Genomic DNA, 210,241 nt, shown 5'->3' on the forward strand with positions numbered 1-210,241 from the left:
CAAGGCAGGGGTCAGTAAAGCAGACAGCAATTGAGACAAAGACACTCCATCATCTAACAGACAATCCTTACTGGATACACAGGATACAGTTACACAAAACTAAGCATAGTTCTGTTAACAAGACCTTATTAAACCTATCTATTGAAGATCCCAGGAGCCTTGCGGACCCAGAAATAGTACACTGCAAAGATCCATGCAATGCAGCTTCTTTATATTTAGTACTCATAAATCCTTCCTTCTTGTAATTTCTTAACTTTTTTCCCAGTTCTTTTGAGTCTTCTCATGCCCTCCCCTACTTCAGCATTGTTTTTCCTGTCTCTTTCCTAAATCTCTACAAAAACATTTTTCTCAGCTTCTCCTCAGCTCCTTCCATCCTGCTTATAAGCTTTGAAATCACACAACAGCAGCTATTCTTTCTGGTTTATTTCGCTAATCTAGTTCTGTGTTATTTAAGCCAACTATTACAGATGCCAACTACAGGCTGCACTGGCTATATTACAACTCCATCTGTAACGATTCTGTCTTGATTAACCTAGTATTAGACTTTGGATACTGAAGTCTCTCTAGCTGTCACTGCACAACACAACCAATCTTACTTCTGTCACCATGTCTGAAATTAACATGAAAGAAATGTCACAGAGCACGAAGAGTCAACACATAACATGTATTTTTCTGCAAAGCACCTAATTTAATTCCCTGAAAAACAATTAAAACGTAAACTCTGGTTTCACAGAAGCTTGACTGAATGTAAAACAACATGCAAGCAAAAATGTTACATTTTCATCAAACTCAAGAAAAGGAAGTGATACACAGTATTTAATTTTAGGACAGGAAAGCAGAATGAATTTCCAAGATCTTATTTTGGTTTTAATAGAAAATTCCCATTCTCCCCAGATTTAGACATTGTTGTGCTTTTTTTCTGAAAGCAGAGTCAAGCTGTACCATAGAAAAGTACAGGACCAACACTACTACTCCTCCTGTGTAAGCAGCTGTATGGGAGCATGCCATACAGTTTGGAATCCTTGTACTGCCAGCAACTAGCAAGTGTATTCAGCTCTCAGCAAGCATCCTTTGTCAGAGACTTACAGGCTTCATCACTTGCTGAAAATAAATTTCAAACTCAATTTTTCCAGTTCCTTACCTCCTGCTCATTCTCATCCTTCTCATCACCCCTTCATCTCAAGTCAACTGCTCATCCCCTCTCAACTCCTAGCTCCCTTGCAGCTTATTCTGCACTACCTAATCAATCTATTCTGCTTCCAGGTCACCCACACTTCTCTGTCCTCAAACCTCCTGAATGGAGTTTTCCTTGAGAAAACTTACCAGAAGAAATTCAGTAAATCTTCTGATTTTTTTTTCAATACTGACTCCTACATTAACAATCCACTTTTTTGGTGACAAAGTTAGATTTCTGAATAAAAATTTCTTTCACTTGAAATATATAATACATATTGAAATATCTAACACAAAACCATTTTTGCAACACTGTATCTGCTTCTGTGTGTATTTTACAGCTAACATTACACTAAACACCTTGAGGATTTTAAAATATTTAAAGACATTTGACAATAACCATATTGCTTTTAGGAATCTAAAGAAAGATCCCATGCCAACTTCCAGCTATCCTCTACACCTGGATTTTTAGGATTGGTATCAGTCTTTCTTGTCGGTATTCGAACACTTGTTCTACTTCAAATCCTGTGATAATTTCTGCAATTATGGCAGACGCCAGAGAACTGTCAAAGCTAGGTGAAATAAATCATAGGGATAAATAACGAATTCACTTATCTGTATGAAAATAAAATTTTACCTAAATCTACACATGTGAATTCTGAACCAGGAGTCTTTCCTACTTCAATTTTTTTTAATGTACTAATACATTTCACTGTTTATTATACACATAATTATACATTTGTTTTACATGTACTAATTAGATCTTTGGCAAATACAAGGAACCAAAGTGGCAGAGGTACATTTGGCAGCATGAACCTCCTGTAGATTCTGCTGAAACAACTTTGACCTATACCTCTGGCCAACTCTATCAGCTGCCAAAGATTTAGGTCTTACATATGCCTAACAGATCAAGACACTTTTGAAGCCTGCAGGCACAGTCTACTTATATCTCCTTAGAGATTTGCCAAGATTATGTACCCAGACACTGTAACAATTAATCCATTTATCCAGACCAAAAGAGTGTGGTTCTAAGGCAATTGGTCTTTCGCTGACAAACGAAAGGTATGTGGGTGCAAAAAACAGACTAATTAATTCTATTGAAAATCAGTTTTCCATCAAGTTATCAATACTTTGTAAAATCAGTAGCAGTACTATCAAGATTAGCACATGACTTTTGTAATTCCTGTTTAACTATTAAATGAATATCAAAGAATAATCCTGTTCACCTCCCTGCCCAGCTTCAGACACTTTCTCCTGCTGCTGCCCTTGGGCTGCCATTACTGTTTGCACTCCTTGCAGTGAGGAAAACTAAACTAGCTAAAGAAAAACTTGCTTTCAACTGGAGTGGTTCCCTGAAGCAAGTCATCACACAGCCATAAGCATATGAGTGGCACAAGGGAAGTGGTGGGAAGAAGTGCCAGGAGACAGTAGGAGAAGGAAAGCCAGCCTGCTCCTTTCAACAGCAGCTCGTACTTCTGCCAGATTAAAGTAGCAGTCTCATGACAGTCTAAACTACTTCGAACAAAGGAGGGAGGCTGCTTTCAGGGACCTTTTCTTCTTTAAAATTTCCATAGTAGGGCGTTTCTTTGCTAAAGGGAAAGCATTCAGTTATGACAAATTACAGAAAACACAACACATGCTAAAAAGTCCTCCAATTATGCTAGAGCAGGAGATCTGAGAGAGTTTAATGAGCCAAAAAAGTTTGAAGAGTTATCACAAGACAATCCAGGATGATAAAAAATTTGATTAACAGCTTTCCTAACTTTTCTGACTAATTCACCAATAAAATTGAATTTTCTGAGAATATATATTCTGTACTCAGAGTAAATGCTGGTGTGCTCTTCATAAAAAGCAGTGTTGCTGAATATTTGTTTTTCTTTTTAAACTGAAACATTGGAACAGAATTGTTTGAATTTTTATTATGTTTCTTGTACATCTATGTTTTGCAAAATGACTTTTCAAAGCTTTTTTATGTCAGTTCTGTTTTTCCTTTACCTTCTAAATAATACAATAACCCAGACAGCTACTTTCTTAGAACTCAGACTCTGGCATTCCTTTCTCATCTCTACAGTTTTTCAAAAATCAAGTAACTGCTAAAATAAAACAAACAAACAAATCCCTAACAGGGTAGATTTGCAATTGAAGGACAGATTTCTGCTTAAGACTAGAAGACTATTCTGAAACAAGCCTGTATTTAGTTTCCATTTTTAAAAAATCGGAAAAAGGAGGTGGTAGAGTGGTGACAGGAAGACAACATAGCCACTGTACAAGTGAATGCAGCTTAGTGATGCATTGGGAAATGTAACTACTTAAAATCTTTTGGACTACAGGATACTCACATTCTTCTACAGCATATAAATGAAAGGAAATTGGAAGGTCTGCTTGTCTTAGTGTAAATAACACATTTTACCTACCAAAATTACATAAGTAGACACAATTGGCTGTCCTACCTACAGAAAATTGCTGACTAGACGATCAGTGTGCTGAGGATGATTCCTCCAGGATCTAGAGAGAGATCTGTGGAAGTCTGGACTTAAATGGCAGTTTCCATGGGTAGTGGCTTAGATGAATTTCAAAGCCAGAAAGCAGTAAGAATGAAAAAAAAAATGGCTAAAATTTCTGAATAGAAGCTATAAGGAGGCAGAAAAAAGGCTTGGCATTGTGCAGTAAGTCAGAAAGGCAACTGAGGTAAGTTACAAAAACAGGTATTATTGAGTAAATACTGCACTGAAGGAGTAACAGGTACTGTCAGAACTACAGCAAGAAGATTATGTATTATCTGAGTACCTCTCAATCTATTCACAGGCTTTTCATTGTACACAACAATAAATGAGGGTTTTTCAACATACACTTTATTTATATCACTTATAAAGCAAAAGGTAAAAATTGGCAGCCTGCAGTGCATTATGTCAATACTAAGCCTTTAAAAGCCAGAAGAATTCAATTTGCTGTACCAAAATAACTGTCAAATTCCCTCAAACTCAATGGCTCCAGCTCTTCTCCCTGTCACCACCTCTTCAGAAATACAGCCACCTCTCAGATCCAGCATTCCTGGCATCACTCCAATGTGCCAAGCTCGACTGAAAGTGAGCACTCCCTTCAACAGATTTCCCCTGGCTCATTTTCAGACATATGGCAAGATTTACGTTTTCACTTCAAGACTGCAGAGGTGAATTTTAAAATAAATATTTATTTAACCCTTCAATACACTGGAACAAGCATGTACACATAAAATCTATTTTGCACAGCCACACATTCGCTTTGAGTTCTTTATGTATGGACAAAAGCCAAAGACTTCACTACCCAAACCCTCACAAAATCTGGAAAAAGATACCTGCCATTGACCAGGAGAGGGAGACAAATGAGAACAGTCAACATCGGGACTATTGGTGCTCATCCTAACCGAGGCATTAGAAGGAATTTTATCAAGTGCTTTAAAAAGGGAGGGTGAGACATGCCTGTTACAAAAGTATCCATATTCAGTTGCAGTGTAAAACGGTTTTCTGATTCACAAAATTCCTGAAAGTTTCTTTTCTTCTTCTCCTTTGATCCCCGGAGTTAAACGTAAAAAACCAAACTCTTTCCCTACAGTATTTCAGAGACAATGTGACCTACCTTCTCTAAGGAAATCAGGGAGAGAGTGAAAGGGAACAGGACGGGCAGGTAGGGCAGAGACTTTCCCTTTGTCCGAGTGGCCTCCCAGAGCTAGGTCTGCCAGCATTTAAAAGTCATAGAGTGTGAAGAGGAGGGGATACTCTTGACTCTATGAAAAAATGTGAGAATGCAAGTATTTTCTGTTGGCATGAGGGCTGGAGGCAAAGAATGGGGTGGGGGAAGGAGAAGCAGTGCTTTATACAGTGAGGCTTGTCCCTTTTAGTGGAGACAGCTGTTTGTAGACAGCCTCCTGTGTAATGAGTGAGACATTTTTTTCCCTATAGTCTCAAATCTTCTCTGTTTAAGGCTAGGCAGGAACTACCCATTTTTAAAAGCTCCATTCTTCCACTCCTGGAGCAGAGAATACTTAAAATAGACACCTAAAATGCAGCATAACTGCAAACCGCCAAAGTGTAACAAATTCCAGTAAATCCACTTTGTCCAAACTTTCACTGGCAATGTGTGTGTACATGTGCACATGTATTTGTACACATACATTAATTTTCCCAGAGGCCTTCCTTGTGATTGGATGTGTTTCCCTCAGCAGACAGTGACAATAGTGTGTGAACAGTCTCTCTAAAACACTCTGCAGGTAATGAAGGGAGTGAAAACTGGGAGAGGTCAACATGCTTGATGGCTGGGCTGCTGCTCAGCAGTAGTCTCAACAAACTGGAAAAATATGACAACAGAAACCTCATGAAGTTCAACAAGAACAAATGCAAAGTCCTGTACCTGGAACGGAACAAACCCACAAATCTGTACAGCTCAGGAATCAACTAGAAAACAGCTTTCCAAAAAAGGACCTAAGACTCCGGATAGGCAAGAAGTTAAACATCCTCAGTAGTGCACTTCTGCAGAAATCAAGGCCAACTACTGAGCTACATTAACCAGCAGCAGAGCCTGCAAATTCAAAGGAATTGTTATTTCTCTCTATTCAGCACATGTGAAATTGCACTACTCCACATCGTGTGCTGTTTTGGGCTTCCCAGTACCAGAAAAGTATTCGCAAGCTAGAGCAAACTCAGTGGGCCACCAAGATGGTAATCCGGTAATGCAGAAGATAGAAAATACGTTAAATGTTGCGATATTGCAGCGACAACGGAGCATCTGTAATAGGAGAAAGTGATTTCCTGGGCTGCATCAAAAGGAGTGTGACCAGCAGGTCGAAGGAGACGATCCTGCCCCTCTACTCTGGTGAGACTTCACCTGGAGTATTCTGTGCAGTTCTGGTGTCTTCAGTGTAAAAGGACATGGAACTGTTGGAACAAGTCCAGAGGAGGGCCACAAGGATGATCAGGGGACTGGAGCACCTCCCAGATGAAAACAGGCTGAGAAAGTTGGGGCTGTTTAGCCTGGAGAAGGCTGGGTGGAGACTTCATAGCAGCCTCCCAGTATCTGAAGGGGGCCCATAAGGATACTGGGAAGGGACTCTTCATTAGGAACTGTAGTGATAGGACAAGAGGTAACAGGTTAAAACTTCAAGAGGGGAAGCTTAGACTGAATATAAGAAAGAAATTATTTACTATTAGGGTGGTGAGGCACCAGAATGGGTTGCTCAGGGAGGTAGTGAATGCTCCATCCCTGGCAGTGTTCAAGGCGAGGTTGGACGAAGCCTTGGGTGATACGGTTTAGTGTGTGGTGTCCCTGCCCATGGCAGGGGGGTTGGAGCTAGATGATCTTAAGATCCTTTCCAACCCTAACTATTCTATGATTTAATTTTAATGAAAAACTGGTTTAATTTAGTTAATTTCGGTTGGTCCCAATGGTCTTGTCAGGCTTCCTTGCAATAGCGCTGAAGACAAGTGATGCCAGCTACCAAGTGCTCCCCAGCTTTTCTGGGTTCATAGCTTTGTGTCAAAACGTGTCTTTTTGGTTTTGGGTATATTTGGTATATATGTTGTTTGGTTTTTTTTGTGGAGGTTTTTTTTTTTTTGGTAGATTTTAGGATCTGGCACTAATTGGTCTCTCCACCTTCTCATCTTTGTGAGCTATTAGGATACACTGACACTCTTCTGTTGTATACCTATTCCTCTCCCTTGAGGTTGTGACAAATGTCTTCCCGAGGTGTGCACTGTCACTACAATACGTTCAGAGGCATGGATATCTAAAAGCAGTTTTCACGGAAACTACCCGAAGTGCAGCAGAGCTGGCTAAAGCTCAGACGCACGTACAGCTCCTCTGTCACAAAACCATGCCTGACAAAACCACTCAGCCAGGGAAGTCGTGCCAGCCACTGGCTCCAAACAGCAGACAGGCACCCCAGAGCACTCACAGGAGGTGCTGTGAAAGGAAATTGCTCCAGAGAGAAGTCAAACCTCTGGGCGACATCCTCTTAAAACACGGGCTCAGCCGAGTTTCCTTTCATATGTAAGAATGGGGGGATGGGTAAAAAAAAAATGCAGTGTTTTCCGTGGTCCCCGCGTGACAAAACCGGGTTGTGCTTATCTTCCTGGTGACTCTGTGGGACAGAAGGGAGAGGGAACCCGTGTACTCTGCTGACACGGTAGGACAGCCATAACCGTAACTGGGGAAGATGAACGGCTGCTGGGGGGGGGGAGCTTTCTCTGCCATCATGGTGGCAGGAAGCACAGGTTGGGACGAGAGAGAGCCGATAAGGTCCCATGTGTTCATGCGTACTTGTGCTGAGAAGAAAGAAACCGAGTCCAGACGTGTGACAAGCAGAGAAGGAGAGCGGTTCCTCCGCGCTGCACACACCAGCGCGGGGATAGGCCGTGGCTGGTTACCCAACAAGGCAAAGCTCGCCTTGTGTCCATTTCTTCCCTGAGCAGAAGGAAAAAAAAAACCTGCAAAGCAAGCATTATCTCGCTGACTGTGGAGGAGAGAGAAACGTGGGTAGGACGCCAGGGCAGACAGGCAACATGCCCACTATCCTTAAGAGCAGCAGCAATGTCCGCAGGCGTGAGGCGGTGCGGAGGGCTCGGCACGGCCCCTGCGCCCAGCGAATCAAGACCGGAGGACGGGAACGCTGGCCCGCGAGGAAAGCCAGGAACTCAAGGGAGGGGAAGAAAAGAAGGAGGGAGGAGGAAGAGGGGCTGCTCCACTGCCAGCAGAGCCGGTCTAAGCCAGTTCGAGCTGGTTTGAACCGGTTGGGGCGCTGAAATGAGACAGCAGCTGCTGAGGCTGCCCCCTGCATCCGGGCGGGCGGTACTCCCCGGACTGGATCGCGCACTGCTCCGGAGCGGGCTTCTGCGCAATGTCGTCCCGCTCAGCCGCCGCCGGCGGCCGGAGGACGGCCACCCCGCACCCCGAGTAGGAGCCGCCTTCAGTGGGAATTCTACTCCTGTCTTTCCGTCTCGCCTCGCGCGGCCCCAGACCGCCGTAGAGGCAGGGGGCCGCCCGACTGGTGTCGGGTTTCAGCCGGAGAAGCAGGTTTCAAGGCCGCTGGAGGAGGGGGCGCCTCAGGGCAGGGCCTGCCTTCAGGACCAGCTCTCTCCGCCCCATCCACGGACGCCGCTAGGCGGCGCTGCCTCGGGCCCCACGGTAGTCATTGTCCTTCATGACGCCGAGCAGTCCCCGGGAGTGGTGCTCCAAGCCTGCGGTGTGGGCTTCCACTGCGCACAGCCTCCTTCTGCGTGGCAGCAAACCTGCCATGCAGGGGCAAAGCCGTCTGGCCCGCTCCGGGGTGTTTTCAGTGAGCTGTAGTGGGACTCGGGTGTGGGCACTACCTCTGAGGTAGCCTGGGTTAGGAAGCCTGTTCTAATGGTCATGTGGCGAAAGGAGCATGGTTTGTTCTGGTAACCTTAAGCACAGGTTTATCAGCCTTGCCTAGAATCTCACTTGAAATGCCTGTCAAACCACACCTGATTTTTCTGTTCCTTTTGCACTGTACTTGCAAACATGTAAGTACTGCATTTGATCTGGTGTGGTAGCATTCAAAATACAAAAAAAAGCAGTTGAATGCTTCTGTGGGGCAGGTGACAATATCCCCTGAAAGATGTTCACTGTTATTTCCTCCCGTGACTGATACAATCTCATTATTAAAATGTCCATCACTGGAGCACAGAGCCCCAGCCCCCTGGGTTGCTTTGGGAATTGTTTCACACTTTAATACCTCACCTAGTGCAAGGCACTTATTTATCCTTCCTCAGCCTAAATTATGCTTCAATTGCATTGCATTTTCCACATCATTTCTTAATGGCCACTTACAGCATAGTAAGTGGATCAGCTTTTAACAAATGGTGCACATTTCACTTGTACTCATTACTTGAGAGAAGATCTGCAACTGCAACAGATGTAATAATGGTCTTCTTTTGGTCTTTCTGGGCTGGTCACACTGGGCTGGGTAACTCACTTAAACTGTTCCATGGTGTTTCAGCCTAAAGGCTAAATCAGTCATTTCATTGTCATACTCAACAGCAAAACTACAGGCCTTGTTCGTTCTCTTTATGTTAGATTGGGTCATTCCATGTGCCTTTAATCTGCTTCTAGTTTCAGTCTTTCATCTCTGCCCTTCTTATTGGGTTACACTATTCTCCAAATAACCCTGATAAATGGAGATCATCCCTGCCCACCTGTCCATCAGCAGCAGTGGGTTTACTTCTTTTTGGTTTGTTTGGGGGTTTTTGTCACTTTTTCACCATTGGCACAGCTTTGGGAGAGGTGGGAATGGAGGTGCAGACAAGGCACTCCCTTGCCTAGTTACCTAACCCATTTAGATAACCCATTGAGAGTCTATGTTGATCCATTTAAGAGACATTTAGAGATGCTATTGATAAAAATGCTTGTGCCCACACAGATTTTGCCTACAGCAGTATTCTCTTATCAGAAGCGGAGCTATTCTCATAACTCCAAAGAAGTCACAGAGATAATCTAACTCAGAACCTAAAGGTGTAGGAAGAGATATGAGCTGTATTTTGTTCTTCAAAAGCCCAAAGGAGTCAGGAGGTAGTATGGACGAATTGTACTTTTATAAGTACTAAATATGGATAAAGTTGTTTGACCAGAGACGTTCATGTTTCAGCTTAATATCCTTAGTACCCAGGGTAAAAGGGAAGTGTTGGTTGCTTACATCTTGATTTCCTTCCAAGAAGATTATGCAAGTGGATACAGCTAGCAGCAGGTACTCTGTCTCCTTGACACTGAAGTCAATGAAGCAAGAGAGCTACTTACCCTTTATGTTGATCATTACAGTGCTGTCAGCTGTGATGCTTTGGGTAAGCCAGTTGTGCTTTTACTCTGTATTGTCAAAGGATCGGTATGGGTCCCATCCTGTACTGTGGAATTAAAACTGTATTGAGGTGTATGGGACAGATTATTCTCCCAGTAATAGCTCTTCTACGTTTATATTTTTGTGTTATAGTAATAAAAAGTGTACTTGTGTTCCATCGGGGGAAAAAAAAGACAAACTCCAACATTTCTGTTCCTTCAGTTGCGTGGATATTGTGTTTCAAAGTATTTATGCCCCTGAGAAAGTCAGACCCAATTATCTATGACACCAATGCAAGAACTGTAAACTCTTGTCACAGCCAGACTTTTTAGCTTGCTTACTTGAGAAGTGTGACTCAGTGAGCAAGAGGTTTCCCTCATGTATTTCTTAAATACTGGTGTATATGTGTTGCTTCAAAGTTGCTGTGTCAATTTGTCACACTTTGAGTGTTTGCATTTTTATGAGGAAAAAAAACCAACAAAGTTTCTAAATTACAAAACCACATTTTTATTTCCTCTTTTTAGGCCAAGTATCTCCACCAGTATGTTTATTTGTTACAATGTTCTGGTGTAACCATAAGAATGCGTGTGAGATACTACAACTGAGTCAAACATTAAGCAGACTGTTTTAGTCATATTTGTATTTCAGATGTTGTGGTTAACACATTGCATAGCAAGTTTACATTCTTGCACTTTCAGGCAACAACATCATACTGCCTGTGTCACAGATCCTTTCATAGGGAAGGCATGAAAAAAGTTTGCTCACACAAACATGAGAATGAGGTTAAGGGAGTTGCTGGGGGTCACTACAATTTGAGTGGAGTTGCGCACCGGAAATGAATCACCTGACAGCTGACCATTAGACTACTCAAATTACAGTGTTTATAAATAAAATTGAATTGCTGCTCATCTTTCACCTATCTTCAAAGACTAAAATTGAGAATCCCCTGTCTGTAGGAACAATTGGTAATACTATGAATATCTAAAGCCATATAGAATTTGAAGTGAAATATTTTGCTTTCATGGCTTTTATCCGCTGTTTCCTAGGCAACAACAAACTTTTAATATAGGTCCTGACAGATAAGGAGAAATACAGTCTTTTTAGCTTAAATGCTACCTATGCAAGCATACTGTAGAGTTGCTTAGTATACTTGAGCATTATACATGGAATTAATTGGTTTAGTTCTCAATTTGCCTGATGTTTTTAATGAAATATCAAAACTGGAAGACTAACAAAGTATTCTTCCAGCAGATCTTCGAGCATCTTTTTTCTTGTCACTGGAATGGGTGTTTGAACCTAACGACTTGACCAAACTCCAATTTGTGTAATTAGGTTTTGTGAGCCCGAGCTTCCTTTTGCCTATTCTATATACACCATGTGTGTGCAGAGTTAGAGAGATACTTTGCTCTGCCCTAGATCTGGCTGAATTTTAACCATGTGCATAGTCTTCGGTTGAGCTCTGACTTGTTTGTGGGCTGGACTATGGCCAAATAACAGGACTAAAACCAAAATGCCTGTCTCGGTTACTCTAACCCATCAATGCGCAAACACTGTAAAGAGGGGACCTAATTTAAATGCAAGAAGACCAGGAACTAGATATGGGAGGTAGATAGTCACTTGGGGCATTGAGTATCCCAGGGATACAGCTGGGACAGCAGAAGGAAATAGAGAAAACAGAAACAGAGACTGTGATTTAATGTGGAAGTACAGTAGACTGGCTGGTCAAGAAAATTGTGTAGAAGATTGAGGAAGAAGCAGAGTCTTGTGGTTGTGGAAGCAGAAAGGGTCAGTTTCAAGGGAAACAGGCAGAGGAGTTACTTCTTTTTCAAGTCTGGAATAAAATTCATGACTTCTGAATCTCCCCAGTCCTCAGATATACGCAAACAGCAGCAAAATCCACTCATAAGGGCATGGCACTCATAATAGAGGATGAAAACATGCTACCTCTGTGATTTCTGTGTATTGCTCATGGTTTTTAACAGTTTACACCACCGAGAAGTATCTAGATTTATTATTAAATTGGGTCTTGCCTAACAGCTTTTGTTGGTTTTAATTGTAAACAAGCTTGATTCGTGCTATTAGTCTTTGGTCAGCTTTTAACTTACTAGTAACACAAAGAAATGTGGGTTCTTTGACGGTTCTTTTCTTTATGACAACTGAACATGTCCTGGTTTGAGCAGTAGCAATCATTTTTCTCCTTCTTGGTAGCCGGTGCAGTGCTGTGTTTTGACTTTCGGGCTCAGAACGATTGCTGATAGCAAGTATGTTTTAAGTTACTGCTCAAATGTTTGGTTTGTCCAAGGCCTTTTCTGAGCTCATGCTCTGCCAGGGAGGAGGGGAAGCCGGGAGGAAGGAGAGACAGGACACCGGACCCAGGCTAGCCAAAGAGGTATTCCATACCATAGCACGTCCTACCCAGGAGGTAACCAGGAGAAACCTGGAAGGGCTGGAGCTCTGGGGGGATGGAGGAGGTATGGGTCGGTGCTCGGTCGGGCAGGGTGGGGTGAGTTATGGGTCGGTGGCTGGTCCTCACTTGTTATTGGCTTTATCATTATTATTTGTAGTAGTAGTAGTAGCAGGAGTGATTTGTGTTATGCCTTAGCTATTAAACTGTTCTTATCTCAACCCGTGGGGGCTACATTCTTTGGATTCTCCTTCCTAACTCTTCGGGGGAGCAAGGGGGGGGAGTGAGTGAACGAGCTGTGTGGACTTGGTTTTAAACCATGACAGAACAGCGTGTTGTTTCCCTTTCTTTGGGGACATATTGGTCTTGGCTGATCGCCACTTGTCTGGCATTTTCTCCGCTTCCTCCATCTTCTCCAGAATTCAACAAGTTTTCTTCATTTTGTGTTTTGCATACAAAATAAACCATGTTCTTTGTCACTGTAGCATTTAGGAAGTTATTAAAATACAGACAGTAGGATATATTTCTAGGATGAATAATTCCTTATCTGTGTTACTCTATTTTCTTCATTTTTTATTGCAATTACAGATAAAAACCTGTGTTAAAACTTTACAAGTAGTTCTTCTAATCTACTTTTGCTTTCTTTAATACCTCGGGTAGAAACTTTTTCACTTATTCAGTTGCCTTAAGGAATTCTAATTATCTCTCACTAAAAAAGGGTGTCCTTTGGGATAAAGGAGGCCAAAAGTACTCTGGCTTCAGGGCAAGTTTGTTGTTGCTCTAAAATTCTTCGAATCTTTAAGAGCAAAATAGAAGGCTCTCCAGTTCAGTTTCTTGACCACAGCAATGAGAACCTCTGCAAAGAATATATTTTGAGAATAAAATGTTTTCTTCTCCCCTCCTGGTAAGTCAGACAGAACAAAAAAAAAAAAAAATAACCCAGATGAATTAATTTTGCTTAAGGCATTTCAAAATACTTTCCAGCTGAGCTTAAACATGAAAAAGTTTCAAGGCTTAATATGAAAAGCTTAAACACACAAATACTTCAAAGAGTCTCCTATTTTAAAAATTTATATACTTAGAACTATTCTGGATCTCCAGTTATGACACACTAGCAAGTGTCTGCTGTAATACACAATCCTAACTAATAAATAATGGAGACTTGCAAAAAAAAAATAAAATTTAAAGGTAAGGGGTTGTGTTTTTTCTCCAGCGGTCCCATGCTTTACAACTTCCATTAATGATTTTTGTCTTGTGGTTATTGATAAAAGGATAGAGTTACTGAAGGTTCTTAGGGGATGAGTAGTTTCCTCATAAACTGTTAGACCTGCAGTTGGTATTGCCTGGTGGTCTCTCTTAGTTAGCTGAGAGGGGGTTACCAGAGCTGCTACATAGACACCTAATTCATTCACATGATGGCCACATCCAGCTCTGAGCACCCCTGAAAAACCGCTCGGAGAAGGTAAAAAAATCAAGAACTCCTCTGTAGATGTCCCAGTGTTGAATTTACATTAGCAAAGTGTTACGCATTTCCATAATTTTAAATGGCAGCATGGTCCCAGATTTAAGTTTTTTAGAGGCTTAAGTGTTTTGGTGACTCAGAATGTTATAAAAACAGAGGAAGACAAAGAGAAGGGGAACATGAAACTATTATCAATCTTTTTTCTAGCAGAGTCTAAACACCAAATTAGAAGGGTCAAGGACAGATCCCATGAGATAGCACCAGAAGAGAAGTGAGCATAGTGAAGAGGATGGGAAAGTTACACAAGGAGTAGGAGGAAAGTGGAGAAGGGTGGAAAGTGTAGGAAGAAAGGGGAAAGCATTGCAGGTTGAAGAAAGACAAAAAGGGATGAAAGGAAGTTGGCAGAAGAAAATAATAAAACAGGAAGGAGATTAAATGAAGAGTAAAACACACTAAAAAGTGGAAAATCATTAAGAACTTGATCTGCATCCTTCCTTCCAGAATCTTTCAGAGGTCAAAACATCTCAATGGACTTCAGTATAAGGTGTATTGTTTTCTCCCAGATTTATCTTCTAAATTATATAAAGGTTTTTGGGGTTTTTTTGTATAGTGCAGCTTAGAGTTTATATACAGCATGAATGACGATCGACCTTGATACAGCTGTGCAGACTATGGTTTATAGATGTCCATGTTTACAGTCTGTTAAGCTATGAAATGATCAAGTAATTGTGATTCATCTAGTCTTTAGAAGTTATTTGGCTTTGCCTCAGAGCATGGATAAAATTATTAATGTGATATTCATGAAGAGATTTTTTTAAATGGAGGGAAATGGCATTCATTGATTGGACAACAGGATTCCTCTGGGTTACAGATTTTATAAACACAGTTTTCTGATTTCTGTAGTTTAGCCATGGGGTGGTGGTGGCAGGTGTTTTAATGAATTTGCTCTGCAATACGTCTTTTCTGAACTGAACTAAGGAACTTTTAGCATTAATTTTCCATTAAAATGGAAGAGTATCTAATTTCAATTAAGCAACAACTACCTCATTTCAACTAAGATGAGAAAAGTTGGTACTCCTTTATAGTGTCAGAGGATAGTTTCCATCACCAAACATATGCATGTATTGGCAAACAAAAAGGCAAATATCAGACCTGTATGAGAGAAATACATTTTGATGGCTGTTTTCTAAAAATGCGTCCTTTGTTATTAGGTGCCTGATAATTTGAGGCAGTATTACTGTGTACAGTTTTTTCTGAAGAAGTGGAAGCTTCCTGCTTCCACTGTAATTTTTAACCTACTGAAAGTAATTCACAGTTCCTAGCTAAACAAATAACTTAGGTAATTATGTAAAATACTCTACCAGGTCTGGATCACACGTTGCCCCATATTTGTATTGTGTATCTCTTGGCTAAAAATAAGGAATCCATGTGCTTAAATGTAATAGATTTGACATGCATATTTTTAACAGTGCCTCTTATCACAACAATTCCTTTTTTAAAACAAGTTATTTGTTTTTCTCTCATTGTGAGTTCTTTTTCTTTAATGATGGAGTTTCACAAAGTGTTCAGTATTTGACAGCATAGAGACTAAACTCTCCACACATCAGCAGAGGTGTGTAAAAACCTGTTTCCTAGAGTGAGAGAAAAAATGCTGGAAACTGATAAGACACTCCAGCAGAATTTGAAATAGTGCTAATTTATGTCTAGCTGATAGGTGTATATCATAGTTCCAATGTTTTCTTAGTGTAATTTGAGCAGAACATGTATTTTCAAGCGAACTTTATGTCCATATGTAAAATGAAAAGGCAGAAGTACTTTGAAGTCTTATGTGAAATGCTCAATGCAATCACAACTTTGAAACAATGAAATATAAGCAGAAGTGTGTATCTTTCTTTATACATATATTAGGATTTCTAAAAAAGCAGAGAGGAAGGAGAAGAGAGAATTTTTCTCATTGATCACTCAAATAACTCACATGTGAACAATAGTGCTTTAACCAAAAGTCTGTGTCTGGAATGGAATTCTCTCTCACACCCTTCCAGGCTAGCCATCCCTCCCCCCGTCTACCATAGCTCATATTTCAGAGTTGAGCTGATGGCTAGCAGACTATAAGCTGCCAGGAGAAACACATAATTTGCTCAAAAGAAAGCAGAGGTACAACCTTTAACTGCCTGCCATGTCCCACTCCCACCAGAACTAGAGAGATTTCTGCATAATAGATAATTTTGCTGTTTCTCATATATGCAGCAAATCTCATCAAGACCATTTTGATCAAGAGGCTGCATCTCCTCCCAGAAAGCTAAGTAGGTCATGGCAGCTGACCTTTCCCTGTGTTTTCATGGGATCAAGTCCTAGAGCCAAATCCAGATTGTTGTTCTCATGTGATTTAGTCTCATCTGGTAAGCAAAGAACACATGGATCAGTAAAGGCAAAGTTTATAAAAGGATGCCATGGTTACACTGTTGTCCTTGGGCATAGGATATTTAACACCACGTCTTGCCTCTACTAAGAAATGTTTAAGATAGTTAACATGTTCCTACCAGCAGACTTGAGATGTGCATGAGTAGTTGAGTCTCTTGTGCACATCCTCTGAACAAAAACAAATTGGCAGCAGTACTCCCTTACACTACATTCATTTTTAGAATTTTTGGCTCTGTGGCTTAATTAGTCATAGAGGTTGGGAAGGCTGAATTTTCATTAGCTTTGTCAGTCAAACTATAAGAAATTAGGAAGAACAGTGTAAAAAGCTTAAATTAAAAATGTTGCAGTTTTTAAAAAGTTTCATAAAACCAAGAGTATTTTTGCCTTTCTTCTCTACCCCCCCCTTTTTTTTCCAATAAATATTCAGTCACTACTAATCATCAATTATAATTACAACATCTGTGTCAATGTGAACATGCTGTGCTTGGAATATATGTTGTTTCCCTGATATATTTTACTTTTAACTGCAGGAAGACATTTCCATGGAATTAGGTGTGATGAGGCAAGAGAAATTTCATAGAAAAATGGCTGCACATAGTGAGCTGATGGCAATAAAACAAACTAAACATTGAACATTCATAAATAGATGAAGCAAGTAAACCAATGGCATTGGCTCATATACAGGAATTTTAATTCAAATAACCATATAAATATGTTTTTTCCCCCTGAAATAGTGTCTTGGGTTCAGCAGCACCAATGGGCTTTTGGTATTGCTGCTTTGGAGACAGAGGAAATTAAGCAGCTGTCCACTTTGCCTGGTCTCTCAGAGGATCCTTCTGTTGTGGGATTGCTGAAGGTTTAAGAACAAGTGCCAATTGCAATTTTAAACGGGGCCCTTAGCAACAACAAGCCTTTGAGCAAATTAAACAAGAGATAGTTCATGCAGTAGCCCTTGGACCAGTCCAGACTGGGCCAGATGTAAAAAATGTACTCTACACTGCAGCTGGGAAGAACAATCTGAGGCCAGCTATACCCCACCTGAAAAAGAGATATTGGCAGCCTATGAAGGGGTTCAAGCAGCTTCAGAAGTGATTGGCACTGAAGCACAGCTCCTCCTGGCACCCCAGTTGCCCGTGCTGGGCTAGATGTCCACAGGCAGGGTCTCCTCTACACATCATGCAACCGATGCTACATGAAGCAACTGGGCTGTACTAATTACACAACATGCTTGAACTGGAAATCCCAGTCATCTAGAAGTCATCATGGACTGGCGAGAGGGCAAAGATTTTGGAATGTCACCAGAGGAGGAGGTGATGTGTGCTGAAGAGGCCCCACTGTATAATAAGCTGTCAGAAAGTGAAAAGCAGTATACCTTGTTTACTGACGGGTCCTGCCATATTGTGGGAAAGCATCAGAGATGGAAGGCAGCTGTATGGAGTTCCTTACAACAACCTGCAGAAACTGCTGAAGGAGAGAATGTATCGAGTCACTTTGCCCAGGTGAAAGCCATTCAGCTGGCCTTGGACATTGCTGAAGGAGAAAAGTGGCCAGTACTTTATACTGACTCATGGTTGGTGGCAAATGCCCTGTGGGGGTGGTTATAGCAATGGAAGCAGAGCAACTGGCAGTGCAGAGGTAAACCCATCTCACTGCTGCACTGTGGCAAGATATCACTTCCCAGGTGGAGAACCTGGTGGTGAAGGTATGCCATGTAGACACTCATGTACCCAAGAGTTGGGCCACGGAGGAACACCAGAACAACCAACAAGTGGATAAAGCTGCTAAGATTAAAGTGGCTCAGATGGACTTAGATTGGCAGCATAATGGCGAATTATTTCTGGCCCAGTGGGCCCATGACACTTCAGGCCATCAGGGCAGAGATGCAACATACAGATGGGTTTGTGATCGAAGGGGGGACTTAAAAATGGACTCTACTGCCCAGGTTATTCACGACTGTGAAACATGTGCTGCAATTAAGCAAGCCAAGCAGTTAAAGCCTCTCTGGTGTGGAAGATGATGGCTAAACAACAAATACAGGGAGGCCTGGCAGATTGACTATATCATACTCCCACCAACCTGCCAAGGCAAGCGACATGTGCTTACCATGGTGGAAGCAACCACCGGATGGCTGGAAACATACACTGTGCCCCACGCCACTGCCCAGAACACTGTCCTGGGCCTTGAAAAACAGATTTTGTGATGACACGGCACCCCAGAGAGAATTGAGTCAGACAATGGGACTCATTTCTGGAAGAACCTTATAGACACCTTGGACAAAGAGCATGGCATTGAGTGGGTATATCACCCTCTACCAAGCCTCTGGGAAAATTGAATGGTACCGTGGGCTGTTAAAAACTACACTGAGAGCAATGGGTGGTGAGACTTCCAAACACTGGGATACACATTTAGGAAAAGCCACCTGGTTGGTCAACACCAGAGGATCTGCCAACAGGGCTGGCCCAGCCCAGTCAGAACTTTTGCATACTGTAGAAGGGGATAAAGTGCCTGTGGTGCACATAAAGAATTTGCTGGGGAAGACAGTCTGGGTTATTCCTGCTTCAGGCAAAGGCAGACCCACTCATGGGATAGTTTTTGGTCAGGTACCTGAATATACTTGGTGAGTAATGCGGGAAGATGGGGAAGTCCCATGTGTACCTCAAGGGGATTTGATTTTAACGGGAAACAGCCAATGAACTCAACTGTATGCTGTCACCTGCTGTGTAGCACTTTTATAGCCTACCAACTAGATGCTTTCAGGTCACCAGCAACTGGCCCTGACTTCCCTCCAACCATCATCCCAACAAAGAATGAACTTTGATGAAACCAGAGGAGCTCAGCAGTGACCAGACAAGTTCCGCGGTGTTGTCAGCAGGCAACAATCCAACACTGCACACCATCTGTCCTGCTCTGAAAGACTGTTACAAGAGATGGAACCCAACATCATGGGCCGGATGAACTTAGCAGCTTTATAAGGATTGATCCATGCACTAAGGAATTATATCTCTCTCTTTGTGTGTGTAGATGTGTGTACGTATGTGTATATATATGAGACAAGAATGATGATATAGTGAAAAATGTGGGATCTAAGCCTGATGTGAATGGTATGGAATAAGGGGTGGATACTGTCCTGGGTTCAGCAGCAGCAGTCATTTTTTCTCAGTCTTAGTAGCTGATGCAGTGCTGTGTTTTTGACTTTCAGCCTGGGAACAATGCTGATAACACGGATGTTTTTAGTTGTCACTAAGTAATGTTTACTCTGACCAAAGACTTTCTAAGTCTCATAATCTGCCAGAGAGCAGGGGAAGCTGGGAGGAAGCAGAGACAGGACACCTGACCCAAACTAACCAAAGGGGTATTCCATACCACAGCACGTCATGCCCACTATATATAAGCAGGGGGCAGTTAGCTGGAAGGGCTAGTTTGCTGCTCAGGTCAGGCTGGGTATCGGTCGGCGGGTGGTGAGCGGTTGTATTCTCTTTCCTTGTTATTTCCTTTATCATTATTCTTACTATTGGTGGTAGCAGTGGTGAGTTTGTGTTATATGTTAGTTACTGGACTGTTCTTAGCCCATGGGAGTTGCATTCTTTCGATTAGCATGGAAAGAAGAGGTGGAGTGAGCAAGCAGCTGTGTGGTTCTGGGTTTTCAGCTGGTCTTAAACCACAACAAATAGTCATATTTGTCCAATGAACATTCCTTATGTCATCATGGAAAGTGTGGAATGGAGAGGGTACTCCCTACCAAAGCTAAGCATTTTCGGTTGACACAATAAAAAAAAAAGGTCAAAGGTTGTCTGTGTAAATGAAATGTTGTGAAACAAGCTGGGGTGTAAATTAAAAAACACAATAGCTATTCTCATCCCTTCTTAACATGAAGAGCACTAATTCTATCTTCAGTTTTCTATGTTACATTGGCAGGTAAACAAGCTCTCAAAATAGGTTTTAAGAGCACTTCAAAGTTAATGTGAGTTGGGGAGGTAATGAATTTAAAAGTGCAATGGCTGCGCTGAAGTAACTGTGCATGGATATTCCGTATTCAGAACAAAAGTATCCACACATGGACTTAATCAGGAAAAGCTTAATGTGCAAACGAGTCTTGATAAAGTATTTACGTAGCTTCTAAGTGACAACATTTGACAAAGGGTGGTTGTTTATTCATTCATTTCACTTAGAAACTATAAAATTGAATCTAAGCAAAAGGCCTTTGGATAAGAAACAGTTTTAGAAAGGACACGAGTTTGGGCTTGTATGCATAGGTTTCCCACTGCCCTTTTTTGGCTCATTATTGTTAGAAGGAGGGACTGACCCCAGCATGTGAGGAGGGACAATCCCATGCATAGATAGTCTTATGGGAAGGCAGAAAGAGGAGCCCTCTAGTTTTGCTATGCCTCATCTTTTTTTCCAGGTAGGGAAGAAGACATTGTCAGTTCACAGTTGCCAGGAGGTGATGGCTATTGTGTGTGAAATGCTGACAACTCCAGGGGTGTTGTGCCTGGGCCAATTAAACCTGTCAAGTGTAGCAGCTCCCATAGATTACATGCTCTAGAGCTGCTCTGGTGGCCACCTATCCTTGCTCTGCAAAAATGCCTCTCTGTACAGTGCTACTTGTGGCATGTCCCTCCAAAAGTGCATGGCAGAAGCTGTTACATTTTGCTTGTGGTTTCAAGTTTTAATGCCAAGGGATGGGGGGAATGGTTCCTTATCAATAGAAATGCTTCTAACAGCTCTTTGTGGCTTAAGCTCTTGCCATTTCATATTTTAAATGAACACACTACTATTACAGCTACCAGTGAAGGAATGGGCTTCATACTTGATACCAGCAGCCAGTTCAGCTAAACATGGATCCTGTGCCTTACAAGCTCTTGAAAGAGGCTCCACCCTCATCAGTCCAGTCCTGTAAAGATGTCTTTATAGAGACCAGCTGCTGCACTCCCCCACAGGAGGTGACTGAAGGCAGTGTGAACCTTTGTATAACACCTTTTCTAGCCAGGATGACTAATGCTGTCTGTTTGACAGTGCCATGGTAACAGTTGTTAGGAAAACAAGAGCTGCTGGTGACCAGACCCACATGTAGGGCTGGAGTGGTGAGCCAGGCAGAGCTCAGGAATTCAAAAACTCACCTGACACAGCTTCTCCCAGTGCTCCCACAAACAGCCAGCCCCACAGCAGGTAACCCAAAGCAGTCTTTCTAAATACAGTTTTCTCAGCAACAGATCCTGACCCTCAAGATGTATATTTCTCCTGCCGCTTCTCCCTCACAAATGCAATTTATCCCTTCTCAGTGAATCAGTACAAAGGTGTGTGGAGCTGCATTGTTAATCAGGTAATTGAAGATATGAGGGGGAAAAAAAACAACAAGCAACCTATTTCCCTGCCTGCAAAGTTACAACTCAAAACACAGAAACTGATAATTTCTGTGACCTGGTGCAAAGTACATCTCCATAAGGAGGTTATTGGCACAGTGAAAAGAGTGGCAGACAGCTGGGGGTAGGAGCAAGCAGTCAACTTTGAAACCCTGCTAAACCAACTGTGGAGTAATTGCTGAACATGATTTAGAAATTAAATTTATATTTGAAAATGTAGCATTGTTCACACATAACGGAAAGGTATAAAATTTAGTGGACTTTCAGGGTAAGGTGCGACTGCACCTGGTGTGCAAGGAATTCATTCTACAGCAGTTCCCATGGCAACATTGCTTGACAGAGGATGGGGTGGAGTGGAGTTTCTGCAACCAAGCTCTATCATAACACAAGCAGAGATGGGAACCAGGTAGTACTGAAAACTGACAAAGACTGGTAAGCTGCCCACCTGCTACCCTGAGCCAACAATCAGGTTGGCTGTTAATCTTCGAACAAAATGTTATCCTTTGTGTGAACTTTGCTTCATTTTAATACGTTTTAATACAAACACACCACCATCTCCAGTGCTACCCGCCTCCAAGCCGAGACCACCCCTTCTCAAGCATGCTCTTTGAATTCTTTTTGCTGTATATCTTTAAAAGTGAAGTGAAAGAATTATACACCAATAATAATAAAGGTATGTATGACTAGAGTCACTCAAGCTCCACCTTGAAGGTGAAATATAGTATTAAAATGGCCCAAAGCAGGGGGAGTATCAGGAAAGATATCATCGTGGACAAGTCAAGGAAGATTCCATCAGCAGATTACCTCTGACTCCTAGGACCGGTCGATGGGCTGGACCTTTCTTCCTCACCCCACCCCCCTCCCCCAAAGAAATGCCTTTGGGTAAGACTTGCACTGTATCAAGCGCTTCTTTGCAAAAATTAGGAATCTCTATAAAGTCACAGAATCACAGAATCCTAAGAGTTGGAAGGGATCTCGAATGATTCATCTAATCCAACCCCCCTGCAAGAGCAGGGAAACCTAGAGTACATCGCACAGGAACTTGTCCAGGCAGGCCTTGAATATCTCCAATGTAGGAGACTTCACTACCCCCCTGGGCAATCTGTTCCAGTGTTCTGTCACTCTTACAGTAAAGAAGTTCTTCCTGATGTTAACATGGAACCTCCTATGCTTCAGTTTACACCCACTGCCCCTTGTCTTATCACGATATCACTGAAAAAAGCCTAGCTCCATCATCCTGACACCCACCCTTTACATATTTGTAAACATTGATGAGGTCACCACTCAGTCTCCTCCAAGCTAAAGAGACCCAGCTCCCTCAGCCTCTCCTCATAAGGGAGGTGTTCCACTCCCTTAATCATCTTAGTGGCTCTGCGCTGGACTCTTTCAAGCAATTCCCTGTCCTTCTTGAACTGAGGGGCCCAGAACTGGATGCAGTATTCCCCTACTAACCACACCCTTTCTAATGCACCCTAGGATGCCATTTGCCTTCTTGGCCACGAGGGCACATTGCTGGCTCATGGTCATCCTCCTATCCACCAGGACCCCCAGGTCCCTTTCCCCTTCACTACTTTCCAGCAGGTCAGCCCCCAACCTCTACTGGTACATGGGGTTGTTCTTCCTCAGATGCAAGACTCTACACTTGCCCTTGTTGAATTTCATCAAGTCACTTTCTACTTACATCTTTTGAAGCCAGACTATGTTATTCATAACTTTGTTGCGTGTTTATACAATTCACAACCCTATTATTTGCACATGCTTTTTGCAGACAGTGTGTTTATCACTGGTAATCCATAAGAACCTGTATCTGTTGCTTCAATAAACTTCATTGTTTAAGTAGCTAATTGCAATAGTTTTCTCATTGAACATGACCAAATCCTTTCAGTATGGCCATGTTAGTTCATGAGCACAGTTAGTCTGAAGGTGCAGTGCACTATTAGTGCATCTGGAATTGTGATTGTTCAATATATTGAACACAACCGGACTGATAGTGGTAAATTGATTCCAGTATCAGATGATTCTGGCATCACTCAGAATCTAAGCCTGGCTGCACCCAGCCCCTCTAAATCTGAGGCCCAGCTGGAATGCAAGGGGGTTTATTTTCTGCCAAATTGTTTTGTCTCTTAATGCAATACGCAAACCTGAGGTGGGATGGTACAGCTGGTGTTGTTCTCTCCCTCTGGTTGATGCTTGCAGTATCTTGGGAAACCCATCAGTAGTTCTGACTTGTCACCCAGGGAAGCAGGATGGATCTTCTTTGTTTAGAATTATCTATCTCAGTTATCTAGAAGAGAAAGACTGAGCATGCTGCCTGATTAGCATGTGAAGCAAGAGAGACCTTTAACCAGTAAGGAATACTAAATAATAAGCAAATTGTATAACTCTCAGGCAGTGTTCTTTGTTTGTCAAAAATGTATAAATAGCTTGAAGTTACAAACATTGGTGGGCTTGATTTGCAGAGACCTCTACTAAGCACCCTGTCAGAGAATAATTAGACTCTGCATCTTTGTTTAGAAAGCCCCAAATAGGCAACCCTGCTGAGGTTAGTAGCTCAAGAGAGAACACCTTCAACACCTGAGCAGGGGGAAGCATGTGCATTCATAAAATTCTTCACTGTGAAACTCTAGTGGAGACAAACACATGGATAGTAGCTACTTCACTACAGCTAAACAAGGTCAACATTATGTTCTCAGCTGAACAAGGTCAACATTATGTTCTAAGACGGGTAACAAAAACCACAAGTCTTTGACTTCCCTGAGATTTCATAGCATGATGGATGCTAAAAAGGAAAAAAACCCTGTAAATCTGTCTGTAAAAACCACAAGCTGCTACTTGCTTTTCCCTGGAATCTGCTCCTGTTTGATTTTTTGTTTTGTTTGTCTTTCCTTACTTTTTCTCCTATTTAAATATCATTCCTGAGTGATGACTCATGGCAGGAAACAGAGCTGCCTTGTGTCCTTGAGCAAGAGCCAGAAGGCGTATGTAGGTCAACAGAACATGTACAGAATGTCCTGCAAACCTGAATGCAACGCACTCCACATTGTGTTTACACTCACAAGCATTCATTAGTGCTAAAAGTCCTCATGCTACACTGTGTCCTGGGAAAAAAAAGGGGAATCCAGAAGCATGACTCTTCTAGGAAAGACCTGAAGCCATAATTTTTGAGAAATAAGCTACTTAATAAATGTTAAAACTGGGTGCTGACCCAAATAACTTTTTTCACTGTCCAGCGCTTTCTGTGGCCTTGTATGCCTTTGCAGGATAATTATCTCTGATTCACAAGGTGTTATAATCTGTATGTGCTGAAGGGCTCTGTCCAGACACTAGTCAGTAGCGTCTTCCAACAGTTTCAGCCATGATTCACCTGGAAAAGAATGTGGGGCCTTATCATAAGGATAGAAAAACAAACAAAACAAAAAAAAAAAGAAAAAAAACAGTTGAAACTTTGTTCAAATCCATAGAGCCACAATTATATAATCTGATTTGCCATTTCACTTCCAAGAAGCCCCAGAATCTGCTTCAGGCTACAAGCCATGCATGGGGAACTTAAATAGATTTCTGAGGCCTTTACAGGTATAAAGCTGTAAATCTGGTTCCCACTTCAAAACAACACAAAAAAAAAATTGACATTTATGTCATATGCCATCTATGCAGCCAATCTCAATGTTGGTTTTCTCCAAGCGCTATTCCTACATATGATTTTACTATATCAGTTATTACAGCTTTTTACAATTAATTTTTCCTGCTTCTCAAACTGTCTTTCCATCAGTATAATAGAAAAATACAAATTAGGGAAGCTGTGATTCTGACTGTGCATAAAATGGCAAGTTCACAAGTTCAAATTGTATCAATTTCCCTGCTGGTAATCTCTCTCAGTTGAGATGGGAATAAATATAATACCACTTAATTATGGTGATCTTATGCATTATCAGCCCAGCTCTTTAAGCTTTCCGGAGGCCATGGAAAAAGGGAAATATAACCCCCATTTTCAAGAAGGGAAAAATGGATGACCCGGGGAATTACAGACCAGTCAGTCTCACCACAGTGCCTGGCAAAATCTGGGAGCAGATTCTCTTGGAAGGCATGCTAGGGCACATGAAAAAGAGAAATGTGCTTGGTGACAGCCAGCATGGCTTTACTAGGGGAAAATCCTGCCTGACCAATTTGGTGGCCTTCTTTGACAGGGCTACAAAAGTAATGGACAGGGGTGGAGCAGTTGACGTCATCTACCTGGACTTGTGCAAAGCGTTCGACACTGTCCCACATGACATCCTTGTCTCTAAATTGGAGAGACATCAATTTGATAGGTGGAGCACTTGGTGGATAAAGACCTGGCTGGATGGTCGCACTCAAAGAGTTGTGGTCAACGGTTCAATGTCCAGCTGGAGATCAGTAACGAGTGGTGTCCCTCAGGAATTGGTGTTGGGACAGGTCTTGTTTAATATCTTTGTCGCTGACATGGACAATGGAATTGAGTGTGCCCTCAGCAAGTTTGCCAATGACACCAAGCTGTATGGCTCTGTTGATACGCTAGAGGGAAGGAATGTCATTCAGAGGGACCTTGACACGCTTGTGAGGTGGGATGATGCCAACCTCATGAAGTTTAACCATGCCAAGTGCAAGGTTCTACACCTGGGTCGGAGCAATCCCAGGCACAGCTACAGGTTGGGCAAAAAAGAAATTCATGGTAGTCCTGTGGAGAAGGACTTGGGGGTGTTGGTCAATGAGAAAATGAACATGAGCCAGCAGTGTGCACTCACAGCCCAGAAAGCCAACCGTATCCTGGGCTGCATCAAAAGGAGCGTGACCAGCAGGTCGAAGGAGGTGATCCTGCCCCTCTACTCTGCTCTCATGAGACCTCACTTGGAGTATTGTGTGCAGTTCTGGTGTCCTGAACAGAAAAAGGACATGGTACTGTTAGAACAAGTCCAGAGGAGGGCCACGAGGGTGATCAGGGGACTGGAGCACCTCCCATATGAAGACAGGCTGAGAAAGTTGGGGCTGTTCAGCCTGGAGAAGAGAAGGCTGCATGGAGACATCATAGCAGCCTTCCAGTATCTGAAGGAGGCCTACAGAGATGCTGGGGAGGGACTCTTCATTAGGAACTGTAGTGATAGGACAAGGGGTAACGGGTTGAAACTTAAACAGCAGGGGTTTAGACTGGATATAAGGAAGAAATTCTTTACTGTTAGGGTGGTGAGGTACTGGAATGGGTTGCCCAGGGAGGTAGTGAATGCTCCATCCCTGGCAGTGTTCAAGACCAGGTTGGATGAAGCCTTGGGTGATATGGTTTAGTGTGAGGTGTCCCTGCCCATGGCAGGGGGGTTGGAACTAGATGATCTTGAGGTCCTTTCCAATCCTAACTATTCTATGATTCTATGACATCTGAAACGCTTTCCACCCAGACAGCCTGAGCATGCAATTTCAGATGTGGCTGTAGATTTCTCAGATGCTTTCCAAGTCAGTACCAGCTCTGTATAGGCTTAAAGGACCTATAGAAAAGAGCTGCAAGTGAAAAAAACCTCCTTTTCAGGTGCACTTCAAACTGGGAATAGGAATTGTCAAAAGGTTACATGCAAAAGTAGATTTCATCCTTGCTGATGCCTGGTCTGGTATTTGGACAATAAAGATTTGTATGTTTGAGGTTTTTTTATTTCCACTTGCATGCTGCACTCCTAATAGATCGAGGCTGTCATCTGCTGAGTACCTGATAAATGTCCAAGGAAAAGAGAGGGATGAAGGACAGACTTGCTGAGCTCCTATCTGCATCTTTGCAAAATGGCTAGAAAGCTGACAAGTGAAGACAACAGGTATTTCACAGCCTTCTAATTGGAATTTGTTCAGCATCTATCTGTCCTAATGTTTAGAAAAGTTTTTCTAAAACTGGTAGACATTCTTAATATGAAATTATCTTCTTCTTTTTCCACTTCGTTACTTCTCCTGCTAGTGAACATGAAATACTTATTCTGATCCTTTTTGCAGCAACTTCTTCAATATTTGAATTGTAACCATACTTCCCCTTACTCTTCACTAGATGAAACAAGTCCAGTTATTCTCACCATGGTTTAAGTTTTCTAAATTTCTTATAATTTTTATTACTCATCTTTGTATTTTCTCCATCTGATGGGTATTTGCTTGGAGTGTAGTGCCCATATCTGGACATACTATACTTATTTATAGATAAGATTTTAGCAAGCTTTTGACTTGTTACAGAGTGAAAGGAAATTCTGTCATTGTTCCATATTCACTTTAAATTATTATTATGTTGAATAAATGTTTTTTTTAATTATATAAAATCCTTCTTAGGAATTTTATTGGGAGTTCACTGATGTACAGTTTCCCCTGATTACACTGATTTACGTAGTATTTTTAAAACAGTTCTTCAGTTTCCTTGGTATAAATACCACTGCTCAAACTTCATCTCTGATCAAAACCAGTAGATGAACATGCAGAAATTGTGCATATCTATCCTCACAGGTGTGGTCTGCTAGCCTTGACTTGATGCCAGGTATCTACTCAAGCTGCTCTATTACTCCCTTCCTTAGGTGAAGAGCAGGGAGAAAATACAACAGAAGGCTCTTTGGTCAAGAAAAGGACAGGGAGAACATTCACCAAGTACCGTAATGGGCAAAACAGACTTGACTTGGGGAAATTATTTTAATTTACTGCAAATCAAAAGTCACAGTAGAATAATGAGAAATAAAAACGAATCTTAAACACCTTCCCCCAACCCTTCTCTTCTTTCTGTACCCAACTTCATTCCAGGCTTCTTCCTCCCTTGAGTGTCACAGTGGGATGGCAAATGGGTTTTGTGGTCAGTTCATCACATGTTGTCTTTGCTGCTCCTTCCCCCTCACACTCTTGCCCTGCTCCACCATGGGGTTCCTCCCACAGGAGGCAGTCCTCCATAAATTTCTCCAACATGGGTCATTCACACAGGCTGTAGTTTCACAAACTACTTCAGCACATGCCCCTTCCACAAGACACAGTCCCTCAGGCACAGACTGCTCTAGCATGGGTCCCCCATGGGGTCACACATCCTGCTGAAAGGCCTGCTCCAATGTGTTTTCCTCTCCACAGGATTATAGGTCCTGCCAGGAGCCTGCTCCAGTACAGGCTTCCCACAGGGTCACAGCCTCTTTTGAGCATTCATCTGCTCTGGCGTGGGGTTCTCAATGGGCTGCAGGTGGAGATCTGCTCCATGGTGGACCCCCATGGACTGCAGGGGAATCTCTGCTCTGATGTCTGGAGCTGCTCTTCCCTCTCCTTGGTGTCTGCAGGGCTGTTTCTCTCACATATTCTCACTTCTCCCTTCCAACTGCTGTTGTGCAGTATTTGCCACCCCACCCTCACGCCCCACCCGCATCCACACCCCCTTCTTAACTATGTTATCACAGAGGTGTAATATCATTGTCACTGATGGGCTTGGACTTGGGCTTGGGCTTGGCCAGTGGCGGGTCTGTCTTGGAACTGGCTGGCATTGTCTCTATTGGACATGGGGGAAGCTTCTGGCATCTGCTCACAGAAAGTATCTCTGGATCTCCCTGCTGCCAAAATCTGGCCATGCAACCCCAACAAACTATTCAATAGATTGGGAAGGTCTTCCCACCTTTATCTCCTAGCTACAGGCCAGTATCTCTGGCACTGTTACTTAGCAAAACACAGTAACAACCTGTCACCTAAAGCAGACACTGCTCAGAAATTACCACCTGATCATAGGACCCTGCACATGACAACAGGTTTGTAGATGCAGTTTCTCAGCAGATGATCAGACTGTAGCCAAGCAACTCCTTTACTTTCCATAAGATACATAAAAGCTGACACTTTCATCCACAGGAAATGGACAGTAAGCTGAAATCCAAGTTGCCATATATATTTTGTCTCTTATTTGTATACAGCAAAGCAACCGTTAGTCCTGAAAACTCACAGCTTCCTACAAGAAGAAACAGTTTAAGCATTTTGATTATTGGTTTCAATTTAGCCGGCTAAAAACTGGTAACGCTCACTACAACAGCAGTTAGTGAGAGGCTATCATCTAACTATCAGAAACTACACTCCCCACCTTGTTTTACACAGGGTAAGAAACAACTCACTGATAATAATTACTTCTGGTTATAACCAGACACAGTTTCAAAGTCACCCGATGTCCCTGATCACCCTCAAAACTTGAAGATCTGGACATTTATTTAGGTACTTTGCATAGCTTTAGTTATTTTGAAAATCTGCTTTTACAACTAAGTGCTATTTAAACTATGGGTAAGTTTTAAATAAGGTGATTTTGTGATCTTAAACATTAAAAGCTTCCAGTCTTAAACATTAAAAACTTTCCAGAGCATCTGGAAAAGAAGAAATTAGTAGAAACGTGTAAAACTGCAGCCTTCAAACTTAGCTACGGGACCAATGTTTTTGCTGTCCCTTATAAGTGGAAGTCATTGCAAAGAGACCTGTGCCATTCTGTTCTGGGTTCTTACACAGTGTTTGAGTTCATTAACAAAAAGGCTTGTGCATGCTGAATACAATAGCAGATGAAAAAGAGCAGAAAGGGTTGGGAGGCTGTGTTCAGCTTGAACTGCAGCACATTGTATTTCCGACCAAGAATAAGGGTAGTGGCATTGTGTAGGCTACTGTATTTCTGTCTCTGATTAGCAGGTCAAGAAACCCTCATTGTCCACAGCCCTGTGCTCTGCAGACAGAGCGAGAGCATGTACTTCTGCAGACACCAGAACAGGCAAGTGACGCTCACTGGCAGTGGTCTGGACATTGATGTTGCTCAATTAGTTATTCAGCTCCATCCCTGCACACCAAGTTTAGCAGTTTAAAGCACTATCACCACTCTTCCAGCATAGTTTGCTCTCAGAGCACAAGTGCCACTGGGTGTCCTCTCACTGCCTCTGAAGCAGGAGAGCAACATAGGATTTACAGAGCCTGGGGGAATTATTTTCTGGAGCATACAACATTGGCCTAGTGCTGCTGCTGTGGAGGTCAGGGACAAATCTGCCACTGGCTCATGCAGCAGCTGGTACTATGGAAAAATGCTACCCTTGGGCCCTCTGGACTTGGGCTGCATTCTCTATCCCACAGCAGAATTGAAAACTTCTTTCACCCACAGTCCTGTGGAGAGCACAGGCAGTAGTGAAGAGCAATGCTGTTTTCTTCCTAACAGCACTCTGAGACCTGCTCTTTAACCAGACTCCTCCACAAAGGGACAAAATCACAACCTTTCAAATAGAAACTTTTTCTCTACATAGATACGCAGCTCAGACACACTCTGCATGACTATCACGATTTAAGTATCATTGTTGTGCTATCAGGTACAGTCACATTCAGGCAGTGCCGTGCCAGCAGGTAGAAAGAGTATCTAAAAAGAATTTTAAAACTTAAAACACATAAGTGTTTTAGTGTGAGGTGTTCCTGCCCATGGCAGGGGGATTGGAACTAGATGATCTTAAGGTCCTTTCCAACCCTAACTATTCTATGATTCTATGATTCAAATCTATGATTAAAAAGAACCCAACCAGGATCTGGAACACTGGTTGGCAGATTTACAGATTAAACAATTTGCTTTACTTATTTCTCTGATGGAAATGGTATTATGATAAGCCTCTCCTAAGTACGGAGAATTCTGAAGAAAACAGAATTACATCCATTCTTGAACATCCAGGGTTCAAACCTCCTGCCTTTTTTTTTTCCCTCAAATTATTTTTTCTGTGCTGTCAGCAAAGACCTGTTAACAGAATCTGAAGACAATCAGGAGACTAACCAATGGAAGTTACTTATCAGGACGAGGAAGAAATTGTCAAACCCAAAACCTACATAATTTCCGAACATGTTCAGCTGGCAGTGCCAGACATGAACAGCTCATGTTCACACAGCACTAGAGAATGACTAGCAAACATCATGCTACAATTTTAAGATGTCCTTGACAGACATAACTTTACTAATGCAAATTTGGTGTTTAAGTAACAGCATGGGAGAAATGGCGCTTAGCAGTTGAAATCTACTGCAGAGCTATATGGACCTATTTTAAAGCCTGCACTAAAGTACTTACATAGAATTCAGAGTTTATAGTATAAAACCCAGGTGGAAGCGCTTTCCATCACAGAATGCAATGAAATCTGTTCCTTATCGAGCACAAGAACAACCTGCAGAGTATGAAGCTGGGGTAAGAGAAAGACAAAGCTGAAAGAAGACACTGATGAAATACCTCTCCTTGACAGGGCTGATGAACAAGAAGCAGCCTGAGTGAAGCTGACAGAGCTGAGATGGATAATTTTCTCCAAGGACCCCACCTGAAACCTTTTATTTGCAGTAGAGAGCTCAGTTCAACCCTTGCATAGTTCATTTGACCCTCTTAAAATCCCTCTTTGCTTGACTTTGCTCCAGTCCAAAGCAAATAGTCCTGTCCTCTCAGGTGACAGGAGAAATGTGCAGCCTAAATAGGGGTGTCCTGACCTTTGGATGTCCCAGGGACACTGTATGCATTTGATATCTGACATTTTCTAACAAAGACACATTTTCCATGCTGCTGTGAGGGAAATATAGTAAATATGTCAAATAAGAACCCGCATCATTATTTTCATCTAGACTTTTCTCTCTCTGTGACTGACATAGAGTGAAGTTAAGTCTGACTTCATTTCTTCCCACTGTTTCCGACTTTACTTCCTTTACTCCTGTGCAATGAAGCAGAGCGGCTACAAACCTATTGATTTTCTGGGGGAAACCCAAGAAGTTTCATCCCTCCATTCTTTCTCTGTTCAGTCTCATAGTCTTCATGTGGTACATGTGCATATACACACATTCACTCATACACACCCCATCATGGCAATGTAGGCCTTCCACAGTAATAGGAGGGCCTTCCATCTTGTCTCACTGTGGAAAAATTCCAGGTCCAAAATGTATACAGAAATATTTTGTAATTTTGATAGCAAGAGAAAGGGTAAATAAGATTTTGGTTCCTTGCATTGTAAGAATTGTTTAAAATCATATCTTCCTCTGATTAGAAATAATTTCTGACAACCAGTGCTCACAGTTAAATTTGGTGGCACTGCAGGGCTGCACGTAGTAGAAAACACAGAATTTTTCTAAATCATAGAATCATAGAATAGTTAGGATTGGAAAGGACCTCAAGATCATCTAGTTCCAACACCCCTGCCATGGGCAGGGACACCTCACACTAAACCATATCACCCAAGGCTTCATCCAACCTGGTCTTGAACACTGCCAGGGATGGAGCATTCACTACCTCCCTGGGCAACCCATTCCAGTACCTCACCACCCTAACAGTAAAGAATTTCTTCCTTATATCCAGTCTAAACCCCTGCTGTTTAAGTTTCAACCCGTTACCCCTTGTCCTATCACTACAGTTCCTAATGAAGAGTCCCTCCCCAGCATCTCTGTAGGCCTCCTTCAGATACTGGAAGGCTGCTATGAGGTCTCCACGCAGCCTTCTCTTCTCCAGGCTGACCAGCCCCAACTTTCTCAGCCTGTCTTCATATGGGAGGTGCTCCAGTCCCCTGATCACCCTCGTGGCCCTCCTCTGGACTTGTTCTAACAGTACCATGTCCTTTTTCTGTTCAGGACACCAGAACTGCACACAATACTCCAAGTGAGGTCTCATGAGAGCAGAGTAGAGGGGCAGGATCACCTCCTTCGACCTGCTGGTCACGCTCCTTTTGATGCAGCCCAGGATACGGTTGGCTTTCTGGGCTGTGAGTGCACACTGCTGGCTCATGTTCATGGCTTCCTTCAAAAGTCAATGGTCTTTTTGGAAATATGCTGTGTGCAAGGTGTTGTGGTTTAAACCCCACTGGTAACTCAGCACCACGCAGCTGCTCATTCACTCCCGTGTTTCTTCCTCCCCCCAGCTCTGGGCAGGATGGGAAGGAGAATCGAAAGAATGTAAACCCCATGGGCTGAGATCAGAGCAGTCCCATAACTAAAGTATAATACAAAACTACTACTATTACTACCAGTAATAATAAGGGAAATAACAAGGGGAGAGTATATAAAACTATAAAGGGAAGGGAAAAGCAATAAACACAAGTGATGCACAATACAATACCTCATCACCCACCAACCAATACCCTACCCAACCTGAGCAGCGATCTGGGCCTTGAAGGTGACTCCATCCAGTTTATACACTGGATATGATGTGCTGCGGTATGGAAGTTTGGGTCAGGTGTCCTGTCTCTGCTTTTGCCAGATTTCTTGTGCCTCTCCTCACAGTCAAAACATGAGACTGCAAAGTCCTGGATTAGGTTAAGCACTACTTAGCAACAGCTAAAATATCGGTGTGTTATCAGCATTGTTCCCAGACTAAAGCCAAAACACAGCCACTGCACCAGCTACTAGGAAGGAGAAAAGTAATTGTTTACCGCTGAACCCAGGACACAAGGTCAAAGACTCCAATTAGAGCCGTAGAATTAGAATTAGAAAGAACACTGTGGGCAACTTGGAAAAGGTAGCATTTACCTAGGGAAGTATTCGCCAAAGTTTAACACACATGGCAAAGATACACCTAGATATAAGTAAATTATCAAAAATTGCAGTGAGTGCCTTATAATGCATTCAAGGAGATCTGCTTTTGCAGTTTGCATTCTAAAACGTGAAAGGTAAATAAAGGACTGTAAGCAATTTTCTTTTTCCTGTGGGGTTTGGGGTTTTTTTTTCCCCTGTATTTTTCCTGTTTCCCCATAGTCAAAGGTTGCAGGATGTATCCCTGGGAAATGAGCCTGCCGAAAATATAATTCTTTGGTAAATACAGCTTTTCATGCATTAAGATGTGCAGATAGTACCTGAGGATGCAGAGAAGGCTAATTGTTCAGTGTGGCAGTGCTTGAACACTCTGAGGAATGAGGCAGCTTAGCGCTCTCTGTAAAGTCATGATAACACAGCAGGTAATTATGAGCTAGATGAGTTCTGTGTACCAGTTTCAGGCTGGGTCTTCACTGAATTTCCAGGAGTATCTGTAGCATCTAGATCTCTACTTCTGGGCCACACATTACCATAGAATCATAGGATGGGCTGTCAGGTGGGCAGCACTGAAACAGGTGAGCTGGTTCAGTGCCAGCTTGTTGGATATATTTGTCAGTGCTGCTGTGTGAAGCAAGAAACCATCAGGAAGGTTACATAGGTCTTTCTTATGTCAGTCTTCAGATGCAGTGGGGTCATTCCTTCTCATCTTGATATAATCTGGCAATGAGTATATATGGCCATTTCCTGGAACTATGTGAGTCCTCTTGACTTACTAGTTTTCCTTTGGCTTTCTTTATAAAGAATAAGTGGGTTCTAGGGTGAAGAATAAACACCATTGTATTTTCATTCTGTGGCTATTTTATTTCGAAGTCTTTCATTTGTTAGCCATGTTAATTTAAGAGGAGTCTGTTGATGTTAGATTCTAGGCATCATTACTACTTCTGCCTTTCAGAACTGGGTTTGATTCTTTGTTTGGGTTTGTTTTGTTTTGTTTTTAATATGTCATATACATTCAATGAATTCAATGTATCTTCTTTTTTTTTTGTTTGTTTTTCAAGGGAAAACCAAATCAAGTAATTCTTGCAAAGCATCTCTTTGGAAGAAGATAGAAAAAAATACATATTTAGTATCAAGAGGAAGCTGCTGGCTTGTCCCCAGAAATATTTCTAGAAAGAGTGGCTTGGATGCAGGTACATGTACAGATTGCTATACTGCTTGATTTTTAAACAGATCTTGCATTCTAAGTACTTACACTCTTTGTTGTCTACAGTACAGCAGTCTCAAAATCTACAATATCTTGTCATCTGTTTGTCTAAGATCAGAAGGCAAATGTAAAAACCAGCCATCAGATGGTAGGACAGACCAGCATAAACATAGTGCAATTTTGTCTTTGCATTCCAGTTTCCCTCTTCTCTGCCTCTTGATGCTGGGTATTTCTAAAACTGAGTTGTTAATATATAAGGATTTTATGTTGAGTTTCAAGTTAATCAGTTCTCACCCGCCAGCATGTACAGGACACTGCCAAGAAAATCCCATTTACTTCAATAAAAAATTTTTTTTCTTCCCGTGCTTTTCATTTCAATAAGTTTGGTTAAGAAAGGACCTTTAAGTATTTTAAAAGAGGGAGTGATTGCGAGATTGTCCTGCACCATTCCACCTCAAATATTGTTCCATTTCAGAATAACAGTTTTCCTGCGTTAGGAGTTACGTGCTGTAATCATTAATCTGTGAAGGAAATGAGTTGTTGCACATTTGTTGTTAACATTCCTTAGATGCCTACATTGCTCATACCAATAGCATTAGGTATTTATGTATGCCATCATAAAACAGACCCACCCATGCAATAATTATTACTGCATGAATGTGAGACACTGAACACTCCACTTAGAAATATACAGGTCTGTACACAGATTAATATATATATATATATATGGTCGTATAATGGTCATAAATATTACTAAGCCTTGCTTGGTTCAGGTACTTCAAAGACATGTTTTCACAGGTATATTAACCTGACTTTATTGCATGCAGGCAAGGTGAGCATAATAGTACATAAGCTTAGAAGTTAAGTGCCTGACTAATCTTGGTAGCTTACAAAGTGAGTTTTCTTGAGAAGTCACTAATGACAGCATCATTTAATACTACCTTACCATACTGCTATGCAGTGGAAGAGATTTGAATGTATAACCATCCACTTACAGAGATGCGTTCATATAATGCATGAGAGTATGTAGTGTGCAAAGTTGTGTCAGCTTTCTTACTTCTAAAGAAAGGAAGTTAGAGGCATGTGCTGTTAAAACTGAACTATCATGACCAGTAGGATTTCACAACAGAGATGATGTTGCAAAAGCATCCTGAATACTTGCCTTGACATACATAGCCACACATTTCTACTTCAATTACCAGATATGCAGAAGTAGAATGGCAAGGACACTGGCAAATAAATCCAATGCAAATTTCTCCTGATTCTGTTTTCAGCTGTAGTTTATCCTTGCTGTCAGACAAAAATCATTATTTCACACCTTATCATTCAGTGACATAGTTTCCATGCAGTCATCTTCCTCCTCACTATCACTCAGTGTTTATATGAGCTAAGAGGATGGATAAACATTTTCCTGTGAGGAATCCACCAGAGTTTATTGTTGGCAGATACAGTCACAGAAGTAATTTCAGTGGGCTCACCGACGATGTCATTGCACAGTACTCTGTGTTCTTAACTCTCATGACTCTCTGTTGGCCTGCTTCCTGTGTGGCTCTCACTTCCTTCTTTCATCAACACTGCACTTTCCTGCCTCCAAAGGTCCTTCACAGCCTCTCATTCTCTTTGTGTTTTGTGCAAACAATCCTGTCTGGTTTTCTGCAATGTGAAGCAGAGACAAAGCTGCACCTCAAAACTGAAAAACCAAAACAGAAATCATGGAGCCAAAAAAAAAAACCTGCTACTATTTTGCTCTACCTTTGTTTTTTATCTCCTTCACATCTTCCTTACTGTTTAGATTATAAGCATTCCTTATGCCCTATAGTGAATGTGTTAGTACATTTAAAAAACTTAAATGTTTCCAACAACTTCTCGTCAAAGCTAAAACATGCCAGTAATAATGTGGAACATTTAATATATTAGTCTAATGGCTTCAAACTGTAGTGACTTCTCAGTGTTTCTTACACGAAACTAATATTACATGTGTAAAATTCTACATCTTATCTATTTTTGAATTATAAAAGCATCAAAACCAAGTTTGGAATCATTTAATCATATTCAAATAGCCCAATGATTAATTTTTAAAAAAAAATGTGGCATTTCAACACATGCCACATGGCATTTCAACAATTATAAACAATTGCAAGTAATTGAGATTAGCATAAAGTCATTATGTCAGTTTTTAAAATTATGTGCGATAGAGAGTTAAATGTTTTGGGGTTTAAGCATATGTGCTATCAACATAATCATACAGTGGTTAATTACAGTGTAGTTTCAGTCCAGTTGATCCTCGGTTACAGTGAAGTCATGTTTTTTAACGATTAATTGATACCAATACAAATATGAAGTAACTGTACCAGTACTCCAGTTATTCCCATTCTGTGCAACACATGTACATTCTACATCTGAATTCCACATACACGTACAGACACACAAGTTCATATATATATGTTTACTTGTAAGTGTATGTATCTCAGACACTTTATTCACAGGAACCATTACATTCGCACTATGATTATTCCCAGCCATGTTCTTTGTGCTTATGTGAATTAGTGGTAATTGTAGGATAAAAACTACTGGTATAAATATGCTATAATTTCAGTGTAATCACAGTCATTGTATTATGAATTTTAACCAAATATCAAGGCTGTACTTTCAAAATAGAGTATTTAAGTGCAACCATTGCATGAAAAATCTTGAAACATTTCACTTTCTGGAAGTTTCCTTTCTCTCCCACATGAGCACTTTTCTTGTTTGTTTGGGTTTTTTTTAATAATTTGAAAGAAGAATCTGTGGGTAACTGAAAAACTCATACATGAAATATGCTTGGTAGAAAAAAATTACAGAAAATTAGCCTTTTTCTTCAATTGCAGAGTTGAGACTTATTAAATCCTATTTCTGTATTTTTTTCAGAAGAGATTTACAGTAAAGACAACACTTGTAACACATCTTTATAAAATACTATAATAGGCTGTTTTCCCCTTTGGATCTTACTTTTAATCAGTTTAATTCTAGTATTATTTCCATCTGTCACTTTATTGAAGATGCACACAAGTTACATTCCATCTTCAAACTGAAAGAGAAAATAAGAACTATCTCTACACTGGTGCTGGGCCACAAAAATGGGTCCAACACATTTGCGCTTCCAAAAAATACAATGAAATAATTTATTAGTATAAACAGAGCAGACTGTTGTTTTTCACATGAAAGAAGCGTGGTTACTGTAGTTATGCATCTCCAAGAAATAATCAATTAATTTTGCAGCCAAATAGTAAGAACAGCTTTTAATTACTAGAGTATAGCAACCCAGCCTAGGATGCTCAGGAACTAGTGCATAATTGGTAATTGTCTTAGTGCACAGCATGGCAGCTATAGCTGAAGCCCCCTACAGCTGACTGCACTCCTCAAGCACAGGCTTCCCAGCTTCTAAAGACCAGCTGCAATAAACCCCATCTTTCAAAAGAGAAGATCTGATGTGTTTTGTCCCATGCTGAGTTCCCCTTGATAGTCACATCACAGGCTGCAGCTGGGGAATGTGCTTTTGGGAAAAACAGAACACTGGGAGACATGTGACATGGCCACAGCCTATGATTACAAGCCCTCTCACACTCCTCATTCATCACATGTCATGCTGAGCTGGTAAGTATGATCTTGGATGCTGGAGTGAGAGGAGGCAGCAGCACTGCACTGCTGGTGATGTAAAATGACACAAGAAGCTGTTCAGTAAGCCTGAAGTTCCCCGAATCAGGGATTTAATCCATTGCCGGTTTATTCCTAAAACGTTTGTTAGTGCAAATGTCAGATAACAGTGTAAATATCTACAGGCCTGCTTTCTTAGTATCCTGAAGCTTATGACATCATTTCCAAAATCAGAATTGTATATTCACAAATCAGCATATTAATACACATAGTAAAGTCAGGTTCAGATGAAACCCATTATTCTCTTCCACTTATCTTATGAGGAATAGCATACACTCTTTTCTGAAGCAGCAGACCATAATTTGACCAACTGGTGTTGGTGGCAGTGATAAACAGGGAGACAGAAGGACAGGGAAGTTTATCACGTCAACTAGAAACCAGGAATAAAATTCTATGCTTTAGAAATGCTATAGAGTGTGCTCCTGAGTCATAGAAAGAACATACAGCCACAGTGATTTGTACTTTACAGAAAAATTCTGATGTCTGAAGAATTTGGGATAGTTTGTGCTTTTGTGCAGCAAAGGAACTCAGGGGCGAAGGGGCACTAAATCTGGGACTTCACAAATTTGCTTTTAGCACCATGGCAGTGAATATGCTTCTAGCACATAACTGCTAGTCAGCTTCTCATTAGTAACATACCCACTTCACAGTTAGTGACAAAGTTTATACTAAAATGGCAATTATAAAATGTTAAACAGAAGACCCGTAGAATAAGTCTAGTACCAGGGATTCAAATTGTCATGTAAGAATTTTAGCAAAACAATTAGAAAATTCTTTCCCATTGCACAGTTTGATAGTAACGGGAAAAGCTCAGAACTGGTTTCTCTTGTGGATGCAAGACTCAAGTTTAATGCCTGGAGTAGAATGAAACTCAAGAAGATCAAAAGTAGATACAATTTTATTCAAGTTATCTTAGAATAGATAATCAATAATTATAGAATCATAGAATGGTTTGGGTTGGAAAGGACCTTAAAAAGTCATCTAGTCCAACCCCGGCAATAAGCAGGGACATCTTCAACTAGATCAGGTTGCTCAGAAGCACATCCAGCCTGGCCTTGAATCTTCTAGGGATGGGGCATCTACTACCTCTCTGGGAAATCTGTTCCAGTGTTTCATCACTGTGCTGGGTTCAGCTGTAGCAGTCATTTTTCTCCTTCTTAGTAGCTGATGCAGTGCTGACTTTAGACTGCGAACAACACTGATAACACACCCAAAATGGGGGCAGAGAAGGGGGGAAAGAAGGGAGGGGAGTGAGCAAGCAGCTGCATGGTTCTGAGTTACGGGGTAGGCTTAAACCATGACAACCACCCTCATAGTAAAAAATGTCTTCTTTATTTCTAGCGTAAATCTACTATCTTTTACTTTAAAACCATTATCTCTTGTCCTATAGCTATAGTGCGTTCCCATCTTTTTTATAAACCCCCTTTCAGTATTGAAAAGTTGCAGTAAGGAATCCCTGGAGCCTTCTCTTCCCCAGGCTGAATGAGCCCAACTCTCTTAGCCTATCTTCATAGGAGAGCTGCTCCAGCCTTCTGATTATTTCTGTGGCCTTTCCCTGAACCTGCTCCAACAGGCCCATGTCTGTCTTATACTGACAGCCCCAGAGCTGTATGCAGTACTCCAGGTGGCATCTCACCAGACCAGAGCAGAGGGGCCAGATCACCTCCCTCGACATACTGGATGTGCTTTTGATGAAGCACAGGATTTGAGCTGCAAGAACACATTGCTCACATTGTGCACATCTTAGGAACCTGCAGACCTGGCTTCTATTATGTGATGCAGAAACTGCATATGCTCAGGTTTGAGTAAAGATGCAGTAGTAATGGAAGGTGTCACACTGGAACAATTTCTTTCACAATGAACAGCATGGTTGCACCAGGCAGGTCTAATATAGAGACTACAATCCCAACAAGCTTCCTGACTGCTGAAGGTTACTTCATTCACAATGCATGTCTTTCAGTTTTCACAACACGCCCTCAACATGTTTTTTAAAAGGACAAATGGACAGTCAGTATGAAACGTCTGTGCAACTCAGTATTTTCATAGCTTTTATGGCTGTTCTCATTTGCTATTTTCTAAACAAAACATTATAACCTTCTCATTTTTGTTCTAATCAATGTTTTCGCACATCTCTGAACTCAAATTTCTGTAGGGATATACCTGTTTGAGATAAAAATATCATACCTGAAAACTATTTCATATGAGAGAAAACAAAATAAAGATGTAGATAAACAAATTAGTATTCTACTACTATAATTTTTCTTCCAATTTTGTATGTCTCCTCACATTTTTCTATTTTACTTTTTAATTGTTAATTCATATTCAGTGAAACTTTACATGTCCATCATAACCATCAGATGTCTTTCCTGAGGAATAAGTCAATGTAGAAGCCATCATTAAGTCTGTGCATAATACCTTACCATTCTTATCTGTTGTCCACATTATGCAAATTCCCTTCTCTAGCTATTCTATGAGGCAATTTTTATAGTATTAACATGTATTAACTTTGTCAATATATATTAGTCCACATTACACACTGCAATGTAATTAGGTAGTAGAATTTTACTGGAGACTTTGATACTGTTCATTCTCAAGAGAACAAACCAATGGACATCAGCTCATTGCAAGGACTAATAGGACAGCCCAGACATGGAAAAAGGCCACTGGGTCTTGCAAGCTTAGTGCTGTCTATGAAGGATAAAAGAGCCCTGAACAGCCAAGATAACACCAACATCCTAGCTATTCTAACACGTCTTTGAAACTTTCCCAGTATCATCTGGCATCATAGATAAGTAACTGTGGCAAGACCGATGTCTGAATCATTAGACAAGCAGCCAGAATGCTGCAGGAATACAGCTGCTTTGCAAAGTTTTACTATGATCAGTAATGGCTGGTGTTGTGTTAGTGATTAGTTAAACCATATTGTAGCTGACACTTCAGGGGTCAAGAGCAAGCACAAGAACCTTGTGTAAAGTTGCATTTGGGGTACCCCAATTTGGCTGGGACACCTCACATGCATGAATAAATATTCTATACTTTGCATCCTCACCTCTCTCCTTGGTCGGCAGGAGCAAGTGATACCTGAGAATAAAGGGTTAACATTGTGCCTGCTTGCTTAAGCAGTCATTGTGCTTGGTGAAGCAGAACTGTAGGAGTTAAAGTTGCTAGAATTGTGCAGCAGAATTGTAGGAGTTACAGCTGCTAGGCAGAATTGTAGTAGATAAGATTCATAACTTGTATGATGAACACTTAAGACATTTTTGTTTAAATAGTATCCATTGAAAGAAAAGGAACAAAAGATAACCAGAGTAACAGAATTTGCAAGCTTGGCAAGTTTCTGCTTTAAGATACATAAAACCAGCTTGTACCAAACCTGAGGTTTGGAAAGGAGCCGAAACCCTATTGAGTCTGTGTGAAAGCAAGAGGTTACTCGCAGTGATGAAGAGGAACTACAGGCCTTCATCCTCACGACCCCCTAACGACCACCACCAGGAGGCACTGCGCAAGCGCATCAATGGGACAAATGCCAGAAAACTAATTATAATACTAGATGGGAATAGGTTTTGCATATGTGTTAGACCTGAAGCAATCTCATATTTATGTAATCATCATATGTAATATAAACAAACTGAGTGGTGAAGGAAAGGCTCGCATGCCTTTGGAGGAGCGATCCCCCATGCGCCTCAGTGCTGAATAAAGCATACCTACTTTATAACTTCAACGAGTTGTGAAGTCTATCCGCACATCACAAGCTGCAAATTTTCAGAAAACCTAGTAAACAGAAAAAAAAAAAAAAAAGAAAATTAACTGTCATTATATAGGTATCTGGTTGTCTCCATTAGCTTCCTCTGGACCTGTCTCACTTGTGACCTCTTTTGGTGGGATGTAAAGTGTAGATCTCAGCAAGTCTCCATAAACACATTCTATTTTAAGAAACTGTGTTTTGACTCTTAGCCCTACTAATGCTACTAAAAAACAGAAAAGTACTGCCCCAGAAACATCATGTTAGAAAGCAACTCCACTCCATAAGAATGATACGCTCAACAAGCTCTTCAAGATCTCAGCCTCCACCAAAACCAAAATTGGGGCAGGGATGTTCTGTAACATTCTTCGGTTTGCTCTGCCTGCACTCGCCTATAGGAACAACAGGGAAAGCACACACCTGATCTGCAGGAGCAGCGGTGCATGTGGGGAGCCCTACCCAGGGACGGCCTCTGCCAGGTCCCAGGGCGCCAGGCCGCCCTACCGCCAGCCGCTGAGCCTCTCCCGCGTCAGCCCACCCTCAGACTTCCGTTTTGCCTGTTTCGGGACCGTTTTCAAGGAAGGTTCTCGTTTCTTCCCCTCCCCCAAGACAGCTCCGTTCCCCTCCCCCCTCTCCAACGCAGTGCTGCGAACTCTCTAGAGGTTCCTCGTGCCCGGAGGGCCGGTTACTAGGCAACACTGCTTACCTCACGCGCGTTGCCACGGTGACAGCTCCCCGCGCCCGGGGCCCTGGCCATGCAATGCAATGGCAGCCACTCTCCGTCGGGCCCCGGTACTTCCCACACTTCCTGGTCTGGTCGCCAGCTGCAGGGTACCGCAGGCTGCCATCCCCTCAGACTTTTGGCCGGAGGTACTAAGCCCAGGCAGGGCTCCCAGCTCTGCCTTACCTACTTTCAGGGCCACTGGCTGCTCCACGGCTCCAAAAAATAAATATAGGAAAAAATGTTGTTTGTAAAAGCAGAACCAGGAATTCAGGCAAGCAGTGCAGCAACCCTTCACGAGCTCCAGTGCAGTCATGGTTCAGCTAATGAGCAAACGTGTTTTGTTTTACTTCCATACACACCATGTGTCCTTTGAAGGTGCCTAAAGCAGTTGAACTGTGTGTGTTTGCACAGCCAGAGAGGAACCATTATGAAGGGGTCTATTTGAGCGGAAAATAAAACCCTAGAAACATTAGGTTTCTTGTTCTAAGGAATCACTCTTACCACTCCTACTAGTGAACTAGCAAGTAACTAGTAAGTAAAACCGTAGTCTTAATTCCTAGCAATCCTTAGCAGGTTTACAGAATGGGAAAACCTTCTATCAAATAGGACATTACTTTTGAGTAACTGGAAGAAACCCCTTTAAAATTAGAGGGAGCAAGGCCACTAAAATGAGAAAAAACTGCAAAGCAGAAGAAAATGACTCATCCAAGCAGACAAACTTTTTACCCCTTTGCAACAGGTAGATGGCTTTCCTGGATACATAGCATCACTTCCTTTGGGGTTTTATTGTATAGTAATTCAATTTCCCGCAGTTATGATGGATACATATAAAATAATTTTGGGGTTTTGCTGTTGCTGCAATGCTGTAGCTTGTAGGGTTGGCAACTGGTAGCTATGTAGTTCCTCATTGGTTTTACTGTTGGGTGATCAAAACCGTGAGTGAACCTGCTCTTTCCCCAGCTTATTAGAGAAGCCCTGAACAGTTTCACATCTCAGGGAGAAGTGAGCCACAGAAAGGCTGAGAAAGGGTAAAGCAAAAGAAATACCAGAGCCTGGAGCTGCTTGAATAGGTGAGATGGAAATATCGCATGCCCTGTAGACACATCTCAGGAGCCAATAGGCTGGATATTAGCATGAGATTAGTACAAAAGGCAGAACTAAGTAGAAGGTTGGTGAGAAATGCACTTAACACCCTTAGTAATCTGAAAGGAACTGACTCTTCACCTGAGAGTTTCATGCCTTTTATTCAGAGCTTTGTCCCTTGACAGTGAGTCTCCTGATCAGATTTCAATGCAAATCCACATTTTTGTGGGTCAAGTTTTAGGGACAAGAATGGAAGAGTGATTGTGGAGAGGATGTAAAGAAAAAAACAGATACTTTGTTAAATTTCCTAAATTAAGCAGATAATGGATACGTTCTTTCAAAATGTATCAAATATTCAAATGATATTTCTGACAATTATTTCTATTTCTGTCGTTAATGAAATACTGTGTAGAAAGCATGTTATGTAAGTGTTGAGAAATATTACTTTTCTGTCATCTATGACACAAAAAGTTGTATTTTGGTGGCTGACAATGTTACCATCAGGTACACTTAAATTGATTTATTCATCTTATTTCAGGCAACTCAGCACTAGCATCATGAGGGTGGCACTATTTAACTCCAGTTAGAATGTATTTCTGTTTTTTTCTTCAGAGACACAAGACCAGGATAAACTGAGGTCACACAATGACTGTTTATAAATTGAAAAAGTGTCTGAATTTTCAACTGAATATATCTTTAGTAGTGTTAACATTTTATTAGCAGTATTATTAATATAATAAAATTTTTCAGGTTAAATACTAAATTATTGGCATTTGAAAGTTGGCGTAATGTGAAATGCAAAATGAAGAGTGAATTTGTTTGAAGACGTTACAAACATTTAGAACATGCTGTTGAGAGACAGCATAACTTCTTCAATGTATCTATGGATTTTCTGCATAATCTATTTCTCTTTCTCTGGCTTCAGGAGTGGTATTTTTTGCCACAAGAAGAACTTCCTTAGAAACTTGTCTTTACTCCATCCTACTGAAGAAATCAAGTATGATGAGGTAATGTTTTATTTTGAATTTGTTATTTTGAAACAAAAAAGGTACATTTGAAAAATAGTTTTGTTAATAATTAATAATTTTTATTTATATGGTCAGCTACCTCAAGAAAACATTAAAGTGTCAACTTTTAAGACTATAGCAGAAAACCACAAACAAAGCAAGAACCAGTAGGATCTTATGGTAAAAATAATTAATATTTCAGCCTTTTTATTAAAAAAATCAAAGAACGAAGGAAAATACGTGATTTATTACACTATTGGAACTCTGGGCTCTTATTGGTTTGTGATAGGGGAGAGAGGAAGGTGGTGTTTTAATTTCTGTTTCTATTTCTAACAAATCTATTGGCAATAAATTACATTAATGTTCCCCAAGTTGAGCCTGTTTTGCCAGTGGCAGTAACTGGTAAGAGATTTCACTGTCTTTTGATCACTATTCAAAGCTTGTCCATCCTACTTTTATCATCTGTCCTGTTGAAGAGGGAGACAGTGGGGACCTAAGCAGGCAGTGGCTGAAACACAAGGCTAGGCCACCACAGTCCATTTTGGTGTCTACCATGGGGCTCACAGAATTTTAGATAATGATAGTAACTGGGAGAGGTAATAGGCAAAACTTGGTCTGGACATTGCCAGGAAGTGGAATAGTTTGGGGGAGCTTTGATAATGGTGTTGGGAATTTTTGTTGTGGTGAAGGGACAAGTGGTGGAGTTTTTGTGTATGTGTATATTGTTCATCACTGTCAATTTGTGATGATGCTGATGTGGGGAATTTTTTGTTGATGTTGTAAGTAAAGTTTGTGGAGGGTGTGTGATGGATTTATATTTTAATGACAAAAAATGTGTTTCACAAAGGCAAGAGGAGGAATGTATTGCGTGTAGGTGGCAAAGTTTTGGTAGCAGGGGGACTGCAAGGGCAGCCTCTGAGAAGAGGTCAGGGACTGCCCTGTGCCAGAGACAGCTGGTTCCAGTCAGCTCTGCAACCGACTCACTGCAGCATACAGCTAAGCCCATCAGCCAACCTGGTAGCATCTCTGGGAAAAAATACTTCGGGTAAAACTCTGAAGGAGCAAGGAAAAAACATGTGAGAAACAACCCTGTGAATTCCAAGGTCAGAGAAGGGAGAAGTTGAGCCTGGGAAAAAGGGGGAGGTGTTGTTTTAATTTTTGTTTCCCACAATGCAAATCTTTTTAACTGGTAATAAACCAATTTTCTCAAACTCATATCTGTTTTGCTTGTGGCACTAACCACATTTGTTGTAATCAACGGGTCCCCTTCCTTTTAATATTTCCTCTTCTTATGTGGCAGGTACCCATCCACTCTTCACAGACTTCATAGATGCAGGGAATGGCTGATACAGAACAGATGCATGTCACACAAAACTGGAAGCAGAGAAGTGATTTCAGGTCCCTGTATCATAGGGAATGTCTCTGTGAGAGGGCATTGCAACAGTGGTAGAGGAGCAAGATTGTCTATGTGTATATGTTATCCTGCTAGCCAGATTCTGAGGTCTTCTCATCAGTGCCTCCATCATTCAGATTTTGCAGACTGTGCCTCCCAGGTGGAAGGGAAAAAAGAGGCAACCTAAGCTTGCTTGCCTGCCTGCTTGCTTGCTTCCTGCCTTCCTATGAAAATACAAGAGCTCATTTCTCACTTCCTGAAGTCCACCAACATCTGGAAAATTGTCTAAAATTATTCTGCTAAGTCATGGAAATTAAACACATTATTAAGTAAGATAGTGATGACAGGCAATGGATAGGTGCCAAGTTCTCCATTTGTGAATGACTTTAAACAGGATCAGTGAATATAATGTGTTTTAGCTAGTTACCTGGCTCAGTATTGGAAGAACTGTTTGATATTTTCTAAGATCTATTTATGCAAGAGGTATTGATCTTGTTTTAGCACATAATTAAAAGAACGTACAGGAGGTGGTCATGAGAAAGTACTCAGAACATGGCAAAAAGTACCAGATGACTCCAATGAGGAAAAAGCTTTAAAGGCAAGACAATGACTTCTAGCAAAAAGAAAAAGCAATTTAACACTGACAAAACCCAAACTTTCAAAAGGTTCCCTTTTTTTGGTATAAATATAGTGATGCTTAAGTTGCCCTTCATTTTCACTTTAAGTCAATGTGGAGAAAATTCAACCCAAGCAGGAAATACAACAGTAAAAAACCAACAATAAGAAATAAATAAAGTAAAACAAGCATGAGTCACCCACTTTCTAGAAAGATCATAGGTATTGCATTGAGAAAAGACCAGCATTAGAGCTGAGGAAAAGAACCTGAGAAAAACTGATTCACTCTGTGGGTACCCCTTTTTAAACACTATAGAAATTTTTCTTTTAAAGTAGGCATTTCCATTTCTGAACATTCAAAAAGGTCAAATATGTTCATCCATTTAAACTAAGTCAGTAACATGACTACATAAAAATCAGCTCACACATTTCAGATGATCTGCATAGTTCATCCCATATTCATTACATTCCAGAGTGATGCTCAAATAGATTTATTCCAACAGGTCAAAACATTCAATATTCTTTTCATTTCTTCATAATTTTCTAAGAATACTTAAATGTATTGGATAAAACTGAATGAGACACTTGTCCCTAAAGCTTTACCTGTGTAATCTGAAGGTCAAGCACATTGCATCTAAGAAGTACTGTGGGAGTTAAAACTGAGCACTGATTTCTCAATCTCTACTGTAGTAACAGTGCTACCACAGTATTACTTTGCATTTTGGGGGGAAGAGGAGAGGAAGGCATCTTCCAAACCAAGTTACTTCTAGAGCAATTGTCTGTTAAGTAATGGAAAGACACAAGACAACCGTGTTCAGGAAGTAAGTTTCATAGTCAACAGCTTGATGACAACCATATTGTTCCATGGCCACCATCACATGAATACTTCTAGTGATTCAAAAGAAACCACAAGAAAAGTAGCTAAACCCAAAAAAGCTTTTATACTTGTAAGGTACTCAAGTATATCAGCTGCTGTTTCTACAGCCAGGTTTCACAACTTTCTCATATCAAAGACTAAGTGGGACAATGGGAGACAAATTCTTCCAACAAATAAGATTCCTGATCAGTTCTTAGAATTAACTAAATTTAGATCCTTTGAAAAGGATCTTCATTTAACAGATTCCACTTGTCAATTAGGTCACATTTTGTTTGATAGACTCTTTAGCTAGTTGTTAAGCACAAGAGTTTACAGTACAGATGATACTTGTTTTTATCTCAAAATACTGATAGTTTAGTGTACTAGAAAGAAATTTAACAAGCTATAAAAACATGCTTTCGTCACTACTTCATCATGGAACTGTGCCCTTCACGCTGAACTATACTAATCTTTGTGGTACAAATTCAGTTTTCTTATTAAAACCAGAAATGGAAGTCATATGTAGCTTGTCAGGGTAGAGGTGGAAGGTAAGAAAGGGAGAGGACAACTTAAGAGGAAAAAATGACTGGTAGGTGTGTAATCTAAACATGCCTGCTCAGTAAATAGATTAGTTAGTACAGCAAAATCACCACAGAGTAAGTCTCATCACAAAACAGCTGAGCAGCAGAATAATTACCTCATGATTAATACAGTTTATTTTTTTAAACTATTATGAAATCAGAGAGGAGTACAGTAGATTTAGGAATTTCCCTCAAATCCTCTTATTACCATTAAAGGTAACTGACAACATTAGCATATTTTACAGAAATCACATTACAGGAAGGAACTTAATCTACAGTGGAAAGTAACATAAATGCCTTAAACAGATTTAAGTCATTATAGCAAAATTTTCTCAAGTTTCTTGGTTACATTTACTATGCTTATATTCTTCGTACGTTGTTAAATTTATGTTTTGAAAAAGTTTAAGAAATGTCTTAACATGTTTTCACTGATTTCTTCCTTCTGGCTGTGCTCTAAGTTTCTGTATTTAGAAAAAAGTGCCCTTCTATGACAAAGGAATTAAAAAAATCTTCTCTGTTTTTCTTCACCAGGAAAGTATAATGCAATTCCTTTTCCTGTGACATTTTAAACATTCCTAATGAAATTCTTGAAGTCTCAGATTAGTCATTAAATCACAGACTTATGTTATCCGATAGGGATAGTGGGCTTTTTTTTCTTGCCAGAAATATTTCTGTTCATGAAATTAACTTTCTGGTACTATGGTGTTTCTTTTGTCCTGTGTAGGAACTGTTTATAATCAAAACAGTTGTAATAATTTCATCCTACTAGGTTATTTCTATGCAAGAAATATTTATTAATCTAGTCAATTATCAAGAAAAAGCAGCATAAATCTTACTGGCTCAAAATCGTCATCCATTAGCATACACATTTTACAGAAATGATTAAAAAATACGAAGTACAAATAAAATTACTTTTCTTTTTTTCCCTATTGCTAACCATTTCTTATGATCATATTTTGTTTTCATTAAAAGTCAGTATTTTTCTGTATATAAAAAGTACATTTTTGCACAGAGAACTATACCTCTTTTGCGCATCACTTTCCTTTTTTTTTATATCATTCCTATTTCTGACTCTTCAATGCCTCAATTAGCAATTGTTAAATAATATGGAGAGAATTAATATTTGGCAAATATTCAAGGTCTTAAGTTTCATTTTTCTAAGAAACACAATTTGACATACAGAAAGAAGGATCTTATCAGCTTACTACCACTATGTCACTCGTAGTCTGAGAGCTGTTCTGTATAAGTATCTAGAAACTAAAAAATGGAATGTTATAATATACTTTAAGCCTTATGTTCAGTGGAGAATTAAGAACATCAAGAAGAAATTTTCTGTTATACACAAAATACTTTTTCATAAATTTTTTTACTGTGAGGGTGGTGATGCACAAGAACAGGCTGCCCAAAGCAGTGGTGAATAATCCATCCCTGTCAGTGTTCAAGGCCAGGATGGACAAAGGACCTTAAGATCATCTAATTCCAACCCCCCTGCCATGGGCAGGGACACCTCACACTAAACCATGTCACCCAAGGCTCTGTCCAACTTGGCCTTGAACACCGCCAGGGATGGAGCATTCACAACCTTCCTGGGCAACCCATTCCAGTGCCTCACCACCCTTACAGTAAAGAATTTCCTCCTTATGTCCAATCTTAACTTCCCCTGCTGTTTAAGTTTTAACCCATAACCTCTTGTCCTATCACTACAGTCCCTAATGAATAGTCCCTCACCAGCATCCCTGTAGGCCCCCTTCAGATACTGGAAGGCTGTTATGAGGTCTCCATGCAGCCTTCTCTTCTCCAGGCTAAAAAGCCCCAACTTTCTCAGCCTGTCTTCATATGGGAGGTGCTACAGTCCCCTGATCATCCTCGTGGCCCTCCTCTGGACTTGTTCCAACAGTACCATGTCCTTTTTATGTTGAGGACACCAGAACTGCACACAATACTCCAAGTGAGGTCTCACGAGAGCAGAGTAGAGGGGCAGGATCACCTCCTTCGACCTGCTGGTCACGCTTCTTTTGGTGCAGCCCAGGATACGGTTGGCTTTCTGGTATGTGAGCACACACTGCTGGCTCATGTTCAACCAACACCCCCAAGTCCTTCTCCACAGGGCTGCTCTGAATTTCTTCTCTGCTCAACTTGTAGCTCTGCGTGGGATTACTGTGATCCAGGTGTAGGACCTTGCACTTGGCATCGTTAAACTTCATGAGGTTGGCAGCAGTCCACCTCACAAGTGTGTCAAGGTCCCTCTGGATGGCATTCCTTCCCTCCAGTGTATCAACTGCACTACACAGCTTGGTGTCATAGGCAAATGTGCTGAGGGCGCACCCAATCCCACTGTCCACGTCACTGACAAAGATGTTGAGCAGGACTGGTCCCAACACTGATCCCTGGGGACACCACTCGTTACTGGTCTCCAGCTGGACATTGAGCCATTGACCAGAACTCTTTGCGTGCAGCCATCCAGACAGTTCTTTATCCACCAAGTGGTCCACCTATCAAATTGATGTCTCTCTAATTCAGAGACAAGGATGTCGTGTGGGACAGTGTTAAACGCTTTTCACAAGTCCAGGTAGATCACATCAACTGCTCCACCCCGTCCATCATTTCTGTAGCCCCATCATAGAAGGCCACCAAATTGGTCAGGCAGGATTTCCCCTTAGTGAGGCCATGCTGGCTGTCACCAAGCACCTTGTTGTTTTTCATGTGCCCTAGCATGCCTTCCAGGAGAATCTGCTCCAAGATTTTGCCGGGCACAGAGGTGAGACTGATGGGTCTGCAGTTCCCCGGGTCATCCATTTTTCCCTTCTTGAAAATGGGGGTTATATATTACCCTTTTTCCAGTCATTGGTAACTTCACCTGACTGCCATGGTTTTTCAAATATGATGGACAGTGGCTTAGCAACTTCATTGCAAAGCTTTAACTTTTTGTAAAGATTTAATGAAGAATAGTATCAAATTCTGTCTTTGCAAAAAGAATTCAAACTCCGAGTTAAATTTCTACACAATTCAATCTAAAAATCTGAATGCATTTATTTCCTGTCACATTTCAAGTGTTTAATTTATTAAGAATTAAAAAAAAAACGCAACCCAACAAACCAACCAAAAAAAGAACAACAAACCAAACCTTTTCTAAACAACATTTGAAATATCTATGAGTAATTCTTCAGAAATACCCATTTGACTACTGGGCATTGAAGAAACTTTCCCATGCTATTTAAGTGTGAGATTTCAATGTCAACTTTCATGTTTCGATGTTTCATTACAGACCTGGCTCTATGAACTTCCTTCAGAGGTTTCTGTTTCTGTCCCTGCACAGCTGGATTCTTCAGAATTTGAAAGAACACTATGAATAAACTTATAAACACTTATTGAGTCGCGGGATAGTCACAATCAACAGCATCCTATCTCTTTTAGTAGTAGACCGTGTGTCCCCTCAGTTACTGATGAAACTGTGCTCTGTCACCAAATGGAGACAGATATAAAGCCTGAAAATATGATTTTTTAATTATTATTTTTTTTTAGGCACTCAGATTTTTGGTACTATTTCTTCTTCTTTTTGTAATGATTAATTTCTTGATGTATTTCTCTATTTTCTATTTACTTGTAAGAAAAAAAAGAAAGTTAAGCTACAAGCAGCAAATTCATGCCTAAAGGCACACTTGACAAACTGTATATTTTTTTAGGGTGACAAAACCTTCTTGATTCTCCCTTTAGGTACACAAAATGCACTGCAATGGACAAAATACAGTGTTCCATCTTAAATTGTGTGGAATAACATCAATTGTTGTCCAAATAAATGGTTGTAATATTACTCAGTCTTCTGAAAACATGTATCTTTTAGCCACAAAGCGTTAATTTCTGATTGACTCTCAAAAGATGCATGTGCATGGACTTCGCAAAAGCATTCTTCAGCAGTGAAATCTCAAGTTAAACAATGGGCATGGCTAGGAACTGCTCACTTCCAGATAATTCTAGATTTTTCTTTCTGAAATGTCTTGTCCTCGGATAGTACGCAAAAGCTTATAAGACTCAACTAAAATTCAAGCCTCCTTTTTTTCCAAGACAAAACATTCCACTATCGCACCGCAGCTTAATAAACCTAGCTAAGAAATAACTGTTGCAGGTGTCTGTCACATTTTCTCTTAGAAATTGTCATGCCTGTAGCATAGATGGCAGAGCAAGATGTATGTTCACATTTCAGCAGTTCCCAGGCTACACCGCTGCTTAAGGCCCTCTTGCAGATGCGTTTGCAGATATTTATGGGCACATGTATACATTTCCTTCTTCCACCTTGGCTGTGCAATAGAAGCACGTTGCAAAGATGTCAGGCAAACCACTGGGAATGGCAGCATCTGAAAACATTGCCACTCAATTGGCCAAGCACATCTGACAGGACTCTTAAAATGGCTGTCTTGTAGGTACCCTTCCACAAACTACAAGAATAGAACAACCTGTTGGTCAGCCTGGTTTGTATGCAATGGACAAAAAAATCATATTTAGCTTACTCTTTAAGTTGATAAATGAAGATGACATTTCTCATGCTTACAGTAGGAAGAGTATAAACTTCATTTGTCTTAACAATCAGGGAATAGGACTCTCCATAGCCAGGTTGGCAAGTGTCTGATACTTGAATCTCAGCACTAGATTAGCACAGGCAGTATGATAGCGTTTCTGCCGAAAACTCCACACATATTCTTCTGTGCTCTTTTATTTTCTAGTGTACCTGAGATACAGCTGCTGGTCTCTCTGCTAGACCTGACCCATGCCTCATTCATTAGACAGACCAGCTGTCGGCAACGGGCATTCCTGCCCTTGGCTCTGATACAGAGTGCCAAGTTTCGGCTCAGATTAAAGCAGGTCCTGTGGTTTTCTCCCCATCTGCACCCCTGAGACAGAAATTGGTCGTGGGAAATGGCCACTGCTGTTTGGACCAGAGCCTCACCCAAGGTAAGCTGTGCGTCTCAGAGCCACTTAAAGCACAGCCCGTGGTAGCCTTCGGCTTCTTGGCACTTTTGAAATCCAAAGCCAGTTAATAAAACCCTGTGTTTTGGCCACATGCAGCCTGTCATGGAGAAAGCTTGAGAGTACCTGCATACAGACCAAAACCTGGATAAGAGGAGAGCTGCAAGAAACTGATAAAGTAGGTTATTTTCAGAGGTACCCAGCAGACCTAGGGCCAGAGGCGCTCCAGAAGTACATAGCCCTCAGCTCCTATAGTGGGAAGCTGCGGAAGGGCAGGGAGAGCAGAAAGAACAAGGCAATGACGACAGTAAAGGCGGGAAGGAATGACGCATGGCAGCCTGCCCCCGACTCCGCCACAGCGCCCTCTAGCAGAGACGGCTGCACCTCAGGCCCGACGCGTTATCAGCAATAACCATCCTTCCCTGCCCGACAAGGGGCGGAGCCATCCGCTCATTTAAATATCTCGACAGCTCATTTGCATGCTGCCAAGATGACTGGCCCTGCGATTGGCCGGCTCCGAGGCAGTCCCCACTACCGGCCCCTGTGCCACAGAGGGGGCGGGGTCAGCGGGGAGAGGGGAGGGGACACGCGGCTTATTTGCATAACGGGGCATAGCGTGCGACGGGGTTTGGTGGTGTTGGTTCCTGGAGTGGGATCCGATTTGAATCTCCGGCGGCAGCACCGAAGGAGGCGGGAGCGGCGACGGCGTCCGCTTATCGCGGAGGCAGAAGGTGCGGCGGCACACAGGGGCACAGGTACGGCTCGTCCCTTTCGCGGCGTGAGCGGCCAGGCAGCGACAACACTCTGTGTGGAGCGCTGCCCCGCGCGGCGGCGGCAGCAGCTGTGGCACTAGTGCGCATGCTCCGGGGCTGCAGCTTTGCACACGCGCCGCAGCGGGCAGCCACACTGACTCACAAGCGCGGCGCAGCTACGCGGGTGCTGCATGGGAGCACGTGACGCGGCTCCAGTGCAGGCGGCGGCGCGCATGCGCGATGCGGTTTTCGCGCAGAGGTGGCAGCAGGTGGGACGCTGGGTGTGGGGTGGTGCTTTCCTTTGCCTCCCCACGTGTGGAGGGGTCTGGGCGGCGGCGGCGGCGGCAGCAGCGATTATAGGTAGGTCTGGCGTGGGGCAGGATATGGCTGGGGCGCTCCAGTGCGTGTGAAGGTGAAAAGAGCTGGGCAACAGTTGGGCAGTTGTTTGATTGCATTCTGTTCTGTGTATGGGTGGCGTGAGTGAGGTGAGGTGCAGGCGCCTCCTATACGTCACTGGGCGGGTGTTTGGGTGGGACAGTGGTGTGTCTGCCTGCCTGGCGCCTCAAGAGTGTTTCCTACTCTCTGAGTTGGGAATGACATGAGCTGAGTGGGACTGCACACAGCTAGTGAGTATTCTCACAAATACAGCAGCTGTGGATGTTGAGTGTAGCGGTAGGAGCAATGGGGAGAAAATTGTTTTTTGTGTTTTTTTTCTTATGGCGATCAATAACACACTGATGAATTTAGAGTTTTATAAGTGTATGGGCATGTTAGTTTACTAGAAATTACATTGTTTCAGTAGAAAAAAGGGCCTAGTTGTGCCTGATTCACATGATATCGTCACTAAATAAGGCCAGAGTGGCAAGTCCAGATTGTCGTCAAGGTGCGTGTCAAACAAAATGGCAGAAGTTAACAGATTGAGTAATATATTAGTGTCAAAAAGGCACATTTTCTTTTAATTTAATTATTCATAATATGGAGACTATATTCACGGTTAAGCATTTCACACTTTACTGCTGATATCACATGGTAACCTGCTGGAGGTGTAGCAGTTTTTCATGTACATGCACATATATGTGGCTTACTGGATTTCCTAATCTCTGGCAGATACCCAGTGGAAATGTCTACATTAGAATATTTTGTTGCATACTAGTAATCTTGAAATGCATCTACATATTGTCATTTTGGTGTGACCCTTAACACAGAGGGACTTGTTGGGTGGGAAAATTGGACAGAATTGTTGATGGAGAAAAATACTATCTTAAAATAGAGGGGTGAATAGCTCAGCTATTCTAGGCAATGGTCAATGAGCTTAAAACTGCATCCTTCATGCAGTCACAGAAAAATGACACCTGTGCATCTAGACAGCAAGCAGCTGATTTTTCTGATTAGGTACTAGTTTGTGCAGTCCTACAGGAAGGTATGAACTGGATTATGACTTCAAATATTAAGAATTCTCCGGAAGGGAATAAAACAAACACAAGCCCCACTGCTATTTGATATGTGATCTTGAGTAGGTAATTTATCTTTTTTCAGATTTCTGAAGTGGGCCTAATGGTAGTTGTCAGGTCGATCATAAAATGAATTCAGTAATGACTGCATGAGGACTTGTGCAATTCGTGAATTGTGGCAACTACACCCACTATTTATTCCTCAGATTTGGCAGTTGTTTTCTATGCTCCAGAAGTATCAAGTTCCTATCTCTATCTACTTCAGAAAGGAACTGTACTAACAATTTTGGAGAACAGTACATTTTTCAATAAATGCCAAATAATTAAAATACAGAAAAACTTGTTTTGTCACTGTAACTGTGCATTGTGTGTTCTCTTTCAAAGAATCTCAGGAGATCTTTGTGTTCTCATTGTTATGTTCTTAGTTTAGTGGGCTTGTTACACTGCTTGGAGTAAAAGGCTTTTTATCAGCTGCAACCTTGCTACCAAATGTAGCCGTGCTGAACTGATGCTTCCTGTGATAATGTGGAACAGTGTATTATTTTTCTGTATGAATTATTTTAACAAGGCCATCTTGAATGTTGTGAAGGTTCTAAACTGATCTTGACAAAATCGATTAATAAAAGGATGCAATAATTATATACATCAATTAAAACAGTCAGATTGATACTCTTATCGAGGGATCTTTTAGTTTTCATTTCCTATCCATTACCAAGTCAGTTTTCAAGATGCTAATCCCAACAGATACTCATACATGCTACCCTCTGCTGTATTTGCTGAAGCCTCCTGCCTAAGCTTGTATTGTTACGCCCATTTCACGTATTTAGAAGATCAGTACTGTAGTACATTAGTTTCCTGTAACTGTTAGTTTCCTGATCAACTGTAATACATTAGTTTCCTGTAAAGGCTCCTTTAGTAATGCTTCCATTTGGGGCATAAAGACAGGAAATGTGGTATCATGTAGTACCGTATAGTATCATAGACATACACCTTCCCCCCAGCATGGGAGGTGATGTTGCTAGCCAAGAGACTGAACAATCTATGAATAAAGATAGGTCAGTTTTAGATACTGATTTCACAGAATCTACAGTAAACAGAGACTGTTCACAGGTTAAGCAATTTAAAAAAAATCTTATTTTAGTAACTGATTCCTAATTAGTTACTAAATCCTCATCTTCATTGTTTTGTTTGAGATTTTGGGAGAAGACACTTTTTCCTATTACATACAGACAGTATTTCCATAGTTAAGTTGTTGACTAACCAGATACTCCATTTTCCTTACAAAACACCCCCCCCCAAAAAAAAAGGAAATTCCTCCCCATCTAGATGCTTTTAATAGTATAATCATTGATTAGGCTTAGTGATGCAAATAGTAAGGCCAAAAGACACTTTACTAGTTGTTTTTACTTAAATAGTTTGCAAGTTGAATGTGTATATTTATTGTTTTTAAAAAAATTATTTTCCGCAAACACTCTACTGCTTCTACTGTGTTCTACAAAACTCTTCGTCGGACAGCAGTTACGTACCCAAATACAGGATGAAAAGTAAGAAGGATTGTTGTGTGGGGCAGTAAAAAGCTTTATTTTTGACAAGCGAAGAGAATGTAATTCTTTAAAGTCATCCCTGTAATCAGCTGTTCTTAAGTTTAACAGTTGCAGAATGCCTTAATCTTTGAATAAAATTTAGATGTGAATTGAGTAATACTTAATATTTAAAATCCCTCAGTCTAGCTTTAGATATTAAAGCCTGGTGTGTTATCCCAAAGGTGACTGAAGACTTCTAGATTTGAGATTTTTAGTCAAGAGGATCTGGAGCATAGCCTCTGAATTCTGGTTATTTTTTCAAAAGCAAAATTTTGCATGATGATGTGCAATCTTAATTTTTATTTGCCTGAAAATATTGTGTGGTGTGTATCATTCACAGTGTCTTTAGGTGGCTTGCCTTTTTTGTTTGTCATGGGGTTTTTTTTGTTAGTTCCCCCCCCATTTATGTAGCAATGGGGATCAGAAAATCCTTGAGTTCCTATGTAAAAAGCTTCAGTCTCTGGAAGCATCGTATCATTAAAGTTCAATATTAGTCTACAGATCAGCCTATGAAAGTGACTCTGATCAGTTTTAGAAATGCAAAGTTAGTTATCAAAAAACTGAATCTTCAGAATGCATTAGTGGTTTTGTTGGGTTTTTTGTTTGTTTGTTTGTTTTTTTACAATGTTAAGTTTGAATTAAACCATTACATTAACTCTAGCCTTTTAGGGTGCATACAATTGAATTGTGATTCAGAAATGGGAGCCTGTTTTGGTTGGGGATTTTTGTCTTTAGTTGCATATTCTGGTTTTAGTTAATGTTGTAGTTCTTATCTCTGTCCTGTCCTAACTATTTGTGTCCATATATATAAAAAAAAAATCACAAAGTTGAGAATAGAATTTCAACTACACTTGAGTTTTATGTGGCTTAGTGTTTTATATTTTCATTAGAGGTTATGTTAGTAATTAAAAAAATGCTGTTAGTGAAAAATAAATGCCTGCATGAAACGTAAAAAATGCATGATCAAGGTTATTAAATGGCACTTAGGAATTCCACTAAGACAAATGTGTTTAACAACTTTTTGCTTAAGCAGAAAATTACAAAACAGTATATGGCAAAAACATTTAATTGTTCCACAACCCCCAATTTTAACAGAAATCTGCTCAGTTCTAGCACAGCAGTATAATTTTATCTGAACATTGTTTGTCAATTGCTCTATCCATAGTAATTCTTCAAATACTTGCTGGTTTTCAGTAAATGTGACAGTAGTAGGTGTCAAAGAGAATTAATTCCGGCAAGTTTTGTGAAAACAAGCATCTGGGGCAAGAGGCTACTGTTGTGCCCAGTGAGGGAACTTGGCGGTTACATGTTGTTTTGGGAGGATAACTTGCTATAAGTCAGGACAAGGGTATTGTCTGTCAAAGCAGTATGGAAGCTGTTACAGCAACATGCAATGTTCAGATTGGGCATGTGTGTGCACTCACTTGCCCTGCGCGGTAAAGCACCAATGATAACGTGAGGTTACTTTGATGAAGAAGTAGCAAGACAATAATTCTGCAGGAAATGTGGTTTCATTACTTCCATTGCTCACTCATTATGTTGTTCAATACCACTGATGTATAGGTTTTCTCAATCTCCAGTGTATTTAATAGCAAATTTGCTCTCCCTCCCCTCCTTTTTCGGTTTTTGGTAACAATTCCTTGGTAGTGTAACTGAAAGCATAACATTAACTGTGGTATTAAATAAATGTCTGATCCTCAGCTGTACGTCAGCTTCCACCACATCACTGTGGAGGAATTCAGAACATTGTGTGTTTGTATGTATATTGTATAAATGCCCTTTATGTTCCTTTGGGATTTATAAATATCTTTAAGAAAAAAAAACAAAACCAAAACCTAAACAAACCAACAGTGCGCTGCACACCTTAAGATGTTTTATTTTCAGCTGTGAGTGTTATGGGTGACTAAAAACTGTATTCATGAGTTACTAGCTTTTATTTCTTCTAGGAACAAACATCAAATCATAAGAGGTCTTAGTAAATCAGATGTTTGTGTGCAAAGTATTTTTTTTAATAATTTCTAAGATATTTAGGTAAACAGCTTGTTTGCTGTGCATAAGTTACATATTTTTAGAACAGGAAAATTATTTCTCTCTTTTAGATCCAGTTTCTGGAATTGCTCTGAAATAAATTCAAAGCACAGTTTTTTATGAATGGCTGTGGATATGTCAGCTAGCCGTTAAAATAACCTGTATATTTGCTCCATCATTTTGTGCTCTAAGCATTATTCTGCATTTCAGAATAGCATAAAGGAATTATGGGAGGGGAGGAGGAAACAGCCCCCCACCAAAAAAAACCAAAACCAAACAAAAAAAACAACCAACCCCCCAAAAAAAACCAACAAAACAACCCCAAACAGACAAAAAAACCCACATCACAGTAAACCCTTACACAAAAGTAAGTTCTGTTTTTGTCTGGAACTTACTGCAGTTTACATGAAGTAGAATGCAACATCTTTTTAAAATGACTTTATAAGTCTTCTCAAAATGTGCTTAGTAGCTAATGAGCGTATGGAAATACATGCTTGCTGACTTCAGTCCATACACTGAAAACTTTCTTTCATTGGTCCCACCATCAAGTGGATTTAAATCATGAGAAGTCATCAAATGTTGTGCAGATTTTGACTTTTTGGACTCTAATATTCCTTATCTCATGATCATCATGGGCTTGCTCTTTTCCCCAGTGGTTTAAGTTGTTTTTATCTTTGAAGTCCTTGCAGTGAAAGTTGAGATGTTTCTTGAAGTCAGCCTGCTGGCCTATGTAAATATAAGAGTAAAGGAAGGTTTCAGTACTTGGTCTATTGAGACTTCAATTCACATGCATACAAAGAATAGTAGTCTCTCTCAAGAATTTGATCAGTGTAAGAACTGTTTTGTTCACTTATTAACTAACATACAAAAAAAAAATAAAATGCCCAACAAAACAAACAAAAACCCCAACAAAAAAACTTCCAACCTAAAGCAAAGAAACAGATAAAATAGGGTAAATGAGAAAAATGGTCGGGATGTGGTTTGCTGAAAAGGAAATGGGGATGATATGTAGCAAACTGGTTTCTTAAGTTCATGATTTGAGTGAAATTATTTATGCTTTGGCTGCTTTTTTTACGGCCCTTATTGTGTGAAATAACATAAATACCTGAAAGTCCAGAATTTTCTGCCTCCCCATGACTTCCTATATATAGCCCCAGTATAAAGTCTGACTCAATGTAATATTTAAGAGGGGTGTGGGGGGGTGACGTTATTTATACAAGACAACAATTGGAGAAATGACAGGGTACCATTCTCTTGAGTTTCTTGTTTGATATTCATGAGAAGGTTGGAAAATTGACTATTTTAAAATTCAACTTATGACTAGAATAATTGAACTTGCTGAGATGCTACTGCAACATGCTGGCATGTCATTAGAAGAGGGCAGAGTTAAGGTTGTTTGGAGTTTTTGTTATGTATTTAATAGAAATCTAAACATAGGTATGCTTAAATTCCATTCTGAATCTCTTTAAAATTACCAATTTTCTTACTTATTTTTGGTGTTGTGAGGACCTGTGTAGGTGCCACTTTAACTAGCAATAAGAAGCTGTAGTCTCACACTAATGTGTATTTCCTGGACCTAAGCATTCTCAGATGAGTTATTTCAGTCTTAATTTTCTGTTTAAGTATCAGGTTTTATTTTAAAATCGGTTTGGTTAATATATTTTAATCTATTAACACTATGTATGTTAATTGAAGTATATGGAAGTGAATTCTTGAGTGAACATAAATGGTTTCTTACCACTCAGCTACATTTTTTTGCAGTTTGGGTTAGCGTATCAGTACCACTGCATATTCATGAAGCTTTTTGACAAGGTAAGATGACTGACTGGAGCAGCTGGATTGTGACATGGGTTCTGTTTTCTCTGGCTTGGTGAAAGTGTTCTCAAAGTATTCACAATTCAAACCTATTTAAGTCATTGAATTTCCATATATCAAGCTCAAAGACTGAATGTTAGAGAATGCAGTGTTGTACCAGTGCAGGTCTTGCGTTCCAGGTTAGAACCTCCTTAAGCTTCTTTTGATGTAGGAATTTGGTGGGTGTGCTAAACATAGAACTATCTTCTGTTTAAAACATCACTACTGTGAAAATCAAAGTCTATGTATATTTGTCATACAAATTAAGTACTAAGTTTGTATTTTTAAATGTTGCAAAATTACTGTAAATCCCTGTAAACTGAAGGTGTTCTATGTATGAAACTTAGAGTAAGCAGCATGGAGTTATAACACACTAACAGAAAAAAACTGCTTTCAAATTTATTATAAATTTGATTTAGTAACAGATCTTGGTGAAGAAAAGCTTCAGTGTAATGGGTAATTTTAGACTAATTGTAATAAAGTTGTTTTCCAGTCTTCACAAACTTTGGAGACTTGTCTTTTAGATATTTGAACTTCAAGCATATTTTAATTTAGTCTTCTAGTTCTATACAGTATTACCAAAGACAGTAATCATCAATGTAGTTGTTCATACATTTGTGGCATGTGCTGCTTGTGTTGCAAATCATGTCAATAGAAGGACAAAAGGAAGAGTAGTTAGTGTATAGCAGCGTTTTTTAAATCTGAAATAGTAACAGTGGTTCTGATGTATACATCAGACAACTACTGCTGGCATGATTAAACAGTCTTGAAATAACCAGCTACAGCTGGCAGCAGACATGCACAGTTATGTAAGTTTAGACATTTTTCATAAAAGAACTATGGAGGACACATTTTCTCCAGTAGTGGGGGGAGGGGAGCTTACTGTGTTGATCTAATTTTGGATCACGAAGACTATTTTTTGGTAGAAGGGTAGGAATAATTCAACATTTAATTTCCTTCAGGATGGCCCCATATGCTGTTGTAGTTCACTTTAAAATTAGCCAGGTTTGGCTTTTGTTAAAGGGGAGCATATGATAAAGTGAGGCAGGTTCAGAGGAGCTCCCTCCAGAACTATCTACTGTTTCCTGGACAGGAGCGTGTGATTTATGTTAATGAACACACACTAAAGAGAAACCTGTATCATATTTAGTTCTGAATGCATTAAGATTGTATATTTGCTTGATAATCCCTCTGTTCCCTTCACAGATTACCAAACCAGTTCTATAGGAGCAAACTACTCACTATCATTACCAGATTACAGCAAATTCCTGACGGGATTCTAGATATGTCGTCTTAAAAAAAAAATTACTCAACATATTACATCATTCATAAATAATTAGATACTTGATTTCTACAGACACTGACGTTCTGGAATATTCTTGGGTTTTTTTGCTAGCTGTCTTAAAAATTGATCTTCCTATTCCCCCCCAAGTAAACTTTTATTGGGCAACTAATATTACAGTGTTTTAAAACAGATGGTGCTCTAAAAACGTCCAGATCCGTTTCTTACAGTTTTGGGGTTTGGATTTTTTATTTTTTAAGACTGAAATGAGGCTACTCTTGAAAAGTATTCCCTAATGTTTGTCAGTTCTATGCATGATCTAGCTTTGTTTCTGTGGCTGTTAATATACGACATGGATTCTGAACTGCTTGGAGTCGGCAGGGATTTGAAGTATGCAGTACAATTCCTGGATCACAGACCTAGCAGGGCGGCCTCCTGGTGATACGAGATTTTTCTTAGTTTTCTTTTTACCAGTGGTGCTCTGAGTAGGTGCAGTGTTGTAGTTGTGTGTTAACTATTTTCTGCTTGTCAAGAAACCATTCCTCTTTCCTCCCCCCCTCTGCCTGTACAGTTTGTTGCAGTGTGGCAAAGAGGGAGGTGCTTTGCTATACAAATGTTTTATCCACTGCTGAGTTGTCACTGAGTGACTGGTCTTGAGTGCACACTGCAGCCATCTTAATCACATTTTCAGTGCAGCTGAGACAGTGCAGTTTCAAAATGGCTGGCGAAGTGCTCTTCATTGCAGCAGTTTAGCTTGGCTGTATGCAAATGAGCAGAGCTGTTGGTATCACATGCTCCAGACCTTAGAGGTAACAGAGGTAAGCACCAGCTCTGTTTTGCTGAGAAAAAAATTCAAAGTTTCTTTAAGCAAAATGAAGTATTACAAGCTGCACAAAAAAATGTCCTTTTTTTGTAAACAGGATTTTTTTGGGGTGGGGGTGGGCGGTTGGTGGTTTGTTTTTTGGGGGGGGAGGTTTTTTGTTTTCCCTTCCCCCATAGCTGAAGTAATTCATAAACTTTCTCAGAGATTACACCGGGTGGCACTGGAGAGGTCAAAGGTCATTCAATCTGTTTTGCTAGTCAAATCATTTCACTTTGGCTCTTCCCTTACCAGGTCAAAAGAGCTCTCACTTTATGCTGCCCTTTCTCAAAAGCTTGCCACATTCTTTAACTAAAACATAAACAGTTTATAATCATTTTTACATCTTTGTAATCAAGTGGTTAAATTTACATTTGATCATCATATTTTCAACATGTATCTTTTTCCAGTGGTAGGTAAGAATTACAAAACCTGCATAAATATATTGGAATAGCAATGGAAATATAAATGTCAGCTATTCTACAGGTAACAGTTATTTGCTACTCAAATGTAACACTCATGTAAATTCTGCAGAACCGCTATAACTGATAGAATTAAAAGCTTCAAGTTTTTTTTTTTTTTGATAGCTTAATTGACATCTCGAGTTTCAAAACGTGCTAGTGGTTTAAACATGGCCTGGTCTTTTCTTGCGTATATGACTTGTTGGTGGCATAGCTATCTGTCATGCTCAACACTCATTAAAAGGTAGTTAACAGGTGTCCAAGTCTAGGGACATGAAGGTGGGAGAAAAGTAGTGGTCAACATTTTTTTCACTGGGAGGGGAAGAAAGAAGACATTTTTTCTCATGACTCATTTTCTTGGTTTATGTTTGTCTGAAATGCTAGTTAAGGTCTTTATGGGATCTTAAGATGGATAGGAGTTAATTTGAGAGTACTTAAATAGGGAGTTACTTCAAGTTCTCCAGAAACATATGAGGAGCAGCAGAGCTGGTTAACTCATCAGGATGTAGCTCATAATATTTTTCCTGTCTGAAGTTGAACTTAGTGCTAAGGATGTGAAAATAGGTACTAAACACCTAAAAGTTTAGTCCTTCCTCAGTATTTTTTTCAGAATTAATTTGGTGCTTTTAGCATGTGCTGTAGCCAAGCACTTCATGGTTAAGTTAGTTTTTAAATACTTGTTCCCATAAATGATCTTCTGTAGTTAATGGTAATATACTGCACTTAAGGAAACAAAGTATTCTAGGCAGATCAGGCTCTCAGGAGATGAGGTTTGTCCATGTTTATTATGTGCATTTAATATGAAGAACTATAAAAATCAGTAAAATACAAGATGTTAACCCAGGTTGACTTCTGACTTAAGCAGGCTGTTAATTGTAATTAGTCATGGGGTTTTCCTGCATTAGGATAAAAGATCATGACAGGAATAATGAGAATGTACTGTCCCAGGTTATGATGAAATGCAGGTAGGTAAGTAGCATGATACTTGTTTTATTGCTAGTGGAATTTTGGCTAGCATCAGATTTAAATTCATAGCGGGCTTTCTTGACTGGGTAGGATAGTTAAGGTCTTGAGATCATTTGGGCACTTTAAAATGTCTGAAAACTTTGACAGCAGATTCTACTTGAATGCGTTTGTCTTGAAAAAAATGTGAAATTCTGTCATACGCTCACTTCCATCTAATGAATGCAGATTAATAATATCATGAGATTTCCTTCCCATCCCCTGAACAGTAATCTTTCTGGTTTTCTGCAGGATACTCTTAAGTCACCTTGACACCAGTCTTACAATGATAACTGAGATTTGTGTTTGTGTGGTTTTCGGTCAGTTATTGTTATTTATTAATTATAGATGTTACTAAGTCGTATCGTTCAAAGCAAGCAGAAACAATTTTTTATAATGAAATCACTGAATTCCTACTTTGTGATCATTGAAAGGCGATGAAATTTTATGTCGAAAACATATTGTATCCAAAATGTTCCATGGTGATTTGTTCTTGTTGGTTTGGAGGTTTTTGTTTGTGGTTTTGTTTTGCTTGGGTTGGTTTTTGTATGTTTTTGGTTGCTGTGGATTTTCTTTTTGTTTTGCTTTTGCTTTTTTTCATTTTTGTTTTTAATGATCACATGAAAATGTTGTAAAACAGTAGGCTTAAAAATTGTAAGTTCTGCTGGGTTTTTTTATTCTCTCTTTAATGGGAACATGGAAAGGAAAATACTTATTTTGGGTTTTTTTGACATTTACTGTAAAGAGTAGTTCTTCACATGTATCATGTTTGAGTAAAATACTGTATATTCACACCATGGCTTTCATACAGTCATTTTTTGCACCATTTGTTGCCCATGTTTTTTTCTGGGAGCTGGGAGATTGCCAGAGTTCAGAGGAAAGCTCTTGCCACAGGGTGTTCGGTTCCCTTTGGGTTTGGTTTACTTTCCTCTTTAACAGGCCATTTAGAAAAGATACTGAACAAAATGCCTGGCCCAGAAGGGAGCTGCAGCATTTTACTGTATGAGGTGGGTGGTGTGGTTTGCATTTGGGGGTTTTTTGGGTTGGTTTTCTTTTTTCTTTCCTAAAGTGGGTGTTGAAATGCATGAAATCTAGTAGGTTTTGAAAACTCTGCTGTGTATGGAATGCATCCCTGTTTCCAGAAGTCCAAGTACACTGTACAGTAGGTACTTGTAGCTGACAGCATCATCTCTTCTGTCTTCTCTCCCATGGTGTCAATAACTTGTTCTTCAGTCAAAATGAAAATTAAAAACACAGATTTACCCACATAGAGACAAAGCACTTCAGTAGAGGGGGCGAAAGGGGGAGTTTTTATTAAATACATAAATTCTCATGATTTAAATTAGAAATAGTTGTGTCTAATGAATTAATGACTTCAGCTGAATTGGTTGTTATACATTTTTGATGTTGAGATGCATTGTCAGACTGCTCAGTGTTCTTGTTTCTGCATTTTCTCCACTTCTGAGAGCTGCTGCATTCTAGAACAATTAGCTTTATACTGCTGATAAGTGAACTGGAAGGATAAGTTTTCAGGAGTAAATGCATTGCAAATGGTTTAGCAGTCTCACAGACATTGAAAGTGAGCTACCTGACATTAGTTTACTCTGAAGGACTATACAGATTCACAAGATTTACATTTTTCTTTTTCCAAATGGTGTATCCAATCATAAGATTGCTCTCCTTTATTTTGATTTGTGCTCCAAGTATTTGGCCAGTTTTTCATTACGAAATCATATTTGCTTGGAACCATTCTAACATGGCTTATTTTTTATGTTTCACTTAAAACTCTGAATTGTCTCAATTTGCACAGCTGCATCTTCCCTTTTGGTAGGTATTTTGGGAGCGAACAATCTCAGGCAGCATTCTGAACTGGAATGGACTGCTGAATTACTGCAATCCTGCTGAATGCATACAAATCACTTTCAAACAGCCGACTTGTTTGGCTCTTTAGGTGCTAGAAACAAATTATTACCAAGCACTTGGAATTGTTTGGAATCTTAAATACTTAATCACATTATAACTATTATTAAACAGTTAAATTAGATCTTTATTTTTAGCTATAAACTTTATGTCTTCAGAGGAATTGCAAGCAAGGCAAATGCTTGTTTCCTGCATCATCTTGATTTGTAGGTTAAGATCCTTAGGCTTTCAGTATTTGTTCAGTAAATAACAAAATTCTTCACGGAAGTGTAAGTGAGCAAAATGTGTTTCTAAGTTGATAGGGAGTCAAAACCATCCTTTTCCTTTCCTAAAGGACAGACAAGGAGAGCAATGTTAGATTTACTACCTGGAAGTTCATTTTACGCTTTCTCTGTCTCTTTCCTACAGTAGAAAAGGAGGTACAACTAGTGTCAGCCCTTCCCCCTTCCCTTTCTTGCCTTCCCTGCTCCTTCCGTTGATACATGCTTCTGCTGTAAAGTTATCTTGATATAAACCACACTGGCTAAGCTAATGGGTTGGTAAGACAGTTCCTTACTTCAGAAATGAACCTAATTTTCTGTGTCTTTCAAAGACCGATGTGAGAAAAACTAGGGAGCTACAAAGCTCTGGCTCTTATGTAAGTTATTTGTTCTGTTTCATGCTATGGAGAAAGGCTGTTTTGAGTTTTGGACTCTGTGTGCTGCCTACAGAAGGGCCAGAGCCTTTCATTTTGTTTTGCTCTGGTATGTGTGGGGTTTTTTTTTTCCCTTTATTTTCTTCCTCTCCCTTTTTTTTTTTTTTTCTTTTACCTTTCTTTTTAATCTAGCTGCTGGGGACACGTTTAATTACAGTTGGTTTGTTTGTTTGTTTTTTAGACTAACTTTATCTGTGAAATGCTTCCCTAGCTAGAATAGTGTGTGAATCAGACAAGTCACTGTGGCAGCCTTTTCCATACTTTTCTAAAATGACTCAACTGACATACAAGATTTGAGTGTTGCCATTGTTATGTTCCAATTGTAACCATACAGATAATGGTAATTATTTCCAACACCATTGGCCATATTGTGTTTGACTGTAACATGTGCTCGTGAAAGGCACTTCTGATGAAAGACTAAAGAATTGTGCACGTTGGAGCAACAGTCCTGTTCCCCGACTTGGCGAAGGCAAAGCACCGACACAATGCTCAAATGTAGGGTGGGCAGGCAGATGTTTTCTTTATGTAATGACAGTTACTGGGAAAATTAATGGAATATGCTACTGTTTATTCTACTTTGTTAAGACTCTTAACTACACTCCCTAACCCCCCCCAAAAAAAAAAAGCCCCCACAAAAAATACCACCACAAAACCAACACCCCCCCCACCCCCCCCCCCCCCAAAAAAAAACAAACACAAAGCAACAAAACCACCATCCAAATACCCCATACCGCAGCTAAAATGGTCCCTGTGCTAGTTCTCAGGGTGAGTTGGGCAGTTGCAGTCGTGTGCGGCTTAGCAAGCCCTCTGGTTATTTGAGCTCGCTTCTAGCCGCGGGGCAGCCCCCGTGCCCAGCTTCCCTTAGCTGGTGCGTTTCTGAGTGCTAAACCAATAGCTCCTCCTCTGCGTTTAACCAAGCGTTATGCGAGACGCTGGGCGGTGCAGGGAAGAAGGCAGGGCCGAACGAATGCGGTGACTCAGCGCGAACGTTCTGGAAAGCGGGGTGGTGCCTCCCCCAGACGCCAGATGCAGAGCTCGCTCGTGGGGCTGCCTGCAAGCTCTGGTCTGGACTTTCTGAGCGGAATGAAGCCGAGGATGGAAAATTCTCCACGTAAAAGGCTCTTATTTTGCAGTGTCCGTTTTTCTGTTTTGAGAATCGTATTGTTATTCTGGTGTTTGTGCAGAAAGGTGTGGAGGTGGGGAGTAGGTATACCTCTATGTAGGAAACACTGTGGGGTTTGGTTTTATGTTTGTTTTGTTGTTGGTTTTTGTCTGCCTCTTTTAAAGCAGCATTGATGCCCTTTATTTTTAAGCTCAGAGGCTGTTCATCTGATGTTTCATTCTGTAAATGACAACAGCATCACTGGAAAATCTATAATGCACAGCAGTTAAGTGTGCTAACATACACACATGTGCCTGAAACTAAATAAAAGATATATGTGACGTACAAGTAGAGTGATACCAGAGCAGTTGGATACTTAAAAGGTTGTCATTTTAATGTGACAGTCATTCTGGATTTTTTTTTTCCCTTACACATCACTTTAGGCTTTTGGATATAACAGCTGAAGGATCAATTGTAATAACCAGTGCAGAATAATTAGCATTGCTAAATACTTTCAGACAAAAAAAAATCGGTTTTTGACATTACAGATGAGCAAATTGTGTTATACTCGAATAACCTAGAACCAGACTTACAGCAAATTACAGTGGGAAAAGGAGAGGTGTAATTTGACTGTGTATGTCGCAGTGCGGGAGTTACGGACAACACTGAAACGATCAATGTGATCCAACGAATGCCATTTATTACAAAGCATCTATCCTTTTTATACTGTTGTCTGCATCTGCTTACAATAGCTCAGTATATTATACTTGAGTACATACACAGTAACTGGCTGTATTAAGATTGGATACATAATCAGTAGGTTGCTGTATTAGTGGATACATATACAGCCTAGCACACAGCAACTAGTATACCAATTGGTTACATTAAGCGTATGAGAGCCGAGTCTCTGAAACTTGCTAACAGTTCACTATTGTGTCTTAGCACGTTCCAGTTTCTTCTCATCCTGCTTGCACTGTTACTTTTGCTTTACCCCTGGCTTTCTTCATCCTTCGTTCGTGTGGAACTCCACGTAGGCACTTGCTGACTTGGGAACATGGCCTGCACTCTTCATAAATGCTATCTTCTAATGCTAAAACATCGGTATTGGGCACAATATGCCCACCGCTTTGCAGCCAGTCCACATGTATAGGCTTGGCACTTGGCATTCTGAAGAGAACAGGGTAGGGAGCTAGAAGAGGCCTGCGGTGAAAAGCAGTTGCTTATGGTCCTGAGGCTGTCTTTGCATTGCAAGATCAGAAGCTCAGTCTCCATCACTTTCCCTTTCCACTAAATGGTGCCAAGCTGCAAATACAGCAGCGTTCTGCTAGATGTCAGACATTACTGCGGCTTTAATGTGATTTTATTCAAGGTTTCACAAATTAATGTTTGCAATTAGCATAATAACTAGTATGTTTATTTGCATTGATTTGTTGCATGCTGTAGGAGTTTCTTATAAGGCAGCAAAAGAAGTGAAAAAGGTATTGGTGAATGATTCATCCTTTATGTATGCATCCTTAATAGTAAGCAAAGGCTAGGTTTTGTTGTTAATTTTGAGACTAAGCACTTATACGATTTCTGTATATAAATATATTAACATTTATGTTATATAAATACATTTGTCAATGTTAGACTTTGACTAGAAGAGGTTAGAATGAAGTAATTACCTGTTTGACATCAGAGTGAGGCAGAAATCCAAGCTCCTGCCTCTACTTGGCACTATACCTTTCACCTAAAAAAAGGTGAAGTCCAAGGCTCTGAGTCTTTGTTTTGGTTCATCTAATGGAGAAAAAAATGTGAAATGGAAGCAGCAAATGCAATGGTTATACATGTTGTTACCCATCAATATTAGATTAAAAATGGGTCTACTGTACCTGCAGCTGGTATTGGTTATTGATAGGTTGCAAAATAATGGAAGTATCAGTTTAAGAAAAGCTGGTTGCTGAGCATCTCACCCATTTTTTGATGTTATTTCCATTACTACAGAGGGCTCACCAAAATTGCTGTGACCAGTGCAGTAACACATCCTACTAGGAACCAGCTTGAAAGTGTAATTTCTTTTGCAGAGATTCTTAAATTTTGCTTGAATTAACAGTAGGAGCAGCAGTTGACTTCTGGCCCGGATCTGGATTATTAATAAGCAAGTAACTATACAGTGTATTCTAGAACCCGTAGTAGTCTGCCAGGGGGAGGCTTTCGCTAGCAATATTCTGCTGCAGTTGAGTCCCGAAATGAGGCCCCTTTATGTAAATTTTCACTGGCGCCAGCTAGCTGTAACTGCAGTCTGGCTGTGCGTCGGCAGCACCTAACATGTGTCATGGACTTCTGTGTGTGGATTGCAGGAGCGCTCTGGTTTCTGGACCGTAAGAGCCATGCTGATGAAAATGAAAAGATGCACAAAATAACCTAGGTGTAATTAGATTGCTAGTAAGTAAAAATCCTGTGAGGAAATTCAAGCTTTCTTTTTTCTTTCCTTTATAGTGTGCTTTGTTGGTACTATTGTGTGGTATGTGGGAGGTACTTCACTGCACATAGTTGCTGCAATGCTAATAGTTGGCAGCACAGAGGGCAGTACAAAGAGTCCGACTGGAGGCACTTGCAGCGTTTCCTTGGATGCTGGCATGTTCAGTGAGCTGCAGGGGCACTCCTGGCATCTTCAGCCACTTGTGTGGAGAAGTGGGAGTTCCAGCAGGCTTTAACAAGCAGATGCAGGCTACTATCTGAGAAGTACAACATAGATCAGGCTGGCTAAAAAATAGTACTCATGCTGCTATGTAAACAAAACAAGATCTTAGTATCAAGATGGCAGACCTGGAAGTATACTTGTAGCTTGTGATACTTATGCAAATGAGCTACATGTCAGTGGCTTACTCACAGGAGGAAGCTCAGTTGCACGTGCCACCTTCTCCCCAGGTAAGAGAAGCAACTTGTGTTCTCCATTAATATTTTAGAGACCTTTGAACTTATTTTTCCACTTAGGTGTCCATTCCCACTTTGGCATAATGCCATGAAATAAATTTAAATATGTGTTTTCTGGGGGGCCTGGAAGTTGTTTGTTCTTGCTGTAATTGTTTTGGGGTTGCTGTTGTTAAGAGGAACCTGAACAATTATTGTAAAATGTTTACTTCAGTAAAACTGATCACTTGAAAAGTATCAGAAATATGAGTAGAAATATGAGTATGTAATTTTTGCTGCTAATGTTACTCTGGTTGTTTGGTTCAAACCCAAATCTCGTTTATTACTGTGTTATTGTCTCTGTAGTGACACCAGTTGATGCACATGGAGGCTTAGCAATACTGTGAATTTACCCCTGATAAGGGTGCAGAATTAAGAAGGTTGAATCCACCACTGGTGTTTTTTTGCATCATGGTGTTCTGAAGAAACGTCATTGTTTGATTGTAGTTTGAATTCTCTTCTTTTTGAGATGGGAAAGCTGTTAAAAATTATTGGACATTGAACTGTTAGCCATGTGTCTTTTAGTATAAATGTGCATTCTCAAATGCATTTATGTAAGTTTGCAAAGGTGTATTTGTAAATAATGAAAGAGATCAGAATATGGCTTTTGTCTCATCTCCCCCCTCAGAAGACAATAAACTTGCCCTAAAGCAGCAAATTTTAAATTACAGTATTGCTAATTACATAATATACTGCATTGTGGCTATGCGTGTAGTGCATGAAATGACTGCATGGGGCAGATGTGCTAATTCCGCACAAACATAGTTGGGTTGTTTTTGTTGTACAAAACAAAAGTTTGACAGGATGGGGGACTGGAAAGAGGAGATGGTAAAAGAAAGTGACTGGATCTGAGAAGTCTCTGAGCTAGAGACAAAGAGATAATTCGGGATGCATGAACAGTTCAAGGAAAACATAGTTGCTTAAAAGACAGGCAGCAGCTCAAGGTAGGCATGTGTAACTGGCAGTAGATGGGCCTTGCCTGGCTGAAGGAAGAAATATGTTAAAGAGAATAAAACTAAAAAGGTAGATGGGCAAAATAAGCAGATTATTTATGTTTAAAATGGCAGTAGTAGGGTCTGAAAGTACAGAAGCCATTCTGAAATGAACTGTGAATTAAGGCCAACAGAGAAGATGTAAGTAGAGCAGGAAAGAAAACTAATTACTGGTTGTATTGGGGAGGGGAAATTTAAAATTTAATGATAATAAAGGTATACTTAAGTACTGATATGGCAGAGTAAAATGCTGTATGCCAACAACTTGGGCCAAGTGAATCTTTTTTGTAAGTATCTTATTTTGGTACCTTTGTTAAGTTTGGTTTAGTAGTAACTTAAGATTTGATACAAGACACAGTTCTGCTTTTCATTTAGAGGTCTGGTCTGTATACATGTCCAGAGTAAAAAAAACCTACAGAAATGGTATGTGGGGGAGTGTGTGTGTGAGAAACTATTTAAATATATATATAGTAGATTTTCCCCAAATAAATGACATAAAAATCACCATTAAAAATTATATAAATCTGGTCCATAAAGGGCAAATTCTGCCTTTATGGATTAAAATCTGTCTTGCTTTCACTGCAACGTGAAGGAAGCAGTTGAGGACCTCTCCCTTCTTTTCTGTAAAGTGTGAATACAAGGATGGAAGAGTAGAAAAGGCATGAAAATTAGAAAAGTGATGAACAAAATGTTCCTGAGGAAAAAAAAACATGACTAGTCACCTATATTACTCTTAAAAAGTATTTCTCAAATTTTTGACAATGATATCGTTCCAAAATGAAAGAGAATTCAGATTACGTGTTTTGGATTTTTTTTTCTAGAAGTGAGATTGTTATATCTTGCAGGTGATATAGGTACTTAAAATCTACACGTTACAAGGAAGATTCTAAAGAGTGCATGATAGATGTTTCTTAACAAAGGCTATAAACAGGTCTTCATAATCTGCACCCAAGAGTTCTGAAAGAATTGGCTGAGAATATTTATTTTCTGAGGTGTCTTTCCTTATAACTTAAAATACATTGTGAATTCCAGAAGACCTTGAAGACTTACTTAAAAAAGATCAAGTAGGATGACCCAAATAGCTATTTATCTTCACATCAGTCATGGAGAAAAATAATAGAGGGACACCTGAGGAAGTCAGTAAATGCAAAAGAATATTCTTAGAGTTAGTGCTGACATGGCTTAACATAAGTAAGACTTTATTAAATAAAATTGTAATGTTGTTTGGTTTCGAACAAGGGCACTTGGTGTAAATACCTGATATGTGAAATGCAGTTATGCCATGATACAGTCCTTTTCTTAAATAACAAACACCTCTCCCCATACCCAATCACTGTATCAATAAAACATTACATTGGTTAAAAAGCTTTTTAGAGCTTTTGAAGGGGCGAGGGGTAGGAAGCATGCACCAAGTAAAGGTTCTTTGATTGGTATTATAAAGCAGTTACTTTTGTTAACTTACAGAAGATAGAAGGATTGACTTTTACAGCCATCTGGATAGTTTGCTTTGTGGGGCCCACTCAAAATCTGCTATTGCATAGCAAAATCTGAAGTTGTACATTTAGAAACCATCTTTTATAGAATATACCTGCTTAACAGGAACCCCAACCCTGGAATTAAGTAGGGATGATAGAGACAAAAAAAAGTCCCAAATAAAAAGTTAGTGTAGAGGGGCTGAAATTCTTGAATGCAGAGAAAGAGTAATTACATCACGTATGCTTTACTCCTACTAATTGCCTTGGCTATACTGATAATGTGGATTCTGCGTTAGCACAGGTTACAGCCTTGTTGTCCATAACGTTTTTTTACAATGTTGAAAAATTAGGAAGGTGTTTGGGAAAAGGCACAAAAATTGGTCTGGCTCAAGAACAAAATGATTTAAAATAACGTAGAAGTTAAACCAGTAATTTAGGTAGGAAGGGACCTATGGAGGTCATCTACTCTGACTTCTTCAAAGGATGGTAACTTCAAAATTAGACTGGGTTGCTGCAGGGTTTGTCAAGGTGAGGTTCATAAATTGGCTAGTGTGGAGATTCCACAACCACTCTAGATAAACTTTCTGTGTTTGACCACCCTTGTGGTGAAGAACTCTATATCTATCTGGAATTTAAGTGGCTTCAAAGCTTGTCAGTGTGCTGTGCTTCTCTGAAAATAGTATGGCTTTGTCTTCTCTGTGAATGCCAGTTAGGTTGTTAAAGAAAGCAATTAGTTCTCCTCACTTAGCAGATTCAGCTCAGTAATCTCACTTCATCTGTCATGTTCTCCAGCCCTCAACCATCTTGGTGGTTTCCCACTGGACCTGGGTCCTGGAAGTGGATCTACCATATTTCAGCTGTAGCTTCACAGGCGCCAGAGTGGAGTAATCGTTTCCTTTGATGGACAGGCTGGTTTTGCTTATGCAGCCCAGTCTTGAGTTTTAAAAGAAAAAAAAAATAAATAAGTAAAATAATAAAGAAAGAAAGAAAGTGGTAATTCTATTGAAGCTACATGAAGACCTCATAGGGCAGCCTTCCAATATCTTAAGGGTGTCTACAAAGATAGTGGAGAGGGACTCTTGATCAGGTACTGTAGCAGTAGGACAAGGGATAATGGGCTTAAGCTTAAGCAGGGTAAGTTCAGGTTAGATATAAGGATGACATTCTTCACTGTGAAGGTGGTGAGGCACTGGAACAGGTTGTCCAAGGAAGGGGTCAATGCTCTGTCCCTGCCAGTGTTGAAGGCCATGCTGGAGAACCTTGAGTGAAATGATCTAGTGTGAGGCATTCCTGTGCGTGGCAGGGGGGTTGGAACTAGATGATCTTAAGGTCCTTTCTAACCCTAACCATTCTATGATTCTGTGTTCCTTTAGAAAGCAGAAATACCTACTCAGGCTCTCCAGTCAGGATGGGGGAAGCTGGAGGCAGACCAACTAATATTTTTAAAAACAAGGAGTGATTTTTCTTTATGTTTTGGTCAAGAAAGCTACCCGATTTTGTATTAGCCAAGGAAATGCCTTTCTGGTTTCAGCAAATGGACAGTTAAGGCCATTTAATGGTCTGATGAGACTAGAAATGGTCCTTTTGTTGTCATGCTTTACAAAGTTTTCCTTAATTCTAGGCATTTGGTATTATTGACCAGACATGTTGCAGTGATTCTGGTTACTTTTGCTGTTTCCTCCTGTCCCCTTTCTGAGAGGACAGTAGGCAAGGCTTAATCTCCATGCAGCAAAACTTGTAACTGTTAAATGAAAGCCCTTAGAGTCAAGAAAAGTAAAATACCTAATAATATTTAGTCATTTCGGGTAAAATATTAACTTTGTGTAGTCAGTGATTTGATTTTTAATTTTTTTTTAATTTACGATTGTATTTCTCTTCTGTTGTGGATCTATTAATTTGTAGTTAGACCTGCCCTAAAATTTCACCTTATGTGATGCTTTTCTTTTGCACTTAAATCTGCTTTGTTTGTGGTTTGGGCTGGGTTTTTTTGTTTTTTTTTTTTTTGTTTGTTTGTTTGTTTGCTCGTGGTTTTCTGGGGGGGGTGTGTTGTTTTGTTTTGTTTTGTTTGCTTGGATTTTAAGGAGAGAGAACAATATTTAAAGCTGTGAACAGTAAAACTTTTGTATTGCCTTGTTCTAGAACTTCATTGGCACTATGATCAGTGACAAGTATAGCTATGAGTGGTATTGTGGTATATACCTGAAATATGTATGTGTGTGTGTGTGAGGTGAGAGGGGAAGAGGTCCTTTGTGTTCTTAATCAGCAACCAGAAAGAAGGGGGAAGCCTTGCTTAGCTGTTCTGAATAGAACTGAAGTCTAATAAGGAAAGATCCACTAATTGGTGCTGCAAACAATGAATACGGTACTAAAAATAGTTATAAAGTCTTCCAGCTCTGATTGAGGTAGAGCATCAGCAATTTCCAGTGCATGCAGTTGGTCTCATTACGGGACCAAGAAGGGGAAATTATGAAGCTCTGTCACACATGGATTTGCTGTTGTAAGATATGATGGGCGAAGAATTCTGAACGTGTTGCAGCCCAGGATTTTGTGCTGAACTGTCCTAATAGCAAATATTACATACTTCACAGAAGCAGGGAGAATGAAACTAGTGTCTCATGAGGTAGTTCTCAAAGTGAGAAAACTGTGGGATTGCATCTGCTTTCTTTTATTGACTGGGATAAGTCTAGTATCATGCATGCTAACGAAAGAGCTGCATGTGTGTTCCAGAAAGCACTTGACAGCATAAGACAAATTTTGTAAGTAACTTGCGTTCTTCAGACTAGGAAATTATCAGTGAACTCGATAATGGAGAAGAGGCATTGCAAAACCAAACCCAAACCTCTTCATTTGGTATAGAAAATCCAGCTATCATATAAAAGTAAAAATGTTAAAATGTAGCTTTAGTGCCACTTGAAGTAGATGATGCAGACTACTGGTTTGGACATCCTGTGATTATTTGTAGCTTAGTATAGGAGGTGAGCTGCTTTTAGGGGGAAGGCTTTGCTTCCATCCTCTAAAGAGGAGTTACTGTTTCTAAGAAAGAACTAGCTTTCATTTAACAAGGATATTGGAACAACAGACTGCAGGGTAAATAATGCACTTTAATGAATGCAAACCTGATAAAAAAACTGGCTGATACTTGATCTGGGAGAAGTTAGTAGGTACAGTGTTCTTTTGCTTGTATGCAAAATCTGAATAGCTTTTGTTCTCTCAGCACAGTTTACTTTTTGGTTTAGGTGTTATTTCAATGTTTTGGGTTTGGTGCTTTACTTTTCGTATTTTAAATCTCAAGTCTGTTAATGAAAGCAGCATGTATCACTCACTTAACTACTCCCTGACTGCAGCTGACCTTCCGTAGAGGAAGGTGGAAGCACTTTGGTGATCAGTACTTACAATTGTTTGGGTTTTGAGAAGAAACCATTTGTGTGTCCAACACCACTGTCACAATCATCAGGAAGGCTGATCCAGACAGTTGTCTACACAAGTACTGAAATCTGTGGGCACTGTGAACCTCAGTTAATCCAGTGTACCTGAACTCACAATAGTAATATATCAAGCTGTGGAACACGTTGCTTTGAAAATTTAGCGTAAGTGTACTAAGTTTACCCAAAACCCCAGCAACCATGTGCAATTCTTAAATTATAGGGTATCTCTAACCATGAAAGGCCAAATGCATAAAATGGCAGCATCTATTTCCCAGGAAACTTTGCATTATGCTGGCCCATATGACTAGTCAGACACTTACATGCAAACATACTGTGGTCTGTATATGATGTCAAGAGATTTCACTATCTTTTGCATCTGGGTACCATTTGTGGGAGTGCGAATGTTTCTTTGGACACCAAATTAAATAGATACATTCTAAGCTTTATATCTTTCTCAAAGAATTGCTTCTTGATTTGTGGTACAGTGAAGTTCCATGGAATAGAGAGGTTTTGATAATAAAGCATTTTTAGACTGAGGGTAATCTACAGCTGGGTTTCAGTCTTCCTATTTAAGACTACTATGTTCTGGGAGAACATGACAATGTCCTGTATTTTACAAAAGATTAAAAGATGTAGCTTATTTTCTGCTACCTGTCAAGCAGGTGTTTTATTTCATAAATCATCTTCACTACTGTCCATCAAATCACTTGTTTGGGAGAACAATCATCAGGTTAAACATGTTTTGTACAATTGGAAATATTTGAAATAGTTGAGAGTACAGTATTCTAGATAAGTGGCTGCTCAAGATCAGTCCGGAGATGAAATTATTAGATCTCTTAATGTCCATTAGAAACATAATGAAATTTCTCTAACTCTGTTTTGGAAAGGTAGGGGACCTTGATACTTTCAAGATTTTAATACAGAATCTTTCTCTAAGCTCTTTTGAATCTTCCTCTAAGCTCTTCTGAGTATCAGCATTTTAAATTAGGTGGAACAAAACTGCAAAGGTGAGCTTTGCATACAAGAATCCATGTTTGTTATTAGTTGCTTCTCTGCAAAACTTGGCCAGGCTTCTCATTTGAGTGAAGAAAAAAAAAATTAAAAATCTAGAAAAAATACTGATTCACTCGAGCTCTTTACCCCAGCCCTTTTCAGAGGTCAGATTAGCTTTCTGTTATGTACAGTGTGGAATTTTCATTAATTTATAACTGTTACTGAGCTAGTTACAGTCCATGGAATCTGTGCCCTTTTGTGAAGTGCAAGGATCACTTTGAGTTGGTCTTTGCTTTTGATGTATTAAACATATGAGAAAATTACATTTTAGGAGTTTGATTCCCTTAAAAGTGTACCACAAAATGTTAGTTTTATTATATGCCTTAGATTGTAGCCAAGAGACTTCCTCTACAGCAGCCAGACCATTTGTTAGTAGCTTGGAGACATGAAGGATGTGTTTGCTATGAGCTTCCTACACTTCTGGAGTTCAGTATGAGTTAGCTTTCAAAGATAGGATCCACTTCACAAGTAGTTGTGTAGAACCATTTTAGATGCTCTAGGATGTGACTTGCGTCTCAGCTGTGTTTCCAGAAGGGTGCTGGTCTTGTCTACATCTTGTGTGCTAGCTTTATGCAGATTCCAGAGCATCAAAACCAGCACTAGTTGCCTGTGCTTGGGCTAGTGAATCTTAATCCTGTGTGTTCCAAAGTTCTTTGAACTTTCACATTTACCACAGTTTACTGTAACCTCTGTATCCTGTTGTCCTTAAAGTTGGAAGGTCTGAGCACTTCAGAACTCTTCAGGTAAAGCATGGCATTGTACTTTGCTTAAACTGAGATGTACATGTTTGGATATTGGAGCACAAGTCAGTCTGGTTTTCCCCATCAAGATACACCATTTTCTGTTCCGTGCTCTCATAAATTCGAATGTTTTGATACAACAGATGAATTCAAGAAGCAGTGTCTGATTTTGTTTTTTATTTATCTTTTTTTGAAATTTTTCAGAGGAGAAGTATTCTCATCTTGCTGATCTAGCTGATGACACTAAACTGGGAGGAGTGGCTGACACACCAGAAGGCTGTGTTGCCATTCAGTGACACCTGGACAGGCTGGAGAGTTGGGCAGGGAGAAACTTGATGAAATTCAACAAGGGCAAGTGTAGAGTCTTGCATCTGGGGAAGAACAACCCCATGTACCAGTACAGGTTAGGGGTTGACCTGCTGGAAAGGAGTGAAGGGGAAAGGGACCTGGGGGTCCTGGTGGATAGAAGGATGACCATGAGCCAGCAATGTGCCCTTGTGGCCAAGAAGGCAAATGGCATCCTAGGATGCATTAGAAAGGGTGTGGTTAGTAGGGCAAGAGAGGTTCTCCTCCCCCTCTACTCTGCCTTGGTGAGGCCGCATTTGGAATACTGCATCCAGTTCTGGGCCCCTGAGTTCAAGAAGGACAGGGAATTGCTTGAAAGAGTCCAGCGCAGAGCCACTAAGATGATTAAGGGAGTGGAACACCTCCCTTATGAGGAGAGGGTGAGGGAGCTGGGTCTCTTTAGCTTGGAGAAGAGACTGAGGGGTGACCTCATCAGTGTTTACAAATATGTAAAGAGTGGGTGTCAGGATGATGGAGCTAGGCTTTTTTCAGTGATATCCAGTGATAGGACAAGGGGCAATGGGTGTAAACTGGAGCATAGGAGGTTCCATGTTAACATCAGGAAGAACTTCTTTACTGTGAGAGTGACAGAGCACTGGAACAGGTTGCCCAGGGGGGTTGTGGAGTCTCCCACATTGGAGATATTCAAGGCCCGCCTGGACAAGTTCCTGTGTGATTTACTCTAGGTTACCCTGCTCTTGCAGGGGGGGTCGAGTAGATGATCTTTTGAGGTCCCTTCCAACCCTCGGGATTTCAGCAAAGGTGCTGAAGCACTGAAATAGTTACTTTTGCTTTGGTTATTTGGGGCTTTTTGTCATGTTTATTTCAATACCCTTGTGAAAAAAAAGATGACACAAACTGGCATTTAGAATTAACTTGTAACTTGTGGAATATTCTTAGAAGCAATGAATTTATTAATCAGAACTTTCACTCTTCAAAATGAATTCAATATCAGAATAACATTTTGAATACAGAAGTCCCTTACTTGGTAAAATATGTCCTGCACTGTATTATAATGGATCAAGAATTAAACTGAAGATACTCAGATGCGGTGTTAAGCTTCACAGAAAATGATGCCAGCTCATAGGAATTCATAATTTGTCATTAATCTAATCTTACATTTTCTCTCTTACAAGACAAGTGTTGTAGGTGGGTTTGTTCCAAAATTGTATGTGTATTTTCAGATCTACTAAAAATCTTTCTCCCATTCTTTATTTTACTTAAAAAGCAATGATTTTGTGTGGTATAGATTTTAAGGTTATGAAAGGCATTCCATATCCACAGTGAACTTGAAATGTATTGTCTTCTTAAAGCATAAACTAGATAAAAGTTGTCTTTTAAAATAAATTTATTTACCTTTGTATTTACTTATGTGTGTTACTGAGTCTCCTCTCAGTACCTGCTGACTGGCTGAAACTTTTTTCCTAAGAAAATGCAAGAGGCAAGACTCGTGTGGATCACGTTATCACAATTCCTGACTTTTGACAGTAGAGCTTACAGAGAAAGACTCGTCCCTGTAGCTCACTTTACAGTCAAGAAAAAGGCAGGTGATAATGCTGATTTGACAGGGCAAAGTTGTTGATCAGTAGTGGAACTGAAATAGAAACAAGATCATCTTCAGCTCCAGTCTTGTGCTTTATTCTCCAGATCACATGTTGTGCTAAAGGTAATGCCACATCTTCATGGTTTATCATTGTGTATGTGCATATGCACATACATAAGCAGAGAGCAGTGTCCAAAACAGCATACAGTGGAAGAATGTGAGCCTTTTAATTTAATTTTTGGTGAAACTACCTCTGTGACTTGATTGGTTATTGATTATCTTTCTGGGAGTTCAGACTTCTAAAAAGGAAAGAAGCCTGATGAACAAAATAGTTCTTTTTACAGAATACCCTTTAGCATTTTTCTATTTTACAGTGACACTTGAAGACAAATCTTTTGCTACTTTTGGTTTATCACTAAGTATCTCATAATGAACAGCTCAAGACATCTTTATGTCAATGAAATTGCTCTAATGAGCTAAAAGTGTGGTGATTTGGGTTTTGGTTTTGTTTGATTGTTGAGTGTTGGGAATTTTTTGAGAAGGGGTATTTTTTTTGGTTTCTTGTTTTTTTGGTGTGTTTTTTTTTATTTGCTAGTGAGCATGGGGAAAGGGGGTGCACAGCTGTGTGTAGAGGGAGGGAGAACTTGAGTTCACAGTTCCAAGTATGTGATGATAGAAACACATGTAAACAGCATAGCTTGAGGAACTTCACATAAAGGTAGACATACACACTGCACTCAAACTCCCCATCATGTGGTGGTAAAGTACATAAGCCACCAATAGCTGTGGCTTAAGTAGATTAAAAATGAGTTGGAAGTAATCAGAGCTATGATTTTGACATTTTTACATCAACCTGCTTAAGCAGCCCTTGTACCTTCCTGGTTTTAGCTATTTGGTCCTAGCCTTTGCCATTCTGTTCATGATGTTGGTACAGCAAGGAGCTGGATTGGAGGACTGGTCTGAAGGGCTGTTGAGGGGAAGCTGGTTCCATTGCTCAATGTGAGTGTTTTACGAACTGTTTTGCCAACACAATAGAAATAGCATAGGGTGGAAATGAGGAACTGAGGAATATGGATGTAGGATTTGTCACTGCAAAAAGGCATATTGATCCTTTACTTCACAGTTAACAATCATGTAAATATGAGCAATAACTGTAGAACAGAATTATTTTATAGTTTTGAGGAAGGAGTATGTTTTACAAAGACAGAGAAAAATGAATTTTTTGTTTACAAGGGCATTACCTAATTTTTGTTTTAAAAGTTTTTGCTTTTGGTTTTAAGGGGGTTGAAGTCTAATCTCTTGTATTAAATTTGGAAAGTATTCTTACTATGTTGGCTTTACAAAACGCTATGTTCACGTAGACTAACAATGAGAAAGATCTATAAATGTGTGGAAGTTGTGGAGTAATATGAGGTGTTTTTTTCCTCACTCTGTTGTGTAGTCTGACTGAATAAACACCCTTCTGATTTCAAGTCTAACTTCCTTTAAAATGCTTTCTGTCTTAGGTCTGTCTGTCTTCTCATTTCCTCAGCTTATTCAAATACAGTGCAGAACACAAAGCCACAAGTCGAGAAGCAAATCAGATTTTGTCTTTTCTTAAATTTAGTCATGTAGATTTTATTTCTTCTTGGGGAAGTCTCAGGCCCTCTAAAGGCTTTAGGTGGAGCAGGATTTTTTTCAGCCTTTTTAAGGTACATCTTCCAAGAGGTACTGGCAGACCCTGTGTTTTAAATTCTCTTGTTTCATTGCCTGGATAATAATGAGAAGATGCAAGAACTTAAACTGACTGAAATAGTTATTTGGGTCTTTGGAAGCTGCTATGGCAGTAAGGCAGCGACTAACAGGATCTGAAATGGAGGAAGAAGCTCTAAAGAGCATTTCTTACTTTTACTATCAACTTTAATCATCTTTGCACAGTTTCAAAGTGAACCAGAGCTGTGTCATGCCAGCAGTGTCAGCCCAGTTGCATCTCAGTGGGAAAGAACTCTGATGGGTAGTTTTAGATCTCATGGTTTAGAATCTGTTACTCTGATCATAGACTGAGCACACTCTGACTGTAACAGAGGATTTTCAGTGAACAAAGACGAGGTGTCTCGGAGGCTCCTTGTGAATTGGCGATCATGAGATGGTCGAGTTCAAGATCCTCAGGACAGTGAGAAGAGCGTGCAGCAAGCTCACTGCTCTGGACTTCAACAGAGCAGACTTTGGCCTTTTCAGGAACATGCTTAGTAAGGTTCCATGGTGTTCTGGGTTCAGCAGTAGCAGTCATTTTTCTCAGTCTTAGTAGCTGCAGTGCTGTGTTTTTGACTTTCAGCCTGGGAACAGCTCTGATAACACTGATGGTTTTAATTGTCGCTAAGGAATGTTTACTCTGACCAAGGACTTTCTAAGTCTTGTGCTCTGCCAGGGAGTAGGGGAAGCTGGGAGGAAGCAGAGAGAAGACACCTGACCCAAACTAGCCAAAAAGGTATTCCATACCACAGCACGTCATGGTCAGTATCTAAACTGGGGGCAGTTACCCAGAAGGGCAACATCACTGCTCGGGTTGGGCTGGGTATCAGTCATCAGGTGGTGAGTGGTTGTATTCTCTTCCCTTATTATTTCCCTTATCATTATTATTATTGGTGATAGAAGTAGTGGTTTTGTGTTACACCTTAGCTACTGGACTGTTCTTATCTCAAGCTGTGGGAGTTACATTCTTTTGATTCTGCTCCCCATCCCTCTGGGAGCCAGGGGAGGAAGAGGGGGAGTGAGCAAGTAGCTCTGTGGTTCTGGGTTGCTGGCTGAGCTTAATCCACAACAGTTGTTTGTGGTGCCCAACGTGGGGCACAAGGGGTTGAGATAAAGACAGATCTGACTGGAGTGTGTCTAATTGTATTTGTGATAAGCATTCATTGTTTCAGATTAATAGTCACTCGTGATTTATTTGCTCTCAAAGTTGTTGCTCCTGATCTCAGAGTTTCAGCATGTCGTACCTTACTTACAGCTGGTATTTGCTGTTTTAGTGTTTATCGGCTGGGGGGCTTGGGCTAAGGTTCTTGTTTCACTGTACTTTATGGTAATGACTTGTAATACAATAGACCTATTGATAATGAAACTGATATGGCTTGCATTCCCAGTGTGGTCATCACCTCTATACCTTGGGAGGTATGTAATAGAAGTGTTTAGCAATTACACATCTTTTTACTCATCCTAGGGTGGTCAGTCTGTGAAAGAGACATTCCCTTACCTTTCCAGCCCTCCCACCAGATTGTTTACAGCATCCTTTGAGAGTTCTGAAGGTTTTGAATGGCCTTTGGGTACCCTTGAGACCTACCTGCTGATTGTGATGGGGATCACCATATTGGCATGCATACAGGATGTGTTTTACCCACGACCATTTAATCTGATCTTGATAGTTAAGCAGAGTCAGGTTTGGGTCTTGTCTAAGGTTAGACAACGGTATAGGAGGATTTTCTCCGAGGCTGGACAGTCATGAGTAGCAGGGTGTGTGGGATAGTATGGGCAAGTATCTAGGCCAGTGGGCCCCTCCAGTGCTTTGGAACTTCACAACTGAACACATACAAAATCCAGAAAAACTAGTAAAACACTTAAATGGGCTGTGTTGTCATCCTGGTCATACCAGAGAGGGACAAACCATGGCAATGTGCTGGGGCTTGGCCTGTGCCTACAGTTCAACACTATCCAGCACCTTCAGAGGGGAGAAAAACTGGATCTGATGGCAATAAATAGACAACACAGCTACTCCCAACTCCAAATACAGCAGCTACACCAACTGTAGTGACAAGTACAGGAGCTATTCAGACTGACTACAACAGATAGCGCAGCTACTCCAAGTACAGCAACTACACCAACCCCAGCAACAAGTACAGCAGCTACTCAAACTCCAACTGCAACAGTGCAGCTATACCAGCTCCAATCACAGCAGCTACACCAGCCCTAGTGACAAGTACAGCAGCTGCCCAAACTGAGTACAACAGACAGCACAGCTAATCCAATTCCAAAGACAGCAACTATACCAACCCCAGTGACAAGTACAGCAGCTACCCAAACCCCGACAGCAACAGACAGCACAGCTGCTGGTGCTACTCAAACCCCAAGCACAGTGGATCCATCAACCCTGACAACAGATACTGCAGCCACTCCAACCACAGTGGTAATAACTGCAGCTAAACCAAGGGAGCAATTCGTGCCGGTATTGGTTGCCCCTGTACGCAAGGGGGAAAGCCAAAAAAGAGGTACAAAAAGCAACCCGTATAGTGAAGAAAGATGAAGAAACAATGCACTTATTTACACGGGACAGCATCTGATCAGGAGTTATTATGATGTTAATAAGAGGAAGAAGAAGATCCATCTGTTGTGGGATTGCTGAAGGTCCAAGAGCAAGTGCCAACTGTGACCACAAAAGTGCAATGGCAGCAGTATTACGCTGAGACTCTCTGATTCCCATCCGTAAGGTCATCCGTAGATTGGAGAGCCCATCAGTAGGACCTGCTCACCCTTTAATAACACCATATGGCCAGTGTGAAAATTGAGTGAAGAGTGGAGAATAACAGTACACTATCATGGCCTGAATGAAGTCACACCACCACTGAGTGCTGCCGTACCAGACATGCTAGAAATTCAGTATGAACTGGAGTCAAAGGCAGCCAAGTGGTATGACATGACTGATATTGCCAAGGCATTCTTCTCAATTCCTTTGGCAGCAGAGTGCAGGCCACAGTTCGCTTTTACTTGGAGGGGGGTGTCCAGTACACTTGGAACCGACTGCTGTAGGGGTAGAAACACAGCCCTACCATGTGCCATGGACTGATCCAGACTGCACTGCAACAGGGGCAAGCTCCAGAACACTTGCAGCACATTGATGGCATTATTGTGTGGGGTGATACAATGAAAGAAGTTTTTGAGAAAGGGAGGAAAATAATCCAAATTCTTCTAAAAGCCAGTTTTCCCATATAATGGAATTAGGTCAAGGGACCTGCATAGGAGATTCAATTTTTTGGGAATAAAATGGCAAGATGGATGTCACCAGATCCCCACAGATGTGATCAACAAGATAACAGAAATGTCTCCACCAACTAATAAGAAAAAAACACAAGCTTTCTTGGATGTTGTGGGGTTCTGGAGAATGTACATCCCAAATTACATTTGATTGCAGGCCCTCTCTATCATGTGACGGAAGAAGAATGATTAAATGGGGCCCTGAGCAACCACAAGCCTTTGAGCAAATTAAATGAGAGACAGTTCATGCAGTAGCCCTTGGACCAGTCCGCACCGGGCCAGATGTAAAAAATGTGCTCTACACCGCAGCTGGGGAGAATGGTCCTACCTGGAGCCTCCAGTAGAAAGCTCCAGGGGAGACTTGAGGTTGACTCTTCAGCTTCTGGTCTCAGGGATACTGAGGATCTGAGGCCAGGTACACCCCAACTGAAAAAGAGATACTAGCAGCCTATGAAGGAGTTGAGCTGCTTCAGAAGTGATTGGCACTGAAGCACAGCTCCTCCTGGCACCCCGGTTGCCTTTGCTGGGCTGGATGTCCACAGGCAGGGTCTCCTCTACACATCATGCAACCGATGCTACATGAAGCAACTGGGCTGCTCTAATTACACAGTGAGCTCAAACAGGAAATCCCAGTCATCCAGGAATTCTAGAATTTACGATGGACTGGCGAGAGGGCAAAGATTCTGGAATGCCACCAGCGGAGGAGGTGATGTGTGCTGAAGAGGCCCCACCGTATAATAAGCTGTCAGAAAGTGAAAAGCAGTATACCTTGTTTACTGCTGTATTGTAGGAAAGCATCAGAGATGGAAGGCAGCTGTATGGAGTTCCTTACAACAACCTGCAGAAACTGCTGAAGGAGAGAATGGATCGAGTCACTTTGCCCAGGTGAAAGCCATCCAGCTGGCCTTGGACATTGCTGAAGGAGAAAAGTGGCCAGTACTTTCTCTATACTGACTCATGGGTGGTGGCAAATGCCCTGTGGGGGTGGTTGCAGCAATGGAAGCAGAGCAACTGGCAATGCAGAGGTAAACCCATCTCACTGCTGCACTGTGGCAAGATATCACTTCCCAGGTGGAGAACCTGGTGGTGAAGGTATGCCATGTAGACACTCATGTACCCAAGAGTCAGGCCATTGAGGAACACCAGAACAACCAACAAGTGGATAAAGCTGCTGAGATTAAAGTGGCTCAGATGGACTTAGATTACTTAGATTGGCAGCATAACGGCGAAGTATTTCTGGCCCAGTGGGCCCGTGACACTTCAGGCCATCAGGGCAGAGGTGCAACATACAGATGGGCTTGTGATCAAGGGGTGGACTTAATAATGGACTCTGTTGCCCAGGATATTCACGACTGTGAAAGATGTGCTGCAATTAAGCAAGCCAAGCAGTTAAAGCCTCTCTGGTATGGAAGATGATGGCTAAACAACAAATACAGGGAGGCCTGGCAGATTGACTATATCATACTCCCACCAACCTGCCAAGGCAAGCGACATGTGCTTACCATGGTGGAAGCGACCACCGGATGGCTGGAAGCATACACTGTGCCCCACGCCACTGCCCAGAACACTGTCCTGGGCCTTGAAAAACAGATTTTGTGATGACACGGCACCCCAGAGAGAATTGAGTCAGACAATGGGACTCATTTCTGGAAGAACCTTATAGACACCTTGGACAAAGAGCATGGCATTGAGTGGGTATATCACATCCCCTACCAAGCCTCTGGGAAAATCAAACAGTACAATGGGCTGTTAAAAACTACACTGAAAGCAATGGGTGGTGAGACTTTCAAACACTGGGATACACATTTAGGAAAAGTCACCTGGTTGGTCAACACCAGAGGATCTGCCAACAGGGCTGGCCCAGCCCAATCAGAACTTTTGCACATTGTAGAAGGGGATAAAGTGCCTGTGGTGCACATAAAGAATTTGCTGGGGAAGACAGTCTGGGTTATTCCTGCTTCAGGCAAAGGCAGACCCACTCATGGGATTGTTTTTGGTCAGGTACCTGAATATACTTAGTGAGTAATGCGGGAAGATGGGGAAGTCCCATGTGTACTTCAAGGGGATTTGATTTTGGGGGAAAACAGCCAATGAACTGAATTGTATGCTGTCACCTGCTATGTAGCACTTTTATAGCCCACCAACTAGATGCTTTCAGGTCACCAGCAACTGGCCCTGACTTCCCTCCAACCATCATTCCAATTAAGGATGAATTTTGATGAAACCAGATGAGCTCAGCAATGACCAGTCGAGCTGGAAGGAAGCAGAGACAGGACACCTGACCCAAACTAGCCAAAGAGGTATTCATGTAGAATTAGAATCATAGAATAGTTAGGGTTGGAAAGGACCTTAAGATCATCTAGTTCCAACCCCCCTGCCATGGGCAAGGAAATGTCACACTAAACCATGCCACTGAAGGCTTCATCCAGCTTGGCCTTGAACACCACCAGGGACTGAATATTCACAGTTTCTCTGGGTAACCCATTCTGGTGCGTCACCACGCTAACAGGAAAGAATTTCTTCCTTATATCCAGTCTGATCTTCCGCTGTTTAATTTTTAACCTGTTACCCCTTGTCCTATCAGTACAGTCCCTAATGAACAGTCCATCCCCAGCATCTGTATAGCCCCCCTTCCTACTCATACCACAGTATGTCATGCCCAGTATATAAACTGGGGGCAGTTACCCAGAAGGGCTACATCACTGCTTGGGTTGGGCTGGGTATTGGTTGTCGGGTGGTGAGCAGTTGTATTCTCTTCCCTTGTTATTTCCCTTATCATTATTTTTATTGGTGGTAGCAGTAGTGGTTTCATGTTATACCGTAGTAACTGGACTGTTCTTATCTCAAGCTGTGGGAGTTATATTATTTCAGTTCTCCTCCCCATCCTTCTGGGAGCACGGGGAGGAAGAGCGGGAGTGAGTGAGTGAGTGAGTGGCTGCGTGTTTCTGGGTTGCTGGCTGAGCTTGAACCATGACACATGTGATATAGCCCTAGAGGGCAGGGGGACCTAAGGCTGTTGGTTGGTAATTCAAGGATCACCTGCTACATGCTCAGCAGAGTTGCGTCCTAACTAGATGGAAGTGTGGCAGGAGGGCCATGAGATCTCCATGGATGGGTAAGGAGCTGCTGAGGAAGCTTAGAGGGGAAAAAAAAAGACTTATAAAGGGTGGAAGCAAGGACAGGCAGCCTGGGAATACAGAGAGGTTGTCTGAGAAACTAGTGACCTGGTTAGGAAAGCTAAGGCCCAGTTAGAATTAAACTTGGCTAGGAATGTGAAATATAACGTGAAGGGATTCTATAGGTACATTGCGAATAAAAGAGACTAGGGACAATGTGCGCCCTCTCTGGAAGCTATCAGGAGAACTGGCTAGCCTGGATTTAAAGAAGGCTGAGGTTCTTAATTACTTCCTTGCCTCAGTCTTCACTGGCAGATTCTCCAACCACACCACCCCAGTCTTGGTAGGCAGATGCAGGGACTGTGAGAATGAAGACCTTAGGCCCACTGCACGAGAGGATCAGGTTTGACACCATCTTAAGAACCTGAATGTGCACAAGTGAATGGGACCTGATGAAATCCATATGTGGGTCCTGAAGAAGCTGGCGAGTGAAGTTGCTAAGCCACTGGCCATCATATTTAAAAATCATGGCAGTCAAGTGAAGTTCCCAATTGGATAAAGTGAAATATAACACTCATTTTCAAGAAGGGGAAAATGGATGACCCAGGGAACTACAGACCAGCCAGTCCCACCTCTGTGCCTGGCAAAATCTTGCAGCAGATTCTCCTGGAAAGCATGCTAAAGCACATAAAAACAACAAGGTGCTTGGTGACAGCCAGCATGGCTTCACTAAGGGAAATCATGTGTGACCAATTTGGTGACCTTGAATGATGGGGCTATGGAACTGATGGACGGGGCAAAGCAGTCAATGTAATCTACCTGGACTTGTGCCAAGTGCTTGTGACACTGTCCCACACGACATCCTTGTCTCTAAATTGGAGATACATCAATTTGATAGGTGGACCACTTGGTGGATAAAGAACTGGCTGGATGGCCGTGCACAAAAACTTGCAGTCAATGGTTCAATGTTTGTCTGGAGACCAGTAATGAGTGGTGTCCCTCAGGGACTGGTGTTGAGACTGGTCTTGTTCAACATCTTTGTCAGTGACATGGACACTGACATGGATTGAGTGCGTCCTCAGCAAGTTTGCCAGTGACACCAGACTGTCTGGTTCGATTGATATGCTGGAGGGAAGGAATGCCATCCAGAGGGACCTTGACACGCTTGTGAGGTGGGCTGATGCCAGTCTTACTATAAGTTCAACCATGCCAAGTGCAAGGTCCTGCACCTGGGCTGAGGCAATCCCAGGCACAGCTACAGGTTGAGCTCAGAATAGATTCAGAGCAGCCCTGCAGAGGAGGACTTGGGGGTTTTGGTCGATGAGAAACTGAACATGAGCCAGCAGTGTGTGCTTGCAGCCCAGAAAGCCAACCATATCCTGGGCTGCATGAAAAGGAGCATGACCAGCAGGTCGAAGGAGGTGATCCTGCCCCTCTACTCTGCTCAACATAAAAAGGACATGGAACTGTTAGAACAAGTCCAGAGGAGGGCCACAAGGGTGATCAGGGGCTGGAGCACCTCCCATATGAAGACAGGCTGAGAAGGTTGGAGCTGTTCAGCGTGGAGAAGGCTGGGTGGAGACATCATAGCAGCCTTCCAATATCTGAAGAGGGCCTGTAAGGATGCTGAGAAGGGACTCTTCATTAGGGACTGTAGTGATAGAACAAGGGGTAATGGGTTATAACTTAAACAGAGGAAGTTTAGATTGGATATAAAGAGGAAATTCTTTACTGTGAGGGTGGTGAGGCACTGGAATGGGTTGCCCAGGGAAGTTGTGAATGCTCCATGCCTGGTGGTGTTCAAGTCCAGTTTGGACAGAGCCATGGGTGATATGGTTTAGTGTGAGGTGTCCCTGCCCATGGCAGGGGGGTTGGAACTAGATGATCTTGAGGTCCTTTCCAACCCTAACTATTCTGTGATTTCAGTAGTCAGTATTTCAGGCATTGTTTGCATAAGCCTTCAAGTTAAAAAGGCTGCCTGAAATAACAAACACAGTGTCCTACAGAGGACTCCTGTCTCAAATTCTACTCTACATGATAAAAAGAATCAGGAAGAACTAAATTTGGATCTTGTTGTAAAGCAAAAAATACGCAGCCCCAGCAAAAAAGGATGCAGAAAGAGTTGTCCCTGTTTTCAGCTACTCCATTATGGAAAGTGAGAAAGCTAACTGAATTCTGAATGAGAAAAACAGGCAACAAAGCAGTTTTCTATCAATGTCATGTGAGGATTTTGCTGAAACATGTTAAGTAGAATCCATTTCTTTCTATTACTAGCTATTTGTAGAGAATATCCGAATACTGTCCATCAGAAAGTGTGGGTCTACCTCCAGTTCTGATGTACTTCAGAAACATATTTTGCAGGAGGGGGTGTGTTGTCCCTATCAAATTATTCAGTACAAAAACCACCAAGAAAACAACTTTAATAAGGAAATCCGTACAAAAGAGGAAAAGCCTGCTACGGATCCTATATGAGCAGAGTCCTTACTCAGTATTATTCGTAGAAAAAAAGAAAAATCTTTAGGATGAAGGCTTCTTCCAGGCAAAAATTAAAGAGTGCTAGGTATTGTAATTGTATTCTTCATTCAAGATCTTTAATGGCATTTAACTCTGTGTTGCATTTGGGAAGCATTCACAACAAGAAAAATTAAGTTTATTGTAGGTGATCATTCTGTCTGAGTGACTCTGTGCAGATGCACTTTTCTCTGTGTAACTTCATATGGAGTTTAGGAAGGCAAAAAGTCCAAAATAGCCGCATAAATTCTTCATGTACTTTCGTGTTTGCAATGACGATGCTCCTGGACTGTTGCTTCACAACTGCTTTTTGCCCTACCATGATGGTAAAATTGAGGATGTTTCTGTAAAGCTATTTCAAGCTCTTCAGACAGCAGTTTGGATAAGTCTTTTACAGACCACGTGTTAACTGCTGCTGAAAGTCCTGTCAGTCTCACTGGCCATTATTTTTTGGGGTGTAGGCTCAAAAGCACTTGTCGGTTGTTTGGGGAAAATCCCTGTCAAATACTCTATTGGTTCAACTAAACTTGCAGCTCCTTTTTTTCGTATTGTATGCTACAGTGAATGCTAGTATGATGCTTTATGCAGACTATCAATGCTTCATTAATTTGTAATGTTTTGTTTTCTTATGCTTTAAGATTTGCAGTAGCAAGCAAAACAATCACCTCCTTACTGGAAGAAATATGTTTTGATTTTACTTCCAGCCTTTCCAGTTAAGAATGCAACCTGGCATTGAGGGTGGCTCTAGACCCACTCTTTCTGAGCAGGAAGAGGCATAGGTCATACGATGATCATATTTATATTTCTCTGGTTCACTAGGCTGTTATCTACGATCTTACCAGTTGGCACCAAGAAAATGTTCCTGGCTGACTTGTATCCACAAGTTCACTTTCAGCTACCATGCCATCATCACTTATCCCAGATGAAACCAGGACACATGCACAGTTAATGATGTTGAGTGTCTGCAGACTGGGGCTCATCAGAGCAGTCTTTAGAAAGAATTCCACAGGGAAAGAAAAATGTCATCATAGATGTGAAGTTTAAAGCCAGGAATGCCTTGTGCATTCTGCATAATCTTAAGCTTCATCAAGGTCATTAGTGAAGAGCCTCTTAAGACATAAGAAATACTTTCGGAAGTGTAAGTTGATCTCACTAGAGGTCTGTAGCTTTTTCTAAAACACAAAGGTCTTCATTTATCAAGTCAAACATCTCTGTCTTCCTTTTTATTTTGTATTTCTGTCCTCTGACACTTGGTGACCTGCAGTCTGCTGTGTTCAACAAGACTTTCAAGAGGACATTTTATAAATAACTGTTTTCTACTTTCTTCTTCAAGGATCTTTCTCTAAGAAATTGAGAAAGAGCCAATTTTTGTGTTTTCTTGTCATGCAAAAGGAATACCTTCACACTACATATTTTGATTTAATTTTCTTATGTTCAGAAGTCCATAATATTAACAAGAAGCTGTAATTCACAGAAAGTATTTCAAATTCCTAGTACTAGGGTTTTGCTACAGCTGATGTTTGGTCACCCTGCAACACAGAAGATACTCTAGCTGCTCAGTAGCTTGTGTTTATCTTGTTCATAGAGACTGGTGATTGGAAGGTTAATCCAAGTGGTATCACCCTTTCAACTAACCAGTTTTCTTTAAATTATTTCTATGATCTTTATGGTTTACTGATCACAGAAATCGAGTCTTCAAAGGACTTGTGTCAGTATGAATTTGCAAGAAAAAATTACTATTGCAAAGCTTTTAATAAAAGGATTACCAAAAGTATACTTAAGATTTGTTGGACCTGTGCAGCTTGATGAAGCTATATGCCAGACTTCAGAAGTCCTCTGAAAAAGTGCCGTCATGCAAAAATTTTTTAGAGTGGATTGTATCTTGACCAGAGACAGGGTTAGAATACTTGCAAACATCCCATCAAAATCTTTTGTCAGATGGGTGAAGAAAAAAAGTAGTGCATGAAACACATCATCCATCCTTTACCCTTGTCAAGGCATTTGGGTATTATACTTCCAGCTGGAGATGGGCAATCCAGCTGTATCATCTTTTAGAATCATGAAATTTCTTTTTTCCTGGAGGTGCTTAAGAATATTTTGGGAAATAAGGCCATGGAATTGGTCTTCCAGGCAACACTACCTTCCCATGAGAGAGTTTGGGAGCTGAGACCATAACAGCAGTGGGTTTTATATACTCATAGAAGGGGAAGAACTAAGTCCTTGTTCTTTCAGAGAGCCATTATGTCTAGTTTTTGAAGCAATGTGTAGTGTTCTCAGACTGGTATTTTCAGAGGGTTATCTAGAATTCTCTCTTTAACATCTCTTTCCTTGAAGACTACAGTTCACATATGCCTCACAGTACAGAACCCCAGGAAAAAGAAAGGTCATAATAGATGTAAAATCAGTCGTGCAGTTTCTGTACATAAATTTATCAGTTCATTCTCAGTGTCTGTTTTGTTGATGTGGTATGACAGGATATTTTTTGATGGCTTAATGTGCACAGTTACGAGAAATAGTCTTTATGAGAGAGGATCGGCAAACCAGAAGTGTATGGGCACTTTCCTATATGTAAAGAAAAAGCACTTTCTAGTTTCTGAAAAACCTACTTGATCACATTTCATAAAATAGTTGAGAATAGCTCACTTTTTTGTTTGGTATCTGATGTTATGCAATCAGTGCATTTTAGATCTTTGGAAAAGGAGTGAGATAGGGTTATTAAAAGAGCATTAGATTCCAATGAATATTCCCAAATGTCAAAATGAGATGAAACTAAGAGATGTTGCTTAGCAACTGTGGTGGTCTCTGGTGGCCGCAGATGAATAGTCAGTCTGTCTGATGAAAGATGTTTCAAGAAGGTCATGAAATTCAGTTATCATTTCTTCCTCATTCTGGTAAATCTTCAAACTACCATTGTCAGGGATGGGAAACAACAACCTATCAATTTGCAAAGTCAGTTTTATTGCCATTTTCTCAGTGGTAAACAACACTTTCTAGCAATTATTTTGGTATTTTATTTTTTATTATATTAGTGATAAGCTCTTCTGTTTCTGTTCCTTGACTTGTTTTCGGAATTTGAGACGGGATTATACTGGATTAGTTGTACCATAGCCTATAGTAGTAAGATGAGGAGGAAAAAGTATTTCATTATACCTGACGATAAATGTCATTTAATGTTTTGTTGGATATTTTTCTCTTGCATCAGCCCTAATATTCTCTGTGACCTTTGCAATGCTCCCTGCTGTACATTTATGCAACTGTTGTGTGTATTCTTAGAGAAGTTCTACAAACCCCACTGGCAACAGCTTAATTTCTTCTCACCTTCACTTAAAGATTTCCTAGTGCAAACATATTTTGAAGTGTGTAGTGTGTGAACTCTTTTGATATTCTTCTGAAATGAAATTTTGCAGGCAGAAGACAAAGATGGGATGTGAAGGTTAAAACCTGTGAAAGCAGAGTCAGAACTTGTGGAAATTTTAACAGTGCTCCTTTTAACAGTTTTTGTAGGTGTGAGGAAATTAATCCAAAACGCATTGCATTGTGTTGCACTTCAGGTTTATCCTGATGTTTTCACTTGATTTTTTTGAAGTAAAAAGCAACACAAACCCCCCCGCCCCAAAAAAAAAGCAAAACCAAAACCCCACCACCAAAGAAGTGCCACTTCCCAGTAGGTATCTTTGGAATGCTGTGCTCTAAACTTACAAAATGTTTCATTGTTTAAGGCATGTGTCCCCAGATGTTCAGATTGGGCATTGGATACTAGTTTTCCTGAGGCAGGAAAGCTGCATCAAATTTTAATTACTGTATTTATAGGTGACTTTTGGCAACTTAATACAGCTACATTATAGCTTGCTTAGGTTAGCTTCTTTCTTGTGTGCATTTTCAAATTATCTTGGAAGTAATAAACTCTAGAAGTAATTTTAATCCCTAGATACTAAATACAGATAAGCTGCACGGGAAGGCACATTTAATGTTTGTTTTTTTTTTACTGTGAAGTCATACTGTACTATGTAGTTAAAAACTACACATGTAAATAGCTTTAAGTACTTAGTGAAGAGGCTTAGATGAGTAAAAACTCCAATTGCTTGTATATTCCAAGCAGAACTAATGTTGGGGGAGGGTTATTCTGTCAATTTTTCTCCTAATATTGTTTTTCAAGTTGTTTTTTAGTTTGTTTTCCCTCAGGAAATAATAGGTCCAAGGACATCAGTCTTTTTTTTCTGTCTTTGCAGCAGAATAGTTTGGGAGGAAATGCTTTAATGCTGTCAACCTCTCCTAAAGATCAGAAATTTTCTTTTGGGATAATCTGCGACCCCTTAAGGAGGTACTTCTTCCTGTTGGTCCTTGTCACAAATGACTATTCTCTTTGATTATCATATGCAGGCACATGAGTTTTGCAAATCATGTTTATGTAAGATATTATTAGTTTTAGGCTAAGCCATTTCAAGCTTCAATAGATAAATTCCCTTAAGGATACACTGGCACACTAGACATGGATTTTTCTCGGCAGTCTGAACTTTTTAGTTGATTCCATTCTCATCTTTGTGATGATGACACTTTGTGTTTGATTGGGATACCTGAATATTAAATAGACCCATCCAAACTACCTGTGGGTTATAAATAGACTCTTCCTGAATTAATTTTCCTAGTATGTTTAAAATAGATACCAAGTCACATCTAAATAGACGAGTGAGTACAGAATTTCTGCAGAAAAGTTCTACAGCTCAAATGCATGTAATCCTGGCTTCATATGACCAGGAAAACTTGAGAATGTTATGGAACCGAGTTTGTCATCCAATTTAAACTGACAAAGTAATGTTATTACAAAACATACTTGATTACCATCAGGTTAGTTGGCAAAAAGCTTAGCATGAGCAACCTGGTATAGTGGAAGGTATCCCTGCTTATGGTAGGGGGCTTGGAACTGGGTGAACTTCAAGGTCGCTTCCAGTCCAAACCAGTCTTTGATTTTGTATTTATATGAACTCCCACAAATATTTTTTTTTCTTAATAGAGAACAAAATGTTAGCACATACTGCAGGATGTTTGCTGAAATGTTTTTAAAGGATGGGATACTGTGGCTCTTCATATTTTCAATGCTAATACTCATGGTATTGACTTCATAATACTAAATACAATCATATTTTATCTGTAATTGAGTACATAAGTCTGGAAATATGTTAATGAAAGATTGCATTAGGAGCTTGGTACTATCCATAGAGCAGAGGGAAATTTTGTCTTCTCTTCTTGTTAATACTCTGTCCAAAAACCACTGTGCCTCACGGTCCTTCCACCACTGTATAATTTAGTACAGTCCAAACCCAGGAGTTAAGTTAGATGCTTATTTTGCTACTTTACAGTATTTTTGAAGCTTCAATAAATAACTACATATATACTATGTAATTAATACTCTTGCACCTAATTGTTTTGTGTCAGAGAAATAGTTACAAGCATTTAATAATAATTAGACATACACTTGAAGATAACAAATATATTTGTGGGAACAGCTTGCTTGCCCTGTCCCTAAAAAAGCCTGAATAACCAGATGATGATGACCTTATGGGAGCACCTGTAGTGTTTTGTCAACCTCTGAAAGGTCTGCCTGTACATTACAGCAAGTCATTGACTCATACATTTACCCCCTAGAAAACCCAGGGCTCTTGTATTGCATTTTCTGGTGCTGGAGCTCTGATGTTTCTCTAATTGTTTCATCAGCCAGTTCAAGCAGCTGAGTTCAACAAAGCACTAATCCTACTAAATACATATCTGGAGGGTAAGCTTCCCTGATCTAACTCAGTGCTGTAGTAGTACAGGTGATGTAAGCTGGTATTGAAAGGCTGCTATGCAATATACCAGTCTGAAGCTGTTGTCTTGTTCCCTCTTCCATCCTTTGTCTTCTGCTGGCTTAAGTGTTAAAAGCAGCTGCACAATTAATAACATCAGCCAACTCATTTACTTGCTTGGTTGTTTGGTATTTGCTGGGTTAAATGAAAAGATTTATCTGAATTCACATGCAAACTCATCAGTGCTTGTGTTACGTACACACTTTATTTCGTCCATCTACAAACATGACTATGTCCTGTGTAATCCAATATCAGCATGCTTTATGTGGAGTGGATGCAATTCTGTTATTAATGTCCATTCAAAAACATTGATAGGAGGAATAAACTTTTAATATTTTTTTTTGTATGTAACATGAGTTGAAATAAGCATGTTAACATTATGTGGAAATCAGCACCTCAGAAATTACTAGAGCGTATTGGTCTTTGTTGCTAATGCAGATAAATACAACTGTGCCACTTGGAATTAGTGTGACATTATTTCAAAATTTATTCCTACTTGCATTGAATTTTGAAAGTGTAGCAAGAAGATACTACTGAGAAAAGAGTATTTTATATGGTAACAGTTGAATCTAAGATGTTGCATTTGGTCTCAAACAACGCTTGCGCAAATGGACTATAGCAAGATTCCAAATCCAGTGACTATGCAGCGAGTATAACGAGAAAAGGGGGGATACATGGAAGGCTCTATGAAGGAAGAATACAGCAAAAGTCAATACTATTTCAGTACTATTTTACTTTTTGTCATCAAAACCTCTTTCAAAACTAGTTCTATTGTTCTTAACGTTTATTCCCATGGTTGGAACTACATAAAGAAACCATCTTGTGTTTGTCCACTGTCTGCTTCCAATTCGTTGGTCAGTTTAGCAAAGAATTAATTTACATCTGGCAATCTGTGTCTGCAGCCTGTTCTAAGCATGCTTAAGTAGAAGAACCATCTGCGCTATACAGTTGCTTATGTGTTTGATTGTTAAATGTTTAAAGTGCAGTTTCAGTAATACCTCACGTAATTTTTCTTAAAACAAGCATTTATGAGTTTGCAACATGTGACAAATCTTTGTTTAGCAGCAAATCAAGAAAAATAATTGTCTGCCCATTGACCCAAGAGAATTTAATCTGCCACTGTACTCTTTTGTTAGGGTAAATAAATCTTGAGTGTTTGCTTGACCTGGTAAGAAACTTGACTGCTGTAGAAATTTATTAGACAGTGACTGCTTATCATTGTGAAAACATGCATTACCTGCATTATCTAGGGTTCTTAGTATATTAATACAGTAGGTTACCAGCACTGGAAACTCATTTTTTTTTTCGCTTGTATCCTCTAATGGATAGAATGTTAGGTTGTTACATTTGGTTTTCAGTTCACATCCTTCCCCAGCACTAGGTTCTTTTGGAAAACACTTAGTCTCTGATTAATTAATAACTTGTAAGCAGGGGGGCACAGTTCCTAGTAAAATGTATTACAGATAGCTAACTAATGACTGTGGAGTAAACTACCTTTCTTAAAGAAGTGGTTTGTAACTGATAGTTCTAACAGAAGGTTCAGTACATGTAGTAGCTTTTACGAGAAACTTTTTGTGGGTTTTGATTTTACTTGCTTGTTTTTTTCTGATGTTATTTTGAAGATTTCTTACATTCAGATTTTTTTTCCTTCACTTTAATCTTCCTATTGGGATTTCTGGTTAGTTTTTGTGATTGTTTTGCGTCATTCAAAAGCTATTAATTGTTGTCCATGGCCACACTTTTCTTCTCTCCTTACTTAATTGCAACACCAGAGGTGCTTAGTTATTCCTTACATTTCAGAGGGTGCTTTTCAGGTTGCAGAAACTCTGAAGTAGGCAACTGTAGGTGCGAGCACATATGCATTGGGTGCTGTTCCCATCCATCTCATTAAATTGGCTTTACTTTACCTGCCTTTAACCAGTTCCTTGAAACAGAAACCAGGGAGCAGATTTGGATAGAAAGGTGTGTAAATCTCTTGCTTCTGCTGCAGTCAGAATAGTTTATGCCATCAGTTCATTAGGTACTGCAAATCAAAGTTCCATAGGTGATACTCAGTTTTGTAGGTTGAAAATGGTAAATGCTGTACATGCAGATCACTGTTTAAGTTATTTGTAATAGAACATGTATTTACATAATCATTTCTAAATTGTGTGCTTTACCCCATTTTGTGAGTTATTTTTTTACTCTAAAGATGCTTTACTTATGCACAGAGTTTCTTTTCTTGGTTCATCTTGTCTCCTTTCCAAATACCACACTGTTTTTAGTTTGACTTCACAAATTGTATGGGTGTGACTTAGTAACAGATAACTTGGGAGCCAAAGAGAAGCCTGTAACTTCAGGTTAATGACGATTCGATGACATCTGTTGCAGATGTTGTGGATGACTCAGTTTTCATATCATCAAACTAAATGGGATATTAAACAGAGTAACAAGGATGGTTTCTGTTCCTGCTTGCTTAGAAATAAGGGCAGGAAAGATGTGCAGATTATCATACTTTGTTCTGAAGAGAGAATTAAGAAATTATTTTTTTCCATTACAGAAAAAAAAAAACAACAGCAAAACATACAAAAACCTTAACTTAGTGTACCACACCTCCACGTGACACTTATGCTGTTGGCACAGAACTTGACAACTGGCTGCCCCTTCATTTCTTGTGTTTTGGAGTGGCTCTTCCCCGGCCCTTCTCGCCTGCCGCGGGAGGCGGAGGACCCGACTGCCGTGTACCATTGGTGTTTACGACACCATGGGAGGAGCTCCATCGTGGCCCGCCTCGGTGACGCGCAGAGTGCCCGCTCTAGTTTTAGGCGGTTGTCGGACGGGTTTTCTCAGCCCTGCGGTTGCGTATTGATTTGTGGAAAGGGGATCTCCCGCAGCCAATCCCGAGTGTTTAATTTCCCACCGTGCCCTGAGGTTCGGCTCTGCTGGCCCAGGCTCTGGTGAGGGGACAAGATGGCTGCAAGGGTTCTCTCCTGCACCTCCCGGCACTCACAGAAAGAAAATTCATCGCTTCATGTGGAAAATAGGCTTCATGCCCCCAAAATCTAAAGATACTTAAAGTCATTACCAGGCTTCGGTTAGATGAAATTACGAAATAGCTGGTTCCTTCAAGTATTGAAGACCCGCCTCCTTCAACCCGAGGTGATGCACGTGGTGGGAATGCAGCAGTGAGGGAATTCTGTGTGTGGAAGGTACTGATATCCGCAAGGAATAAGCAAGCAAGGCAGCAGGGGCACTGCTGCTCCTGAGAAAGGTTGTGTTCTCAGAGGAAATACAGTACTTTGTAACAGCAGGCTCCCACAGCCAACTAATCAACTGCTATTTTAGTTCCATTTTAAAAAAACAACAACAAAAAACACCAGCAGCCTTTTAAAAGGCACTTGTTTGCATGACAGACACTTCATAACTTTTTGTTCCAGCATCACCCTGTTGCAAGTTTTCACTTTTGTTTCTTCTGGTATTTGAGAAGTGACCTCAGGGGATCACTGTTACCATCAGACACCTCCCAAATCTCTTGCTGCCAAGCTGTAAGTGTCTGAAGGCTAAAGTTACATTGCTACAGGTAGTTGTATTTGTAATATATGTGAATTAGTTTAGAAAATCCTTTACAGAATATTAAGGGTAAATATATCGGTGATATTCTGCATTTTTTATCTATCAGACTTGTAAAGTTATCTTTACATGAGTGATAACTTCTTACAGATGTAGCCTGTTGAATTTTCACTTGAAATTTTATCTGTAAAAGGAAAAAATAATGTATTTTCTAAAGCATGGAAAAGCCTAAGCATGAACAGAATATCTTGCCCTTTTTTAAGGATTTTCTTTTTCCCCCTAGAGTTTCATGTTTTTTGGTCTGCCCATACATCAACAGTTTGTCAGGTTATTAAAGTTTTAAGTTTGGAATATTAGAAGTTGGAGAAGTTCTTAATTGTAGATGTTGTGGCAGTTAGTGTCCACTTCTGTGAAATTATTAGCACCACCTCATATTTAAGGATAATGGTAACTGTTAATTTGTGCCAAAGTTGGAACTGCAGTGTAGCGTTTAAACCGGGTATAATAAAAATATTCCACAGATCTATCTTAAAATGCACAAATTCAGCTTTACATAAAATTTCACAGCTTCAGGCCTCATGCTGAAAACCCTTACAGTTTTCTTACATAATTTACCAGCCCTTTGGAAAATCTTCAGTTTTAACCCAAACCCTGCTCGCCTGTGCTCTGCGGCCCGTGTTCGTGTTCATGCCCTGACTGCCTTCTAGCCAATGGTCTCCAGGGGGGTTGTTGCTGGGTAGAATTTAAGGAGCTGTTGTCTGATTGGCTGCCGTGTCTGCTCCTTCCAGCCAATCGGGTATAGGGCTGGAGCCTGTTCCCCTGCTGTGCAGTGCTCTCATGGTGACATTAATTTTTTCTTAGAAAATGGCACATTCTTTCACTTTGTTCAGCCAACACTAACATCATTTTAGCCTAAAAGTTAGGGAAACTCAAATCATCTGTGGTGGTGTGCTAGAAGAAATGCTGTTTGCACTTATGAGACTTTATCTCCTTAAATACATTCTAAAATAAAGGCATAATTGTATGTGATTCTCAGTAGGCTGGTGGTATCTTGCATTAATGGCAGAAAAACAAATTACTGGCACATAATTTCAACAGAAGAGTGCTTTATATGTAAGGTAGGTTCTGTTCACTACCTTAATTTCCTGGGACTCTCCATCTAGACCAAAATACTATTGCCCATTTGCTGCCTTGCTTTCCTTGATTTGGCTACATTACACTTGCATGTTGGAGCACTGATTTTCATAATCAAAGGCTTTAACTTCCCCCATGTAGTTCTTGTGCTTTGGCAAATGTTGTATGTATGGTTGTGGCGCTTTTGGCTAGCGCTCCGTGCATTCCTGGAACCCTTTGCCAATTGTGCACCATTGTTTAGATTGCAGTTTCCCCAACACCGCCCCCCCCCCCCCCCCCCCCCCCCCCCCCCGGTGTTTCCATGACCTTCTAATTGGCTGCTACCTGTTACCAGGCAGGATTCAGGCAGCTGCCTGCTGATTGGCTAATGTTTTGAGCAGCTCCTGGACTGCTCATATGAGCACATGATTATAGGCTAATCCATAGCAGCTAAGCTAATACCTTCCTTTGTTGCTTTACAGCTGTAATCTCTCTACAGAGTAATAGTAATTAAAAATAATTGAAAGAGAAAATAAATCAGGAAATAAAGGGAAGCCTTTTAACTGGCTGAGAGAGGAGTCATTTGCATATTCCTGGATGTAGTGGCACATTTTGGATTTGCCATGTAGCACATCTGGTTATGAGAATGAAATCTACAAATATTAAATGGAGGGAAGTGCCTAATGGTGTATTTGTATACTTCATGATGAAGTATATACAACTTTCATGCTAAAAATTAAATGGAATTTTCATAAATGATACCTAAACAACCATATGCAATGTTCATGTGTGGTGGTGGTGGTGGTGGTTCAAAATTTATAATTGTGTTTAAAAAAAAAAACAAAAAAAAAGGCAACCCAAAACCTACCACCTTATTTACAGTATTAATTAATTAAACACACTTAGCTCTACATGTAGGAGGCATTTTGTGCTGTTCTGTATAAATCCTTTTATTTGAAATAAAAGATGCCCATTCATTGGTTTGCTGCTTCAGCCACTCATTTCCTTCTGTGTGACTCAGTCATACACTGGGTAAAAACTGAAAATACCCAAGTACCAGATGAGGGAAGTGCAAAGCAAACATAGCTAAACTTTGTGTGGCAAAGTGTAAAGAGAGACTACCGATGGTCCTTCATTTAAAACACTACTAGTTTTAAATTATTTATTTGTGCAATAGGGAATTCGTGTAACCTCTGTAGTTGCTTTTTGAAGGGCAGTTTTCTTACCCCTTTGAAAGACTGGAAGGCAGTATTTGTCAGATGCCTGCTGATTGTCTTGCATCCTTAAGACCAAACCTGCCTGGACTGGTTACCAATTTAGTTGTTCTCCCAGAAGATCTGTTTCTTGGCTGCGGTGTGCTCCCTTGTGGGTATGGCTGGAAACACTTCAAGGCTGTTCTCCCGTGATACATGCATAGCTGTTAATCAGTGTTTAGCATTCATCTTTTAATCTCGTCTACACTTGTATTTTTTTTTATCTTTTATTGGATATTGTTTGGCTGCAGATGATGTAGAATTGAGCTGAAAATCATAGAATCATAAAACAGTTAGGGTTGGAAAGAACCTTAAGATCATCTAGTTCCAACCCCCCTGCCATGGGTAGGGACACATGCCATGCAAGGCTTCCTCCAGCCTGGCCTTGAACACTGCCAGGGATGGAGCATTCACAACTTACCTGAGCAACGCATTCCAGTGCCTCACCACCGTCACAGTAAAGAATTTCTTCCTTATATCCAGTCTGATCTTCCCCTGTTATATACAAGCTACTTGAATAACCATCTAACAATGGAATTTTACAAGAAGTCTTTTTTTCTTGTAAAGGTTAACTGTCGAACCATGTTAGAGCTTGTTTTTTTAACTACATTTTGGATAACATCCTAACATACTAAGTAAATATAAATTTCAAACATTGAAATTCAAGCTTTGTCATTCAGTATATTTTAAAGAAAAAAGTATGCATCATTATAAAAGTATTCTGATGGTTGCTTTTTTAAGACTACCGTTCTTAGCAAGTTTAGAAAGTGCCATGCCTTTTACTCTATATTTACTGTATTTTATGTTAAAAATATGAAGGAAAGACTGCTTGTATGATTAAGGAAACTAGAGCAGAAAATATGGTATTTTTTTAAAGTTATGTTTTATGATTACTCAGGTGATGCACTTATGAATTATTTTAAGTTCTATGAACATTTTATTAATCTGTGAGTGTAACTTTTGGTAATAAGACAATTAGGATTGGGAATGTTGTAATATGAAGATACTGTATTTAGCATGAAGAGAACTCTAGAGAGATGTGAAGAGCTCACCTAGAGTTCATCTTTCATCTGACTGGAAATGGTTATGTGATGAGAATATTTACAAAAATCAAGTAAAGTGATGTTTCAGATCAGTGTTTCTATAGGTGTTATATTTTGCTCCCACTAGTGGCAATACAGTAATAGACAATCCTGTTCAGAAAATCAAGTTCAGACTGTGAAAAATACATGTCTAAATAGTATTATTTAGAGTCTGTAAATAGAGCTGATGCAACCATTTGTAGAGATTTGTTCATCTGTTCCTGTGGTAAGAATTAAAGCGTCATTTAAGCACCATCAGTTACTTAAATATGAGGATTCTAGATTGTTGTGCAGAAGAGAACTGAGATAAAGTAGAAAGGAATCTCATGTTAATAGGAAATGGGAATAGGGAAATTTCTTTTTTTTTATATTGCTTTCTATATTGCCCATATTTTTGTCAGGCTGTGTTAAGAAGCCTTGTAATTGTAAAACACAATCTGTCATTAAGGTATGGTTTAGAGTTGGTCTTGATAATAAAATTCCTATTGTATTTTAGAATATATATTCTTGTCTTACCCTAGAATATTGTGGGTGGGCAGTGCATGAATGTTAAATAATTTCATTTATGAACAAACTATCCAAAGTAAACTAGGAAGTGATAGGAGCCTAAAGCACATGACTTGCAGTGGGGCGCTGAGGGAGCTCAACAGCTGTCAGCTGGTGAAGAGAAAGCTAAAGGTCAATATTATGGCTGCCTAAATGAAACTTGTAGGCAGTTATGGTTACAAAGAGGGTCTAAGTACTTGGAGGCGGCAGAATGGCTGTATTGTGAATTTGATGAGTTGATTGTATAAAAGCATTGCTGATTTAACCTAGTATTGGTAATAGTCTTGTGTCTGCGTGTATATATGTATATACATACATACCGCCTCCTGAAAAGACAAAATACAGTTTATTAATGAGTTTCTCAGCTTTGTGAATAGAAATGGATTGGGGGAAGATGCAAAAAGAACTGAAGTAAATATTTAAAATGTGTCCTTTGTGTAATAATTCTCCTGTGTCAGTGGTGGAACCATTTGCTTATCTAATGCTTATGGAAAAAATAAAACTCCTAATTTATTTTCTTTCTTTTTTTTTTTACACTGTAGTATCTTTTAACTACTGTTACCCAAGTGAATTCCCAAAAGTTTTCAGAAACTTAAGAAAAGCCATATCTTAGAGGGGAGTAACATATGATGGTGGTGTAGCTTTGGCAGACCTAAGTTGATTAGCATCAGCTGATTCAAGATCTTGGTTGATGAGTTTCAATTAGGGTATACCAAGTTCCTTAACTGCTTTCTGCTTTTGAACAATATTATCATATCTAAAACAAGACCACTTGGTAGGGAGTTGAATTTAAAAATCCCAATGGATTTGTATGGTTAATTAATTTAATAGAAACAAATGAGATTTTGTTGTATTTCAACAAAATGATTTAACTCAATTTATTGATTTGATGAAGTAAATTTTTGAACACTATTTTCTTTTAATTTTTAATATATTGTTCTTATTTTTCTTAATATTTGCATGGGTGGATGGAATGAATAAAATTATATGGAGGGCAATATTTTCAGTTTTCTTTGAAAAAGGAAGTTTTTTGGAAAGGAGCTACAAAACCTCTTTTTCATGAGCACAGATGGCCTTGAATGAAAGAGCTATAAAAATCCAAGTTCAGTTAACCATTGTATAAATACGGAGGACAAAGGTCTGTTTTATCTATAGAGAAGAAAAGAAGTGTCTTAGTGCATTCAAAAATTCATTCAATATATTGAAGTTTTCTTAAAAGTTACTTGATAGAAAAACCTTGTCTTTTACCGAAGTTATTAAGTTTATTTGAATCTCATGAAATTACACAGTTTTAGAAAGAGAAAATAAATGTAAACGGATGGACCAAGAATATTTCTTACTTTATTACAAGAAGAGGGGCTGCTGGCTCTTACATTAGCACAATCTATTTTTAGCTAGAAAACCTCATTACTTGGTTTTGCTGTAACACTACTGTAATAGTCAACTGGTCTAAAATGTGTAGTCAGAATATTACTATGTAATATTGTAGTGTGATTTGAGTAATTTTCACATATGCATCTGTGTGCAGCATACTGTCCTGGTTTCAGCTGGAATAGAGTTTATTTTTTTCTTAGTAGCTGGTGCAGTGCTGTGTTTTAGCTTTAGTCTGTGAATAAAGTTGATAACACACTGGTGTTTTAGTTGTTGCTAAGTAGTGCTTACTGCTAAGTCAAGGACTCTGCAGTTTCCCATGCTCTGCCACTGAGGAGGGGCAGAAGAAGACAGGAGGGAGCACAGCCAGGACAGCTGACCCAAACTAGCCAAAGGGGTATTCCATACCACAGGACATGACACACAATATATAAACTGGGGGGAGTTGGCTGGGAGGGGCTGATTGTGGTCAATTGCTGTTCCAGGACAGGCTGGGCATCTGGCAGTGAGGGGTGAGCAACTGTATCGCTTCTCTGTCTTGAGTTTTATTTCTTTATCTCTTTTTCCTATTGCTATTGTTGTTGATAAAATATCTTACTTTTTATTTCAATTATTGAACTGTTTTTATCTCAACCCATAAATTTTACCTTTCCCAGTTCTCTCTTCCTCATCCCATGTGTGTGTGTGGGGGGGGGGGCAGTGGTGTAGAGGTGAGAGTGAGCAAGCAGCTTGCATGGTTGTAGAAACTTGTATTCATGTCTTCTGAGGACAAATAAACAAAATTTAAGTGTGTTGTTAGGTGTTTGTTTTTGTAGATACAATTTACTGTAGATACTGGCTTTCTTTAAAACATGCCAAATGCTGCAGTCTTAGGAACACTAATATGGTGATAATCTGTTACCTTCATAGTTCTTTCTGAATTTTTTTTAAGGGTCAAGATGGATAACACAGAGGAGCGTCAGAAAAAGGTCTTTAAAGCACGAAAAACAATGAGAGTAAGTGATCGACAACAACTCGAAGCTGTCTATAAGGTTAAAGAGGAGCTGTTGAAGACAACTGAAGTTAAACTGTTAAATGGAAAGCATGAGAATGGAGATTCTGATTTAAATTCCCCTTTAAGCAATACAGAATGTACGGAGGACAAGAGGGAAGTTAATGGCCTAGTGGACTTACGTGTTAATTCTGAAGAAGGAAGAACAGCTTCTGATGAAACTAGTGAAGCCAAAAGCCCTGAAAGTAGGACAGGCAACGTAGTCAGTGACATACAACCCAAACCTCTAACACTGTCTCCAGAGAATGTTACTCCTGAGCAAGGTAAAGATGCTGACACTGCTTTAGCTTGTGAGGCTGAAAATGGAGTTCTTGGTAGCAATAAAGATGACTTGCATGAAAAAAGTAATACAAAAGATCATCTGGACCAAAGAGAGAGCAATATCCCATTGGAAGGTGAAAGTAAATCAATCTGTGGTATTAGTGACTCTGTGAAAAAGAAGGTAGAAACACATGACTTAACTATTACTTCCAATTCATCTAGTGAGGAAAAGAGCACTGAAGAAGTAACTGTTGCAGATGCTGTTGGAGAAGAAGCCATCTCTAGCAGTATGGAAGCTGACCAGGAAGCAAAAGACGTACAAGGTGGCACTACAGGTCTTCCAGAAACGACTGTTCACAAAACAGCAGATGAGCCAAGTGACAGTGTCTTGGACAATACTGACTCTATGGAAACAGATGAAATTATTCCAATTTTGGAAAAACTAGCCCCTGCTGAAGATGAACTGGGCTGTTTTTCTAAAAGTCCTCTGCTTCCAGTGGATGACACAGTCACAGATTTAGAAGAGAAAATAGACAGCTGTTTAGGTTCACCATCCAAGCAGGAAAGCAATGAAAGTCTGCCAAAAGAGGCTTTCTTAGTATTGTCTGATGAAGAGGATCCCTGTGATGAGAACGAGGAATGCGCTGAAGCGATACTACCAAACAAGTCAAGTCTTCCAGGTAAGAATTTTCTAAATTGGTAGTTTTAATTCAAGTCTGGAATTTTGTTGATTTCTTAGAATGACATGCTTCTGATACATTTCTAAATCAGAAAAGCAGTCTTGCCCGCCAATTGTATGTGACAGTCTCACAGGTTTCAAGGATAAAATTTGAGGCCCAGAAAAACAACGCACATAACACAAAACACTGTCATCTTTGAGATCTGGTTTGTTTGGTTGATTTCTTGGGGTTTTGGGTCTTTTTTCTCATATTCTGCAAACTGTGTTGAGATGGTGGGTGAAACAAGAGGAAAGATGAGTAATTGCCAGATATGGAACAGAAGGATTTCTGTGAAATTCCTGAGCTGTCGTTGAGGGTAAGAAAGGATCTGAACTTTCTTTGATGTGTAAGTAAATGGTAACAGTGAAAACATGCTGATAATCCAGGAATGTCACAAGTGCCATTTGTTTTTCAAATTTCTTTTTTTCCACCCAAGAGAGCATTGGAAAGATTTCATTAGAAACACAGTCATGTATGAGTTTTATGCCATACAGCTTCTAATCATTTAACTCACAAGGAATTTTATCTAACTTACTTGAAGCCACTGGCCATCATATTTGAAAAATCATGACAATCAGGTGAAGTTACCAATGACTGGGAACCGTATAACCCCATTTTCAAGAAGGGGAAAATTGATGACCTGGGGAATTACAGATCAGTCTCACCTCTGCCTGGCAAAATCTTGGAGCAGATTCTCCTGGAAGGCATGCTAAGAAACATGAAAAACAACAAGGTGCTTGATGACAGCCAGCATGGCTTCCCTAAGGGGAAATCCTACCTGACCAATTTGGTGGCCTTCTATGATGGGGCTATGGAAATGATGGACAAGGGTGCAGCAGTTGATGTCATCTACCTGGACTTGTGCAAAACGTTCAACACTGTCCCACATGACATCCTTGTCTCTAAATTGGAGAGACATCAATTTGATAGGTGGACCACTTGGTGGATAAAGAACTGGCTGGATGGTTGCACTCAAAGAGTTGTGGTCAACGGCTCAATGTCCAGCTGGAAGCCAGTAACGAGTGGTGTCCCTCAGGGATCGGTGTTGGGACCGGTCTTGTTTAACATCTTTGTCAGTGACATGGACAGTGGGACTGAGTGCGCCCTCAGCACGTTTGCCAATGACACCAAGCTGTGTGGTGCAGTTGATATGCTGGAGGGAAGGAATGTCATTCAGAGGTACCTTGACACGCTTGTGAGGTGGACTGCTGCCAACCTCATGAAGTTTAACGATGCCAAGTGCAAGGTCCTACACCTGGGTGGGAGCAATTCCAGGCACAGCTACAGGTTGGGCAAAAAGGAAATTCAGAGGAGCTCTACAGAGGAGGACTTGGGGGTGTTGGTTAATGAGAAAATGAACATGAGCCAGCAATGTGCGCTTACAGCCCAGAAACCCAACCGTATTCTGGGCTGCATCAGAAGAAGCGTGACCAGCAGGTCGAAGGAGGTGATCCTGCCTCTCTACTCTGCTCTCGTGAGACCTCACTTGGAGTATTGTGTGCAGTTCTGGTGTCCTCAACATAAAGAGGACATGGAACTGTTAGAACAAGTCCAGAGGAGGGCCACGAGGATGATCAAGGGGGTTGGAGCACCTCCTATATGAAGACAGGCTGAGAAAGTTTGGGCTTTTTAGCCTGGAGAAGAGAAGGCTGCGTGGAGACCTCATAGCAGCCTTCCAGTATCTGAAGGGGGCCTACAGGGATGCTGGTGAGGGACTATTCATTAGGGACTGTAGTGATAGGACAAGGGGTAACAGGTTAAAACTTAAATAGTGGAGGTTTAGATTGGATATAAGGAAGATGTTCTTTACTGTAAGGGTGGTGAGGTACTGGAATGGGTCACCCAGGAAGGTTGTGAACGCTCCATCCCTGGCAGTGTTCAAGGCCAGGTTGGACGAAGCCTTGGGTAATATGGTTTAGTGTGGGATGTCCCTGCCCATGGCAGGGGGGTTGGAACTAGATGATCTTGAGGTCCTTTCCAACCCTAACTCATCTACGATTCTATGTCTATGCTAACTCATTAACATTTGAAATCATTAAGTGTACGAATATGATGCATCAGTCTTTTCATGTGGTTAGTCAGAGATTTTTATCCTTTTTTTTGGTGTTAATCTGAATAATGTCCTTTACAGTCTGTTGCCTCCTGTCATATTGCTGTGCACCTTTAAAGAGTAGTGGCTCCATCTTTTCTGAATTCCTCTTATGAGACGGAAGGCAGCAGTACAATCTCCAGTTAGTCTTCACCTGTTAAGGCTGAGCAAAGCCAGTTCTGTCATCTGCTCCTTATATAGCGCGTACTTCACTTCCTTGACCTTTCTGGTGACCATTCACTGGATCTGCTGTGGTTTTGTTAGTGCCTTTCTAGTATTTGGGGTCTAATTACTGGACGTAGTACCCCAGATGGGAGTTTTTCAAGTGGTGAACAAGAGAATCGCGTCCCTTGTCCTGCTGGACACATTTCTTACACCCTGAAATGCTATTGAACTTAATTCACAATTCTGAATGATGTTCACATTGTTTTCCACCAGGAATTAAGGCCTTTCTCCAGAGTATTGTTCTAGCCAGTCAACCCCCAGTCTGTCCTGTTGCACAGGATTATTCTGTCCCAGATGCAGGACTTGGCATTTCTAATTGCTGCACTTTGTGTTAGCCCAATTTCCCAGCCTGCCACTGGGCCTCTGAATAGCAGCTATGTCTCACAGAGTATTTACCACTCCCTCAGTTTTTGTCTGCAAACCTGCCAAGTGTGACCTCCTGCCCCTAGTGAATACAGTAAATTGCATCAGTCCAGTATGGATCCCTGAGAACTGCCTCTAGTGCTAAGCCAACAGTTGGGCTATATACCACTGATACCAATCCTTTGAGCCAGTCGTAAGAAGCTACCATGTCTGTCAGACGTGATTTGTCCTTACTAAATCCAACCTGACTGTTCCCAGTCACCTTCCTCTCTGTGTGCCTGGCAGTGGCTTCCTATGGGGAATTTTTCCAAACTTCCCCAAGATGTCAGTTGAGGCCAACCAGCCTTAGTTCCTCCTAAACATCCTTCTTGACTGTCTTGAAAATGGCTGTGGTGTTTCCTTTTTTATAGTCATTGGGAGTGTCCCTTGGTTGCCATGGAGACGGAAGAGAGGGGCTTCACAATACCAGCAGTGCCTACCTCCCTCAGCACTCTTGTGTACATCTAATCTGTACCTGTAGACTTCTCTGTATCCACCTGGTTTAAGTGTGCCCTAGCTATGTCTCATTGATGGTGGATTGCGCTTCATTTCCGCAAACTCTGCCAGTCTTTCTGTCTGCACTCAGAAACCAATGGAAACTTGCCAATGAAAAATGGAGTCAGAAAACTTGAGTATCATGGCATTTTCCATGTCCTCACTCATTAGGTTGCCTGTTCCAAAGAGTAGTGGCCCCACAATTTTCGTTAGCTTTCCTTCTGCTGCCATTGTAGTTATAGAAACCCTACTTGCCCTTCACATTCCTCACTGGTTTCAATTCCAGTTAAGCTTCAGCTTTTCTTACTCCATTACTGCACAAGTGGACTATGTCCTTGTAGTCCTCTTAGTTCCTCCTCCTGTGTATTTCTTTCTTACGTTGTAACTGTCAGGAGGTCCCGCTTCCCCCATGTTGGCTTTCTTCCATGCTGCCTCTACATTCTGCATAACAAAAGGAACAGTACTCTTGGCCTTGAGGAAGCTGTCCTTAAAGAGCAACCAGCTCTTCTGGGTCCTTTTGCTTTTCAGGGGAGCCTTCTTTGAGAAACTACAAGGTAGGTCCTGAACTAGGTCAGTAGGTAAAATCTGCTGCCGTGAGAGGGAGGACTGTTACAATATTTGTGCTCCTGACTTCTTGCAGGATTTTTAATTCCACAGTCTCATGGTTGCTGCAGCTGAGCTTTGGTGACCTCTTGACCTTCACATTCTGCATAAATTCTTCCTTGTTTGTGAATAATAAATCCAGAGCATCCTGACACATCAGTTGTCTTTGTCAAGAAAATATCTTCAGTACACTCCTGAAACCACCTGGATTGTGCCAAATCACACAGCACTTCCAGTTAGAGTACACACGAGTCAATCCTAAAGCCTGCGGCATTGTGAGATGACTATTGACTTCCTCTCCTTGGTCAAGTTGAGTGACTTGCACAACACTGCCTGTGTTGCTTTACCTCCTTCTCCTTTCCCACGAGCACTCAGCTGTCTCATCACCTGTCCCCTGGCAAAGCTCAGGGTGCTTCTCGGTGTAAAGCACAAATGCTCCTCACCCTTTCAACCCTGTCTTTCCTAAAGAGACTGTGTTCATTGTCTGGGAATGCTGTAGTCATTTCAGCTATCCCACCATGTCTCTAATCCAAACAAAATCCTAATTTTGCAGTTGTGTGTGGACTAGTAATTCCTCTTGTTTCTTGTGCTGCATTCATTTACTAATACTTGAGATGATGAGCACTGAGCCATGATGCTCAGTTTTGTACCTGTTCAGTAACTGCAGATTTGTGGGTAGAGAGGGAATCTTCATTTTGTTGCTGGAAGTCACAGGCTTCTTATCTCCATTTTGAAAATTTCTGTTTGTTGCTATTTTGAATATAGCATCTAGGTGGCCCTGTTTCCTTGCACTGTGGGGCTTGGGTTTTTTGTCCGTGCAGGATTGAAGTTTGTCCCCTCTTTGTCCATTCTACAGTCAGCTCATCTTCTCCTACAGCTTCTTTCTGACTCATACCATATTGAGGAGAAAACTTCTAGGCAAAGATGGGACTGTATTTTAGAATAGGACCTTTCAGCCTGAAAGAAGAGATGGAGAGAGAGATGTGGCAAAGATCTGTATATCTGTATATCTGTAAGTGGTAGGGGAAATGGATATTTGCTGTCTTCTACAAGAGACTCACATACCAAATGGAGGAAGGGGAAAAAGTGAGAGTCAGGATCAAAGCATGGAAAAGATGGTTCTCCATTTGGAGAATTATGGAGCTCCTTGCTAGCAACAGTGACTGGTAAAAGTTTACCTATGTTTGTATTCTGTGGAAGAGGAATTTTGGGGGGCTATCCCTCACAGAAACCCTATGGCTCTGGGGGTCTTCCACCAGAAATTTTTCAGAAAGTAGAGGAATTTTTCTGGGACTATGTAAATATGTTTCTTCTTATTCTGTTCTTCCTTACTTGATCATCTACAGTTGACATGATGAAAGTGTTGGTGATAGAATCTTGGATTAAACGAACTGTTGGTTTTACCTGGTGTAGCTGTTGCTATGATCTGTCTCTTAATCTGTATGCTCTCAAATTTGACCAGGTGACTGTGTCTACCAAAAGCAAATCTGAAGTCTCTCTCTCAGAATTGCTAGCACTTTGAGTGCATTCTGGACACCTTGATTCTAGGCTTCTCCACAGCAGTGGCTTTTCATGCCCTCCAGGGATAGTTTGAAAGAGAACTTACTTGTTACTGATCTTTATTAATGGAGCCTGAAGTCAAGCAACACACCCAACTACAACCTTCTAAGAATAAATAATGCAGTTAACATTTAAAAAACTACAGCTTGTCTTCTAGAAGGTAGTGTTTGAAGAGATCTTCGCAGCATGTGAATGGCAGATGAACAGCTGAACATGAACCTTTGTTCCTGTGTTGTGATGGAGTTAGCGGTCAAAGTTCTTGAATTCATAAACAGGAAAATGTTAGGCTTAAATGGCACCAATGAAACCACTTTTCTGCAGTCATATTCTTATTTCTGGTTTTTGCTTCAAAATGGGAAAATTGAGGGCTTCCAGAGAGTTGCTGCAAAAAAATATTTCAGCGTTTGGGAAATAAGGCTTATACTGGAAAGCCTAAAAGAATTTTTCTTCATCCAATAGAAGATTAAGGAGGTCTCTAATATCTGCATACGGAAGGTGAATATGTGGTGGAAAGATGTTTATTTAAAGTGGCAAAGACACAACTGCTGCATTTTTGATCCACTGGATTTTGCAAACTAGAAATGGGGCACAGTTCTGTTCTATCCAAGCTATAAGGAGAACCTTGCAGTTACAGGATTATGGAATAGTGAGAACATGACTATGCAGTTCAGAGTAACGTGCAGATACTGTTCAGAAGCTCTTAGGCTTACTCATTATTTTTATTTCCATTTACGTGTATATTTTGATATTTTGGCAGAACTGACATCTAAATATGCATCCAGTCAGTCACTTAGCAGGTGTCAATGCTTGCAGCTGTAGAAATTATTAAAAGGTATTTTCAACTGTTCAGTCACAAGCAAACACCGAGTAAAAAACTCAGATCCACAATAAATTGTGTGACTTCAGATAACTAAATTATAAATACAGTGGTAACTTAATTATATCAATTTTTATTTTTTTTTTAAGGATAGCATTCATTGCTTCTTCCTGTCTAGTAACAGTATAACGAGATCAGAGAATGGTTTGGAAAGGACCTTGAGTTCTAATCCCCTTGCCATGGGCAAGGATGCCTCACACTAGACCATGTTGCCCAAGGCTCTGTCCAACCTGGCCTTGAACACTGCCAGGGATGGAACATTTACCACTTCTTTGGACAGCCTGTTCCAATGTCTCAGCACTCTCACAGTGAAGAACTTCTTCCTTATACCTAACCTGAACCCCCTGCTTTAGTTTGAACCCATCACCCCTTGTGCTATCATGACAGTCAGTGACAAACAGTCCTCCAGCATCCCTGTGGACCCCCTCAGATACTGGAAGACTGCTATGACTTCTCCATGCAGCTGCTCTTCTCCAGGCTGAACAGCCTCAACTTTCTCAGCCTGTTTTCATGCAGGAGGTGTTCCCAACCCCTTTATCATCCTCGTGGCCCTCCTCTGGACTTGCTCCAACAGCCCCATGTCCTTCTTACATTGAGCACTGCTTATTAGTGAAAACTCTGCTGATAGCCAATTGTGAAATTATCTCCAAATTGTGGTTCAAACCTTCTTGACTAGAGAGGTGTAGCTGGGTATTGTGTATAAACTACTTCTAGTTAAATGAGCTGAATTTGGTCAGAATGATGAAAGTGTGCAAGGAAGGGACTTCCTCCCTGAAATTACTATGTAGAGCTCAAAAAGCTCAGTTTCAAAGCTTGTAACATGGTATTTTAGTATCTTTCAATGGAACATTTGTATCCTTCAATTGAATATTAAAATCTGTGAATTGTGAAAAAAGTGCTCTTGAACTTTATGGCTCTCCTTTAGATTCTTAGGTAACTCCTATTTTATTGATAGCAATTAAATAGAGGAAGCTTGTCTATAAGTTTTAAAAAGCTGGTTATATAGGCAGTATGCCACTTTTATTAGCTTAAAACTAAATCAGATCACTTTTAAAGTATGTATGTGGTATGAAGGTTGAAGGAGGTGATCCTGCCTCTCTACTCTGCTCTTGTGAGACCCCACTTGGAGTGGTGTGTACAGTTCTGATGTCCTCAACGTAAGAAGGACATGGATCTGTTGGAGCAAGTCCAGAGGAGGGCCATGAGGATGATAAGGGAGCTGGAACACCTCCCTTACAAAGACAGGCTGAGAAAGTTGGGGCTGTTCAGCCTGGGGAAGAGATGGCTGCGTGGAGACCTTCCAGTATCTAAAGGGGGGGCCTACAAGGTTGCCTGAGAGGGACTCTTCATGAGGAACTACAGTGATAGTGATAGGACAGGGGGTGATGGGTTCAAACTTAAACAGGAGAAGTTCAGGTTAGATATAAGGAAGGCATTCCTTACTGTGGGGGTGGTGAGGCACTGGAACAGCTTGCCCAAGGAAGTTGTGAATGCTCCATCCCTGGCAGTGTTTAAGGCCAGGTTGGACAGAGTCTTGAGTGACATGGTTTAGTATGAGGTGCCCCTGCTCATAGTAGGGGGTCTTGGAGCTAGATAATCTTAAGGTCCTTTCCAGCTATTCTATGATTATTTCTTGCATAAATTAACAAAAAGAAAAATATCATTTCAGTTTAGGGGTTTCTGACTCCTTTTTTTCTGATTTCTTAGGTGATTTGTGTAAATGTAAAAAAAAAAAAATTCTTCATTATAGAAACAAAATACAGTGTTAAGAGAATATCAAGCATATCTTTGTGAATAAGAAAATTAAAACAGGAAACTGTACAGATCAAGATAGGAATAACAGTGCTGACTTGTTATATTCTGGATAGATTTTCATGTCATCTTCAAGGTTCTAGATTTATTTGTATCTGGCAAGCACAGAAGGTAACAAATACCACATATATGAAACACATAATGGAAATTCGTGGAACATATAGTAAAGTTTTCATGAAGTATTAACAATTTTCATTTTAGCCTGTGTGGCTTTGGGGGTGATACTTCTGATATTTCTTCCTTTCAGAATTTCCTAAATTGTATGTTTTTAAATGATTAGTCTTAACTTGTGACACTTTGTATTAGGAAAACCACTTTAAATAAAAATTCAGATTTATTAAGAAACAAAGAATCTCAGCCTGTTCTACCATAAGGTTAATTGGTAAAATTGCCAGTTGTAAATAGAGTATATTGGTATTTTGTTACTGAATTTTTAATACTTTTTTCCTAGGCAAAAAATAAACTGAAACTGTTTATTGAGTACTTTAACTGCATTAAAAATTAATTGTTTCATTGTGTGGTAGTTCAAATTTTTGCTCTGAAGAACAATATTCTGTTTTTTAATTTCTGCATTCCCTGTGTCATACTTATTTCACCTTTCCCAGCATGATTTTTCAGAAGTATTCTAAGTTCACTAGTCAAAATACAGGACTCTATGAGACTTTTGTAAGTCAGCATAACTAATACATGTGGTTTTGTCTTCCATTTGTAGAAGAGGTGGAAAAAGAGACAGGAAAGGAAAGTAAGGAGGATAAAGAAGAGGAGGCCCACAAGGAAGAGGAGAAACACACTGAAAGAAGTACGCAGTGTTAAAGCTATTATTCTTTGCTGCTGGCTCATGTTAAAAGCACAGAATCATTGAGGTTTGGAAGTGACCTTTAGAGATTATCTACTCCAGACCCTCTACTCAAAACCAGGTCAAGTATAGCAGTTTGGTCAGAACCATGTCTAGGCAGATTTTGAGTATTTTCACAGATGGTAACTCCAAAGCTTTTTAGAGATCCCCTTCCAGTGTTTGACCACTCTCACAGTAAAGATGTTTTCATACATTTGAGTGGAATTTCCTGTATTTCAATTTGCATCCATTTCTCTCATCCTTTCACAGGTACTCACTAAGAGTCTTGCTCTGTCTTTTTTCACTCTCCACCCATCAGGTAATTTACACACATTATAAAATCTTCCCTAACTGCCTTCTCCAGTTGAACAATGCCAGCTATCATTTCCTCACATGCATGTCCATAAAATATCTTGGTGGCCCTACGCTAAGCTCCAGTATGCTCACATCTTTCTTGTATCTAGAAGCCTGGAATTGCACACAGGACTCAATTTAGTCTCATAGCACTGCTTAGAGTGGAATAATTACCTCCATTGACCTGCTGACGATACTTTTCCTTACTCAGCCAAGGATCTTGCTGTCTTTTTTTGCCAACAGCATGCATTGCTGGCTCACGTTCAACTTGGTGTACATGGAGACCACAAGGGCCTTTTCTGCAAAGCAGTTTTCCAGGCAGTCAATTCCCAGCCTGTACTAGTACATGGGTTATTCCTACCCATCTCTAGGACTTTGCATTTCCTTTTGTTGAACTTAATGAGGTTCCTGTTTGCCTATTCTTCCAGCTTGTCAAGGTGACACTGAATGGCAGCATAACCATTTAACATAGCAACCACTCCTTCCAGTTTTGTATCGTCTGCAAATTGTTGAGGATGCCTTCTATCCCATTATCTTAAGTCATTTATGAAGATGTTAGTATTATTACCAGTATAATCTGCTGGTGTACATTACTAGCAATGAGCTCCAACTGGACTTTGTGCCACTAATCATAGCTGCAGTTGAACCAGTCCATTTATCTAGGCCATACATTGTGAGTTTGTCTCTGAGGATGTTTTGGGTGTCAGAAGCACTGCTAAAGACAAGAGAAATAGCATCCACTGCTGTTACCTCATCCACCAAGCCAGTTGTCTCATTATAAAAGACTGTCAGGCTGACGAAGAATGATTTCCTCTAGACAAGCCCATTCTGACTATTCGCCATCACCGTTACCTTAATGTGTTTAGAGATGGTTTCTGGAATTATTTGCTCCATCATGTTCCCAGGGATTGTGGTGAGGCTGGCCTTCCTCTAGTTCTCTGCGTCCTTGCCTTTCTTGAAGATTAGAAGAAAGTAAATGTCACTTCTGTCCTCAAGAACCTTCTGCTATTGCCATGACCTTCCAGAGGTTGTGAATGGCTTTGCAGTCATCTCACGTCTCTCAGCACTTATGAGTACATCCCTCTGGTTTGGGTGGACTTGTGTACGTCCAGTTTGTTGTCTGCCTTTGCTCCAGCCAGTCCCAGTGGTCTCAGGGAGATGGCATTGCTGAAGGCAAACATCACTGGAGTCTGAGGCAAAGAAGTCATTCAGCACCTGGGCTTTTTCTGTGTCCTTTGTCACTTGCGCCTGTGCCTCATCCAGCAGGGGGGACATATTGTCCCCATTTTTTCTTTTGCTGCTGGTGTACTATTAGAAACCCTCTTTTTGCCCTTCATGTTCCTTACCGGATTCAGCTTAAAATGAGCTTTGGCTTTCCTAATGCCATTCCTACCCACATAGTGCCTTTATCTTTCTCACAGGTCACCTGTCCCTTGCACATTGGAGGCCTCCATCTCCTGCAGGCAGGGAGTCACTTGCTGCTAATATGCAGTGCCACAGCATAGCTCAGGCTTAGCCAGTTCAGTCTTTTCACTGGGCACAGCTCCCAGTCACGTATCTGTTATGAGGTCACTTGAACCAAATGTGTCATTGTCCTTTGCATCCATAAGGCAGAGCAGGAGCTGCTGTCTTGGTGTTTCCAGCCTTTGTAATTACAGGAGTCTCCATTTCCCATGTTAATAAGCTCAGACTCTGACTACTTTCTTTGGTACAGCTAGGGGTTGCAGTTCTTGAGGCTCAAGGTCTTGGAGCATATCCAGTCAATCTCATGATTTTTGATTCTGTGCCATGCCCTGACTGCCTCCCATAGCCCCATAGGCTTGGCAATGCAGGTTTCTCACTACTTGCAATGTCTGTAGCCAGGAAGCTCATCTTCCTCTGCCATAACTTCAGCCAAACTGGGAGGCCCTAGATAAGCTCTGCAGCCCAAGACTTGCAAAGCCTAATCTTCCCCAAAATAGATCAGTCTAGGTGGAGGCTCTGATTTTACTGTGAGAGTTGTTCCAGTGGCTGCTGGAAACCACACTGTGTGGCACATAACCACCATTACTGAATGCAGGGACCCTGTGCACCCTGCTGTATGACGTCCTATGTTAGCTGCTCATTGGGAGCTGCACTCAAGGCTCAGCAGTAATAAAGGTGTGTGTCTCAAACCTGCTGAAAGGGTGTTTGAGTCTCCATAAGGAATCAGCTGGGACACAAGCACAAAGCACCCTCTGACCAAGAAGACTTGACACAGCTCATTAGAATTTGCTGGGATTTCCTAGAAGTCACAGCCTCCTTCAGATATCCTTTCCTCTAGCAGCAAACATCCTGAATCTCTCTAAAGAGAATCTTAACTGCAGTAAGATCAGATAGAGCATCTGCTTCAGGACAAGTTACCTGAATATTAAACATGTTCCCTTATATATGTAAGTAGCTCTTTGATGTTACAAATTACTTGTACCATTCAGAATTAAGACTTTTCTAGAGAGACTGGGAGTAGAAAAGAGTTGCATGGAAGAGCCTAATAAACTTGCCTTCAGTAGTCTGGGCATAGTGTTGTAACTATTTAGTTTTTCTTTTCTATTTCTACAAGTTTTTTCTGATGGATGAAAGAAAGATGTAGATGTAGCTCTTTTCTGTAATGACATGGAATAGTGGAAAGTGAAGGGAAAAAATAAAAAAAATATTAAAAACTCATACCTTAGACATTTATAGTGCTTGCAAATACTCAGCATCCTGCAAATATTTATGAAGCACCGCCCTGTGGCACTACAAAACTTACCTAAACTTTGGGGCCCTATGCTTTCACAAAAATGTTGACATGCAGATTTTTTAATCATTTTTAGCACATTAATGCTTTTCTAGTGCAGTTAAATAAAAATCAGATCAGACTGGAACTAACAAAATTTAACCATCAAAAAATCTAGACTAAAAGAAAAAGTTAGAAATATGACTCAGAGTATATGTAATACAAGTAAAGAAAAAAAATTATGGCAGTGGAAAGTAACTATTTGTTATGCTCTTTCAGTCTCCAGTGAGTCTTCATTGTTGTACTACTAATTCTGTCTTTATCATCCTCAGGTTTGGGGTGGAAGGGTTGGGAGCTATGGTCTTTGGTATTTTGATAGCAGTCAGGTACCCCCAGTATGCTCTGTAACTTCCTTTCCTCATAATTTCCATAGGCTTAATAACAGTGTCAGGAGGTGGAGGAGTTAATGAGGTCTCTTTTGTGCTTCATTGCTGTGATGGAAATTACTTTTATAATACAGCTTTGATATGAGCCTTTTCTTTTGTTGCATTTTTTCTTTCCTTCTTACCCAAGAAGTAAGAAAAAAGGGTTGAATGTTATTTTCAGTCAGGGACTGGAGATGCAGGGTAAACTTTTATGGCAGGTGTGGAAAAAAGTTTATTGCTGACACAGGTAGGATCAAATGTAGGTTTTTTTAGCTGGAATCCTGAGGAGAGGATTCTTTTTGCAGAAGAGTGTTTTGTTTCTGGGAAGCCATGTTTCATTACAGAATGGTCGTGATAGGAGCAGGAGGAACTGGAGGCAAGTTCTGAAGAAGGGAATCGTGGTATTAGAGCCATTTTGCATTTGAGGCAATAGTTTGGTGGTGAGTCGCAAAGTGGAACTCACAGGAAGGCCAGTGTACAAAGACCCAAGGGACAGCTGTAATGCTTTGATTTCATCAAACATCTTGGTTTTCTAGAAGCATTCTTACAGGTTTTGGATGGAAAAGCTTGAACTGGGGACAAATAAGCTTCCTAATAATCATAGCATTCTGCATATACCTGTTTTTTGAAAGGTTCCTCACAATTAGTTGTATCTTATTGTTCCAGGTGAAGTTTCAAGGAGAAAGCGTTCCAGATCTGAGGACATGGATAGCATTCATTCTAAACGTCGTCGATACATGACAGAAGATTATGAAGCAGAGCTCCAAGTAAAAATTACAGCCAGACAGGATGTTGACCAAAAATTACAAAAGGTAGAATGGAGGTGTAGAGATGGCAAACGCATCTGCTTCCCACCCCCTCTCCCCTCCAACACTTTTTCTGCAGTTGAAAATTTGACATAATTCAAGTAACAAAGGTGTCTTCATACATATGGAGTCCTATATAGCCCTACTTGTAAGAGACTAAATATTATTTGAAAACTGTGCAGCAAGAATTACATTTGAAATGTGTGTAATATTTAAACTCTTAAACTTCATCTTAGAAAAAGATAGATTTCAGTGTGGTAAAGGTTTCTGTGTGCTGCACTTTATTGTGTGCCTAGCTTTAAAACCACTCTGTTTCCAAACAAGAGTGCAGTCAACATTGTGTCTTGCAGATTTTTATAGAGCTGTTAACTGCTTGTTTGCATCATTAGTATGTAAAGAAGCCTATGGTCTTGAAGGAAGAAACTTTGTGTCCTTCTTCCATTAGTTATTAATGCATGTTGTAACTTCATTAATGTAGGATGCAGAAAACCAAACCATGTTTATTTTGTTTCCTAAGGAATTTTTTGGCACTGCAGTAGGTATGGGAGGGAGAAAAAAAATAAATAAGTGCATCAGGTAAACTTTATGGAAATCAGTCTCTCTTCCCATTTTTAGCTTCTGATAAAAACCTAACATAGCATTTTTGCTAGGGAAAATGCATCTCAGAAATGGAGTTTTGTTGCATGGCATTAGTTTCTGTTAGAGTGCCAGTGTCCCTCTCAAAACAGAAGAGTAATGGGAAAAATCAGTCTTGTGTAAACACAGCAGTTTATGAAAATATCTTCTCTTGTTAAGGTTCTTTTTATGTGCATAGGTTTTATATGCATTGTGCTGCAGTTAACTTATTGAATTGATGGCAAAGAAGGATCAGTTGTTTTTGCCAAAATATATGTAGAAACATTTCTTAGCTGTGCAAGCATATGCTTACTAGTAACTACAGATTTATTGGATTTGTATGGCACAACTGTTGTCATTGTTCTGTTTGTAGCAGGGTACTTGTTAAGAATTAAAAGTATTTTTATAGATGGTCTCCCAAATTCTGGGATTGCATTGTTACTTTCTTCTTTCTTTATTATAATAACTTTGCAGGTTGTCCAGAGACTATTAGATGAAAAATTTACTGCTTTACAGTGTGCTGTGTTTGACAAGACTTTGGCAGACTTGAGAACCCGAATAGAGAAAGTAGAATGTAGCAAAAGGCATAAAACGGTGCTTACCGAACTACAGGTGAGTGTGTGTGTGTTGGACTGTATACTGTAGTCAAACTTAAAACTAAGTTCCTCAGCATTTTGTAGTAAGTCTCCTGTAGTTGTCAATAGGGAAGTCATTTTGACTCCACAGAGAGATAGGGGTGGGGGGAAGAAGCAAATACTAATGTTGCTTTTGAATTGTAAAATTCTATTTCCCTACTCAGAAAGGAGAAAGCAACCAATTAATCATAAAAAAAAATCCAAAGCAAATATTCTTTCTGGCAAACTGTTACTAAACTGCTTTTCCACTCTTCTGTTCCATTTAGAAATTCTTCAAATAAGTGTTAATACCTTATACCTCTATAAAACCAGAAATTTGCTTAAAACCAGAAATTTGCTTAAAATCGGGAAAGTAGCAGATAGGAGAGGACGGTAGCATGCAAACAATTGGGGTCAGCAGTTCAATGTCCAGCTGGAAACCAGTAACAAGTAATGTCCTTCAGGGATCGATGTTGGGACTGCTCTTGTTTAACACCTTTGTCGGTGACGTGGACAGTGGGATTGAGCACGCCCTCAGCATGTTTGCCAGTGACACCAAGCTGTGTGGTGCAGTTGATATGCTGGAGGGAAGGAATGCCATCCAGAGGTACCTTGACATGCTTGTGAGGTGGGCTGATGCCAACCTCATGAAGTTTTAACGATGCCAAGTGCAAGGTCCTACACCTGGGTGGGAGCAATTCCAGGCACAGCTACAGGTTGGGCAAAAAGGAAATTCAGAGGAGCTCTACAGAGGAGGACTTGGGGGTGTTGGTTAATGAGAAAATGAACATGAGCCAGCAATGTGCGCTTACAGCCCAGAAACCCAACCGTATTCTGGGCTGCATCAGAAGAAGCGTGACCAGCAGGTCGAAGGAGGTGATCCTGCCTCTCTACTCTGCTCTCGTGAGACCTCACTTGGAGTATTGTGTGCAGTTCTGGTGTCCTCAACATAAAAAGGACATGGAACTGTTAGAACAAGTCCAGAGGAGGGCCACGAGGATGATCAAGGGGGCTGGAGCACCTCCTATATGAAGACAGGCTGAGAAAGTTTGGGCTTTTTAGCCTGGAGAAGAGAAGGCTGCGTGGAGACCTCATAGCAGCCTTCCAGTATCTGAAGGGGGCCTACAGGGATGCTGGGGAGGGACTATTCATTAGGGACTGTAGTGATAGGACAAGGGGTAACAGGTTAAAACTTAAATAGTGGAGGTTTAGATTGGGTATGAGGAAGAAGTTCTTTACTGTAAGGGTGGTGAGGTACTGGAATGGGTTGCCCAAGGAGGTTGTGAATGCTCCATCCCTGGCCAGGGATGGACAAAGCCTTGGGTGATATGTTAAAGTTCAAGGCCAGTTCAAGGCCAGGTTGGACGAAGCCTTGGGTGATATGGTTTAGTGTGGGATGTCCCTGCCTATGGCGGGGGGGGTTGGAACTAGATGATCTTGAGGTCCTTTCCAACCTTAACTATTCTATGATTCTAAGTGGGGGAAGAATAGATATGAAAATATGAAAGATTAAATGGGGTACGTTTTTCAATACAGTTGGAACTTAAGATGTTGAAACAGTCAGATGCTTTCAGTTGCTTTCATTCGTGCAGAATATCACATGAGCCTTTGCAGGATGGGTTCTGTTTGTACAGTTCTGAATACAAAGGACAGTAACTTGTCTTGATCTTGACTTATACACGTGTGTCTTTTTGCTGCTCTTAAGTAAAATAGTTGTACTGTGTTTCAGCAGAGGAATAATTTCCTCTGGTATGAATATAGCCTTAGATATCATGTTTTAATTATGTATCTTATAGTTCATGTAACGTCTTTGATGGTTCTTGGGGAGGATACTTACGGGTTTGTTTGCTTGTTTTCATCTTTTTCCCATTTAGGCTAAAATTGCTAGATTGACAAAGCGGTTTGGAGCAGCCAGGGAGGACTTGAAGAAAAGACAGGAAGTAAGAACTAGATTTGCTTGTTTGTTTCTGTCTTAGCTTTAACCTCGTGTTGAAAAAGTAAACTTTATATACAGAAAGATGTGACCTCACAAAGTAGATTTGTCTTGTTTGGTTAAAAGCAGTGATATGAAAGAATATTCTTTTATTAGCTGTTATGTAATTCTGATTTATACAGAAGGTTCTTTAGGTAGTGTGAAAACACCTTAAACTGTATGTAATTAATTTACTTCAGTAAATAAGTAAATAAGCATGAATCCCAGTACCCTGATTTTGGGAATAGAAGGGTACAGTTTGTCACCCTGTACAATTAATAGCATTTTTCTGTGTCTGGAATAAATATTTTAGGTTAATTACTGTGAAGAAGTGGAAGCTTAGGAGTCCATTAATTTTCTGCCAGAAGTTCTTATTTTCATCCTATAAATATCTGAAGGAAGAGACATAAAAAAAAGGGAGGATGTAGGAGAGGACCAAGGAGGCTTAGGGAGATTTAAAACATGTCAGGTTCTCCTGCAGTGTTGGTTCCAGAAAATTTCTATCTCACACAAATATAAATGAAGTGTAATGAAATGTAATGAAAGCATAAGTTTACAAGCTGACTTACGGTTATTTTATTATGTCTTTCCCTTCCTTCTCCTATCACGTTTCTCTCCTTCCCCCTTACCGTCTCCCTCCTCCCCCTCCATTTGTTGGGGTTTTTTTTGTTTGTTTCTTTTTTCGGTAGACTACTTCACCAAATACACCTCTGTCTTCAGCAAAAACAAGTGACACTGCAAACACAACCAATGTGATATATCGGTAAGCAAAACACATCATTGTGCCCATGTAAAAATTAAGTAGGACACTTGAAATACCTAATGTAATGATTAATCCTTGTATTTTCAGTTTGTTTTTTTGCTGGGTTTTTCTGTTGGTATTTTTTAGCTAGTGTTCTTCCATTTTCTTCATTATTCCTCTGTTGTAAAATCCGGTTTTCTTTCACAGAAGTTATAAATGGACAATTTTGAATCCATTCTTAGGTGAACAGAGATGAGTGTTGTTTCAGCAGCTAAAATATAATGTGTAAAATGGAAGTTTAATTTCAAGGGAAGATCATGAGGATGATAAGGGGGCTGGTCACCTACCATATGAATGCAGGCTGAGAAAGTTAGGGCTGTCCAGCCTGGAGAAGAGATGACTGTGTGGAGACCTCATAGCAGCCTTCCAGTAAGGGGGCCTACAAAGATACTGGAGAAGGACTCTTGATTGGGGACTGTAGCGATAGGACAAGGGGTGATGGGTTCAAACTAAAACAGGGGAAGTTCAGGTTAGATATAAGGAACAAGTTATTTACTGTGAGAGTGCTGAGGCTCTGGAACAGGTTGCCTGAGGAAGTTGTGAATGCTCCATCCTTGGCAGTGTTCAAGACCAGGTTGGAAAGAGCCTTGGTTGACATGGTCTAGTGTGAGGTGTCCCTGCCCATGGCAGGAGGGTTGGAACTAGATGATCTCAAAGTCCTTTCCAACCCAAAACCATTTTGTGATTCTATGAAGGGAAAATTCTCATGGTGAAAGGCAAATGTAGTGCAAGCACTTGAAAATTTACAAATAATTCTGCATTTTTTAAGTAGAATATTCAAAGCTAATTTGCATGGAAGCATAAAATAAATGGGTTTAGTAAATCTTAATGGAAAGAATGACAGTAAAATAAGGGTTTTACACTGTACTATTCATAATTATACCCAGTGTGGCTTATTGAGAAATGCTAACTGAAACTTTGTTCTGTAGAAATGCCAACACAGTGAGGCAGATGCTGGAAACAAAGAGGAATACAGGGGAGAGCACACCAGCAACTTTTCAAGCCCCTGTGAATGCAGGTGAGAAACTGTCTATGGACTACAAACACACTTCTCTTCTTAAAAGTTTTCTAGCTTTCCGTTAAATAACTAACTGAACACAGCAAAATTGGTATTTATGATTTCTTATTTTCTAATATCAAAAATCATTATTTTAAGCTCCTTATCACATTCCCAGTTTACATTCATGTAGTCTGCTTACCAAGTAATGGGAAAAAATTATTGATTTGGCCAGCCAGAACATGGGGGTAAATTACATGCTGCAGCAAATGGCAGTCTGGGTATGACAGCAAAACTTGCAGTCTCTCAGCTGCTGAGAAGTGAAACACATGGCTCACGGGCCAGTGTTTTGTACTTGATCATAAGATGCTGATCTTACCCTCTGCCTAATCACTACAGAAGTTAAACGGGAAACTAAAGGAAGTCATAAGACCCATTTCTTAAGGGAGTAAAGTTAATTTTAGTTTCTAATTAAAATTTTATAGAGAATATAGAATCAAATCTACCATTAATTATCTTCATTGTAATCCTTGGTTTGAAAAATAGTTTAGCTAATATTGAATACTAAATCTTTTCCATTGAATCATTTCATAGTAGGCATATACTGACTTTCTGTATTGCATCATGCCTGTATTGTATTGTTCTTGTGATTTAATCCTGAAATTTTGTTGCTCAAAAGTGTCTTCTCTGACACATTCTTGGTTTCAGTAGAATTTTCTGGATACAAGGTCCTTCCTATACAAAGTTAGTCAGTCATACTAACTAGTGTTTAAAACACTGTATTTCATGTGTTTTCAAGAGTTCATTTTTTGAGCTTTCTTTGAGCCTGTTTGTGTCAGTTCTTTGTAGATCCTATTTTTTTTCTATTATATATAGCTTATCAAACAGGAGCACATTATTAATTGTGTCTTTAAGTAGACCATTGAGTACATCAGAAAAAAAAGAGTATAGCATTTTTTGGCAAAAAAAAAGAAGTTTTTATAGAATGATTTGGGTTGGAAGTGACCGTTAATTAAAGATCATCTAGTCCAACCCTTCTGCCATGGCCCAGGACATCTGTTTTTGTAGACCAGGTTGCTCAAAGTCCTGCCCAGCCTTACTTTAACACTTGCAATGGTAGGGCATTCACAACTTCTCTGGAAAACCTGTTCAAGTGACTCACCACACTAATCATAAGTCATTTTCATTTGCTGTGTTGGAGCGAAACTTCCCACTTGGTTCAGAGACTCACATTTTGTTGGGTTTGTTTTTTTTTTGTTTGTTTGTTTTTTGTTTTTTTTTTCTTTGTGTAGTGCCAGCTTCCAGTCTTGCTGCTCCTCCAGCACTTGTCAGTGGACATCCTAAGCCTCCAGTGACCTCTACCAGCAATTTGACAACAACAGTTCTTCCCACAGCTAACACAGCTACTGTTGTAGGCACCAACCAAGTGCCCAGTGGCAGCACTCAGTCAGTGTCTGTCTCGTTGCAGTCTTTGCCTGTAATCTTGCATGTACCTGTGGCAGTGTCATCCCAGCCTCAGCTCCTACAAGGCCACACAGGAACTTTGGTCACTAACCAGCAGTCAGGCAATGTTGAGTTTATATCTGTACAAAGCTCTTCTACAGTTGGTAGCCTTAGCAAAACTTCAGTGTCTTTGGCATCAACTAACCCAACTAAACCAAATAACAGCCCATCTGTGCCCAGTCCTAGTACTCAGAGGAACTCTCCAGCCAGTGCTGGGTCAATAGGCACAACGTTGGCATTACAGGCTGTTTCTGCTGCACATCCTGTTGCCCAGGCCCCAAGGACTTTGCCCACAGTGAGTACTTCAGGACTTCATAATGCTACTAGCAGTCGAGCTCCCCTACAGATGAAGATTCCCCTTTCTGCATTTAATAGTACAGCTCCTGCTGAACCACCTGCCGTTACAGCACCCAGAGTTGGTAAGTTATGTTTGAATGTTGACACTGGGAAGACAAAAAGGGAAGCACCAAACTGCACTCTGGTGGAAATTTATTAGTGTATTTTACTGAGATGCTGCTTCTGGGTTGCCTTTCTGTTGAAACTGTCACAATCAAAATTGTATCTGTCATGAATGTGTTTCCAGCCATTTTTAAAAACAATCTCTCCTTAGAAGGAGTCAGCAGTGTGGCTCTGTAAGCTTTGTTTTATTTAGAGCTTTGTTTATATAATTTCTAGCATGAAGTCCGAAACTCCTACCATAAACAACTCAATATTTGTTTTTAATACAGTCTCTCAAAATAATCTAAGCAAAAACGTACAGAAATGAAGTATAATTTTCATAACACTTAAAGGTGAACAAAATCTGGGGGAAGAAAAACTCAACTGAATACTAACCTAGTCCCAGAGTATTACATTTATTGAATTTAAAGTAAAGTCTCTGAACACAGTGTTCATATTGCATTAATATATACTGTTCAAAAAACAGTATATAGATTAACTGTTTTAGAATACTTTGTCTTCATCTTCAGCCATGCTGTGATGATTCTCTGCTCTTCTGCTTTTTCATGCTATAATTTTTTTTCTAAGAGGTCCTCAAGATTTGTGAGTTAGAATTATAGCAAGTTTCTCATTTGAAGAATAGAATGTTTAGGTTAACTCAAGTAGAGCTTGACATCAGAACTAGTTTTATTTGATTTTCCCATCTCTAAATTACCTATGTTAAAACATGCCTTCCACAGAGTTTGATAGTTATAGGCCTTGTATTGATTTTTAGCTTTAAAGCTAATACAGTGATACAACACAACATAAAAAGATTGTGATAGATGAGGCACAGTGACCAAAGGGCCTACGTGTCAAAAAAACATGTCTCATTTTATGCAGTTCAAATAGCCTTAGTGTATACCCTAGTAGTTTTCTCACCAGAATTGAAACACTGCTTTGGGCTAGCACTATTGCTGATAAGCTCTGGTTAAAATTAAAAGGAATGAGAATGGAGAATTTGGATTTAAGTGTTTACATAAAATATTTAAGCAACTTCTGTTTAAGTTGTTAGTTTAGATGTACATTTGACTGAGCTAATAAAGATACTTGGTCTCCCTGCACAAATTGTCTCAGTTATGTATTTTTCTGTCTAACCATCCATGGTTCAGTCAATTTTTTGTACAAAAGATGTTGAGTAATTGTAGAACTTTTCAGTTTAGTATCTTGTCAGTTTACATACAGAGAGAGGAGAGCTTGTAGTTATTCTTTGTCCTCAATAGGCAAGGGAATTGTTCACAAAATGTTTTGGATACATTGTCAGACTTCCAAGGAAGGGAACATACACTGCTTTTAGGCTGGAAAGTGCCATTTTGCTTTTCTGTATCTTCTGTTCCTTTTGAAAAATGTCAGTAATCAAGCTTGAATACTTAAAATTGAAAATTAGAGCTGTAAAATAGCCATGTACTAGATGTTTAGTAGCAAACAGTTTTGAATGTTCCCACCAAATTTGTATAGTCGATAGAAGTATTTAGTACTGATTAGATACTGTAAATGAACAATTTCTTGACCCCTCAGAAAACCAGACAAGCAGGCCACCAACAGATACTTCGGCAAACAAGAGAACTGCTGAGGGAACACCACAGGTAGGTTATTGATTGTTTCTATATAAAATTCTAAAGTTACAATCCACAGGAGAAAAGTTCTTTACCTTTATTGTTCATAAGGAAACAACTTTAGTTTCTTTCTTTGTGACATCCTTTCTAGTTTCTGTCCATTTGTAATGTTGTTCCTCTGATCCAGAGTATTACTTGGAGCATCTGCTTCTGATAATCTCAGAAGTTTTTTGATGGAGTTTGGTAAACAGATGAGTTAGTAATTCAGAAGCACACTAAAAATTGTCTGATAAAACAGAGCTAACATACAAAGGAAACCCTGCTCCGTTTTTGTCTTGAGTAACTTGAGCTTAAAGCTACAAATATTTTCTAAATTACTTTAGCTCTCTCATTTCCATCCTAACCCAGAAGCTAATAAGAATTGGAGTTCTAGTGTTTCATTCCCATATGTAAAAAAAATCCAAGGAAACTTTCTTCAAGAATAACTATTTCATGATAAAGGAGAACTTGAAGTATTTCTGGATTCCTCATCTAAAATTTGTTGAATTAGCTTTGAAATTTAAAGGTTAAAGTTAAGATATTTAAAATTATTCATAATTAATTTTCTTTCCATGTACAGATACTTTACAAAGTACCTCAGACCTACATTGTTGTTAACCTGAAGTCATTTTGTTAAGGGAAATAAAATTAATTTAGTCTAGCAAAAATTTCCACGTTTAATACTGTTTCAAGGTACAGGTAAATCTGAATTGTGTTCAATTCAGCAAGAAGAAAGTATACTAGACAAGACTGTTTTTCACCTATTGCAGAAATAGTCTGGCAAAGATAGTGTGCCTCACTCTACCTATTTATTAAGGCATTTCATAACGAATGGTTGTTTGGTACTTCATTTTTTCAAAGATACCTGTGGATTATAGCTATTAAAACATTTGTCAGTACTTGAGGCATAGGAAATTCAATACCAGAATGGATGACAGATGTATGGTTTTAAGATTAAGATTTAATTTTCAGTATATTTCAGTATATTTTGGAAATTTTCTTCTTTAGTAGAGCCTGAAACCCAGAAAAGATTTTGGAAAAACAGATTGTGCGTGAGAGTGGTATTTAGCAATGGAAGGTGAGAAAGGAGGAGGGAAAAAAGACATATGATACTTTCCGGTTTTCAGTATTCTGTTATAGCACATGTTTCTAGGCTTGCTTTCAGTCAAATCAGTTAAAGCATGTGTAATGCCATGGTTAATAACGAAGGGCCTGATGCATTTTAATTGGCTAGTGAAGTATGGAATTGATATGCCATATCATTTGAAAAATTCAGTTAATGCCACCTGCTTTTTGTTATGTAAAATGCAAAATATTGTATATTACTCCGCACTTCACAGCTCTCAGATCAAAAAGTAGTTCGCTGTATGCCGTATACTTGTGGCATATTTGATGGTACAACTTTGATCAATTGTTTCGAAAAGCAGTTGAAACAGGAGGAGACTTCATCAGAAAATAAAGAAGCACAGACGAATTTTAACTTCCCCGAGGATGTCCTCTTTGGCTTGGAGGAAGAGGAAGAGGATGCTAAGAGCATAAAAAACACCCACAAGCAGACTGGCTGGGCAGCTAACCTATTAAAACAATGGCTGGCCAAAAATGGCAAGGATCCTAGCTTTGAATTGGTCCCAGTAAGTGAACTCAATGATATCTTAAGAGAGTTTTATTACACAATAAGGAATCACGATGGAAATACCTACAGTGTGGCAAGCTACAAGTCAATGCGTGCTGGTTTAAACCGGCATCTCAAAATGCCACCTTACAATCGTCAGATTTGCTTAATGAAGGACAAAGAGTTTGCTAGTGCAAACATGGTATTTGTGAGTGTGCTGAAGATGCTGCGCATGCAGGGAAAGGATGAGACTCACCACCATCCTCCTATAGCTCCTGAGGACTTGCGTAAGATTAAAGAATCTGGTGTGCTGGGATTGCACAGTCCACTGGCACTCGTCAACAAGGTGTGGTTTGATTTGCAGTTGCATTTTGCGAAACGAGGGAGGGAAATTTTAAGAGATCTGGCTCCAGATGCTTTTGTTGTTGAGAAGGACAAGAACGGGCGTCGATACGCTATGTTTAGGTATCCTGGCAAAGGAAAAAATGGAGAAGATCCGCATAAAATGGGTAAAATGTATGATATGCCAGGGGACCCAAACTGTCCTGTTTTTTCATTGGAGCTTTATTTGTCTAAGTTGCCTCCAGAACCCCCTGCCTTTTACCTCCATCCTTTAAAGTTAACAGCAGAGCAAATGCAAGAACAGCCTGTCTGGTACAAAAGAGAACCAATGGGTGTGAACTACTTAGGTACCATGATGCCCAGGATAAGTGTGGCAGCCAGGCTCTCTCAGCGATACACCAATCATTCTCTCCGAACTACCACAATCCAGCTACTGTGTGAAGCAGGACTGGGGCCTAGAGAAATAATGGCAGTGACAGGCCATCGCTCTGAATCTGCTATTAGACACTACTGGGGAGCTGCGGAAGTTCGCTACAGAGCTTGGTCAGATGTAATGGAGGATAATGCCTCCAATTACCTTTATAGTAAGATCCCAAATGAAGTGATAAAAGAATCACTATCTGGTGCATCCACTTCTTCTATAAACCATGTTGTTCTAGAAAAAAGCAGAATTTTATTTCCTAAGAAATCTGTGGTGCCACCTGGTGCTACCTCTGTGACTTTAGTCCCAGAGGGCCACCCAGTTCTGAATTCCAAAAGCCCCATACTGCTGAACCACAGTTCTTCCAAAGTGTTTCTTTCCAAGAACACAGCCAGTGTGAACCTAACTGCCAGTCCACTTCAAGGCTGTTGTAACAAACCTGTCTTTATAAAGGGTGTGATAAAACAAGAACCAATGACTTGATGCTTCTGTAATGGAACTGATTTCAAGTTAATTGCTGAAATTGAAGAATTATTGGATATGGTTTTTCACTTGATCTACTAAGGAAATTTCTTACAGTCTAGTTTAGCAAGAAGTATCGTGTTCGCACTTCTGAAGTGAGCTATGGAACAGAAACTTAAACGGAGCAGGGCTTGGAGTTTGTATGACTTTGTGGCAGCTGGGACTCTAAATGGCTAGGCAGAGTTATTTAAAAAGAAAAAAAAATTAAAAGGAGATACTCATTTCCACTTAGCTGAAGAGCAATGCTTTCTTCACTAAGTGCATGGCTTTTTTATTTTGTGAAGAGTGTATTTATTACACAGTTTTGTGTCTGCTGGCACTAATGTAGCATCTTACAAATCAAATACTTGATTACTGAAGAACACAGAGAAAGTAGAAGCTGAATGAAATAGAGATACACTACAAATACATACATATGCATGAAACCACCTCAGATTGCTTGACTGCTATCAGTCTCTCTGTTCAAATTGTTATTGGACCTACCAGAGGATTGTGCTGCCTTTTTTTTTTCTTTTTATTCTTCTAAATTGATTTTTTTTCCCCTGTGAGCTACGTATTTGTATTGCTGGGCTTTCTTTTCTTCTCCTGTTTAATATTTCTGGCTAAGATTGTGGTCATTATTTTCTCCAAAGGCAGTACTTAATACAAATTGTATTAAAATTGGGATCACTTCAGTTTTGCATGAAGTGGGGAAAATGCTCTCAAAAGAGCTGAGAATAGGCTTGTTGTTTAAATGGCAAGTAATGAGAGTTAAAGTGTTGTCTCTGTATGTGCTTATCTTGTGAGAGGTTTTTTTTGTATGCCTTCTCACCCCTTGCATTACATTTCACATTGTCTTTGCAGTATGGTCAGTATAGTTTTTGGCAGTATAGTATATAATTAACAAAAAGCACATCCTATTCTTCACCAAACCCTACCCAAATATTGTTTTAACTTCTTCAGAGTAGATCACTATAATAAACTGGTACTATTAATACATTTTCCATTGGTGATTTTTGCAGGTTAGAAATTCTCAGGTTAGTGGATATTAATTTTGTTAGAGAAATGAAATTGTAGTTTAAAAGGCTCTTTAATGAAAGATGAAAATTAAAAACTAGGAGGGCTGTTCATTGTTCATTCTTAGTGAATCACACTTGATAATCTAATTCATGGTTTGTCTTTACTGTTCTGTGCCCCTGTGTTTGCAGAGGGATTGGACTAGATGACCTTCGAAGGTTCCTTACAACCCAAACTATTACATGATTCTGTGCCATTATTTTTGTTAGAGATTCTGACAAATCAAGAGATCCTTGAAATGGAAAACTGGTTATCAAATCACAAATTATAGTAGGTCCACTTTGGAAGAAGAAACAGTGTAGCATTTAAAACTGTTTTGCTTTAGCGGAATGAAATAAAAATGGTTTATTCTTTTGAAATTCTGTATATGTGTGTGTACACAAGCACACCCACACCACGTGTCTTGTAACACTAAAGACTTTACTGGTAGTGTCTTCATTGCTCAGCAGTGGACAAAATAGAGAAAAATCACAGCTGAAGTAAAAAAATGATCATGATGAATTCTTAATCCTTTGGAGAACTTCCTTGCTGGGAAAGGCTTTCAAATATTGAACAAGATTTATCACTTTGTTATAGCCTGAACAGAGGACTTGATGCCTGACCTCTGGAGTTTTTGTCTTGGCTGATGATGTTTACCTTTGTGGCCTTGGGTAGGTTATTCATACTTAATGCATCAATTTTCTGAATTGTAAGACCAGCACAAAGTGTTCAATTTTCTGATAGATCATGTTAAAAGGTTTTGGAAGTGCCATATATTCATCTCACGTATTGTGTTCACAGTCACTTTATTTGGTGGTGTTACAGTGATTGAACTAGTTGATAAGATATAATTGTTAATATAAAACATAGTTCTGCACAGTCCTACTCTTCCTCAGTTGCAGCCTTGACTTACGACATCAATGACGAGAGGAAGGAAATTGTGGGTCCAGGATTACAATTTTGTCCAGTCTGGAGTAAATCAAATTGAAATAATAATCATTTCTAATGGCTAGGAAGAAGAAAAAGAGTAAGCAGTTCTCAAACTGAAGGAGAGCTGTGCAGCAACATACTCTATTCTTATTAGAGCAACACAAATTTTCAAATCTTAAGGATTAATAGAATTTGTAATTCAGCCAGACTGGCAGATTTAGTTTATTGTTTGAAGAGATCTGCTGTAAACTTTCACCATGATGGGTATGCCTTATTTTAAAAAAAAAAAGTAATAATAAAAAATCCTGGTTTTGACTGGGGTAGTTGCTTGTTCCAGCCTACTGTGGTGAACATTTATCCAGAAAAACAAGAAAAGTGTATTGTAAGGAGATGATTCTTTTTTGTTCCCTCTTGCTGCATACTGTGGTCATACTGACCACATGCCCTCCTCTGGTCCGAACGGCATCTAGGTAACTTACTGTGACAACATATTGTTTCATATCTTCACACAACTCTAGTTGGTAATTTAAATTGAAAAAGGGACTCTTGGCCAATCTGGGCATGTCTCTGATTCTTTTCAATTATCATTTGGCTTCTAGTGTTAGCTTCATTCTGTAGCTCATAACTGGGTATTTTTGGTTTCTTACTGTTAAATTGTAATTCTGTTGGCATCAACTAGACAATGTCCTCTCACTACCTTCAGTTCGAACCTGATACGTCAAAGCTACTAAATGCAGTATTACTGGCTTTTTATTTTTGTATGGGAGAGCATTCCTGGTTTGGACTGAAAGTATTATTGCTTCACAAGAGCTGGGGTCAGTATTCCTTAAATTCTCTGTTAATATTTCAATTAATTCTAACCTTCCAGAACTGAATTTTTTTTCTTCTGTTCCCCTTCCTACCCAGAGTGTTAATCTTTCCTACATGTTTTTGCTTTCTAGAAAAGCAGAAGTAGGCAAATAGGATGGTGTTTTCCTGCTCTTGTAACTTTGGCTGTGTGTACAGTAATATGGGAGCAGGGTGTCTTCTCCCCCCGCCTTTTATTTTCCTCCCCCCCCCCCCCCTTCTTTTTTTTTTTTTTTTTTAGATTGTGAGATAACATTTCAGTTTAATCCTGTTCATTGCAGTACAGCTTATGCTGGGTGGACATCATGGATGTGAATTGGACTCCTCAGTGCAGTATCAGCAGTGAACCTCAAACACCAAGATTTCTGTTTTTTTAAAAACAGGTTAAGAACAGTTTGTCTAAACTTAAATTTAGACTTTGGCTATAAACTTAATACAGAATTGGTAATAATTTAAAATTAACTTTAAAAATCTGAGCATAACAAATACAAGTTGAAAGACACTTATCAGCTGTCACTCTTGAATTTTATAATTAGATCTTTTTTTTGTAAAAATAGCAGTATATCAATTGGGAAAAAAATCCAACACTTAGGCTTAACTAAGCCAACTAAATTAATTTTTTTAATAATGGCTGCCATGTAATTGATTAAGTTCCATTTCCATTGATGGAGATGACTATGAAAACAGTAGAGAATGACTGGAAGTTGATATAATGTATCCATATATTTAGGCTTGCATCTCATTTTCATAATGAAGCTTTTGTCCTGGTTCTGTGAATCTAGAACTTGTGTTTTCTGTGCCTTTTCCCGTTAAATTTGAAATCTCTGCTGTTACTTCAAGGAGTACCCTAATTGCTTTCTATTTTGATGAAGTTGGCACAGTACCTTACATTATATCTAACAGTATGTTAATTTTTGTATTGTTTTATTGCTATTTAAGTAATTAATCCCCACTGTAAGGTACTGTGATCTGCAGCATGGGAGATCTAGGAGGTAAATGTTATTCACTATGTTCACTTTCTCTGTTTCCCTGGAAGAGCTCTGTTGTGCACAGTGTCAAGTACCTGGTGGTATTGGAAGGATGCTTTGAAATTGAACATGTTCTTGGCTTTGTTGTGGTCTTAGTCTGGTGCATCTCTTTGGTTATCCTGAACTATACAGCTCTTAATAGTTGCATACTGTTTAGGTGAGAAAGTTTCCAGTAAGCAGCTTGGGCATATGATTGTGCTGTATGACTGCTTCTCCTTTTTCAGCTGCCTTCTGTTTCTTGCTTCAAAAGGAATGCCCACAGGGATGTGGGAGGGGGCATCTTACTGTGTTTGTGTTAGTCTCTCAACTGAAACTTTTTCTTGCGTACACAGAAACTGAAGGGCTGTTACTCAGTCCTGGTAATTTTACCAATGGCCATTCCAGTGCCTCGGATCCTAGAATTGCATTTCTGAAGACATGACAAGCACTTTTAATGTTTTAGCGTAAATATTATTGTTACAGAGGCAAAGGCATTTTTAATTATATACCAAATCCTTAGAGTGATTTCAAAGTATTTTATTATGAATCCCAGTTATAGATATAGGATTTATATATATTATATATAATATATAAATATAGCTATGGTGTACTGAGAGAATTTATGAAAGCAGCTTTTATTATGTTGTGCCATAAAATAACTGAACAAATTTGAATGTGGTTGGATGTGTTAAAAATGTCTGGCATAAAGTCAGTCTGTTCAAGATTTATTACATTATATTTATTAAAATACTGGGTCAGGTGAATAGTCATTTCTTCCCTCTTCCCTACTCCAGGTGCACCTTATCTTCTTACGGAGCAAATCTTTCAGTGTAAATTTCATCTTTTCAGTTTATATTAGTTTAACAAAACACATCAGTGTCCTATCCATTTCTCATTGTTTCCGAGATACCTTGATTTGTTTGATTGAACTACAGTTTAATTTAAGCTTTTCCACTGACTATTGGAAATTCATCTGCTAAATGTTAATAAAATACATTTATAACTCCTATCCCTTTACTTTGCAATGTGTAATAAACTTTGTGAATGTCAGTTGGGAAACAAATGTGAACAAAGTGGGTGTCAGCTTACAATTTATAAGCAGCTATTTATTCTATATTGTTGAAGCATTACTGATTAATATGTTTCTTGCATTTCATGGTTTTGTCACTGAAAATAAACATACATAATTATATATGTAAAATGGACTACCTGATTTTTGTCTCTGAAATTACATTTGTGCTGTTTAAAATGCAACTACCTTTCATCTGTGAGGTGGAACCTTTACCTGAGACTAATCAGAACTCTAAATTATAAAGTTGTTAGCAGGATGACAGTTTAAAAATTAATTTAAAAAATTCCCAACAGGACTTGACATAACTGAATTGAGTGGCTATTGTAAGGAACAAAATTCAAGTAAATCCATTCTTGTATGACTTTTAAAGTGACTTGTTGTTCCCTGGAACTGTATCTGTACTACCTAGACCACCTGCAGTTATTGAGAGCAGCTTTCAGTAAGGAAATGTACTTGTGTTTTGTAGGCTCCAGTTTGTCATTTGTGGCCAAAAATTTGAGACAATCTAGCTGGGAATGACATTGTAGCAAGAATGGTTTATAGCTTTTAAAAGCTGCATTATACTAATCTGAAAAGTATTATATTTACTGATCATCCAAGATGGACATCCTACATAGTATTGTTGGGGAACTGTAAGTAGGCTTTGGGGAAACAAGGTAGATGTTTCACCTCAAAAGCATAAAAACCAGTAAAGAGACTTGTGTGTGTGTGCATACATGCATGTGTGTGTTTATTATATACCCTTTTACCCTTTTAACTCTTTGATTAAAGAAAAACAAAATCACAGAAGTAATATTTTAACCATTGTGTTAAGTGTTCATTTATGTAGCTTTTAGTTGGGGTTATGATTGCTAGTGCCTGAAAACAGCATTTCTGCCAGCCAATCTCTTAGCCTTCTTGATTTATGATTCTGACTAACAACACAGAGTCATAGAATGGTTTGAGTTGGAAGGGGCCTTAGAGGTTGTCTAGCCCCATCCAACCTGGCCTTGAACACTGGCAGGGATGGGACAGCCACAGCTTCTCTGGGCAACCTGTTCCAATGTCTCACCACTTGTAGTGAACAGGGGTATCAGAGCCAATGTCTACTCTTAGCACTGAAGAAATTAGAGGGTATATAATACTTAGGGGTTACTAAGACTGATTATTCATTTTTTCTGTGCTTGCATTGTTCTGTAGAAGGTGTTGCACTGTATCAGTTAAGGGTAGGGGGAACACAGCGGTCTCATAAATGCGATATGTAAAATGTCAGTGAATAGTATTTGAGTCTTGTATGTAACCATACACTATCAAAACATGTATTGCAACCCTGTGAAATTTTGTTTGTGCAAACTGTGAACTTAGTAAACTGCTAACTTTGCATCATTATCATTTCCATTTTTATCTTGGTAAGAGATGACAAATACATTTGGTACCTGGTCAAATAAATTTTCATTGCAGCTTTGCAAGGCTGGAATAATAACTCCAGTTTTGTGGGAGTTCTACTGCATTGGGAAAAATAGCTGTTTAAGGAGTGATAAGTCAGGTGCTGAAGCAGTTAGTGACTGAAATAGGCTCCAAAATGTATTAAATAATTTTCACAGCTGTTTAGACTGTGTTTGGAATCTGTAGTTTGTATATGGATGACTAAAAATGTGATATAGGCCTTACAATTATGCATACAAACTGCATCACCACCCTCCCCACTGCTCCCTGAACATATTTTGAACATCACTCCCCATACTTTAACATTGATTTTGCTATTATATAACGCCGAGTGTCATGTATGATTGTGGTGATGTGATGCTTCATGGATTGTCTTGTTTTACAATCCCCCAGATTTTTTTCTGTTTTGTTACTGTAGAAACTGTGAATAATAAAGTTGTCTGCACTGTGTCAGTGTGCCACATGTAATCTTCAGAACTTAGATCTTTACTACCCTGGAATTAATTTTTATTTTGTACTGTATTTTTTTGTTGTTGCATTTTTTTCCCTTAATTTTCCACTTTTGCGTACTGAATTGTTCCTTTATGAAAAGCAGGTGGCATTACAATGTATAGCATTGTTATCTCGATGTGAAAAACTGAACCATGGCGTTATATAATACCAAAACTTTCTTTTCTTATTGTATGTATCTATGTGAATCACAACTTCCTTCAACATACCAACATCTACCTTTTGTTTTTTTATGTGGTACAATACCTGTGGCATGTTGGCGTCTGTATGTGTGCTGTTATACTAAATGGTGCGACAGGTAGCATTGGTTGCTCACTTTGAGTTCTAGAAATTGTTTTCCAGTCTTCTTCACTAGTTGGCCATTGGCATATGTATGCTGTGAGGTTGTAACTACTTCTTTGTGTTAAACTTCACAATTATAGTTATACTGGAAGATACCCCCTTTTCTCAACTTTGTGTCTACCATACATGCTTTGGCTTGTAAATTCAGTCTCCTTTGTTGTATTTGTTGTCCTCATGGAATTGGAATAGCTTTTTTCCCTCCACCTTCATCCCCTTTTTTCTTTTGCTCTCTCTTTTCAAAATTACAAATGATAAATCAACCTAATTTGCATCAGTGCTGGTCTGAAAAAGTTGCTGGATAGCAAAGCTAAAGTGATACTCTTCCACTACAGTGTATTTTACATCTCTGTGAAATGGTCTCAGCATGTGGAAAAACATAAAAATATAATAGCCTGTCTCAATGCCCCTGCTTTTCCAGAGGCAGATGAGGAAACTGCTTCTGAATTATTTCAGCACCAGAGCTCTTCAATCCTTCATTTTATTGCAAGGCTGATGCCTTTCTGATTTCTCCCGATAAAGTTACTGTTGACTTGCATAGGTTAGTTATTAGATATTGTGCTCAGTGACATCTGGGGTATAACAGCAATCTTCCAAAAGGAAGTTCTTAATTTCAAAGCATTTACATTGGTTTTATTGCATGTCTTAAATGTGATTAGAAATTTGAATGAGCCTGTTCACTTTATTTGTTCATTTTTAAAAAGTTCCAGGATTTTTATTACTTTTAAGAACATTATTTCATTTTTAAATTTCTGTAATATCCATATGGCATTGGTTCTAGAAAGTCACTGTATAATTCTTTTCCTCCTCAAGAAAATCTGTACTATTGCTGCCTTTTCTTAGCACTCTTCCCCATAAGTTTGTCTTTTTTGTCAGTATATCTGTTTGTCAGTACTGTATTTGTTAAAAAGACTTTAGTGGATGCGATTGGAAGAAAGCAGTTGTTAAATTGTCATAGTATATACAGTGGAAAATACATGAAATTCTGAGTATAGGTAATTTTTACCAACCTTTGGTTGAAATCCCTGAAGTGTAATTACTGTAATATGAATATGTAAGAAGTGAAAGCAAAGTCTGTTTCTAGTAGTTGTCATAATAGAAAAAAAAAAGATTTTAAACTGTTACTCAGAAGAATCAGTACTTTTCAGATCACTTTTCAGCGTTTTGTAGCTAGTAGACTTAAAAATACCAATTTCCAATACAAAGTTAAGTGAGAGAAATGCAAAAATTTGAATAATTGCATTTATTTTATACATACTTTTTAGTATTTTATCTTATGCACTATAAAGCAGTTTACGTTTAACTGATTAAGTGAAGCATAGAAGAGGTTGTGACTTAGGCTCTGTTTCAGGACTTAGCAGGTTTCACTCAGATATTTGAAGGAGATAAGATTCAATGTTTTGGTTTTGCCCCTCTTATACAGTGTTTCAGTTGCTGCATTCACAAATTATGTGCTTGGCATTAGAATTCTTTTCCTTCATGCTTGCCTGAGGTATGTGGCATGCAAGCACAGCCCAGGGGGAGTTATTTATTGGTAAATGCAGACATGACTTTGCAGATTGAAGAAGCTGTAGCAGAGAGGGCCTGCTATTTGCCAAGATTTTCTTTAATGAGCACACTTTTCAAAACAGATCAAGATTGTAAATGTGAAGGTGCCTTCTGCTTGGCTAGATGTTTTGGGAGAAATGCGCAACACTGAGAACAGCAGGGTAGCATTACAGTATACGGGCACCATACATCTGTATTTGTGGCAATGCATGCTCAGCTGATGCTTGGCTTGTAATTCTCTTTTCCCCTGCTCCCTTTATCCCCTCCTGTTCCCTTTTTTCACCTTTGTTTTTGCTCTTAATTGTACCTTAGAGTCCTCTTTCCCCCATCACCTTGTGTTTCAACTTTCAACTCAGAATTGCATGCGTCTTCCTTGGCTGGATCTACATTATGCTTCAATATGAAATATTCAGTTATGGGACATTGTTTTTATGAAAAATATCTTAACTGCAAATGGAAGTTCACTGACCAGATGAAGATAAAAAATGTGGCTGTATTAAAATTGTCAGGAAAAGATGAAGTCTTGGGGTTTTTTCCTTGCTTTCTTCCTAATTTTTTTCATGTTTATCTTTAAAACTGAGACATTTAATAGTAGAATTTGTTAGGTTTAATTTTTAATCTATTTTTTTTTTGTTGCATTGTTTTGTGCTAAGATTGTTACACTCCTGGCTGCTATGTGACAGCAGAGAAATATTTAAAATAAGGCAACTCAGCTGCGGTTGTAGTTACCAGAATAGTTCAGTTCATGATATTGCTAATTCTGGGTTGTAGAAAGTTAACTTATCAGCTATGGATGAAACATGCCCAAAATGACATCATGAATGATAGTATCTTGCAGGATTTCTATTTATGTGGAGCTAAAGGCGTATATGTTGATACGTGGGCTGTTAAGAAGGATGAAAAAAAGAGTTTGGCAATTTACATTTCTTTTAAATCTCAATGTAAACTTTTTTCTATTTGATTACTAGAAACTACCAAAATGCTGTTGTAAACAATCATGTTTAAGTGCCGCTTCTGGTCTGTTGCAGACTGGTGTTCTAGTTCTGCCAAATGAAACAGTGTTTTGGGTGGTTGTGGTTTTGTTTGGTTTGAGGTTTTTTATAACTATGATCTTTAAATAGAGAGAGATCACTCTATTACTGTGGTTATTTTGTTTCTGTTCCATCTTTTTTGATATTCTAAGGTGGCTGAATCTTCTGTTCAGACTTGCTAGGCAATTTATGGACTAAAACACCTGGCATGTGTTTTGCATTCTCGTTAAATGGTCTTAATTATTTCACTAGTGTGACTGTGCTGATGAAAAGGTATAATTGCATCATCTTGCTCTTTTGCAGAGGTCAGCTGAAACAGATTCAGGTTCTTGGCTTCCTGTGTTTTGAGAAAGCTGAAAACTGACAGCAGAGCAGAATGGCTTGACTTTGCTTTTCTGTATTAATTTTCTGCCTAAATGCTTGCTGAAATCTAATATTAGGAGCCAAAAGAGTTGCTACCTTATTTCAGTTTTTGACATAAATATTAATGTTGTTCATACATGACTGAAAGCCCAATGTCAGGCTTCCTTTTGCCTTCATTAGTGCTGCAAGCCTTCTTAAGGTGGATTCTAATGTTGCTTAAAGCAGCACATCTGAATCTCCTCTTCTGGTGTGTGACATGGCTGTTTCCTCAGAATCCCATTCCCTTCTTTTTACAGAAGTAGTAGCAGTTGTTTCTCTCTAGCCTTTCCTCAAACATACCTCTGTTGTAAACTGGAGTTTTCACAAGTCCTTGTAACAAAAAAATTTCCCCGAGAGAATTCCTCAGTAAAATAGTCATGATATGCAAAAAAGGGGTGGCTTTATTTTCTTGACGAGTTGAGAACAGGTTGTTGCTTGGTTTTGGCAGGAATGATTCCACGTGGTTCCATTTGTACATCCTTCTAAATCTCCCTCCATTTTTCAGTCTGTGTTCTCCTGGCAGAGAGTTATAGTTCAAAATACACACCACTGACTGCGAAGATGATCAAGTTGGAATGAAATTCCTCTTGACTTTATACTAATCAAGCAATCGTTGATTATTTAACTGTGTCTTTTATCTTAAGCTTCAAGTGGGTAAATCAGCTCATCATACGAAGAAAACTGAAGCTCTGTTCTTTTAAATAGAAATCACTTGACAGAAGAGTTCCATGGTTAATAAATCTGAAAGATGTTTCTCTGTGTATAGTAAAGATGGAGTCCCTATAGAGGGATTATTGCCTGTGAATATGGAAAGTTAGGTATTTCTTATTCAAATTGTGTATCCTCTAGGTTGTTAGCAGAATTTCATCAGTGACAGCATCAGAACTTAAGAAGAAATGGGGTTTTAATAATGCATAATGAAGAGTCATGTCAGGCACTCCAAATTCAGTGACCGATAATTTGGACACAGCTTTTGTTTACATTTAGTAATCATACAGTACCTCTTTTCCCTCTTCTCAATGCCTTGGTTGTGTGAGAATTGTCTTTAGGACCTCCTTAAAGGCGTAGTTTTAACCAAATGAAAGGTCATAGAGCAGATAATCTCAATGCTTAGGGGTTTTGCATCTGTCCCCATCTGACTGCACAGAAAAATCTCTAATCTTCCTAGTATTTATCATGTTGGCATTTGTACAGGCCATGTGGGGCATGCTTTTTTCCAAGTTAATTGTTCAGAGATTTTGATAATCATGTTACTTTCCAAACCCTTTGCCTGTCCTAAAGAATCTGATTTACTCTAATCCATAAATTGGGAGCAGTTCAGTCCAACAATAAATGATCATCTCTTCTACAAAAAAAAGAGAAAACCTAATTTTTGCAGCAAGTTTAGGGAACTAGAAATTGACGTAATTCAAGTTGTTTTTTCTCTCGAGAAAGCATATTTAAAAACCTGGACTCCGGTCTGAACAGCCAGGGAACAACAATTATTCAAAAGATAAATCTTGTTTGATGATCCTCTGGGGGGGGGGGGTTGGCTGATGGGGAGGTGGTATGACAGCCTTCACAATAGCTTAAAGCGTTCCCTTTATTCTCTAAAGAGATGGTTATAAATGGCTTCATGCGTAGATTAATAGAATGTTAAAATTTGTGACAATGGATGAAAATATAATAACAAAATAAGAAGCTGGATACAGTTAGTTTTCTGATAGTATTTGATGACGTTTTATAAGCATACAGGTTCCAATGAGGCTTTCCTTTTTTCTTATTGTGAAGTCAGTTTCTTTATATGCACATGGGCTGAAGCTGTCTCAAAATAAATAATATATTGTCCTGGTGACTCTTCTGTCAAAAGGTTATACTGCTGTAGAGGAAAGCACAGATAAAAACCAGATTAAAATGTTAGAGTCATAATTGAAAGATACTTTAAAACACCAAATTGTTATTTATTTACCTGTAAAGTAACAATATGCTACTAGTAGTCATCAGATGTTTTTACTCCTTACAAAGCTAAAAATTCTTCAGTATTTGGTATCACAGTACAGTCTTTTGGTTATTGTCTGTTTTTCGAGTCATGGAAAATTTGGCTGAAATTTCCTCCTGCTTATTTCATCAGTTCCCTTCTAATTGAGTATAAAATTCTGAGATCTCTCTTTCTGAATGTTCAGTTCATACCCCCTTTTCCACCTGTGTTCCCTGGATTTGCTTTTGCAAAATGAAGGAGTTTTGTCTTTCAGAGCGGGAAGGTCACAGGAAGTGATTCAGGAGCTGTCATTGATCTTACACTGGATGAAGAGGACGATAGCTCTTCTCAAGGTAGGTGAAAAATATTTTGCTAGATACAGAGGTGATCAAGCTACAAGTATTATTTCATCCCATGGATGACAGAAGGGGAGAGACCTCTGTTTCTGCTTCGTGTATTTTATTTAATGACATTTCAGTTAAACATGACTGTTGTTAAAGAATTCTCATAGGCATTAAATAAAGGGAATTCACGTACTGTAGAAGGTTTTTACAGTACCTTAATTTAAGCATTGTTGCTGTCTGTGCTTGAATCCATTAGGTTTGGGCAATAATTTGAGACATTCAAATTCTTTATCATATTTTGTGGATTCTTATATATATATTTAATTTTTCTGCTTACTGATTCATTAAAGACATCTTAATTCTACAGTTGGGATTTAGGCATTAGATTATTACAGTTTCTAATCATTCTTTAACCAAAAAACTTAATGTGCAAGAGTTCAAATACCAAATGCAGATCTTTGCTTTGGGACTGAATGCCAAGATTAGACTAAATATAGTTGTGCTTTTACAACCTTTGGCAGTTTGGATGCATTTCATCTTTGAAAAGAAGACCTTTTTTTTTTTTTTTTTGGTAAGTCTTGCAGACCTGTGGGCAGGTGTACTTATAATTAGCACTGGATTGGTGAAGAATTACAGTATTTCAGAGAAGTAATACAAGTCTGTATTTAAGACCATTTATGGCACTGTCATCTTAACTGAAAAAAAAAATATTTCTGCTGTTGGAGATAAAGTTTTAGTTCTGAGTGGTCTCTAATACATGCCCCTGAGCTTTTGTTCTGAAGTTCAGTCACCAATCATTTTGATTCCTCTAGACAACTTTGATAGCTATCTCTTTAGCTAATGTGATCAACTTATACATGTACTTCCTTGGTAGCATGATCTGCTCTGTATTTTTATTATACAAATGTAAAAAATCATATTAGCACATAGTAGCATTTGTTTCAGTGAGGAAGAAATTTAGTGTTAATATCAGAAGGGGGTGCATGTGATATACAAGCATTAGAGAAGCATGATGCACTTCAGATAGCTTACAGTCTGGTTCTTAATTTGGTATCCACTACTAATAAAAGTATGAGCCAACAGTGTGTTCTCGTTTAAATCTGAGTTAGTGTTTTTCCCTCACTGACGCTAGTGGGATCACAGCTGAAATATAAGGTCCTGTTTTGGCTCCCCCTTCCTTGTCCAGAAGAGTTGGTAGCCTTGGGATAGGGCTGAGTAGATGGTGTCAGGATGGTAGTGGCCTAGAGAAGCATAGCATGTCTGGCAGAGAACGATCTGAGAGACAGTGTAATAGTAGCCTGCAACTACTTAAAGAATAGTCACAAAGATGATGGACCATGGCCACCAGAGGTCCTTTCCAGCCAGGATTTTGATGGTTCTGTGAATTGCTTAGCTGAGTGTCAGAAAAACAGAGAGAATCAAGTTTTTACCACTGTCATCTCTTCTGAGTGTCCTTTCGTTAGGGAGAAAGGTTAGTGGGGTAATTTCAGGATGGTGTATCTCCTCTGTCTCTTCACTGCAAAGCAGTCTCTCACTGTAGTCTGCAGCCTTGTAGATTAGTTTATGTTTAGACTTTGTGAAGAGTCAGTTGAAATGTATGGACTAAAACCCCAATAAAAGCTTGAGTCTCACCATGCAGTGAAAACACATCTCTAGGCTTTTGAGCAAGATTTTCAGGAAATAATTAACATGGTTTGATAACAACATTCAGGTTGCAAAGAGGAAGAGTACACTTCTGACACCTTTTGCACAATGACATGCATGTGTATACCTTTGGCTAAATATTTTTTCCACTGCACTTTGTTTATAGCAAATGGAGAGCAAGTTTTATTTTGTTCTAGGTTCATTGGGACAATATCTCAGGATAGAAAGCACCACCAGCATTATGATGTTTGCTACAGTATGCTGGGGTATCAGTTCAGTGCTAATTCACATAGAAGAGCAACATATACAGTGTTCTGGGAAACACTCAGATCCTGATTATTTTGTTTAAAGCTCTGTCACCCACATACTGAGTAAACTGAATTCTGTTGCTTACAAAACGTATTTAAGTAGATGTTAATACCTGGAAAAATATCTGTTACGTGCTTCCCTTTAAATCTCTCTAGGCACAACCAGGGAACAAAGTTACACTATTTTGGTAGTATACAACTATGTTGTATGTCCTTGTTGGCTGAAATCGCTGAAGATTTGGATTGAGAATAAATTTTAACACTGTGGTAGATTTATAAACTTGTTAATGTAATCTGCTTGCCATCCTTTCCTTTTTCCAAAGTATGCATATAGAGTAAATTAGACTTAAACTTTAGGTTAATAACTATGGAATTTTTAGGTGTTTCGTGAGATTATTAAACTTGTGGGTGGCTCGAGAGTCAGACACAGACACTCATAGAGTTATGGTGAATGCTCTGATTTACTGAATATTCATAGCGTTTTTTATAGTTTCATAGATTACTAACACAAAACCACAAACTGTCAACAGTTAGTTTGATTGGTCAGATACAAATGTCCATGCGAAGCGGCTGTGTAGCTGATTGGAGAATGGCTTCTAATCATATCCGTTTTCGTCAAGCCTTGTAGTTCCTGTCGTCAGGCCTTGCGGTTTCTGCTTATCTGAAATAATTCCTTGCTCCACCGTTCTCAGTTCCCATTCTGTTTTCCTCCAGACATGACGGAATATAACATCTGTTCTCGTTGCAAAACTAACCTTCCTCAGTAGCCTCATGACCCTTGCTGTACATTTCCATTAATAACCTGTGGCCATTCTCTAATAAAAAATCCTCCACCCCATGGCCATTTTCTAACAGAAAATCCTCCACATAAACTGTAATCAAAGTTTCTGTACTGGGGCACAGAAGACCAGACCTATATAGACAGTCATCAGGCCCAGTCTTCAGTCATGGTTTTTAGCCAAAACCGTGTGTTATTTTTAAGGACTAATCATCTTTTCAGGGTAGAGGATTTTTGGTTGATTTTTGGGGTGGGTTGGTTTGGTTTGGTTTTTAGTGTCATAGTGACTAGGACCTTTTATCATGTACTTGAGCCCACCAGGTTTTGACTCTTAGAAAACACAGTAACTGTTAACAGCTATTAGTTTGGCATTTTGAAACCCCACTCTATTAACATAGAAACCTGTGTCCAAATTCCAACCCCTTTTTAACATACAGCAGCTTGCATTCAAATAGTCGTTTGCATAAGCAGAAAGAACAGTATTGCCATCACACTGATGTAGCCAGTACAGCATTTCCTCTCTATATTTGCATTTCCTCTCTCTTAAACTTTATATCAGACAAGCACACACAGGCACTCTGTAATTATCATATGCAGGTTTTCCTGATCATCATCACTGCCCTACACATGGTTTCTCACATGAATAGTAGAAGTTCTTATCAGTTCCTGAATGGCTAATACTGTGCTCTCAATCATCCTTTATTTTCTAGTTGTCAAGTCTTGGCTTTGTTCTGACTTAATGTTTTTGGTCCACCTCCATAATGATGGCATCTTCCAGTTTAATACACTGTAACTAAATTCAGTGCATACCTTCTGATGTGTGCAAAAGCTACTCATGAAAATGTTGTGTAACATTTGAGAAACTACTTTAACTTCTGGTCAGAACAATTGTCATCTTTTTGTCAAAGAACAATCTTGATACTTTTCTGTCTGCAAGTATCTTGCAATACTTCTACAGTCCTCTTGCTATTTTTATCAAATACTTGTGTAGTGCAGTACATTCAATTATATAAAAACTAAAACAGCAAATACATTTGTAATTTAAGATGCACAAATAACTGTCTCAAAACCAACCATATTCCACTCTTTGTATATTTTGTGTAGGAAAAAATATTAAATACATACATTATTGTTAGGTTTTTTTAATCTAATTAAAAAAGTCTGTAGTTCTCTGGATCACTTTTTGTCTGATTCTTGAACATGCATATGGTATGTTTGCTGTTCTGTAACTACACCACTTCTGAATTAGTAAGCTGATTAAAACTCTTTCCTGCTATAACTACAGTGTGTAGACTCATTTTCTGGCATGGAAATTAGGCCCTCTTATTTTCCAATTTGTGTATTAGGTTTAGGGTTTTGCTTACACCTCCCATAGTAATGATTTCCATTTTATGCTCATTTCCATAAATCAGATTGCCCTGTCTCCTACAGGTCCACATGTTTAATGAATATGATGCTGTGTTCATTTAGGTTTGGAACTATTTCTGTATTGCTTTTAACCTTAGTCCTGTGCTTACTATGCATCCAGTCTTCCTATTTTCCATGCTGATTTTTTCTTTTCACAACTACATTAACTTTCATTAAGTGTTTCCATTTATTTAGTGAAGTCTGGTTGGTTATCTTTTATCACTTCTCATGACTGGTGCAATCCTGACCTACTTTCCAGCAATTGGAATCTCAGCAGGGCTCTTGATTTGTCAGGGACAAATGAACTTGCTTCTGTGTGAGATTAAAAACAAAAGGAAAACCAAAAACTCCTCACATTTGTCCTATCATTTTTGCTTGAACTACATTTTTACAGCCGTAGCATGTTAGAGTTCTTACTAGCTGAGTCATGAGTGAGAACATCTTCCCTAGGTCATGACTAAGGATGCACTCACAACACTTAAATTGTACAGTGGCAGTTGAAATGTGCATGAGTTTGTGAATATTCAAAGTAAACAGCATCTCAGTATGAATCTTTTTAGAATCAAGTAATTTGCTGAACACTGGGTTATTTTTCATAGTCATGGAAAATAAAAGAAGCTTGATCTAATCACAACACCTGTTACTTGATGGAAGAGCAGGAAGTATCTCGCCTTCTGTTTTCAAAATGAGCATCCCTTTACTGCTCCTTTTATAGACTTTGAAAAAAAGAAAATAATATTTTCATAAAATGGCTTTAGTGAAGTAGCTCAGCTATTCAGTCTACAGAAAGAGAGTATGATCTGCAATTTATATTACATTTTATTTTTGAGGTCTTGAATTATATTTATCATATAGCAGTTTCTGAAGGGTACTTCAAGCTGTAAGTAGCTGGTGTTAAAAGACAGCTTCATGAAACTATAAATATAATCTCCAACTGCTAAAAAAAACCCCAACATTTTGAGCTACACTGCCATTGACCCTCTTCCTAATGCTGTGAAATCAAATACTTAATTGATAATTTCTAAACGTGTTCTTCAATATGCTGTTGATATGTTTTCTCAAGCATATTAATGAATTATTTGTTTTCATATTGTGCAGACTTTTACTAAATTAGGGGCTGATGCATATACAATATTATTAGGATAAATCTAGTTTTGAATTATATCCTTAAAATCTATTTTCTTATCTTGTGATTTTAGGTTTTCATGGTGCTTTCACTTCCCTCTACTACTCTAACCTACCTGAAACGTACAGGCAAAAGCTTGTTAATTCTTCTTTATTCAACTTGTGCATAGGCGTGATTACATGCTGACTTGCATTTTAAAATTTTTATGTTGCCACAGATAAACTGGAGCAGGGAAAAATATTGCTGTAGTAAACTACAGATACAGATGCTATTTGTCACTTCTCATAAGTCACTGTCATGTTGAGGAGGAGTGTCAGTGTGAGAAAACTAGTTAAATTTACTTTTAAAAGTTTCCATAAATAATAAAGTGACTCCCCTATATTAAGAAAAGAGCATGAAAATTCAAAACAGCAAAAAAAAAAGAGTTTGAACAAAGGAAAAAGTCAGCAAATGCAAAAGGACATAAGCATCAAAGGTAGATAAGTCTTATTTAGGGAATTGTTATCTTTTTTTTTTGAAACAAACTGAGTACAGCAGTGTTTGGTCCTCTTTAAGGTTTTAGGCTATTATTTTTTAAATACAAACTTCTGAAGACTTTGCCACAGAATTCAGTTTCCATTATGCTGAAATACACAGGCTTCATAAAGGTAGAATGAAACATAGAGTGTGGGGGAGCGGAGATAGAGATGATGGAAGTGAGATGAATTGAAGGAATTTTGCAGTTTGTTTGCATAGCAAAATGATCAAAGCAGTGTCATTCTAGGAAGTATCCTTGCTAAACTGTGAATGGGGGGAGGAGAGATTTTAAATCTCCGTGATGATCTGACATCTGTTTGGTATCATCTATAATTTCATTTTTTTTCAAAGCAGATAGCAAGAAGCAGAAGCAGACACCTGTTACAGCATCGAGCATATCTACCCAGCCTGTGGCTCGACCCTTGCAGCCTTTACAGTCTTCACAGCCAAACCCTGTGCAGCAAACAGGAGTACCAACAAGTGGACCTTCGCAGACCACCATACATGTATTACCTACAGGTAATTTCATTTTACACCATTATACAAATGCAGCAACACTTTTCTACTTAAACTAAACTGTTGTGTGTTCTACTTTCTGTTTATGTTTTCAGGTGAATATTCAGAATGTTTAAATCATGTTTTAATCTTCCATTCTAGTAATTTTACCATAACTTTTATTTTTTTAAACTCATGAGCTAAAAGAGGTTGTCCTGTTGGTTTGGAAAGCATTCAGGATCAAATTAATTGCATGGAGAGGAAGAAATCTTGCTAAGGGCAGTTATGTAAATTATTAAATGTACTGTTGTTTGTAAAAATGAAGGAGAAGAAACCTGTAGCAGTTGCATTATTGAAGTAATGGGTGGGGAAAACCCACTAGCAACATCCCTCCTAGATCTTCCACCTGCATTTGGCAATTAATCCTTTTGGCAAAGTGAATGGCAGGACTAACACTGAAGTTCCATCCGTAGTTATTAAACATAATTTTGTCTGCACTGTAATTCCTTCTATGCCTCCCCCCTTTTTTTTTTTCTAACATAAAGAAATATAGATCCTCTTCCCCCCCCCCCCCCTTTTCTGTAAATGGTTGTTGAAGATCAGTTGACATTGGAATTGTCTTACATTCAGGACCCTTTAGTTGTTTTTTTTTTGGGGGGGGGGTGTTATTTTTCTGTCTGGAATTTGTATGTATATATTGGCGTTATTATTTCAGATTAAAATTACTGTTTGTTTAGGCTGTTTTCTTTCTTCTTGCATTATCAAAAGCGGATAGAATTCCACAGAGAGAGTTTTTATTTTGCATAGCTCAGATGAGTCAGTTTTCCAAAAGAGGTGTGTGCTCTGGAATAGGTGTATCACCTTAATGTCATAAAATTTCATTGTAGGTTGTGGTCTTTCCTTCCTTTTCCAGTTCCGACAACAGTGAACATAACTCACCGGTCACTGACTCAAACGGCTGCAAAGCTTCCTATACCAAGAGCCCCTGCAAACCATCAGGTGGTCTATACCACTCTTCCTGCACCTCCAGCTCAGAATCCTGTAAGAGGAGCTATCATGTCAAGCCCAAGTTTAAGGCCAGTCAACCCGCAGACTGGAGGTAGGGATGCCTTCTTCCATACGCATTTTTGCACAACATAGCTTGATACGTTCTACCTCATGGATGTGGGATTTGTTTTTTTTGTTTCATGTTTGTTGTTGGGTTGGGTTGGATTTTTTTTGTTGGGTTTTTTTGTCCAGTTTACAGTCCAAATTATAGAGGTTAGGGTTTTTTCCCAGTTTACAGGCTTGAGAAAATCTCAGGCTATGAAGAAATCATTCCCCTGCAGCTATGTGAATGAGGAAAACCAAGATTTAAGTAATCTTGGGCATTACCTTTGCCAACTAAGTATCTCTGAATGACATGCCTAATGCTTTACAAGGTAGCAGAAGATAATGTGTTGAGCACCACTGTAAGATCAAAACATATAAGTATGTAGTAAATCATGGCCATTTTCCTGTCTAAAAGTTACATATGTATCATATGTAGTTCTTTAAAAATCTGTCTTGTGCCCAGCAAATTTTCCTATTTTCTCTAGGCCTGGACAGATTAAATTCCTTACCAAATGTATCAGAAATTGATCCTTGCATGAATTTCCTTGACCAGAGATGTCAGCAAGTTCATCTTGACTTTGCAAACGTGTAACTGGTATCTTCCCATAGCAGGAAACTGATTTTCTGAACTGAGTAGTCTATGTCAGAAATAAAGACCTTAAATTATAGTCTATACTATGTTACAAAGTGATAGATCTTAACTGCCTTTTTTTCAGCTCCCCACAGCTGCTAGACTATGATTATTTTAACGTGTTTATGTTAAACATAAATTTCCCTGGTTTAGTACACTGAGTATAAGCCTACTTTCGTGAGATCCAGGTAGTGATTTTTCAGACATCACTTGTATAAGCCAAAATCAGAACACTATGTGCTTGAGCGATGTAAGACTGTACCTGTGTATGCTTGTGCAGATATAGTCAATTAACTGTTCTGAAACTATAGTTTCTGGAAAGGAGAATATCTCTGTGTTTGTAGCAATGTAATTCTAAGCGTCTTTTATGATTGGGCTCAGCTGCATTGCCATAGACTGAAAAATCAGGTGTGCTCACCAGGAGTTGAGCTAATGGTTGTTTAGCTGTGAAATGTCAGGGTGTAAGGAAATTGCTGTTCTTGTCAGACTACTTGTTGATATTTTTTAAACTTATGCTCTTATGCCAGGTTCATTTGAGTTCAGGTTCTTCTGACTAGCCCTGTCTTCTGAGGGGCATGTCTGCATCTTCTGTTGAAAGACAAGGTAGCCTCAGCCCACACTTGGTTTTCTTTATCATTACCCTTAGTTGCAAGTTAGATGCATGTCATCTACTTGTTGTTAGGAAGGAGTTTTGAGTCCTTAACTGTGCATTCACTTACATTAATTAACTTTAATAGTATTTTCTTCTTCTGTGCCAAAATACATGGTGTTGTCAGAATCTACTGCTAATTTTAGAGCAGCTATTATGACTAATTAAACATCACTCATATTAGTATCTCCAGAATACCTTTAGCGTTACACATGTAAGATAATTAATGTGTTGTTGAAGAACATAAAATAGGTAATGTGATATTTTAAGGCCTTTTCTAGGAGAATTGAAGATGAGGTAGGAACTCATGTTTTTCAGTCAAGGTCATCCAATGAGATCTTGTGTAATATGCTTCTGACCTGATTGTCCAGTGATACAGTGAATGCTTGTCCTGCAGTTGTCTGCCTGGAAATCCCAGAAATCAAGGCAGGTTTGAGTGAACATAATTAGGATTCACCTTGACCAGCCCCTAAATTACCTAACCTAAAATCATTCTTTCAACAGAAAGTTGGGCATGGTCATTTCCAGAGGTTCCTTCAAAATTGGACTTTTCTCTGATTTGGTTAGAGGCAGTTCTGTTACTCTGTTAAAAAGTATATCTGTGTCTTACACAGTACTATTGTCTGACAAGCCACAGAAGACACAAGAATATGACTGTTCTTGCATAGCACTGTGTGTTCTCTGAACCTCAGGACAAGGAAGCCAGGTGGTTAACCTGAGTAGGTGAGAGACTAGTTTAGTTAGTGTACAGATTATTTCAAGGCTTCATATTGGTATGCCAGTTAGAGAGGTTTTACATACTGGTAATAAGACAATCATATGTCTTGAATCCTTTTAGCTGTCCTAAGTTTTAATCTTTTAGTCCATTCTGCATTTTCCACTGTATTTGTTATACAGCTTTCAGAAATGCTGCTACTGGTGTGTATTGGTTTATATTATCATTGAAATGATCTTTTTTTGTCAGTAGCAGATGTTTCAGGAGTTAAGAGCTCTGTGCTTTGTCTTTGACAGAATAACTATGAGAACTTATCCAAAGTGTTTGGCAATTCATAGTTTTGTATTTCTACATCAATTAAGTAGCATGCCTAACTAGAAATAATGCTAAAATTTGTACTGTATATCTCAAGGCATTTCTGGCCATCTTTCTTCAGATAGTTGTAATTTCCTGAGATAGAACAACAGTCATGCTAAAACAGTGTATCTGTCTGAATTCTCATAGATGAGAAATAGGTGGCTGTTTATTCTACAGAAGTTTGCACAGTTGTATTCTCTCCCCTCTGCAGACATAGCACTTGCTCTCTTTCATTTACAATTTCAGGGGATGGAAGGTAATTTTGTTGTTGTGCAGTACTTCATCGGTCTGTTGGCAGTTCAAGGAGAGTGTATCAGTTTGAAATTTGGTGTCATCCAGCTAAGCCAAGGAGTTGGTCTCCCATTGTTCTGTTTAGCTGATTTTAAGTGTTGAATACTCAAGGTATTCACTGTGTTTATAGGTATGACAGTACGAATGCCTCAAACAACTGCATATGTTGTGAACAATGGACTAGCTCTTGGATCTGGAACACCTCAGCTTACAGTGCATCATCGACCCCCGCAAGTGCATGCTGTGAGTAGTCCTTTTGAAATTACTTAATGCAATTTATAGGCTTGTTTCTTCATTAATGTCTTCCAGATTGCTTCTTAGTGTGAACTGCAGGATAGTGAAATGCCTTGTAGACACATTGCAGTCAGCTCATGTGCATAGCACGATCCTGTCACTTGCAGCAACTTCTGCCAAGACTGGTAAAAGCTGTGCAGTCTGTTAGCTTACCCCAATGTTCTCCAGATCACCAATAGCATGAATTGTTTGCTGTGGAGTTAAGGTACAGAAGGACTGCCACTAAAAAGTTTTGTCATGGTTTGGCTACAAATTGGATGACCAGATTCTCAGTACAGCTGTCTGCAAAACTGAGGTAGGAGAACAAGATACAGACAAGATCTCAAAGTTGCCAACTCCCAGATTTCAGTTTTATCACTGTTGGGAGTGATTACTTCTGCATCACCTCAAACCCTTTTCGTAAGTATTTGAGAATTTACTCTGGTTCATTTCATAATGTTTTGTTGTTGAGACTAAAACAGATACATTGCCTCAAATACTTACTGTTGGGCAGTTACATCACTTGTGATGCAGTTACTTATTCTTTTAATCTAAACATCATTGAACCGAATGTATCCTCCAGGTATAAATATTGAGAATAAATCAAGCCAATATCACACAGAACACTTAAGATGACAAAAACCCAACCTGAAAGGTGTCTGGTTTGAAGCATAACAAAATTGTGTTCCTATTGTAACCACATTCCTTAACTAACATAAATGAGATACCTAGAACTGTTTCTGTGGTGTTGGGGACGGGGGAAGGAAACAAAACCAAAAAACAATGGAAAGCCACATTTGTGTCCTTACTTCAAAATATCTTGGAAACTGAGATTGAGCTTTTATGATCACTTTAAAGTGATAAAATCCACATGGCACCACTACCCATTCTGCATTTTGTGACTGAAAGCCTGCCTTGGTTGCCTGATGAGTTGTCAGCTTAATTTACTGCCTGAGGTGTTTTGGGTGATGTGAGAACAGCAGCTAAAATGTGGATTAGCTCAAAGTTGTTGTGAACTTGCCTGATCATCCTTGATAAAAGAGCACAGTGTTCAGACCATCACCTCTTGGATGAGAAGCAGAGGATATTGGGAAATATCCGTGGCAATGATCATCTGTACAGCTAGGGCTTTATATGCACATATTAAGAACTTGTGGCATCCTTGGTCCCATCCCTTCTCATCATTTGCTGCTGCTTTCTTGCCTCCACACACAGGACTAAGAGTTGTGCTGGCTGGGTGACTGCAGGCTCATTTGCTTACAGTTGCCTGGGGAATGATGAATCAGTCTCCTTCCACCACTGCAGACTTTGACCTTTTCCTTATTGCTCTTATGTTTCTTAGGACCCACCACGCCCTGTACATCCTGCCCCACTCCCAGAGGCACCACAGCCACCACGTCTGCCCCCAGAAGCTGCCAATACTTCTCCACCTCAAAAGCCCCAGCTGAAGCTGGCACGGGTACAGAGCCAGAATGGTATTGTGCTGTCATGGAGTGTCATGGAGGTGGACCGGAGCTGTGCCACTGTGGACAGTTACCATCTCTATGCCTACCACGAGGACCCAAGCGCCACTATGCCCTCCCAGTGGAAGAAGATTGGGGAAGTGAAGGCCCTCCCACTACCTATGGCATGCACTCTTACACAGTTTGTGTCTGGCAGCAAATACTACTTTGCAGTCCGGGCTAAGGACATCTATGGACGTTTTGGACCCTTCTGTGACCCCCAGTCCACAGATGTGATCTCTTCCCAGAGCAGTTAAGCTAGAGATCTTTGGAGCCTTTAAACCTGTCCTACTACAAAGATTTACCCCAGTTTTGGGGGGGTGGATCCCCTGCATGAAATTCACTTTTAAGTCCTCTCTGCAGGATTATTTAGACAGTTGTGTGGTACACTACATGCATTCAGAACCAAAAGAAAAATAAAAGTATCACCTGCAGCAAGAGAGCCTGTGTTTTTCTGGATAGCTCAAGTCATGGGCCATTTGAAAATTTTATTTTCCCTTCCATGACAGCTGTCCCACCTAGATACCTACCTTTTACCCAAGGACACCCTGCATGCCTGGGATTCTGCTTCAGAGCGGGAACAAAATAAAGAATTACAGTTTGTCTGAAGCAAAACACGCAACATCTGTAATACCTACCAAGGCACTAACATAAGGGCAAGAAGAGATTTGCCTCTTGTCCTCCACCACTCTGAGCAGGCTGTGATGCAAAGGGTGGTTTAAGGTGTCACTTTTTCTACTGGAAGACTGAATGTTCTGGTCTTACTTTACAAACTGTGAAGAGCTCTCTGAGGGGAGGGAAGGGAATTTGAGTCTGGCCAGGGAACCAATATGTGTGTAAATGTGGAGGTGGTGGAAAAAGAAACAATCAACCCACTACCTCCTACCTCTCCTAAATAAGAATGCTCCTCTGCTTTCACAATCTTCCCCGCTCACACTGGGAGCATTCCCAGGTCAGATCTGAAACTGGATTTGTAGAGACTGCATTTACACCTCTCCAACTCAGATAATTTCTCTACTTCTCCCTTCATTCATCCAGCCCTATTTTTTAGATTTATTTTGTGCCTTAAAGAATAATTTCAGAAATAAAATGTAGCCAGATACCTTGTGGTGTTCTTTTTATTTTGCTTGGAGTTATTTTTTCCTTTACATTTCTAGCCTTTCATTACTGCTTCTCATTTCCCTGGCCTGCAGTAATTATTATTTCTGTAAAGACCAGAAAGTGTAACATCTGCTGATGCTGGATTTGTTTTTATCTGCAGTATCATTCAACCCTTTCTTCACTGTAATTCTTGAGTATTCTTGTCTTGAGTATTCTTGAGAATTTTTGTCCTGTCAAGAATATTAGAGTATACAGATGGGATTTTCCACCAGAGCCTTTCCCTGTTCTTTTGGGAAAGCTGTATGCTGCAGTTCAGCCAAAGAAGAAACCTCTGTGGTGCAGCACCATAAAAGCTTCTAGCAGCTTGCACTCAGTTTGGACAAAGTGCAGAAAGTTAAGAAGTTGGCTTCCCAGTCATCTGTCCCATCACCTGCCTGCCTCTGCAGAAAGCTAAGACACCAAAAGCAGTTTAGAAATTATTGTAGACACTGACCTAAAGCTAGTGAGCAACTGCAAATGTTAATAGATGCTTTCATGATGCTTCTGAGCTAAGAAAAGAAATTGGGGTATCTGTCCCACTGTCACTGACGTGTAAAACTTGCTTTTCAGAGAACCAAACTGTAATGCCCCTGGACAAAAGAGTATATGTAAGAGTTCTATTTTGGCACTTTTCGGTCTCATTCCTACCTAGCAGAGCTAAACAGTGGATTTAGAACGGAAACGGTCTGTTTTTTATTAATACAGCAAAGCTTTAGAAGGTGACATTTTTTAATTTCAATGCTTTCTTAAAATATGTAAAGCAAAGTTGAATAAAGGGCAGGAAAAATGAAATCCCAAAACATGGCTGGTGGAATATCCTGTGAGATGATAGATTCTGTTCTGTTCCCTTCAAGAGCTTTCACAGTAAAAAAAACAGCACTGTAGGGTTTTGTACTATTTTACTGCACTCCTTCATGTAGCTGGGATTGTCACTTCTGTCAGGTAAGTTCCGAATATTCTCTGTATGGAATGTTGCATTTAAAGTATCACAGATTTACTGATTTGGGCAAGTGAAAATCCTGTCTGAATCCAAATATCATGGGAGAAGGTTCACACTGAATCTCATGTATGAAGATGTGTAACCTTGCCTTTGAGTAAGAGTTGTCCCTGTTATACTGGTGCCAATAATCAACAATGCCTTGAATTTTTCCATGTTTAATTGTTTTGTCTGCATATTTGGAGGATGGATTACTTAATAATTCAATTAGTCTGCTTATGGAGAGTTGGGTCGTTATAAAGCCAGTTCTGTAGTAGAGGTTAGAGCAGTTCCTTCCAGTTGATGGCTGTCAAGTCCTCCTTGGACAAGTTTTTAATATGCTTTTGAGGTGGTACCAAAGGGCCATTGGCCATATCAGTACAATGAGATTTTATAGTTTGAAAATCAAAATAAACATTAGAATAAAACCTAGAATTTACACTGCTTATTTATTTGTGATTCCAGCCCAAACTGTTCTCGGCTTTGTGTTGCGTGGGATAGATGGGGGGTGAGTCCTGTGTTAGAATTTTTCTCTTTCCTCCAATGGAGGTGGTCTGGTATTGTGTTTGAAGGTTTTATGAGTTGTATCTCTAGAGAAAGAAGACTCATCTTTATTTACTAAAGACGTAGTTCACAACTGAACTGATGGTGAAAAGCAGATTCTGGCGTAATGGATCCATTTCTGGTTTGTATGGCAGAATGCAGTTGATTTTTTTGTTGAGAGATTAAATAAGCAACATACAGTTGACTTTTGTTTTATCCCAGCAGTGGCCAAATGTATGAGGTTCAACAAGGCGAAGTGTCAGGTCCTGCATTTGGGTCACACCAACCCATGCAATGATCCAGGCTTGGGGAAGAATGGCTGGAAACCTCGTCATGGAAAAGGACCTGGGGGTGCTGGTTGTTGGAGCTGAACATGAGCCAGTTTGTGCCCAGGCAGCCAAGAAGCCAAGAGCGTCCTGGCCTGTATCAGAAATAGTGTAGACAGAAGGACCAGGGCAGTGATCATTCCCCTGTACTTGGCACTGGTGAGGCCGCACATCAAATAATGTGTGCAATTCTGGGCCCCTCACCTGAAGTGAGATACTGAGGTGCTGGAGCAGGTCCAGAGAAGGGCAGTGAAGTTGTTGAGGGGTCTAGAGCACAAGTCTGATGAGGATCAGCTGGAGAAGAGAACGCTTAGGAGGACCTTGTCACTCTCTACAACTGCCTGAAAGGAGGATGGAGCCAGGAGGTGGCTGGTCTCTTCTCCCAAGTTACAAGCGACAGGACAAGAGAAAATGGCCTCAAGCTGCACTGGGGGGGTTTAGACTGGATATTAGGAAAAAAAATTCTTCCCCAAAACAGTAGTCAGGCATTGGAACAGGCTGCCCAGGGCAGTGGTAGTATCATTGTCACTGAACATGTTCAAAAACCTTATCGCTGATACCCTTGTGACATGGTTTTGTGGTGGACTTAGCAATCCTGGAATAATGAACTTGATGATTTTAAAGGTCTTTTCCAACCTAGTTGATTCTATGATTGTATGAACTGAGCTAATTCTGCAAAATCTTTGTCATGGTGGAAGCACATTAATGCAGTATTTGCCCTTACACTGGCGAACAGGAGTACTGCCTAATTCCTTAACTCGTGACATTTTTCCCTGTGTTGTGGGTTGGCTGGTTATTTTATTACTCTTTACCTCCCAGAAACAATGACACTATTGAGAAACTGAATTTCTGCTAACAATAAACATCCAGAAATAATTTACTTCAGTTAACAGACTTAGTTGAAAGTATTACTAAAGTACCCAGGAACATTCCTGGGTCTGTTAACACCATGCTTGTAGACTAGGCCATTCCATAAAATGTTCATTGCTGGAGGTTTCCAATAACCCACTTTCATATACGCCTAAAAATCTCTCTGTGGCTTTTAAGTGGAAGGGTTGGATTTAGTTACTTTGCACTTCATGCGAATTTTTTCGTCTTATTTTCAGTAGCCTGATACAAAGTTGCTCCTGACCTTGGGTTTTGCTGCTGCCACTGGGCACCTGACATTGCAGCAGTACCACTTTGGATGTAGTACCCTTTGTTTTGGCAAACACAGCACTGATTCTACAGTTGTGTTTCCATTCTTTTATTTTCTGTTTTGGCTTAGGTTTGCTTGGCTTTCTCTGTGATACAAGGGCATCTAGATGTCCAGGTTGAAAGTAATTTTGAGTTAGTTTAGTTCTTGGTTGTTGAGGAGCCCCTCTGTGGAGTGCCGATGGCAAAATGCCATTCTTTTCCACTGCATTCTTCCTAGTTAGAACTTCACTGGCCTCCTTTACTCCAATGTATGTCTAAAAAAAAAAAAAAAGCTTTCTTGGATTCAAATAACTGCATCTTAGGAAGGGGACAGGCTGTAGATACAGCATCTGCAGCAGCAGCTTTGGAAAACCTAGGTGCAAAAGCAGGTACCTCTCAGTCTGCATTTAGTTCCAGCTTCCCTTAATAAAACAGGGGGTCTGAAACTTTGCTCCTTTTAATTATTTGTGCCACCATTGGCTCTGTTGGATCACTTGAGCGCAAGGACTGAACACTCATCCATCCCAAGGTTTTTACCACAAGGCTGGAAATGCCCATGGTGTCTTCCTTGTAAAGAAAAGGGGTCTTACACTGCTTCCTTTGAAAATGACAGCAAAACCCCTTGTGCCTTCAGTGGGAGCACAACTGGCCCCAGTACTAGGATCCAAGCATCATTTTGTACTGTAACAAAGGAAGGGCTGAAGTGACTTTTTATGCTGTTTGTCTTTAAATGTCCAATAAATTAGAGTGTATTGTATGTAGGGACAGGTCAAATCTGTTCCTGCTCCCCAAGCAGCTATTCCCCAGTTTGAGTCTTGCTACCCCACTATACAAAATCAGTCTGTGATTCTGCCTTCTTATAACCACCTTATAATTAAAAATATCCAGATTTTTTTAACTAGAACCTTTATATATAAATATATATATTGGTATTATTTTCTGATTTGTTGGTTTGGGTAGGGGTGGCCATTGTATGAGGAGGGAGAGGGGTTTGAATGACACTGAGCCAGCACTGTTACCAGAATCTGTATTTCCTTCCAAACACCTTCTGAGGGGAGAAAGAAAAAAATAAGAATAGCTGAAAGCAAGCAAATGAATTAATTTTCTTTTCAGTCTTCTTGCTAAAATGCATCTTTATTTCTCATTGTCATAATGCAGGCTGAGCATTCTCTTTTTTATATATAGATACACATACACACATTTTTTATATATGTCTTAATTTAATGGGTTATATCTGTAAATAAGATAACTGGGTAATAGCTGTCTGGGGAGTCCTGTTCAGCTTTAGTAATTTATTGGCTATTGGGAGTCAAATGTGCAAAATCCTTTCTTAGGCAACTCAGAATCTGATTTCTCTATTTTGCAGCTGGACTTGCAAATACAAAAAAAAAAAAGGACTGATTTCATGTCTGAATTCAACTGGGCAGTTGCAAGCTCTCCCCATTTCTGTATGTACTGTAGATGAGTGTGTGTGTCTGTGTTAACTGTAGTGGGGTTTTGTCTGACAAGCTTGAAATTTATACTTTGAAATAAACTAATGGGTTTTTGACCTTGTGAGTCATCTGTGCTTAGTTCCAGATACCTCCAGAGACAGCTCTTTCAAAAAGAGCCCAATGTGTGCTCCTTGTCATCAGACACACTACCACCTTGCTCAAGTAATGTTAGGCAGCAATGGTTTGGCTCTGGGTCATTTCCAGAAAGGCAACTGCATGAGCTTGCCCTCTCTGCCTTCTCAGAGAAGCAAGAAATTAAAGCATTGCTATAATTTCTGGAAAGTCACTTTCTAGGCCATTCTGCAAAGGAAAGGGGCTGTGGAAGTGTTCAAGACCAGGTTGGATGGGGCTTGGAGCAACCTGGTCTAGTGGAAGGTGTCCCTGCCCATGGCAGGGGGTTGGAACTGGATGAGCTTTGAGGTCTCTTCCAACCCAAACCGTTCTGATTCTATGTGCCCTTGACAGACAGAATCGAGAAACTTGCATGCTGAAGTTGCGCTGGTGGGGGGAGAGGAATGGAAGCCAGATTGCTGGTGCTGCTCTCCTCTCAAGGGACTGTGTTTTACTCTCTATAAAAATTGCTCATTCTTTTAGTAAGAGGCTGCAAACAAAGTAGAGACCATGGCTTTGGTTTTTGACAGCAACCTGAAGGATTAGAGCTGTGTGCCTGCAGCACACCCAACCGGCCCATGCTTCCCAAGCCAGGGGCTGACTGTTGTGCACAGAACTAATTGCATCAGTCAAGGGTAATGAAATTGGGGGTAATAAAAAGGGTGATCCAGTACAGTGATCAAGAAAGTCTCTGCTCTCCAAGCTGTTGCTTTTCAAGGGTAGAAGCCAGGTACAGCACTATGAAATAAGTTGTGGAACTTAGTTGAGCCCCCAGAAACAATTTTACCAGAAGGCAGTATGGGAAAAGCTGCCCCTTGGCCTCCAGCTCTGCTGCCAAATTCTAGAGGACTTGAAGCTTAGTTTTGTCACGCCATCCCTGAGCTAGTGCTGAGCCCATACTTCATGGACATATAATTACTATATGCTGGTAATAATTAGTTTCTTGCACTTACTGAAATGTGCTTCAAGTCACTGACCCAAAGATGATATACTCCTGTGAAGTGATGCCTGCACACACACTTGAAAGTCCAAAGTTTCTCAAACTGCCTATTTAAAATGAGAGGATACATACTGCACAGAGCTTAGACCATTAGTTTTACCATAAAATAGAGCGTAGTCACTGTGCCCAAGCCCTGTTGCAGTTTGGGCTGGTATAAAGTGAAGTATCTGGTGGTTGTGCTGGGAGGCATCATTTCTGCTGTAAGCAGGTTCTAGTGACTGAACAGCAGGTCTCTACTATTGTAAGACTGGTTCATCACAACCACCTCCCAAACACATCCTCCCACTATGTAAGGCCCTCTCCAGCCAAGCCTGAGAGCCTGAAGTTTAAATGCTTAAGACACAGGCTTACAGCCAAGGGTAGTAAGATGCTGAAAGAGACATTTTAACTTTATACAGCTGCCTGAAAATAAAGTTCAGTTCTCTGGCCCTGCCTGCAGGTCCATGCATCCATACTTAAAGCCTTCTCCTCTAGTCAATGTTGCTGTGCTGGGAAGAGGAGCCAGAACCAGCTGCTGTGCTTGTAGTTGGCAGATCAGTCCAGGCTGGCCTGCTGACAAAGGACACACATAGGACAGCACAGTAAGAGGAATGCAGTGACCTTTAACAGCACACTTACTTAAACACAAGAAAAAAAATAGCCACACTCACATGGATGAGAGTCCTAAGGCTCAGAAGGTCCCATTGATGTAAACATTTACTCATGGAAAAGGGCTCTTAAAAACAGAGTTCTGGTTTTTCCACAGCTCCATGTTTCAGCACAAAAGAGCTCCTGCTCCAGGGTAGGAAGCTGAGAAAGGCAGAGCTCCCATTTCAATGTCCTGTAACAAATGGGCATGTCACATCTGCTGCATGCCTCTGCTCCCTGCAGGGGGGAGCATCCAGATGTGCCCTGAATCATTGTCCGAAACCATAATCAAGCATCGATTTCCTGGTCCCTGGGAACCAACTTTTAAACAAACACTTTTCCATTAGTATTTTCACATAAGACTGAGTGAAGAGGCTTGCACTGGTCCTGTGTTGCCTAGTGCTGACAGTCGAGTAGCATACAGCCATCCTCCAGCCACTCTGTTTCCAGTCTCAAACAAGCAGCTTATTCCTGGTTCTCTGTTGCTGCCAGCCCTCCTGACCCAGCTCCACTCCTCCTTTTAAGTGTACTCCTTAATGCCTGGTACAACATGCTCTGCTCATTGGCTCTGTGGCTGCCAGTCCTCAATAGATGGGTTTGCGAAATCTCAAGGTAGTGATCAGCTGCAAACACCTGAGGGCTGCACAAAAAGTCCTTAGCTCATATTCGGTGCTTAGCCAAAAATCATCAAGGCTGCTGCCCTCGGGTGCTGGGGCTACAGTCTCACTGAGAGAGCATAAAACTGACACCAAGACAGAGAGTGAGCGCCCCTTGATGGCAGACCTGCAGGAACAACAGCCTGCCCTCCGCAGGCTCCGAGCAAACACCTAGCCCCTACGGCTTAACACAGAGGTAGGGGCTGCTTGGTTGAGTGCTGCTGCTCATGCTCAGGGAGACATCACCCATCCCCATGCCCCACTGCCCTTCATTTCACACAGCTGGAACAGGGCAGGGTGGGGTGGTGGGATTGCAAAATACATGGAGGTGGTCTGTACACAGAGCTCGTGGCAAAGACAAGCCACATGGGCAAGGGCTCACAGAGAAGCCAAGGTCGCTGTCGTCCCAGCTGTGGGCGAGCAAGACACCTTCACTGGTAGAGAACTTCGGGGTAACAGTAAAGTGAGCGTAGTTTAAAATCCTGTGCCTAGGGCTGCCTCCTCCCCCGTCACCTCCAGCAGAAAGCATCGGCGCAGCACTGCCACCTCTTGCCCTCACAAGAGGCACGAAGTGAACACCAGCCTCATTCATCTTCTAGCAGAGGCACAGCTGCAACTGGCCCACGCACCAGTACATATGCATACAGTGTGTCTGAATACCACAACCGAGTAATTTTGTTCAGCAAATTTTACACAACAAAGAGCTGTACTGCAGAGGGGAAAGCAGCTCTATGGTGAGTACTTCAGCAGTCATTTCTCACAGTGCTCTCCTACCCCTGCACATGACACAGATGCTCTCTCCAGCCTCTCACACTTTACCTCCTGCTCCAGCAAGCAAATCACTTCAGTCTCTGCATGGATTTTTCATCCTCAGCAAAAGCTTTGCTGTAACTTCGTCTCCCTCTTCTCTCAGCCCTACTGTGACAGCCAAACATTCAGGCTAGAACCTCACCTGTACTGCAGTAACTAATTCACTCCCCCATCACGGAAGCCAAACTCCAGGGGTTTGATCAAAACCTCACACTGCTCATTCTTCCCCTTTGTAACGCAGGGCAGTGCTGTGCCTAGTTTAGCTTGGACCATCTAGGCCATGAGGAAAGAGCTGTTTATTTTGTTTTGCTTAATTACATGCATGATATCTAGCACAAAACACTCCTCAATGTAAACACAGGTAGTTAAGAGCAATACGTACTGCCCTTGCTCCACTGAGCAAGCACCTGGACCCATCAGTGAGAGATCCATCCTACCAACACACATAGTTCTTTCCCTGCTGCTACCCTGCAGCCAGGGGTGGGGACAGTGAGTGTGAGTGTGTTTCCAAAAGATTTGTCTGCTTTCAGAAATCACCAGGCACATCCCTTCACTGCCTTCTGCAACCTGCCCCTTGCATGCTGCTTCCGAAAGACAAAGGAAATCTTGCAAATGCCACTCATCACCATGCACTGTAGGCAAGAGGCACTCTGATCTGCCATGGAGAGCACAGCCTTGACTTGCTAGAGACATTCGAGATGAGAAGGAATTTGCAGCACATCTCACAGGCACTGCTCAGACAAAAGGCAGACACCAACCCAGCACCGAGATAAGCCAAACAATGGCCCAAAGCAGCCACTTGGGTTGACCCAGCCCTGGAGGCAGATCCTGTGTTGCTGCTAAAGATAGATCATTTTAACTGATCAAATTGTAGTTCTCTCCTGCTCTGGGAAGAGCTGTGATGATGGCTCAGATCACCAAAAATCTCAATGACTCCTAGTCAAAGGACAGGCCACCCAGATAACTCTGAAGAGCAGAACATGTGTTGGGCTCCACCAAGCCAGCCAATGTCAATATTAAGTGCCTAGCAGGCAGGACAGGGGAAGGCACATAAGGCACAGGGATGTGGCCATGAGGTCGATTTATTACATACAGGAATGAAAAATTCTGTTAAAAAAAAGCAACCCAAAACTACTTGGGAATACTGATGCTGGTTTTACAGGATAGGCCTCATGGTGACGAAATTGAAGTTGTATGATTCTGGCAGGCCCTGATGCCGTGTGTGGTTAAATCGTTTCCAGGTGAAGACAGGGAGACCACCCTGCACCGGGGGGCCATTGATGGCAGTGGCTGTGAATGCTGAAGCCAGGCGGAAGTCCGACACCTGTAATAAAGGACAGGAGTTTGAGCAAAGCAGTGGTGCGGTGGTGGACATGCAGCCATCCCACAGAGCAGTGATAGCCCAGGAGATTTGATAACTATAAGGTAAAGAAAATGAGCAAGGGGAAATGCATTGATCAGGCAACATTCTTCACCTGCACAGAGGCATCTTCAGGCACAGAGCATCCAGCTGAAGGGCAGCAGCAAAATACAAGCTCACCTGCCCTCTAGCCCTTGTGTGAGAGAGGCAGCACATCTGCCTTTGGGGCAGTCCTTCTTGTGTTTGTGTCTCCAAAAGAGGTGGAAGTGCAGTGGGCAGCCTAGACGGCCCGATCTAAACTCTATTGCATGTTAGGCGCTTGGGCTGTCCCCTGTGGCAAGTCAGGGTAATTCAGGAAAGAGCAAAAGCAGTGGAGTTAATGCTGCTGCCCAGGTTCCACACTATTCCTCCATTACCACGCAAGAGATCTACAGCCTGCTCCATCTTCCCAAACTCAGAGACACTAAAATTGCACTCAAGTGCTTGAAACTGATGGGTTTTGCCTCTGCTCTGGGCTACTTCTCTCAGTGGGTCCCTGTCCTCCCCCAGCCCATTCCTGTAAAATGACTGGACACAAAGCAATGCCAAAACACAGCACTAGTGATGCCAAAACAGCCTCCACAGGGCCCATTCTAGCAACCAACTCATAACCCCAAAATGCAGCAGACTGGACCCCACAGGACACAATACTGTACAACTTCCCAGCACAAAAGGGCTGGCCTGGATAGCTGCTTACTCAGGTATTGCCCCTCACAGTGAAAATACCACATAGGCTGCCTAAAAAAGCTGCTGCTTTCTGCAGGACAGTGGGTCCCCCCAGAAAGCAAAGTGATCTTTACCAAACTCTGCACAAAGCAGTTTCACAGAGAGGTGGAGCCCTGGAGCAGGGTGAGAGCAGAGAGTAGGCTCATTAGAGAGCCAGGCTTTTGTAAAGGTGAAAAGCTAAGTGCTCCTGTGGGCTCTGGGAAGGCACCCACACAACCCACATGAACAGGAGTCAGAAGACTCACCTTCCTGGAATGATGTGATGACTCCTTCCAGCTTTCTCTTAGGCTCCTCCTGCTGCAAGGCTTTGGGGTTTAACCCTAAGCACCGCAAGTTCCCACCATTCTTTTCCTACACCTCCCCCTGTATCCTCTGCCCAATGCCACTGTGCCAGGACTGGTGTCAGGGACAAGAGACAGGGCTCTGCACAGACCTCAAGATCTGGGAACCAATGGGCCTGGCCATGTATGTTCTAGTCCAGGGAGACATCCTACAGGTCTGATAGGAGCACAGAGGCTGCAGCAAACATAAAGCCGATATTGAAATGGAGGTAATCTACCTTGGAGTCGTAGCAGCCTGCAGGCACTGGAAAAGAAGGATTCAGGTCTTCCCGACAGCAAATGGTGTTGCAAGGATTGTGCTCAGCATAAGGATCACGCTGGTAGTCTGGAGAGAAATGTAGTGGGGAGGGAAGGAAGAAAATAAGAGAAGTTAGTCCCCTCACAAAAAGCTTATGCAAAGTGTCCAAGCCCCTAAAATCTGGGTGAGGTGGTAGAAACACAGGTCTATCACATTGCTCCCATGCTCCTTCCCAGGTACCAGCTAGAAGTCAGTGCTGGAGACAGGACGACTAGTATATAAGCTCCTAATCCAAGTCCATACAACTGTTTCTGCATCCCAAGGGGACCACTGCCAACCTCTAACCACAAATATCTGCAACTCCACATGACAAAACCTTGCAGGAACATTGTCAGGAGACAAAAGCAGAAAAGCAAGCAAAGTGGGGACGAGATGTAGAGGGAAAAGTGCAGCAGTGAGCACCTTTGTTTTCCTGTTCTGGACTAAAGGAAGTAGCATGAAGCAAAGCCTTCAAACACCCACTGTAGCAGCTGCAAACTAAGAGGGGAAGGTGAACAAGTCTCAACAGCTACAAACATGCTGCTACTCACAGCCAAAACATTGGCAATACCCCACCCTGGGAGAGGCCTCCCAAACCCCAAGCCCAGTAATCAGCATGCTCCCTATAATTGGGAATAAAAATATAGCATCTAAAGCTATCTGTACTTGGAGATGGGCTTAGCCATAAATTAACTAAGCTGGCTGTAATGCAGTTAAGAACCCCCATGTAAGGGAAAAGCAGAGCAGAGCATTAACTACCAAAGATTATTTGCATGGACAGGAAAAACACAAACTGAACCAAACAAAACCAAAAAACTAAACACCACATACAAAACCCAAAAGACCTGTAGTTTTATCCTAAATTCTCATCTGATTTGACCTAGCTGTTGCTTAGGACTTAAGGCTTTCAAGATTGACAGGCTGTAGACGTAATTAGGGAACAGCAGCCCACAGAGTCTCTTGGAGTTATCAGAAACTCTCTGGAAAGGTCAAACAGCAAGCTTGAGGACCCTTGTTCTGGAAGGAACTCAGTCTTATTTCTAATAAGAGTCATTTTAGCCTGGTTTCCTACCTCAACAATGACGCTGTGTTACTCTTTTTTCTTTGTGTGTACTCTGCACATAGGGTAACAGAACTCTGATCTGTACATGAGGCTGCAGCTTCCTACTATGATCCGACAAATAAAAGTAACACTGCTTTATTAAAATCAGCTCCACAGTACATAAACATGTGTCTTACTGTTGTATCTCATGATGTACTTCATGCTTTCCAAACTGGTCACCTTGCTGTGGTCTCGACGGAAGATTTTTGCTCTTGGAGCAAGCTCATACGAGAAATCCATGCCATACTTCTCAACATATGCCGCATACCCACTGAGATTGTAAATCTTTTCATGAAAAGGAATATTGTATGAAGGCCAGTAACCTGCCAAAGACAAAATCCAATCTATTAATCACTTAGAAAAGCTGAATGCTCTTGCTTATATCAAAAAAGAAAAATGAACCATTTTCCATGCTGTACTGCCTTAACAGCATGTCGAGGAGTAACACGTCGAACTGGTTTGAACACAAGAAAATAAGGCAATAGTCAATGGCATGACCAGGGTTGACTCCCAGTATAACACCACTGGAGACTGCACCCAGGCAACTTGCCCCCAGACTTCCACCCTGCAGACTCATTGCACAAAACTGCTGAGAAACTGGCAGGAGTCTGAAGAGAATACGCAGAGAAACCTCCCGCAGAGGTTTCCCTGCTCAACCTCAGGGGATCAAGAGATCATTCACCTCCACCAAACTTGCCAGCCTTTTCCGAAGCCTCCCATCTCACCACAGCAGAGTCATACACTGTGCTGCCATGTCAGGGACAGACAAATACCCACAAACCCACAAACACATACGGACAACACACAAATATGTGTTTGGAAAGTTGTGGTTGCACACTGCAATAAAGAAAGATGAGGGATAGCTGCACATTTGCCAGTATCTGCCTTTGAGGGTTAAGAAGTGGCTGACTGGCAGAGCAGAGCCCTGCCCTAACCTTTTCAAAAGCAAGTACAAATCCTGCAGTTTTGCTAACTCTGAAGAGCAGGTTTGACAGCCAGACCTCCAGAGAGTTTTAGATAGCTGACATACAACTGCCTGAAAAGAGACTAGTGTAGAAAGCAGAAGAGCTTGTAAAGAGCCAGAAGATCATCCAGTTCAGGATCTGGGTACAGCAAGTCCTGGAAGAGATAAAAAGTAGATGCCTAACCTTAGCATTTAATTTGTTGGGGTTTCTTTTGCAAGGCCAGCAGCAAGGGAGAGAGTACATAACGTAAGCTAGCCCCAAGAGCAGCACACTTTCAGATTCTCTCCAAACTACTAGCATTCCCAGTGTCAGTGGGATGTTGCTTCTCAAATGACACACACCAGGATTTGGCTTAGAGTTTTACTACTTTATTTATCTAGATACTGGTAAATGCAGTACTCCATGCATTAACGTCAGCCCAGCACGTGAGGAGTCTGGCTATGAGATGCTTAAGAAAAACCAAGTGGGACTCACTGTGAGCAGACACACAGAAGCCAAGCCCCCTGAAGGACAGATACACAGGCAGCATAAACACTGGAACACCACCTGAGCTGAGACCTTACCAGCCTGGGTTCTGCTTAGCATGCAGCTGCCAGGAACACCCTGTCTGCTGTCATTTGCTTACATGACCTAGAACCTACGTGAAGGAAAAGCATTGTGTACACACACTGTGTTGTAATAGAGGTATCCTCCAGGAATGAGCACACTGGCCAGCCTCTGATGACAAGGGCCAGAGGATACAGATACATCAGCTCCCATACCAGTAGGGTTTAGTTGTAATTCAAAAGGTTGCTATTGTGTCACATGAATGCAGTGCATACAGATTACTCCCTTATCCCACCCGGAAAAACTTTCTGTTTAAATTGCTAAAACAGAAGAAGCTATTCAAATTTTCCTCCAACAAGAGCTCTTCTGCATCTCAGGCTCTGCAAGACTGCAAATCCCATGCAGACAATGCAGTGCCAACCTAAGGCAGGCTTTACACAAAGGCTGCTATAAGCCAGTGAATCCTACCAGTTAGGCCTGGTAGGGTGAATAGTGACAAAAACAAGTCAGAGATCTTGTAAAGCTGAATGGGGGTGAGAAGGATTACATGAAGGCAGCAAAAATTGTCTGAAACAAAATGGCTTCCTCCTCTGCCCATCAGAGCAAGAGATCTGAGCAATATCAAGAGCAATGGGAATATTTATACATCGGGCGGAAGAGACTCAGATCCCAGGTTCTGATCTGATGTGTTACTTTTGATGCTTAAATCAAGGTACTACTCACTCATCATAAAGAAACATGAACTGCAGCACACTCCTGTGCCTTTAGGCACTGTGGCAGTGCCTGAAATAAGCCAGAACTTTCCAAGGAAACAAACTTAGGGGAAAATTCCAGAATGAAACAACCACAGCTGCTAACATAAATTCATTTCCAGTCATTTTGATGATGAAAAGCAATTCATCAATTCACCTCCTCTGCACATTGATTAGAGGGAGGGAGCACAAAGCACCAGACATGCGCTTGAATTTGTTCAATGAGCTCAAGCTCTTGGATGCTGCCATAAAGCGTGTCTAAAACATCTGTGAAGGAAACCTGACAGTCGGTGTTTTGCTTCACCTAGCTTTTTGCTTGTTTGTTTTCCAGCAAGCTGTTGCTAGTCTTGATACTAAGGAATCTTTTAAACAGCAAGTAATTATCAGATAACAGAGCTCTAAAAAAGTTCAGAAGCCGAATCTAACATAGAACTTCTCTTATATTTTAAAGCTCATCTCCTTGTATGGTGACACACCAAACATTTAAAGTAGCCCACAGCATCACAGTTATTTAGTACTACTCCAGAGAGACCTCACCTTTTTCCTCATAGGTCTCTAAGACTGGGCAAAATGATAGCAGGAAAAAAGGCAAGAAAAAGAAAGAAGGAAGGTAAAGCCTGTATGTCACTTCCCCGGTTCTAAAAAACACAGATGCTCATCACATTCATGCCACAGCATAAAGAAAAAATGAGTACAACATAATAGACCCGGTAACAGAGCTTTCTATTTTGCAACTCAGCACTAGTGTTCAGTAAGCCCTTCCCAGTTACAAAGCCTTACTCTCCATCAGCTGACACAAAGAGATGGCTTTCCAAAGCCAGTAAGTGCTATAGGAGCCATTACCTTTCCGGAGAATATTTGTTTGATCAGAATACTCCACAAGGGTTGGGATCTGCTCAACAATGTACAATGCACCATCATCAAGGCTCTTCTGCAGCTTGACCTTCTTCAGGTCCAGCACCATGTACTGATTGTTGTAGGTTCCTAGGTATGAGCGCAAAGAGAGAATTATTTGTCCTGCCTGTGGAAAGAAAAAAGTACAAGGGGAAGGGGAACAAGTCCTGTCTCCTAAGATTCATGTGAAAGTGTACTCACCTGAGTTGCACTTCGAGAAGGTTTCTGCCCAAGATTTGCCACCATCTGCCATCATGTTAGCAATGCGGACCCTCTGCCAAGCTAACAGGGATTCAGGCACCACTTGCTTAATGAGGCTTTGATTGAATACACTGTTGGTAGTCTGCAACATTACCAAGCCACTGCCTAGTATGTAAAAGTCATCCAGGGACACCAAAAAGCCTTAAACAGCAATAGAAATTTGTTATTTTTGTGAACCTTTGATATACTCATAGAACAAGAGAGAGTGACAAGCAAAGAGGGTATGAATGAGTCAGCATGTGTGTGTGTCTGAAACCAAGCTGTACAAATATTAAAGATGAGATGGCAACTTCTGCAAGTGCTTTAAGCCCACCTGTCAGCAGTTTCTCATTTGTCATGCTTTCAACACAGGCTAATTGTTTGTGTAGAACATGTGCTTCATGTTTTCATCCCAAACTTAGAATAGTTAGGGTTGGAAAGGACCTTAAGATCATAGAGCTTCAACCCCTCTGCCATGGGCAGGGACACCTCACACTAAACCATATCACCCAAGGCTTCGTCCAACCTGGCCTTGAGCACTGCCAGGGATGGAGCATTCACAACTTCCTTGGCAACCCATTCCAGCACCTCACCACCCACACAGTAAAGAAAATCCTCCTTATATCCAATCTAAACCTCCCCTGTTCAAGGTTTAACTCATTATCCTTTGTCCTATCACTACAGTTCTTCATGAAGAGTCCCTCTCCAGCACCCTTGTAGGCCCCCTTCAGATACTGGAAGGCTGCTATGAGGTCTCCATGCAGCATTTTCTTCTCCAGGCTGAACAGCCCCAACTTTCTCAGCCTGTCTTCATATGGGAGGTGCTCCAGCCCCCTGATCATCCTCGTGGCCCTCCTCTGGACTTGTTCCAACAGTTCCATGTCCTTTTAATGTTGAGGACACCAGAACTGCACACAATACTCCAAGTGGGGTCTCAAAATAGCAGAGTAGAGGGGCAGGATCACCTCCTTTGACCTGCTGGTCACGCTCCTTTTGATGCAGCCCAGGACACAGTTGGCTTTCTGGGCTGTGAGTGCACACTGCAGCCGGCTCATGTTCAGTTTCTCATTGACCAACACCCCCAAGTCCTTCTCCACCGGATTGCTCTGAATCTCTTCTCTGCCCAACCTGTAGCTTGCCCCAACCCAGGTGTAGGACCTTGCACATGGCATGGTTGAACTTCATAAGATTGGCATCAGCCCACCTCACAAGTGTGTCAAGGTGCCTCTGGATGGCATTCCTTTCCTCCAGAGTATCAGTCAAACCACACAGCTTGGTGTCATCAGAAGTTTTCTCCATCATATGTCAAGCTATGTCTTCTGCTGAGGATTACATACTGTAAATGCCTAGTGAGTGTTTGTTTCTAACAATGAAATTCCTTTAAAAAATACAACAAAGGAAACCAAAACCAAAGGACAACTCCACAGAGAGATTTTCATCAACCAATTTCAGGTTTAGATTTTCATTCTGCAAGGACAACAGATACACCTTTAAATTAATCCCTTCTGGATTAAACTGAGACAAGCAGAAAAGTCTTCCTTCTAGTTTGATCTTCTCCAGTCTAATCTTAAAAGCATCTCCAAGAAATGGGCACCTCTTAAATCATAAACCACATCCTGTATTTGAGAGGGAGTTTCACCTACTCCTCTTTCTGACATGTTGTCATTGGGATTTTTTTATTTTTATCAGCCCTGCAAAATAAACACAGTGATGGATCTCTGGGCAATATTCCCTTTCATATTACATGCCAACAGAAGTCGTAGGTCCAGTCAGAGATCTGGCTGCAGACGTGAAGCCAGAGGTGGTATACAGAGCTGCAAAGGTCAGCTGTAATGCCATGGATAGCATGATGACTACTTAGAAAGCAGAAATAACTTGACTTTGAGATTCCCCAGCAGATACAGGGCTGCCAGGCTGGGGAAGTATTGTTGTTAACTGAGCTCCTGATAAGGAAGTCATCCAGAACTGGTCTATTACTAATTAATGGTATCCCTCTTTGAAGAGTATAAAACGCTCAAATGCTGCACATCAGGGTAGTAGTCGAGTGCCATTATGAAATGTTCTACAACAAGATTTATTAATGTACTCTGCAAACAAACTAAGGTCAGCAACATAGGACAGACAGCAATATGACTCAGCTCTGCCTCCAGTTCATGGGCTTTCATCAAAAGACAGACTTCCTTCAAGCAAAAGTACTGTTTAAGGGCTCAATTTCAGAAAGATTTCTTTTAAGTCTCAAGTTCTCAAATCAGAACAGATCCAGGAAAATATGCTTTGTGGTCACCTGTTCTCTAAAAATAGGTCAGTATGGAACAGGCAGAGTACCCTGGCAGCTTGTGGTTCCTAGTATTTTATTCTTGGAGACAGAAAAAGAGCATCAATAAATTACGCACATAAACAGCAGAGTTCTTTCAAGCAGTAATGGCAAGAAGAGAAACACTCAAAACCTGTCTCTGCCAGTTTGTTTTATAGAAAGACATGGGATACTGCAGCAATAAACTATTGTGTAGCAAGTCAAGTGCTTACCCAGAGGGAAGAAATTAAATTGTTAAACACTTGTGATCCAAATTGAATGCCATTCCCCATGGGTGCCAATGCCAAATGCCCTACTTCAAAATAAACCAAACAGTTTTTTCTTCTTTTTCAATCATCAGCTGAGATAAAAGACAAAAACTCAATTCAAAGCAAGTGTCAACACAAGGAACGATGCTGAATTAACTGAAGTTTGAACTCTGTAATTCAAATATGTTGCAAAACTCAGCAAAGCTGAAAACAAGAGGATTTCCTTCTGGGCCTTAGTATTTACCAAGATTTATCCTGCAATGTTCTATAATACAGTGTGCTCTTCACGATACACCATTACTAGCCTAATTATTCCAAGCCAACATACACCATTTTGACTTAAGGCATAGGCACTCCTTAAACAGAGGGAAGTTAAAACACCTACAACAGGTTTGCCCAGGACAAAGGCATCCACGAAAACAAAACCTGGGTGAAGCCTAGAGATATTAGCATATATTTAGTGTCCTCTTGTGTCATTCTTGTCTTTTTAAGTATGCATGAGAATCTGTTGTAATTGAAAATGCCTTTTATATGTCAACTGCTATCTCACAGTACAGTTCACCTATTTTTTCTGTAAACCCATCTCCCATTTTTATCAGCCACTCTCAATCAGGATTTTTAAACCTCTTCCCCTCCACCTCCCCCCAGCCTTCCCCCAGTGAACCTGACTCTTCCTACAGAGAGAAGCTATAGGACATCTACACAGAGAGAAGCTATAGGACTTCTGAAAGCACTTCAGAATGAGTTTAAGCCATTTAGATTCTGTTTCCAATCACCACTGGAATACTGAAATTTCCAGAGTCTGCAGTTTCATTCATCAAGACAGTATTAATCAGCCAAGCAAAGCAAAACATTTTTTTAAATCTGAGTCAGTGTTCTCCAGAGTCAGCACACTAAAGAGTATGTGCAGGGTAACACACTCCTGGCAGCTACTGTTCCTAAAAGGTATGCTGACAGTTTCTGAAGCAGATGGCATCAGCTTTTTAGGTGTTTTAAGGAGCCCTTGTGCTCATTCATGTACAGAAAGGGTTAGTACAACAAGGCTGGAAGTCAGAGCCATGAGGTTTTGCTAATCACCTCACAGGGATTCGAGTAGCTCCAGCTGAGATGCCCAATGCTCTGGGCTACAAACACACTTGAGAATGGGAAAGAAGATCCCATCTCTGGATTAGTTTTCTCAGTCTCATGAGCAGCTGCTTCTCATTCCAATACTGTGCTCCTGCCAGCTGCCTTACTTCCACTTACAGACCTCTCCTAGACACTAAGACATAGTACATCCCACACTATAGCTCTGGTCTCTCATCTCCAAAGCACACCAGACTTTTCTCTGCTTCCCTCCAGGTTTTAGACACATGTTGGAGGAAGCAGAGAAGCAAGAAATGTTCTACCAGTATCTCATGAGCAAGCTGGTCCCCAGAATGAAAGGGCTACCACCCTTTCCATGTTTTGTCCCTCCTAGCTCTTACTCAGGCCTTGAGGAAGGATAACACTGCACTTCCTGATTCTGTACTAACACCAGATTACTTCAGCTCAAGGGACAGGTTACTTCTCTCTCCTACCTTAACAGGACATGTATAACCGATTCATCAAAACAACTTGTGCCATCTTGTTTCTATCTCACAGCCTGTCTCAGTCATAACCTGTCTCGACCAAGCAACAGACCAGAGAAACAGAAGTGGCCATTAAGTTCTTCTCAACCATTTCCTTTAACAGCTAAAATCAAGAGTAACCTGACTGCAATTCAGCACAGAGGAAGTTGTCACTACCCAAACCAAGTGCTTGGGTCAAAATGGTAGATTCTTTTTCTTAACTGGACTTCACAACTAATTGTTCAAGAGGTGCAGCCAAATGGATGTAAATCGTGGGAGCTGCAAATTCCCTGCTGTCGAAGGAAAACTACAAATTTAATCAGTTAATTGGGATCATTTCTTTGAAGTAGAGCAGTGACACCAGGAGGGGTGAGGGATGGGGCGGGGGGGTGTCTCTCTCTGATCTTTTTCTAGGTACATCCTGCAAAACCCAGCACCTAAAGTCTCTGTCATCACATTTCTTACACTCCCCAAATGACACCCAACGTTTGTGAGCAACGGTACAATGTAAGTTCTCTCTGCCATGGACAGATTCACCAACCACATTAAGTACTTATGTCCAGAGCTTAAACAAGACACTGAAGTCAAGGGTGCCCAAGAATTCAGCTCAGACACTTCCTTTCCAGAGATTCACAGAGCTACCCTACATGCAGCTCTGCACAGATGCTTTCAAGCTGAAGAGGAAACAAACTATGTGCAGAGTTCAAGTGAGGATTAGGATTAGTGTGGAAATTAGCAGCAAGTAGCTAAATCATTCTGCAACAGCAGAGATTACTATACCTGTTCATTTCCATGTAACTGTACCTCCACAGCACTACTGTTACTCTGACAGGGAGAAAGCATCAGAGAAGACATGCTGTAACAGTGGACATTTCAGCATGCTGACAGGAACATGGGGAACTGCTGCAGAAGCCTGGATGGACTCTGCAATTCTTGCCTGTCTTCCTACCTGCTCAGTCACAGCAGAAGCAAGGAAGTGCAAGGCCCTGTAGTTGTATCATAATGCATGTGCTGACATGCATCACAGCTGGTGAATAGCCTTAGATCCTCTAAACTGAGTCACAACAAATATTTTTTGCAGTGTAGTTGCCAGTCTTTTGAAATACTGTAAATAAACAATCTGGACAATTTCACTTTGTGACCCCAAGAGAAATCAGGTAGTTGGCACATTTCTTCCCAGAAGGCAAATCGCTCCTTGAAGTCTTTCTGGCACAGCTTTTCTACAACAGAAGAGTTTTATTTCATATCCACTCTACTGAATTACAAGAATCTTTGAATTACTCATTTGTCACCGAAGGCCCAGAAGGGCATTTTTTTAAAATGCTCTTTGTTTTCTCCAAAAGTCAGTACTTTATATATATTAGGATCATGTTTCTATTTATGAGAGCTTACTAGCTTAGCCTTTCTTACTGGCTCTTAATGTCTATCAGGACAGAGAAAAACAGTGGAAAACTGCATGCAGAGAAGTTACAGTCATTAAGTGGAACCACGGCCAGGACCTCCATATTCTATGGGCAGATGCTGTGAAAATATAAGGCTTCATCTCATCACAACATAGAGCAAAGGAATTTGGCAGTTTCCTCCCTTGTGCGTGATGTCCCTAGATCATTACCAGCCCAGTGCTTGAGAGCTTACTCATCCTCTGGAAAACTGCAAGTTTGTGAACTACACCCACAGCTAGTGCAATTTGCTGTAGTCAATGGGTCATGCTTGTCTAGTGCTTGTGATAGTACCTTGTAATTAGGTGGCCAGTGAGTTCGCTTTGCATACCACAGGTCTCTCAGACTTCACTGTAGCCATGGGAACTACATTTCGCAATAGTTCTAACTCAGTTCTGTTGGTAGAAGTACATCATACCACATTGCTGTGTCAGAGCCTACCCAGCACAGGCAACCTTTACAGTAAGCCATCTCTTCAGACGTCATTCTCAGGGAAGCCCACTGGGATTTTGTAAAATAGCAAATGGGCCCCAACCATTTCAGCTTAGTAGTAACTGCTTTATCAGTCTCATTAAAATAGAAGACTTGTATTTCATGTTATACAAGAATCCACAAAATGAGCAACCCACAGACATCACCACAGACACCCACTAACAAGGAAATAAAACTCTCATGGCTAAACCCAGTTTTGAATTTGCAGCACAACGCAGCATGCAACAGTTGCTAGATCAAGCCACACTTTCCTGAAGTGCAGCACTATCCTCAATAGTATTTCTGCTGAAAGATACAGGATCCAGAATAACCTTCTGTACATTCAGGCAGTGAACGTTGGACAGACAGGAACCTTTCTGTCAGGTTATGCAGGCTTGGCAAAATTCCTTGCAACGAGTAAATTTTATCCCTCCAATGGAACTGGAGATAACCCAAGCTCTTGAGAGGCTGTACACTTAACAGGTATTCACCAGAATACCTCTACTCCTTCCTCAAAGCAAAAATTGAAGATGTCAGAATATGATGCATTTCTGAAGGTCACTGAGGAGGGTCCACACCCCACAGGAAGACTTGCTTTCTAAAGGAAATGAATGCAATTTTGCTTTTCAAAACATTTTCTCAGTCAGAGTCCTGGAATTCCCTGCCATGAAGGATCCTTGCCTTTGTAGTAAGGCAGGCACAATAATTCAACAGAGCACATTTTAAAACTATCAGTCAATAAAATTTCACCAGAATGAGACAGTCTTCAACAGCACGCACTTCATAACAAAAAGTTCATGAAAATTCTTGAGGGTTTGGGTATTTTTTAAATTTGAAATTCCACCTTTAAAAACTTATACAATGTTAACTCAGCCTTAGATTTGCTTTGGGTTTTCATATTCATGTTTCTTGGTGCTACCCTAGCAAGAGTAAATATTTTACTTCTGAAACAATAACTGCTGGTAATTTCTAACCTTTCAGGAAACTTGAGAATATTATGTGCTGTCTGATCTTCCCAAGGGAGATTTTAAATATTCTGGCTGGCTACATAGCTAACACACAAAATAAGCATAAAAAAAAATACTCCTCTGCAACAGCTAATAGGGAAGCTGGAAGAGGCAGATGTAGGAGGAGAAACCAAACAAAACCCAACACTGAGTATTTACTAACCCAACACCAAAGAAGTCAATACAGTTTCAAATGGCTATTGTTTGATACTCTCTAATAATCCCATTACAGCATGAATCATGCCACAGTGCTAAACAGAAGTGTTCAAAATTGCTATTACCAAACATGTGAATGCTATAGGCAAGGTGAGGAGTTCAGCAGTTGAGATTAGGGCAGACATGAGCAGAATTCAAAGGAGCATGTTTGTGCCAGAGGTAGAATATTTGACAAGTGCTATGCAGAGCACTGAAGGTGATTAATCAACAACAAAAGATGACAACAATATCATGTTCAAGCCAATAAACTGAAGAAGACATTTTGTCCTCTCAATGGCTAAATGTTTTAAGGTAGATTGAAGCCAGTGCTTGTTAAGGTATCATCCATTTTATAGACAAGACATATGCCAGACAGTAAGATGGTCCATACCCATATCTTGGATATCAATATTGGTTTCGGTTTCTTGACTTTACCTGGGTAACTGCTGAATGAGACACGGCCAGTTCTAGTGTCTGGATCAACTATATTAAAGTTCCAGTGCTTGTATATTCTCAGTGTGGCAGCATATGTAAACCAGCTGGAATGGGCAAAATATATATTCTCATATCCAGGAAGAACCTGGAAAAAAGAAGCAGAAAGAGGAATAGTTTCAGACCCTACTATACTTTGCATGTTTCGTACTTGATAAAAAAAGTTGTTCTCCCAGATTCTAAGTAGTTTGATTAATCGTATTGTTTAAGAAGAAGCAAATTCTTGTGCTTTTAACTGTGTATTTAACAATGAATTTCTGAAACTTCTGGAAATAATTCTTGCTCATGTATTGTTGTCAAATAATTAGTTGTTATTTTTCAAAATGAAACAGCTTAGGGGGTTTTGGGACACCTTCATCATATGGTATTATTTGTTTCCCCAATTTCCTCTTAAATACTTGTATTTATGTATTCAGATCAGCCCTCTGCAAACATACCCAACATTAAATTAAAACACACTATTTTTGTGAAAATGCCTCTGGGTGACTTTAAAGTATGGAAGCAAATGCAAGTATATTTAATTTGAAAAGGTAAATACATACCAATAATAGCTCTATTAAAAGTATTTCCCTGTTTCTAAGATTTCTTGTTAGCTCAGAAACCTCTTGTGATAGGCAAATGCTTGAACAAATGCTTCCTAATTTGAGTACTGTTGCTCTGGGATACATGGAGTCTCCATACACTGACTAGAACCTTGATAGTTTTAATTGAAAAATTTAATTGCTACTAAGATGTATCAAACACTTCTTAAAAGTATTTTTTCTGCCATTACTCCCATTGGGAAGCCATTCCAGAATATCACTGTTAACACTTAGAAAATATCAACCAATTGCGCCCAGTTGTTCTTGTGCTAGCACTGATCTTTAGTTTAAGGAATCCCCTTCCTCCCTGTTTAACTTGCTCAATGGGTTTATAGGCATTCAAAATACCCCCTTTCAGACTTCACTTGGCTAGATAGAACAACTTATTCTCTTCCAGTCTCCTCTCTGTGGTACTTCCCCATTCCCTAGTAATTCTAGTAGCTTTTCATTGTCAATCTCTGTGGGTTCAGTTTGGTTTTATTTTTTCCCTGCCCTTAAACACAAATGAGCAAAACTGGACCCAAATTCCTATTAAAGGCACAAGTGACAACTGCATAAAAGCACCTTGACAGGAGTCTCTTTATGCACATGCAACACAAACAATGAAGACTCCAGAAATGCAGGCTCATGACACAGTAAATCAACAGTCACTGGATACAAAGTTCTTGATGCTCACCTTGATGAGTGCAGAGCAGTGACCCATATCCCATTGATACTTCCCAGGGCTTCCTGGCTCCACATTGCATTGTCCACCCCGTGCAGAATACTCAAATAATGCAGGAATGAGGTCTAACAGGTCTCCAACTGCATTCAGAAACTGGACATCAAAGATGCTCAGTGGCTGAGGAAAGAGAGACCACAAAAAGCACTTTCAGACAGAGAAGCATCAAGACAGTCTCAGCCGTTAGAATTTTTCTTTTGCTCTCAAAGGAAACTCTTACACAGCCTATGAAATACCTGCTCACAAGGCCCACATACACATGGGCATTAATGTGGTATTAGGCATCTAGGTATCTTTAAGGGTCTGGAGCTTGTAGTGGTATTACTAATGCTAACATTTCTGAGGGGAAAAAAAGGAGACACTAGCTATAACTTATGCAAGTTCTGTGTGTCTTTGCAAACAGCACACCAATCAGTCTGCTGCTACTGTTATGTGGGGGTAATAGTAAGTTGTAAGATTTTAGGGGGCTTTTGTTTATGTATGCCTTTGAAGAGCCTTACATTAACAAACTCTTGGGAGTTTCTGGATTTTTATAAAGACTGCAATTTAAGACATCCTCAGGACTGAGGAGAAAACGAATCAGAGAAGCAAGATATGTTAATAATACTAATAAAGTATGAAACCAGCTGAAGAAAGAAGTCAGTCAAAAGGCTCTCCACTACGTGCTTGTGAAACCCCTTATGGTTGCAACTAGCCAGGGATAACTGCATACAGCTTGTTGTGCAACATGCTCTTCAGAACCTTCTTTTAATTTGCTTCTTCAAGAATACGTTCTTAAGAATGGTCTACTCTCAACTTCCAAAGACTGTTTTCTAAGTATTTCCTGTTCTTGCTTGCATCATGCCTTTAGTTAAGGTAAGGATTAAGGAAAAAAAGTCAGAGCATACATCACTTTAAGGCTATAAATGGCAATTTTAAAATAGGACACAATCACATAGCAAGTAAACATATTGCTTGCAATATAAATCACTATTATTAAACCATACAGCTGACCTCTCTACAAAACCCAACAAAGCGGAGACAATGAATGGAAAAAGTAAACAGCACAAAATTCATTTACTTTTTATATGGAAGGCTGAATTCTGTGTTACCCATCTACTGTTTTGGAAGAGAATAACTAACAGGAAAAACAAAAATAATGTAAACTCTAGACCGTATATTCCCAGCAAAGCCATTAAACCTTCCCACAATGCTTACCAAGACAACTGAGAGAAATAAACCATTCTCATAACTAAAAATCATCCATCGTAGAAGAATATAGCAATAGCTATAGTTTCAGGAAGAAATCCAAAATCCACTTTCATATACATTACATTGCTTTAATTCATCATATTTTTGCTGTCAGGAGCCAAACTGGGAGCAGCAAAGGCCACAGCTGACAAATATCAAGAGATTAATCTTTACATAATTTAAGCAACTCAGTGGTATAAATCATTTACAAACCAGTCTCAACAACTGCTATCCCACTGGAATCCAGAGAGACCTGAACACTGTTTCATCACAATTTTTCCCCATCCAGCTACACTTAAAGGTCTACAAGCCCACCACCCAACAAAGAGAAGATGTTTTCCAGCATCTAATTCACACAGGTACTACTGTACAGTACCACCAGGAGAGGTGCAAACAGGATTGCATATGATAATGCTTAGCCAGCCTTGTGACATTCAAATTCTACATGACATGCGTTTCCTATCACTACATATTCACCTCCAAAAAACTTGCCTTCATTGCAACATCTACAGGTAGTTATACTGACATTGCTCTGGCATCACTTGGAATTGCCTGTATATTTTTAAAAAGCTTCACATTTCTGTGCTGTCTTACAGTCATTGCAAGTAAAAACTTCAGTAGCTACTAGGAAATTTATTCAAGCTAGATCAAAGCCAAGCTTCCTTGCCAAGCAAGGAAGCTATCAGAATTGTATGCACAGAAAGGTGGCCAGAGAGCTGAAGCAAAAACCCATTCAAAAAAAGAAGCAAAAGCTATGCAAATTCCTAGGGCTCTACTGGGTGAGATTGGACTGCCAGCTACCGCAGCCAGCCAGAAGAATGAAGTATCACAGAAGTAAAAGAGGAAATAGGTTGTTAAGCATCCACTAGGGTTCTGTTTTCACTCCCCTTTTGAGGGGCAAGCAAGTTTTGTTCCAGTTTATTTCCAGGAATTCATTGCTTTACTTGGATAAACCTGGTTTTGTGTTTAAGATTGTCTGATGCTCAGTGAGATAACACAAGCACAGTGCACAGAGCTTCTCTGGAGTCTCAGTAAAACAATGGACTCAAACAGAAGACACTAATGCACGCCAAATCTGGGAACTCCAGGAGTGGCCTGAGGCATGTGCCACAAAGCTGAGAACCCCAGTTTGGAAATAACTACAGCTGATTTCCAGGATACATGGAGAAATCTTTTCTATGAAGACTTAATCAGGGCTCACTAGCAAGAATTATGAGGGGGAGAGGGGGAGGCAAAAATAAAAAATGTATGCATCATAACAAGTGCATAATGTAGACCATATTACAATCTTCTGCAATCACCTTCTCCCATCTCACACAGCACTGTTAGTAAAACTCCTTGCATCCATGGTTTACATCCTGAAGAAGAGTGACTGAATGAGCTAAATTGACAAGCAGAGAGGTTGTATAGTCATGACAAAAGGAAAAAGTCCTTTTGCTAGAATGTGTGGCTCCTCTAGGGTACCGTCATGAACAGCATAAAGAAAAAAAAATATCAGATTGAGTTTGTGTTACGTCAGCTGTAAGGAGAAATAAACTTAGAAAGAGTAGCAGAAAGGAGGGAACCAACCTTGTCTGCTAAAAGCTTGTCTACATAGGATATTAAAATAAACAAGTTATTTTGTAACAAGTGTTTTCCAGTACCTTCCCCATATATATGCATTCTCAATACAAAATAAAGTACAAATGCAGAGCTGCCCTAGAATCATTGTAGTATTTAAAACTCTGACACCTCCTTATTCAAAGGTAATTTCCCTGTGTAGACAAGCCCAAGATTAATCACAGCGTTGGTAGAGCATTAGGCAGATGAAAAGGCTTAATGTCCTTTGAGTGCCCCTCCTTCAGCAATTGTCTTGACAAAAGGGTTGGGTTTGTTTACTGGATATGAAATGTTGCTAAACCAGATGGAATAATGTCACAGTTTAACATGGAAATCTATTCAGATTTTGACATCATTCTTAATGATACCTGTAAATATCAAATTCAAAATGCTGAAGTCTACAACATAGATTGCCTTCATGACTGTCTTAATGGAAGCAGCAACATAAAATACCCCTGCAGGAAACTGGACTCTGCAATTTTAAAAGTTCAGAAAAGTACACTATAAAACATTTGCATACATGTACAAATAAAAATATGTATTACTACTACTGTAGAACAGTTCAGAGTCCAAACCAAATTTTCTTTGCACAAAGAAGTTTGTGGCAGACACAATGGTTCCACAATATTCAACTGAAGTAGACCTGAAGTTTAGCAGAGAAAAGAAAAAATTGAACTATACAGAGTGACCTGCATGCACATAATCCAACTCTCATTTAATCTTTTTGCGGACTTGGCATAGCTTCACACTACCATGAGTATAAGTCAATAAAAAGTCAGATCTTTTCACCTGTCTTCCTCAAATAAGTGCATATCAACTAATCCACTAAATTTAGAACTCAACAACTTGCAAGTTTGAAAAGGTACACGTAGTGCCAATAAGAAACCCTGACATATGCAACGTGTAAAATTAAAAGCAGATTTACTACTGAAACAGCTTGTTTTCATTCTCCTGAAAACAAAACAATTTCATTCAACTTTGCCAAGTGCAGCTCCTTTTCTCCATCTCCTTTAGCAATTTTGGTCTACCCTTGTCAACCAACAACTTCCCAGTGTTCAGAACACTTTGTCCATGTATGAACATGAGGGTAGAGGGGGTGGGGAAGTGCAAGAACTTAGAAATCCATCTTTGCCCCTTCTTCCTCCCCATGCCTCTGATCTTTTGGGAGTTAAGGAAAAAGGCTTTTCAGCCTTTCTTCTGCAGTGTTTAATTTTCTTCAGAGCTTAGGGCAGTTGGCAGAAATTGGCCTCTGCACTTACAAGATGGCCAGTTGAATTTAGAAGTCCACACAGTTTTTCCCAATAGCAGTTAGAACATCAGGCAACAAAATGATACAGCCTGTCACATCTTGGGTTTAGGCCTGGTTTTGATTGGGGTTTTGGGTTGTTTGTTTTTTTTTGGTGTGGGGAGGAGGTGTATGAAAAAAGAAAATAAAAAAACCACAACCCACACTTGAGATATTATCAGTATTTCTAATGTTTATCACCACCATGAATCCAAACTACAGTAGAGAGCAAAAGAGAAACCGATAATAATCCTAAAACAGTACATATACAGAAAGGATTTTTTTTGTTTTACATGAAACAACAGTAATATCCACAAAATGAAAGAAGGAAGACACAACTCTCAAACCTCTAAGGAAAAAATGTAATAGGAATGCAATTTGCTTTTTAAGACATGCAGAATTTGTTATGTGAGCTTTCAGTAAAGAGCTCTATATATTTTTTTTAATTGAGAAATGAGTAATGGAAATGGTAAATACTTGTTATTGCAGCTGCTGCACAATATAAGTTCAGAACAACACTGGATTAATAGAACCAAACCATAATGCTTAGAAATAAGGAAGAAAAGAAAATAAATCATCTATGAAGTTAATTCATTTGCCAAACATTCCACTTACTAACAACCTAAGGGATTAAATTAAAGAACCTTTTTAACATTATTTTAACATGTACTGCAAGGGCAAAGTTGAAAACAGCCTCTTTGGAGAGTAGATGTTCCTTAATAACAAGGAATAAGGAAGATCCTGTTGGTCCTCTCTCAAGAGGGTAAGGGGGGGTGTTGTTTGGTCGTTTAGTTTTTCAAGTACCAACAGTTTACAGAAACTGGGTTGATTTGCAGACAAATGGGTGTATCAAAGCTAGAATACTAGTCAGCAACACTGCATCTGCACCTGATTTTATTGTCCATGTAAGCTCAGAGAAAGAATCTTCAAGGTGTTTATTTCCTAAGGGAATACTAACAGCAGTAAATATGTACACAAACAACATTGCTGTAGCCTAAAGTCTCCGAAGTATTTGAAAAGTAGCATAATATCCAACAAAGTGAACTGCATGTTCTTTTGCAGTGCTGTCAGGTATCATTTTGATGCCAAGAAAAACCAAACACAGAGGTGCAAGAGCAGCTGTCCAAACTGTACTCAGAGGTAAAAGACTGGTGTTAACTTTCTGGCCCTGGCAGACAGGAAACTGCAGCACCACCTCAAGTCAGAAATACATACACAATGGTTGTTATTGCTTTGAATAAGATATGGATCTCAAAGTAGGTGATAATGTCCAAAGCTGAAACCAGGACTGGAATAAGGAGTCAAAATAAATCCCACCAACTGCTCCAGGCACTTTTGGGAAAAGAAACAAATATATCCACTGTATATAATTCAAGAATAGAGGACACAAACATTTCAGACTGAACCACATGTCTTAACTTTCACTAGAAACACCATTTTTATATAGACATGCTAATGAGATCTCTGAAAAGAGAATAAAAATGACCCAATCACTTCAGAGGTCAGTGATTTTAAGTATCAAATACACAATTAAATAAGTATCAGGGAATACATGTTTCAGGTAAGGCATGTCCATTAGGAAGAAACAGCTCAGACACAAACTAGCATGCCATGCTCCCCCATCCGAAGTTAAAGGATTATAAAGAAGCCAAAAAAACTGATGAGCTTTGAAGGGCTCTTCAGATATAGGTGAAGTGAAAGAAAATTAATGAGCTGTTTTTTTCCTAGAAAGTCAAGTTTTCTTACTATCTTCCCTAAGTCAGGCCCATCATGATGGATTTTTCCATTATTGTGAACACTTTCCCCCCTGCCATTAGGCAAGCCCCAGAGCAAGTTCTACACCAAAAAAAAAAAAAAAAGCTTTTTACTAAGCCCCAATTGTTTACAATTTAGGACTTCCACCTTCTCTAAATTCTTGATATGGTTTAACCAAGACAAAAACAGTCAACTACAATTACTCAATCCCTTCCTCTCACATTAAGAAATCTATTAGACATTAGACTTAAGGGCGGCATTGCAATTACTATAGCTCTACCGGAGTTAAGGAAGCTCTGCTTTTACACACAAGCAGATAATCCAGAACAGAATGCTAACTGAATGGAGAAAAAAACCCAACAAACAAACAGACACCACCAAACAAACTCACACAAAAAAAAAACAAACCACACAACAGCCACCAAAACTTGAAAGACAAAAAAAGGAGAAGACATTTAACAATATAAAACATACCCCAAAATAGAAAGGCTTTTAAGGTTTGAAATGTGATGCTTGGAAATAAGAACAGAAGATTAAATACATTCCTATATGCCGATTCATGCTGTTGCAGCTACTCTTTATACCTAGGGGGTCATTTGCTTTATAACAATTTTAAAATTACAACAGCAACCACTCTGTCCTTCCAACATTCACATGCGGATACAAAAGCCACAGCCAACCTAATCAGCACATGAGCACCCGGGTTCCAAGTCCAGTGCAAAGGTTCTGTGGTGTCATGACTTTGTGGTGACAAGTGCTCATACACATTATCTATACTGAACAATCATGGAAGTTTTTGCAGAATGAGTACTCGCCACTAATTATTCTATTTATTCCTTTTGGTTTTAATATCAGGTTCTATTCTCCATCTTTGTCCTCTGACATCCCATACCAAGCTACTGAAAGAGAGATACAGTAATCTTACTGTTTGTTTGTGTAGTTTAGCCCACTCGAGGGCTCCCATGTATAGACCATCCAACTGTGCAATAATATAGCCAGCATGCCTCCAAAATGGGTCATCCTTATTATTTCTGATTTGTTGTCTTGTCCATTGATCTTGTCTCCTGCAGAGGAACAAACAGGTTGGGGTTTTCTTGTTTTTGTTTTAGGGTACAATTGATAATGCAGGGAAGGGATAAATGATCCAACCTTCCTAGCGTTTTGCAGCAAATCAGGCTTTGGAATTTCTGCAGACATTATATGTTATATCCTCTGAGTGTAAATGTTCAGATTTATAGTGTGTATCTACTAGACTTTAGTATCAAGGAGTTGGACTCCACCTCTGTGGCTGTCCCTGCTACATTAGATCTAACATCCCCATATAGTCAGCAAAGGGAAACCAGCATTTGATAGGTATTCTCTTTCAAATGCCTATTTAAGGACAAAAAAAGCCTGATCTTTGAAGAGCCTATTTCTCTCCCCTAGGTACAAGCGCAATGAAGGATTTGTCTGGTGGTGCTCAAACACTGCCTAAGACCCACTGCTGTGCCTCTGAGGAATAGGTGGGAGACCAAACACCACCATCCCATGTGCCAAATCCAATCAAGAGTTTACTAACTAAATAACCAAGATTTAGAGCACAAGGCAACACAAGCTGAACACACCTTAGGGCAAGAGCAGCTCACATTATAAAGATCTCCTAGAGTTCCCTCCTTTGCTGAGTGCAAAGGGCCAAAGAACCACAGGTGTTACACTAAGTCAGGACAGATTCGTGTTTCTTACATCCTCCTATATTTATCCATCCAGCATTATGTACAGCAGTAAAAAAAAAAGAAAGAATGAACCTGGCAAGGAATCAAACTCTTCCAGCAGTATATGGATGATAAAACCAGCCAGATTCAACTTTCTAGAAGTAACAAGATGCAGGAAGTACATCAGAGGAAATGGATATGCTCAGAGAATTCAGGGCTAACACCTTTGAGGACAATGTACCAGCTCATATTGTGAAATTGCCATTAAGTAAACCAGTGATGCAGGAGTCAAGGATATAATCAATAGAAAAAAAAAATACAGGATCGCCTAGTATTACCCCTCTCCATCCAACAATGCATCTTGGGGGATACAGCTACCATGCTGAGTCAGTCTGGAAAAAAACTGTACACATTGATATAGTAGCTATCCTATTTCTTTCACAAGGAGGACAACAATGTTGAAAAATGATGGCAAGGGATTGCTAAATTTTTTTTCTTCTTCTTTTTGGATAAGCTAAACCAAATCAACTCTATGTATGTGTACCAATAACAGAATTAGTCAGATATATAACCCCTCATGCAAAGCACAAGACAAGAGAAAGATGGTGAAAATAGTCCCCAGAAGCAACCAAAGATTCACAGAAGGATTTGTAATGGAAGAAAACATTAAGTCAAGGATATTTACATAACTGGTAATCACAGTTGAGTTTCCCAGTACCTGACCTAGTTCTCCTCCCACTTCTAGTTTCCCACCAGTGTAAGTGCATTATTTGAGAAGAATTACTTTTGGTTTATACAGCTGAAGAGAAAAGGGAATCAGGACCTTTGTGATTAGAACAGAATTTACATCAGCAGTAGAATAAACAAAATGCTAACCTAACGGAGGGTGAAAAGGATACACAACGCTAAAAGATGCAGGTGCCTGGAGACCACACTGTTCAGTGTAACATTCAAAATACCAGCTTTTAGAAAAAGCATTTTGACTAGCATGACCTTCAGAATTCATTTGCATTATCCATAACCTCCCCCCCCCCCCCCCCCCCGTAGCAATGGTTTTAAACATTTCTTTGAAAGAAACAGAATTAGGCATGGATATATATGCTCTTCATCATATATTTTCTCATACTAACAGCATTCAAGCAGAGGGAAAGGAAGCATGTATTTTCTTAGGCCCATAGCGAAGAGATTAAAAACCCTTTAAAAACTGTCATACTCCAAACCCAAGTTTTGAGTATTCTCTTTTCTAATAACTAAATACGTACGCCATAAAATTCTGAACTCCACTTCGAACGACGGGATTCTTAATTAACTGTGGATACATATTTGCAGCATGGTCATACATGTGCCTGAAAGAATAAAAGTAGCAGAAGTTATTCTTTTGCATCTCCCTTCCTTTTGCTTACCAACCCACTGATCAACAAGCATTGAAAGACAAACACCACAGTGCATAATGTAAGCTTTTCCAGATCACAGACACTACTTCAGTGCATGACTGAAGGCTACAAAACAGCAAAGGCAACACAAATGGATTGTTTAAATTTAACTTAAAATAAACAACCTTGCTAACAGCTGCTCAAATTGCTGTTTCTATAAGAACTTTTTGAAAGATAAGCAAGAATAAGATTGAACTACATTATAGCTAAATTCATATTTTAGAAGTATTTGTAGGCCAGAAGCATCTTCAAAGCATTATCACATTAACTTGAAGAAATAGTTTACTGTAGAACTATCCTACTGGGAACCAAAAAAAAAAACCAAACAAAAAAAAAAAAATAAAAAAAACCCAAAGAAACAAAACACACCCAAAACAACAAACCAAACACAGAGATGATGAGAATATAATCTGCAGATTCAGTTGAGAGAGAATTTCAGCATGGTATCTGGCAGGTTTTACTTACCATTAACCATGTTTCTTCCTTTCTGATTAAGCTAAGTATCTCAGTCTTAAAGTGTGTATAAGTTAATCGTTTATGTTCCCACAAAAACTCCCAGTCACACCAGCCCTAAACAAATTCAGCTTTATGAAGACCGAAATTTTTGGGGGGCTTTTGCTGTTGTTGAATTCAGTTAGCTATGTCATCCCTATTAACTAATAGAAACAAAAGTTGTAAAGGTTTTGCTTGGGTTTTGTTTGGGTTTTTTTTTGTGGTTGGTTGGGGCTTTTTCTTCATTTTGTTGAAGTGAAGTCTTTTACATTTCAAGATGAAATCAAATGCCAAAAATTACTCAGGAGCCCAGAAGTTAAAATCACCCTTCCATTTAGGTGAAATGCAATCATCTGATTCAAGCCAAAACAGAACTCAATTTCTTACTGTGGGTCAAGCTTAACAAATAAAAAAGGATGAATACTTAATTGTAGGTGGAAATCAGCAGAAATTTATTTCCCTGAGGTCTGGAGTTGATAGAACTACATCAGTCATTAATAAAATTAGCTCCTACCAAATGCTGAGAGAAAGAAAACAGAACTAAACCAGATAACAGCCTCAAGGAAAGCACATGCCAGCAGGACAGAATTCCTTGTATTAAAACTCATGAAGACAACTTCCTCTGGGAAGGATGCAGAACAAGCTTTCCCCAGTTTCCCTCAGGCTGTGATTTGAGAATACAGCCACAGATGACTGAATGTCACTAACCCTGCAAAAAAAGTGAATTCTTCTTCTGTCTGTTTCCAGTTTGAATTAGGTGGTTATGTAGATAGATAAGCATCAGAGCTGGTGCAAGAAGACAGTGTTAGTAGACTAATTGATGCATAGACCATCAGTGGCAGGCACAAGCTGGGGCTCATTGGATCTGTGGAGGGAGGTGCTGGGGCAAGAGAGAGGAGCATTAAGCAGCTTCACACCATTACATTTTTCTTGAAACTGCAGCTACAGTATCGATTTTACTTCTAGAGGTTTCTGTCTCCCATGTAACACAGATAAAAATGCCATGATCATAACCTACTTCTTGATCACAAACTACTTCTTGAAGACTAGAGAGTTGAAGAGACAGATCAATATTCTCTACCCCTACAGTCACAGCGAATTTGGCAAATAAAAATCCCAAGTAATTTTAGGAAGGAAATTATAGCCTAACATAGTCCATACTACAAGTCAGAGCTCTTATGGTACTAAAGAGGAACAAATAGCACTAGACAATCTATCTGGCAGATGGCCTTTTAGAGATGAGAACAAGATGAGGAGGATAAAAAAACTGCCAGAATACTACTCTAATCACTGCCTAGGCCAGGACAGATGATCAGGCTTCCAGGCTCAACCATCAACACTACTCTCTTCATTTTGCCTTCAAAGGTTATGCAACACAAGGTAGATTTTAGTAGCATCTTTAAGCTGTGATGATGGATGTGGAGATGGGGTCAGTTCAGAATCAGTAGACTGAAAACAGCCTCTTTAATGGCTTTCCATCTTGTATATGCTAACAGAAGACAGATGATTCCTGGAATTGATTTTTCTATTTAAATGCTCAAGGTTATTGAAAATTTTTCCCCTAGTTGCTCTGTTTAATTTTTTTGCTGTAACAAAGCTTCTGTGCACATGGCTTGCACGTTTTGTGAGGCTATTATCCCCTATTATTATAGTAAATTGGATCATTATATTCTTGTGTGATGTACTCTAGGTTACTCTGCTCTTGCATGGGGGTTGGACTAGATGATCTTTCGAGGTCCCTTCCAAACTTTGGGATTCTGGGGTTCTGTGATTATAGCAAGGTAACTGTATCTAAAGCCAAATGCAAGGCAGTTACAAAGCTGAGACAAGAATTCAAAGCCTAAAACCAGCAAAGCAGAGCACTGCTTCTTCAAATTCGAGAGGAAGATGACAAGACTCAGGTCGGCTGAGGTTATACCAGAAGACAGGAAAATTAACTTTGCTTCAAATTTAAATACTGCTATTGGGCACTGGCATGCCCCAATTGGAAGAGGTTAAAAGTAATGTCACAGATCTGGATGTGCTCTACCATTGCCCAAGTAAAATAAGGCCTCATTAACACTTCCCTGTTTTTAATGGGAGAAGATAATTCATACTCAACAAAAGAGAGCAATCATCTTCGGTTGGATGATAGGACTAACCAAATGTCTGGATCTCCAGACACTACAAACACCAGAATTAGATTTATCCAACCCCTAACTATGTGTTTTCAAATAGCTACTATCTTAATCAGGTACTAACACTAGAAAGATGACTCATGCTTTAGGAAAGGCTTGTGTTTCTCTGCTCACTGATAAATGGAACTAATTTAGCTATTGTTTTTTCTATCATAGATTTATACAGCTAGAGTTGAGATTAAATCTTCCCCAGGAATCCAAGATAAAATAGTCTGGCATGTCTCCTATTTTGCTATTTTTTATCTGTTTGGTTTACATTCTGCTTAGGTTCCTACCAAGGACAGAGTGTACACTTAGATACTTTGTCACTCTTTTGCTTACACGATGAGACACCTAGCTGTGTCTAAAACCCTGCTTCATGTCTTGAGCGTAATGCCAAGAACTGAGATAGCTGAGCATTCATGAAGGTCTTCAAATTGCAGGCAGTGTCAAGCTGGAGCTACTGCTCACCAAACAGCTTCTGCAGGAACTTGTACTTCAGCCTGCAATAATGTATGCAATGTATCCTTCCCATTAATGCTTTGCATCAGAGCTCTTCCCAGGAGGACTTCAGGATTTCTGCAAAAAGCCACTCTGGGTCATTTCTGCTTCATGAAGTCATTACCACAAATGGATGCAAGACAGCTGGAGACCCTGGAGTTGTTCAGGCTACAGGTAACAATGTGCTAAAGTGCACTTTAATTATCAGGCATACCCAATGTTTTCGCACTGGAAGGCTTTGCCTGAGCCACCGGAGATGGTTAGTGCTTATACAGGCAAGTGACACGAGTTTTCACTCTGGTAGCTAAGTGGTTTTGATGCAAATAAAGCATTCCCCACAGTTAAACACATTGTTACACTCTCCCTTGCTGTTACCCAGTCCTTAAAAAGGAAGCTTGAGCTGTATGTAGCTACTACAGGCACTGATGCCTGCAAAAGCAGAGTGAGAGTGTTTAGAGACTTCTCATAAGAGAAGTTGTGATAATAATGGTAGACAGCTTCCCCGAAGACAGGCTGAATGTGCCAGGCAGTCTGTTGGGAATAGTTATGGACTGGGAAACCCTGTTTCCCAGTTTTATTTCAGAAGACTTGTGTAACTGTCCCAAAGAAAGAACATCTGCCTGCAGGTTAATTAAGTTTCCATGACTCTCTAGGCAAGATAAAGGAGAACTGGAGCTCTGAGAGCAATCTTGACATTCACAAACTTAGTGTGTTCTCACTACTCCCACAGTCAGGAAATTGTGACACACTGTTTAAGAGGATTCATTAGTTGCAGTTTGCTGAATAAAAAAAAAAAAAAAAAACAAAAAACAAAAAAAAAAAAAAACACAAAGGTCATGCAGCTAAAACCTGAAGTAACAGGTTCTTCTCAAGGGTCAAGTTTGTACATCACTAACCAATCTCTGTTCCTCAGCTGGAACATTTTCAATATGTTTTCTTAGCCTCCGGAGAAGCCATCTTTATCCAAAATGGCTTTACAAGACCTGACAGAAAAAGCTTATATTCATGACTCCCAGTGAGGAATATGCTTTCATTGCAGTTAGATACATAATGGGGCAAAGACAGAGCTAAAAACCAAATTCATATGCCATGCATATTATTTGGTAGTCATTTTGTGATGGTAAGCATTTTCAGGTTTGCACTGTGTCGTGGTTTAAGCTCAGTCATAAATCACGCAGTCACTCTCTCACTCCCCCAACCCCCCTTAACTCCCCCAGCTCCTGGAGGGATGAGGAGGAGAAACGAAAGAATGTAACTCCCACAGCTTGAGATAAAAACAGTTTAATAACTAAGGTATAACACAAACCACTACTACCAATGATAAGGGAAATAACAAGGGAAGAGAATACAGTACCACCCACCTGACTGATAATACCCAGCCCGACCAAGCAGAGAATTAGCCCTTCCGGGTCCCTCCCAGTTTACATTCTTGGCATGTTGTGCTGTGGTATGGAATGCCTCTTCGCTAGTTTGGGTCAGATGTCCTGTCTCTGCTTCCTCCCAGCTTCCCCTCCTCCCTGGCAGAGCATGAGACTCACAAAGTCCTTGGTCAGACTAAACATTTGAGTAGTAACTAAAAACATTGGTGATATCAGCACTGTTCCCAGGCCCAAAGTCAGAAAACACATCTCTGCACCAGCTACTAAGAAGGAGAAAAATGTCTGCTACTGCTGAACCCAGGACACACTGTCAGAGGATTTCTCAGTGGATTTTCTCAAAAAGTTTCCTCTGAAAAGAAAGGTTTTGGCTGTTTCTGGTTTTGCATCTTAATTATCTCATACATAAACTCCTTTAAAACAGTTGAATTTCCCACTTTGCTTAAAAGTCAAAGTCTCAAAGCCTGCTTTTCCACATACAAACCCTCAGCTTCACATCCATAGAGTTTAAAATCTCTGTTCATTGCCTTTTCTGCTACATTCACTTCTCTTCAAAGCACTGGTCAGTGCTGGAGCTGGTAGCCCTACAGTAACACGACTAGGGCTAGGAAACAACCTCAGTAAGCACCTAGAGAAGACAAAAGCCTTGACCTGAATAACTTGTGAATCTTCACTTGACACCCCTGGAATAAACAAAGGGGAAAATCTCCCTCCCCTACACCTACACATAGACTAAGAGATCAGATAAAGTCTCTGAAGACACTGTTTCACATTCAAGCCATGTTTAAAGGAATGGGCATATATTTAAGTTTTAAAAAAACAGGAAGACTTATGAATCTACTGTGCAGGCAGAAGGGGAACAGGGTGTAGGTTGTTACTAGAACATTAACTGCTATCTAATTTGGCTTAGCATGGACAAAGCTTAAGCTTAACTACTTAGAGATGAGTACCTAGGTAAAACCTTGTGAAAAAAAATCTGCTGAGTGATACCCAATTTTAACAATATTCTAAATGTAATCCTAGCACCCCTAAAATCCACATGTAGTTTACACAAACTGACTTAATAGCACATAACAATAACCTCTCCTGCAAAATAATCCAACAGCATACAACATCCAGATCTCTCATGTACTTAATTTCCTTTCCTTCCTGGAGTACAGGTTATACAATCTGAACTTTATCATTCCTTTACTCTTTCTCTCAGAACTGTTTTGTTATTGACAAATATTATTTCAGTGAAGTTCATTTACATTCTCTAGAGAACTAGCTTCCTCTCCAGCAAAGTCTCAGAGACAGTCAAATTATCATATGATCAGAGCTATCCATAAACCTTAACTGATCTTAAAATATCTTACTAATTAACATCATCTTGTCCAGCAGCCATATCTAGCAACTGTTCAACAGACAACCTTCCTCTGCTTACCTGTTCAACACAGCCTGTATTTCAGTGTTCTGGAAGCAAAGCTGGTGAAGCCACCACAAGCATCTCCCAACTATTCCCCAGCCATGCATCAGAATTTTTTCCTGTGACTAAGTTGACAGAGGAAAAGATAGAGCTCGTTCAACAAGTCATGCATCATGTTCTTAGCTGTATCACCAGCTATATCCTACCAGTTAGTATGGCACAATATATAAGAAGCCATTCTGTCTTCTTATTTTGTCAAGGAACAAACAAGGTTTGGGTTTGGGGTTATTTTTTTGGGTTGGCTGTTGCTTAGGGTTTGGAGGGGGGAAGGACGGGTTGGTAGGCTGGTTGCGGTTTTGGGGTTTGGGGTTTTTTGTTCTTTAAAGAACTGCTCTGGATTCATAAGAAGTACAAAATTCTGTCAGTTTCATAGATTTGCACTGTGGGAGATTCAGTTCCTCATCTTCTCTCCAAAGGGCTTTCAGTAATAACATGACCCTTCTAGACACACACCAGTCTGCCTTCAGGCTTATCAGCATTTATTTTTAATTACTATTATTTATCCAAAAGAGACTAAATCCCTTATGCTATGAAGATTCAGTAGCTGCTCCCAGTAGTTTCTTGACAGTGTTAGCTGAAAAAGGTCCTTAAGGAAGCCCTGTAGCCTTTGCTAGCAACATAGGGCTTAGGCACTTTCTTATAATTACACAATTCTGTGATTATGTTATTTAATCAATAACACTGATACAGTACTCTATCTCACCAAGGTGTTAGGAGAGCCTGCTGTATGAGAAGAGGGTACATCTTGATGCCATAATGAAAAGCTATTACTTCATACCAGCTACTAATTAAAAGAATAGCACACAACTGCAAAATGTATGGCTAGTTTAAATGGATGGGAATTAAGTGAAATGAAAAACAAACAAACAACTCACAAGTACAGAAATCCACTTGAAGTGTCACAAGTTGAGTTGCTTCCTGAGGTACTTACGGAGCTGTGAGATAGCCTTCCAAAAAGCCAGCTGCATACATGATATCTTCATTGCTTAAAGTCTGACCGCCATAGCCTGCTCTGATCTCCAGAACTCCCCAACCCGTTGTCTGTATAGAGTTGTTGTAGAAACCATAAGCATCTCCACGCCTATCCAGCATATTCCTGACCTGAAGTGTTTTTGCAGCTCTATTCCAGTACACAGTTGCATAGCGGATTTCTGTATTGGAGAAGAAAGGGGGCAAAGGAAACAAACAAAAACAAGTAAGTATTTCCTACCCAATACTGAAACATAAAGACAACATTGTCACAATTTTAAAAAGTTAATTTGATAGCTTTCCATCAAGTTCAGTTCTACTGTGGAGAGCAACACTAATTTTAACATACTGAAAAATGGCGTGAGAACTAAATGGAGTTTTACCAAGACAAAACCTTACAGCTAAATATTCTCATGTTACTCTTTTAGAAATCATCTATAATTCTCTCCGTGTAGAGTTCCAACATAGCTGAGTCTTGACAGAAAATTCAGAAAAGTACTTCCTTACACTGGCTCAGAAGAAAATCTATACAAATCTTATTGAAAGTAACTATAGAAGACAGCATGACTTAGCAACTGCAAAGGATTATAGGCTACTGTGGATTTTGTTTTCCACCTAAAGATTCAGAAGGCTGCAAAAGTTTTCTAAACTCTCTTTCCAGGCAACTAATTCTGGAGGTGGCAATATACAACAGGAGCACTAAAACTCAGTGGATCACAGGTTTAAAGACAAAAGCACCACAGGTATGCAATCCTCTAGAAGATACACAACCCCTATCACTCAGTCATATTAGTATCAATCTCAACTGTAAAATAAACAGGAAGGAAGAGCACTAGACTGGTCAAGAGTTCTGCTTGGACTGCTGTTAAAAGCATTCTTCATTAGTTGGGTTTTAATCCTGTTGTTGATACAGGGGTAACCAATGTACAGGGGGGTAATACAGAGAAATTGTACAAGGGGGTTAAAGGAATTCCTTTGCTTAAACAAAAGTATTGTCTGTCCTAAGTACCTGCCATTGCCATCTTGCCAAGGCATTGATACTGCTGGAGGGGGAGAAGCAGATGCTAGTTCTACTGACAAGGGACAAAAGCAGATGATTGGTTCTACTGATAAGCCAGGGAGAGGCAGACTGGGCGCCGACCAAATCTTAAGGCCATGACAAAAGCACAGGTGTTTGGTCCTACTGAGAAGCGGGGGAGAAGCAGACTGGGCACCGACAAAACCCTAAGGCCATGTCTGAAGGTTAAAAGGTGTAAAGTTTAAGAAGAGGAAGACTCATTTACTTCATCTTGAAGACCCCTACCCACAAGAGGAAGACTCATTTACTTCATCCTGAGACCCCTGCCCATGACCAGAAGGGGCACTGCGCAGGTGCAAAGGACCTTCTGGCTCATTATAATATGAAGCGGGGATAGATAACAAATATATATAGGCAGACTGAGCAACCTCATGTCTATGTATACCTTAAGAGAATAAATGTAAAGGGAGAACAACCCTGAGGTACGCATGCTTTGGAGGAGCGATCCCCATGCACCTCAGCACTGAATAAAAGCATACCTACTTTACAACTTTAACTAGTTGTGGAGTCTATCTGCACATCATTGTCCTGAAGAACAAAGGGCAAGACAAACTGCTTTCCCCCCCCCCCCCCCAGAAAAAAACCCAAACAAACAAACAAACAAACAAAACCAAATCCCTAGAACTCTAATTCAGCCTTCCCTAAAATGGGACCTGATTACATCAGATCTCTATTCATACTGATCAAATCACTACTACAGTATTGAAAGTGAAAATAATTCAACAAATCATGAGTCAAAGTTCCCAGAACTCCTTACAAAGTTTTAAGGGAAAAAATTTGTAAATACTTAAAACTACTGAGAAACCCACAACATTTTTATTCCCCAGACCCTTCTCCAGTGTGTGTAGAAACTAGTTCTGCCAGTTCATAGCAAAAAATTACAATTTGGTTACTACTTCCTCACAATGATTAATTTTGTGTATCACACCACAACAGCTGCAAAATAGAGAATTTGATCTAATTCTAGATGGTCTTACACAAAATATTTAGTAACATGTTTGTGATTAAGTAGCTAGTTGGATTTCAAATTAAGTGCCCCCACTTTATTCACTACTATAAAACATAACATAAATAAGCTATTTTTATGAAGAGCCATGACACATTTGAATACAGAAAGCAAACACAAACATTTTCCAGGAACTAAACTTTCTCCACCAGTCACTTTTTGACATAACAGTTACCCAGTTGCTTTAAGCCAGTTTTTATCCATTTTACCAGGCTGTTGAATAATCTGTGTCATTCAGCATTCACAAAGCTGTTCTTTACTGGTGTTCCAGCAAGAACAGCTAAAACTGCTTCTTACAGAGAATCAGAGGACAGCTGAGGTTGGAAGAGACCTCTGGAGGTCATCTTGCCCAAACCCCCTGATCATCACCTAAAGCCAGTTGCCCAGAATTCATCCTGGATTACTTTTAAGTATTTCCGAGGATGGAGATTTTATAACCACACTGAGCAACCTCTGCCAGTGCTCACCCACCCTCACAGTTAAACAGTGTCTCCTGCTGTTTAGAGGGAACCTTCTCTGTTCCAGTTTGTGCCCATTCCCTCTAGTCCTGTTCCTGGGCACCACTGAAAAGAGCCTAGCTCCATTTTCTTTACACCCTCTCTTCAAATATTTGTAAACGTTGGTGAGTTTTCCCCCTTGAACATTCTCTTCTCCAGATGGCGCAGTCCCAGCTCTCCCAGCCATTCCTCATGTGAGAGATGTTCCAGTTCCTTAATCACATTAATCACAGCCCTTTGCCACAATCTCTCCAGTACCATTAGATGTACTGGGGAGCTCAGAACTGGACCCAGCACTCCAGGTATGGCCTTACCAGTGCTGAGCAGAGAAGGATCATCTATCCAAACCTGATGGCAATACTCATCCTGATGCAGCTCAGGGGACAGCTGCCTTTTTTTGCCATAATGGCACATTGCTGGCTCATGTTCAGCTTGGTGTCCACAAGACCCTTTTCTGCAAAGCTGCTTTCCAAGGAATCAGCCCCAACATATACTGATATGTGAGGCTACTCCTCCCTAGGCCAGGACTCTGCATTTCTTTTTGTTGAACTGCATGAGGTTCCTGTCAGCCACTATCTCCAGCCTGTTGAGGTGCCTCTGAGTGGCAGCACAGTTCTCAGATGTATCACCAGCACACTTGCTGAGGGTACACTGTGTCCCATCACCCAGATCACTAAGGAAGATGCTGAGCAGTACCAATCACTGGCGTATACCACTCGTTACTGGCCATCACCTAGATTTTGTACCACTATGCACTGTATCTATCTTCATGGTGTACTAGAGACACTACTCACATGAACAGGAAAAGCATTAGCAAGAACAGAATTTCAGTAGTGAAGCAACTGCATTTCTTTCCCCACTCTATGAATAGAAGTTTTTACATTAATATATTTGGGGATTAAGTCATTTCAGGGACTTGGAACACAGTGTTTAAAAACATGTTTTTCATCTGCCAGGTACTAAGGCTATTTAAAGGACTAAGACATGACAGATAACTCTTAAAGCAGCTCTAATCTTAGTTTTCTGTTGTTTCCTTAACTTTTTCTAGTAATACATACAGTAATTGCTACTTTAAATGAAGAGCAAACAGGGGAATCACTCAGACTGAAGAAAAACCCAAACATCTATAAAGAGAGCAGGCTGATAAGGATCAATGCTGAAGAGAGCCAAAGGCCACCTTACAAAGCTAAATGCTTACATAAGCAAAGAGGTTAGGAAAGGGAGGTCCAGTGAAGAAGCAATGTAAGGGGTCAGCACAGAACACAAACAGCATGTCCAGCAGTCAATGGTAAGGCTGATTCCAAGCAAAAAGCCCAGTGCAGGGCAGAGGAGAGACATGCACAAAGACAGCTGAGAAATGGGTAAAAAGAACAAGAACAAACATAAAACATTATTTTCTCCACATCTTTTCATTAGGCTGTGGAAAGGTGGCAAGTAGTCAAGAGGAACCAGACAGCTGGGTATTGTTATTAGTGCTCACAGGCTAAACAGATATGTCAGAGAAACTTTCTTCTGCCTAGAGCAAAAAAGGTGCTTTCTTTTGCAAAAGAAGGTTGATCCCAATGCCAGGCAGACCCACCTGACACAGGTGTTCTAACACGGCAGGCTGTGTTTCTTTGGTTTATGCTCTGCCAGCATGAGCATTCAGAGCTATCTTCAAATGTCAGAGCAAATTTTAAATTACCCATGGAGTTTGCCCTGCCCCTACTTCACTACAATATAAATTTAAACTGAAGAAAACCAGGACTAGAATAAGATGGGAGAGAAGGGGAAATTACATGATAATTAAATTACATGATAATTTGCAAGAAACCTAGCAAGGCCTCTCAAGGAACAGCATCAAGATACCTGCCACAGATGTGGCTTAACAATGATGCTGGAAAAGACCATTTCCAATTACCAAATTATTATTTTTTTTCCCAACTCATTCACTCACTGTCCTATTTCACCCCATTAGTTTTTATGTCAGTTTCTGCAAATCCAATTGCCCTGCTCTAAAAAGTTGAAATACCTATGTATTAAATTGCTATGTTTATTTCAAGGAACATATATATAAAAAGTCCTATAGCAATTGTTAAAATTTGGACGGTCTTAATCTTGCTATAGAGTTAAATGAGTTAAATGACCTAGGGATGGAGTTAAAACTACAAGCTTACAAAGCTGTGTACACTTAAAACTAGATGATCTCCAGAGGTCACTTTCAACCCTAATGATTCTGTGAAAACAGGGTTACACTGCAATGTAATTGAAACATTTGTTATCACTCAGCCTGTTACAATTTTAATCTGTGCTCATCTAAAGCAGCTGCATCATTGTTGACAAGAAAACCATCCAGAACTTAAGTATGATGTGAAATATAGATACAGAAGAAACAGCTGCATATTTCCAAACAATCCTGTATGTGCCCTGCAACATTATTATTTCTGGTGGGTGAGGCAGGCACCCTATCATCTCTTATCCCAGCAGTTGTATTGGTAACTCCTTGCATATGTATCAAATGCAATGTTTCCAGGAATCTCTAAATCACCTTTTTTTTAACTGAAGTTAGACTTCCCAGTGTGTAGCTGAGAATGCTTACAAGCATTTCGGCCTATTAGGACTCTAAAGAACAGAAAAGACTGTGATAACCTGTGGCTATTCCAAAACAGTATCACTTAGAATAACCTAAATAACAAGCCGCAGCACACACTATTTACTGCAATGAATGACTCAAAATCCCTGAGGATAGGGTAGGTCATTGGAGTCACCATTCCCCTTTGTGCAGCCAGCCAGAAGAACTGCATAGCATCAGTGATACACAGTTCCACCACAACCATTATATGGTGGGAGACAGAAGTGGAGAAGTGCAATGACAAAATAAGTCTGGAAATAAACCAGTGTTCCTTCTCTTTTCTGCAGCCAGTAGGGACTCGGAGGAACCTTTCCTGAAATTGCCTGGTTTTAGAGATGCATAAAGATCCAAACACAGGGACTGCAGTTGGGAGAGTGCTGGGATTTCTTCAAGAATCGAGAAGTATCTGCTTTTTTTCCAGGGTTATACCCTAAATAATGGAAAAAAGAAGAGACTTCAGGTGTGGCTAGGAGGTGGTAGTAGTCCCCTTGTTTTTTTTTTTGGCTGAAATGCCAAATCTGTTTTCTGCCTTTTTGACCTAATAAAGCCATTTCCAAGGTTATGTTAAAAGTGAGCTTGTCTTTTATCTGGTGGCAGTAGGAGAGAGGAAATACAAGTTTGTGAGAATATGGAAAAAGCAGAAGTAAAATACTAAGTAAGAGGACAGAGCAAGATGAAGCAAAGTGGAAAGCAGATGCTGAAGAGTACATGAGCGAGTAGCAGTAACTTGCAATGAAAGAACAGAATGGACAGAGAAGACGAGGAAGAAAAAAAGAGCAATACAGCAAGAGGGCCCAAGACTATCTAATAAACACACTACTTGATAATTGACATTAATATCTATTAAACAAATTATACCTACAAAAATAACACCTGACATGCCTTAAGAATACCAGTAAAATCTGTTTGGCAATATGCAACAGTTGCTTTTCCTTATGCTTTCCCAGATATAGATTGTTTTTAAAACAAATATATCTAGATAGGCTACTGGACTTTCTAATTACAGAAATTAAGAGAACTCACATTTCCTTGCAGGCAAAAGAGCCAAAATGTCTGGGAGTGAGAATTAATACTCTTATTTTTCCTTAGTCTGAGAAAGGAGCCAACTTACAAGCAATGAAGCACTGGGTAGGTTGCATGTAATAAGCTAATGAAAAACCATGAGCATTTCCTATTAATAGCAAAAATACTGGTTTCCTTAAGCTACTAGTTTTTATCTCTCTTTCACTTACTTATTTTTATCTATGACTTTCCAAATATGAATCTTTTTTGTAGAAATGTTTGGATGTATTTTATGGTGTCCATCTTTCCACTAAATAAGGAAGCTATAACTCCACTCTTTCACTGGAAGACTAGTTTTGTGCAACTTCAAAACCCAAAAACCTAGCACTTCTGTTTTCAGTGTACCCTCTCCTACAGCTAACATTCACTAGTAAAGATTATATACGCACAGTTTAACATTTAAATATTTCAGGTCCACCACAGTAAGGAACTAGTTATATGATGTTTCTGTTCAGTCTTGTAATTTGATACAGTTTGTCCTGTTTTCCCATTAAAAATTTTAGAACCATTCTTTTAACGGTTCTTAAGAAAAGGTTCTATACCTCTAAAGCACAGCTAAGATTTCAAAGTACAGTTATGACTGGAAGCCATTACAACACAAATGTTAAGCACTTCAGGACTTCTTTAGAGATTAGTTTAAACCACACAAGAACTTAACATGAAACCCAGTAATGTTCAATTAAAGGAGTGAAAGCTTTCTTGTTCTGCTTGAATATAAGCTATTTGCATTTTCTATTCTATCAGCCTTAATTCATCCTATTTCCTCAGATATTTCAGGTCTAAGTAATTTTCCAATTTGGCTCTAACAGGCCTGTCATTATTTGAAACCTAATCTCCTGATTTGTGCTTACATGAGAGAGAAGCAATATTCAAATGTGAACTATAAATAAAGAGTTTGAATATTGTACAGTTTTCAAGCTCACAAGGATACTTGATTAGTAAAGCTTGGCAAGTTTTCTGCATTAGCTAAAGAAGTCATATGTCATCCAAAGGGAAACAAAAATTTCACAAGTACCTTCGCTTATCATACAGTCTCTCAATTTAAGTCACTTTTACCGGAGAACATTCTCTAAAACCACTTTCCTAACTGTCTGACAAAGAATATCCAAGGCATTCAAAATGCTAAAGAATAATGAATAAAAATAATAATAATAATAAAAATAATTTTAAAAAATCTATACAATTCACAATGCTGAAGGCAAACTTTACTCCACTAAATAGCCTAAAGGCATTTCTATTTGCTCCTCAATAGTTTTCTACCAGTACTGCAATTATGATGTGAGGAATCAGAAATTAGCTAAAACTAATTCAAACTCTAAACTTCCTTTGATTTCTTCTGCATGATACACAGCTGACCCTTCCTTCAGCCCTGCTAATGTAGCACTAAAGTTTTTGCTAACTCAGGTAAAGTTTGAAAAGTAGATCTGTAAGAGGAGGTGGGACCATCAGAAAATTATATGCTTGTAACATTTTGGACACATTGAAACAACAGTTACCTGAATTTCTCCTTGATTTGTGGCAATTAATGTATGAACTAGGAATTTCCTAGAAGATAAGCACTGAATCCAGCCTTTAAGATCTTCAGAATTCATTGAAAGCAGTAGAAGAAGGAAATATTCTCCTGATGTGATCTGGTCCCCAACAACCCTACTATTGCCATCGGTGCAAATGGTATTCAGAATTCTTTAATGGACATTCTGCTTCCAATGGCTGCTGTCACTAACCCCTACCAGTCTTCCAGAGGTCCCTTCACTTTCACATGCTTCACACTTGCCCAGCAACTCTTAAAATTCCCTCCTTTTTTGCCTCCTTTCCTCACCCTTCTAGTTGCTGGCAAACCTGTTTCATACTTTGAAATAAAAAAAAAAAAATAATAATTATATGTTCATAACCTCACTGGCATGTTTTTTCTATCACATAGTGTATGTCCACAGCTTCAATAAGTCTCAAACAACCAAACAGAAACTCAGTTTTTAAGATATAAGAGTTTCTGTGAAAAACCGTGAAGCTCACCAAAATGTGCTGTTATGCCATTTTCCAAATTTTGTTTGCATCTAAATCTGACTATGAAGTTACAACAAGAATTGAAATACCCTACCTGAGCCTTACAACTTTGAATGAAAAACTATAACATTACGCAAATGCATGACAAAAAAAATCCCAGTTATGAGCACAAAATTAGCATGAAGTGGTGCTTGTACCACAGAAAACACCTTCGGATTTTAAAAGCTAACCAGATATTGGTAAATTAGTTACTCTCATGTCAACACAAGTTAATCTACCCAGGAAACACTAGATCGTGCACACGTATGAGTTCTGAAACACAGATGACAATCTATACCCAACAAACTAGCATTAAAACTCTGTTAAGATACAGCATACTGTAGGCCACAGCATCAAAACGAAGCATACGTCCTAAATTATTCCCATGCATGCCTGTTATATTAAAAACCAGCACCGCTGGGAGCTTAAGGCAGCCTCCCATCTGTTGAATCCCTAGTGTGGCTCCCCTCGCCCATACGGGGAACCGGAAAGATGTTTTCAAAGCAGAAAAAAAGTACCGGCACTTAGCACCCGCGGGGCGCCACGGCCGAGCCGGTCCCAACCGGCGGGACGGTAGGTGCTCTCGGGACAAGCCCATGGGCCCTCCCCAAAGGGTGGAGGAGCTTGACGGCCCCGGCATTGCCGACGAACGAGGCCCCTCGCTGCCTCGCAAGGCGGCACGGTGGCCCTATCCACCCCGCGGAGGAGGCACAGCGATGACGCGGGACGCGGAGCCCGGCGGGTGCTTCGAACGGACCCGGAGGAGCTGCACTACCCCATCGGGAGCCGCGGCAAGAGGCTCAAGCCAGGCTCAGCCGGTGGGACAGCTCCTCCCACCTGGCACCCCCGGAGCAGGGGACAACCCCGCTGTCTCCCTCCCTTTCCGCCCTCCCGGTGAGGGGACTTTGGGGCAAGACCCCCCCCTACTGCCCTCCCGCGCCCCGCCCGCCTCACCTGCTCGTCCCCCCGCAGCCGCCCACAGCAGGACAAGCCCCCAGCAGCACACGCCACCGCCGAGCCGGATCATGCTGCTACTGTCCCGCACCTCCTCTGAGTACCGGCGGGCGGCGGGACTTTAACAAGTTCCCTCGCTCAGGGCAGGTCCCGCCGCTGCCTCCGCCTCCTCTGGCACCCGCCCCAGCCACGGCTCCCCGTGTTGAGGGTGGCCCGGCCAAGTCAAGAGCTGTGTCTCGCACCGATCGCTCTGTCCACTCATAGCTCCGGGATGCGCCCCGGGATCGGCCGGCAGCGGCGGCTGCTCTTCACGCTGCGCTTCCCGCCCAAACCGTCGTGGCGGCGGCCCTCAGGCGGCCGTTGATCTCGTAGCCGCTGGCAGCCCCGCCGGCAAGGCCTGCACGCTGCCCTTGCGCCCGGTCGCCTCTCGGTGATGGTGGCAGAAGACACTGGGGGAGGCATTTGATGAACGGCGAGCACAGGGCTCCGGCATCTTTCTGTCGCTGACACTTGTTTAGAATCCTCAGTGCCTGTCTGGCCGTGATGCTCACTCCAGGCCGAGGTTGGGTCTCACCATTGTGCCAGACATCTTCATGTGGCACAAGTCAGTGAGAAGGCAGCTGTTAGGCTGGCAGAGTGTGATAGCCCAAAAAGGGGCAAAGGTTTATTAGGAAAAGCCCCTGTAAAGCAACAGGGAGTGAGAAGTTAGGTGGTGCCTTGTCAAACTGCACATTTTGCATCAGAGAAAGAGCACCTTTCTTTTGAGAAGAAAAACTGCACATGTCCCAGCAGAAAGAGTGCTGGACAGTCCTTTTCCAAAGGCTTACAGATAGGGACAACCTTCCCTGGGGTGTCCCTCTGCCCCCTTGGTTCAGATAATTTTGAAATACCGCCTTTTCTTCTCTCCCCAGTGTTGGATGTTCTACCACTGTACTAAACCAGCCACAATTAGGCCATTGTGTTTCGATAATTGTTAAAGATAGTTCAGATTTGATGCCGGTGCCTGTAATATCCTCATATAGCAAGATCACATGCCAACCAGTTCAGGCCAAGTAGCAAGTCTTGGCCTTAAGCCCAGGGAAAAAGCACTACAACACTACTGCCTATCCAGTCAAAAATAACTCTTAAAGGCTTAATCATGAATTGACGCTGTGTTTGCTTTGGAGAGATATTCTCCAAAGGCTTTTCCAAATGAAAAATTCACTTGTCACGTGCTGCTCTCAGTTTTACTGTGTTTCTGAAGTAAAACACAAAATTTTATTTTCCATAGAATCCTTTTTATGGGATTACCACAGGAAAAAAAAAACCCACAGTATTTAAAACAAGATTCTCTGTGTACAAGTGGAGGATGTGGCCAGGAATTAGAGGCACATGTAAACATGCAGGATAGAGAGCACAAATACACAGTGCAGAAACAAGAGGGGAGTATGGATGAGTGACAAGTGACAAGTATTCCTCAGGGGTTGGAACAGGCACCAGTACTTCTTAACATCTTTGTTGGCAACACGGGCAGTCAATACACTGGAAAGAAGGAAGGAATGCCATCCAGAGGGAGCTGGACAGACTCAAGAGGTGGGCCAGTGTGAATCTCATTAAATTGAACAAGGCCAATTCAACTGCACCTGGGTTAGGGCATTCTCAAGCACAACTACAGGCTGGGTAGATAATGGATTGAGAGCAGACTTGGAGGGGTGTTTATGAGAAGCTCAAACTGACCCAGCAATATGCACTTGCAGCCCAGAAAGCAAACCATATCGCAGGCTGTGTCAAAAGAAGCATAGCCAGCAGGTCAAGGGAGGTAATTCTCTCCCTCTGCTCTCATAAGACCCCATCTGGAGTACTGTATTCAGCTCTGGGGCCTCCAACACAGCACTTGCTTGAGCAAGTCCAGAGAAGGGCCATGAATATGATTCAGGTACTGAAACACCTTTCCTATGAAGACAGGCTGAGGGAGTTGGATTTCTTCAGCCTGGAGGAGGCAAGGCTCTGGGGAGACCTTAGAGTAGCTTCTAGTGCCTAAAGGGGCCTACAAGAAAATCTGGAGAGGGACTTTTTACAAGG

The 210,241-nt window shown here is 40.3% G+C and overlaps 2 protein-coding genes across 7 annotated transcripts; one reads left to right on the forward strand and one right to left on the reverse strand.

The window, feature by feature from the left end:
• The first annotated feature begins 54,594 nt into the window (after positions 1-54,594).
• On the forward strand, positions 54,595-160,375 carry ATF7IP (activating transcription factor 7 interacting protein). Of its 6 annotated transcripts, none has more exons than XM_031049927.2 (15): positions 54,595-54,730; positions 107,802-108,862; positions 117,677-117,763; positions 121,979-122,124; positions 123,208-123,345; positions 125,222-125,287; positions 126,009-126,082; positions 127,051-127,139; positions 128,411-129,040; positions 130,617-130,684; positions 145,967-146,045; positions 152,167-152,334; positions 153,224-153,409; positions 156,176-156,288; positions 157,661-160,375. In XM_031049927.2, the coding sequence occupies exons 2-15, from the start codon at positions 107,809-107,811 to the stop codon at positions 158,075-158,077; spliced, it is 3,315 nt and encodes a 1,104-aa protein (XP_030905787.1). In that variant the 5' UTR covers positions 54,595-54,730; positions 107,802-107,808; the 3' UTR covers positions 158,078-160,375. The 6 variants fall into 6 exon arrangements, with proteins under 6 accessions (XP_030905787.1, XP_030905783.1, XP_030905784.1 ...); XM_031049923.2 differs by having other exon boundaries at positions 54,618-54,730; positions 152,170-152,334; XM_031049926.2 differs by lacking the exon at positions 54,595-54,730 and adding an exon at positions 54,962-55,087.
• Positions 160,376-167,742: 7,367 nt separating this feature from the next.
• PLBD1 (phospholipase B domain containing 1) lies at positions 167,743-208,282 on the reverse strand. The gene is made up of 11 exons (XM_005150290.2): positions 208,181-208,282; positions 198,892-199,111; positions 191,800-191,883; positions 189,772-189,910; positions 182,933-183,097; positions 181,619-181,763; positions 173,882-174,082; positions 173,630-173,770; positions 170,661-170,846; positions 169,363-169,469; positions 167,743-168,002 (listed from the first exon to the last, which is right to left on the reverse strand). Exons 1-11 carry the CDS (start codon positions 208,251-208,253, stop codon positions 167,835-167,837), a joined length of 1,629 nt encoding a protein of 542 aa, XP_005150347.1. The 5' UTR covers positions 208,254-208,282; the 3' UTR covers positions 167,743-167,834.
• Positions 208,283-210,241: the final 1,959 nt, after the last annotated feature.

This window comes from Melopsittacus undulatus, chromosome 5 (assembly GCF_012275295.1).
Source record: "Melopsittacus undulatus isolate bMelUnd1 chromosome 5, bMelUnd1.mat.Z, whole genome shotgun sequence".
Classification (NCBI taxonomy): domain Eukaryota; kingdom Metazoa; phylum Chordata; class Aves; order Psittaciformes; family Psittaculidae; genus Melopsittacus; species Melopsittacus undulatus.

Coding starts and splice junctions, on each gene's coding strand:
- ATF7IP (XM_031049927.2), top strand. CDS start 107,809: ATGGATAACACAGAGGAGCGTCAGAAAAAGGTCTTTAAAGCACGAAAA. Junction 146,046..152,166: donor GGACGATAGCTCTTCTCAAG/GTAGGTGAAAAA, acceptor TTTTTTTCAAAG/CAGATAGCAAGAAGCAGAAG. Junction 153,410..156,175: donor AGTCAACCCGCAGACTGGAG/GTAGGGATGCCT, acceptor CTGTGTTTATAG/GTATGACAGTACGAATGCCT.
- PLBD1 (XM_005150290.2), bottom strand. CDS start 208,253: ATGATCCGGCTCGGCGGTGGCGTGTGCTGCTGGGGGCTTGTCCTGCTG. Junction 183,098..189,771: donor CTAAACTACACAAACAAACA/GTAAGATTACTG, acceptor CTCTTTCCTCAG/CCACTGAGCATCTTTGATGT. Junction 174,083..181,618: donor CTCATTCAGCAGTTACCCAG/GTAAAGTCAAGA, acceptor TTGCTGTTTAAG/GCTTTTTGGTGTCCCTGGAT.